The sequence below is a fragment of the Xiphias gladius genome, chromosome 21 (genome assembly GCF_016859285.1).
Source record: "Xiphias gladius isolate SHS-SW01 ecotype Sanya breed wild chromosome 21, ASM1685928v1, whole genome shotgun sequence".
Lineage (NCBI taxonomy): Eukaryota > Metazoa > Chordata > Actinopteri > Istiophoriformes > Xiphiidae > Xiphias > Xiphias gladius.
In genome coordinates this window covers 20525455-20736265 of record NC_053420.1, presented here as the reverse complement: position 1 = coordinate 20736265, position 210811 = coordinate 20525455, and the positions used below count along the sequence as shown (strand labels likewise).

Sequence of the window (210811 nt, the reverse complement as noted above, 5' to 3'; positions counted from 1 at the left end):
TCATATATTCTTTTAAATAATCCACACGTACTTACTGTATATATATGCTTTTTTCATTACAATTTTTTCTTTATTAGTGCTCATTCATTGAGTGGATACAGGTGTAATGAGAAAACTTGATGTCCAACAAGTAGTAATCCCATGTCTATGCGTGTTATTGACCATAAAACGGATGTGCAGTGGACACATGCTGGTTTTGCTTTTATTAATGTAGTCATGATAATAAAGGCTTTTCAGTTTTTCTACTTTAACTAAGTAACGTGCCGCAATTTTTTTTGTGGCAATCCCTTTCCTTTCTTGGGTACAGTAGTATGTCTAGCCTACTGTTTCATTTCTAGTGAAGCTCAGTACCGTGCAGCAACATTTAAAAATGACTTGGAATAACCCACTAACTAAAGAGGCAATATGTTACAGCCCTCACAGGTTACAGCAGAAAAAGTTTTATAATTTGGGTTGCAGCATAAAACTGCATACCTGTTGCAAATGAATTCTAAATATTTCACACATCAATAGCAGTTAGTGTCAAGTGTGCCAAGTTTTTTAAACCAGTTGGAGATTTTATGACCAGCACCCTACAACTGAGAGACCGTGCTACACTGTAGAAGGGCGATGTCTCACTGAGTTTCTGCCTTTTACTAACTAGTACATAGTGATTTTATATTAATGACAATTTTAACTTTAGTACAAATTATTATCACTGAATGACCTTGGAGGAGCTCGTAGGTTCTTTCATGCACCTGAACCATGATGTAATGTTTGGTGCCAAAATGGACAAATGCGTATCCGAAAGTGGTGGGATGATGACAGGTAATTGTTCTGTTCTATTTTCAGTTTATTGATTAACTTTTTGCATATATTTCCAGCCACTGTAACCGGAGTCATTTAAAAGTCATGCTTGTGTGACATTTAAAAGTAGAACTGAATCAATGCTCAAAATTAAGTTTAGGCATTTCCATGTAAACAAGTGCCCTGGCTTTTCCTAGCAGCTTTTAGGTACATTTACTGAGGTTTTACATTGTATCTGTCAAGCAGATTGGCTCAAAACATATCTGAACGATGATGCAAACTCGGAATATTTCAATGTTTGGCCTTTTTGTCTTAGCACATACTGTGTTTCTGCTACTATCCCACTCTGTTGAGATTGACATAGTGCATGTGTGATTGTGCACAAAAGGAAACAGTGTAGACATATTTATTTTATGATACATAATATAATTCTTAGAGTTTGCTGACCTTCTGCAATTAGTCACAGCAGATATGTAGTTTATTTGATGGTGTTGATGATGTGAAGAGGATGAAGGAGACTCCGCTGACACTGTCTTGATTGCATATAAAGGTTTATTACAAAGAAGAACAGCGTCAAGTCAAGCATCTGCAGATCTGCTTGTGAGAGGGTGTGAAGCCATGAACCACTCTGACATTCAGCCTTGGTCACTGACTCTTAAATAGGATAGTTGTTTTCCTAAAAACTGTTACTCACATATGGTTTTAGTTACAAAGCATTACCTGCCTTTGGGAACTGCAAGACCCCTTCTGAGGACCTTTGACCTATGGCCTCTGAGCCATATCTCTATTTTCACACATGGTTTATATTCTACATATATGACCATACACCTCAGATACATGAGATTTCTAAAAGATGAGCTTCTAATCAAAAATTCCTCACTTTATGACCCACGGTCTTTGGAAAATAGCAAATAGCAAGTGTTTATTATTTTTGATCAACAAGGAAATAATTTCCTTATTTACACATATTCATATGTACAATAGCATTGCATGGGTAACTAAAAAATGTTATCGGTAGAGCGCACACCTCCTCCAAGGGGCAGCGTCCAAGGCCAAAATTGCACAATCTCACAATGCTAGGAAAAGCCCCTTTAACCAGATCCGCACCAAAATTTAATGCGGTCTTCCCTGGCGAATTGCCCATCCCTCTACCAAATTTGATGCAAATCTGTTCAGCACTTTTTGCATAATCCCGCTGACAAACAAATAAACCATTAAACAGACACGGGTGAAAACGTAACCTCTTTGGCGGAGGTAACAAACAGGAAGGAACCTCTTGTGTTGATTCTATCCTCTTCAGGGTTAGCTTCTTCTCCTGCTGATTTTTACTCCCTGCTGCCAGTGCTGTGTTGCACAGTAGTCGGGACTTTACAACAGAAACAGGGAGCTACAGTAATCCCAGGACTGTCAAACTGTATCTGGAAGCTGTTTTAAACAAAACACATAAAGGCGAGGACTAGTTTTCACAATGGCCCGCTTTAACTGCAGGGTGTCGGCCCCAGTCTGTGGCGCCACTGCTGAGCCAGCAGGTGCGGGTAGGTAGAATGAGCATGATTCACGCAGAAGTTAAATGTGTGACAGTGGAATCACTGTCGACAGAGTCGCAGGTGAAAAGAAAGTAATGCAATGTGTTTGGGAATGTGTCCCCAACCACCCTCTTTTGCACAGTATTACACTACCAGGTGATGAGCAGTGTTCAGCCAATCCACTATTAGCAGTGACATGATCAATCTGCTCATGATTTATTTATTACTTATGTTGGATCCATGATTAGCATAGCATCCTTTTCCAGTGCTGGGTGTATGGAAATTTTATTGGACTGAAAGCTAATATGATCTTAATGTGAGTATGGAGGCACAGTAGGTCCATAAACATTGAAACTGGTGAGGCAAGATTATTACTTCACTGTGTTAATGCCTCATCAAATTGCCTCTATTTACATCCGTAATACAGCATTGTTACTCATTAACTGTCAGTCCGCATGTTGCGATCAAACGGTTGTTTAACAGACACTGTCCAAATAAACATTTGTCAAATTTGGCCGCAAATGGCAGTAAAAAAAAAACAAAAATAACGCACTTTTTTTAAATACTCAGAAAACTAAACCTCCGTTAGAAGATCAAAAATCTTAATAGTGGAGAGCAGGTCTCATAAAATCCTAGTGTTTATTTATTACAAAGAGTAGCCATTTTTAGCGCTGTTAATAACGATGCTGATCTGTTCTCATAAGACATTACTCTTGTGCATCATGCACTTTTACGCATATTGATGTTTATATGTGTGCATTATTTATTTCCCTGGCTGTTGGGAGAACTGAACTGACTTGACTTGAACTGGCCTAGGATTTTATTTTCAGATCTGTTTTTACTATATACGTCAATGCACTACACATCAAAACAAATACTTTGTTTCCGAAAAAGCAAACTGTCTTTCCAAGAAATGAACCTCCACGCCTCCAGTGAATGTTTCCCAGCTTGCAGTGATGTCCATTGTGTTGAAGCTGTATTGTGGCTGTTGAAGCATGATAATTTAGTGAGAGAACGTGCAGCTCCTCATCAACCAACTCCAGTACTAAATAGAGGGAATTGTTCAGACACTTTACTGCTGGGATGAGCCTCATATCATGAGCGCTTCATGTGCCGACCTACGTGATGCAGGGCAATATGAGCTGAAACTGAAATATGCCATATGTTTAGTTCTGAAGTCAGTGTTTGTGCTGTTCAGCCAGGCTCATCATATTATGAGCTGATAATCTCAGGATCCAGGACTGAAGCAATGGACCTCAAGCTATGAATCACTATGTTGAATTATCAGTTTGGTTTAACTGTAAAGAACTACAGTCTGTGCAGGTAAGACCAAAATCAAACATCGGACAAAAGTCTCTCACCCTTTAAGTGATGAACACCCAAAAGTCCAGGGATCACTGTATCGCAAATTTGACTTAGTGCATATTTGCGAGGGACTCTGCCCCCCTGAAGTATCACTGCACAGCAGCTGCTGAAAATACATGATACAATTAGAGGTCTACACCTGGTATATACTAAGAGCAAAAAACACTCAAACATCCTGGCACTAATATATACAGGGGATGGAGGCTGAGGGCCTCAGGGGTCCACGGGCACTGCACTGCAGCCTGTTGCTTCTGCCAGGTAGGCCAACTCATTCCATGGGCTTTACTCCACCACTGCTGTCTCACCGAGATAATCAGACTATAGCATTATCCAGATCCAGTCATCAATAGGTCAACATCTCCTCAGTATTTCCCAGTCCATCCTGTCATTAAAGGTCTGTGTAAAAGCCTGCCAAGACAAGCCAGCAATTCTTAAAAAGAAGGCTTTACTTCTCTTTGTTACATGGGGTGCTCATGCCACACCTTAATCTGGACCAGCTCCCTCCGTGACGATACGCTGCTCCTCTCTGCCAACCTGCTGCCAGTTAGAAGAAATCCAGAATCAACCAGTACTCCTACACTGGAAAGATGTATGTATGACTCTATGTGAACTTTGGGCCAAGAGGGTGCATGTACAATGCAAAGGGACCAGGAGACGAGAGGGTCTGTAGGGGTCCAACAGCAAACCTTCCCCTTGGGCCCCCTAACAGTTTAATTTGGCCTTGGAAACTATAGGGAATACAACCAACAACTTGAGAGACTGTGAACAATTACATGACATTGAGTGTCAGCAAAACACAAGAAGACAATAAGGGAACATCAAATAAGAGTAATAAATGTGTGTGCAATGCAGTACAGTTTCTATGTATAATGATAAAAAGAAACTGGTGTGGAGAGTTGTTTGGTCCATTTACTGTACGTCGACAGAGTTTAAAGTCAGTTTGATTTATTTGCAATGTGAGGGTTAAAACATGGTCAGACGCTTAAAGCTAATGTGAAATTATACTGACCAGGCTTGAATCAGTGTTACACTGTATGTGCATGTGCATGTGTATGTTGAAAATGTCAAGTCAAACAAAAAATCATTTTACAGAATAAGAAAATGGATCCTGGTTGACTGTCTGAAAAACTGACGAAAGAATAATAGCAAAACGTACTGTACTTCTGGTTCCTGAAAGTTTTTTTTTATTCAATTCAAACTCAAAATGTTTTGGTAGCCAGTTGTATAGTGAGTCCAGCAGTCTGATTTCCCCCCATTATTTCTTCTGTGTTTCTACTGAACCCACAGCAACAATAGTCTAGAGTCTAACAGTACAGTGCTGCATTGTGACTAGACCATTATCAGTGAAGAAAATTAAGATAATGATGGTACAGGTTTGCGTCCACAAACACTCACATTTAATGGGCTCTTTTGGCATCACCAAGATGTTCTTAGAGACTTCAACAGTTTGGAGAATGTAGAGTGCTGAGTCACTGTTTATTTAGTTACCTACAAATTTACTTATACGGACATGGGTGTGAGAAAGTAAAGACTGAAATCTTATTTTGTGATAAAACCTTGTCCACAAAACTGATCACTTCTGTAGGATTTTGAGGAAGCCGGTTGCATCTTTTTAAAACAAATAGCTCCCTCTGTTCGACTTTGTCATCTGATGCAAACTTGAGAGGAGATCACATCATCTGTCAACCTTCAAAGAGATGACCACTCATGAGAATGTGCATAAAAATGACTGATTTGCTTACACGAAATCCGGAATCCTGAATCTCCTGAGGCCCCTAGTTCCCATTTGTAGACTTAAGTCAACACAGTCCTCCGAATTGCAATGTACAACATGTTTTGTATAATCCCCTGTTTATATCTTCTGATGTAATTAATCCATTAACGTGACCTGAACCCATGTATGTTTTGCTGAACAGGCCTACAGGGCACAGGCCCAGGGGACTACAAATGACATGGTCATGTAGTCATTTTGTGTCTCTTACAGTCTGGAGGTCTCACATAGGACATGTGGGGGGGCTTGTACTTTTCAATGCCCAGAGGCCCATTGTCTCATAATCAATCCATACCCATAAGCAACAGAAAACTGAATTCAGTGCTTTGTAAGACCTTCGCTGATCTTTGTTTGTAGGTATAGTTTTGAAATATGCATGGGTTTTGTAGATATAAAGCAATTGTTTGGTTGAGGTTAAACGGATTACTTCTTTTGTTTGCTCAGGAACACACAGTAGGTGTGAAAAAATACACACAACTTGTCCTCACTGCAGACTAAACAGTGTTGGCTAACAACTGCATTTAAACTGTTTACTACTACTTCTTTATCAAGTATATTTTGGAAGAAATGTAATGTGTAATGTTTTTACATCACTTGTTTTACATAAAAAAACTAAAATACACAAATTTTTCCATTCATTAAGTTTAAGGCCCACACAAAAATAAACACAGCAGGGTTTAAAATAGCGTTACTTACACATCTTCCTTTTAAAGATTTGTTTACTACTTGCTAATTCTCTTCGGGAGCTGGTTGATTCTAACTAATATGTATAAAACTGTATTTTAGTTTTATCCATGACTGAAGCTGTGGGTTTTCCAGAGGGACACATTTCAGCTTCTTGTGGGTGACATGTGCAGTTTCTTCTCCCTTGTTCTCTGGAATTCAGAAAATAACTTTGTTTTGGCTGACCAGTGTGAGAAAATACCAAGTCTGACTACCATAGAAAAACCCACGTTTTCATTCCATGACAGTAAGAAACACATACAAAGTATTTTCCCTATATCGAAACTGAATATTACGTTCTGTGACTGGATCAGTACATTAGTGACAAATGGTGATAGTTACTAACCTCTTCTTAAGAAATTCAATGTCCATTTTCAAGCAGCAGCTGATAAACCCAGAGACGACATACATACGCAAAAACGTAAAAGAACCCAGAGAGCCTGATAATATCTGGACCAAAGATATGAATCGAGACTCTAAATTTTTTCCATTCTGTGAGAAGCTGATACATTATATAAAAATCAGTCGTAGTAAGTTATACTGTGTATTGTCTCTGTTGCACTTCACCAAGTGGGAAACTTTGACAGAAATTCGTCAAGTGCTACTCTGCCACCTTGGCTTTTGCAACAGCACAGGTGCCCATAGCAAACACCACGCAATATTAAAGGAGAAGAATAAGAGAGCAGGTAGTTGAAGAGTGACGATAGAGAGATGATTGAAAATGTCAGTGATGGGAAGCGAAAACTGGTGCATTCCAGATGGTGAGTTAAAGGATCATGGACAGCAGATGCCTATTTGTCCTCTTACGCAACACCGATCATCCACAACATTAAAACCAATTGCCAGTTTTAATGTTTTGGCTGAATGGCGTGTATGTGTGTATGTGTGTGTGTGTTTGTGTGTTTGTGTGTGTGTGTGTGTGTGTGTGTGTCGGTGTGCACCTGCTGTGCCAATCTTATATATATATATATTTATATAAGATTGGCACAGCAGGTGCATGTTGAAGTATTAGAAACTGAGCAGAAGAGCTAGTGATGCATGAATGTCTGAGGTGGCTGGAGAATCGTGATAATCCTGAGGGGAATGTCTGCTGTTGAAATGAGAGAAATGCTCAGATGACTGAAATACCAAAACATATGACACGTGCTAGGGTGGTAATACCTCACACTAAATCTGTAATTTATTAGGGTTCAAGTCCAGAAGGGGCAGAATCCTATGTTTTTTTGTTGGTTTATCATTATCATTATTATTATTATTATCATTATCTTTCTGTCTAAATAGCTCAAATTGCCTTGAGCTGGAATCAGCTTGAAATGTAACTGGAAACGATGTGCGAGTGCTCCCGAAGAAATATGAGCCAAATGGCCAAGATGTTGGAGCTGTAATAAAGGCCCAAAAACGCAAACCCCTCGGTAGTTGTCAAACATTTCACTCAAAACCACAAATGTCAGCCACATAGTGGTGCTAGAGGAAAAGTCAGGGGATCACCGAAGTCACTAGGATCCGTCTTCTGAGAACCATGAACGTGTGTACAAAATTGAATGCCAGTCCATCGAATAAGTGTTGAGATGTTTCAGACTGGACCAAAGTGGTGGGCCGCCCGACAGACTTTTCCATCCCCACAGCCATGCTGCTACCATGGCCAATAAATAATGTTCCAGTAATACGCATACAATTGTTCTGTTGTAAAGCCATTTATTCTTCATTAGCTCAAATCCACCACATGTACGTGCATGTACTCCCTCTGTCTCTGTGGGTTTCCTCTGGGTGCTTCATTTCCTTTCACTGTCCAAAGACGTGTGGACTGGAGGCTCTAAATTGCCCAAAGGTGTGAATGTGTTTGTCTGTTTATGTGTGTGATTATCCTGGGATTGATTGGCAACCTGTCAACGGTGTATCCTCCCCTGTTGCATGCTAGGCTAGAATCCAGCCCCAGCCCCCCATGACTCTGAACATGATAAACAAGTTAGAGAATGGAGGGATGGTTGCATTTACTCCCCTTTTGTCTTGGCTCTAAACGTTGGCAATCTGCTGTTTTAGGAGTTAACAAGATATGGGAGTGGAATGATGTTACTGGTCAGGTTTTAAGGTTTATTCATATAGATCATGTGTATTTAGCAAACTAACATCAAGATGCATCATCCTTAGGTATCCAAAATGCCTTGCCTGGTAGCTAAATTTCAGATTTCTTCCTCTGATAAAATCCTCATTAAACATGTCCTATGATTTTTTTTAAATCTAACTACTCACCCTGAATATGACCAAGTTCTTTGTTCCTTCATTTTCGCAAATGTTAAGCAGTTAATGGAGAATGTTCTTTGAACCGAGCTGTTAAATGGTCAGTGAAGCTGAGCAGGTTCGATAACACTGTAATTGGGTGCTTCAGTGTGTTCAGTTGCACATATCTATTTGGCATTTTCAACACGAGTACTTTTTTTGTTTATTATATCCACTCAGGATATAGCTTGTTTCATGTCTGAGGCTCTGGTAAACAACATGATAATTATGCATTTTCAAATCATGCTGTGTTTACAGTATGTCTTCAGGAGATGCAGCTCCCTTCAGGAGAGCACAATAATGAATAAACAGTAGGGAAATAAAAAGCTAATGTTTTGGATCAATGGTCTGTGAAAAGGTGACCTTTAAATCCCTTTAAATCTTTTTTTTATTTGTCTAGTGAATACCTCTTGACAAGATAAGAAATATACACACACCTAACTGATAATGATAATTGTTCAAATACTACTGATTGTCACAGAAAAACATCCATGTTAGACTCTGGTCAAGAGATTACTGGCTAATGTTTTTGAAAAATACTTCTAAAAATCTCTCTGTCTCTTAAGCGTTTTCTGTCTTCTTTACTATTTCTTGTTTTTGTCTAAGTTGACACATAAAAGTGCTTGTGTCTCCTGATTACTTATATAATTTTTTATATCTCATACCTGGTTTGGGTGTGCAACACATAGTAACTCATTTCTAAACATTTTACAAAGCTACATCTTTGTGTATGTTATGCCCACTAGAAATGGGGCACATTTGCTTACAATATGGAAATGATCCCATGTGTTAATGTTGCATAGAGCCTAAAATTCACCTGAGTTTTTTTAAGTCAACCTCTTCCACAGCACTCTGATAGGACCTAGCAGTAGTCGGATATAGACTGCCCACTGAGCCCCCACTAGTCAGCTCTTCTCCTGGTGAGAACGAGGAGCCTTTGGGTCTGTGTCCTCTCTTCATTGTTAGTATTCCTGAACAGATTGAACCTCCGGTGACCCTTTTATCAGTCTACAACAGCTTGGTCCCACAGAGGTGTGTAAACAACTAACGTGTTGGAGTGATAAATGTCTGATGGAGGGATTGGGATACATAACAATCAGACTCTGATAGTCTCAGCAGGACCTGGCAGATTATTTGCAGCAGGACTGCCTTGTATTGCACATATTTTGCAGTAAGATGTCTCACAGCAGTTGGGATATCACATCATCATCATCAATGTGATGAGAGATTGTTGCTAAGGCAGACATGTCACAGACTGCATACAAAGTAAATCTGGGCAGCTGTAGCATGATTCACGGTTACTTACTGATCAAATGGCAAATCTTTAAATATGTAATGCCAGATTCTAGGCCACACAATATTTTTGAATTGCATTCTGTGGTTTACAGAGGTGATGGTTCTCATGTTTTTCTATTTATTTCATGCATCAATTCCACTGATGGTGTGATAAAAATAGTGCTGTCCTACAAAGGCAAATACATATTTGGTCAAAACTGAGTTAGGACCAGAGAGATATAATTTCTGTGAAAACAGTCACTGACTATAAAGCTAAGTAGCTAACTACAAATCACAGTCAACTAGTCAAGTGAAAGCTAGCTGGGGGAATAGCCATTTCTAGCTTTAGCTGAGGACAAATTTACCTATTTTTTTTCTCCCTACCGCTCACTGTAAGTGAAAAATACCTTTTTTAAGAACCAACATCAATTCAGTTTATTATTCCACATAACTAAATGTGGCTGTAGCTAAACTATGAGGAAGGAAAAGGTAACGCGCCTCCTCCAGGACTAGAAGGCGTCTGTCTCTGCCATTGGCTTCTCATAGAAAGTTTGTGGGATAACTCCCAACAGGGTTACCTCATACGTACACCAGCAGAGGCTGGGGGGGCTTGAAGTAATAGGCCACATTGGTAAATCCAAGCCTTGAACCTGCCAGGTAGGCCAGACATGTTTTACTGTGGTGAGCCAAGTCTCAAGCTCCTTGATGGTTGCTTGGATTGCTGCTGCATCCCTGAGGCTACAGTCAAAGACCATGCCTAGGTTCTTGACTGGTTTCTTGGCCATAGATGGGATTGCAATGCCATCCATACAGAAACAAACCTTGTCCACCACTTAGTTTCAATCAGCTTATGAGGTATTGAGTTGTATAATTGGTGAGGTCAAGCAAAAGCAAAACTAGGTCTCCCTTCCCTTCGTGTGCCTCCCTGATCAGCTGGGTGATCTAGGCACCCTTGAACTCCAGGAATGGTGTAAATGTAGACATTCTTTAAGAGGAAGTTTGTCATTCTTCTGGATAGGACACTGAAGAAGATGTCCCCCTCCACTCAATCAAACTGCTCCAGTTTGATTGAGTTCTCTTCCTTGGTCATTTAGACACCCTCCACCACCCTGACTCCACTGGTCCACTACAATTTTCCCAAATCACTTGCAGAATCTTGTAGAGGATTCTGAGGAGCTCTGGGCAGTGCTTGTACAACTTATCGGGTACTCCACTGGGTCCTGGAGCGGAGCTGGCTATGGTTGCAGTAACCACCTTCTGTACTTTCTGCCAGGATGGCTGTCTGCTGTTGAACTCGACCGTGGGAGATGGTATCTCCAAAACGGCTCTGAGGGGCCCTACCTCTTGCTTTATATCAGGGTCACTCAGAGTGTTGTGCAGGAAGTTGTCTACCTTTTCCTTACAGCAGGTAAGACAGCCGCAGACGTTCTGACCTGACAGCTGCTTTGTGAATCCAAATGGATCAGCTATAACGCAGTTTGCCTCCTGGTTCTCTCAGTCTCCTATGCCATTCTGCTCCTCTCTTAGATTAATTTTTAGACTAATTTCATCATAAATATTCACAGTAGATAGAAAGTTAGCTAGCAAAACAGAGATTTAATAATAAACTATAAACTGTAAGTAATCAAAATAATCCCTTGCATTCACTGAAGATAATCCAAAATTAAGATGCATCTGCATTTTTTAGGTGTCATGTATGGTCTTTGCCAGTGATTTGGGAGTTAAAAATAATCAACCTAAAAGGAGATAAAATAAAGGCATTACAACCTTTCTATCGGTGACAGTTTGACAGTCAGGCTGTCAAAGTTTTGAACACCTTTTTCTCAACTAGACAACTACTGTAGTTATAGCTGTCTGCCTTTGTATGGCAGAACAAATGTCTTATCTTCTTTACTTACTGTGTGAGTAAAGTATAATATAGTATAATATAATATACATAAAAAATATAGTATAATATGGAAAAGGTGGGACAACGTTTCTTGTTTGTGATTGGACAGAACCCAAGTCCCTGGTTGACAGTTCAATGTAATCTCCTGTTTCTATTGTGTACTACTCTCAGCAGTGTCTTGGCTAGAGGATAGAGGAGGAGATTGAAAACACAAGGGAATATTTTAATAATGGACAGACATATGACGGAATCCTCGATACGCTTTCAACATATCATGACATTAAAATGTCCCTTGGAAGGCTAAAAGTACTCTTGAAAGAGTTAGGACTAAGGAGATGGGGTGGCCACTCTTCAACAAGTGACATCAGAAGGGCCATCTTATCAGAGCTGCGTGGACCTTCACAGATGTTTGGATACAGAACTATCTGGTTGACTTTAAAGCAGAAACATGGCCTCATGAAATGTTGCTGTGTTTTGTGAGATGCTGAAGAGGTGGCACCATCCTCTGACAGTAGCTTTTGATCATGCAGAGTGAACTTTTCAAAATCCTGAAGACTCACAAGGTTGCATCTATTTTAGAGATTGCTTTTAATTTGGAGAGTCTGCTTGGGGCAACAGTTGTTCAGGGCAGCACACACACTAACCTACTTTATTCTTTTCCCAAAAAAAGTGCAATATACAGTATCTGGAGGCTCATAAATGCCCATAGCTATTACTGTGGGTGTGAGCAAGTGTGATGAACTGGCGACTTTCCCCACTTCTCTTTCTACTCCAATTAAGATCATAGAGAAAAAAACTATAAAAGTGCAATAACAATGCTCGTTCTGATTATGCCCATTACATCATCTGTGTTTGGCTCATTGGGAAGGGAAAGTGTCCCTGGCCAATCAGCCGGCCCCGCTGGGCTTTGTAAAGGCTCTCTGATACCTGCCAGCGGGTTTTTTGTTTGTAGCAAATATGAGGTCTGCTCCTGTGCTATGTTCTGGAAAATTGAAGTGCTTCAGCATCTGCTTCTGGTCAGTAGTGTAGAGTATGAAGTAAAATGTTATTCTAGTCTGCTCATTTCTGCCCTTTAGCTTTGGGTTTCAAGCTTTTCTCAAGGCTTCTACATACATTCAATTTTTCTGTCTATTCAGTTATAATAAGTGGACATCATCCCATTTTATTATTTTTAGTTTGTCTGGGCAGTCTTAATTTTCAGCCTTAACATTTCAATATATCCAGTCATTGTGTCAGCATTTAAAATTACAAATGTGCACACATAAATTAACAAAACTAGTTTTGTGTTTATTTTATCCATTTGACCAGATATTGCTCCTTCAAGGGTCCTTAAAGGGTCACTCCATCCAATGTGACACATCATGATCGATTTATTTGTCATGGGGATTACTATGTGAAAATAACTGTAAAATGTCTTCTGTGACTTTGGCGGAGCTTTGTTTCTCTCCTCTGGCATGAGAGGAAACAGTTTCTGTTGACAACTGACTGTATAGTTTGTTATTAGTTAATACTGACATCTTGACCTTTTCACACCGGAAGAAGGGAGAAAACACAGGCCACTTTGTTTGATTTTTTACTCTATATTGCTTGAGCTGTATTTTTGGTGTGGAATATTTATCAGTGTCATTAAGAAATAGACTCCACAGCATCTGCTCTCATTACTGCCTTATCTGAACATCATCATATCATAACTGAGTGACTCCATGGCCATGCTTATAATGAGAGACAATAAATGCATTATCAAGGCATCAAGAATAAAATCAGAGAATCATGCCACAACAGAGGCTTAGGCTCTCTGTGTGTGTGCATGCTTTCATAAAACTGAGGTGCTCTATGGCAGCCAAGCTTTCACTGAAGCGTGATCAGTTAATGAAGCCAGAGCAACCCTTTGACCGTAACCACCATTTCAAAATAGCCCGTACCCGTTCTCTCTTTTTTTAAAAGATGGTGTGAGAAAACGTTACTATAAAAAAAGAAATAATCCCTCCCTGCCAAGTAAAGTTTATGCTTTTGCATTCCTTAAATAGATTTCTGGGCAGTTTTTGTACCACTCTGTCCCCTCTCTCGCTCTTTCTCTCTCCCCCACAGTGAGGTATAAGGCTGTGGTTTACCTTGGCACCATCTATCATTATGATTAGAGGATACTGTGCTGCATAAGTGGTAAGATGTAAATAGATTTATCTTCTGTCATTATCTCCAAACTGTCAGCCACAAAGTTTTGTAGTTCCAGTTCAAGACAACTCTGACAAAGATCGACTGAAGGGTGAACAGAAAATTATTGCTTCTTACAAGATTCAGATCAATTGCACACAATTAAATATCATTATATTACATGTCAGTATTGTAATTGGGTTGTAGTTTCAAATTAACATGACCAATGTGTTAAAGTGGAGTCATTTAAAACATCAAGCAGACTGTTTATCCTGGGAAAAACAACACAAACAAATAATTCAGCTACTTGAAAGATTAATTCAAAGATTTCTTAGACACAAAGTCTTTACTTCATGTAGTTTTTTTGTGAAGACTTTCATCAAAGTGTAATAAAAAGTTGTTGCTTTTTGATTCACTTTTGGCTAAAAATAGCTTCTTTTTTTTTTGTCCCTAAGATCAAATCACAAAATGGTTCCCTGTCAGTGGTGTACTTTTATAGCCCGGCTGCTGCTCCAACATATCGCCTCCTGGCTTAGCGTGAAATCCTGTCGCGATCTCTCTCCTTTGCGTCACATCTCTCACTCTATGACAAAAGCATTCAGTCACGCCTTTTCTTTTTTTTTTTCTTTTTTTTATAAAGTTGCAGCATTGTCTATTAAACTGAGCAAATGGCTGTAAAATTGTCCTTTCTGCTTGCTAATTCAAGAAGAAACTGCTGGTGCGTAAAATAAGACAATAGAGGCGATTATTGAGAGTATAACGATGAAAAATCAGTTCACTGTTGCATGTTGCTGACGAGTTTAAAATTCTCTGAGGAACAGACTGATTGAAGAATGAAGAAAGGATGTTGCTGTTGTAAATCCTGGCCAAAGAGGGTCATAAGACTACACCAGAGTGTTCTTTAAAGCTTGCTGATACAACATCAGTTTTAAAGATGTGTTAAACTAGTCAAGGGCAAGAAATAAAAGCATTATTTCGAGCCTAAAAAAATTAATAAAATAAATAGAAACTTAAAAGCGTCAGATTCATGGAGACAAATATTTGTTTCTCTGTTATTTAAAATAATATCACTGACTTTCCATTTTAATCAGAAATGTATGCAAATCAAGATGAAGCTCAAACTAAATCTCACTATGCATTACAATATCTGTACTCAATCACACCTAACAAGTGCATTCTGTGCACAGCATAATTTATCTGAATCTGCTGCCAGAATATCAATGAATTAGCCTTTGACAGATTTCCCTCAAAAAGGTATTGCAGAATGGAACAGATTAATAAACTCATCCTCAATTTATTATGCATTTTAATACACAATGTGGCATTCACAATCATTGTAAAGGCTGCACTCCATATAATCCAAACCATTTACTGATTGAAGCTTTGAACCGTTTCTCCTTCTTCTATCTTTCCCAGACAGATCCGGCTGTTTGAAAGGAAAACACACTTTCAGCACCAACCATACCACAAACGTTAATCACTGTGAAATCCAGAGTTAAACGGAATAAAGTAAGTTGTCAAAAATCAAGTCGTCATAAACATGAACTCTTTAAAGCCCTTTAAAAGGAGCATGCGGGGAAAGTGAAGCATCATGGAAAAATAGGATTTAGAGGTTCAGATGCCTTCAGAGGCTTTGGAAATGAATTTTTAAGTTCAAAGTGAAACCAGTTGAACATTCTTTATCAAAAGGAGACCTGATATAACAGTTTTTGTGTGTGCGGCTCTGTGTTTTCTGCATTTTTTTTTTTTTTTTAAGCTTGACATTTTTGGAAATGAGCTTATTCCAGACCATGATCTTTCTCTGACCTTAACCAAGTGCTGTGAGTGCCTAAAGATAACCAAAAAGCCTGATAAAGCTGTGGTCACTTCAAGTGGATACTGTACAGCAAAATCAGATATTTTACTTTTGCTGATAAGTTTCCACATATTTATGACTTGCCAAATACGTAAATTAACCACATTTCCTCACTATGTTAACAGAAATTGTAATCCAGTTGCAATTACGTTTACTACTAAATGTATGCTGTTCCAGTTTATTTGTATAGAAAAGTAATCTCTAGGACACAGGGTTCTGCGATCAGAGGCTGAAACCTTTACGATTTCAAAAAAGGTTAAAAACAATGATGAATTGATCAGCGTACAAAAAAACTACAATTACCATTAAAACATACCAGAATGGCAGTACGTGCACTTGCATCATCGCAGCACTGTAACATCCATCCTCTAAAGTAATTTTTCTAACTCTCTGCTGTCTAAAAACCTCTACGCAGTTCAGTCCTCCCTGTCCTGCTGATACAGGCATTTCTGAACTATACAAAAACAGAAATGTAAAAATGACACATTGTAGCTTTACAGGGGCAATGTGTGGGACTGTTTCGTGGCCAGGCGTTAGTTACTTCATGGAGACTCCAGGATGTCACCGTGCCTGGCCAAGGTAATGGTTTTTGTACAGCTTGAACAGACATTTGCCTAAATGTTGAACTATTCCTTAAAATCCAAACAGTGGTAGAACTGATTCAGCTCATGATGAGGAAACGTAGCAACTTTGCTGAAGGTGAGTTTCATTAAGGAAGCTATTTATCTAAGAGCCAACTGTGTCAACATGCTGTCTTGAGTCATCATGTTACGGCACTCTGATGTGAGAGTCTGGCAGACTGGGCCCACACAGGTCCCTGCTGTCAGCAGACAGTTCAGAGGCTTTGTCATGGCTGTTGACTGAAACAGTTTCTGTCTGATACGTGTGTCCGTCTCCGGCAGTCTCCACTGAACACTCAAGACCCTGTCAGAGCTGGTTGCACGTATTTGTCAGAGAATCTCAGGGAGTGAGGCGATCAGTGAGCCGAAACCAGATTTAATTAAGGTAATTCATGAAAACATGTTTGTAGGTGAGAGAGGAGAAAAATGCATTCATCGTACGAAATGATCTCTTAATCGGTTCATTTGTCACTAGAGATTTTATTATTGCAAACAGAAAAAAGAGACTAGCTTCCTTTAACTCAGTGTGCCACGATCTCTTTGGTTTGTTTTATCCCCTCTGTAGCTCAGGATATTCTCGCTAAAGTGCTGAAAATAACCCGGTAAACAATCACAAAGATTTTGATCATTCCATGAATAAAAGTCAGACAGAGGGTAAACAAACAAATATTCACCTGCCGGAGTTTCTTTCTCTTTCTTTACCTCCACTCAGCTCTTTCAGAGTTTTCAGTCACCCCTAATTTACCTTTTCTTCTCTCAGCTGCCCCCCTTTATCTTACCTCTCCCTTTCTATTTCTTTCTATTTCTTTCCCCTGGCTCAAGTCATCGACAGGCAGAGTGAGAGCTGAGGCTCATTGTAATGCAGCAGACAGCAGCGCTGGAACAGCACAGTGTCTCGCCTAACTGAGCTGTTGCAAGAGGGACCTCCACACAGTGTCTGGGGATGTCATTTATTATTTTTATCCCTTTATTTTGAGTCAAAACAGCCACAGCGTCACAGATTTCTGGTTTCCTTTGGACAGAGAAGCTTGTGTGTGCACATCTGACAACAGAATCTTATTTAATCAAATAAGGTGTTAAAGGCTTTTAATTAGGTTGATGTAGCCTCAGACTTTGACATGAAAGTTTCAAACCACAGAAAGTCTGTCCTCTTGAGATTAAAAATGCATGTATGTATGTCACTCACCAAAGCAAGCTCTGCTGACAGCATACACCATCAATTATGTATGTTGGTGGCGGTTTGAAAGGCCTCTTATTTTTATATTTCAAAGGAAACTCCTGAATGTCACTATATGGACTCTGCTCAGGTCAAGAGCTCCTCTGAGCTGACAGGGTCTTTGGCATGTTGACATTTTGCTGCCACAATGTCTTTTTGCAGCTTGACGATGATGTTGTGTCACTCAGCCACAGTTAACTTGTGAAAACTGTCGGAGTCAACATCGAAGGAAAAGTTAAACTTTTGGGACCAACTTTTGGCTTTCTTGCTGAGATTTAGATGACAAGATCAATGTCACTCTCATGTGTGTATCCTAGATATGAAGCTTGTTGTCCGTGCCCCTCTCTTTTGCAGTAGTGACAAATGTCACTACTGCAGGGTTTCAGACACCAGTTTGGTCAGACAGGTTATATATAGATTGTGCAGGGTTAGGAAAAACTTGCAAACAGGACGAGAAAGAGGGCAAAGTACATGTAACATCCATCCAGGTGACCTTTAGATTTGAAAAGGCTGATTCGAAAAAGAAATAAAACATAAATTAGGTCTTTTTTTATCTATCTATTTTCATATAAAAAAATGTTTACGTCAGATAATGGAAAAATCAGCATTTCATAGTTAAACATTTTTACACTAACGGCTTGTGAATTGTAAAAGCAAAAAAAAGGTAGGTACTAATTCGCTTTTCAGATTGTGTCCCTCTAGAACTCCACAATTTCAACATATGCAGTTTGGAGCATATAGCAGAGACATGGGAGATCATACAGAGATCATTCATTGCTTTCACTGCTGAAAGCTTGTTGAAATCCCGTACCCCTGTACGCGCGGTGGTCGGTGCTCTGACATTTGTTTGATACCCCACTGCCTCAAACAACAGCCAGGCCGTGGTCATGCAGAAACACAGAGCCATGACTGACCGCTCCTCTCTGAGGAGCCAAGATGCTCACTGAGTCAAAGGCCTCCGTGAGTCTGCCTTAGCTCGCTCTTGTGTTTCACTCTGACATTTTGATCGACCCATCTCAGTGACTGGACTAAATGTAGAATTAACTCTGGGGATACACTGAGTTTATGTGACCAAACACATTTTCCCTGTGTACTCTTTATAAGAATGCTTATTTTAAAATGTTCCACAGTTTACAATGTAACATGCTTTGACAGCTTTTATTGCTTTTTGTCACATTTCGGGTTCGTTGGGTCCTCTAGGTTCTTGTGAAAATCTGTTGTGCCTGGTTAATCTGTTTGTTAAATAGGTCAAACTTATCAAATAAACAGGCAAATGTTCAACTGTAATTTGAGCGCTAAAATATGCATCTGTCACGTTTAATTGAACGTGACTTTTAAGGGGATAAAAAACATTCATCTTATGCAACCAGAGAAGATGCCTTGTGCCAGCTGAACAATTAAAAATACATGCAGTACAAAATATGACAAATCACATACAGAAGTTTCAATCATATACCCAACTTTGCACAAAATAGATGCCCATATATTGTAAGAAATTGGTAGCTATAGGGTTTGCATATTTAGATTCGGCCATGTGGCAGCTGGAAAAAGAAAACAAGAGATCTCCCAGATATAACAATAACAACAGCAGGGAGACTGAATGCATAAAGCAGAGCCAAACTGGGTTATCTCCACCCAGGTTTATCCGAGGACTCCTATCCTGAACCAAGGTCACTGTAAACTTGTTGTGGGTGACTTTATCATTTCGAAACAAATCTCACCAGAGCTCTTGTACAATAAATTATAATTAAGATTTAAGGAGCATTTGCCTGAAAATGACGCAGCACACTTTGAAACTGCGTAGAGATGAAAGACAGATGGTTGCTTTGATTGTGCGTGGAGGAGGAGGACGAGGAGCTTTGACGACACACTCGTACAGTTTACTGTTATTATCAGTTCTTCTGAATATAGCTTTCCGAATATTTTTATAATTGCACTGAATGCTCCACAGATGTATGACTTGCATGAACTCTTGCTGCAAGCTTGGTGGAAAAGCTGCAGTCTTTGTACCTTACATTTGAGAGCTAACTTTTACCTAAAGTTTGATGATTCCATATTTCAACAGACAGATGAGCCTCTGTATCCTACATAAAGTCTTAACATAGCCAGTATCCTCAATCTTATTTCAATTTTCTTTAATGGCAAAAGTAATTCAATTGCTTTAGGTAGTAGGTGGATGTCTCTTTTTGGCTTTAAACCATTAAAGCTATACATACTGTCTTCTAATTATCATTCAGCTCTCAGCAGTTTTTAAGGACCCAGCTTTGGGCAGGATGCTGGGGAGAGTGCAGTAAATCATTTCTATCACTTAATGTGTACCTAAAGGCTTTTATCCTTTCCTGGAGCAAGGCCAGTTCATTTAATGGGTTAGTCTATTAATCTTATTGGTTTTCGGGGTAATTATTTCATCCGGATAAATAATTTCTTGAAAGCAAAGTGGAGCCCCAGGGATCCGAGTGGGGGCACCCCTAATCCTGATGTATTCATTCAAGCCTGTCCTCTCTGAACCTAATGCCCCACTAGGGTCACAGCACCAGGGTTGTTAGTGAGTATCCTCTATTATGAAGCTCCATCTCTAATGAGGCCCACTAAACTCGGTGTCCAGTGAACCAAGACTCCCTCACTTTCTCATTTGATTTCTCTCTCTTCTTCTTGCTCTCTTTTCTATCGCTTTCTTTTTCTCCCTCTGTTTCTCTCTAAACAGTAGTTTACTGTTAAAGTACTAGACAATCTAAAAGTAGACAATATTACAGTAAATCCAATAATTTATCTACCTACATTAACTTCAGATAAACCTCTACTGTGGGGAAAAAAAACTTTATTTTACTTTATTTTAGCTATTTTAGTTATTTAAGTTTCACATGATCCATGTGTTTGTATGTTTTATCATTTGCATCTTAAATTAAACAATGTGGCTGAAACCAAATTCAGTATTTATATCAAAATAAATTAGACCAAGCCTGAGAATGACGCTTTAAAGGGAGACTCTTGGTAAACCAGACCAGACTAAACCTAGACAAGCAAACATTTAGAGGGAGCATGAGTCATGTCACTGGCCCATCCCCTCCCTCACATACCTCATGTCACTCTCCACTTAAAACTGTCCAGTTAAGCAGATAGGCCATTAAAAAAGATCTTGGAAAAAAAGGCAGTTTCCCTTAAGGACCAATATAGTGATGATGTTGACAGTGACAACGGTGGCAGGTTGACCATAGAGCGGGTCTTCTTTACTCGGTAGTGCCGAGCAGGGTTACATAACCCTGTTGTCACTAAATAATGTAGTTTTCTAATGATGTGCTCCTTGGCTTTGAAATAACGCAACTGTATGTAGTACGTTAGTTAGCCAGGCATGCTAAAACTTGCAGCTTATACGTGAAAGAACATAAACACACAATCAAATTCTTACACTTTTGGTTTTGTAAAAGCTAAAAGGAGACACAACCCTACAAATCTTTGGATGCTGAGTGTCACTCTTAGTAGAACCTCACAGGTGCCACTTATGCATTTTGACTCTATGTAGCTTGTCTGCCATGTCACAATTTCTAACCTATGATTAGACAACAGCTGCTTCAGATTTTCATTTTTATTTTTTTTTTTCTAATACCTCATAATAGTCTCAGGAGTGTTTGATTTGTTTTTTTTATCAAACTCCAGACAGTTACAAGGAAAGCCTGCTACAGCCTCCACACACACAACATTTGTGTTATCTTATGTTTATTTTTGTTGGTCCCTGTTCATTTACCATTCCTCAGAGAATCATAAACACTGAAGCTGGGTGATTTATATTGCCACTTATAGGCAATCAATGCCAGTAAGTGGAAAAAAACACCGATTATCCTGTTTGCCTGGATAGCAAGATCAGAAATATGACTGTCCTGGAGACTTATGGCCTCAGACAGTATGTGAACCCAGGCCGACGTCAATAGTAGAAGACCGCTGTGAAATATGGTGACAGGGCCAAGAGACGGCCAGGCTGCAGAGAGGCTGAGAGCGGAGGAGGAAGTGATGAACGGGGGGAGAGGTGTGGAGAGGTAGAGAAGGAATAAATAAAGAGGATACTATCAGTATTATGTAAGGAAAGGGGTATGGATGAGGTTAAACAGAAAAAGAGATTAATTGCTGCATTCCTCTCTCGAATCCCCGATGGGGTGGACTTAATTTGCTCTAGACATTTTTCTTTCCACTCTTCTCTTTCATTATATTTATTTCACACCTGCAACCCTTTGAACATCTCAGTTTCTAGTTGCATTTTATTTCCAAGCATTTTCCCCCACCACTTTCCTAAACATGGCAGTAAGAGGAAGAAACAAAAGGGAAGTGGGCTGTGTAATGTTTATGGTATTTGTGACTGAGGTCTGTAATCCTATTATGGACAAATTAGTTTTCTGTAATGCCTATTATGGATTTTCAAAGAGATTATGTATATTAATTTGTCCACATGGCAAATCATATTAGTGTAAAGCCATAACTCTTGATAGCACGAACGACTTTGGCCAAAATCAACGAGAGAAGGACTACTAAACAATTAGTCTTTGATTTTTAATCTCAAAAACTGCTTTTGTACACCAGTATACCCATACAAATCTCTATTACGCTGATCATGTGTGCTCAGTGTTCCAGTCGCAGTTCACTTGAGACAATATTCCAAGCAATACTGTGTATCAGTCATGTGAACAGTCTATTTGTGTCACATTAATCTGAACTCCAAGTTGCTGTGAAGGACTTACGTGCTGGTATTTTTCATGTTCACACTTGCCTAAAAAAGAAAGGGGAAAAACATAATACCTCAACATTTGAATGCGCATTTGTGAAACTGTTGTGTGTACCCGCTATACACAGCTCTTATAATAATGAAATGATCGAATACAACAACAAGGGTTGTCAGTTGTGCTTTTTTTTTTAAAACAAAAAACTAAACCTCATTAAAACAGAATAAAGAGCAGTTTTCTTGTACTAGCAGGATCATTTTCATAATGTTGCGGTATTTCATATAAGGGATGATAGATACATTTAATACACGATAAAAACATTACTAAAAAGACACAAGTCAGAAAAGGTTACAGCAGCTGATATACAATCTTTAAAGCAGCTATAATCCATATTTTTATAGCAACAGTGGTTCAAATTACATTATGTAATGTCAAATTGGTCGCTTGTTGTGACTAACCGGCAGAGAATTATCGCCTAAGTCTGCGGTTCTTCTCAGCTCTACAGAGCCTTTTAGTGTCTTTCAGCTTGTTGTTTTGGTTTTCCCATCCTAAACTTTGCTGTTTTGTTTCACTCTCACCGATCTCATAGCGCCGTTTTTGGCCAAAGTAGGCAGCTGTTTTTAGCAAAAAAAGCTCTGATAAACCCACTGTACTGTACACTACCTGCCCACCAACAAACAGCAAACACAGTTAGTAACAACCTAGTGTACATGGTGGAGCACTTATCAGCTAAAGAGCTGGATATTTTCCTCACAAGTTGGTAGAGAGCAAAACCGAGTTTAAAAAAACTGCGAATATTGGACTTACATTTATCAGGCGACAATTAATATGACTTTAAATGAACGATGATGTTGTGCTGTAACTGCTGGGGGCTTAACTGGCCAGATGTTCATGTGATATCATCTTAAGAGAGCTGCTCTGTGCAGCAACAGTCCTCCACTTTTGACCAATGACCCTCCACATCGGAGCAGCTTGCTTCAGGGCACCACATTAACTACTAAGTCCACTGACTACACATTAGAAGTTAGTGAGGAAGCATTACTCATGCAGGTACATCTTTCTGGCAGGCCCTCAAATCACTTAACCTCCTGCCAACATACAATATATGTTTTAATTTCCACAGTCCTCCAGAGGCAGCGTTATATCTTGAGATAAAACAGGGATCTTACAGATACAGTCTTAATCCAGCCATCTCCTCTCTGTGAAGAATAGATCAATGTGTCAAAGACCAGTCAGACAGAAGCTGCAGGATATTTGAAGTATGAGAAACTAATGGCATATCACTATTTTTTCAGCTGACATTTGTATGTGTGTGTGCATGCTTGGGATACGATCAGGGATAGCGGGGAAATGAAAACATCCCCATAGACATCATGTTTTCCACTGGTACTATTGGATTGATTAGAGTTTTATTTTCTCAAAGAAATAACTCGCCATCAGTCCAGATTAACAGTTATTTATTTTTTACCTAAAAATGGGGAATTGTAATCTGTAAAACTATGGTTTGCTATCAAATTTTTTATAATATGTGATGTTGGTGATGCAATTTTGAGACCCAGCTTCATTTCAGGATCAGAAACAGTTGACACACAACTGATAAATAAATAAATATCAAAATAAGAGCCGTAGCATGATCATTCTGTCATGGAGTTACAGATACGGTTGTGACATTCTTTTCAGGTTTGCTCAACAATAATGCAATGGTGAAGTTTGGCGATCTAAAATGTTCTGCCAATACTGAGGCAATTTTCAACAACCGCTTCACCTGTTCAGACAAACGGATTTCAAGGCTACCCAGAAACCACCTGCTTGGTAACTGTCTGGACACACTGATAGCTTCAGTCCAGTTATGAATCGGCCAGTTGTTAGTTCATAAGCATCTATTTGACATTTCTGGCAACGGTCTTTCTATGATCCTGCCTCTTGACATACATGAACATAACAAACTAATTAATGTCCTGTCTGCCTTCAATTACGTCCAAGTTAGCATCAGTATATTTTGTGAGACTGCTATTTTGTTGGCATTTACTGAACTGAAATACCACAATTGCTGAAGAGAAACAGCTCTGCTGGCTCCATCTGACCAAGCCTTTGCCAGAAGAAATATTTAATTTATACATCTGCCACCAAACCCAACTCTGGGTGTGCAATCACACAACAGGAGGGGAAAGAGCAGCATTAGACTGACTGACTGACTGATCTAAATTTGGCTCATGATTACGGGTGGGACAAATAATCCATATTGTGATCTATCGTGATAGTCTTTTGCGATAGATTTTAGAAACAGTGGCACCAGCACTGTGACATATTCTGTTGTAATACCGAAGCAGAGGCTGTTCCTCTGAGTTGTTCTGCTTTCTGCCAGCTCAGTTTTTTTTTCTGTTTTAAGGATTAAAGGAATAGTTTGGCATTTATATGTTTCTCATTCATTCTTTGGTGGAGAGTTAGCTGAGAATATCGACACCACTCTCAAATCTGCATGTTAAATGTGAAGCTAATGCCAGCAGTTTGGTTTTTGCTCAAACAGTGAATAAACATATTTCCAAAAATGTCGAACTATTCCTTTCAAGTCTGATTGAAATTTAAATGATTCCAGGTTTTGCTGTGTATGTGAGGAAATAAAAAATGAAACTACACTACATCCTCTCAGAAGTCTATTTAAAAACTCTTTCTATGAAGGAAAAAGAGTAAATTACTCAGTCCTGTTTTGTGAGAGACTATGTTTTATTTGTATATTTGAAATTTTTTGTAAGTAAATTAGGACATAAAGCTGATCATAAAATTGAATTTGTTACTTTTTGTTTTCGTCGTAAACTATGAAGTTTTTACATCCACAGTGTTCTCCAGTAAATAAAAGCACGACCTCAGCTGATTGAAACTCTGGACTCCTGGAGAGGTCTGGAGTGGCTGCCTGCAGGGCAAGGCCACAGAGAAAGCGGTGTACAGGCTCCTCTGCAGGCCACTCTGGAGAGATGACAGCTGCTCCGCTGGAGTGAAAGAAAATTCAACTGAGTCCAGAAAACTCATGTGACTGATTCACAAAGCTGATGTGCAAAAAAACATCCTGGTGCAAAAACATGGACAGAGCAGCCACAAGTACACACACAGAAACATACACAAATCAGAAAAGACTAGCTATTGTCCTCTCTTCCTTTCAGTCCTCTGCCTTAGATTCAGTCGTTGAAGAGGATATTCATCTGTGTTGCCTGCTACTTCTAACCTACTTACAGCTACTGACCACAAAACCACATTTATGAAACTTAATATTTATTTATGAGCTGCCATCTTCATTGAATACTTAAAGTGGAGATCCATCAACATTTGAATGCGATCCCTGGAGAACACTCACGTCTCCATGCTCACTCAATTGACCGACGGCTGTCAGACACTGAAACCCTCCTGTGCTCATAAAATATTAATGCTATCTGCTATTTTCAGACATTAAGAATATGGTGATTAATCAAAATTTCCACTTCATGAGAAGTTCGGAAACCACTGTGTGTTCCTGGAATTATTTTGGAAAAAACTTTCACTGGCTTGCACTGGCTTTTTGAACAGCAAAGGCGCATCGATAGACATCAGCTATAGTAGAAAATCAGCTCGGTAGCTGCATGGCAATTAACTTAATTTAATTTCGATCATTATTGTTGGTAGTGCTGTACTCCTTTGACCGCTTAATTTCATTTCAGGACATCTTCAAGGATGATTTAATTCTATCTTGAAGCTCGGTCAAAATTACAAATAGAAACTCTTCAATCATTTAGCCTCCAAAAAGACTACACACCACTTTATCAGACTACAGAGACGTGACGAATACATCAAAAGGTGACGTGGAAATTCCAAACAGGTTCGCTGTGATCAGTTTCCAGGGGAACTACTTTCTACCAGAGGAAGAGATATCCAGGAGTAGCATGGATGCTGACTCTGGAAAGAGAGGTTGCTGTTGAGTTTTTTTTTAAATGTACTATTTCATACAAAACCACAAACGAACTTCCATTTGCCTCCCTTTTTATGATGGAGGCAGAAATCTCACATATGTAATGTTTATCGCATGTATGTACGATGTTTGGTTTTTTTTGTCATATTTGTAAAGAAAAAAAAGACCTTTTAAAAAAAGAAATTTTAAAGTATCAGTTAAGGGATGGATTAATGGATTATAAATAACCACTGAAAACAACGAGGGACACTTTTTATAGACTGTAAGGTAAAACTGATAAGTGATATTTGTTAGCAAAGAAAAGTATTTATTTAGACGAAAGAGCCAACACTGGTGCTGACTGACTGGCAGACATTGTCAGATGCACGGGCCGTCATCTGACTCTGATGGCTGATTGCACAACAGGGTTCTGATATGATCGCCTGGGACTGGGTAATGTAATCATACAGTAACAGTGTAGGTTTCACTGGGCTGCCTTTTTAGCAACTAGACTGATCTGCTTAAGGGGGAAGGTTACCTCCATAACGTCTGTTTATTTGTTATGAGCAAACAAATTATTGCATATCAGCTACATCTCCCTCAGTCTCCTGGCTTCATTTCACTGGACCTCCTGGCCATTCCTACCGCATACATCCACCATTTCCTGCCTGCACCGTGAGGACATGTGGCATCTCGCTGCAAATCGCAGGGCAGTGTGCAAATTCAATCTCCCACAGAGGGGCTCCTAAATTTTGTAATTTTAGTCTCAGTATTCGAGGCCACTGGCATTGTTATGACTGTGATAAATATCACAGTAATGACTGAGTATTCCATCACATCTTGAGAGGCATATATCATGAAGATGTCATTGGAGCAGTTCTCAATGATTCACCGGTTCATAAACCTTGTTGGCGTTTTCAGTTACTGTCTGCCACTTCCTGATGTACCCTACTCCAAGATATCAAACTAGTAGGGTGTAAATTGTTGCAGTACAAGGCTGATACAACCAAATAGATGTAAATTATGTGTTGTTATAAACTATTTTGTAGTCGTTTCATTGACAATGTTTTCTTTTCCTTTGAGGTATAAAAGCAGTCATTGCATTTTGCCAGTTACACAGGTTTTTAAAAAGCTTATAGAAAATTACCCCGATGGTTGGCAATTTTAAATTTATCAGTATCTGTAGTATTATTTTACGGAAAAGGTATTCCACCTCACACAATTTTTACACTCTTGTTGGCCGTCAACTACATTCATGAAAACCATTAAAATGGAAAGCCCCCCACCAGGTGTTGTATATATGTTACTACACAATAAAACAAAGTGGGTCCTTGACTATGAACCATTAAATTTTTTTTTCACATTGCTTATGAAAATACTTACCAGCTATGGGCATGTCATGTGTTTGAGGATTTCATTTTCGTTTGAATTTTTTTTCTCTTTTTCTAATGCATAGCAATGGGACTTATAATTCAATATGAATTACAGCAATTGAGAAAAAAGCATGCAACATGCCTTCCTCATCACAGTTGGAAACACAAAGCTGTTACTAATAACATTAACAATGGCTCAGTACAGGGAGCACTCATGCACAATACTATCATTAATTTACATTTTTTACACCCATGCATTTCCCACGGTGGCAAAAGGCAGCTTGCACTTATCAGCCCCATTTCATGTTTGATTCTTATAGTTAGCTTTGTTCACACTTAATACAAGACAGTAACAATGGATACTCAATGACTACTTTATTAAAAAATAACATTTAATACGCAATGATACAACACTGTACAGTAGAGTGTGTGTGCAGGGGGAGCAAAGGTGTCCCAGAGAAGACTGTGAGTGAAGGGTTGCTGGTCATCTGTGAGGACGTGCTGTAGTTGTCTCATGCTGCGTTCATCACATGTGGAGGGATAACTTGGGCAAGACTTGGCATCTTTAGCAACAACTGAGGTCTGACACAATCTGAAAGTTGCATTTTATTTAGTTCATTTTTGCTTTTTTGGTTTGTTTGTTTCTGCAACAAGCAGGGACAAATTCAATGGGAAAACTCACAAGCCCTGAGTTTCTGACTTGTATGATAGCTGTGTTAAGTCAGGTGTTAGTATCTCTGGTATGCCCTCATGTTATGAATGCAGCATTAGTCCTGAGAGGAGAAAGGTAACTGTAAGGTCTACTGTTCGGGGGTTGGGGTCAGTCCAGGATGGGCAGAGGAAGAACCAGATTCCATGATAAACCAACCATCCCTTCTGAAAAATCAACCACAGCTGAGGCCACTCCAAAAATACCTCACATGTAAATGACTACTGTGGTGGAAACACGGGTGAACGTAGATCTTTGCAGACTGAGACCCCTGAAAAACCATAGATACGTTCAGCTAATACTGTATGGCCCTGTTAAAGAATGAATTTCTGCATCTTCTTGGATAGATGCCATAGTGCATGTCATTTAAAAGAATAAAAAGACACAATATTCCTAAATGTATGGTAGAGTGGTATTTTACAGAACATCACATTATTTCACAAAATAGTGGAGCAGTCTCACGATAGATTTGTCCATATTTCAACGGACAACATGAAGCACTGACGATGTGAGATGGCAGTATTTAGCTCTGCAACAATGTAACAGCACTGAGAAGAAAAAGCAGCTAAGATAATGACAAAAAAAAAAAACGAAGACAAGTGCCAGATCAGACCCTTCCTTGTAAACCAGTCAAGTCCACAGTCTATGAGGGCATTTTGCTAACTTTTTGTTTGCCTAGATTTTTTTTTTGTTTTTTTTTTTTGGAATGGCTACATAAAAAACAAAAACCTAATGGCAGTGTTAGACTGATCCAGATAACACACAGGCTTTACTTGTCATAATTCCTTTAGTTAAGTTAGAAAATGGAGATGAGTTCAGGTATATACTGACTCTTAATTTTAGGTTCTAAAATAATGTTTACAAGAGAGATGTCATGTCTGCAGATTTTAAAATCAAGTGTGAATTTATGGATATGAAGCGACTGTTTAATAGTAAGCCGTGACTGTGCTGCACATTGTTGCATTTCTTAATGCATCTCAGTTTCAAGGCATGTGTGGAAGACTTCATCATGCTAAGTATATGACTAAGGAAAGGCTAGATTATTCAGAAAGGCTAGCTAATAACTCAAATTGGGTCTTAGAGATTTAATACTCAGTGACAAGTACAAAATTAAGAAAAGGACATACTAAACTGGCTAATACAAATTCTATTGAGGGACTATGGCGTGGAGAAGTATTAGGTTAGATAAAAAAACTTTCTCTAAGAGTTGCAGAATCCCTATTTCTTGGAAAGTAGGAAGGAAAAAAAAAAAAAAGCCTTGTCTTGATGGCAGCGATTTTAGCTTTTTGTAGAAAAGTTTTCCATATCAATATGATTCACAAATTGGGTTGTTTAGCAACACACTTGCGTCATTGCCCTGAGAAATATGTTCCCTCACGGCTATGGGTCTGCAGATGCCTTTTGATTTTGTCAGAGCGACTGAAGCACTTGCCACACACAGGGCAACTGTATGGCTTTTCCCCTGTATGGATCCTCATGTGTACCTTCAGGTGAGCCATCTGTGTGAAGCCTTTTCCACAAATCTGGCAGCGGAACGGTTTTTCTCCTGTGTGGCTACGCTGGTGCTCCTGGAGTCTGCCGGAGGAGCTGCAGCATTTCCCGCATACACCACAGCGGTAAGGTTTTTCCCGTGTGTGCACTTGTACGTGCACATGCAAGTGGCCAATGTGACTAAACGCCTCACCACAAACCTTGCAGCAGAAAGACGACATGTGCCCTTGTAAAGGGGATTTCTGATGGGGGCAGTCCACGGCATTGGCTCCTTGGTTTCGCATGTGGGAGGCCTGTGCTCTGTTAGCTCCAGTTCCAGTTCCCTTAGCACCAACCATCTGTCCTCCATTCTCCACCCCAATAATGTCAATGTTGTTCTCATTTGAGCAGTTTGGGTTGACTGGCGCAAGAGGCTGGGCGACGCTGTTGGAGGAAGTAGAGCCTCTGTGGCCCCCTCCACTCTCCGCCTTCACGTGCCTCGAGGAGCCTCGAGAGCCAGGATCCCTCTCTCTGTTCTCCACACCCTGACTCTGAGGGAGGTTGGATGTGTGGGGGCCTTCCTGGGGATATTCATTTCCAACACGTGGAGGAGTGAACATGTTCTCTGGTGTGCTGCAAGAGCCATGCCCCCGAAGCTGATCATCTCCTTGGTTACCCCGTAGATCTCTTTTATCCTTAATCTGAATAGGAATACGCTCTTCGTGCCCCATGCTGGGACTCCACTCGCGCCGTGGATGCTCACCATCCTCCTCGTCCAACAGTGCCATGGACGGGCGATCTAAGAACACAAGAGAAAGAAGAGGTACAGCTGAAAATGTTAACTCCACTGTACCAAACACCACTGTGTCCTTGGCACAGTCCAACTCTGGTTGAACTACATACATTGCATTCAGAAAGTATTCAGACTTCTTCACTTTTTTCACATTTTGTTTTGTTGCAGCCCTATGCTAAAAATCGCTTAAATTCATTTTTTCCCCTCATCAGTCTAAACTCAATGTCCCATGATGACAAAGCAAAAAAACTGAAAAATAGCATTGACATAAGTATTCAGTCCCTTTACTCAGTACTTAGTTGAAGCACCTTTGGCAGCGAGGAACTTCAAGTCTTCCTGGATTTGACGCAACAAGGTCTGCACACCTGGAATTGGGGATTTTAAACCATTCCTCTCTGCAGATCCTCTCAAGCTCTGTCAGGCTGGAAGGGGACTGTTGGTGGACAGCCATTTTCAGGTCTCTCCAGAGATGTTCAATTGGGTTGAAGTCATGGCTCTGGCTGGGCCACTCAAGGACATTTACAGAGTTGTCCCTAGGCCACGTCTGCATTGTCTTGGCTGTGCGCTTAGGGTCATTGTCCCGTTGTAAGGTGAACCTTCAGCCCGTTCTGAAGTCCTGGGTTCTGGACCAGGTTTTCATCAAGGATATCTCTTTTTCTAACTAGAACAGCATTTATGTGTCTTTCACTGAGGAGAGGCTTCTGGCCACTCTGCCATAAAGCCCAGATGAGTGGAGTGCTGCAGTGATGGTCCTTCTGGGAGTTTCTCCCATCTCCACACAGGATCTCTGGAGCTCAGCCAGAGTGACCTTTGGGTTCTTGGTCACCTCTCTTACCAAGGCCTTTCTTTCCTGACTGCTCAGTTTAGCCAAGCGGCCAGTTCTTCCAATTGCAAATTATGGAGGCCACTGTGCTCTTGGGAACCTTCAATGCAGCAGAAATTTTTTGCAGCCTTGCCCTGATCTGTGTAGACACAATCTTGTCTCTGAGCTCTGCGAGCAGTTCCTTCGACTTCATGGCTTGGTTTTTGCTCTGATATGCTATGTCAGCTGTGAGTCATAGCAAAGGGTCTGAATACTTATGTCAATGTGATATTTCAGTTTTTCATTTTTAATCATTTTTGCAAAAATTTCTGAAACTCTGTTTTTCTCTGTCATTCTGGGGTATTGAGTGTAGAGTGACGAGACCAAATTAATTGAAACGATTTTAGCATAAGACTGCAAGATAAACTGTGAAAAAATGGAAGGGGTCTGATTATTAGCACTGTAATAATGCATTGTATGCCATATGCCAGAATTTAATAGTTTGCTTAATATGGTTGTATTTACATATCAAAATGGACTTGGACCTCAATTTAGTTGTAGCTAAACACTACGTGAAGAGACTGTAAAGCTATGGCAGAGCTGCAAGAGCACCTGGACATAGTAACTGTAGTGTGCCTCTGTAAAACATCCCTTTACCAGAAAACTTTTTCAATCAGAAGAGCGAAGAGCTGAACTCACTCCCTTGTTAACTAAAACTAACAGAAAATGTTTTTAATAAAAACATGGCAGCTGTAGTGATACACAAAATTCCTAAATCATAATGAGCTCAGTATCAGTGTTTCCATCAGAAAACTGACGGTGTGCATATAAGGCACATGAGCCATTTTCCCATGAGCGTCTATGCTATATTTCATAAAAGTGCACTACTTTTTATGATGTTGACGGTGATGGCAGGGCAACTCTGCTATAAAACAATCCGGGAAACCCAATAGTAACTATTTAACAGTCAATAATACCGTATGCCATGCCCATATAAAGTGTTCATCCCCTTCGACCTTTAAATGTTGTATTACATTAACTCACAGCATTAACTCAAGATTTTTTTGACACTGCTAAGAAAAAAAAGTGACATTAACTGTAAGTGTAAGTGAAGAAAATCTCAAATGCTACAAATGGACTGAAATTAAGAATGCATGAAGTTTTTACAATCACAACAACTAACAGCACCTGGCAACACATTAGCATCAGTTTCAGCTGTATGTCTATGTGGATGGATGTTTTAAAATTGGGAGTACATCACACACTGACACAATGGCTGCATAGTGCGTATTATTGGATTTTTCAGCGTTCTGTAGTACCTGTCACTGTCAAACAAATCATGAATTAGTAAAATGACGATGTCAACATGCTCACAAGAATTCAGATGTGGCTGAATGCTAACCCGGGTGTAAGCTAGTCGGCTAACCTAGCTGGTTGGCTAACGAACAAAGGTTGCTAACGCACTAGCCGCTCCACAACAACAGCAGCTAACGTCAACTAGCTCGCTAACGATTAAAGTAAACTAGTTTTGGAATTGGGACAACATTAAAATGAAGCTATTTATTGTTGTTGTATTAGTCCTGTACGCAGTCACTTCCATTTCCCTACCGAATGCCACCCCACAGACTCGGCTGGCTGGACATAAACTGCACCGTTAGCTTTCAGTGGAGCTAACCTGGCCATATTTCAATTCCAGCGTCTCGCAGCCTGCGTCTCAGATGGTCGTTCTCCCGCTCCCTGATCGCTATCTCCTCCTGGTACTCCAAAATCGTGTCCTCGACAGACTTGTAAATCTCCTGCGCAGCAAGCATGAGACGCTCAGTCAGAAAGACGTTTAAAAACTGCAGTTTTGTCATTTTCTTGGGTTGCACGGAGCTCTTGCTAACATCCAAAATGGACCAAAAAAAAAAGATGCTCGACCCAATCACGTGACCCGGAGTTGTCTTCTCCTTCTTCGCCCTCTCCTTAACCCCCCCCCCCCAAAAAAAAAAGATTTTCTGTGACCCCTCCAGATTCTCATCAACAGTTTTCAGTCTGGACTTGACGCATGTACCACGTACATACATACAACTGATCACCACATTCATTGCCAGCATCAGTACCAATCCCAAATTCTGAAAGGAGATCTCTGAATCTCGGCGATGTTGTCCTTCGCCCTGTTGGTGAGAGGATTCAGAATGCACCAGACAAGTAGAAAGAATAATGAGACACGGAAAAGTAACTGGGACACGGGTTGGCATCAAGCTCAGTGGAGAAAAGAAAAGACAGTTTAGGGATGTGCATTACGATTATACGTTTAAACAGGTGCTTCTCACTTTTAACGCGAACCCTAGAGAAAGTGAGCACAAGGGGACACCCCAGTGCAAGCACCAGCTGCCTACCAGTTTTGCCAGTACCGCATGAAGCCCACACACAGAATTCTGTAATCCCCGTGTGAAAACAGAAGTCCAAAACAATATGACATCTAGCTACATGATATATATATACACACACACACACACACACACGCACACACACACGTGGTTCACGCGAGTGGATTACACCGTGAGTTTTATATCATGAACTCATGGACACCAAAACTGCAGTACACAAGCGCACAAGAGATTTTTACTGTCATTGTCCTCGATGATGAAATTGGCGTTTCATCTCCAATCCGGTCATCGAAATAGCGGCAAACAGGCAATATCAAATTTAACAACAAACTGAAAAGCGATTAATTTCATTATAACACAAACATCAACATGTGAATATCATGATATAATCCAGTTGTTTTAATGTTAAGTTAATTACGAAAAGAATGATTAGTTTGAAGAATATTTTTTATAAATACATAAAATAACGGGCATCATCACGTCCAATGTTGCATTACCCTCCGTCCGGAGGAACATAAATACTCCAGCTCAGCAGGTGGCGCAACATCAGCTCCGAGCCGGCAGAAGCGGAAGTGACAACACGGCCACACTTGTGCAGTCCTCCACGTGTGAGAGCACTTCAGTCACTGGCAGGTCCACAACAGCACCATGAAACGGCCAAGTAAGTTAACATATGCTCTTATATTAAAAAACAAACAAACAAACAAACAAAGGCCTCGTTGAGGCTTTACTGTTTGGTTCATCCACATAGCTATTAAACTATCTGCTAACAGCCGCCACTGTTTGGTCTGCATTAGCTTCGTCTTTAGCCAGCTGTTCAACCGACGTTAAACTTATTTTTATTTTTGTCTTTAGAATTAAAGAAAGCAAGTAAGCGGGTCTCATGTGCCAAACGTTATAAAATACAGAAGAAGGTAAGTGTCTAACTTTGTTATAACATTAACTTTCCACCATGACATGGAGATAAACGTTTTACAGCTTAATGGTCGATGAGGCCTGTGTGAACGTGACGAGATGACCATTGCTACACTTACTTTCTAACACTGTTTGACTCATTTTAATGTCCACAATAAGTCGAGTTACATCGCCGTGTTTCGTATTTAGGTCCGGGAGCATAACAGAAAGCTGAGAAAAGAGGCGAAGAAGAAAGGAGTGAGCAAACGAGTAAAGAAGGATCCCGGAGTGCCCAGCAGTGCTCCCTTCAAAGAGGAGGTCCTCAGGGAGGCAGAGCAGAGGAGGCTACAGGTTGGCAGTCGTGAACCTTGTCATACAGTTTATCACAATAATGACCCTATATAAATGCAGTGTTAGCTCTTAGACTGATGCATAGAACTAATCTGGACACTAGGACTCTTCAAGATGCCTCTGGGATACAGGGCTGGACTGCATGTGTGTGTCTCCTTGTGTTGGCACAGTATTTTTATTAAACCAGTGATCTGGTTGTCTGATCTCAAAATGACGTTAAATGTTTTTTTTTGTTTTTTAACAAATTCTTCACACAGATTGAAGAAGAAAAAGAGAGAAAGAGACAAGCCAAAAAAGATGAGCGAGCCCAAAAGAGGAAGAAGGAAAGGGAGGCTGCAAGTAAAGGAACAGAACCCAAGGCCAAGAAGGCTCGGCAGGTAGAAGGAAAACACTTTAGTCATCTATTAAATCAGATTTCAATCATTTTCATGTTGACCAAGTTACATTTTTTTTCTTCTTTATGTAGGATGAGAATAGAAAGCATTCAGAGAAATGCACTGCCCCAGACAAGAACTCAAAACAGTTCCTTTGCGGTGAATTAAATAAGGTAAGGACAACCCAGTCCTAGTCAGTGTTGTACAGTAGAAAGAAATTGCTTTAATGCTCTTTAGAAACTTATCTGTTAATGCTCAATCTGTTTTCCCTCTCTTCAGGTAATTGATGCATCTGATGTAGTAATAGAAGTCCTTGATGCTCGTGATCCTCTGGGGTGCAGGTGTCCACAGCTGGAGGAGGCGGTGCTGCAGAAGGGCGGGACAAAGAAACTGCTCTTGGTTTTAAACAAAATAGGTAAATGGACATGAAATGTTGCTATGTTGAGTCATAGTTAAGTACACACACCGATTAGCAGGTTTGTGGATTTTGATTAAAAGTAGGTTGACTGTACTCTAAATCATTATCTTATATTGGATTTTCTGTGTTGTAGACCTGGTACCAAAGGAGAATGTGCAGAGGTGGATACAGTGTTTACAACGGGAGTTTCCAGTTGTGGCATTTAAAGCATCAACACACATTCGGGACAAAACTGTGGTAGGAGGTGCATTTAACACAGTGATCCAAAAAAAAAAAATGGTTAGACTTTGAGCCTGCTTTACTGAAACAATGCTGCACTCTAGGTGAATTGTTGGCTTGTGACACTCTGTTGCTAGTCAAATTCAGCCTCTGGATGCGTTCAGCAACCTTTGTTTCAGCTACAGTCTTTTGAGCTAAAGCCTTCTAAACCCTATTTAATAGGTTTAATATTACATGTTCATCCCCAGCCATAGTTTGTGTGATTTTTAGCTTCTGTAGTCAGTTTGAATTCACTGCAGTGCAAATGACTCAAACATCAACTATAAAATAATTGAAGATTAAAGCCACAATATCCAAATTTTTCAGCTTTAGCTAGACAGTGAAGTTTCATCCACCATCCTTTGCTCAAATTCATCTACTGATGCGACTTCCTTTTTTATAAGCTGTCAGTCTAACCAGCCTCTTTGTGAAACCATTTCACATAATGCAGACAAGATGGATTTGCTTGATAACGCAGAAATAATTGATGTTAATGCTGTGTCTGTGTGTCAGTGAAAGATGGAGGATTGAGAAGGTTGAGCCGCTTGTGTTGTGCTGCTCTAACTGGTTAAAACCTCCAAGAGTAACAAACAAACCACAAAATCAACTGGCTCTGTCATAAGCAGAGCTGATGTGTGTGTTTGTGAACAAAAAAATAAAACTAACTTTAAAAGAAATTCCAATATCTATACGCTGTATTATTCAGAAAGTGGGAGGGAGCTTCAGACACTTGAAATACAAACCAAAAATACCCAATGTGTATTTGTGAATAGTACATAAAAGTAATTTTTGCTTGTCTGGTTCTGTCTTGATCAGCAAGCCAAGAAGAGCAGGATAGTGGCCTCCAATGAAGTCCTGGACAAATCCAGGGGAGCGACCTGCTTTGGAAGCAGCTGCCTGACTGAGCTCCTCACAAGTTATGCAGCTAACGCAGAGAATGAAGCTGCACTCAGAGTGGGTATAGTTGGTAAGCACAGCTTTCCTCAGTCTAAAACTACATTTTTCTTCCTTTTTGACAAAATGACTTTCTTTGACATTGTATTCTGTCAGCTGTAGATTTAGATGAAGTATTATTATAAGTTATGTGAGGACTTCAAATCCCTTACTGTCTTGTGCAACTCTTTGGCATAGATAGACTATATCAATTCTGGTTTCTTTTTGAGTTTGTTCAAAGTACCTAGTCTGAATCTTCAGCTTTGACACAATCTTCTTGTACCATCAGGCTTTCCTAATGTAGGGAAGAGCAGTCTCATCAACAGTATGAAGGGGATCCTGGCCTGCAACTCCGGAGTCAAGAGAGGCATCACAAAGTGAGTGACAAAAGGATGGAAGGGTCCGCTCTAATCACAAGTATAGCATTTTCTGTATCACATTGCATATTTAGTAGAATTCTCTATTACAACTTGAAGACATCATGTGAATTACTTATGTTAGTTAAAAGAGTTGGTTGGCATCACATTTGTTAGACCCTCCTTTTTACAGCTTATGCGCATGGTCAAATGTTAACCCTTACAACCCTGCAGATCCATGCAGGAGGTGCACATCTTAAAGAATGTGAAGCTAATGGATAGCCCTGGAGTCGTGGCATCACCGTCCAACCCACCAGCCTCTATGGCTCTGAGGAGCCTGCAGGTGGAGGAGGGCCAGGAGAATGTGCTGGAGGCTGTCAGGACTCTGCTCAAACAGTGTGACAAGACCCAGGTAGGAAGAGTTTTCATCACAAGAGATGTGTCGCATAACGTGTGGCGTAGTGAGATGGATTAGGCTATTCTCTTGAAAATGAAATGTATAAATGCATTTAAAGATTTCTCTCCTCACTGTTACAGATCATGCTTCAGTACAATGTCCCAGACTTCAGAAACTCCCTGGAGTTTTTAACCTTGTTCGCCAAAAAGCGTGGTTATCTTCAGAAGGGTGGAGTCGCTAACACAGAGCAGGCAGCCACAGCTTTCCTTGATGATTGGACAGGGTGAGTTTATAATTACCTAAGGGGGGGTTAAGAGGGTTGAGCAGCCATAGTGCATCAATGTGGAAATGAGGACAAAGCGCAATTCTGAAGTTCTCTTTGAAGACTTCTAATCCAACTCTGATCCTAACACTGTGCCTGGAAAGCTGCAAATATGTAAATATAATAGAGTGTGGAGTACCACATTCCTCGCCTGAACTTGATTTACAAAATTGAATGTCTCTGGTTTGTCTCCTCAGAGCCAAGCTGAGCTACTACTGTAAGGCAGCAGAGAAAAACAGCCTCCCCACGTACCTATCTGACACCGTGGTCGCTGAGATGCAGAAGGGCTGGGATCTAACCAAACTGAAAATGGGCAACGAGGAAACCCTGAGAGGTACTGGCATGTAATTTGAACTATTTTTAAATAAAAATTTGGTCAAGTTTTATTGAAGCTGTCACCAGTGTTGGGTCTTTTTATCATGCTGTAGCTTATGTTAAGCAGTTAATCTTTTTTCAGGACATATTGGTGAAGGTCTATCTGTTACTACTGTTTCTTTGAATCCGTTTTTCTGTTTACCACATTTCATCTTGCCACATTGTCATTAAATTAATATCCTTTTAAGAAATGTCTGAAAATCCTCCTTTATGAGTTTTCTTGCAGTTATAGCCACTAGACTGTTCCCTGGTTCTTAGTCCAAATTACTGGATGTATTAATATTTTACCACTTTTTAAAAAATTCTGAAAATTAAAGTTTGCACTTCTTTTTTAAACCTGTGGTAGAGGGAATGCAGGGCTCCTAAATACAGCAGCACTGATGGTCGGTCAGCTGTAATACGCCATATATGCTGTACTTCACATACGATGTAAAGAGCAACTCGGCCTCCTGGGGCCACTACATGGCTTTTACATTTTACACTTGTCAATGTACTGTAATGAAACAATGTGGTCACTTCTTCTTTTGCTCCTGTAGGTATTAGATTTCCAAACCAGGCGAGCAGCATAAGCTTCATCTCTAAAGGTCCAACTGCAGGCCTGTTGAGCGTCAGTGACATCACTGAAGAAAAACCTGGTGCTGCAGCCACAGCGAGAGAAGCCGTGCAGAACGATGAGGTAACTGTAGATGAATTTTGTTTTTGAAGAACATTCCAACGATAAAGCTGCATGAAATAATGCTAGCAGCCTGGTCAAGCATGGAAATGAGGATAAAAATGCAAGTCTTGATTTGTTTATGAAGACTTCTAATCCAACTCTGATCGTGCTGGCTGGAAATTTTATTTATTTTATTTTGAAATCACTCTGTATCTCGAGTATTGCTGGAATTTAAATTGTTGAAACATCTGCTCTTGTCGTAGCCTGAACAGACTGCAGAGGAGCCAAATAAAACAGAAGAACTGGAGAAAGAGAAGGCATCACTTAAAAGTGAATTTGTTTTTAAAAAAAAAAATCCTTTTTAATTTCTTTATTATGAAAATCTAAACCCAGTAGGTCATATTTTTACATCTTGCCTATCTTTGCAGAAGAACCCAACAAGGTGCAGTTCCAGTCTGTCCCCATTGACATCAATCTCTCTGCAGCTACAACAGATGATGCCTATGACTTCAACATGGATTTCAAATGAGCCTCGTCTGTGCTCACGTGGTCTGATGGGGATGCAGACCTGGACTTGTCAACATGCAGTGCATGACGATGCTGTTGCATGGAATCGCTGTCCCGATGCCTTTGACCATCTCTGCCTGTCCTGATAGTTGACTGGTTTCAGACTAGATTTTAGCTAGTCGTTAATGTGTGACCTCTCACTGCTTAAACCTGGAAGATGTGGACAGTTTTCCCGACAAGAACTAACCTTTATCCTAGACTACATTTTTCAGATAACATTGAATTTTGTTTGTCTAAGGCTGTGGACTCAGTATCTGTTAGGTGGTTATGTTGTTAGGTGGTGATGTATTTAATCACTGACGTCTTCTTCCTTTTTAAATGTCCAGAGGTCATTTGTAATATCGTGTCAATGCAGAATAATGTATATAGATGACTTCTTATAAATGTAACAAACCCTCTACAAAACCCTCGTCGTCTTAATGTATTTTCCCAAAACATGAATTTAAAACAGCTACACTCACTACAACTTGCTTCACTTTCAAGGACCTTTTGCAGAAAAACTGAACTGCACGCAATCTTGAAAAACACCATGTTTAAGACAGATAATTGGAAAATAAAATCACAAGATTTAAATGATAAAAATGTAAGTTTTATTATACACTTTACAAAAGTATTTACACCAGCAAGGTGAATGCATTTCAATGTATATAAAAATCCTGACAGTGAAGGGATAAAGCATGAAAATTTTGTGCAAATATTATGTTCTTCACTTTTTACTGAGGTGCAGTTTGCTTAGTGGTCTGCATAAAGTCAAACAACTACACTGTAACAGCGTGAGAGATATTTCAATACAGAATTAGTGTTTATTTATGGCGTAGTTACTGATAGCTGGGGCACCATTAACCTGGCTGCGATTAACTTCAGTTGAACTGGATTAACAGTTTATATTTGTTAGTGTCATTCAGAGCAATGGGTTTTTAAAGGGGGAAAAAGTTCAAACGGTATTTTTGTCTAATTGTGATGGAATTTCTGAACTGATCACAGACCATTGTTAAAAGTTGTTAAAACTAGGGTCTGATTAATCTTAGCTGTAATTAAGAATAATAAAATTCATAACTTTTCCACAGGAAGTAGTAAATTGAGGTAAAAACATGAGGCATCTGCATGGCTAACATGATTACAATTCAGACTCTGAAGGGAACCTTTCTAAAGCAGTTAAACTGGGGCCAACTGTGCTACACTATTATATCTGAGGTCACTATATAAAACCATTTAGTATTTGAATAAAGTAAATTAGTCATTATTTAGCTGCATGTAAACATAGTTACTTAAGTCGCAATGACTTTAGCAATGATGGCTTGAGTTGTACATGGTGATCTTGGCGTGTTGTCACAATGTATGTCATTACTACTGACTGGGACTGATGCATACATTTCTATTAAGGTCATTACGTTCAGATGCCACACCTCTCTGATGATGTTCAGGGTGAAACACTGCTCTTATAGGGACGAAAATACAGTCAATGCCTCTTTCGTAAAACAGTCCGGTTTCAACAGTTCATCAGAATATTTTGAGGAATGCAAGTCGAAGCAATCTCAAGGGCAACAATATGATGTACTATAGAAAAAAGGTAAATTCTGTGTGTTCAAGGTAATAGGAGAGTACACAGGTTTACATGTTCAGATGGTGTTAGGATGGCATGGTAGAAGTCAAATACAGGGGTGGCAGGTGAAAAGGCCTTACTTAGTTCCTGAGATATCACGAGGCGTGGTCCTACTGGGACAGGGCTGGCTTGGCTGGTTGAAAGGTTCCTGAAGCCCATTTTCAGTCTAGTTGTCCCCTGCGTGTCTTCGCACAGGATGAAATTTTCCTGTGGGGTCTGGAATGAACCACTTGTCCCACACATCAGTAAAAGAGGATGTTCTAGTCCAGGGCTTATAGTGTCCATTCCAGTGGAGGAGTTTGGCGGCTTTTACAAACTGTGGGGAGTAGCGGTTTCCAGCACCTGTACTGCCTGGAAAAGAAAGTTCGGCCATCATATGAAAATTTACATTTATGCCATACTGTCCATTGTATTTGGTGTAAAAAAAAAAAACCCACTGAATTACGAAGGAATACCTACTGGTATTGTAATTTTTTAAAAAAAAACATGCCTCCCAAAAATGGTAATTTCTGTATCAATAATCAATTCTTGTAACTAGAAAACTTGCATCCTTTACAGAGAATAGAGCTTCCAAAATTAGTTATGATTTCTGGTACAATTAAACTGACTAGATGGTTTTACAACAGCAAAATGACATCAAAAATACTGTTAAAGGAACAGTTCAACATTTTGGGAAACATGCTTATTTGCTTTCCTGTTTTGAGCATTGATACCACTCTCATATCTGCCCATTGAAAAATGGTAGGTAATGTACTGCCACGAGAGCTTTTCCTTTAAATAGTCTAAAGGTTTTTCAAACTACTCATGCACCACAAGTCTCGGGTATGTCCTAATATGGCTCTTATTGTGGATAGGTGAATGTCGAAGTATCACACAAACCTCCCAACGAAACAATAACTGTTCAGGGTTGTCCACATGTAAAATCAATTTGATCTACTGCCAATGGTTAGCTGAAGAAAAAAAAAGAAAAGAAAAAAAACACAGTCTTTCTAGTTGTCTATCAGTAGTTAACCGGAACTTACCAAGGTGCCTGATGTGCCACATGGGATCGATGTTGGAGTGGCGTTTGTAGAAAACGATGAGGAGAGGAGGAGTAGTGATACTCTCTGCCAGTGTTTTACTGTACAAATCCTCCCTGGTAAAATGAACAAATTTAGCTTAATGCTGACAAAATGAGTCCACTAGTTTACAGTAAGATATAACTAGCTCTGTTTTTTTCCTCCCCGTTGCCTGAATTCCTTTCCACCCTTCATTTCACCATTGTGAGTAACTTACTGTGTGTTAAGCTCCATCCAGTGCTCCAGCCTCCGGGTGATGTTCTGGTTCTTCCACTCGGTCAGGTTGGCGATGATGACCCCGGGGTTGAAGGAGCATGTGTTGGCCCGCATCCCCAGCTTATTGATAGCCACCTTCTTGAAGTCCAGGAAACCTATATAGTTATTCTATTGAAATAGATTCATTATGTATCTTAAGTTTCACGAGTAATATTCCACATTCAGACAGTCTTACTTTTTTTTTTTTACATAACTGAAAATAGCCAGCTTATGCAAGAGATGCCTACCTGATTTCCCGCCCCTCGAACGATGCCCTTAGCAGAAGCTGAATCACAGTCATCTGAGAAGGCAGCTGCATGTCCTGGTTTGAGGTTGGTTTCGTAAAGCTCTTGAATGTCGCCTGAGATCCCACAGAACGGGCAAAATCCATTCATTAGTTCCCTTTCTTTTACTGTTACTAACGTATCATTTTGAGGGGTAATGAGTGAAATGGTGCATGGAAAACATTTTTTTGTTTGAAAAAAAATTCATCTGCATTAGGTTTATGGACAAGGCCATTCCCTCCCTTTATGGTGGTTTTACCTTGTACAATGATATCGTCATCCAAATAGATGGCTTTCTCTGCATTGGGTATGAATGCAGGCAGATAAAACCTGGCAAACGTCAACTGAAAAACCACATTAGAACAGGGTTTGCAAGAGATGAACAAAGGTAAACAATAGCACTTATAATTATTCCGGAACAGTCATAGTACATTCAGCTGTCTCACCGGTTTTGCTGCCTCCTGCATCTGAGGATCTTTAGATATCTTCCCACTGAGGAGCTCAGGCATGAAAATAACTATCTTGTAGTTTAAATTTTTTAGCTTTGTGTTACTCAGCCACACTCTGTAGGTAAAACAAACAAAAAAAAGGTTGTGTCAGACAAAAGGTTACATAAATCAAATCTGACCTGCATTAATATGCCAAAGGGCATATAACGATATGCATGTAGCAAGACAGACGTAATTCGATGTCTTACTTTAGGTGGTCCACTGTGTCATTCAAGGTCACAATGGTGAAGCGAACATTAGCTTTACTGTTCTGGTAGACACTGTTCATGGCAGCAACCACGGCGCCGAGTCTCTCCTCAGCAGCAGTGATGAGGACAGGGATCTCCTCTCCTTTCCTCGGCGGCTCCAGTCTGAGGCCCGGAGACAACTCGGACTCAAAGGGAAGAATGGCCCCTGCATCTGGGCGAAAGATACATTGGGGATTTCACACAGTGCTTCCACGGTTTCATCTGAATGCACAATGCACTAGATATTCTGAGGGAAAAAGTGTACCCCTCAAGCAGGTAAAGAGCAGCTGGCGCACAGTACACAACTCCCGGTACAAAGATGAACATACCTGGGTGTTCCTTGTGTAAAAAGTCACTGAGGTTGAGGAGATTTCGTTCAACTATGATCAGGAAGGCTACAGCCAGCAGCACAAGGATGACCACGTTTACTAAAAGACACCGAAGAGCTGATATTAATAATAGCAGAGGTACACAGGGCAACAGTGACAGAAAGATACTAACTAAGCATCTGTTTGCTGGAAAGTAGTTATTAGATGTAAGCGGTTGCCAGTTTGCCTCAGTTTAGTCTACGAGTTTCTTTTTAACTGTTGTTTTCCATTTATACCGTCCTTTCTAAACATAATTACAGGCACGTTTTAGAGATGCAAATAAGCAACCGCTTCATCCAAACCGACTCACCTCTCCTCAGTGTCATGGCAGCAGCCACATCCGTCTCTCCAGCACGTCTGGTGAAAATAAAAACGCAAAAAACAGGTCAAATTTGATGTGAGTGCAGCCCAAGATTTGTTCTACCTTCCTGACCTACGAGGACTGAGATGTAACCTATTTGCTGCTGCACCGCTGCGTGGCGACCGCATAAGCATACGTCGGGGCCGTCTGCAAGCTGGTGGCTTTCAACTGTGTGTTCATACGCTTACATTTAAAATGTATACAGCGGAGGTGAAGTCAGCTCTAAAAAGAAACCAGTTCCAGACAGCAAAAGTAATTTGCGCTAAAGCCAAACTGCCAACTCAACATTAAGAACTTCATCCGCTATTACAGTTGCATGAAGTGATAGTTGCCCATGCGTTCGCCTGATTGTAAAATTGCATTAGTTTGCTGTTTCCAGCATACAAAAAATAGTCACGAGCTACATTTCATAATGTATTTATGTTTTATTAATTGGAGATAGAAGGCAACAACTGTAGGCTTAATATATAACAACGAAAAGTAGCCGACATACAGACGGGCAAGTCATTAAGGCAGTCAAAGCTTTCCACTAACACCAAACCAAATTTCTCAACAACACGCAGCATTTAACCAGATCCCTGCCATTTACAGATCTGTGAACCTGCGCAGCTAACATAAGTTATAACACCTTTGAGTAGCCTGATGGGTCTTTTACAGAACGACGTATCAATTTGAGGCCGGAAGTCAAACTGCTTCGGTTTACGCGAGTCAGGACCAAACTCAGATTAATCTTCTTCATTTCAAGTGCAAAGATGTTGTCTATATTCAAGTCCATCCCCACGCACATGGTAAGATTTAAATAGGCAATTTGATGTGGAGTTGTGTAGTTATGCTACTCGTGTTCCATTCATACTTTTCTGTCAAGCTAACGGTAGCCTGCCTAACGTTAGCTGGTGGATGTGGTGGTTACAATGGTAACAGCTGCTAGATAATGTGTTTATCACCCGAAACCAGCCAGCAAACTTGTCTAATTCCGCAAAATCACGTACCAAATACCAAATTAATCTAAGATGTCAGTAGCTGTTGGCTACAGAATTCTCTGTCATGAAAACGTTTAGTAAACGTGACGTTATCCTGTCACTTCTGTGTTGTCAATAAGTCCGTTCTTTTACTACTCTGGTGTTATTTAACAGGCTGCAGCAAAGATGTGTTTACCTTTATTGTGTTACAGGATTATAAAGGCCAGAAGCTAGCTGAACAGATTTTCCAAGGAATAATACTCATCTCAGCGGTAACAAACCATGACACACGCAAACTTGGGATTCAAAACATTCCACGTTTTACCTGTAGTCGGGTTCACTGATATCCTTTGCACCTTCTTTCCAGGTGATTGGATTCGTGTATGGTCTGCTCATTGAACAGTTTGGGTGGACAGTGTACATAGTCTTGGCCGGTTTTGCTGTTTCCTGCGTGGTAAGTTTTTGCTTTGTGGTGTTGTCTGCTTTATTTCTGAGGAAGGAATAACATATAGATGCGTTGTGCACCCAACATAATTAACTGAGGTTTCTGTCATTAGTGTGTTGACACAGCACCACAGATTGTCATTGTATACCATGTAACGACAGGTTTTTCTTTGATTTTTTTTTTTTTATTTTTTTTTTTTGGGGGGGGGCATAAGGCATAAACAGCAGGCAAAATCATATATCTTTTTTTTTTTCTTTTTCTTTGTTTCTGTCCTTGGCTTTAGTTGACCTTGCCCCCATGGCCCATGTACAGAAAGAATCCTCTGTCATGGCAGCCAGTTGTACCAGAGACCAGCGGGGAGTCCAGCCAAAAACCTCAGGAAAACCTCAAGAAGAAGAAGCACAAATAACTCAGAACTATCCCTGCCCAGTTGTTAATACATCTTTTTATACTGGAAATTATTTACAGTTCACATTTAAAGCATTTAGGAAGAACTTTGTTACAGTGTTTATCAGTGAAAAATTAATTACTCGTGCAGCCAAATAATAAACAGAATTGACTGAATATTGTGTCATAGTGTTTTATGTGCACTCAAAGATGCATTTCTTATATTATTTATTTATTTATTTATTTTTTGCTGTCACAGAAAGGCTTGTTTTTATATTGGTTTATTATGGAAAATAGTTGTACACAAGAAATATACATTTAAGATTTATTAGAAATAATTCAAATGTTAATATCTACAATGCATCTAAATAACATGATTTTGTGTATAAGAAAATACAATAGAGCAGCAGAAGTGAGATCTTATGTCTTCAAAGATGCAGCGAAGGTGAAACAAGTATTGAAATTCTGGCTTGCATTATAAATAAACAAATGAATGTTAAGTACAGCTAGTAGAAAGACATGGTGCTATAACATGACTTAAATCTTTGCATAGGCATCATGAAAAATGCAAGATTCATTTCAAATTCTGAGTTTGTACTGGAATGAGGTGAACAAAATTTACATATCATTTTACACGTCATTCCATATGACTGGCTGTATGGTGGCAGTCCTGTGAGGAAAACCTGCAGTCAAATGAGATGCAAGTTGCATGCAAGCAGAAGGAGGAAAGTAGCAATGCTGCACAACCAAGGTGGTCTTTTGGCAGGAGACAAATTTATCTTCTTGAACAATATTGACCGATTTTCACTTTAGTACAAGTTTCAAAGTATCCTCTTATGCAAGAACTGTCAAAATGATTGCCTCATGAGCAGCTTCTCGCAAGTTCTCAAAAAAAGGCGAATGTGGATACTCCCCTGTATACACTGTTCTTCTCTAAATCTTGAAGGCAATATCCTCAAAGAATTTCAGCTGCCTCACCATCACAGCATAAGCTTGGTACTTCTCATCCCCCATCTGGTCACGAAGGCACAGCTGCAGTAAGAAAAAGGAACTGACATTAGTTAAACAAAGGGCAAGTGAATTAACTGCTTGAGTTCTAGGCAAACTGGGTTTTGCACTTTGCAGACAAATGAATTACACTGAATGGACAAGTAAATCAATTATATGAAAGGAATATCATACATAGTCTAACTTAATTAACTTACAGTCTCAGTGGGTGTCATTTATTTGTGAAAAAATGCTTTGTATCTATGTTTGCATATGACAGAACTCAATTAACATAAAGAAAATATTCAATTAATGCCCATACCTAACCAATGCAATTATAAAATCAGTTAACAACTTCTGTATGTAACTTGTACACCTGGCTACTATCTATATGACTCCTAATGTACTTCCTGGTATAGTGCACAACGTGTTTCACTTAGGGAAACCATAATATCCCTAAGTAAATGGTAAATGGACTGCACTTACATAGCACTTTCCTAGTCTCACTGACCACTCAAAGCGCCTTACACTACTGCCACATTCACCCATTCACCCATTCACACACACACACACACACACACACACACACACACACACACACACACACACACACGCACACACATTCACACAGTGCTTTTTCAATATAAACAGCACATTTCTGTACACATACACACAGTCACACACCAATGATACATCTGAGGCAATTTGGGGCTCAGTATCTTGCCCAAGGACACTTCGACACGCAGACTGGAGGAGCCGGGGATCGAACCAACCTTCCGGTTAGTGGACAACCCGCTCTCCTCCTGAGCCACAGCCACTCCCAATCTATCTGCAAAGCACTGAGCACAAAAGAACAAACCAACAAACACATTGCCTGAGCTCCTATTCATAGTTATTCCTCCTGACCACTTAATAACGTTGCTTAAAATTTTTTTATCAGGGGTACAGTATATATGATTTGGTATGACGTGTTTTACTTCTTCAAAACCGTACTTCTCGTTTGGTGTCATCCTCCTCCTCCATGATTTCCAGCACTCTGTCCAGCAGCTTGACCCCCAGGCCCTTCACCACATCTGTTCTCAGGTGTTCTATGGCTCTTCTTATCTTGGCTGGACCAGATGTGGAGCCTTTTGGAGACACAGACTTGGTAAACACAAGGAAGCTTCAGAATTGCTGACTGACTGATGACAACAGGGTTTGATCAATAGTATCCAACCTTTTGGTATTTCACCGAGTGATAAGTTCTCTGCTTCCTCTCGAGCCTTCCCATGAAGCACCAGGGTGTCCCTGTACTTCCTGTTAAGTTTAAATTCTGGCAGTGCTGTAGAGCCATATCTGCTTTTGTCCACGTCGCTCACACCATTTCCAACATCCATTCTCAAAGTTTGGGTCATCATGTGCACTAAATCCTGCATGTCACTTGATTCAGTCTTCCTGCAGATGACCCATAAATCATGGATTATACAGTGAGGTGACCGTAATTGAGTTTAGATGAATTGTAGTTGATGTTTATTTTCTCACCTCTCCCTGCAGTCTCCCTCTGAACGCTCTGTGGAACTCGTGGATGAGCTGCATTCATCATCATCTGACCTTCGCTCCGGCGACTTATCTGACTGTAATGAAGCATATCTCACTGTCCTGACAGAAGTTTTGACACAGACTTCTGATTTAAATTCACTGTACCATAAACAGATTAGCCCTACAAGGCAAAGTCAGCCTTTTTTGTTATATTGGTAGACATTCCAATAGTGCCGTTTCCTTTTTACGACTGTATGAAGTACAATTGAATGTAATAGTGGTGGGGTGTCAGTACCTTACTGTCGGTCCCAGTTATAGAGTCTGAAACAGATCTGGTAACTGGGGCATTGTAGTGCTCAGCCTTGGAAGTGACATCATAAGATGCCCTTCTTACAGCACCAAGTCCTGGGGAAAGAGCATAAAAGTAATCAAGGAAAAAAATATGAAATAACAACTATTCCTTCTCTATTTTTTATAGAGTTGAAATAATGAATAGAACATTTCCCTTAAAATGTGCATGTACACGTGTCTGTTTCTCAGTATGATTAAGTGTATACACCAATCTACCACAACATTACAACCACCTGGCTAATATTGCCTAGTTCCCCCCCTCATGCTGCAGAAGCAGCTCTGACCCGTTGAAGCATGGGCTCCACAAGACGTCTGATGGTGTTCTGTGATATCAGGACCTTAGCATCAGGTCCTTTAAGTTGCGAGGTGGGGCCCTCCATGGATCGGACTTGTTTTCTGGAACATCCCACAGATGCTCCATCAGACTGATATCTGGGGAATTTGGTAGCCAAGTCAACACCTTGCACTACTGGTTTCCCAGTAGAACATTGCCCAGAGCATCACGCTACCTCGGCCGGCTTACCTTCTTCCCATAGTGCATCCTGCTGCCATCCCTTTCCTGGGTAAACAACGCACACACACCCGGCCGTCCACATGATGTAAGAGAACACATGATTCATCAGACCAGGCCACCTTTTTCCATTGCTCTGTGGTCCAGTTCTGATGCTCACGTGCCCATTTTAGGTGCTTTCGGCATTAGACAGGGGTCAGCATTGGCACTCTGACCGGTCTGTGGGTGCACAGTCCAATATGCAGCCAGCTGTGACGCACAGTGTGATCTGACACCTTTCTGTCATAATGATCTTAAGGTTTTCAGCAATTTGTGCTACAGTTGCTCTTTTGTGGGATTGGACCACACAGGCCAGCCCTCACACATCACGCACAAAGAGCTTTGGGTGCCCATGACCTTGTCACCGGTTTTGGTAGGTACTAACCACTGCATACTGGGAACACAAGGTCTGCAATTTTGGAGATGCTCTGACCCAGTCGTCTAGCCATCACAATTTGGCCCTTGTCAAAGTTGTTCAGATCCTTACGCTGATCCTTACAGACTGTTCACTTGCTGAGATAATCAATGTTATTCACTTCACCTGTTAGTGGTTTTAACATTGTGGTTGATCAGTGTACATGTGTATATATGCAAGTGCATTTTATTGAAATACTGTTTTTTTCATTGCTTTATTACCTCCGCCAAGGAGGTTATGTGATCACCCGTGTCTATTTGTTTGTTGGTTTGTTTGTTTGTTTGTTTATTGTCAGCAGGATTATGCAGAAACCTGAACTGATTTGCACCAAACTTGGGGGAGGGATGGGCCAGGCAAAAACCCAATAAATTTTGGGGCAGATCTGGATCATTTACTATGAATTTGAATTTTTTTCCTCTGAAGTCTGGTGTATGTTGCTTGACACTGGTCTTGGTGGAGGTCTGTGCACTAGTGAGCGCATTTTCTATTTCAAACCTTCCATAAGTTACATTTTACAGTTTTTTTGTATTGGTTTAACTATAAAGTTCTGGTTTCAGTTAGGAATGCACAGTAAGTACCTGGTTGACTGGCACTCTCTTGGGACTGCCTCAGTCTCCTTCTCTCTCTGGCAGACAGAGGACGATCCTGAAAATAAAATTGACCTGCATGTTATGTTACTGATAAACTGCATCTGCTGACTTCAGCAAGAAAAGACCACTACCAAAAACAATTAACCAAGAGCTGAAAAAAACCGGATTCTATTTAACTTTCAAGATAACAATCACAAAGCTCTGGGAGGAAATTATTTACAGGGGTCTTCCAATCAGTAATGTAATGTGATAAAATCTACCACTGACTGTAAAAAACAATGCATTCTCAAAAAGCTAATTAGTTGTTTAAGATTTCAGAAATGTTGATTAAGCTTAATCGTTTTGCCAAAAAAAAAGTGTGTTTTAGGCAAAATGGTTATTCAGAAATGTTTATGGTTGAGTAGTAATGTGGCTGTATACACTGTGTGAGTAGAGGAGCACTCTCACCTGTGGCAGTAGTAAAAATCCCTCCCTACAGGAACTAGCTGATGTGGAGGTTGCAGCCACATCAGTTTTCTTGCTCTCTGTGCTCCTCCTGTTCCTCTTCCTCCCATCCATGGCTCTGTTCTCAACAGGAGGTGGAGGTAAAGGTCTAGGAGCAGTCATCTTGGACTAAAAGAAGACAAAAAAGATACAAGATTGACTGAATTAATCTCTCTGAATCTTAAAGAACATAAAACTGTGATTTCCTAGGAAAATAAAAAAAAGTTTCTCTCATTTTTTAATGCTGTTACATTATCATAATAATAAAGGTAACATTACATTATATATTTCTATAAATGTAAGTACCTTTAACCCGAAAGTTTCCTGCATTATAGCAACCTAATATCAACTCCTGTATCGATCTTTACCTTGTCCTGATCCCCAGGTGTCCATCTTATGTCCCTTGCTCTGTGCTGCTGTGATATAGAAGGTTCTGATGAAAATTGCAGGGGAGCTTGGCATGGACTGGTCAGACCCGGCTTAATGACTGGTAATGGAGTTTCCTCCTGATTAGGCTCCTAAACAAACACAATTACACTTTTTTTCCCCACTGTGGCAAAAATCTTTCCACAAAACACAAAAAAAATTCCTGCACTTTGTCCCACTGGGTGTTAGCTATGTTACAAAGTCAGCTTAGGGGCCTTATTCTGGCAGGAGTTCACCGAATGAGTGCAAGAATTTTTATTCTTACCAGTGGTGGAGGGAACAGCTCTAACAGCTTTTCAGTAGATTCCAATTTGTCCTAAAAAGAAATAAATTAACACACATAAAACAGACAAAAGAACAATTAATGAGAAAACAACATGGTATCACTCGGTTTGAATTCAGCACTTACTTGGATTTCTGAGGTATATAGGTGTTGTGTTGGCGCTCTCTTGACAAGGGTCATGGTGTCATTTTTACTGTCCATAGCCACTCTGATATTTTCTATGTGAGCAGATGTCCTCTCAGGGATAGAAAAAGCAGCCCCTTTTCCCTCCATTTCTACATTTGGGCTCTGCATGTCAGCTTGTTGAAGTAACTCCATGGTATCATCCTTGTCATACACATCTGACATCTGCTTCTCCCCACAGACAGAAAATGTATCCCCAGGGTTTGGCGTGGCCTGTTGCTGAATGTCTAACAATCCATTGGGTGCCCTTCTCTCCTCTCCTCCGCTACTGCCAAGACATGACACAGACTTCAGAGGGAGCTTAACAGGAGAAGGAGGGGGAGTAGGATTTAGTTTCCCTCTTCCCTTGCTGTCTTTGTGCACACTGTGAGTAACATGTTCATTATCTGCCCGGGGGTGTGACACAACTGACTGGGGCCTCTGCACTTGTCTCTGCAACAGGTCCTCATCATCCTGCCGTTGGATATCTATACTGATGTTGTTGACGGTTGCCAGGGATGCAAGGCTGCCTTTGAGAGCCTCAGGTGAAGAAGGTTTGGGTGGTGGAGGCGTTTGGACTGGAGTGCAGTCGGTGACGCTGTTCCAAACTTTATGCTGTTGTTCTTTCTAAGGATGATGTGGAAAAACACAAACCATAGAAAAAAGCTGATGATTCCCTGCCTGACATGAGAACGGAATAGGCTTGGGTAAGCAGCTTCAACTTTGTAACAATCACAGCAATCCACGAGACTGTTTGTTTGACATCTTACTACTTTGATGACAAGGATAAATCTACACGTGCATATTGAGAATAAATACAAATTAATGGAACTTACTCAGAATTGGTCATTTGTAAAACCTGGATGCAATGTCATGTATGTTATTAATTTTTCCTATTGATTCTGTGTCAAGATAGAAGACTCTAAAAAGTGTTTACAAAATACTCAGGGATAAGTTTTATACCACAGAAACAACACTTTAACAACTGCTTAGTGTGACCAAGTAAGAATAATGTCACTGAGAGAGCAAAAAGAAATGTCATTTACTTAAATATCCTAATCAGATTAATTAAGCTTACACATAATAATACATTTTGTCTTTATTGCTATCTATTTGCTAAGTACAGTAGCCCCCTATTAGCAGCAGTTATAACTGACATTGTTAAAGTTTGGCAAATGCATTACAGCCAATGACAGCCAAATCGAAGTGGCAAATATATAACAGTATAGTATAACAGGAAATAAATACATGTTGCTATTGGTCTAATATACATTAATATATATAAAAAGTAAATAATAGCATACATTTTAGTGAGTGAATACACAAAAAATTAATACTGAGTGACTAAGAAATAACATGTTATAAATTAATAATAGTGATGATAACAAACAATTAAGGCCTTCAAAAATTAAAGGCCTCAGGGTTTTCTATATAAAATCAGTCTTGCTATTGGTGAGTCACTCACCCTTTTCACCCTGGCAAGAGGTTCAGGCTGAGGACTTGGAGGCAGCCTCTCTGGTTTTGGCTGAGGTGATACAACAGACGATGCATTGTTGGCTTTACAATCACCACTGCCACTCGCCGCTTTCTTTCTTGACTTGGCAGTTTTTCTGGTGTGGAAAGAAACAAAACAATTACAAGCATCTGAGAACAGTTCAAATCCGTTTTCTCATGCTAGAAGCACCAAAAAAGGTGAATAGAGATAAATATCATTGTGGAGAATGATTTTGAAGTACACAGACTTTGGGTTAAGTTTTGGCACCAAATAATTAACTTCAAAGAAATAAATAATAAATGGCAAGAAGGTTTGCGGTCAGTGACACCTACTCTTTGGTGGCATCAAGGAACATGGCAATTTGTCTTTTGATGTAGGGCTGCCTGAGGATAAGTTTGACATCAGGCCTTTCTTCAGGTCTCTTACATAGCATGCTCTTGATCAGATCTCCAAGCTGGGGATCATATCTACTAGGCATCTGTGGCAGCTGATGAGAAAACCAGAGGAAAAATGTTAAGAATTATTGTCTATTTTTCCGCAATATTTTTAGATAATGGGGGTCCAGACAAATGACATGCTGTCTTATCAGGACAAGAATCAAGTATTAAAATCCTGGAGAAGATGACTGAAGTCACCAATCATGCCAACATTTATTACTTTGGGCGGGAACAAGACTATATTAAATCACAGTCTGTGCTTGGAGCTTAAAAAATGTCATTGAACTCTGCTGACATACTCACAGAATGATCAACAAACTTCAGATTCAGAAGACTAACTATATCATATAGATGTGTACAAAAAGAATTATTTCCGTTTAATAGAAAAGCATACATAATTTGTTCGAAAAATAAAATGCATTGTGTAACTAATTACAGTTCAAACTTGACCTGAATTGCATACCTAATAAAATACACATTTTCAAAGAGATGAAACCTACCTTTCCTTCTACTATGCGATAAACCAGTGAGTTCATGTCCTTGGCATTGAAGGCATGTTTAAGTGTGGACATTTCATACACACAGCAACCCAGGGCCCATACATCTGACTAGAGAAAAAATACATCCAATGTAAAGAAGTTCCCATACAGAAATAAACTAACACATGTTGAGAGCACATAATCCAAATACCTTGTGGTTATAGGGTTTATTGGAAAAGAGCTCAGGACTCATGTAGTAAGGGGTTCCTATGAGTGTGCTGGCCATATCATTCTGGTTCTCCAATACTCGTGCAATGCCAAGGTCCCCAACTTTGATGATGTTGGTTTTTGTCAGGAAGATGTTCTGTGTTTTAAGATCTCGGTGAAGAATATTTCTCTCATGCAGGTACTGAAAAGCAAAATTTAAACAATGACCTTAAATATACTGTAGTCATGTAAAGAAAAAAGAATTATGTCTGACTTCAAGTGGACCTCACTTTCAATATTACAATATACCACACCTGGAGTGCCATGGCTATTTGGACAAACCACTCCACCACCTGCCTCTCAGGTAAGAGTTCCCCCTTTTGTTGTTTAAGTCTGTGATAGAGATCACCACCTTCACAGAAACCCATCACGATGTACAGCTGGCAGTCATCTCCTTCCCAAGACTCCCTGTATGTCACAATGTTAGGATGTCTCAGCTGGGACAGAAGCTGTGCCTCCTGTTCTGCAGCGCGTCGCTCCCGCTTCGAGGAGGTGGTTAAATTCAGCTTCTTTATAACATACTGAAACAGAAGCAAAAAACATACTCACTCACAGGGATGTAAATCAAGGAGACCATACAATTATTGTCATTCTGTATTCGTAAACATGATAAATTCAGAAACCAAAACGCAAGGAAGAAAACATGTTAAGTCACCATAAGATGGACAACATTTCCAAACAGATGGCAATGAACTGAACTATGATTAAATCACGTTCACATAATTATGTTATTTTTGCAGAAGTCAATGACTGATGGAGACCAGGGATTTACAAATCCTGTCAATGTCAGTGAACAAATGAAATTTCTAAATTAATGAAACACTGACATAGGCGCTATTCAGCGAATATTTTTGATGTTGTTTTCAGGCATAGTTAACTACGAAGCTTCCTCTCCAGGAGGTTGATAACAGTCAACGCGATGGTCAGTAGTATCAATTAAGTATGCAGCTATAGTTTCTTAGGGTTTAACAGTTTAAATTATATAGTTCCTCAAACCCTTTAAGGACTTTTTGGGGAACGTTACGTACAAGAGCGTAAACAAATGTATGAGGTTTTAGCCGACTTTAGCTAACTTTAAGCTAGCTCTCTGTAGCTTCAAACCTGGTTGTTGTAAGATGTAATGCGACTACAAAAACATTTGTGAATAACATTAAACGTTGCCTATTTTATCTGCCGTGGCTTGTGTTGAACTCCATACATGTTTCTCGTTTCTCACCTGTTTTCTGTCTGATTTGTGTTTCACCAGGTTCACCTCCCCATAGCTCCCTTTCCCAACGACCCTGATGAAGGTATAATTATTCATCATTCTTCAAAACTCATTATAACGCGACATGAAACGCCGAACACGTTACAGGGCACCCCCTGCCAGATTAACAACTATTATTTCGTCCAATTCTCCGGATGTGAAGACTAGATATTCGTATGAAATGTGTTTAGAAAAGTTGGCGCTAGCTGAGCGCCAGCGATGAGATTTTTGAAAACGCAGGAAATCGGGAGCAGTCGATAGTTTTTCGTCACTAGGCAACTGGCGGCTCGCTGCCGACGATGATGATGAGAGGGTCCAGCTGGACCAAAAACACAGCTGCGTTTGCACCACAGCGCCACCCAGCGTCCGCAGCCACACACCGGAGCAGCCTTGTTACGGGGACATTTTGAAGCAGAGACGCTACGTTTCTTCTGTAATTAATAATCAGCCCTCTGGTTAGACTTGGATAACTGGTTGGCAACTAAACTAGGCCATGCATCCTTCCAAGGAAGGGTGAGGTTCCGAACAAATTTAATAAACAGCGTGTCACCTTCTGAAAGCCGCACTGGGTTTTTTTAGAAATACTCTGCTTTTACTTGGGAGATTCTTTATTAATAAATGTAGAAGTTGCAAAAAAATAAAAAAATACCTTTGCTTACCTGGAATTGTATAATGCCGGATTGTTGCATGTTAATAAGGAGAAAAAAATAAAAGGCCTGGTTGTAATAACAACGCGTGTGAATAATAATTTAAATGATGCCTGGAACTGCTTCAATTAAATGACACCTTAATTTAGGTCATTACGGTCATTTAGGTCGTTCATTTAGGTCACGTACACATGTTCTCTTTGTGCTATGACATGTCAGTAATGTCTACCGTGAAAAAGACCTCATACATAACATAAAGAAAAAATAGCAAGTGGTCGCTACACGCTCCGCTTTGAGTACCACGGACACACCGGTCTATCTAGCCCTTTAATTAAATGACATATTATAATAGCACAAAAAAAATGTTTTAACGTTTAATTCTCATAAAATGCTGCCGGCTACTTAGTGTCAGTGGAGAGCAAACCAGCAGTTTGCCGCGTACTTTATTAGCACTGACGATTGATCTACTCAGCCTAAAAGTGCACCCCGGACCGAGGCGCAACACGCATGACTTCACTGGGCTAAACTGATTTTAAAATGGGATCGTTTGCGCACGCTGGCCACGAATTTTGTTTGGGGACATGTAACTCGCCAGATGGAGCACCAGACCACCGCACAACCTGAGTGTAACTAACTTATTGAGGGGCCCGCACCTGGCGAGATGAGTGGACCTGGAAGGGTCCGCTGTGTGGGCTTTAATTGTAGGCTTGTGAGCTGTGGTCCTGGGTCTGGTTTTAATTCTGTTCTAAAGCAATATACACGTAACACACTTATCCAAATATATACGATACACAGAGTGAAACCTATATGTGCACATTTTCACTTCTTCTGTGATGATGTAGTCCAGAGTCGGGGAGACAATGCAACAGCAAGACAATTGTCAGTACGACTATAAAGATATGAAACACTGCCATTACGACATGCTATAGTTATAACTAGAGTCCCAACAGCTGTTGAAGTAGTAACAACAAGAGTGCCTTAGTTTTCAGCGGGGGGGGTTCACTTACTGTGCCCACTGTCACAGCTGCACTCTGACACAAGCTCACTTCCACTGCTTTCATCGCTAAGTACAGCCCGGGGAGTCACGGGGTGAGGAAGGGTGACCAATAGCGTAGCAGAGCCGTTTACCTGTGTGCCGCGGCTGAGGGCGGTGATTGGTCGACCGGCCGGCCGGCCGGCCGCGCTGCCTTGAGGTGACGTCAGGAGGAGCGCTGCTGGTGAGGCTGCCAAGTGCGGAGTCAGTGTGAGAGCGCTCCGGGCGGGAGAGTGAGACGGTGTACGCTTGGACGCTTGGACGCTTGGACGCTGGACGCTGGACACGGCTGACGGACGCCGCTGACTGCCACACTTCAGGTAGGAGCGACCGCTGCCGCGCTGTCACGACACAAACTTTAACGGACTCTTCCGCAAAGGCCAGATAGGTGTTGGAGCGCGGCTTCGTGCCAGTGTTTTGACGGCTCGTTTTTTTCCGAGCAACATTTAGCAGAGAGTAACGTTAGCTAACGGTAACGGGCGCTTTACATTTACTCTCTTTGCCTTTACGCGAGGGCTTTTGTTTCAACGTCAGCCGGAGGAACGTCTGGAAGGACTTTAAAACTATCACTCGTTTTTAGCGTTTCTGCAGGAGGGGCCGCTGAAGTTAGCAGCAGCCGTCGCTCCGGTTATGCAGATGCACTTTCATTCATATAAAAGGACCTCTGTGCGACTGAGGCAGCAGCTTCGAGGATCAGACCCTGACATGGCATACTGTATGGTAGGGACTGAGGTCATGGCTCACTTGCCTTCCTCCGTGCCCGCTGAATTATTGTAGATTAAGACAAGTTTATGCGGTATGGTCCGACCATCTACCAATAACTAAATGTTGTCTTGACAGAGCCCTGACAGTATTATTATTAATCTTAAGAGCAGAAATAGGGCTTTTTTTATTCCATTTTTCCCCCACTGCTTTCCTTGAATGCTAGTTCTTTAAGTATTTTTAGTTTTTACCCCTTACCTCATTTTCTCATTTCCCCTTCACCATTTTTGTTCCTCTGTCCATTTCCCTCTCTCTCTCTCTCTTACACACACACACAGACACAGACACACACGCACACGCACACGCACACACACACACACACACACACACGCACGTCCCCACCTATGGGATCTTTTAAGGAGAAGTCTGCTTATCAATTAATAAGCTCACTTTGAGAGGAGATTTGTTGTGCGTCACTGTTAGTAAATCGCTCTCTGTGTTTACCAGTCAGCCAGTGGGTGCATGCGGTTGAATGACAGAGGGCTGTTGAGGGTCTGTCAAGGGAACGATGGTGGCGATTAGTTGGACAGTTTCCTGATTCCTATAATAGTTCACGTTGACAGTGTTCGAGTTGGTAAACAGTGAAACACAAACTGCGTCTGCGCCGCTCTCTGTGTGTTCGTTCTCTTAAACACATTGCACTTGGCTCATGGGAAAGAATTACTCGCCCACCACATCGGCGACCTGGGACCTTTGTCGGTTCAAACCATTTGAGCCAATGAATCGTTTTTATTTGTTGTGCTAAATATGTGAATGGAATTTTGTTTTTGCATTTCACCCTGGTTGACATGCATATCTCTACTTGTCTGCAAATTCCAAAGAAACCGCAGGTTTCCAAAAGAGACAATAGAGTCACTAAGGTGGGTAATAACAAATGTAGGTAAGAGTGAGACAAAATCAATATTTGTCCGTGTTTAAAGACAACAGAGAAAAAAATGGTTAAGTGCGTTTTGTGTCCTTTAACATGGACACAAACTATACAATTTAGAGAAAACAAGTGGATTTGTCCGGAGATGCGTTCAGGAGCTCAGTTTGGTCAAGTTTACAATATTTAGACTTTTTTTTTCTCCTTTTTTTTTTTTTTTTTTTTTTTACATCAGCTGCAGATGTTTGTCTGTTTGTATGTTTGATTCTGTGTTTATGTGTATGTGTGTGTGTGTGTGTGTGTGTGTGTGTGTGTGTGTGCGTGCGTGCGCGCGCGCAAGTGTTGCGAAAAGCTTTAACGCCTTTACACTAAATTTCACACTCAAAAACGGCAGCTACGTGTCATTTTGTCACGTCTAACTGTGCTTGTGTGTATATGTGTGTGTGTTTCTTCTGTCCACTGCACATCACAGGAATGGGAAACCAGTGAGTACAGCGACTCTCTCTGTGTATACCTTAAACAAGGGTGAATGCTGCATGTCACATAGCACTGAGGGAATGTGGTTGTGGTATCATGCATCCCCCCAATCTCAAATCCTTTTCAATCCTGTTGCTTCTTGAATTTTGAGCAGCTTATCTTCACCCCCTGGCCAAAAGTCATGTCATCAGTGGACATGAAGGGGCTGTTTTTGGCCTTCTACTTGCTCATCCGGTACCTGCATGTGTCTCTCCTCTACTCTCCTACATTTTTAAAACCTGCCCCTATCTGCCCGTGCGTGTTTAAAACTTGACCCTTATACTGCTGTTTGTAGCATTTGCCTGTTTGAAAAACAGACCTCCTTGCTCAACTTTGATATTGTCCTTAAAGCTCCAGTGGCTTGAAGTGTGTTGTTTGAACTGTGATATGAAGTTGCCTAATATAAACTTAATCCAGATGTTTGTGCCACTGAAGTGAAGTCCGAGTGTTATGAAGGAGATACAGGTGTACAGCATGTAGTTATTTCCTTGGAATACAGTAGCTACAAGTGGATTTCTAAAATGAACATAACCAGTGACAAGCAAGGGTTGATGCATTCATAGACTTTAAATGACTTTGATGTTCAGTATCACCCATTCTCAGTGCATGAATTAACATGAATCTCCATGAATCTCCATATTAGCAAGGTGAGATGCTACAAACAAGCAGTATGTAAGAGGTGTTTTCTCCAGCTTCACTTTCCTCCAAATGGTATTGTTTCTGTTTCAGTTATTTTTAGCCTAAAGGTTGCAACAAACTATTGTTTTTATTTTTGACTTATCCATGTTGATACAAGATTTCAGGGTATCAATTAATAATTTAACTTAGAAATTGCATAAAAATACTGACGTAGCTCTAGCAACAGTTTACCTGAGCCTAAAGAAATTGCTGAAATAGCTTTTTCTGACCAGTAGTGAAAGTGTATTTTTGTGTTTAACCAATGTGAAATGGAGAAACGAAAGCATATCCTCAGAGTAAAGAAGCTAAAACCAACAAATGATTGGCATTTTTGCTTAGTAAATGATTTATCAATGATGGTTTGCATAATTATGAAATATTTCTGTATCAGTTGGCTAACCTCACCTCACAACCAGATGTTAGAAAGACTAAAGGATCCCAACATCCCAGAACATACGAAAAACACCCTATTCCCTACACAGAAACGGTTCTGTATTCTTTTGTATTTTCAGACACTGATTACTATGCTTTGACCCTACTCATAATAATTTTTCAATGAAAACATTGGAGGAAAATATTATGTAATGGATCCTCAAATTCCACTGATAGAGAAATCAGACTCCAGGAACAGAGGCTGCAGGAAAGCAGATTTACCAGCAAAGCTTGTAAACACATTTGACTGGACTTCCTCTTACTGCTTCCCCTAAGCACATTACTTTGCTTACTGTTTTTTCAGGCCAATTTAAAGGTACTTCATTTTACCTCAAACACTTTGTATGGCACTCAAAATGCAGTAGAGGGAATACTGTACTAGAAAATGACTCAGATATGCGTTCCAATGTTAAATTAATTTTAAGTTCATAAATAATTTTTTTTTCCTTGTGATTTTGGTTACATTGTTCAGTAAGTTTATATCAGATGTACACAAAGTTGTACATCTAATCACAAATAGAATCTGGTGTAAGTACTTAACAAAATACATTGTCTGTGACTCGATAATGCATTTAAAATCAGACAGTACCTCCTCTATGGTCATCTGGAAGCGTAGCTAATGAATTGTACTGTATGTAGTATATACCTGATCAGGTTATATAGTTTTTTTCACCACTCCTTGTGTGTGATTCATCCTTCTAATCCAATCTTCTAATCCATTTGTGTAGTTTTTTTTTTTTTAACTAAACATAACGTACTGCAGCTAGCCATCGAAGTGACCAGAATGATTTCCACCCTAGCTGCCACCTGCCATTAGACACTAAAGCAATTTAGACTCTCAGAAACCATAGCAGCTCCTGTAGGTTTCCATGACGACACATACGAAACCGACTTCTGACATTAGTGAAAGCAGCAACAGGGCCGCCGCGTGCGTGTGCGCGTGCGCGTGTGTGCGTGCGCGCGTGTGTGTGTGTGTGTGTGTGAGACATGGCACACGTGTAGAACAATTTATTAATCGTGTGTGTGCATGTGTGCACCTCAATGCTGCTAGAAGAAGCCATGTCCTTTTAACATTCATTCTGAGATAACTGCAGTATTAATCCAAACCCCTGTCTATCACTTATTGCCATTCATACACACAGTTCAGCATTAAAATGAGCTGACTTTGAACTAACTGGGAGACAATTAACTGTGCCATTATATCGTCTTTAACAAAACAGCACTCTTACGGTCTAGAACAATATGTTGCATCATCTTATAGAGACAGACCGTGAAGTTGCCAGGCAGGCAGCAGGAACAGAGGAGGAGTGAGGCATGCTGATATGAACAGGGCTATTTTAGTCAACGAGGTCTTGAGTTATAGGCACTTTCTGTGTTTAGATGATGATAGCTGTGACAGCAGGGTCCTCTGTGATCACTCCCACTCTTGAGAGTATGGTGAGGATAAACATCTGAATGTTAGCTTCTCCTGAGAAATATGAGCAAGTGAGACAAAAGTGACAACAGGACGCAACCAAAGAATTAACACTGTTTGTGTCGTTTTCTAACTGCTAAAGGTAGCATTGTATTTATACAACATACCCTGGCATATTTGATTGTGAAGCTAATTCGTAGCACCTCACTTAGACGTGAGCATTATACAAGCCCAGTAAATTAACAAACACATTACAGATAAGCTTTGTTTTGTTTGTTTTCAACAGTGTGCTTTTTCAAACAGAAGCTCAACTTAAAGTTTGAGTAATCAGTAGCATTGTTACACCAAAGTAAGCATCAGGGAAAAACTTTGGTCTGCTGTTTTTAAGAATTTGTCGTCCTGAGTTATGTGATCTGGAACCCACAGCCCTGTTCACAACCAGGGCTTTATGCAGCTCTGACACTGAGTACTGTACATTTGAACTCATATACTTCTACATAGTTAAACTGTAGTTTATTCATTAACCTTGTAGATATTGCCCATGACTTTTAGCCCCCTCTGCCATAAATTCCACTCTTGTTGATTATAAAAATACTTGAACACGGCTGCAGGACATAACTTCATAACAAGTCCAACAAAAGAAAAGAAATCCTTTACATTTAGACCAGATCCTCTGTACTATCTTCCGTGTTCAGTCTCCACAGTAACCACTACATTGCAGCGACCACTTTGAATGACATCGAAACCCTGAAGTCGCAGACGCCCAAATTTACCTGTGACGTATGTTCCAGTATAATGGATGAAATACAGCCTGAGCCTATGTTCAATATCCTGTGTCATACGATATGTTTTGTGTGTGACGAGAGTATTAGAGAGGAAGCAGGGTTCACCACATTCTTTAGTCACTTGAGTGACATGCAATAGCCTGGAGCAGAATATTGCAACTCTCAGTTTGTCAATAGTGGTAATTTTTTGACAAACTAATACAGTAACTGTCTAGTTTGGGATGAATCCTTTCTGAAAGTATGAAATAGAATCATTTTGATAATATGAAAATTATTAATTTCTATGATTTTTTTTTTTTTCTCATCATGAAATTTGATTGGGCACAACATTCAGTCAGGTACTTCTATACAACCTTTAGCTGCAGAAATTGCTGCTAATGCAAACCCCAGCCGTTGAGCCCCAAAAATGAAAATATTCACAACAAAACAACATAATAATCGCCACACAGCAACGTGACACAGGACCTTCCATTAAATAGCAGTTATTACACATGGTAAATGTAAAGTACTTTTAATTGCCGCTGTGTTTGAAAGTTTGCTATACAAATAAACCTCCCTTGTCTTACAATGTATGATATGTTGGATGTTTTTTGGATATTTCCCAACTGGCATAATATATTGCATATTAATGTGTCAACACAAGTGGCAAACACTATAAGGAATTCACTGATGTCAGTAACCCATTAAAAAAAAAGATTTTAGATTCACATTAAAACAATCAACTTTATGAAAAGTGAGTGCCATAATTTACTGCAAGTAGGTGGATGGAGGCTGTTAAAGTGTTGGTAATATTGAGCATTTCTTCCTTATCCTCTTTTTCCTCACTAGTATCGTTTCTGACCATAACAACAAGAAGATGCCACTGGGTGAAGATTGCCATGCCTGGAAGAAGAAGACCACAGATGTGAAAGAGAAGTATGACTTCAAAGAGATCTTGGGAACGTAAGTGTGCCAGCGCCAGCGGCAAAAACCCCTTGTGTTTCAGCCTTGCATGATAGAATTTTAACACTCTGGGAACCATGCCACAGTTTGAATGAAGGGTGCACATTTTTACATATTTAATGCATATTTGTCAGATGTTCTGTGAGATGGACACAAGACTGAAAATTAGCATTTTTTTTGTTTCTAATCCCAATGCTTTTGTATTGAATTGAATTTTTTTAATTATTATGCAGGTATTTGGGTGGATAATTATTGCTGCTCAATGACTGGATATCTCTGTTTGGTGTATTTTATAAATGTGCAGTATTTTTATGCTGGGCTACTCCTGACTTTTTTTTTTTTTCTCAGACCACGTCGTATTGCAATGTTAACACAGACATCTATTTTTGTGCTTTTGTTGAAATACTCAAAAACCTCTAAAAAATCTCTTTCCATTAAAACACAATGTTTAAAGACACTCTCTCCATGCTGGTAGACTATTTCCTTCAGATTCCATATTTATCCAGTGAAATCAATTTGACTAAAGGAGATGTCTGCAGGATGTGTCCTGAGCATCATTACAAATCTTGTGACATTTATCTTTGGGAAAAACTCCAAAAACCATTTCCCTTGGTAATCAAACGGATATTTTCCTATCAAAAAACAGGATTATTTGGGAGCAGCTAGTTTGTATGCAGTCTAATGCAATTTAATACAATAAGCCTGCAGTACATTTTCAGTCATAACATAGCACTACAATATATCTTTGTGAAGCTTATAATGTTCACTTTTGTTGACACTGTCATCAGAACTGGGTTGATTTACCTCTGACACAGTGTCAACAAAGCAGCCACAAAGCATCACGTTGAGAGGCTGATAGTCTGCTCCCTGCATTTAGACAGAACATTAGAAATACCTCTTTAGGAAAAGCAGTTCACAGTGAAGCAGCACCACTAAATACACAGCCTCATAAATTACCATGGAGTTGAGTCAACACCTCTGACACAGTGTCAACAAAAACTGAACATGATACACTTGACAAAGATAAAAGTTATTGCTGGGCTGCTGTACTGGATTATATTAGATTCTACAGATGTCGTTATCAAACTGGTAACTCTCAAGGATCTCTCAAAGGACAAAGACAGACTTAACTAGACCTAGAACATTGACGATAATTTATAAAAGCTAAACTGGCCAAAAGATGTGCATCACTGTGAAACAAGTTTTAAGTTTTGTAGTAATACATTAAGAGGTGTTTGTTTCCAGTCTTGGGTGTATGCTGGGACTAGTGCTGCTCAAGTAGCCCCTGTTTAGGTGTGCAGACCCACTTCTGTTCTACAGTAGGACTAGATATTAATTTTTTTATGATTTTGTGCTTGGACAGGCATGGGTCCTATTCATTTTAATCAAAGGGTTTCAGCGTTGAATTGGTCCTAAAATGAAAAAGTGGATGGCAATGACCATGTAAGACAATGATAGTGTTTGCGTCATTGCAGGACATTGGCAGTTTAACTCCCACATCAGCAGTACTTTCTGAGAAGAGCATTACTGCAGAATACTTTTGGGGTATTTTGCCCTTAGTTCTGTTGGCTGTGTCTTTGTTTCCTTATTTGCTGGTCTGCTTTTCTTGGTACCTCTTAAACGTCTTAAGTTTTGAGGACATTGTGTGTGTGTGTGTGTGTCATCGATTTTACTTAAAATGGTCATGCTTTGTATTTGGAGTCCATAATAGCGTCCTACTGCTTTTCATCTGTAGAACCTTAACTCATTCCCGGCATCTCCCAAACCCACCTTACATGGCAGTCTATGCTGCATTTATGCATGTGAGTAGGAACACCGTTTTAGTAGCTATACACTACTTGACTTGGTCCTCCTGTCTACATGGTCCTGCTGTCCATCCCACAGTGAAACGTTTGTCCAGCGTTCCCAAATTGAGAGAAGTAATTTGGAGCCTGGTTTATTCTCAAAGAACAAATTGCTCAGACAGTGTACAGAGATAAAATATCAGTTTTAATCCTACTTCTGTTTGTTTTACGATTCTTAATCCTGAATGGAGAGTGGATGTTTATCCAAGGTGTCTCACTCAAGCACCTTTTACATACAACCACATCCTTGTTAGTCTTGGATAAAGTTGTGTGAACACTAACTGAATCCAAGGTGAAGCCTAAGCTTCTTTTGTCAGTTTATGAAACCTCTCACAGAGGGTAAAAAAAATATTGTGAGCACTTAATGAAAAGGACTCAAAACCTCAAATAGCTTAATCACAGTGACCAACATTGCAACATAAGTCAGTCATAGCAGCTAAATGCCCACTTACCCTCTTCCCTGTATGTATCTTAAAGGCAAAATCCCAACCAAAAAATGAACTGCACGGGCCAAATAATCTGTGGCTGAATTGCAGGCGAAAAAATGAATAATTATTTAAGATTTCAGGGGAACAGACTCAAAGTTTATTGCAGCATATACCTAACACAGACAGACAGCATTAGAAAATGTAATAGTTGTCAGTTAAAAGAACGTAGTGAGGGTGACTGAAGTTGAGTGAGTGATAAAGCTAAATTTTAAGCAACCTAAAAATTCCTCCTATTTAAAATACTTGAGTCCTGAAATGCCTTTTTTTTCTAGCACCCTATACACATAGACAAAAGTAGAATATTATGTGCAGATCACATCAAATTGAAGCTGAATAAGTGTATAAGAACATTTGATAGGTGCGTACATGAAAATGCTCTCCTATCCTTACAACCCTGTCACTACCATCCCTCCAGTTCTCCACCTGCCCCCGGTTTGGTGCTGAGCTTGTTTATGGAGAGATCACCAACTCACCACATCACTCAGCTGTGTCCCACATTCGTTTGCCATTGCTGGATTGTTGTCTTGGTAACAACAGGAGACACTTTCCATAATGGACTCAAACAGTCACTATGGAAACAAAGTTTTTGATTTGCTATTAATAATCCACCAACGGGTGCATATATGTGCATTGTACAAGAAATAAACTCATTCTCTCTTTTACAGGAAAACACTGTTTAACAAAATGACACACATTTCTCTAAAAATGTGCTCAAGTGTCAGGAGCTTCGCTCACTGATATTTTGACCATGAAATACTGTAGGTGCTACGCATCGCTTCATCACTGAATCAAATTTTCACCCTGTCTTAAACATAAAAGCCCATCAGCCTACCTGTCCTGAACTAAGACAAAAAGTTCAATTATTAAATACAGCATAATGTACAGTAAACTTAAAAACAGTATTACAGCATATTCAAATTCTTTTGGCTGATCATTTATCGGCCTCTGCAAACAAAGCATACGATTGGTTATCTCGTATCCGCATTTAGATGTAATAACAATGTTTTCAGTGCACGTTAGCATGAAAAATATACCAAGACAAACAAATACTTCTTACATGCGACTATTTCCTTCAAATGTCTGCCTTTAGTAAAACAACAGTGATGTGGGTATTTGAAGTTGCATGCCAGTGGCATTTACGGGTTTGAACTGTGAATCCCCAGCCGCAGAAACATGTTTTTGTAATTAAACCAGATGGGGATTAATAAGGCACAAACAGACAACAGCTCTTTCACTGCAATCAAATCAAATCCTCACTCGCCTTCCTTCTTTTCTCATTTCTGTTACTTATGTTAATCTATCCACTCTCTCTCTCTGACTCTCTGTGTCTTTGTTTTTGTGTCTGTATCTGTCCAACTCAGCCCAAAACCAAATCCCTACTGTCAGAAATCCAGCTACATTTTGGCTCCCCATCCCTTTCACCTTCTATGTAACTGTTTCCTGGCTTCACACTGTGGAACGGGGATCCCAGTGTGTCCTGCTGCCCTTTGATTTTCAGCTGAAATTAGAGCTTTCATTATACAAGGGTACACAACTAGGGACACACAATTAAGTGCAAGACTGAACCATTGATCCTCTTCAGGGTTATTGTCAATAAGACATGGTTTACAGTCAAATAACAATCTACTCTTACAGTGAAATTGTTGGTCCCATTAAAAACATTTCTGATACTACTATGTGCAATGCCATAACTAGCTTTTTCTCACAAAATTTAATGAAGAATTCTACTTAAACCCCTTTTTAAACAAATTTTTTGCTCGCACATGCACACCCATCCAAATTTTTTTGCTTGGAAAATTTGGATTCCCTCGACTTCCCTTGTGCTTCCCTTGGCTTTATTTCAAATATTGACTTACCCTTCACTCTCCATTGTATGTTGTTCAGTATGTCACCATTCAAGCCTGGCTGGTTATAGCTTCCCAGGTCACTTGTTTGGAAAACTGATATTGATATTTTGTGTATAAATGCAGTGTGAACAACTACCAACTCACAGGTCTATTATAGATGTAGTCATTATGAAGAAATAGTACTCTGAATCTCTATGTCCTGTAATATTGATGTAAAGAGTACTAAACTCAATACAGCAAACAGAAGTAAAACAGTATAAGTGGAAGTTTAGTTTGACTATGTTTCCGTGTGTCTCAAAATTGGATTATGTGTAAACTAGCTATTCCTGTTTGTTCGCATTTACATCTGAATCTCACTATTCTCACTGCATTGTCAGAGTTTTTTTCACCCATTTCTGTTGTTAAGAGGTTGGTATTTTTACTTTAAATGTCTCAAAACAGCTCTGTGTTTTTTTTTATCTTTTTTTTTTTTTTTTTTTTTTTCTCCACTGTTCCCACACTCAGCTGCCGGCTTCGAGATTTCTCAACTGATGACAAACTGCACAAATGGGCCATGTTGCCTTGTCTGACATTTAAATGGCTGCTCATGTTCTCATGCCACAAGCAGTAAGGGGACATTCTCTTTATTTTCAGCCCAGAATACACTGCAAAACATAGAGGGGATGGAGCAATATGGGAAAAAGTAAGAGAGCGTGAAGTAATCGTTTAAAATCATTAGGGCTGATGGATTGGCCCCTGCCTGTCTCTGTCAGTTATGTCGAACGCTGACCCAGTAGCCCATGGAATCTCTAGTCGTATGATCAGCTATTGGCAACAGTTGATTTTGGAAGAATAGTGTCTGTGTGTGTGTGTGTGTGTGTTTGTGTGTGTGTACATGGGAGTAAGGGAAAGCCATAAAGAGAGCAAAAGGGTTCATAACAGCAACAATTGTTTTGGTTTGTTCATGAGCACATACAAAACTTTGGTAATTGACGGCTCGAAGTTGCTGTCTTTCTCTGTGTTTCTTTTTTATTACCTTTGCCTCCAGTGTTCGCATGTCTCTCTTCACCTCTCTGAATGAACACATAGGACCCCTTCATCACGCATTTTCTCTTTTCCAAAGCAAGGAGCCCTCTCACCCTCTTGGCTGTTATATTTTTATCTGACAGACTGAAGATCTCTCATTCAAACCTTCCTTGTGCATCACGGCTTATAGTGAGCTTATCTTCCTCATTGCCTATTTATCCACATTCAGTGGATAAAAGACCAGAGGGAAGAAATACAGATGGTTTTAGTGCTTGATATTTCTATTAGACAAGTCGCTCAAGCTGTATTTGAATAGGTGTTTTCCCGTTGATGGTCTAAATGTGTCAGAATCCAGAATCCACACGGATGATTTTTGTTGTTTTATGATACAGAAATTGTAGTCTGGGCTGGGGCACAATCTGGTAGTCAAAAGAGGAACCTTTTGCTCCACTTGTTCCCTCAAACTCATGCCTCTTGGCTACATTACACGGGTTTTAACACTGATTTGCCAGTCTGTCTGAGAGCTCTCTGCGGTTCAATAAGTCCACACTCACTGGGCCTCATATGTGTGTGTTGGTGTGTCTGTGTCAGCATGCTGAAGTGTTAGAGTGTTCACTTGCACTTGCAGATGTGTTGTGAAAGGCTATAGGTTGTGTGAAGCTGTGACTCGGCCCTAGTGTCACAGGTACTTGAATTAAATTATGACATCAAGTTATTTATAGACACCATGGAAAAGATCTTACAAAAATGTCCCAGTGTCCCAGAGAAAGTTTTTTGTAGGTGTGAGACACAGCTCTATGTTATATACTGCAAAGTATATCTTAATGGCATAGAAATTTAAAGGAGTAGTACTGTGTACTATCGCTGCAAAGTCATTAGCTCAAACTACAGATCCTGTGACCGGAGTTATCCCATCAGCAAAAGTGTTTTAACAATCCACAACAGAGTCTGCCTGTTTCCAGACTTCTGAAGCGCTGTCCACATCTCAGGTTTGTCCAGTGGTTGAATGAGATAAAGCAAAATGTCATATATTATCAGGCAACAACAGAATGCACATTCTATACTCTACTGCCAAGGCTTTGTCCTCCTTTCAGAGAGGTCTAAGTATTTGTGTTTATGAAGCTTATGTGCTGGGAATGTATGAAATACATGAAAACAGCCAAATGACAGATGTTACAGTGTTGTGAATAAAGTGAGGTGCAAGGCACAGTAACGTTTGCAGTAAGTCACCTAACCTAAGATATTTAAAGGAGAATTGTAATATTTTTAATGCAGCTAGGAACTATCTGACCTCATTTTACATTTTACTTCATTAAAACCAGTGTATTGCACCATTTCCAAGTGTTAGGAGTCACTGTTTGCCAGAACCTTTCAAAACTTTTCCATTTTTAGCTTAGGGTTGAGTGTAAACTCAAATGAAACACGTTTTTAGGAATGTGCTGAAGGTTTATATGAACCTCATCCATCCTTTAGCCTTTAGTTATTTATTGTCACTGCTTGTTATGGCCAGAATGAAGGAAAATTATACTTATGCATTTGTTATTAACAAACAGTCATCCAAAAACCAGAGGAGGAGGAGCCGAGAAATGGAGTTTGAGGAAAATTCAGCACAGACCAACTTTTTGGGGTTCGATTTTTGTTTCTCCTTGATTATTCAGTGTTTGTATGCTGAGTCAGAGTCAAATGAAATTCAAATTCAATCCAAAATGATGATTGACAAATTAGTTCAGATAAAAGGACACAGCCATATTTTATGGAGCAGATGAGTCTCCCAGCATGAGAGCTGTCCCACTTCATCTATTTTTCATCTGTCTCTCGCTCCATGCTTCTCTTTTTCTGTCTCGGTCCTAAATCTTCCTCTCTCCCCATCATTTAATACTTTATCAGATTCATCCCATTGTATTCCTGTGATATCTCTTATTGCAATCTTAGTTGTCTTCATCTTCCCCTAATCATGTCTCTGTTTCGCTTCAAGGGTGTCCCACATGTGCAAAGGCCTTTCTAGATTTCTAAAAAAAAATTATTTTTTATTGATTAGCGTTTCTTAGCTTTTCTATTGTAAGGTTTTATTGTGTCTGAGCTGTAGGATGAGAAAGAGCTAAGGCCTCCTTTCATTAAAGAGGATGAAGCACGTGCAGTATCCTGCTCCTGTACTGTAACTCAAAGCATAGTACGACTTGTTACTGTGTGCCCTTGTAATTCTGTCTCAGCCACTGATAAGACCATACAGGATTTATGAGTAAAGCTTGTGACATGCTACTCTGTCTCTTTATCTTCATCTGTCTTCTCCCTCTTCTTTTCTATTCAGTCATTATTTGTGCTCAGAAAGTGTACAGATAAGACACTGGTCACCTTTAACCTAATTTATCAAGCATAATAAGACACATTCCAGAAATAACAATCAAGAGAGCTACTGATTAATTCTGAGACTAAATACACATTCACTCTGACTCTTCAGCAATGATCAGCAGAGTTCAACCATTGTTTTGAAAAATGACAAGTTCAAAGCCCGACCCTGAATCCTGAAAATCCATCCATGCCTATGGCACCCTCAGCCCTTCAGCCCTGTCCTGACCTAATTCGTTTCAGCTCAGCACAGCACAGCACAGCACAGCAAAGGCACAGCACAGCACAGCACAGCTCAGCTCAGCTCAGCTCAGCTCAGCATGGCATAGCCTGCAGTTCCGGGAATACACACACACACACACACACACACACACACACACACACACACACACACACACACACACACACACACACACACAGTCGTTTCTTTATGACTTTAGAGGACATTACATTGACTTACATTCATTTCCCGGAGACTCACTCTAGGCTTAACCATAACTACTACTTGCCTAACCCTAACCCTAACTCTAACCTTACTCTAACCTTACTGTACTGACAAGTCCCCACAATGTGACTGTGTAAAGAGATTTAGCTCCCTGCAACATGAGTAATACCTGGACCACAAACACATATAGGCCCACTGTCTGGCCCACTTATGCATCTCCATCTGCTCGCAACAATATACCCCTCCCCAACAACTCTAAGTACACATGTGGGCTTATCATGTACATCTTCCCACAGTCTTTTCCATTGTTATATTCCCTTATTGTCCACATTCCCCGCACGACAAGCTTTCCACATATCAGCAAACTGACATGAAAAGAATTTCCTTATGCTTTTTATCTCCGGGCCCAGAAATCTTTAGGGAAGCATGTTCTTTACTTTGCAGCTTAATTACAATCCATTAAATGATGTGGTTAGGGATTTTGTCTTTTTTTTTTTAAGTGTGTATTTCAAAGGAATTCCTTTCAATAAGTAGTCTTGAAACAGAGGAAAGTAGGATCTGTTGTTCTCTTACATGGATAATAAAGCACTTGAAGTTGCACTAACTTAGCTTAGGCCACTAGATGCGTTAGCAGACAATTGCCTGCACATCCTCCGCAGAACAACATTATCCTTCCTTTCATTGTATCTGGGGCCACCTGGCAAATTTAAGTGGAATGTCTCCACCAATTCCTGAGAAAAATGTTTTTTATTTAGCTTGCTAGATGTTTGATATTCTTTAGTAGCACTGAAGTGAAACTGAAAACAGCTGCCTGCTGCTACTGGAAATGAGATTGTTAAGCAAGGTTACAGGAACACAACGAAACTGTACGTCACACACTGGCCATTAATGAAGTCAAAACCTTCAATACTGTTGTTCAATACTTATGTATGCGTAGATTTACAATTGTTTGCATTTTACATATTAACAAATGGTAAGCGCTATATAAAAAGGTGAAAATTTTTTAGTTGGTGGCTCATAGTATTTGTTGTACAGACCAGATGTCCAGATGTCTAACAATGTAAATTGTTAGTCATCGCCTCGTTCAGATTTATTGATGGACAGAAGTGTTTGTGAAGTAAGGACTCCAGTGTCATATTTGTCTTAAGCCGTTTTGATTGATCACTCCTGCTAATGCCCCTCCTTGCTGCTCATTTTTTGGATGAAGCTGTTCAGTTTTCTTGATATGGTGAAGAAATTTCCTCTTAGTGAGCCATAGTGTAGAGTTCACTGGGGTCTTCAGCCAAAGGACACAGTTACGGGCAGTGATTTAAACATACCAGCACTATGGCAACACTCATATTAAGGGAATATCAAAATGAGATACCAGTAGATTAGATATGTTATCAGTCAAAAGTATACTTAATGAATCCCTTTTTTTATTACAGTTTCATATTTGGAGTTTAATGGTACATGTATTCATCGTGAACCATTTTCAGTTCAGTGTGTGGCCAAAGCAATAATCAGCAACGTAGAAATGTTTACTACTGCCGTTCTCAGATAAAGAAAGCGATTGTGGTTTGGTTGTGCAGATCTTCATGTTTCGAGGGCCAACAGAGCAAAGATGGTCCTTTTATGTTTCAGGGCCAGTATCACAGTTGGGTATCTTTCAGCTCTGATTGGACCAGATGGTCCTTCCCTATGTCTCTCTGACCTTTCCACGGTTACCATTTAGTCATCTGTTTACATACCTTTTCGACCAATTTCACAGCAAAACAGATGGCACAATTGGTTGGAGTTTGAGAAATGTGGGATTTCTTTGAACAAAAAATGCATGGTCAAGGAAGGTTTGTATTCTCAAACTACCACACCATATGAAGAATGCTTCCTTGTTTATTTTTTAAAATGTGTACTTGCATTTGAGTTTATTTTAACATGGCATATGTACTGTACACATCTGCACTGGCACAGAAACCTACGTAACACAGGAGATGGTAACAACAGGCAATAACGTTTCACAAAAAGAGAGGGGACTGACCAGGAGCAACCTGTATGTCTTTAGGAGACTGTTACAAGAAATTGGCATTAATTGCATAAAGAGAGTGGGCCTCGGTTCATTATGCTAAAAGTCAATGCAGATTGTGTTTGTCTTGTGATGATTGCATGTTAAAGTGTGTCAGTACGAGTTAACAGTATATTTATTTTCTTTGTTTTCATTGAAAATCATTAGATCTGGGCTGGTTGATGTTAATGCGCATTTGCATTAATGTCATGTGCCTGTGTATGTCTGTTGTATAGGTCTCACATGCCATCGAGCACACGAGTATGCATGATAGCATGTGAGATCCTAATTCCTTGGCTTTAAGTTCCTTTGATATACCGAGTGAAGCATCGTGGGATACACACATGAAAGGGTTGCTTGTAGTGACAGAAACTAAGCAACACCAAGTCTGTATTTAAAGCAAGCAGTTTACTCAGAGACAGAAACTGGTGTAAAGTGTTTGGATACAGGTTTTGTACACACAGCACAATGTTCGTCACTAAAATATATGCTGTTTCAATTGCATGAAAATATTTACCTTGTTTGATGCGCCACACCTTTAAATTTTGTTATTGCATGTCTATATTTAAACTCTTGTGTAAAGTATTTTCACAGTGAATTTCTGAGAACACTCCGATAGTTGCAGTAAGCACGTCTTTGTTGGGGGGTCAAATGGTTAATAAGTGCGCAGTGGTTCTATGTGTGTTTGTGTGTCTGTGTGTGTGTATATATATCCTCTTCCTGGACAATGTCCAATGGTGGTGATAAGAATGTCCTGTTAGGAACAGGAGCAGCTCAGTAAACACAGTTGTTTACATTATAATCCAGCTGAAACCTTTGTTAAAGCTTTCAGCGAACTCGCCACACTATTCTGAACCCATCAAATATTCCCCACAATTATACTATGTATATTTTCTAAGCCAGCACTGTGTCAGTGGAAGGGTAAACAATTACTTTAGATTTGTTTTTCTGAACTAGAAGGTATGTTTTGTAGAGACATCAAGTAATGCATTTACATAAAAGTTATTGAAAAGGTTGTACCACTATGGTTAGTGTAACATCTGTTCCACTGCTGGATACATGCAGCAGGCTTCTAAGGTTCCATACATTACTTATAGTAGGAGTATAATGCTTTTCTACAGTACAGTCTTTAGACAGACATTGGGGTGAGGGAGCCTATGCTCACTTCAGGAGTTTGGTAGCATGTTATTCATCAGGACTGTTTCCCCATGTAAACCTTTCAATAGTGTCTTTGTTGTAACATCTCAGCATATTTATCAAACATGAAAACTGAGCATTATTCTCCTCTGCCTCCCTCTTATGTCCCTCATCTCCACAAGTGCTTGTCAAATTCTTTTTTAATCTCAAAATTTATCACAAGGATAAAACATCAGTGAGTTGTTATTATAAACAAATGTCATTGACAGTAGAACAAAGCAGACCATTGCCAATACACTTCCAGTATTATTATTATCATTATTATTGTTATTACTATTATTATTATTATTATTATTACACCCAGAATGAACATTGTCATTTGCAAAAACTGCCTTGTTTTATGGATTGTGTTGCAAAGTCCACAATTAATGAAATTTGCCTGTTTTAAGTGAGCTTTGTAGCTTCTAAAAAATGAAGTACTCATTGACTTTGTCACCTTTCTCTGCTTTGCTACTGTTAAACTACATCTTAGCATTCACCATTAGTGTGTAACTGCCAAGTGGTAGGCTAATGCTGAGCATTCACAACAGCAGCCCCTGTTCAACAAAAGTAACAGTCTCAATTTAAAGGTGTTGTGTTAGAGAGTATTGCACAGCACAAAGAAAACATTGCCCTACAGTTAACTGACATTCAGAAAGAAGGAAGTGTCTGTTGGAACTACATTAAACAATGTCCAGTGCCACTTGGTGACAGGGCGTCAGGAGTAAAAGGTTTCTCCTTTCGACAAACAATGTTCTTTAGGCTCTGTCTGCAGTCCAACGCTTGTTGTGCCAGAGGTTCAACAACTTAATCACTTTACATTGCTTTTAACCAGTGATGCAGACTCATCAGACCTCACACTGGTTACATATAAATATTTGAATTAAAGTTATCTGAAGCAGCTCATATGGCGAAATTTATGTCACTTAACAAAGATGTGACACTGGTAGCGGTTTGCCTGAAAAATAATGAACAAATAAGCGGACTATACATAGGATGCATTAGTGTTCTCGGATTTTCTCAATGTTTGTGTGAACCACTGTTTGACACTTCCCCAGAGCCTCTTGGCCTGTCAGTGAGTGCATGGAGAATGTCAACCAAATCCCCCAGATGCTACAGAGGAATTTGCAGCACTGACAACCTCCTCCACAGCTGGATTCCTGCCAAAGCTAATGGCCTTTCTTTGGCAGTTATACTTTCGTGTTGAGATGTGACCACAACACCGCACTCCCAGGATAATCGTCACTTTGATCTGGCAATCGGTTCAGTGTTCTATTAGCTTTGAGGTTAATAACACCAGAGAAACCATATATGGGTTACTCAGTATTTTATGGAACCATAGATTAAATATACTTTTTGAATACTGTAAGTCAAATGCAATATTAAATGTTAATATTGCAGACTCTAGCGCACACATAGCAACTTTATGCTGCTTACACTAAAGTAAACTTGACTTCCATGTCAGAAAGTGCATGGTCAAACAACTCAGACAGTATCTTGTTTGTCAAAAAATTAATTACAGCAATCATGAACATGAAGCAAGAAAACATGTTTGCTGATTTCAGATATAGAAGGCAGGTTTTTGGCAACTTTTTATTGATGTTTCAATTCACAGATGGATTTAAAGAGGCAATTAAGTGATACTGGTTGGTAAAAAGTCACTAGAATTTGTCACTGCTGTAGCTATCAGTGGCTGGGTTTTTTATAGTTAAAAACGCTAACAATTTCTTCAAACAGCATTTTTTCACTTGCTTTGAAACAATTGCTCAGGCAAACTGAGGAAACTGCAGACTTGAGTATAAAGTTTGTCATACTGGTAGTGGACTGTAGGCCAGTTATAATTTGTGAACATGTGCAACTCTTAAAGAAATAAAATGGAGCCAAACCTAAACGTGTAAATGAACCAAGAAATGTATGTGTGTGTTCATGGTGTACTTTCAGATACTCTATCTTGACAGAAAATATACTTATTTTCCTGTTCAAACACCCATAGGGTCAAGGAGAAGAGAACACTTTCCAGTTCAGAACTGCTAAACACAGTTGTAGAGTACATATAATTTGCATGTGGGCAGTCAAACATACAGTGGACCAAAACATGAATAATGTTCCATATTCAGGGTCACATATTATAGTTGTAGGGATAACAAAAAAAACAGAGTCCACTGTTAGGGTTTTCCCATTAGCCCGGATTACTCTGCTTATGCCGCTGTGCTGAGCCAAGCTGTGTGTTTCTGCTGCATTTCTGCTGCATTTTATGTCACTGAAAAAAGACCTTCTGCAAAACTCCTTCCAGGTTGAATGTTCAGAAACTTCCAGTATAAATGTGTCGACTGGGAAAACTGAGTTTTTGGCTTGTGAAGTCAGAGTGTGCGCCGTTTTCTCCTTAGTTTACAGGAGGTGATTTTGTGCAATGCCGGACATTGGCATGCTCTTGAAAGCATGTTTTCTCTTGAAAGTTATTTTAAAACAGAGCTTGTGGATTTTTTTTAAAGAATGGAGGAGGAAAATGTATACATGTGGACTAGGCCTGAATTCATGTATCTCTCCTGGAAACTAGAAACAAAGCTCTGTTTCACTGCTGAATCCTGTTCGTACCTTGAGATATCAGCCGTATTTTACTCTTGAGGAGTCACCTTCAGCTGTATTTTTTGCTGTGTTAAGTTATTGCTAATGCGGTCTGACCCTTTTCTGCTGTTGTTGCTTCACATTAAAAGCTTCCCAAAGGTGAACCAACGGGACACTTTTATTGTGAAGACGTTATACGAAATGCAGTGTGTTTATCACCAGATTAGCGGAGCTTCATTAGTGGTGTTAAAACAGATCTAATCAAGATCTCAAACATGGACATACAGTAAGGTCCAAAAGTCTGAGACCATTCACTTGAAATTGGAAAGTGGTCTCCCACTGTAGTCAGCAGAAGGGAGGAATAGCACAGATAGTAACAGCCACAGTGAGCTGAAAAGGGCTGCAGGCTCTTGTTGTGGTCTGTGATCAGCATTGCTCCAGCACGCCATCAGCCACCACCGACACTGGTAGTTCTTCCTTGTTTGTAAATGATAATTCATCTGCAAATCTAGTGACTGGATGGTTGTGGTTCCTCTCTGCCCACACATACAACTGTCTGTGGCCTCAGAGATACTACACAGCACAAAATGACAACTTCGGCAGGAGGTTTCCACATTTTTGAGTTTGCAAAAGTGCACAAGGATGTACTGGTGTAACTTTTGATTATTGCAGCTTTAAACTTTCCTTCAACTTTAGTACCACATGTTTTAGGGAGACAGAGACATGTCTGAAAGTGGTGATGCTGCCAACATCTATTGGCAGCCTGGTTGGTATACTGATAAGATAACGGTCTGTTCCAAAACAAAAATTTATGTAGAGTGAACAAGTTGCAAAACGTAAGAGGATGTATGACTAAGATCTGATAAGCAAACTTCCCTGTAAAAATGGACTGCATTCATCCATAACTTTGTTCTCAAATTAAGTAAAAAGAAACATTTTTTTCATGGTTTATGTTACTCTGTGATACTCCTGCCTTTTTCTGAGCAGTTTAATATAAGCAAAGACTGTTTACTGATTCCAGTAAGATTGACACAAGTTCTAGAAATCAAGCTAGCGCCAGAATGAGACTCATGAGCAAACCAACCTCACCATTAGTGTTATAATTGTATTCCATCTATGTGTGTTGTCCATTAGACTAAAAACATTGAGTGTGATCTTTAGTACATGTCATATCTCAGTTACCATAATTACCAATGGCCAACTTATAAATAGTTTTTATGTTAACATCCAAGTAGTAATTCAGACTGAGATTTTCCTGAAATCTCAGATTTATCCAACTTGGCACATAATTATATGGAAGAGCCTGAAAAGAAAACAAAAAATGGATGCCTCACATCAGCCAATTCACAATATTTTTAACCCTCACATGGCCAACACTGCCATCACACAACTGCCTTGAGTGGTCCTGTGACATTAACGCTTGCAAGTCTTGAGCATGAGAATCTTTCCCATCTCTACAGCACATCCCTAATGACGTGACTGCAGCATAAGGTATTGTCTGTGGTATAAACAGATGTTTTTCATTGAGGCTAATTACCGGTATGCCTATATATATACACTTGAGTGGTCTTTCATTCTCTGTTTGTCCTGTATGCCTCAAGGGTATATGACCAAAAGTGTATGTAGTAAAACAGAATTAGCAGATCCATGTGTTTGGAATATCTTCCTCTTGTTTATTGTAGTAACAGTGAATTATTGCCAAACATAGGCTAGGATAATACCCATATAAATCAAAATTATATCTCATCACAATTTTGAAAACCTCTCCCGCAGTAGAGTTGTTCACGCTGAAACATTAGACAGAAGAAGCCTGCTGTAGCAGTACTGGGCCTGAGCCAAGGAGTAATGTAGGCTCTTACACTTCTTTACCTTCGATAGCAGTATTTCTTTCACAGTTTGCTCACACTTGACTGAAGCAGTGTTCCTGTTAGAAGAGTTAGAAGGTTCCTTTACTTTCCATACAGTGTCTCATTGCTGTTGTACTACTAATCTCACTAGTGGGACACTGGGTTAAAACCTAAAATCGTGAAGAAGAATCCCATATAGTTTTTGTACAGCTTTGGATCTGAGTCAAAAATCACTGGACATCGGCCAAAACGCCCAAATTCCTAAGAAATGCCTGTCTCTGTTGTTAAATGGGTCATGGGAAAATGCAAAAATTCTTTTACTACTTAGAGTTCTGTTGCTTTACTTTTTTTAAACTATTATTACTGATTTTAGGTGGTCAAGAGACACACAGAGAGAAAAACAGAAAGAAATGTAGTTGTTTATTGTAGAAGCCTTCAGGGCAGATCTTGTAGCTGTGCATACCTCAGCATGTCACAGCCTGACCTAAGCATAAAACTGTGTTATTGCTGCGTTATCTGTACACGTATGACAATATACTGTAGCAGATGGTTAAATATATGTTAAAATGCCTGGTGTATCGTAGATAAAGAGAGAGTACTAGTCCACAAATATGCTAAAAAGGAATAATGCATAATTACATTACTATGTGTTACATTCTGCCTGAACCTACACTATCTTCCACTGTATAATCCACATTCAGACGCACACCTTCATATAAACTACTGAACTACGCTGTGTCGTGCCCAGACACTGCCATAAAAACACGACACACATATTTAAGCAATTTAGTGTAAATTGGACACATTTATCATTAACATATCAATTAACCTGAAGCTTTGGCAGTATTTTTATGAAATGTTACTCCAGTAAAGCATACTCGAAGTTCATGTGAGACTATATGTTCCACAGAATGATGGCCATCCAGTTGATTGATGGGCATCTCGTGGTTGAGACTTTACATTTGAAGACGTTTTGGGCTAGTCTCAAAATTTGTCACTGAGATAAACCTCAGCATTTGATATCGGTGCTTCCAAATCATCCCACCAAGTTGTAGCCACTCCAAAACTTGACTCAGCAGCAACCCAAAGACTTCAGGAGGCAGCTGATGGTAAAAATAAAAACTGGCAGTAGTAGGCTAGAATTTCTTCCATTACTCAGATGTAAGTAGCCAAGTTATCATAAAAGTTTGGCCAATTTAACATAAAAGCAGGACGTTTGCTTTTTTCTCAACAATGTCTCAGATGCACATGAAGCACTCTGCCTATACAACTGGTGATAAATGGACTGGGGTCTGACAGACTGATCTGTGTTTTTATGTTTCAGGGGAGCGTTTTCTGAGGTGGTCCTGGCCGAAGAGAAGAGGACCCAGAAGTTGGTGGCTATCAAGTGTATCCCCAAGAAGGCATTAGAGGGCAAAGAAAACAGCATTGAAAATGAGATAGCAGTCCTCCACAAGTAAGGGAACTTCTCTGATTTGAGAGATAAGCATAACACCCCCTATATTTCTTTATTATGTAATATAACATGATGGTAACATATAAAATAAAATTGTAGTTTGTGGCTTCAACACAGACTCGTTCCAAACCTTTAGTGATGTTCAGCATAAGCCTGGATCTGAAATTCTATTTTCAAGGTTCAAGACGGTAATTTTTTCATCACTGTATCTCCGACCCTGCATCATGTACATTGTATCACATAACTAGATATCATACATGTCGTCTGTGACCGTCGTAATATGATCTACTATGATGCATGTAATATGCGTCATATTAAACTTAATATTACTTGTCATTCAAACACTGTAAAATTTTGACATGTATGTGGATCCTCATATTCCAACAGTAAAGACACTGTTTCTCAAAAGGTACAGTTAAAGGGCCAGGGCCCGGGAAAGAAAATTACTGATGGTGTTTAGTCCATCAGGGTAGTGTTGGTTTTATTTACCCTGGTTCAGTACAATAAAGTTGAATTATTTTTTTTCATACATGGTGCTCAAATGGCATTTTGAAAATTCAACAAATCATTTTTCAGGCAACAATGTCCTGGTTAATCCAGAAAAAACCATAGACCTCAGTGTGAAGAGTTTTCAGTGGAACTACTTTCTGCTGAAGAGATATTCCCTTTGAAAACAAAACGTTCTTTGGATTAACCTGACTGCCAGCTTCTGGAAAGAAATACTGCTGTTGTTATTTTTTTAGTGCTGTATCATTACCTTAAATATTACAGTATTCACCTCCATTGTATTGGGGTGGCAAAGTGATGAGGTTTTTTTGTAATATGGGTGAGCTGGGCTCTTCATTTTACCACAAACAACAATAAGAACTATACATGTATCAATCAGCCTATTTAGTAGCCTACAATCAACTTAAATTAGTTTTTGAAGATCATAGTACTGTGTTTTGTGATCTGCCCTAACACTTGAAAATACAAGTAATGCACCCTTAACCCTTGTGTCTAGACCTGTGCGCGGGCTATAATGTTTTATTATACTAAGACAAAGGCAAGTGAAGATAACACTCCTGATAATTGTGGAGTGCTTCAAACGTACATCTCTTTTGATGTGGGGAATTACAGGCAATAGTGAAAATGCCTGATCTAAATTGGGTCCCAAGTTATTTTTAGAGCTATTGTTGCCTGGGTTACAGGAGACACACAACTCGGGCCAATATACAGCTATGATCCCTCCTGAGGTGAGGATGGTGGAATGAGAGTGGAGGGGGTTAGTTAGCAGTTTGGTTACAATTTTGACAAGTGGAATAAACTGAGGTAAACTTGGCCTGAAAATCATGGCCTGCATGCTCTGTCTGAGGTTTGTATAGACTCATACAAAGGTTTCATTACTCACTGTAACACGTCATCCTCAAGTCCCCCTCAAGACATAGAGCAGGGAACAGGGCCTGGCTTGTTCTTTGAAAAGGTGTAATTTAAGCAAAAATAGAGTAATATCTTTATGTTTGCTAATTTTCTTTGGTTTGCAGGGTCATGAAGTAATCGGATTGAAAATATATTTCCTCCCTTAAAGGTGTCCAGTTAAAGGTGTGGTCACAGCCAGTTGTTTGAATACAACAGCCAGACCCAACTAACATTGAAGTACTGTTAACACAGGATTGATGGTTTCCCTGTGTTAACATTGAAAATCAAACCCCACTTTTGTGTCAGCGATGTAGTACTCCCTTAAAATGAAACTTAGTGTCACTGTCTACTTTTCTTATGTATTTTATCTATAAATAATTTAGCCTTACAGTGGTCCAACACTGAAGATTTACAGTCAAATAAACCTGCTCTCTTGTTTTTGAACACAGGAGATAGCTGGCACACATAAATGTTATTCTCTAAGGAACACAGAGGCCGCTCTATCTCTGCTGTTCCTTCCTGTGACGCCAGAGCCAAACTTGTCATCTTGACTTTTCTTTAATGACTCTTCTTATGTCTCTTGCTGTAATTTTAGTGGCTCGTTTTCTATGGGGGCAGATACAAAGCCAGTTGACCCTCACTGAATACACTCAGTCACGTTTTCACTATTGTAATTACTGTTTGTAAGATGGCTTGCCCGGGCTAATGGTAGTTTGATGTACCACAAATGTAACCATGTTATATTATCAAATTGGTTAGCTGGCCATTCATCCTCTTCCCTTTTTATCTATATCAAACACAGACATGTGCAGATAGAGTGACTAATCACACCCTGCTAAGTCATTTCTAACGATGCTTAGTTGGTGTGAAGTTGCTGCTGAGGCTCTGTTGAAAATCGGAAAAGGCTTATTAACATGGCTGTGTAGCATACCTGAGAATATTTTATTGACCTAGAAATGTCAAGTGGATCTATCTCAAGTAATGTTGGACTCAAAATTGATGTGTGTTACTCACAACAAGTTTATTGCTCAGAATGTTTCTGGCCTGAAAACATCAACTTTTACTGACTCCATTGTTAAAAGGTCGTGCATGAGATGAGCCACTCACCTCTTAGGGAGCAAGATGTGGGACACAGGGCATTTACTACTCAATATGCTGAAAATATTCAAATATGTGGTGTATGGTTCTGTACATGTACATGCACCTAAGTAATCGTATTACTGCTTTCTGCAGTAACCTGAATTCTGAAACATCATGTAAACCTGAAACACAATTTCTAATATGGACAATGGAGGTTGAGTTTTTTAATGGAGATTTCTGTTGGAGATACCTGACTTTAATGAATATATCCCTCCTGACACTTTAGACTATCTCTGTGATTACTGGAAGACAGACAGAGGTTTCTGTAAAGAAACACTCCACAGAAACCACACCAAAAGAACGTTAAGATCCTACAGATATTGTAAGAAGCGTTCATTCATTCATAGTCCACTAACTGCTCTGGGGAAAAGAACACACACACAAAAAACAAAGCTGTGAGAAATAGAAATAAAATAAAAAGGTCAAATGTGCAAAAAAGAAAAATAAGAGTGGTGCCAGATGATGTGGGGGTTTTAAAAATTAAGAGATCTAGCCAGGCACTTATCCCAAAGGTTCCTTCAGTAAAATGCGTCTTTATTTGAGAAACTCAACAGAATATGGATCTAAGAATCAGTAGATCTGCCAGTTTCACCCACATGTCAGATGTAGTCATTACTGGGTGGAAAACGCTGTTCTCTAACAGCTTGTGAGACCCACGGGTGCTGACAGAGGTCAATAAATGACTTACCAGCCTTCAACAGACATTTCAGCACCGTGACAGTAACCATGACCAGCATCCACCATTTGTATTTTGATCTCCCACACTGCACAGAAACCTCACTTAAATGCAGTAACTTGACTACATGTATCTGACCTTCTATAGTTGTGTGCACGCATGGGCTCGCGCGTTCACATGTGTCTGCTCACTTGGCAGGTTTAATCCATCATTCAGCCTTCAGTGGGTTGAGCTAAGCAGATGAATGAAGGTGTCCATGCATTGTTACAATCTGGATAAGAGTCGTTGCTGTAATCCAGCATGACCTGAGGCTAACGCATACACAGTTACCTCTGGTACAGCTCAGACATCTGGCTTTGTTTTGTCCTCGTCTTCCTTCCTCCAAGTCAACTCAGTAACCTTCATATGCATTGTCTGAGGTAGATTAAATGAATTGGTTACACACAAACAGAGTGCATGATGAGGGCAAAAGAGAAAATCAGAGAAGGAAGAAAGTTAGAGTTAAATGCACAAGTAGTGCTATGGAGCAATGTTTTTACAAGTGGGTCTCATTTTGTTTGTAATGTACATGCGCATGGGGACACACATGCAGTGTGCGAGTGACATGGTTCACATCCTGTGGTTGGTTTGATGCTGTTCCACTAATCCACAGTTGGTGGCGGTAAAAACATGCGCCATGTGCTATCAAAGGCAGTGATAATTACTGCTAGCAACAAACCTGGATGAAAACATTGTACAAAAAAACATTTTTTAAAAATCAGCTTTTACCATAGATTTTTTTTTTTTTTTAAACCACTGGGGAGGGTTTTGGTTTTTTTTTTTTTTTTTTTTTTTAACAAAAGAAGCCACACCTCTAAACACCAGTAGCAATACCATAAATTGGTCATATGTTGGCGAAATATTGACTTAAATCAAGAATTACCTGATGCATAATTAAATAAACAACATTTTGAATCTGACCAGATATTCAGTGTAAGCTTTTGTAAAGCGACAGTTTTCAATACTCAATCCTACAGACAAGTTTTGGTCGATACTAAAAAAAAAAAAGTAGTGAGGTTTAATACCCAACGCTACATTAGAGGTGGTGGAAGGTGAAACTACCATTAGATACCCATATGTTTTAAAAGGTTTCCCCACATATCCTAAAATTGTTGTTTCCTGGTGCAAGAAGACTCTTACAAAGGTCCTCTCATGAAGAGCAAACCTCAGAAAATGCTTCCAACAGAAACTCAGATGAGCTGGTCATTATGCACAAATGAGTTAAAAACAGCAATTGATAAATAAACACAAAATGTTTTTTAATGTCATTCATTATTTAATTTTAATGTTATGTGACCCATGGCCCATTTTGTTATACATGCCACACTGAAACAAAAAATTAAGTGTTGAGAGCCTTAGTATGGGACAGATGTTTGTCATGACACAGTTATGGTAAGGTACTGGTCAAGCAGATAAGTACAATACCAATCTTGATCCAGTGAGTCATGTTCTCACCTCTGTCAATGCAACCATGGGTCCGAAGGGGCAGCAGAACACAGAATTCAGCCGATTAGGGAGCTGCATACCACCACAGAGTGTAGCCTCCTCTACAGTAGTAGAGGAGTGCAGTAAAAAGTACATGTGACTGTTGGGTGAAGATATGTGGTGGGTACATACACTTTCCCAACCATATCTAGTGGGCAAGATCTCAAATTCCAAAACAAGCAATCCACCCAGGAGATTTATTTATATGACCTACAAACAAAATTTCACAAATACTAAATGAAAATGACTACTAGAATTGTGGATATTATAAGAAGAATAAAATAAACAACTTCATTTCTTGCCTTCTTTCTCTTCTCTCCCTCCTCACAGGATTAAACATGCCAACATTGTATCTCTGGAAGAGATATTTGAGAGTAAATCACACCTCTACCTTATCATGCAACTGTGAGTATTCACATATGTGTGGGTCTGTGTGATTCGTCTTTGTGTTGCACGTGTTTCAGACTCCTTACTTGCGCTATCTCCCATGCACTGCATGTCACATGCCATTAATTGCACTCTGTAACACACTTGCATGTGCATGAACACACACACACACACAAACACACTCACAAGCAAAATCTGTACAATGCCTACTCATGAGCACCAGTGGGGAGTTCGCCCTCACACCTGCAGCCTGTCAGCCTACCACCCACCTAAACTCCTGAAATGTCAGAGAGAGAGAGAGAGAGAGAGAGAACCAGAGAAAGGAGAGATCAGGATCACCGGCGCAATTAACTGAGAGGCTCCTGGAAATATAAATTATTTATGCATTAATCACAGTCACTGGAAAAGGAGAGAAATAAAAGACAGAGGCAGAGAGGGAGGGGTGTACATTTATAAAGGGAAGGACTAGTGGAAAACTCTTTTCTTGAGTATTTGTGTTTATCATTTTATTTTGAACAGTTATTTCAAACCCAATACAACTGTGTTCCCTCATCATAGTTTTTTGTGTGACCCTGCAAAATGTTTTTTGTTCCGTCCAATTCAAGGTTTCATACCCCTTCATGGAACACCCAGTGCTTCACCACAGTAATGGATCTGCTTTTTCAATTTGATATTAACATGACCTAACAACATCAAAAAGATTGTCTCAACGAGATGTCAAAACATATGAGGGAATGGTGATGTATCATGAGGGAATGGAAAGTATGTGGGCAAGGTGACACAGGGATCTTGTCATCCGACTGAGCTATTACAGACAGAGGTCAAGTCCCTTTTTAAAAACACCTGAGTGTTCAGTAAGGCTCAGTACTCAGACTCCCACATTCCTGACTTTTCTCCTTCTTTTCTTTTGCTTTTCTCCTTTATTTCCCCATCATTTGTGTAACTGTATGTGGTGTGTGTGTCCGTGTCTGTGTGTGTTTGTGTGTAAGTGAGTGATTGATATCGGAGGCTCAAAGAAACACCCAGTAAGCAGGTTTTCTGTACGCAGAGTGAAGTCTCCATCTAGTGGCTTCTAAGTCTAATATCTAGCAGACATGATCTGCTTGTATGTGGTTTTATTTCATTTCATTATTATAGAGTTGTAGAAGTTTGAGCAAATCAACAACACTATGGCAGCTTTTCTCGTTGTTCAAGCATACTTTCAAGTTAATATCGTCACACCGCTCCTTTTCATATTTGTCTCACTACTCCTCTCTTGCATCCCTCAGCAAACCAATAAATTTGCATTTGGTCTTGCACTTTAATAAACAAATCTCTCCCTCTCCATGCAGGGTATCTGGCGGGGAACTCTTCGATCGCATCATAGAGAAGGGCTTCTACACAGAGAAAGATGCCAGTAAGCTCATTCACCAGATTCTGGATGCTGTCAAATATCTCCACGACATGGGCATCGTGCACCGGGACCTCAAGGTCAGTCGAGAGTAAGAGATATGATGAGTAAGAGATATGAAAAGTTAGTCTGCATATGATTCGCACACTGTGTTCATGTGCTGACCATGCATGAGTAACCAAAATTATGTCAGAACTCACAAAAACCCTGTTTCCCCCCAAAACTGAAAACTTAAGTATATGTAATTTTCCATTATACTCTGGCTGTAAACAAACGACTTTGTGACGCTTGTTTACTTACTTTGTCTTTAGTGTCTGTAACCCTGTCTGTACAAGCATATAATCCTTTTAGCGAGATTAGTAATTACTGTGTAGTAATTACTGTGTGCTTGCGCGCTTGTGTGTGTGTGTGTGTGTGTGTGTGTGTGTGTGTGTGTGTGTGTGTGTGTGTGTGTGTGTGTGTGTGTGTTAGTGGAGGAGTTTGTGCGTTTGTGTCTTTAGGATAGACATAGAATCCTTTGGTAAGATACTACTACATCCCTGGTTTTGTCCCTCTTCATTGTAGCCAGAGAATCTGCTGTACTACAGCATGGATGAAGACTCCAAAATCATGATCAGTGACTTTGGCTTGTCTAAAATCGAGGGCTCCGGCAGTGTGATGTCGACAGCCTGTGGGACACCTGGATATGTCGGTAAAGAAATCAAGATAGTGTTTTAAATGAAAAAAATCTGTTTTTATTTAATCAGTTTCACATGGCAGTGAACACTGTAACATGCAGTATTAGCGACAATTTAGCGCTACAGTATATAGCACTAATTCATACCACGGTTTCATTACGGACAGTTGTGAATAGCTTATCGCATACAGTGTAACTTTTCAAGAGACTCACTATCTCATACAGACATTCAAAAGATTTGACAAAGTTATTTATGACTCATTTTACCCCAGTAAAAACAATGATGCTAGTTTTTGTTTATGTAGCCTACCCTAGCTGGCATTAGTTGTAGGCTGCTAGTTTACAGATTTAAATAGGTAAGGACGAGCGATACTAACTAAAATATGGAAAGGGTGCCTACTGGTATTTATTTTATCATATCTCTTAACCGAATTACCTTGTCTTTGTTCTTTCAGCTCCTGAAGTGTTGGCTCAGAAACCCTACAGTAAAGCAGTGGACTGCTGGTCTATTGGTGTCATAGCCTATATTCTGTGAGTACACTTTTAAGTGTGCCAGTTGACCCAGCCTAACATGGGGCGTAGAAATTCTACACTGACACAATATTTTAATAGTTATACAATCTGTATTTTGTTCCAAATCTATCATGATGCAGTCATACTGTAGTCGTCTTCATGTATTGCATCCAGATGCTTAACATTAGTATCAGTATTAGTAATCACCTAGGAGGAAACCTCTTGCATGTGTGTGTGGAAACATGACACCTGTCCTCTCTTGTGTGTCTCAGGTTGTGTGGTTACCCTCCCTTCTACGATGAGAATGATGCCAAACTGTTTGAACAGATCCTGAAGGCAGAATACGAGTTTGATTCCCCTTACTGGGATGATATCTCTGATTCAGGTATCAGTCCATCTTTCTTCAGTCCTCTCCTGTCGGCATGAAATAAACTTTTCATGCAGATGTGACAAATGTGCGTATACTGTATGTCCTTAGATGTGTAGCTCTCCAACTGTTTATTAAGCTCATCAGAAATTATGCCATCTAAACTTCTAAATGTCCCTTTTTTGAGCTGCTTATTGTAGAAAGGGTCCCTGTCCCAGGGAACAGGCTGATAAACTTGTTTTTTTGTTTTTTTTTCTCCAAGCTTTTTCTTGTTTAGACAGAGTGATGTTTCTAGTTTTCCAAGCCAGTAAATATTTTGTCCGTTCCCTACCAATCACCTTGCAAGTGTTGAGCCCACAAGCCATGGCAATGATCCCAATACGTTTTTTTTTGTTTTTTTTCCCCCAGCCCTGGCTCTTCGCCTTGTTTCCCTGCTCTGGGCGAGGATCTCCCCAACTGTTAGGACAAATTATACAGCTGATGCAGCAGCCAATTTTTCTGGCATATGGGAGTTTCCTCTAGATGTGTTTTATCTTGTTTATCAGCAGTTAGACACTGAAATATTAACCATATCCAGTCTTAAACTGCCATCGTAACGTGGGCCTTCATAAACACATAGACTGCACCAATTCTGTGCAGCTGATAACTTTATTGATCATGCTTTTTTCTAATCTTTCTTTTTCTTTATAGCTAAAGACTTTATAGTCCACCTGATGGAGAAAGACCCAAACATCCGTTACACCTGTGAGCAAGCTCTGCTACACCCATGGTACTGCAACTATACTCCTCTATCATAGTGCAGTTACAAAGTCACATAACAAAGAACACATTTCTGATTAAAATCTTGATACTCTAACTAAAGGGATTTGCTTATTTGACAAATCTAGGTTGACAAAATAATGTAACCCTTGGTGCTAATGAAATTCTCTTTTTAATGTGGTGTTACTGTAATTGTACAATTATGACTCTCTCTCTCTCCATTGCACACACACTCCTACGTTTCCTGTTTCCTCTGTTTGTCAGGATCGCTGGGGACACTGCCCTGGATAAGAACATCCATGAGTCTGTCAGTGCTCAGATCAAAAAGAATTTTGCTAAAAGCAAATGGAAGGTGAGTCAGAGTTTATTTTGGATACGCTTTGTTTTTCTTACATAAATAATGTATACTGCATTGTTAATTTCCCTTTTAGTATATATGGAGTGTCTATGGCAATTTCCTCTGCAGCAAGCATTCAACGCCACAGCAGTGGTTCGTCACATGAGGCGTCTCCAGCTGGGCACCAGTCAAGAGGGACCCAACCCCACCCTGCCCAGCCCTTGCCGAACTCATCTGCTGATGCCAGAGGAAGATGCAGGTGCCAGCTGTGGTTTTAGTTTCTTCCCTCTTTACAAATCTTGTAAAAATAGCAGTTTCATGTGTAATGTCAAACAGCAGTACTGTTAGCATGTCTCGTCTCTTTCTCTCTCAGAGGCTTGTTCTGAGGGCGGGTGCTCCAAGAACGTCGACGGTGGGGCAGACACCCTGTCCAACTGCACCTACCGCTGCCACCCGATCAGCAGGGTGTGATCCCTGCAACCGCTCCACTTACCTGTCTAATCAATCCCAGTGACTTTCCGATTTTAACCCCCTCGGTGTCATCAGAGGCACCATCTCCCCCATTATCTGGTTAGGAATACAGCGTCATTCCAACCTCTCGCCTGCAGGGGGAGCAAGCCTGTCCAGCCTGAGAAGGAAGACATAAAATGGGATGAAAAGGAGGAGGAAGGAGAATGGATGATAATGATGATGATTAAGCACCAGAGTGGATTGTTTTTAAAGACTGGGCTGGTAGTTTGGGATGAGTTTTAATGGGGGAGACGATACAGAGGAGGGGAAGATAACCTCCTCCACCAGCTTGTCAGGTGGATTGTTTTTTGCCACAGCAGGACAGAGCTTGTTGGACACTGTTTTTAAACATTATTTTTTGATTCAGCCTGTCTCTTTGTTTGTTTTATTGTTTACGGTTTTATATATTTTGTGTTGTTTTTTTAACCTCCTCCTGTTAGACTTTGGAGTGTAAATCCAGAAACAATATCTGCATGATGAGGAGAGAATTTCCCCCGCGCATGTTTTGTTATCTTTAAAATATACCCTGTTGCAGAAATGCAGTATCGCAGTACCATGCAAGTGTTGTGTGCAAAGTTGTTTTTTGTTTTGTTTTGTTTTGTTTTTTTCAAGGCAGAAAGGCATAGAGCATTTTGATATGTTGCATTATTTGAAATGAAACTGAGTTAAATCTTGTAATTTTACAGATCTGTATTCTATGTCTTTAAGTTGTGCTTTTAGACAATCAGTGACATAATAGTTTATGCAATGAAAACTCCACCTGTCTACTATGTAGCCTCTCTTGTGGCAATATAGTTTTTCCATGCAGTTGTTAGGCTTTCTGAAAGTAAAAGGCTTCCCTTTCTCTTTTTTCATCCCCAATTCTGTTCAACCACTCAAGCACAGGGATATATCTTTGTCTAAGGTGCCTTTAGGATATATAGTAGGATGGTTTTATTTTTCGGGTAGCTTGTGAAATGTCTTGTCCTTTTTTTCTGCAGAGTGCTTGCAGCACAAACTCTTTCTGTCACTTCATATTTTGTATGTATCCGATTTTCAGCTTAAAAATGCAGTTTTCTGCTTTTTGTCACAAAGTACTGTAATCTCAGAAGGGAGGCCCGCACTCATACAGTACCAGTTGCCATTATGGTCATGCACAATTTGTTTTTCACGCAATCTACTCTAAATGAAAACAGCTAATTACAAACAGTTACATAATGAAAAGGGTAAAGCAACAATATTATTTGAAAACTTTTCAGGGGAGCTTCAGGGGATTTGTCTGCTTCACCAACAAATCCATCAAATTTTTTTTTTTCAGGAATATTTTTCTAGTATTTTGCCTTCTCCCTCAATGGCACATTAAAGAACTGTGCTCATTTATCTTAATACATTTTTTGCAAAAACAAAAAAACTTGCAAACCTGTAAAGCATTGATCAGTGTGCTCAGCTAGCCCAGTGTGCTAGGCTGATTTAGTAAGACTAGGAAGGTTGTGTGAATGCAAAAAAAAAAAAAAAAAAGCAACCAAAATTTGATATGCATCTCTCACCATGTACTGTACCTGTACCACCATTACAGTCCTTTTCTTTTTACATTCTTTTACAGGCACATTTGCTACACATGCAGCCTTTTTAGAAAAAACCTGGATCAAAGAATATGAATATGCATCAGGTTGACTCACATCTTTACTGTGCATCCACCAGTGCTTTTTACACTGATGAAAACAGAGTACGTACTCTGTATTCATTCAACGTTACTTCAGTGATTCTACTTAAAGGTGTGCGTAGACAAACACACACGGCGTGTTGGTTCTTTTATTAGCTTTTATAAAGAATCCTTTGCCGTAGGTTTTTTAGTGGAGAAAGGCATCTAGTAACAGATGTAGAGGAGCTTTAAACAAATTTGTTTTGAGTCCTCTGTACTTTATTCTGGGGCCTGTTACAGTGACTGTCCTGGGGGGCTCACAGGACTAGAGATGCTGGCATCTTCCATGAGCTTCATCCATCCTCTGATCACTCCATCCCAACCTTGAAAGGATAAGTTTCTTTTTAAACTGCCCATTCTCTCTTTGCTACAACAGGATAGACATTTGACACTGATGTGATTTGGTACTGATTATGTATGTTTGCATGATGTGGCTTGAAATTTGTGAATCCCATAATTAACAATGGATAGCGTGTACGCTACGTGTGATAATGTTACAGTTGCTGTGAGATGAGCGCGGGAGAAGCAAGACATTTTTGTCAGATGTTTTACTCCTGAACCACTTGTAAAATTCTCTTCAAAACATCACGCAGATGAGTAAAGAGCAACAACAGTTGTAATAACTTTTCAACATGTCAAAGCAAGTTCAATGTGCTGCTTCAGAAGGTATTTTTGAGCTTTATTCTGCATCTCTTTTGGGTAGGCGTTGTAGTGTATTTGGACAGTAGTGTAACTGGTGACTCCAAATTGTAAAGCGTAGTAAAAGAGTGATTATTTTTTCAGGAAATTTTCAGTGTGGATTGTTTGTACTTCATGAATTACTGTGACTTTGAGACACCCAGACATGCACAGGAAAGCCAACACATGGAGGCGGTCGTCGTCCACAGTCTTATTAATGGCGGCAAACTGGTAATATCCTAATTAATCTCCTGATAATGAAAAAAACTCTGCTAATGTGATACATTGCCACAAGTGCTGATGGCTTGGCTGTGTCTCCTGCACTCTTATTTAGCTCCTGTACTTTGTCCTTTGATGATGTTGAAATTTATTGTATTAATATACAAAGTTCTTACATTCTCCAGATTCTCCTGTAGGTTTAATGCACTCTATCTTAAAAGTACTCAAATTAAAAATGTTTCCCACAAACCTTAAAAGAAATATTTATTTCAAGGCAAAAGGTAGTGGAATATAGAAAGAGAATAGTTTGTTACAGTGAACAAACAAAACCCAAATGTTTGCACTTGCTTTGTTCGTTGCTGAGACAAAGAACCTGGAAACAGAAAAAACTAAAGATTTTTACATTCCAGTGCAATGAAACAAGTGATTATGAAATACATAACCATATCCCATTACCTCACCACTCAACTACGTTGGTAGGAAAATAGCAGGGGTGACATTAGAATTACAACTGAGGAGAAGGAGTCAGACTGACCTTGCCCACAAAGGTGCTCAACTACAGGGTGTTTTGATAAACTACCACAGCTTTTGAATTAAAAGTGATCGTTTTTACAGCACTTACATTTCACTCATGAATTTTGCAGTGCATCAACCTAAAGGACAGATTTGGTTTGTGTGAAGGCTTTTCCTTGGATTGCTCATCAACCACTTGTCGAGACTGACCAGTGTCTGGTAAGATTTGTTGTACAAATGAGTATTTGTACCATAAATATGTTGCCTTTTAATAAATGCTGTTTTGGGGCTACAGTACCTATTGTACACATGGATGCATTGCATCATGGGTTGTTGAAAAGTGACTACTGCTCAGTGTAAAAATCCAGTGACCTGTGCTTGGAACAGATTTGTAAATGAAACATAAATTAAAATCCCTGTCTATGCATTATAGAACTGTCTGAGTCCATTTTTAAAAGAAAAAAAACATTTTGTAAGCTTTTATTTATGTCATGCTGATATTTAACAACACATGCTCATGATAAAAAAAATATGGACATTTAGAAAAACTTTAGGGGATATGATGGGAAATCGCAGTATCAACAAACAAAACGTGTTCTCTCAGCTTTGCATACCCTTAATTATTACCTTTAAATGTGTATAATGAATGAATTTACTATTTAATGCATTTAAATGTGCAATTTAATAGGAGATAAACCACACCAGATCATGCACTCCACTCGAGTCAAATGCCAAGATTAAGCTAATGCCACTCCGCTAAGCTAAGCTTGTTACCTTTTTAGCAGGAGTGGTTTAGCTGTTTTTATTCTCCTTGAATGGATTTAGCTGCTGTGTTATTTAGGTGGGATAACAAACTAAATGCCAAGATGTTAGTTCACCAAAATTCATGTATATCAATTACAGGAAACTGCCAGAGGGAAAAAATAAGTAAATTTACAGTTAGTCAAGGCTAGCAGTGGTTATCTCCAGCTAGCTCTAACTGAACTAACTGTTTGGTTTTTCGCTGTGTTTTAACTGCATATTTATTATGCTGGTTTTTTTTTTTTTTCAAAATTATATATTTCAATGGCATAAAAACATTTGACATGGCAAGATAAATTTAAATTGAACATGGTCTAAACTACATTTTGACTAAAAGTGTATTTTGGCTTTGTAGAGCAACTTTGTCAGTATCATGGCAGAGTCAATCTCATCCTTTGTCAGAAAAATGAAACATATAATTAAAGTTATAATATTAATACAATAGCAGTGACACTTTTTCTCAATGGTGAAATTCTGCAACTGTTGATCTCATGAAATAGTTTCACGGCTTAAGAGGTTTGTCACAAATGTTACTTTCATAGTTTGCTACATGAGGCCTCTCTCGTCCTCTCCAAAGAATGCTGGGTAATTGAGGCTTGTGGTTTGGCTTCTGGAGCGTTGCGCTGGAAGAGAGCAGAGAGAGGGAGCGGGCGTCTGGTGGTCGACCTCATTCAGGAGACAGTAGACAGAGTAAAAATTATGCGGTCAAACCAGGAACAAGGGACTGATTCAAAATAATGGGAGAGAAATTGCACAAATCACAAGGTAGACAGTGCTGAAAGATGCAGGCAGTGTTTAGATGTGGAAGGGTGGAAAAAATGAAGTGAAACATTGCCAGGGGTGAAACTTGGCACCATGAGGAACAGTACAACTAAACCAAGGATGGGACCCAAAGACAGTGGGCCTACATTTATAAGGCTAATACACGTCTTTATGCCTGGGTTTAATTTATCGACACAACAAAAGTAGAAGCTCGCTGATGAAGATTGTGCTTAGTCCACATCCTCCTCACAACATGAGTTTAGAGTGCTGTTGCCCGTGCTTGCATGGAATGTCTAATAGAGACTTGATGCAGCGATAAGCCAAAAGTGAACCGCACTGTTATGACTGAGTCAACTTCACTGTGTGCAAGTTGATTTATCTGAGCGGTGTCAGTAATTTAAACCTTTAACAAGGACTGAAAGCAAATTGCTGATGTGGTAGTCGGCAAAGATTTATCAATTGGTTGGTGTCACATGAACAAATCACCAGCGCACCTGCTGCAAATGCTGGCCGCACACAGTGCTGCGATTCGAGCAGGGTAAGGAGCTGCTTTAAATTTTCTGGTCGCGGGAAGCTTTACATATTTGCGTAATACCTAAACATGTGCACCAAATTTCATGGCAATCCATCCGATGGTTGGCAAGCCATTTCTCTGGAAACCACAAATGTCAAACCTCACGGTGGCGCTAGAGGAAAGGTCAGGGGATCACCAAAGCCATTATAACTCATCTTCCTGGGACCCTGAACGTATGTATAAAATTTCATGTCAATCCACCCAATAGTTGATGAGATATTTAAATTTGTGGACCGACGACCAAAAGCACTGTTGGTCTCTGTGTCTGACCGGCAGTGCTACCCCACAGGTCCACAAACCTTTGTCACTCCTCTCCAAGGGGGACCTACTGTATCAGGTTTAAAGTTATGCTATTAATGATTATGAAGATAACTGATAAGATAGATACTGTAGGTCATTGCAAATGACAGACAAGCTGTATGAGTTATCACCATGGCATTTTTTTCGTGGAAAAGTACATCTCAAATCAAAAATCTGTTCTTTAAAAACCTTGATTATTCAAGGTTACCTGCTTTACTTCATGTCAAAGTGTTGAGTTAAGGTATGAAATGAAATGTGTCATGTGCACTGTAATATAGCAAGCACACACACTGCCCTCCTGTCTGTCAGCAGGAATTTATTGTGCTAATATCTGTCAGTGCTCCCGGGAGATTTATGTGCCCATTATGTCCACGCTGTCTTTCAACATGTGAATGTGAAGAGAGTTTGTTTGAGCTTTTCACTCTTTTTCCCCGCTTTACCAGTCAAAAATGAAAGTAAATATTTGGTTTGTCTGTAGTAGACTGGTCTATGGGGCTATTTAGCAAAGGAAAAATTTGAAGAGGTGGAAAACTGCCATTTAAAAAATTATTTACCTAATTATTACCTAGGTTCTGCATCAATTATACAAGGATTAGCTGAGCAACATTTCAAGTGAAGCATATAAATTCGTCATGGTTTTGTAGTTTCCATATAGGCGACTACTAATTTTTTTTGCCAGTTATGTTTTGGTGGGAATTGTTACAAACAATTGTACAATTCATTAAAAAAATTAATGTAAAATGGCGCGTCGAAGAATAGTAAATATGGAATGTCAAACAGCAATTGAATAATGTTTTTGTTTTTGTGCAATATGGTGAAGACCCTTTAGTTATAAAGCATCTCCACCAAAGTCTGATCAGTTGTTCCACAGCCCATGATGCAACTTCACAGGAAACTTCACCGAGATCTGAGTAGAAACAGACAACTGATAAATGAAATCTTAAACTCCTTGGTGGGGGTACCAACAAATTCAGCGACACGCTAGTCAGTCTGTTTATTTTCATACAGCAGGATGTCCAACATTTCATCTCGTCAGGCAGTCACTGCACAGGGATGGTATAATGCCATATGACATGTAAACTACAGGTATAAATAAGACGTGTGTTTAAGTTTGTTGAAAGAAGCTGAGGTTTTGCAGAAGCTTTAAGTGATGTATTTAGCTTTGGTTTTCTTTTGACAAGACTAAACTCTCTCTCTCCCTCTCCACAAAGACTCACACCCATCTTACAGGCTGTGTGTTGAACAGGCTAACATACACACTGTGGCATGCAGCCTGGGAGCTTGACTAAGGAATAGTTGTATTGATAGATATAGTGGGGCTTCATGGACAAAATACCGAATAAACACACACACAAACACACAGTCATATGTGCCTCTTTAGCTAATCATATAGATCTTTTGCTTGTATCTCAGTTGTGCATTTGTTTTGGATGCAGCGTCAGATAACTCTGAACATCTTGACCGAATATTTTCTTTGGACCAACACATGGAAAAACAGACAAAAATCATTAATGTGAAAAGATTTTCTTCTCGGTCCTATGGCTTCGCATTGTTTTAGGAGTAAAACCAGGTTGTTTGAGTATGAGCAAGTTTTTCAAAGTCCCCAAGGGGCTGGAGCACAGCGGAGCGCAAGAGACTTAAACTATACAGTGAGATCATCCAACTCTTTGTGCCCTAGAGATGAGTGATGTGCAGTCATTCACTCACTGTGAATGACTCACTTCAGCAGAAGCTTGTTGGAGAGACGATGTAAAAGTGTTTTTCTACAAAGATTCAAAGGCTGGCTCTTAAACCTGAATCTGAATCGGTTCAAATCCAAAAAGATGTTCAGAGATCTCAATACATGTACTGAATACTGAAGAGTACTGAAGCCAAAGCACCACAGTTTATGAAAAGTTGCAGACCCTCAAAGTCCTGCATGACTATGTAAACCACAATTGGTAATAACAAACAGGATGGAAAACATGATTTAAAAAAAAGAGGGATGGAGAGTATCTGGCAGTGTAAGGAGAGCCACTAATTTTCCACTTTTGGAAAAATTCAGTCTGCAATTAGATTCAAACATTGCCAGAAAGTTGACATCCACGTTACTTGCATTAGTAATACATCTGATACTGGCGTTTTCTGGGGGTTTACCCTAACTCTGTCCATCGGACGAAGGCAGATGAAAAGGAAAGCACACTGTCAGGACGAAAACATGAAAAGAGGCAAGATAAATGGAGAGGAAAATTATCAAAGAGTGTTTTTTTCCACACTTTTGCACATCTAGAATGCGATTTGATTGATTTTGTGGGGACAATGCATCAAAGAGGACATCAGACAGGATACCGAGTGGAATTTTAGGTCATCTGAGGTCACACTGCGGGTCAATGTTGCTGAGCTTGCTGACAGAGAAAATTGTGAAATGTGTATGTCATATGAATGACTTGAAATTACCCCTTCTTAACACTTGGCTCCTAAACCCTTTATTCAAACTGGGATGCCTGTACAAATGAGAGAGGTTTTACTTTCAATTTAACCACTAAACAGTACATCTAATGGACAGGGGTACCATTCCAACAGCATGAGCAAACACTGAGATAATATTTGATTTACTCAAGTCCCATCTACCAGTCCTTTAACACACACACACACACACACACACACCATGTATCTTGCAGACTGCAGGGTTGTGCTTTTCAAAAGCTCTTCCCACGGAGTAATTTATGTTCACATAATGTGCTCCAGCTTAATACACAGGATAGGTCTGGACCAAGGTCCGAGAGAGCTGCAAATTAAATCTGCTCTATCACACCCAGTGACTCATGTCAAATGGAACTTCAATAATATCAATATTATAAAATATATAATATTTTATAATTACCAACAACAAAAAATGACATACTGAGTGTTTCTCTGCTTCACTCCATACATGCTAATGAATGAGTCATTTCTATTTCTGTTTTTGACAAGGCAAGGGAGGGGAAGAAGTCGGTTGTTAGTGAAGGTATAAGCTGCCATCTACCTTTAGCCAAGTAGGGAAAGTGGGGAAAGAAGAGAAAAATGCCACAACTAGAAGAATTTGTTAGTAATGAAGTGATTTCCAGCCCGAAATAAAATTTGTTTGTTATGGTCTCTTGTAAGGAACTGAGAACATGACAAATTACTTTCTAGAGTGAGAAAAACAACAGTGAAACCCAAATTCTCAAGTGTGAACCATGGCCTTTTGTGCTGCCATAACTGGGCCAAGGAATTTAATCTGGTGTTATGGTCATTATTGTTGCCTTAAAGTAAAATACTGAGCTCACTCTTTTTGGCCCGCCAGGATACTGCATTTGCCTCTCTGGGGTCCCGAGATGGAGCTTACAGTAAAGGGCTGAAGCTAAAAGCATGGTATTGTGATTTTAGCCAGACTGCAACAGCAGAGGTCTCTGAGGGCAAACACACACATCAGTCATCCTCACTGAAACAGACATGGACAGGCAACGATGAAAAAACACCGCCTCCTCGCTAGACTGCAGCTTGTCAAGTGTAAAGAGACGATGATGAAATGTTTCCACTCAAATCGAAGCCATGTTCCTGGAGGTGCTGGGTAAGACTGAATGAGAGAAGTGTGAGAAAGGTGCCAACTGAATGAGAAAAGGTACTGCTGGCTTTGACTGGCACGCTAGCACATTTCTTATAACGCTTGATCTGAATGACATATTCTGCTGTTATTACCTTTATGTCCCCTTTTTAACCATGCCAGCAGTATGGCTCTCGGGTAGGTGGGTCGGTCCACCGTTTTGGTTCAGACCAAAGTATATCAACCAAATATTAGATGGTTTGCCTTAAATTCATGGTGCCCAGAGGATGAATCCTGCTGACTTTGGTGATCCCATGGGTTTTTTCTCTTGTGCTTGTGTGTGCTTGACATTTGTGGTTTTTATTGAAATTCCTCGACAGCTATGTGATGGATTGCATTGAAATTAGATGCAGACGTTCATGTCCCCCCCAGGACGAACCTTGATTTCTTTGGTGATCCCTTTTCAAAATTTAGCCTAATATGCACTTCGGATGACATTCCCATCAGCCTCGGTTAGGTTTACTTCATGTATGCTGCTAATTATCAAATGTTAGCATGCAAAGAAGTTTTAACTAAGATGGTGCACATGGTAAATGTGACACCTGCTAAATATGCATACTAGCATTGTCACTGTGAGCATGGAGTGTAGCAATTGTGTCCTCTCTGAATGAAGCACGAAATTTAACTTCTTCCTCTGACCAGCCTTTTATTCTGACAACAACAGAGTGGGATGAGGTTTCCCACAGCACACGTTATGGTAACATGCTCCAAAAAAGACTAAAACACAGAGAGAAATAATTTAGCTAACTGCTGGTTAGCACCGCAGCGAAACAATCAAGCAAAGTCACCAATATCGGGATGTGCTCAACAAATGACTCTGGAACAAATCACTAACAACCAATGCAACAAGACCATTTTCTGAGGTAAGATCCTCTTTGAAATACAACATTCATAAAACACAGTTTTAACAACAATAAAGTTATTCAAGTATTTAAGGGATCTTATTAGTGATAAGTCTACAATCGGAACAGGAGACAGCAAACTGACCCATCCCATTATAAAATCAAGATTAACAAAAACAAAAAATGTTAACATTACAATGGTAATGAAATATCGGAGTGACTAAAAATAATTTAACAGTGATAATCAAAAGTAATGGCGGTGCAGTATAATAGAGGGGACTAATTCAAAACACAGAAGAGGTTCTCCGCTTTTCTAAAAATGGAAACACTGGCTCTCCAAGTGCAGACCCAATTTAATTACCTACAGACACAATGAAGCCAGTGGCAGGTTAAAAGCTCAGAGTTAGAAAACTTCTCTGGTGGATTTCTTCATGCAGAGCAATGAATGACAGAGTGACAGACTGCTTGAAGTGTAGCTGCTTGAAAAAATATGAACAGAAAGGGGAAAACATTGGAAAAACATATTCTGTATTAACAAATTAGATGCTTTGGGATTGTCAATACAGAAAAAAAAAAAAAGATGAAACCAGAGCAGCCAGAGAAAGTAACAGCATTTGAAAACAAAACAAGGCAAGATAAATAAACCAGGTCCACAGATAGCCAGGTCCTTTGGAGGGGACCACCACAGTGCAGTCCTATCCCTTGACATCTGTTTTGCAGCTTGGCTGTGCACAGTGGTTTATGTTGAGAAAGCAATGTGTGTATATCATCTTTGGCCCAGGTCCATGGGATTTTGACAGTTGGCTGCAGGCAAGGTTGTCTGATGCAAAGGTTTGACTGGGCAGTGAAAAATCCAACGGGAAGACAAGATGAGGAGCATGGAGCTGTTCTCTGCAACACTTTGCCCAAAAAGGTCAAAGGATAGGCGAGAAGAATAGCTTGTTAATGTCTCCTTCATATCCTGCTTCACTGCAGACCAGTCCTGCAAGAGAGTTCCTCACATAAAACGTCCTGTTTTTGGGGGTTTTTTTGGGTTTTTTTGTTTCTCCGCTCCGTCTGCCATGCAAACCCTTCCCCTCATTCCCTCATTTGGTTTTATGCGACAGGACCATATGGAAGAAATTTGGTTCAGCTCTCCTGGAAATTGTGTTAAAAATTTCATCTGCCAGGATGATTTTGCATGTTCTTTGCTGAAAGTGTACGGGACATAAACTGAACAAGAGCTTGAGAGGAAGAGGTCAAAGTGGGCCCAATTTATTTTTAGGATTCATGTTTCTTTTGAATTTGAACCAGTTCTTTGCAAACTTTTGATTTATTAGCACGGAATCACACTAAACATATTGTGCATGCCAAAAGGTATTTATCATTTCTGACTGGAAAGCAGGAAACAATACAACTGAGGTTTGAAATTTTTACTTGAATTCATTACCGCTCTTCATCACAGCTCTCTCAGTAATTGCTTTATTCTGCTGTTTGGCCAGACGTTTCTTTTTAAAAATATTGATGCTGCACATGAAAGTAATTTTAGAACATTTAATAATGTTAGACCGCTGAGTGCATCAATATCACTGAACACAGTCAAAGAACCAGAACTTGTTCAAATTGGTGCATGTAACCCTTTTCTGTTGCTGACTGGACAAGTCTGGAAAACTCAGTGAGATAAAATGATGTAATCTTTTACACACCCAGATTACAAATCCTTTACTTCCATGTAATACAACTACGACTTGGGAAAGTTTCCCCCCTTTTCCCGCTGTGGGAAATGTGGTGCTGCACAGGAAGTTGCTTTTACAACTCTACACAGTATTGATTTTTATTGTTTGTTTTATATTTTGAAAGCTTAATGGATTCAGATGTTGTGACGACTCGCATCAGGAAGTGTTTTGCAACTCCCACGAAGGCTATAACTGGGAAGATATTACTTTTTTATTGAAATTGTTCATTTATTTCAAATGGCACTGAAAAAGTAACATAAAGTACACGTGTATGTGACACAGATGAAATAATCTGACGGCTAAAAACATCCACACAGCAAGTTTTGTAAAAGTTCATTTATTTTTTTTTTTTTTAAAAAAAACTACAATGACTGTTACACAAATGATTATGCTATTGGCAAAGCACACCAGATGTTTATAGTTTATAAAAAGCAACACTAATAACAAAAGCAAATACAGAAAGTATAATGAAGCAAACTTTCATTTCTGACACAGAAAAAGCCAATCCTGTACCACGCCAGGCTCACTGGCTGGACTTAAAGGGTGCTCAGCACCCTGTTTTCAAACACAAATTTTACAGTTTCATTCAGTACAATGTGTATGAACGGACTTGCGTTAAGGAGAACTTGAAAAAAATGCAATCTTGGGAAACAATTCACTGAATTTAAAGAGTCACTGCACTTTGGGAGAGTTTCTAAGTGAATAAATAGATCAAATAAGTAAATGAAAAGCAGGCAAAGGTAGAAAAGAAGGATGACATAACGGCTTTTAAGCTTTGAGACAGCTGCTGCTCTGTAACTATACCCTCATACACAGAGTATGAGCATTGTATAGTTCCACACACAAGATTTTGATTGCTCACAACTTGTACATCTACCCAGTCTGATTATAACTCATCTTTTCCAGAGTAGAAACTGTAAATGATAAACTCCATCCTTTGCTGTTCAGGTTGGAGGATGAGCGAAGTTCCTCAACATAGGCTGATCTGGAGCATTTTGGTGATAATATTTCTGAAATAATAAATTGAATTCTAATACTTATACAATGCAATATGTGTCCAGCACAGGGAAAAAAATTTATAAAATGAGATCTTCAATTTCCAATGCTTTAACATTGTCCACATATTGTTCCAACAGTGCATCCGCCAGCTATGAGCTATGAGCTACAGAATTTATAATGTTCTGAAAGCGACTGTGTTGCCACTGAATTAAACTAATAAACTAAACTAACTAAAAGGTAAAACTTGGGGGTTAAGACAGGTAATAGCAACAGTTATTCAGAAAGAGATAGTGATCATTTTGGACTAATGGGGTGAAATAGGAGCTAAGAAGATTCTGATAAAGATCTCTTTCTCCTGTGAAACCTTTCAAATCCTTTATCTCGGAGACAGTAAATCCTTCAATTTAGTAGATCTGGGGACACAAAATAGGTCAAGTGAAAGCCCCCTCTCCAAACACACAGAAACACACACGCACACACACACACAGACACAGTTCTTCCATGTACAGTATATGGATAAGGCTGTAAATGGGCATGAATGGGTTTTTTGTAGATAACAGTCTCAATGCCACAGGTCAATTTAACCAGGATATAAAACTAAAGCTGGTTGTTCAGGTGAGGTTTCTTGAAATTTTCTTATTTTGGAAATAAGCATATTAAATAAGTTGAATACATGGCGAATGTAATGAAATTACAATTTAAGTCCATTCATTCGATCACCTACTTGCTCCTGCTGCTGTCACCTCCCCCAGCTTTTCACTCACTATCCTGTCAGTCTGCACTGTTGGTGATGCTTCATAGGGAGCGAAAGTTGGTTTACATACAACCGTGGAAAAAAAAAAAAGTCTAATTTTTTAGCTTCTTGGAGAGGGCCTTTTTGAGTGGAGGGTTCTTCTGGTCCTGGGTAGTGTCCTGATCCGGGTGAGTCTGGGTCGTCTTGGACCCGTAGAGCTGTTTGAGGCTGAGGGTCTGTTGCTCCTTCGTGGTTTCCCGTTGGGCCTGGCGCAGCAGACGTTTCATGGTCTTCACCTTTTCCCTCAGGTGGCCGTTGGCTTTTTCCAAAGAGCGCACCTTCTGGGAGAGAGTCCTCACCCTCTCTTCCTCCTCGAAGAGAGCCTTCTGCACAGTGGAACACAACAACTGTGAAGAGAAGATGGGAAAAGATATAAGTTTGTTTATTCCATTTTATTTAATACAGTAAACATAATTATAATATTTGGAAAAGCATGAGGGGGATTTCATCAAGTGCACTAAAAGGCAAACGTGATTAACTGTGACCCATTTAAACATTTACCTGTTAAACTGCTGATTACTTACTTTCAGGTTTTGCTCAAAGGAGGCCAGTATCAGTATACATTCTGCAAGATTTCCCACTGAATTTCATCCTACTGTGCCATTTGAGTGAAATCATAGTGGGAGTTTTATTCCATCATGGCTCACAATAAATACCAATGTCAGATTCAATATCTTTTTGTTACATTTGTGACATAGCAACTGACAGATCTGCTGTTTTTGATACTGTAGATTTCCTGTGGATAAGTAAAATGAGAGACCGCTTATGGCATGCTCGTTGGGCTGACCACCAGTGCCAACAGCTCATAAGTCTTTCAGCTTATTCCACTGTTTCTGTGTGAGTGAGTCAAAAAAGCCTAAAAAGAAAAAGAAAGGAAGGAAAAAGGCAAGAAATTAATCATTAAATATTTTCAGATTGTACCTTTCTTGCTATGGAACGGTCTGTGGAAATATGTCTAAATAATGTAAGCCCTACCCTGTATGTCCTGCTCTTTCTGTACCAGCCAAGTTACATAAGTCAAAGACAATTTCCACTGTAGTTCCAGGTAGGGACAAATACAAATCTGAGGTAAGGAAAATGGTCGCACAACACACTCTCTCTGTTTCACTAGGACTCCACTGTGAGATGAAACCCAACATGCCTGCAAACCTGCGACAGATGATCCAAAGGCCCAGACCTTCCCTAGCTGAAAAAATTAGCTCCAGATGCCTCTGACTGCATGCCTGTCTGCCTGAGTGTGGATTTCCTCCACAGATCCTAATGCTTCCACATGGGCCAGCCTGTAACACTGATGTAAATTCCCTGCCATCAGATAGCAACTGCTGAGGGTTTTGAGGAAATGTTAAAAATGTGCTGCCGGCTGCCGGCCCACATCACTGGTTAGTGCATTACTTGCTGTAATATTAGCTGTGGACTTTTCCCAGGCGCTCTTGCTTATGTCCCATAGGGATTTGAAAGGGAGTATGAAACTTTATAATGCAAAGGATGAAGTATAGCATAGTACATAGTTAATAGTATAATACATATCCATTGTAGGAACACTTTTTTGTACCACACGTCTGAGATAGAGCTGCATGGGCAAGTCGAAATTACACCTACTATGGACAGACTATCTTGAGACTGAAAATCCTGTGGTTCATCGCTACATAGGTGCACGCGGCTAAAACTGATGCAGTCTAATACAATATTACTGAAATTTTAGGTTACATTGGATATTATTCCATGAGATCGCTGCGCTAACAAGAAAAGTTGTGTTTCCTAAATCAGCTCTGCTACATTGTTGCTGAAGTATCAACCGATCACTGGAGCAATTGAAGCCTGGGGCAGACTTCCAGGGCAGCAAAGAGAAGAGGTATACGACGACAATTTTCCAACAAGGGTGTTTGTAGATAAATATATACAGTACCAGTGGTTATTACGTCTCTCAATCAGGGGAGGCAAATCAACCTCATCGCATAAAACGCCACAGTGAGCATTTACCTCCAGCCATAAACCAAAGAGTGAACATTTTAATTGAGTCTAATGGCTTAAGAATGGGCACAGTAAGTGAAGTATATCTTCAACAATCTTCTTCCTACAGTTCATGGGAAGCTCGTTTTGGTTCTGTGCAAAAAGTCAAGCTTCTGTCACAGTTTACCAGTAACACTTTCTATGTGATATTTAAATATATATTTGCCATCAAGCCAGATGTCGAGATATTTGTATTCTGTGGTGCTCACAGTATTAAAGAGTGTGAATGGAGATATGCAAGCCACTGTCATCTATATCTCTTGATCTCAAAAACGACATACATTTTGTTTTATTTGGATTAATTACTAATCTAGGGTTATTACGGCTGTGTGGGTGTCTCATCTGCTTCATACTTCTTAACCTCATAACTTCTTCAACTCCACCTACGCACCTGTCACAAAGATCATTCAGGTGTGAAAGAGATTTTTGATGACCAAAGATTTTTAGTTTCCAAATTGAGATTACTGCAGATTACTTAAATTCTGTCACTAGAGTAATCTTCAGAAGACATTAGAGAACTGTTTCTACATGCTGGTCAGTGCTCGTGACCGGAAAAATTACATTTTAAATTACGTATTGCACCTTCATGAAGATGAGACAGTTTAAAAAAGCATCTATGCCCAAATCAAAGCACTTGAGGCAGATATCATGACTTTTTGACTCTAGTGTGGTTCTCAACTAAAAGACAAAAGGGCTTATATTTTATGCAGGACTGAAGCTTCTGTACGTGTCGTTTCCCATCTCAGAGGAGACGTGTTTGAATCATTTCTGAGTAAAAACAGATGGATGTTTGCACTCTAACACGCTTTAACATAAATGTAGTTACAACACGGCAACTGACGCTGAAAGTTTTACAACGTGGGAACAGCCATCAGGTTAGGACAGTCTGTATATTTCATATTTCTACATTGGGGTTGGGAACAAAAACTGTGAGAAAACGCTGCTTGTTAAAATAATGTTTTTTTTTCTATTAGCTTGGTGTTGAATCTTAGGTTGAACGCATGCCATTTGATTTACTTTGGTTTGTATGATGTGATGTGTATGGCATGATCTGTTCTGATGTGAGTAAGGGTCAGTTGTCCAAGCAATGGTTGCTCAGCCCCAGAAAAAACAAAGTCCGTTTTTATTTTTCTAACAGGAAATCTAATCATGAGAATGAAGTTTAAAAAAAAAGCAGCACTGATATCTAAATGTCGCTCTGTAATTATAATCACAGGCCTGACCCAAAAACTTGCTGTTAATGGAAATACAAACCATGTTTTCATTCGCTTTACCCATGGCAGGTTTTTGTTTTTATGAGTAGTCAGCAAATGATTGGAAACAGACAGAAGACGACTGACCTAAATCAGGGGGATTTTAGCAAAGGTTTGGATTCATTCAGAGGGGATGAAGCAGTGGTGAGTGACTGGAAACCATTTATATACTGACACACGGACTCTGAGACGAAATGCAAAGTTTACAGAGTGGAGGAGCCAGTGGTGTTTATGTGCAAATGAGCTTTGACCAATCAAACTGTGACAGCAAGGTGTGGACTGGAGCTCGAGCTTATTGATTCAGGTCATCTTCAAATCTGATGCTCATCGATGTGAATGTCACCAGCTTTAAACAGTAGTGACTTTCAGGTACTGTCATACTGCTGTCATCAATCTGCATGGTCCTGTGTGTAATCCAGGAGCTATTTAGTGATTAAGAGCTGTAATTTACTCTCATGATGTATCACTTTCCCTGGTTTTACTTTAGTTTTTACATTTCCATAAAGTCCTTTCAACATCTCCCAGAGGAGAGTTATGAGTGTTTTCCAGTCCATCAAAAATTCTCCTCCTCCTTCAATATTTATCAAGTTCTCTGGCTACACTGGACGTACTAATGTTACTGTTTCCTCTGTGATGGATTTCATCCGAGGGCTGCAACTAATGATTATCTTCATTTCATTTCGAGTACAGCGTATTTTCTGGATCAATCAATTCATTGTTGTGAAAAATGGCTGTCACAATCTCCTCAAGCTAAAGTGACATCTTAAAATGAGGCTACATTAGCCACTACTAACATAACACACCCACACCTCTGACCAAACTCTCAGAGGTCAGGGCGCATTGTGGGATATGTAGACACCAGGTTTTCACAAAGAAGAAGAATGCGCGGAATAAAAAAGACAATATCATTAGTTCCTCTGCATTGATTTTGATACTTTTCTTTATACTCCATCGTGAGTCTGACAGTGTTATAGGACTGCGATGCTAAATCGGTTGAAATATTTTCAACCAATCAAAGACTTTGTGTCCATATGATGTCACTCTAACGTTAGGGCTGTTGTCTTTGAGTGTAAGAAAATACTCCATTAAACAACAGCATGGCTTTTTTCAAATAACTGGCAAAGAACTGTTTTTTAAGTTGATTTTTCCTTGAAACATACTGAGGTCTTTGTCTGACAAAAACCTCAGGAAATGTGTATTTGGTTTCCCATGCCTTAAGAACTTATTTAGCTTGCCAGCTTCTTTGTAGAATTCCTTTGAAAACAACAGGATGCAATATTGAATCCTTCATTGTGCACCACAATAATTCAGGCTACTGGGGCTTATTTCACTCTTTCCCCCAAAGTATGTGTGAAGCCACCACGAATCTGTAACCACTGAATCACAATAGAAGTCCTTTTCCATAACTGAGTGCGAGATGGATGACTTCAAAGGAATCATTTTATCAAAACTAACAGCTGGTTTATGTTGGTGGCTCTGAGTGGCTCCGTACCCTGCTGTCCTCCTGAGCCTCCCATTCCGGAGTGAAGCTATGGACCTGAGTGCCAGGCGTGCAGTTGGAAAACTGGAAGAGGCTGGCGAACATGCGGTGGTTATCTGCAGTGTCAGGAAAAATGGGGTCCTGGAAGTTCACTCCATGAGGGACAATATTGTAGTTCTCATCCATCCTGCAAGGCAGAAAGGGAAGAGATTGGTACACTTGTGAACAAAGGAAAACATGAAAATCTACAAACAGTTCCCCATGTACAGAAACACAGAGGCAGATGCTTTCTCGTCTCTGGTAAAAAAAAAAAAGTTGTAAAATTTGAGCAACAAGAAATTGTGTGATACTTAATCCTGACTTTATTAGGAGGGTAATCCAATTAAATCATAGTAAATGAAGAGGTTCTATGTATTTATCCTAGACTCTGTTTCACTGAATTTCTAGTGATAGCAGCATACAAAGTTGGCAGACAGATGTCAGCAGTAAAAGTTGCAACATTTTGGAAAAAACCCCCCCCAACATTTACAAGTATGCAGAATTGCTAACAGACCCTGGTCTATTTTTATACAACTTCAAGTATTATGTAGATGACTCAAGCGAGCAAATTATAAGCCCGAGGGATTCAAAGTGCAAGTTTTATATATTCTCCTATGATATGAGGTGTGTGAGGGAGGAAGCAGTGTGTTTTCCATACATCTGGATTCCATCTCATATCCCTCAAGGGACATTTTAAGTTTGGTTGTCCCTATCAGAGACTGTGTTTGATGGGTGTAGCCTGTGTGTGTGGGGGGGGGCAAGAAGAAAGCTGATGTTTTGCTTCAGCAGAAAGAGGTCAAAGGTCGGAGGTAAGCAGAGTAACCATGAGGTCAGGAGAACTGTAGATCCACAAGAACTTAACTGGCATTTGCAACAATGGAAAAAGTAAGTGAACACACCAAAAGTGACATGAAACCCTTTTTTACATGGCATAGATGTTGGCAAATGTCACGCACCCCGTGCACACTTCACCGTGTTACTAAAACATTAGTTTAATCTCCTTTAAGGTTCTGTATTGCGTTGTTTTCTTTCGACAGAGAACTTAATAATCTTGAGGAGTGAGATACAGGCTAAAGATTTTACGGTGAGCATATGGCTGAAGCAGCGCACTCAATCTGTCTTATGTAAAGGTCCTGAGGGAGATCCTCGGTTGCATTTTTCTCCACGCTTAGCTCTGATTTGTCCTGTCCTGGGAGCGTATACTAATGATTGACTGGAAAAACAGTTGTGGTCTGAGACAGTGTTGTTGACAGGAAATAGACATCCACTGGAGACTGCGATGAGAACCTTTCAGTTTTGGCTTCCTAATACGGTGTCTGTTGTTGCAGAGTGGCCACAACAACTCTTCACTGTCACTCTTTATGAATCTTTGGGTGCTGTGGTGCCAAATAAAACATCAGGTAAAAACAGACAGGACTTAAATTATGAGAAGTACTCAGAAGTAACGAAGATCCATAGAAAATAACTGTGACACATCTGTATGAGGTTCAATCCTGGTAGCTCAACAATAAAATGAAGGAAGTGTTGGGAAATGCACTATTACTGATTGCCATCAATACCCATATATCCTTTGTGGACTAGAGTCTTCTGCATTGGAAAATGTCGGTCAACAATTTCGGGCGGTTGCCCTCCATTACATCCACTGACAAAAGACCACTCCGTTGGTTTACTGGAGTAATCATAGCTTCTTAAATATCTTCAGATCCACACTTAAATGGAGCTCTGTTGTGACTAGCTCCGTTTACTGGAGTAATGATAGCTTCTTAAATATCTTCAGATCCGCACTTAAATGGAGCTCTGTTGTGACTAGCTCCAGGAAGTTTCTAACGATGGTCGCCTGATTACAGGGATAACGTCCAGATGTTTTCACCATCACAACAGGGGACAGCAAAGTTGTTGGTGGATCTGTGATTAACTGAAACCAGTGAAAATCCTATTAAAAGTCTGTCAGCCATCATCCCATTCAACAGTACATGATCACACATGTGATTGTATGCAATGTGTAACATATTCTATAAAAATACTATGGATGTTGGCCCTGCTGCAGACCCTCATGTGGGCCTGCCAGACATTAAACTTGAGGAATGCTTTTCAGTGAATATCTATCTTTTCATCTGTTTGAGAGAAAAAAGCAGCATGTGAGAGAAACCTCAGGAAGGCCTGTCAGCACATGTTCTCTTCATCAGCTGGCATACTGGTGTACTTCAGCAGTGCTGGGCAGACCAAAGGTGGTCCTCTCGACCGTTGGCATGCTGATAATTCTCCTGAGTGAGAAATCTTTGTAGGTTTACCTTCTAGCTGTTGGGAAATGCGTGGCACTGTAATTACACTAGCTGGAATGCAATAGAAGTTTCCTGAGCGACAGTGTTGTTTTTCTGTCCAGCACAGACATTTAAGAATTAACTTGCCACGTACTTTTTTGACATCTGAAACGTGAAATCAATGCGTGCTCGGATACTGATTAAGAGAGAACGTGTGTGGATGGTGTCAGTCATCCGTCTTCCGGTGCAAATGCTTCCTTACTGGCTGATGATTGATCTGTCATTAAAAGGACTCTCAGAGAGTCCTCCGAGAGTCTTTAGTTGCTCTCATGACAGATCCCAGCACAGGTTTGAAGAGTTGTTGGTTTTCATTGGAGAGACAGGCCAGGCATAGAGGGGAGGTGAGGTTCAATGGATTGATATCATACTTATAATATATTACTGGGGTGTCCTGCTGGAATAGGAGTTAAAACATATACAACGTACTGTGATGGCAATGTCCCTGGTTCAACTCAGTGTCGTGTCGCCCCCCCCCCCAATATAATATATTTGGCTACATCTACATTGGATGTGCATTCTGCTCAGAATGTTTGGCCTTCTGGACAACCCAACTACTGAACACCAATCACTGATATTCTGTAAAAATGTTTTTTCATTGCTTTTTTTAATTTATTTTTTTAGAGATATCCCAATGATTAACTAGCACTTCATTGATGGAACTTCTCTCCTCCCGTTTAAACAGTTAACTCTTACAGATGTGTTCTCCGCGTCAGAGGGGATCCAAGGTCGGGGAGATCACATAGTGGTGCCAGTGATGATGTAATTAAAGTGTACGACTGAGAGACAGATGGATGTCCTTTTCTACACAGGTCTAATCCCAACTCTATTAGATTACTTTAAAATGTCCCTCTGAGTCTCTCTAGTTCACGCTCAAGTTTTGTTTTTGGTTTTTTGTTTTTATTTAAAGTGCTTTACATTGAATTTTCAATTTTCATGGATTAGCTGTAATTAACTGGCTACAGTATATTGACCAAATATATCAACTATGCGGGAGGGACTGATAGTGGAGAATTTGAATTTGAAATTATCATTTCTCTTTGCCAAAGACTTAATAATAAAAACTCAATATCACATGCATAACATTACTTACCCTATTGCTTTCAACGTTAAGGTCAACGTACAGTACAATAGGTGCCTCCTTTTCACACCCAATGTTACCAAATTCAGTTATCTTTCACTAGCTTTTTGCCATTCATGGTAATATATTCCGACAGGAAACGAGGCAGAAAATGTGTCATTTCCATGTCCTCTCTGATCTTAAATAGTAAAGTGAAGTTTATTCTAGCTGCGAGACACATCTGGATAGAAGGGTGCAAGTGGGTCATGTCATGTTATCTCTTGGCAACAGTCACAGAGACAAACTTTTAAAACTTTCAACATATCATAAAACCTATGACAAAACTATATACATATTCTAAAAGCCTTGCCCACATTTATAACTTTGCATAAATCTATTTGACAAAGTTTAACTGATAAGTCAAGCTTAAATGAAAAGTTGTTTCTTTTGTCTTTTTGTTATAACTTAACCGATTGATACATAAAGTGATAGTTGTTTGTTATAAGAACCGGCTGTATCTCTTCACTCATTCTGTATGGGGCGAATAAAACTTGCACGCATATGTGACAAGGAATCATTTTCATGATTTATTAACAGGGAATACCAGGGATGGGTTTCTCACCTTAGAAAGAAGTAGTAGTTGTTGTTTCTGGTGACACTGTAGGAGAAGCAGGGAAAGTAGCCCAGGCCGGAGACATTGAACCTGGAGCCAGCGGGGACCTCCAGCATGCTGCCCCACGCCTGGTCGCACAGCAGCTCGATCTCGGCGGAGAAGAGCAGGTCGGTGTCGTGCTGCCACGGCAGGTAGTTATACACACTGTACGACTCTTTGTGCAGTGCCAACACCTTGGCGAAGACTATGATCTCCGCCAGCTCGGCACGGCACGCTTCTGTCTGTGGTCTCCAGTCGTGGGGCAGCTGACACCCCCAGCTCCCATCGGGACCGGCCGCTGCCAGAATAAACGCCAAAATAATCCACATGATCCGACAGAAAGGAGACGTCTGAGGGCTGCTGAGGCGCACCGACGCGCTCGATGCTGCTGATGTATGAAATCACGGAAAAAAAAAAAAAAAAAAAAATCAAACAAAATGCAGGGCTTTCACACCATGCACATACTTCCACCAATGCTGACTTAACTGATATTCACAGTAGGTCAATTTAAACAACAAAATAGCCCCGGGCAGTTGGTAACTTGTCTGCGGTCCCCGCTCCCTCCTCCAGCAACAATACCTGCGATCAGTGGATCAGCCCATTCACACCAGCATCCCCTGGAAAAACTTTGCAAAACTCTCTGCAAAATTACAACAAATCCTCCCGCTCCGAGGCTGTGAGATGATGTGCCATTCGCAGCATAAAATAAAATAAGAATAAATAACCCCCCCCCCCCCAAAAAAAAACAAACAAAAAAACAAAAAAAACATAAACAAAACTATTATTTGCGCAAGCATTTAAAAGACTACGGTAAGAATTAAAATTTGGAAAGATCAGTGGCGCCCCCTAGCGACAATATGCACAAACACAGGGTAGTTCAGTTAATACTCTAATTTCATTAGATTTTTTTCCCGACTAATTTACTGGTACTAGTACCGGTACTAGTACCCTACAGTGATGTTATCACTGGCTCCATGAGAAAATATTAGTTAAAAATGATCGTTCTCTCGCGTTATGTTCCGCTGGTGTTCAGGTGTAGTAGGCTGGCACGTTGATCAGCTAATAGAAACCTTGCAGTCTGAAAAATAAATACGAAAAACGTACAGGCTAAATACTGTGTGGACGCCAGAGTAAACGTTCCTGAGAGTCAAAAAAGAAGGAATACAGTTTGTATTCCACTTTTGACGGGGCCAGTGGCGCAATGGATAACGCGTCTGACTACGGATCAGAAGATTCTAGGTTCGACTCCTGGCTGGCTCGACTTTTCAACACCCTTACTGTGCCTCCCGATAGAGTACGTAACGCAGAACATCATGGGCCGTTGCCAGTCTTGGTGAGACTTAGAGACTCTCTCAATATACACTAAAATACTGCTTAAACATTGATGCATCAATACTAACAATCTAATAATTATTTCTGATCATTTTAATTTCATATTTTCTGCACAAGTGCTTTTACTTTTGGTACATTTTGCTTTTACTTTTATTTTTACTTAAGTAGGATTTACAGTACATGACTTGTACTTTTTTATTATGTTAGTACTTACTTAAGTATCTGAATACTTCTTCCAAAACTGACTAAAATCATGATGGGGGAAAGGAATCCTGAGAGTTGAGACCCACGGAATACGGGTATCAAAATGTCTGGCTGGCTCGACTTTTCAACATTATTAGTCCTGCTGTGCGTCCAGAAAAAATATATAACACACGGACCATTATCATATGTATAGTCAGGAATACATCAGTGCAAAATCGTAATAGGTGTTTAACCACCTAGAGGACCCCTAAAATCCCATAAAGGCCCACTAGAAACCTCCTGAAGGACTACTAGGACCCCATAGAGGAGCACTACAACAACGAAAAGACATCCGCATCCTCCCTTATGACAACCACAACCTCCTAAAGGCCCACTAAAATCCCTCGGAAGGACTTCTGGGACCTCTTAAAGGACCACTAAGACCTCCAAGACTCCTTGAACCCTCTGAAGGACCTCTACAACCTTCTTATTGATTACTAAAACTTCCATAACTACATGTAGAACCTTCTCAATGACCATTGTATCTTCCAAAAAACCCCTAGAAATTCATTTTCTGCAGAACAATTGCTTTTACTTTTGGTACAACTGGTACAAAAAAAAAGAATTGCCAGGCTGAATAATTTGGGAACCTCAGAAGAAAGGCTCCTGAGAGTCAAGAGCCAGCGAATACAGGATGCAGTATGATTTTTGTGGGGCCAGTGGCGCAATGGATAACGCGTCTGACTACGGATCAGAAGATTCTAGGTTCGACTCCTGGCTGGCTCGACTTTTCAACATTATTAGTCCCTCTGTGAGTTCAGAAAACACACGTGATACATCATAGACCATTATCATACATATAGTCAGAAACCCAACTGAGTTAATAATATGATTTTCAACCACAAACCTCCAGAACATTTGCAATGCTCTTCATTTGGTGTTTTGCTGGTGGTGGTGGGGAACGCTGTCTAACACATCATTGCAAAATCGCCAATAGCTGTTTAACAACCTAGAGGACCGCTAATATCCCATAAGGGCCCACTAGAAACCTCCTGAAGGACTACTAGGACCCCCATAAAGGATCACTACAATCCCTCGGAAGGACTTCTGGGACTTCTTAAAGGACCACTAAAACCTCAAAGACTCCTTGAACCTTCTGAAGGACCTCTACAACCTTCTTATTGATCGCTAACACTTCCATAACTACATGTGGAACCTTCTCAATGACCATTAGATCTTCCAAAAAACCCCTAGAAATTCATTTTCTGCAGAACAAGTGCTTTTACTTTTGGTACAACTGGTACAAAAAAAAAGAATTGCCAGGCTGAATAATTTGGGAACCTCAGAAGAAAGGCTCCTGAGAGTCAATACACATCGAATACAGGTTGCAATATGATTTTTGTGGGGCCAGTGGCGCAATGGATAACGCGTCTGACTACGGATCAGAAGATTCTAGGTTCGACTCCTGGCTGGCTCGACTTTTCAACATTATTAGTCCCTCTGTGAGTTCAGAAAACACACGTGATACATCATAGACCATTATCATACATATAGTCAGAAACGCAACTGAGTTAATAATATGATTTTCAACCACAAACCTCCAGAACATTTGCAATGCTCTTCATTTGGTGTTTTGCTGGTGGTGGTGGGGAACGCTGTCTAACACATCATTGCAAAATCGCCAATAGCTGTTTAACCACCAAGAGGACCCCTAAAATCCCATAAAGGCCCACTAGAAACCTCCTGAAGGACTACTAGGACCCCATAAAGGAGCACTACAACAACGAAAAGACATCCGCATCCTCCCTTATGACAACCACAACCTCCTAAAGGCCCACTAAAATCCCTCGGAAGGACTTCTGGGACTTCTTAAAGGACCACTAAGACCTCCAAGACTCCTTGAACCCTCTGAAGGACCTCTACAACCTTCTTATTGATCGCTAACACTTCCATAACTACATGTGGAACCTTCTCAATGACCATTAGATCTTCCAAAAAACCCCTAGAAATTCATTTTCTGCAGAACAAGTGCTTTTACTTTTGGTACAATTTGGTACAAAAAAAAGAAGAATTGACAGGCTGAATACTTCTGGAACCTGAGAAGAAAGGCTCCTGAGAGTCAATACACATCGAATACAGGTTGCAGTATGTTTTTTGTGGGGCCAGTGGCGCAATGGATAACGCGTCTGACTACGGATCAGAAGATTCTAGGTTCGACTCCTGGCTGGCTCAACCTTTCAACATTATTAGTCCCTCTGTGTGTTCAGAAAACATACATGATACATCATAGGCTATTATCATACGTATAGTCAGAAACCCAACTGAGTTAATAATGTGATGTTCCACCACAAACCTCCAGAACATTTTCAATGCTCTTCATTTGGTGTTTTGCTGGTGGTGGTGGTGGAGAACGCTGTCTAACACATCAGTGCAAAATCGCCAATAGCTGTTTAACAACCTAGAGGACCCCTAAAATCCCATAAAGGCCCACTAGAAACCTCCTGAAGGACTACTAGGACCCCATAAAGAATCACTACAATCCCTCGGAAGGACTTCTGGGACCTCTTAAAGGACCACTAAAACGTCAAAGACTCCTTGAACCCTCTGAAGGACCTCTACAACCTTCTTATTGATCACTAACACTTCCATTACTACATGTAGAACCTTCTCAATGACCATTAGATCTTCCAAAAGACCCCTAGAAATTCATTTTCTGCGGAACGAGTGCTTTTACTTTTGGTACAATTTGGTACAAAAAAAAGAAGAATTGACAGGCTGAATACTTCTGGAACCTGAGAAGAAAGGCTCCTGAGAGTCAACTGCCAGCGAATACAGGTTGCAATATCAATTTTGTGGGGCCAGTGGCGCAATGGATAACGCGTCTGACTACGGATCAGAAGATTCTAGGTTCGACTCCTGGCTGGCTCAACTTTTCAACATCATTAGTCCCTCTGTGTGTTCAGAAAACATACGTGATACATCATAGGCCATTATCATACGTATAGTCAGAAACCCAAGTCAGTTAATAATGTGATGTTCCACCACGAACCTCCAGAACATTTTCAATGCTCTTCATTTGGTGTTTTGCTGGTGGTGGTGGTGGAGAACGCTGTCTAACACGTCAGTGCAAAATCGCCAATAGCTGTTTAACAACCTAGAGGACCGCTAATATCCCATAAGGGCCCACTAGAAACCTCCTGAAGGACTACTAGGACCCCCATAAAGGATCACTACAATCCCTCGGAAGGACTTCTGGGACTTCTTAAAGGACCACTAAAACCTCAAAGACTCCTTGAACCTTCTGAAGGACCTCTACAACCTTCTTATTGATCGCTAACACTTCCATAACTACATGTGGAACCTTCTCAATGACCATTAGATCTTCCAAAAAACCCCTAGAAATTCATTTTCTGCAGAACAAGTGCTTTTACTTTTGGTACAATTTGGTACAAAAAAAAGAAGAATTGACAGGCTGAATACTTCTGGAACCTGAGAAGAAAGGCTGCTGAGAGTCAACTGCCAACGAATACAGGTTGCAATATCAATTTTGTGGGGCCAGTGGCGCAATGGATAACGCGTCTGACTACGGATCAGAAGATTCTAGGTTCGACTCCTGGCTGGCTCGACTTTTCAACATTATTAGTCCCTCTGTGAGTTCAGAAAACACACGTGATACATCATAGACCATTATCATACATATAGTCAGAAACCCAAGTCAGTTAATAATATGATGTTCAACCACGAACCTCCAGAACATTTGCAATGCTCTTCATTTGGTGTTTTGCTGGTGGTGGTGGGGAACGCTGTCTAACACATCATTGCAAAATCGCCAATAGCTGTTTAACCACCAAGAGGACCCCTAAAATCCCATAAAGGCCCACTAGAAACCTCCTGAAGGACTACTAGGACCCCATAAAGGAGCACTACAACAACGAAAAGACATCCGCATCCTCCCTTATGACAACCACAACCTCCTAAAGGCCCACTAAAATCCCTCGGAAGGACTTCTGGGACTTCTTAAAGGACCACTAAGACCTCCAAGACTCCTTGAACCCTCTGAAGGACCTCTACAACCTTCTTATTGATCGCTAACACTTCCATAACTACATGTGGAACCTTCTCAATGACCATTAGATCTTCCAAAAAACCCCTAGAAATTCATTTTCTGCAGAACAAGTGCTTTTACTTTTGGTACAATTTGGTACAAAAAAAAGAAGAATTGACAGGCTGAATACTTCTGGAACCTGAGAAGAAAGGCTCCTGAGAGTCAATACACATCGAATACAGGTTGCAGTATGTTTTTTGTGGGGCCAGTGGCGCAATGGATAACGCGTCTGACTACGGATCAGAAGATTCTAGGTTCGACTCCTGGCTGGCTCAACTTTTCAACATCATTAGTCCCTCTGTGTGTTCAGAAAACATACATGATACATCATAGGCTATTATCATACGTATAGTCAGAAACCCAACTGAGTTAATAATGTGATGTTCCACCACGAACCTCCAGAACATTTTCAATGCTCTTCATTTGGTGTTTTGCTGGTGGTGGTGGTGGAGAACGCTGTCTAACACATCAGTGCAAAATCGCCAATAGCTGTTTAACAACCTAGAGGACCCCTAAAATCCCATAAAGGCCCACTAGAAACCTCCTGAAGGACTACTAGGACCCCATAAAGAATCACTACAATCCCTCGGAAGGACTTCTGGGACCTCTTAAAGGACCACTAAAACGTCCAAGACTCCTTGAACCCTCTGAAGGACCTCTACAACCTTCTTATTGATCACTAACACTTCCATTACTACATGTAGAACCTTCTCAATGACCATTAGATCTTCCAAAAGACCCCTAGAAATTCATTTTCTGCGGAACGAGTGCTTTTACTTATTACTTACGTACAATTTGTTACAAAAAAAGAAGAATTGACAGGCTGAATACTGTGGGAACCTCAGAAGAAAGGCTCCCGAGAGTCAAGAAAGAACGTATACAGGTTGCAATATGTTTCGTGGGGCCAGTGGCGCAATGGATAATGCATCTGACTACAGATCAGAAGATTCTAGGTTCAACTCCTGTCTTGCTCGGCTTTTTGACATTATTAGTCCCTCTGTATGTTCAGAAGACGTATGTGACACATCATAGACCATTATCATATGTATAGTCAGAAAACCAATTGAGTTAGTAATGTTCCACCACAATGCCCGAGAACATCTTCAATGCTCTTCATTTGGTGTTTTGCTGGTGGTGGTGGGGAACGCTGTCCCATAAAGGGAATGGTGAATGAAATGAAAGTAAAACCCAACATAAAGTGTGTTAGTAAGCCTTGAGCCAGGTTTTTCCCTTTCATTTGTCACCAGTCTGTAGGTCCCAAACTCAGGGGCAGCAGAAAGTGTAGTCAATATAGTCATGACTCAATACCAGTCTTTAGCTTAGAGACAGAATTAGGACGGACCTGAGTGTAAAGACAGATAAAACATGGGTTCCAGGGAGTTTTGTTGAATAACGCGTCTAACTGCGGATCAGAAGATTCTAGGTTTGACTCCTGGCTGGCTCGACTTTTCAACATTATTAGTCCCTCTGTGCGTCCAGAAAACAATACGTAATGTAGAACATCTGTTTACCGTTACCACATGTGGTTAGACCTAGAGCCATGTACGAGAGGCACGGATCTTTCTCAGTACATCTGGGTGGAACACTTCTTAGTGTAGTCAAAATTTCATACATAACATATGAACTTTTTATTTTTATTTTAAGAGTTTTCTAAATGTAGAGATGCTGGTTTCCATTGTAACAGGCCAGGCACAAAGTATGGGTGAAGTTGCGCACTCAAATTCACCTAAATATTTTTTTCCTGATGGGCTATAAAAAAAAAGTGCTGCCTTTACTGTGCCAGATAGATCCCAAACTTAGTAGGGACAGGTAGTGCAGCTAACAGTTTAATGATTTAATTCCAGCGTTTGGCTGATAGACAGGTCTGAAGCGTCTGGCTGCACGGCGAAGGAAAGGAACCTGAGAGTCGGAATTGAGGGGATATAGGTACTCGGGTAACGTAGAACATCACGGACCGTTATCATACACAGTTCGACCTACGTGAGGCACAGATCTCTCAGTCCATTAGTTCAGAAAAAAACTATTGTTTTAGTCAAAATGTCACACATAACACATGAACTCTTTTTTTATTTCGGTGTTTTCCAGGTTATTAAATGTACCCCGAATTTAATATGTACACATAACAGAGAATATGTGGGGAGGATGGTGCAAATGTTCACTTGATTGCCTGAATCCTCGACCGTCTTCCTTAATGACAGATCTCAGCACAGGTCCGAAGAGATGCGACTTTATCTCAGTCCATCTGTTGTTGCTGTTAAGTCAAAATGAAAAGACAGGGGGCATACAAGTACCCCTGGGGTATTGTGCGGCAGGCTACAATAGTATTGCTAGGTAAGTACTGCAAGGGGTTGCTGTGGGTTTTTTGTGGGGCCAGTGGCGCAATGGATAACGCGTCTGACTACGGATCAGAAGATTCTAGGTTCGACTCCTGGCTGGCTCGACTTTTCAACACCGTTACTGTGCATTAGAGACAGTTATTTAACTTCTAAGATGATGCAAAGTCGGAATATCTGCTTATAAAAACAAGGAATGTTTCACATGACACCAACATAGTCCAGTCTAAAATCTTATGGAAATCACTCTTGATACACCATAGACCTTTGCAGGACTGAATATCGCAGCAGTGACAGTTAGAGCTACTGACCAGATTTTTCCAAAAATACTTGGTAAGTTCAGGGATATATGCATTTAATAGTAACAGTTACTATTATAAATTATGAATATAAATGATCTTTTATTGTTTTTCAGTGTTTGTATCAAGGCAACATTTTTATATCAACACATTGTGGGTAATGATCAGCTGAATCATAACAAGTGTGACTGAATGATAACAATTCTGTCGTAATACAAGATATAAATACTTGGTCTAGATAAGTTGACTTAATAAACTGAACAGGAACTGAACTTTTATCAGGTGAGTTTGAGTATTTGAACAAGTACATGAAGTAGTGGGCTCCCATTCGGTCACAGTATATTGGAGATGAAACAAATACACCTCTAGGTGGCAGCATCATCAGGCATCAAGGCATTAATGCATTGAGATTGGCAGTTGGTTTCCATTGTTCAAGTGCCTGCTGACAACTGTGGTTTAAAAGTAAAAGCTCTTTAGATGCATTCACAGAAACCCTCTTGTCTCCACACAGTTCCACCATCACATAGAGAGCACGATGTGCTGAACATTTAACACAAGAAGGCTAAAGGCGATGGGTGCAGATTTGTACCTTAATGGTAAAAATGTTGAGAATTTATGTCTTAAAAAATCTTGAGAAATTATATCTAAATGTCATTCATTACATACTTTCTTTTCTTTCTTATAATTCATAATTCAAATGGGAATATTGAGAGAATTTTTAAAAAAAATTTAAAGAAAAATATCAAAACATCATTATTTTAGAATTTATTCAGACTCTTCACAGAATTCCTCTCTTCAAGTTCTCCTTTTTCAAAATAAATGTAACTGTCAGTAACTACAGACGAGATCAACAGGAAGGCCTTCACTCTGTTCGTGCAGCTGGGTCCCTGCACAGAGGGAGATACTATCCACATGGAACTAGGTGTCATGAATAACAACCATGTCCAGAACTGGGACTCAGACTTGAGAAGCACTCCTCTGTTCGACAGGTGTAAAGTGTAACTCAATCAAGCAAGTCAGTTGCTACATACCAGGCTTGCAGTCTGAAGACAGAGTGAAGGCAGGCCATTAACATTGACTTTACTACTAAATGCACCTGCTGCAAATGTCAGATGAGCGGCATGAAAGCCAGTAGAGAGGTGGAATTTGATTGACTAGGATTTCTGTCAAGTTATAGCACATTGGAAAAGCATACATCATGGATACTATTTGAAATAAGAGCCTAAATTGTTTTGTATTATGCACTAGGGTGCGGAATAAATGTAAGAACTCGTTTACAGGAGGACAGTTCCAGCCTACTGTATAATGGAGGCGGTGCTCAGGCAGAGACAAACTATGCAAGCTGTTATAGTTTGGTGTTGGATCTTAACTTAACATATGTTGTTTTTAAATAAACAAAAGTGATGTCACACAAGCATTCATTAATAAAGCCATTACAAATCTGCCTAAAAACACTTTTGTCTTGAAGCAGAGCCCAGGAAGGGAAGCTGTGGTGGATGAAGGATCTGGGATGTAGCCAAGAAGGAAAGCACGAGATGACAATGTTGTTGTTGGGTAAAAGGAAGCTTGAGTTTCCATCCAAGCACCAAGGGCAACTTTGTTTGATTGCATATCAATTGAAAACAACACATTTACAGCTCTATAAATTCATTATAAATAGAAAGTATAATCACAGAGATGAACTGCAACCTTGTAGCAAAGCATTTATAAACTTAAGAGGGTGATTTGTTAAAAAGTTAAAATATAAGAAGGTTGATTATTTAAAGAGCATCTTTCATGTATTACCTCCAGTTGTTGCTGTTTTAAGTTTAGTACTTGATAAGTTACTGAGTTAGACACAGAAAGAAAGAAGAATATAGAATTGAGAATATCTGTTTCAAAATGCTTATTTAACTAAATACAAATGTTTATATTCTACTTCCCCAGTTAATTCAAAAAGTAGATTAATATTTGATTCATTTTGTAGTATATTACACCTACCCTTAACAGAAATATTTGACCTAACATGAAGCAAACGAACAAATCTTAAAAGCAAGCTTCATATAAACATTTCAGTAAAGATATATGAATGTTAACTCATTTTGTCTCATTTTGTATTCAATAGTAGACAGAAATGTGACAACTCCTGTGACCCCTTGCGCTTCCCCTGTGTTATGTTTTTCAACTCATTTACTCGAGGTTGTTGTTTATTTGTTACCTGTCTGTATCTTAGGAAGCATGCATATCCACTCAGTTATCCACTAACCAACACTGATAGGATTATTTTCTTTACTGAGAAAAGAGGAATCACAGACAAAAGTGCCCTAAATGAGCTCTCCCCATTGGGTGACAGGCTACTGCCTCTTTAATGTTGCCTCCAAGTGCTCCAAGACACAATTCAAAACCCTTTTTTTCATAATTTTGCACTTAAATGTAATGTAATGCTATTGCTGTCATGGTGTGTGCACAAAATGTGCCATTAAGCTCTTGGGAGTTGAATCTTTTTTCACAGGGTTGTCTGTGTAGTCCTCTATTCTGCAGTTTGGACCTGCTCGCCTTGCATGTTGTGTAACTTCTGTGTTGTTTTGATATTATTAATTGCAATCCCTCTATCTTCTGATTAAAACAATCCAGGGAATTAGCACAAACTCGTGTTAACTCATGATTAATTACTAGGAAACAATTTACTGACCGACAGCAAAAACAGCAGAGCTCATGCCCTGACCTGTAGCCTGGAGCTTTCAATTTATATTTCTGAACTCTGGATGTTCGTTGACACAAAGAACGTCATTGTCCTTTGTGTAGTTTCTGTTTACAAGTCAGCTTCTAAAGAAGGCCGCACACAATCGACAAAGACAAATAATTTTTATTTATGTGGACTACTTCAAATAACGCAGTCTTGTCAGTCAGCCTTTTTTTTCCATTTGCTATCGTAAAATACGTGTTGAAGGACTATTTCTAAGAAAATATACAAAGTAAAGTTGTAGTTCCCGTAGTCACATGCTGATCACGGGATTTGATGGTCGCTTTTTCCTCGCACATTTAACGACCAGCGAAATGAATGAAGGTTGAAAATACATAGATTTGAGGCGTTACTCTTCTATTTTTAATTCATAGTGTAATATCTTACTATATTTTCAAGTATGTTCTCCCTTTAATGTTATGATCTTATGTTGCGCGTTAATAATTGTAGTTATGCGCCGAGGGCTACAGGCTACTGCCTCTTTAATGTTGCCTTAAAGTGCGTCTAGTGAGATCTTATTTTACACTTCAACACCTAACAATATAATGTACCCGATAATATGAGCCAGTTTTTGGATGATATTTTATTGGGAAATCTAATAGCACTGAGTTACTTTGACAGTATTACCCAATGAATAAGGGATTTATACAAAGAGAGAAATTGGCTGTAACACAGGTTTTATATATTAATTGTAGTAAAAGTTATTATATTAAGTATATTATCTTGATGTCAAATCATGTCACATATCGAGATATCGCATACAAGAGGAAATCCTAATTTTCCCGGTTTTATTTAGTATATTTGTAATCTTGTTAAGTCTGACGTTCGCACACGCCTTATATCTCCCATTTCCGATCGTACAGGAAGGCAGCACAATAACCGACGGCAGTAACTGTTACGGCTTGAGACTTTAGGTTTAGCTCACAAGTAAGAAGCAGTACCGGTGTCGTTCAAAGAATTTTCATTTCACAATGTAAGTACGCTATGTTTCTACCAAAGTTTTGAAAAATCAAATGGTCGAAACTTGGTCAAACTGTTTCTAACAAATCGGCCTGCCGGGAGGTTTCGTGAAATGGGATCATAGAAAAAAAGCAACGCCCAAAACTTTGCTGCGTTGCTACTAGCACGCAACAAGTGCTAGGACGTTGGTTTTCGAGATGTAGCTAAGCTAGCTGTAGCAACGTTACAATTAGAGTTTGGTAGCTTCGTCCAACACAAACTATGTCGACGTTTCTTTGCACAAGCTAGGCTCTCCTCCGGAAACGGGGTTTCTGTTTGGCTGACCTGGCTACTCACTACGTACATATATTCATTTAAAAACAAGTGGAAAGCACTTCGTAGTTAAGTTGTGGTTGTTAATATTGCAACTGTAATTGGAAATCAATTCAGTGTTGGCGAAGTAAAAGTAGTTGTGAAAAGTCAACTTGAAACAGGAAATGTATGGATGGCTAATTTATCAGTTTGTTAGTAATCGGTAATTGTGTAATTAAGGTGGTGCAACTAGGACTGAGTGACGTTTATAGTTATTATTTCCTGTTTATCGACCTTTGGTAATGTGAGAATAAAAATACAGGACAAGTCTTATCCTAATTTCCTTTCTCAAGATACCTTGTTTTCTTATTTCCTTTATCCTCCCCCTTGCCTCGTCCATTCCCACCCCACCAATACCTTCCACCAAAAATTATTTTGAAGCCCTGATAAAATCTGTCCATAACTGCACAGTACTTGTTTGGGCGATGTTAATCTTTGCTGAATATAGTTTAATATAATAAATAAATAAATATATATATATATATATATATATATATATATCTAAAAAGTATTAAACATAATGTTTTACTTTGACAAGGCAAGGGGAGTTTTCAGACCATAACTATGATTTTGCTCTTGGCTGCAGACAAACTTGCAACCCAGATTTTGCATGTACATTCGGTAATAGAGGGTTTTGATTAAATCAGTAATTGACAGTGTTACAGACGGGATCTTATGATATTACAATTGTATGAATCATTTAATTATAATTGACTGATTCATAAACTATCCCTGTAAAGTCAAAATGTTGACAGTGCTCAGCCTTTGGTGATGCAGTCAGTGGTTTAGTATGATCAACAATACAGTCACAGTGCAAAATACATGACACATGATTTTGGATTCTTGACAGTATGTTTTTCCCACTTCTACAATGTAGTAGAGAAACTAACTATGAGTATGGACAAATTCATATACAGTTAGGTACGTAAGTATTTGGACAGTAGCACAATTTGTGTAATTTTTCTTCTGTACAACAGCACAATGGATTTGAAATTAAGCCATCAAGATGTGACTGAAGTGTAGACTCTCACCTTTAATTTAAGAGGTTTAACAAAGATATTGCATTGAGTGTTTAGGAATTACAGGTATTTTTATTCATAGTCCCTCATTTCAGAGACTCCAAAGTAATTGGACAAACCACCATAATTATAAATACAAGGATTATTTTTAATACTTGGGTGAAAATCCTTTGGAGCCAATGAATGCCTGAAGTGTGGGACCCATGGACATCACCAAATGCTGAGTTTCCTCCCTTGAGAAGCTTTGCCAGGCCTTTACTGCAGCTGCCTTCACTTGCTGCTTGATTGTGGGTCTTTCTGCCCTCAGTTTTGTTTTCAGTAAGTAAAAAGCATGCTCAGTTGGATTGAGTTCAGGTGACTGACTTGGCCATTAAAGAATTCCATTTCATTGCCTTGAGAAGCTCTTTGGTTGCTTTCACTGTATGTTGTGGGTCATTATCCATCTGTACTGTGAAGCACCATCCTGTCAGTTTTGCAGCGTTTGGCTGAATCTGAGCAGATAGCTTAGCCCTATACACTACAGAATTCATCCTGCTACTTCTATCAGCAGTCACATCATCAATAAACTACAGTGACCCAGTTCCACTGGCAGCCTTACATGCTCATGCCATAACACTGCCTCCACCATGTTTGACAGATGATTTGGTTTGCTTTGGATCATGAGCCGTTCCTTTCCTTCTCCACACTCTGCTCCTCCCGTCATTCTTGTACAAGTTCATCTTGTTTTCATCTGTGCAAAGAATCTTGTTCCAGATACTGGGTTTTTTTTTTTTTTAGGTGTTTTCTGGCAAAGTCTAATCTGGCCTTTCCGTTCTTGAGTGTTACAAGTTGTTTGCACCTTGTGGTAAACCCTCTGTATTTACATTCATGAAGGCGTCTCTTGATTGTAGACTGTGACAGTGATACGCCTACCTCCTTGAGAGTGTTATTGACCTGGCTAGATGTTGTGAAGGGGTTTTCATCACCATGGAAAGATTTCTGCGATCATCCACTTTAGTTGCCTCCTGTGGTCTTCTAGGCCTGTTGGTATTGCTGAGTTCCTTCTTTTTAAGATTGTACAAAATTGTTGATTTGGCCACTCCTAAAGTTTCTGCTATCTGTCTGATAGGTTTGTTTTGTTTTTTTCAACCTAATCATGCCCTTCTTCATTTGCATCGACACCTCTTTGGACTGTATATTGAGAGTTCCCATGAACAGCTACCAAATGCAAATTCAGCACATTTGGAATCAACTCAGGACCTTTTTATCTGCTTAATTTATCATGAAATACCCAGGGAACAGGCCACATCTGGCCAGGACCGTGATCAAATGTCAGTTGTCCAATTACTTTTGAGCCTCTGAAAGGGACTATGTATAAGAAATGGCTTCAATTGTCAAACAGTTAATACAATAATTTTGTTAAACCCCTTGAATTAAAGCTGAAAGTCTACACTTCAATCACATCTGGATGGCTTCGTTTCAAATCCATCGTGGTGGTGTACAAAGGCAAAATTCCAAAAATTGGGTCACTGTCCAAATACTTATGGACCTAACTGTATCAATATTTTTTCTTTTGGGATTGATAAATAAGTAGTAGTTGATAAAGTATATAAAATAATAGCGGAAAAAAATTTAATACATTGCTTTCTTTAATGGGGGACTCCTTTGCTTTAGGAAGATGGGGGTGGTTAAGTCACAGTTTGGATATTATGGCATGGATAATGTGATGTATGTCTTTGGGCAAGCATAAAGACATTTGGACCCAATCATTACCCATTTTAATGAACAATTAAAACATCAAAGAGAACTCCTGTAATGCAATTTCACAGTTGTAATTTGTAACATAAATGATTGCTGCAGGCTCTTTATGTCAGTAACTTTTAGGGCCCTGTTATTGTGCAAGCTGGCTCACTTTGCATGGCTCACTGGGACACTTAATTGGAATGAAGTCACCATTAATGTTAATTAAACTTGTCCTTTCTGTGCCATGAGGAAATTTCTGCTGTGTAAAAGATCAATAGAAGATATGGTCATTCATAAAGAATAAACATGATCAGACTACAGAGTCATACATCTATATGGTGACATTGCAGCAAAAATGAATTATTAGGTATCAGGTAAAAATAGCAAAAATTCACATGTTTCTGCCTATCAAATATGAATATTTTCTGTTTTGTCTTTATGTTGTCACTAATGAAAGTAAACTAAATATATTTATGTTTCGGACTATTCGTCGGACAAATCCAAAGGTTTAAAGCAATGTCATGCTATTTCCTGACATTCTACAAACTAAACAATTTATGGAGAAAATAATCTGTGTATTAAACGATAATCAAAATCGTTAGATGCAACCCTAATGCCTAGATGTATTAGATGTTTAACATACTGTATTTTCCAATTGCCCAATTCTACTTCCCCCTATTATGCTTGAATAAGAGTTATTGAGTTATTTTATAAACCTTTATAAATTTTATAAACCTGCTCTTTAACGTTGGACTTGTGGTTTTTCAAAGCCAGCATGTGTTTCTGTACATCCTGTTAGAACTGAGCAATTTGTGAAAAAAGTATTTTACAATGACATGTCATAGCAAAGAAGGGGTGTAATTAATTATTGTGCATGCTGGTTCGACTGCCATGACTTACCGGGACACTGAAATGAAACTGAAGCATTGTTAATGTTATTGTTTAAACCTGTGCCTTTTCTGCTATATTATCTCAAATTGTCTCCTGTGAAAAGGCCCAATGCAATTTTTCTGACCATATGCATGTACTAGTAGTCTATGTATTGTCAAAGAAAATATAAAAACAAACTTATCCCGTTTCCACATGAAAAGAATCCCCTTCTTTGTAGCCTTTTTCCGATCAAAATAGTCAAAATAATTGATAAACATCCAAATTATTTTGCCACAGAAACCTCCAGTGGACATTAAGTACTTAAAAAAAAAAAGTAAACTTGTGCCTGTAAACTTGAAGTGTGTAATGGGGGAGCATACACATATTAGAGTTAGCCCACCTATTCAAAATGGTTTGGTGTTTGCCTTCCTGTTGGAAAGACTTACGTCATGAATTGTTTTTCTTAAGGAAACGAAGTAGGCTAGGGTTACTAGCATACGTCAGTGCAGTTTACATTGAATGTCCCTGTCTTGTTTAAACCTAGACAATTGGAATGTTAGTCAGCTATTGAGTTTCACACTTAGACTTATGCTGTAATTAAAGTTGGGTATCAGCTCTAGTCATCTCTGCAATGCTGACAGATATTTATACACATGTTTAACACGCTCTCTCAGCCTCTCTGCTGTGTGTCAGGTAACTAGTGGGTTGCAGAATGAACAGGCAGTTGGACAAATAGGTTTGTTTTCTGACTTTGTTGTGCAGTAGTGTATATCGGGACTGTTCATATATTGATACTAAGCCAAAGCATTGATACTATGCTCTCTCATGTTTTGTATGTTTCTCAGGCATGGGTTTAAATTCACTGTGATTTTGGAGAGTGGAGTAAGTAGTTGGTTAGAATATATGCAAGTGTGTCCTTGGTCAGCTTCCTCATTCATCAGTACCCACTGACTTTTCTGTTGAGGAAAGAAATATACAGGATGTCACATAAGCATAATTTCATCTCATTAGTGTAATCCCGAAACTAAGAATAGCCCTCTTTTTGTAATATTAGGAGAAATAAGAGAAGGGTTTGGGTCTGTCAACAGTGTCATGGTCAATGTAGGTACTTCAAAGGGCATGATTTGATTTGTTGAATGTTAAGATAGCTCTTCGATTCTTTGGCCTTTTTTTTTTTTAGCTCCTACTTTTGTTCCATACCTTGATGTAATATTTTAATTATTTTTAAGGAGCATATGTTTATCAAAAAGTCATAATAAATAGACTTGTCCTAAACTAATGTTAATTAATTTCATTTGTATCTTTGTTTGTCACAAGGGATGATAAGGGATGTTTTGAACATAGTAAATGTTTTGTGGGTTTTGTGTATGCATTGGAGTGCCTGCTTGCTGTATGCAATAACTGTTTTGCTTGTAAAGGAAGTCACCCATCCACCGCTGTCTAGGTTTTCTTTTAATGTGGGCTGAGTCTGAGTAGTCTGAATGGTCTGGGTGTATGCCATAAAAAGCCTCACTGGTCTCTTTTACTGAGTCATAATAATCCCTGTATAATCCTTACAGTGTAGTGCAGACGTCTTCAACCCATACTCCCAATTTCAGTCAAATGTTGTGTTTCTCAAGATAAGTGGGGTCACTGAAGAGCAATACTGTCTCAAGTCAGACGGTGGCAGTAGCTAACTACTGTACTGTGTCCTTGTTTTGAACAATCTCCCCAGGTTGTTAAGAAAGCAATAAACTCAGAAAATAAGGATTAAGATGCATGCTTGCAGTTTTAGATGCCTTGGGTGCATGGCGACATGTTCAAACTGCAAAGCTTGTCATTTTTTCCCCATGGATTTAACTCACCTCTCTGTTGTAAGTTTTTTAACTGTTATGAAGCATTGATATGAAGCATTAATCTTGCCGCAAATCTAGGGGCCTCCCATTCATTCTTAAGCCGTATCAACATCCAGTGTATTCTTGCTTGACAAATTAACCTCCGTCCAGATATTTTCCATCCTCATTTATCATTTGATTATTATTTGGAATCACACTTCAGCCACCAGACAGACATGGACATCTCATGGTAAGGAAAGTAAAAACATACCAATGTGCTTACTAAGTGCAGTTATTGGCAGACAAACTAGAGTATGATTGCAATATCAATATAGACATCCATCACACTGAGAAACATGTCCCACCTCTTTCTTCCCCAAAATTAAACAGACCAATTTTCTGCACAAGGAATACGTTGTCACAGTTATAATTTTACTGTATCAGTGAGGGATTTTCAACATTAGTATACAGTATGTGAATTTTTGTGTAGCCATTCTGTAGGTTGGTTTGGAGTCACTGATTTACTTTGGTTTTGCTTTTAATCATCATGTAAATGCAGTGTCACTGATGCTGAACTCAGAGCCCCCTCAAATTGGTGGTTGTCCTGTGTAGAAGATGTTTACCTCTGACAAAGAGCCCACCCTTGTCTGAAAAACCTCAAGATGTCCCTTTCAACATGGTTTCACAAAATAAACAATGTATTTTATTAAATGATTGAATGACCAAAAATGTGAATTATGATTGCCAACAATTCAGTTGTACATGACAGACTGTGTTGTTTGCTTTAGGCTGACCGTTGAATACAGCATGTTCAGTGAGGAAGGATCAATTATGTCATATACTGCATGCTGTGTTGCAAACACAGTGTACTCTGTGTCTTAAGTGGTTTGCACCTTGTCTTAACATTTTATATGGAGAGGCAAGAGTATTTTTTTGAAAAATCTCACAGGATGCTAATATTTACACGTAATTTTCATCAATTTACCAGGTCAGCCCTCGGTCCAGAAGGCTCTGGCGCAGCGTCAAGCAACAAGCGCTTGCAGCAGACCCAAGCCCAGGTGGATGAGGTATGATATTTCTATTTACTGGTTTTTGAGGTCTACTTAAAGCTCCAGACTTTTATTTTAACACTAGGTGACACTGAAAATAATTCCAAAAAAGTATACTTTTTAAAAATCTCAATGTATGCATTACTATAAGGAATACAAAAATTCTCGATTTGTGTTTATCATTTATAAAGGAAGCCCCCACATTAGACCATTTAACTCTGCCCCCGTCAAAGTCAATGGCATGTTATTTATAAAATCATAGGACTTTTATTATTCTTAATTTTCATATCATGCAGTCTAGGCAAGGGATGTTCTTTGTATAACTCCTCTCAAACTGGGAGGAAATTGTACCTAGTCTGCCTTTCCCAGTGTACATCATTTCTCTCACCTAGCCCACGCTTATCATTTTACCTCACTAGGGCTGGATATCACAACTGATCTCCTGATGCGATTCCAGAAGTCCAGAATTTATTCATTTTGATTCAGTTTGATTCTTATTGATTCCTGTACATAAGATAAATTCTAATATTGCATAAACCGCTATTCAGAAGCTCGTTATCCTGGGAACCTAAATTTCTTCAAAATTTAACAAGGGAGCAACACTGTTTCCCTCGGAGACAAAATTGTCTAAAGTGCACATTATAGGCTAAATTTTGACCACATTTCATGGTCATAAAACTGTGAACCAATGATTCATTTTCCTCGGCAAAGGCAAAACAACTAAAAATCATATATCTGTATTTTATAGGAATACATGTGCAAAACATTTAGCAAGAATGTTAAAAAAAAAATTGCATTACTTACAAGGGCGTCATCATAATGCATATTTAAAAAAAAAAATGCTTTCTCATACAGCTACACATAAACTGTCAGTAGCAGCTGCTTCAAGTAAGTACAGACATCCTCTTTAATATCACTCAGCGTAGACAGAACAGACACAGAAAGTCTGCTTACTAATTTATCTGCACCGTTTGTGTTGACATGACATGAGCTTGATATCTGCATACAGCTGTTAGGTAGTATTAGCCCCCCAGCAGGGACAGCCTGAATAAAGTAGAATCCATGTCATGTTAACACAACATTTAGTGCAGATGTGCATATTCAGTGAGAAAAGGCGTAAATGCAAAGATTGATCCTGGGATGTTAAGAATCGATTCAAATAAAAATCGGAAAATCTTCACTCTCTCCCTCCCTCTGTTGTCAGCCAATCTCTGTGACTCCCTTGTTCCTTGATATGTCTCAAGTGGAGACTTGCATAACCCTTGGCAGCAGTGTCGTGAGTCACCACAATGTGGAATCAGTAGCTCTCTAATGCTGTATCTCCACATGTCAGTTCACATGCAAGAGAACATTCACTGAAAGCAACTTCTTCTCCAGTTTTTAGAAATTATATTCAAAACCATGCCAGTGAGGCCACCAGGAAGAAATGGCTGCCAAGTCTCGCTCCTCCCATTGGTGTCACTCTTAACCCCTTTACTGTTCTCCCTTTCTGTTGCTCAGTTGTGGCACCCTTGACGTTAGCCCCTCCTACATAGAACTTTAACCTTGGCCTGTCACACACAGCCTCCAATTGGCTGCATGAAGTTTATATAATCACTGTCTCCATGGTTATGTAAGGCCCGCATGGGCTTACACACTCCTCTCCACCCTGTCGCTCCTTCTGAGAGGAGGGGCAATAGGTTGGGTTTGTAGATCAGTGGAACATATAGGTTATTTGTACTGTGTGTACGCACATGAATGTCTGCCTGATGCCAGGTGAACTCTATTATTATGCCGAAGTTTGTATATAATTTTTTTTACTTTGTAAGGCGTGATCTCTTGTGATTGGTGGTTTTGTTAGGTAACTGTTTAAAGGTTACTCAACACTTAAAGCATTTATGTCATCAATGCTTAAAGTATAGTATATCGGTGCCTTTCCCTTCTTTTTCTCTGTTCTCTATTAATTCTAAAAGAACTAATTAAGACAGCGTTTGATTGATCTTAAATTAGGTCTGGTCAGGATTACCCAACATTTAGATTTAGATTATATAACATTTAAAAAACGCTGACACTCAACTAAGTATTTTATCATTGTGTGTGTTTGTGAGTAGGTGGTGGATATTATGCGTGTTAATGTGGACAAAGTGCTGGAACGTGACCAAAAGCTGTCTGAACTGGATGACAGAGCAGACGCACTACAAGCTGGAGCTTCCCAATTTGAGACCAGTGCCGCTAAACTGAAAAGGAAGTACTGGTGGAAGAACTGCAAGGTGCATAAACACAGTTTGTTCCAAAAAACACACTTTTTGTCCTGCTATAAATGATAATAAATAAACTTTATACTATAAATCTCAAATGGAGTTTCATGTTCGCTGGATTAGTTTTAGCAGCATCACAGATAAATAATTTGACTACACAACACACAGTATACATTGACCATTTATGACTGTGAACTGAAAGTTAAACAAAAATTAAAAAAATTATATCGTTAAACAAAATGAATAAATATATCAAATGATAACAGTCTTTACTTTTAATAAATACACATCTTAATTCCAGTTAAGTGTCTAGCACTGAATTTACTGCACCTTTACCCCTTGCAGATGTGGGCCATCTTGATAGCTGTCATACTGATCATCATCATCATCATTATTAGTGAGTATTAAGCCTGTGGTTGGTATAAAGTGTAACTTCCTACATATAATTACTTAACAGAGCTTTCACTTTGATCTGGATTGTTGATGTTTATCTATATATGGAGATTTAGCATACATTTAAATTAGAGACATTTTTTTAGTAAGTTCATTTGCCAACTTTCCCTTGTAAAACTGATTAGTTTATGTAAGTCTTTCATCTAAAAAGTTCTTACTTCATTCACAGTTTGGGCTCGATCGTAAAATCGGCAACAAGTGAAGGAGGAGTGGAGGAAACCATGAGAAAGAGGAGAGGAGCAACGTGCATAATTAATATCTCAGAGGAAGAGGTCACATGGTTACTGGCTACTGAGCTCCAAAACATTTTTCCCCTCCCTGGGGGGGGGGGGTCTTCATTCCTTGTCCTGGATTGCCCTTTGTGTGAGTTTGTGTGTGCATGTGTATTTGCACATGTGCCTGAGTAAAGGATTGTCATAATACCGGAGTTTTACTCTGCATTACTACACTATACCAGTGATCAGTAAACTTTTATTAGAGTGCCATGCCACATGCCAAAGAAAACAGAAACATACAGAAGCAGGCTGATAATTGAACTCAAACAACTAAAACCTGCTAAAAAAAGTATTCATGAATAACCGTTGACTGTATGACAAAGCGCGCACACACATATTCCATCCTCAGGACGGGAATTGAAGGATATTGTTGTAAACTCTCCTCAATTTATATGTACTTTTTTATGTTTTACTGTAACCATTGACAATAGCCATTGATTTTGTGTGCCAGGCTAAGATCAGTGCCTTTGACAATATGCTGTTCTGTGTTAGTTTAGATTGTATCAGTAATCCTGCATATCATTTCTACTTTTTAGAGTGTAATGCCAATATATAGATTTTTTTCTCCTAATTTTTAAAAAAAATTTTGGTTTGTTGCTTTGCAAAATATATTTACAATTTCTGATGAATAGTGGGATTCAATGCTTTATTTTATTTATGCACATGGTTGAGTGCTAATTGAATTCTTTGTATAACGCCTTAAATTTAGGATTGAATAAAGAGGAATTTCTTCAGTTACCCAATGACAAAAAGCTAACCAGTAACACACTGTTGAACCATCTGATACTACCTTGTCCTTGTCCATCCACCATTGCAGTAGGAATAAGTATACACTATAAGCTAATATGAGCTTGCATTTAGATAAGTGCCTATATGCACCAACAACCTCACAGCCTGAAAAAAAGGAACAAAAGTGCTACACTGGGCCTAAAAAGTGGGGGATTGTCTCAATCAGGTGCTCTGAAGGATGTGCCAGAAAGTTTTCCTTTGTGAAATATTGAAACACAACAAAGTAAGAACATGTAGTCTTAGACAGATGCCTTAATTGGTTTCTCCAATGGAGAACAGCCAACAATACAGCCATACCTTAGTGACCGTATTTACCAGCCAGAGTAATACCTTCTGAATGCGCCGACTGTCCTAACTAATACTGTGCTGCTTGCATCAATCAGCAGAGCTTATTAACCCTTAATATGTCTTCTGTTGAGTCACACTGGCATTTCTAGTTTTATTATCCTTCTAACGATAGATTTTTTTTTTTCTTCTTTTCGGGTGCAGTCTGTTATATGTAGACCCAATCTTGATGCTCAGCTCGCTGCTCCAGAGCACCATGGGTGTTTGAGTGTGGAAATATACTTTGTTGGGCAAGACCAACACTGGATGATTGTTTCCCTGCTGTTGCTTCCATCTTATTAAAAGAAATGTGTTCAGATAAGACAAATAATTTGGGATAACTTTGTACATTAATTCAATTCTTTCTGGCATTTCATCCAAGAAGAGCTGTTGATGTTGTGTTTTTCAGTAGATTTTAAGATATCTAGCACATTTCTTAATTGGCAGTCATAGTGCTTGCATGATACTATAGTAATGGGGATTAACACTAACACAGGTATGTGCTCACCACATTATTATAGTATATGGAAGTAGCCATTAAGGAAATTGTGTAATATTTTCAAAGACCACTGAAAATTATTTTTACATGACAGCCTTTTATCACAGATGAACAGAACTGTCATCATCCTCTCCTGTCTACACCAGATATTTGAGGACAAGTTACTTCCAAATAAGTGCAATTCTACTTTTTGGCCCTGAATGCCTTTTGCTTGAATAAAAAAGATTTAACTTAAATCACAATACCTAGTCTGAGTTTTTTTGTTTGTTTGTTTGTTTTTTTTTAGCCTTGATCTGTATAAATACCAAGTGGTTAACCTAGAGCCTGTGGGCCCTCTGAGGGTCTGTATGGTCCCTGTGGCAGTTGTTTCCTTTGCCCAGTTCATAATCCAACCTTCATTATTACCCCATATGTAAAAGACATTGAGTTTAAGGTGGCATGTTACTTTCATTGTTTTGTTTGACCAGTGTTCCAAAATCCAAAGATATTTAGTTAACTATCGAAGAAGGCTAAGGCTAATAAGCAAATATTCACATATGAGAGGCTGGAACCAGTGAGGTATGGCATTCTTGTTTTAAAAAAAATACTTAAATGAGTTAATTAATCTCCTCCTATTAATCTCACATTCTCGCTATTTGATCCAGCCAAAAACATATTGTGAATACAATGTCAGAAATTCAAGTAGTCAAAGTCAAATTTTCCCTTTAAAAGGCAACAAGATGTGTGAGGTGTCTCAGCCGGACCTTGTAGCGGCTCTGTTCATTCACGCAGCAGCAGGTGGGTGGATGCTGGGGACTTGTAGCGAGTCGGTGCCTGAGCGGTCTTCTCTGGGTTGTTGACGCTCTGTTGTGTAACATGGAGGTCCACGTGAATCGCCAGCGAGCCGGTGACACCGTCGGGCCCCACTGTCCAATCACACGCGAGATGCAAAAATTTGCCCCGTCCAATCATCGTGGAGTGGGCGATGTTGTGCACTGCCGGCCTCACGTTGCACAAATGTGTCAAGCGCTCCGGAATAGATGACGGTGTAGCTACGTGACTGGGACATAATTAAAAAACAAAACTTATAATATGGCCTGGCGATCAATTTGATATACTTTTATTTTTTAGGCATTGAAGCTGAATCAAGCTTGCACCCGAAAAGGTAAATATTTCTCCATAACAACAATAATTGGAGGCGTCGTTAGTGAGCGGGCTAACTAGCTAGGCTAGCTTACCACCTCGCCCACGGCACCAACCAGAGAGAACATTGGATGTAAACAAATGAAATTTAATCGTAACTTTGTATTCTTCAGTGCTAGTGTATTGTTGCGAGTGTGTACTGTAAAGTTATAGCTGGGTGTTTTACATATCCAAACAACAAATTGTGACTTGTGTGTAAGCAGTGTTCAGTAGCGTGTGTTACTACTATGTTAGCTAAACGACATGTCTGCCATAAGTCTGCGGGCTGCACGCATTGAGGGGTGCTGGGCTGGTCACTGAGTTAGTAATAAACTGTAGCTAATGTTGCGATTTAAACTGCATCAATAACAAGTGCGGCTACCATAGTCACTGTTACATTAGCCAGCAAGCTTACAGGAAATCAGTTTACAATACACGATAATATTCGAAACCCCAGCTCGAGAAAACTACACAGTGCCATGATTTACTAGTGCTTCATTTTACACGTACATAAAACTGTGTTACAAAATGTAATTTGTAGCCGGCCAGATGTATGGCAATATACACAGGAATTACTCGGTGGTGAATGGTGATTGTGCGTTAGTCTTAGGTGGAGTAGCAGAGGTCTCTCCTTTAAGCCTTGACGTGTGGTGGTTACTGAGGTTATTGAGGTTACTAGGTTCATGTGGGGAGGGGGTAGTGAGCTGTCAAATGAGTGTCAGGTTTGTTTAGAGTGGGGACGGGTTGTGGACTATTTTTGAAGTCTGAACAGCTTTTCTTTTTCAAACGGATGACCGCAGGTAAAACAGCCCTCGGTGTTGACTTTAAATCCTCTGTCATATGCGTTTTGTTTGAGTATGTTTACTTAATTTGTAGTGATAACCTTGGATTTTAGGTGACTTATAAATTGGTGCACCTACAAGCTAACTTTGCTACCTCAGCCTCATAAATATTTTACTTGTCAGAAATCGGTCAGTCCTGTTTAACCTAAATCCTCTTAACAATTTTTCCCCATGAAATGGATGTTAACCTTAAGGTATATATAGACCCTATTAGCATTTTGCCAATATATAAATGTCATTATATGAGATTGTGATTTCCTAACTAAGTGTTGTGGGTCTGCTAATTTATATACTGTGTAGCTTTTTTTCCCCACATCTGCAGGAATTTACTGGTTAATGTGTATCTGTGTAGGTACGGCTCAGCAAGGTTTCATTCCACCAGAGACAGATCAAATCAGCAGACTGGAGCATGTCTGAGGGGCTCTTTGAGAGGAAGAGATTAGTTCCTTAATTGTTTTTCATCTAGCTTTTTCTATCCCTCTACCATTGAAGTTGACAGTACCAAAGAGGAAATATTAAGCTATTTAACAAACATTTTGGAGAAAAGACATTTAGGAGACACAGTTCAGTTGAATTGAGGACAGACATTGCATGGCTCCATGCACAGTGGGCTCCCTTAGTCTGTAGGTCTTTCGCCACTAATATATATTGTGTGAAAAACAAGCTTCCTAAAGGTGTTGATCCCCTCAGAAGCCTGCTTGCCAAAATAGGAAATATTTCCATAGCAATATGGTACTGGCAGCATATTTTGTGTAAGCCCCCAGTTTTGATAAGATAGTTAGGCCATTTAGTGCAGCAGGGGTTGTTGTAAATTCTTATTTGGCCTTTGGTGCCAAATTTTACCACAAGCCAAGTAGGGCTGGGAGAGAATGAAATATTATAATTTATTAACTTTCAGAAGAGTTCTTTTTTGACAATATGATCTTATATTATTAGAACACAATTCTTTTAATGTTTTTAAAATTGTTTTTGGCCACATTGCCCAGCCCTAAAGCCTAGTAGAGCCAAGTTGGTAACATTTGTCACCTCAAAAAGTCCATCTAAGTTCTACTTTTACGGGCAGGATAAAGCATAGTCCTGTTTGTTTAAGGCCCCATTTAGTAATTTTATAAATAGTATCTGTAAACACATGCAATTCAGCAGTTTAACTTCTAAATTTATTGTAGTACCAAAAAAAAAAACAAATTTCTCTGTATTTCTCCTGTAAATGCAAACACTACTTAGTTATTCAGTTTACTTAAAACTAAGTACTTACTAAGTACTTACTTAGTTCTTTTCAAGTGATAGTCCTCACAATAAATGACCTGTCAATCAATTCGGGAGTGACAGGGTGATTAAGGTACCAGTTTTAGTGGCGGCCCTAACCTTTTCTTTACATTTGGATCACAGCACATTTTGAACAAGAACTCAGACTCATACTTTTTTCAACTGAGAAGTGGGAGAGAAAAGTACAGATCACTTACCTGGCTCATTCCCTTTACCTTAATGTGACCATATCTGGTCTATTTGTGTGCTATACAATTAAGGCAAGGCCAGAGTATCATACCTACACCACAGAAATCATGCGTTTGTGAATGTGTGTAGTACAGGTATAATGTCTCAAGTAATAGGAGGATAGTTTATATACTCTGAATGAGCAAGCTGGTTATATAATCCTGCAGTGACGACCTGATGAACGACACAGGATATTTTCATTGGCTCCTGTTTGTGCCTCTCAGTCTTTCTACCTCTATCTCTGTCTCTGTGTCTCTCTTGTCAGTGTCTTGTCTCACTGCCATGTGTATGTGGTGGTAGCTGCAGTTTTTTTGTTTTGTTTATCACTGCAGTTGATTTGAGAGAGCAAATAAATGATCTCAGTTTCCTTTATAGTGTTATGCCATGTTGAGTTTGGTTTCTGAAAAATACATCAAAAAAGCAGCAATGATGTTGAAATATAATTTACTGGGTATTAAAATAAGATGTGTCATTTCTGAATGTCTATAACTCCGGGGATGTGAGCTGCAGCCACCTTGGAGGAAAAACAAGGAAATTTCCCTGTGGGCACTAGCTATTATGCAACCGAGTATCATATAATTATTGTGTTACTGGGTGTGTAATGATTGACATTTAGCAGAGTTGTACCAGGTCTTGGCAGTACACATGGATGAAATGTGTAAATAGTAGATGAGGGGAGTGAATCAGAAAGCTGTGAGCCAGTTTGAGGGTCCTATAGTCCAATAGTAGGATTGGCGAATTGTGTTTGTTCACACTTGAGAAATTGAAAACATGTCTTATTGCACAGAACATTTTATTTGTTTACGTGTTCATGGAGCTTTTGCCATGTATTTGACACGTCTTTATTTATTTAGTGTATTTCCCTGCCTCAATTGACTTTTTTCATGGCTGACATGTCATAGCAAGAAAAGCACAATTGAAAGTAATTACATTAAAGATGGTTGTGTTTCATTAAGTGTCCCAATAAAATCAATGCCTGGAACTTGCTCCCCCAAATTGAATGCAAAAATCCTTAAAGTTATTAATTAATCCTTATAATTCAGGATCATAGTGGTATGACATCTTTGAAAGACATTTTGCCGTCTTTTTGACGTTTAGCTCGCAGCGGCATTCTTAACTCTCAGTGTGATCGATGTCCGACAGCGCATTGTTCCTATAAAATGACTGTTGGTTTCTTATAATATTAACTGCAACAACAAGATACCATAAAGAAAAGTACATACTGTTGTATGTAGAATTGGATTGAGATACAACACATATGTCTGTTATGGCATAAAACATTGAAAAACCTATTAGAAGTGCAAATTTAGATACACACATCAATTTCAGTATAGTTTGTATCACTTTTAAAGGTGTAGTAAGTAACATTTTAATGTCTCATAGCAAAAAGGGGTCTGTCTGCAGGGGTTTGCGCAGGTTGCTTAGCAGGTATGGTAACTTGATATTTCCTCTTTAGGCTCTGAGGTTTCTAGTTTCCAGTTCCACAAACTCACACTCTGGCTGCTACTGTTTTGAACAAACCACCAGCCTCATATATCAACTGGGAAAAGATGGAGGACAGCGCTATTACCATATGATCTGTGTAATAACAGATTTTTTCTTCACATGCCATGAGGCACCAGTCCCTTTATCTCTTATATTATCTTGACTGGTTTGTCACTACCAGCTGCTAGTTCTTCTGTGCTGTAAATTAATCTTGGAAACGTTGTTCTGATACCATTTCTTATCATCTCCCCTTACTTCCCTCTCTTTTACAGTGTTCAAAGTAGACTCTAACATCCAATAATCAGCCCTGATTGAATGAACACCCATTCATCATCACCACATGGAACCCGTTCCCTCTGTTGAACATATGAAGACCCTTACTGACCACTGTAGTTGGACAAATTACTATTAATGTGTGACCAAAGTGCAGAGATGCCTGGGGGGGACAGTGGTCCAGATGGGGAGGAACCTGCATTAACGTCATCCACAGGAGAACACGGAGGGGAGGAGAGGATTACTTCAGGGCAGCAGGACACAGGGGCGCAGTCCGAGGGCCTCAATGGAGAGGAGAGCGGAGCTTCAGGTGGAGAAGTAGGGCAGGAAGATGAGGAGATGACTAGCGGTTCCCATGACCTCTCATCTTCGGCTAATCACAGCCCTGGAAGCGCCACTGGATCCACCTCAGTTTCAACCAAGAGGTATTTGACTGATTAGGTGTGCCCTGATTTTTTGGGACATATTCACGTCATACCACAGTGACCTAAGTTGCTGTCACATCTCAAAACAGGTTTTAAAATGCGCCACAGCATATCAAAGCAGTGGCTTTGTGTGTGTAAATATCAATTTACAGTGTTTTGATTCATCCATTTGAGAATTTTGACACCTTTTAGTATCAGTTTACTACAGCTTGGGTTATATTTTTGTAGCTCTGGCCCTCTGCTTCTATCAGTAATAGCATTGTACTCACGAAAGTAATGGCTAAGATCTAGTAACACGGCAACATACTAAAAACACATTCAACAGAACAAGCCATGGAGCAGTCAGATGATCAAAGAGGTTGTAAACAAGTCACCAGTTTAGCCAGATTACTGAAGTTACCACTGATTAGCAACACCCATAATGTTGCTAATTGCACAGGTAAACTCGAGTAGGGGTAGGTAGGAGATGAAGCAGGAGGACGGTCTTTAAACTGCGATTGAGATTTAAAACCAACAGGCCAACATTTGTCTTTGTTTTTTCTTCCAAATAACCTAATAATAAGCAATAAAACCAATGGCCAGAGCTACAAAAATTCACAATTCATATTTTGTTTGCCAGTGTTCATGAATATGATGCTTTTCAGCAGCTGATGTCGAAGATTTTGAACCATTCTTGAACACACAAGGAAAAGTTTCAATGAGTCCCTTTCACAACAGCGTTACCATGCAGTGATTACTTAATGATGGCAAAAATTCTAACCATAAAATAAAGCAGTCTAAAAGATCACTAGCAAGCCTTCATAGATTGATTTTCATACCATACCACCATGTACTAAAACCAGGGGCTGTCTTTGACCTTCCAGTCTAGAAACTTATGTTATCCTAGAAATATAAATTATACACCATTTCTGTTAAATAAAAACCACCAAAAACCACTCTGTGTTTAATGAGCACCAAATCTGCCATGTTATATGCAGCAGTGAGCATGTAAATGGTGGCAGAGGGCAGGCCCACAGAGAAGTGATGATCACTGTGGCTGAGATGAAGAAGAGGCTCCCATCAGAAAAATGCAGTCGCAGCAAAGCCAGCACTGTGGAGGCCTTACATTATGCACTCAACTGTGTCAAACAAGTGCAAGGTAACTTGGCTATACAGACAGCTGGAATCATTTGATTTTCTTAGAAACAGTTTCGTTTTTTCTTTCATATCAGAGTAGCCTGATATCATATGGTGTTTTTTTACAGCAGCATGTGTGTTTGTGTTGTCTTCCATAGCCAATAGTGAATACTATAAATTGCTGATGAGAAATGGCCAGGATGAGAGGAGAGATACCACTGTTTGCGCCCGGGAAGAGTTGGAAAGAGTCACCTCTGAACACACCCTTAAAAACACGGTAAGCACTCACACAACACAAAAACACACAAGAACTGATGCTACTTCATTTTGTTGCCCTGATTGTGGCATATGTTTATTATTGAAAACTGCGGAGCCCCCGTAGAATCATCTGAGGAAAAAAGAAAAAAGCCATGTGTAAATCTGTACTCACGGACTGCAAATCCGTGAGCACGGATCTCTTTCTTCAGGTTTTGGAGTGAAAAGCACAATAAATACATCGTTACACAATGAAAGCTGTGAAATGTCCAATGCACAACACAGTGTAGCGTTAAATCTTGATAAATTGGACTTCCTTGGCGGATGCAGCTCTGTAAAATGTTCCATCCCATGTTCTCTGAAGAAAGAAGCCGTTTGCAAATCCGTGAGCACGGTTTACAAATCTGTGGGCATGGATTGCAAACCGTGGATAACAAAGGATTTGTAAACTGAGAGTACAGATTTACACATGGCTCTTTTTTTTTTCTCAACTGACCCTAGGGGGGGCTCCATAGCAAACACACCCCCGAGCCACGACAAGACATTACCTATAGAGGATTTGCTGTGAGCTGTTCTTATATCATATTTTTATTTAGGGCTCCATCAAACACTTGCATACATGCATGCGCGTGTACAGTTATTTTTGCCTCACGCCTGGGCGTGTGTGTGAGTGTATGTGTGTTTACTGCCTTTGTGTGTGTCTGTGACTTGGCTTGCTTGTGTGCGTGTCTTTCTACATGTGCGTGTGTGTGTGTGTGTGTAGGACTCCTTCGTGGTGGTTTTCTCCCTGTCAAGCGGCCGCGTGCTGTATACGTCGGAGCAGGCTCCCAGCATCCTGTGCTGCAAGAGGAAGTTACTGGAGTCAGCCAAGTTTGTGGAGCTCCTCTTCCACCAAGATGTTAATGTCTTCTACGCGCACACAGCTCAGCCGCACCTCCCACCCTGGAGCAACTCGCACAAAGGTTTGTTTGGACCACATTTTGTAAATTGTTTTGTAAATAAGCTTTGTTTCAATTTGAATTTAGTTTCATTTCAGCATATGTTGGCTAGCTTTAACATCTAACTTCTTTTAATTTTATTTTTGTCTGCTTAAATAAATAATAAAATGACAAAATTTGTACATTACTTAGTTCCTTTTTTTAGTTTATATATAAATATATATTCAACTTTACAACAGTGATTTTAAGTTTTCGTTTTAGTTGTATATGAGTGTGTGCCTTTGTGTATTTTAACAGAAAAATAACACTTATCTCTGTTCTTTTTCTTTACAGCGGGGGTTCTGTTTGACTGTGCCCAGGTGAAGTCGTTCTTCTGCAGAATCAGGTCAGTATTTTAATTCCATTAAGGGACTTTCCTATGTTAGACCTCCTATAAATCTGTGATTTCACAACAGCAGAATCTTACTTGGATTTGCACAGAAGATATGAATTCCACACATTCTTGCAGAACAGTACCAGAAATGAGACAGATAAGACACGTGCTGAAATAGAGATGACTGTAGTCAGCATTTGTTAACTTTGTTTCCCCTAAAGCCTCTAATAGTGCTTGTTCTTAGTTAAAAAGTTGAAAGGCTTATTTTCACCTGTGATCAAAGAGGAAATTGAAATTTGAGTATACATTTTAGGGGCGGGAAGGACCGTGAGGGTGAGATACGTTACAACCCATTCAGGATCACACCTTACCTGCTGAACGTGCAGGGAACAGGAAGCAGTGGGGATGAGGAGGAGCCGTGCTGCCTAGCGCTGGCTGAACGCATCATCTCTGGATATGAAGGTATAGTTAGTACCACCAAAAAGTGAACACAACACAAACAGCCTTTCCAAGTGAGTAGTTAGCAACAAGTTATTTTATGGATTTTTTTTGTTTCTATTTGGGCAAACTACTGCTAGGAAATACTGTGATGTATTTTAAAATTCTTTTTGAATAGAAGATATCTATCCAGTGGTATGCTTATCCATGCCCACCCCAGAGATGTTTCTGTGAAAGATGTGAGCAAATAAATATTTTTACTTGATTCACTTCCTCTGCTTACTCATGCTATGAACTCATCAGTATAATTGGGATATTGACTTCCCCACTTGATCTTTGTATTATTCATTCATGCAGCACCTCGGATCCCCATGGACAAGCGCATCTTCACCACCACACACTCCCCTGGCTGTGTGTTTCTGGAAGTGGATGACAGGTCGATACACACAACATGTGCACAACCAGAGTTTACGTTGGACTATAAAATGGCAGTATGTTGATGAAGCTAATTTAACGGTTCTTATCCACAGGGCTGTGCCGTTGCTAGGATACCTTCCCCAGGATCTGATCGGCACGTCGATGCTGACTTGCATTCACCCAGAGGACCGGCCCCTCATGCTGTCTATGCACCGGAAAGGTATGAGTTCAAGGAAGGTGGGGTCCAAATATGTTTTTGGATTAGGACATGTCTTACTTTGCAAATAGACCATGTTAGTATATTGAGATGGTAATTTGTCATGAATTTTGATAATTAATTGATTTGCAGAAAAAAATAATGAGTACATTAACCAATAACACAAGTTAATAGTTGCAACATGAATTGGGATCCAGCAAAGGTTTCACTTAGGGTTGTTTATAGTGACTGATCAGTCATTCAGACTGCTACTTCTTCACCCCTCGTTTTTCATTTGAACTCCTGATGCCATGTTTAGTGTTGAAGTATGCGGGCCAGCCTCCATTTGAGCACTCTCCTGTGCGTCTGCGCTGTCAGAATGGAGACTACATCACCTTGGACACCAGCTGGTCCAGCTTCATCAACCCATGGAGCCGCAAGGTGGCCTTTATCATCGGACGGCATAAAGTCAGGACGTAAGTAGCAACAACACACACAGAAAAAAGAAAATAATTTAAGTGTTTTATTCACAATTAAAGTCTCAATGCCTTCTTTGAGCTCACGTTGAGAGTTTGGTATTTGCATGGTATGTCCCATAGCCAACCTGTTTTACAGGAAAGTGCTGTAGCAGCATTGTTATTGTAAACGTGTTATTTAAACGTATTTAATCAAAGGGCATCACAGTAAAGAAGACATTGCTGTGCCTTCGTCTTTGTCTGTAGGAGTCCGCTGAATGAGGATGTGTTCGCTGCAAGGACTAAGGAGGATTTTCCAGTCACTCATGAGGAAATAAAAGATCTGCAAGCAAAAATCTATAAGCTTTTCCTTCAGGTGATCATTTCTTAGCTGAAAAAAAAAAAAAAACAAAAATCTTTGTCATTCAAATTAATGAAATAAATGTACACCACTGATAACTAATTTAATAAGTTCAAAAATGTGCAGGTTGTAGATTCATTCATACTAAGATTAACTTGCTTCTGTTTTATGAGATTAAACTGAGATTAAATTTATGGGTTCTCTTGGTTTAGTGATTTAAGTAAGAGTTTGTAACACAAAAGTTGATGAGTGCCATTTGCCAGTGTTTTGACATTTTGTTGCTTAACTAATTCATGCCAACAGAATTAGTAGACAAATCAGTTCTGAAAGTAACTGTAATGTGCAGATCTAGACCACATACATGTCCATAGGTGTACCCTCCCTTCTAATAAAAATGCACATATTCTGTACCTAGATACATACAGACTTGTTATTTGCACTAAATGGCTCCCCTTCAAATGTAATTCAGACACAGTCTTATAGAGTGTTCTGTTCTGTGATGTTTTACTTTCTCTGTATGTTTGTGTATTTGAGAGTTTCTTCACTTTTTTGTGTCTCTTCTCCTCAGCCGGTCCACAACAATGGTTCCAGTGGTTACGGCAGTTTGGGAAGTAACGGCTCTCACGAGCATTACATCAGCGTAGCTTCTTCAAGTGACAGCAATGGGAACCTGTGGGAGGACTCACACCGGGAACCGGTGAGACAATTTTCAGGAACCCAGTAGTAGCCCATCTGCTTTTGCAAAGGTTTATCATACTGATACTCTGTGTGTGTGTGCGCACGCGTGTGTGTGTGTTCTTGCAGATGACTTTGCAGCAGATCTGTGCTGATGTGAACAGAGTGAAGAGTTGGGGCCAGCAGGCTTATTTGGATTCCAGCCACAAAATTGCTCTTCTTGGCAAACCTGCCACAGGTAATGCAGTCCCACACTTACTAAATATAAAACATGAACAATATACTGTATACTTTAAAATGTGCAAATATTTTAATATTGGCTAAAATGGCCCTTTAATTCCCCAGCACGTGTGCCTCCCCCAGCCTCCAACCATGAGGTTCGAGACCATGAAGAAAGCAGGAAGCAAACGCACATTCCCTCCTATCAGCAAATCAACTGTGTGGACAACATCATCAGGTTTGTGGTGGTAGCATCGTTGTGCCTCTCTTACGTCATTTCAGTTTATTACGTGATAAAGCACCGAATTCCTTTCAAACTAATAATTTTCTCTGTTTGTGTGTGCAATTGTGCTTGTTTGTTGCAGATATTTGGAGAGCTGTACAGGTCCAGCCCTTAAGCGTAAGAGTGAATCTCATTCTCTACTCACCTCTTCTTCCTCATCCTCTACCTCAGAAGATGACAAGCCAGCTGGAGCCACTGACACTGCTCAAGCCAGCTCAGATGGTATAAATGCAACAACACACACAGGACATGACTTAGTCTTCTGTTATCATGTTGGTGAAATTCGGTAATATTCCTTGCAAAAGCAACATTAACCTATCCTCATCTTGTTTCTACTGTGTCCAGTTGTGGTGTTGGACAGTGAGGTATCAGTGGGCCCTACAGCTGCAGCTGTAGTGGGAACGCCTCTGACAGACATCACAATGTCCACCAAGGCCATGAGTGTGGTCTCGGTCACCAGCCAGTGTTCGTACAGCAGCACCATCGTACATGTGCCGCAGCCTGAGTCAGGTACATAAACATACCCGTTCATGTGTGCAGCGGATCATGGGAGCTACTCAGATGCTCTTTTGCAACCGTTCTGTAGATCTCACATTTTAACAAACTGCACATGGGAGTTAAATCTTAATTTAGAAATGCTTTGGATCACTTGTGATGCAAATGCTTTGGAAGTGATCCAAATGCTTTGGATCACTTTTAGGATTTGTGAGCAGGGAGGAAAGGCCTGTAAACACTGTGAACATGTTTTTTCCTCGATGTTCTCCCACAGAGGCCACGGCACTGGAGGATGCACCAATGGGCAGTGAGCCTGCTGAAGCTGCTCCCACCCCTGTCCGTCCTGCCCCAAGTCCTGCCACAGAGGAGCGAAGGTTTGTAGGTCTCACCAAGGAGGTGCTGTCAGCTCACACACAGAAGGAGGAGCAAGAGTATGTGGATCGCTTCCGCCATCGCATCCTTCAGAGCCCCTACAGCTCCTACCTTCAGCTGGATAACAGCTCGGTGGCTCACTCCCACCACCCAGGTATCTATTTACTTGTTTAAATCACAAGCAGCAAGTGTAGTGATGTTTTTTGGAAAGCCATCTGATTTAGTAAATGCTAAACAAGGTTTGTGTCCATCTCACCATAGGTGATTACCTACGTCCATTAAGCGCTGGTGATTGGAACCGCTCTCGGAGAGGAAAGCCCAGACACAAGCGTCCGAAACCCCAGGGTTCCTCAGACAGCTACGCCTCCCCACCTGGCCCCCCTCGCCGTGTCCCTGACTCTTCTTGGCCCTCCTCAGAGTCCTCCCATCCTCAGATGGGGGCACCCTACAGCCAAACATCCCCACTCCAGGCGCCATTCTTCCCTGTTATGGCGACTCAGCCTGGCCCAGAGCAACTGCACAGACCACAACAGTTGCCCGGAGCAACTCCTGTAGTGTTGCAACCTCCAGACCAAACCCATTCCAGCTACAACTTCAACATCATGCAGTCTGCCCAGAGCCTGCCAGGCATGCAGCCAATCCAGATGGAGCCATTTCAGAATATGCAGAATATGCAGAACTTTCACACCATGCAGCCAATGGCTCCAGTTCAGACCGTCAACCCTTACATGGCTCCGGTCATGGCTGTCATCCTGCCCAACTACCCAACTTTCACTGCAGGTTACCCGTCCATTTACCCACCGTCTTCTCCTTCCATGCTGCCCCAGGTACCCATCACCATGACCGGCTTTGCCCCTGGCAGTGCACCCTTCCCGCAGTCTCAGTTCCAAGCCCAGTCTGGCCCCCACACTCTGACCTCCCCGGCCCTTCTGCTTTGCTCTCCCAGACCCAGCTCCTCTGTTGGGGAGGAAGAGGAGGCAGCTGGGCGTCGGGCTTTATTCTCCAGCTCTCGCTCGAGCTCTCCGCTGCAGCTCAACCTGCTGCAGGAGGAGCTGCCCAAGCCGAGTGAAGGGCAGAGCAGCATCGGGCAAAACCACGCCGAGAGCCCCCACGAAAAACATGGCAACGAGGTGAGTCTGCTGTCCCCTATGGACCTTCACCTTCAACATACCTACTTTCTTATAACTTCGCTTGTCAAGTTTTAAAGAAGTACGTCTTCTGTCAGCCTGTCAGTAGATGGATTTTCATACGTACCCAGTACAGTATATGTAGATGTACAGTACAAAGATCTCCACTTGAATTCTGGTTTAGTTCTGACCGTTAAACCTTTTCCTTGCTCAGGGTGTAGCCCCCAGCGAGTCTGGGAACCATGATACCCGGTCTACATCCAGTGAGCTGCTTGACATGCTGCTGCAGGAGGATGCCAGGTCAGGGACCGGCTCCAACGCCTCGGGGTCAGGATCAGGGGAGTCTGGAGGCTCACTGGGATCTGGTTCTGGATCTGGCTCCAATGGAACCTCCACCTCTCTCACTGGTAAGAGGGGAAAAAAACAAACACGGCCCCCTCGTTTGGCAATATTCATGGAACCCATTCGTATTTGTTACAGCTATCATAATGTTGTCTTTTTAGTACATTAAACATATAAAAATATTAGTACGCTATTAATTATTGTGATATGATATTAAACATTTTTTGGGATTTTATCATCACAATGTTATGATAAAATGTGCACCAGCTGGGGTATCAAGTCCACGTTATTACTACTTTTTCCACAGAAACCTTAGGAACCACCCTTTTTATTTAGACTAGATATTGTAATATTGTTGCTTTTTTTTTAAATTTAAAACTTTTTTTTTTTTTTTACATTTTTGAGTAATGGCAAGAATGAAAAACTGCAGTTAAGGACAATGACTGACAGATCTCTTCATGGATGACAGGCAGCAGCAACAGCAGCAAATACTTTGCCAGCAATGATTCATCAGACACATCACGCAAAGCCCGCAAGAGCCAGGAGGCACCAGCAGAGCACCAACACAGCTTTGATACTCGGGTGGAGAACTCGCTGTGGAGCATGATCCAGCACACACCTGAGCGAGTCATGATGACGTACCAGATCCACACCAGGTACACACACAGGCACTACTCTTACTGTTTCCATTCCACTCCAGATATGAAAAAAAGAAAATCAGTCTTGTTAAAACCTTTGACAGCTGTCGAGAGGCACCGGCTTTGGCATCACGGATTGAATCGTTACAAAAAAAGGAACATGCTTCAAAATGCCAAGCTGTACAGAGCATTTCTTTCCTATTCTGTCAGTAATTTCTGTGAGCTAACTGTGTAGTTAAATGTTGAATGACCCTTGAAACGTTGCGAATTGCATTAGAAACAAATGAAAACGATCTTGTGATCTTATAATTTTACCTAATCCAGAAATTTTCTCTTTTTGGAAAAAATATGCTTTGAAAGCATTGGTTTTCTATAGATTATACTGAATAAAAGAAGACCCCCCTTTTGGAATGCTTGTTTTGGAAGACAAACACTTAAAACCAAACCCATGTTCCAGCATTAGCGTTATTTAAATATATTAAAATATTTGGTTCCATTTTACAATCTCAGTTCAGCAGCTTTCAGGCGACTTGAAGTAAAATCAAAGTAAAAGACATCCCTTCGTTCCTCTTTTCGCCAGTGTAGCTTTTCGAAGCTCAGAACCCTGTGAAACTTTTGAGGTCAAACCTCTTTGAAATAACCAGTTTTGAGACCAAGAGAAGGTTGGTATTTTTAAGATGGCATTTTCCAAGACTGGCTTTATGGGTTTGCCATCATTTTCACTTACATGCAGTGACACCATATGACCTCTCTGATTTCCTTGATCTTAACATTAACATCCTAGCTATCTCTCAAACCTGATTTAACATGGCAAACGCTGTGTCTTTATCTGTTGTTCCTGGAGCTGGTGTTGTCTAGTGATTGTAGCTGTGTAAGGAACAAGAAAACTCTTGTTTTACAGGCGCCATCTCCTGATTTTATTGTGTAATGACATCAGCAACCAGCATGAAACTAAGGGGACCCTACCACACAAACATAAACAAATAACACGTGCGCACAGTGATGTCACTGTTTAGCAGCCGTTGGCATTGCGTGCTTGTGGATGCGTGCCCAAACAGCATTGCTACTGAAAAAATGCCTAGGGGAAACACTAGACCTGTCCGATCCTTGAATGTGAGACAGTCCCACCTTTTTTCTGTGTCTATACCATTCCCACATTTTTTAACTCCTCTGCTTTTACCCATAATTTGTCTTATTTTACTTACAGGGACCAGAACGAGGTTTTGTCAGAGGACAGGGAGAAGCTTCAGGTGCTTCAGCCCCTCCAGCCCTGGTTCAGCCAGGAGCAGAGAGAGGAGCTGGCTGAGGTCCATCCCTGGATCCAGCAGCATACTATCCCACAGGAGATAGATACACAGGTGGAGATCTTCACACACTCACCGCAAACAAATTCCTTCTCTTTGACCACCACAAACCACTTTTAACATGTCTTTTGTGTGTCTAAGGGTTGTGTGAGCTGCAGCTCAGGAGCGGGGGTCACCCACTCCCCTCACCCACCTGCCCCAGATAGCTCATCCCCTCTGGAGAGCCCTCATCAGGACTCCATTGGACCTGTGGCGGACACCTGAGAGACCTGGAACCCAAAACAAAAACCACCACCCTGTCCACAGCGTACCAGCCCCGCCAGAGACCCACCCAGAAAGTCCCACCATACATCAGTTCTGACCAGTCCAGGAGGAGTGGGTACCTATGCTTAAGGTCCAAGTTTAACTTGTTTTGTAAAGGTATCAGAAGCTGGAACTTGAGGAACGGAGGAGGCAAGAGAACGATGGCATTCAGTGGCATTTTCTCTCAGTCAGGCTAATGTGACTGCCTTTATCGGACCAGGAATATTTTACCTCTCTTCTTTTTGTGTTTATAGAGCCCCTGTTGGGGTTTACTTTGTGTTCAAGACTGACCAGATCCTTTGCCACCATGAGCCACCTCATGCTTAATATAGGGAGAGGGTCCCATGGTTCCCGAACATGAGCACTGTGTACTCACACCCCGTGTGTTGAATGGGTGTGACTGGGTGACAGGACAAAGACAGTGCTGGCCCAGTTTGAGGATCAGAACACACGCCAGAATCTTCTCCAGTGAAATGGTGTGCAGGTTGTACTGTACCACGTGTGTGTGTGTGCCACATCAACTCCTTCAGTGACACAGTACCTTACCATGGATGACACATGGTAGATTTTTTTTCCTTACGGACACTAAGACAAAGACACATTTGCTGCTCTCTCTTTATAATGTTCATATTCGAATCTTGTAAGTTAATTGTTATTGGAGTGTATTCTCTTATTCCATAAGTTGGTTTTCCTCTTGTCCAGAGCATCAGTTTTTATGTTACTTTGACTCAAGAACAACAGCAAACATGTTGATCATTTCACGTTGAATTTAGTGCAACCATGTAAATCCACCCCATTACTTCAAACGTCCTGTAGCCAGTCCTTTCTCCACCCAATATCCTGCCTGGTCATCACCCTACAGTACCTGTAGCTTACCTCTAATTGTAAACAGACACAGCGTGGCCCCAAATTTCCTCTGATCCTGGATTTACTTACTGAATGAATTTCCTCTGAGTCTCCGTGTAGCTTTCTGTCTGTGTGAAAGAGAGAGACAGAGAGGAACAGACTAAACCGCTGTAGTTTGTACTGGATTCAGATTGTAGGTGAGCTTATGAATGTGTGTGTGTGTGTGTGTCTGTGTGTGTGTGTGTGTGTGTGTGTGTGTGTGTGTGTGTGTGTGTGTGTGTGTGTGTGTGTGTGTGCGTGCGCGTGCGCGCAAGTGTGTGTGTGCAAGTGTGTGCGCACTGACCGATTGCGAGCTGCGTCCTTCATCACAGTTGTCCAAGAGTGCCGGACAGACCAGGGTTTTCTACCGTTTTTAGATCGAAAGTATATATCAGTACCATGTATTTTATAGAAAGTGTACACAAAACAAACTTCACAAAGTGTATAAAAAGCCATTTGTCTTGATTTCAGGGACTGTTTGTTTGTGACACAAAGGAATGAATAAATGAACTATGACCTAAAGTGTGCTTGAGCTTAATTGCCTAATAAGCACGGTACACAAAAAATAAGTAATAGCTGTAGTTTTATCTGCTATCATTTACTGAAGAAAACACGAATGGATGCAGTCATACAGCTTTTATACCCATGAGTGCTATCAGTAGGTGCAGACTCAACACAAAACATTCAAGAACATTTTTTTTTAACAAAAAAGTTAATTAAATTAATTAAAATTTATGGTTAAATGAATAAAGAAATGTGGAAAAAAAGGAGAATCTGTAAATTTTACAAACTTGTTTTTGGCTTGACTCAACATGAGCTCAGATTTTTAAAATGCTGGCTACAGCCCAGATCACAACACACGCGAGCTCAGCTGCATAAAAGCTGCTTTCTTCCACGCCCACAAAGTAGTGTTACTGTATTAATGTCAAGAAATCTCTTAAGATTCACACCAGACATGTTCCAAGAAATCCAGAATCTATGACTATGCAAATATTTTTCATTTCAAAAATGTAACTTCTGGATACAAGGTGTCTCCTACATCAGTGAAAGGCCATTCTCAGTGTATAAGCACCAGAGGCACAAGTTGCCTGTTGGACCAGGATTGGCTTCCTAGTTGTGATGTCACAAATCATGCTTGCAAGTACACGCCTTAAACTCAGGTTTTAGGTGAGCAAAGGGGAACTTTCCATAATGCACATACTTCATTTTGCAGAGTGAAGGTCAAACATCCAAGAAAAGTAACTATGGCCAAAAGACATTGTTGAGTGGAGGGGGACTTAAAGATTTTCTTGTGTTAAAATTTTGTCGTATTAGCAGAATAGTACCACGTAGGTAGTTCCCTTGACACAACGTATGAAGAAAATGATGCTAAGCGGCAGATTAGGTCAGTGAAAAAACAAATTTTAGATTTTGTACTGCAAGCAGGACTAAACATGAACAAGTCCCATTTTCCCTGAATGGACACTGTAATGTTAATATTTGATCATACATATGACCAGGAGAGGAAATGTGGGGAGAAACTTAACCTGACAGACATTCTGACTTGTCAAACACAGATGCAGGTAATAACATTTCCGACAGCGATGATCATCAGTCATCAGTCACATCTAAAATATGAATAAGCTGATCCTGCTATCACATATTGACAATGTTAATAATAATAATAATAATGGCAGAACTCAATTTAGCTGCTTCAGTGTCTGGGTCCTGGTGTTGTACATGCTGCCTCACTGTCACACGGACACTTGAATAGAACAGAGCTATTTCTCCCGTCCACACTCAGTTCACAAGTAAATACATTTACTGTGTGATATTCGAGAAGTCGTTCGAATACAAAGAGGCTGCGCATCTCCTCTTAACAAGTGAGTGTAATAATCGATTTCAGTTCAATATCAGCATCAAATTTTAATGCATGCTGGAAAAAAAAAAAAAAAACTACAGTCCGAGCATCACAATAAAACATTACATTAAACATATACATTTCTGCATTGATCAGTTAGCATACAGCCGATCAAAGCCTAGAGGGAGCAGCACACACTGATGCAACACTTCAGTGGTGCTTCAGTCCAGTCAGTTAAGCCAAGATGGAATATGTGTGTAAACAGAGAAGAAGTTGTTTTTTTTTGTTTAACGTGAAGCATAATGATTGAAGCTGTAATAACTGATAATTCATATGCACTCAATCACAACTGAGTCAACTTTACTGAAATTATGTACACATTTCTCCTCCCTCTCACAGTCCAGGCTTGGCTAAAGTCCCCTCTGGGTGGTGCTATGGTGCTGTGCACAGTAGTCCCAGTCCGGGTCTTTTTAGTTTGAAGTTAAAAGTACAATAAAAGAAAATGAAATCTTTTTGTATGTATGTCTGTAACACTGGCATTTTGAAAACATAAGTTGAAGATATGTTGTTTGTTTTTTTTTTTTTTCCTGTTTTTCTGCATTTCCCAACAAAGCATTTTGGCGACACATTTCCTCTCTCTGGCGTCTCTCCTGCCAGGATAGGAGGCAGTGTGTGTTCTGTTTGAAGCACAGCCTCTGGACCAGCCAGTGACTCCCAATTTCACTTTTTCTGTCATTTTCTCACTTAGAAAATTTCTGCATCTCTGCAAGAAGCAATGACAAATTGAGGTTAGGGAGGATTCAAACGTGAGATCATTCCTGATAGCTGACGCTGCATGTGTGTGATTTACCTTTGTCAAGATCAATGACTTTAGGCTGAGCGTTCATGTGCACCCTCTCTTTCAGCAGGTTGTTCTTGTAGTCTAGAAATCACACAGGAGAAAGTCAAAATACACACACAGTCAAGACACTAGCCACCGAGTGTTTACACGCCACTCTTTCTCTGAACCCACCCAATCGTCTCTCCTCCTCGCTGCACATATTGACTTCAGTGACGTCCATCTCAAACTCGTCCGCGCTGCTGTGACTTCTGCTGGACCTATCCCCGTGAGAAGGAGACATTTAGGTGTGTGCTCCAGGGTAAGACAGCGGTTACTTGTGTGTCTTTTGTGTGTTCACAGCACTCACCTCATGGATGCCTGAGGATAAAACTCTGAAAACACAAGAAAATCAGATCAGACTCAGGAATGTATTGTAAATCGCCTATTATCAGAGTGAGGTAACGCAGTTCAGACCTTTGACTCTATGTCTGCGTGTGATGAGGATGATGATGAGGATAATGAATGCCAGGAGCAGGAAGGACGTGAGAACGTAGCCCAGTGGCAGGAGAAAGTGGTGTTTCTGGTCAGGCAGAATAACATTGATGACTCGCGGTGATTCGGCCTTAGTGGCGTCTTAGGAGGACAGAGATCACAACAGTCAGCATTTCATTTCCTCTGGTCTTCATCTTTTCTCTCACAAACAAGCCAATGTGTCATTGTGATGTTTCCAAATGTAATAAACAAGTCCAGGCCTTACATTGAAAAGACATTACGCTCCTTATGAGAAACACGATAACAACCCATTTATTACAGCTCCCACTTCCCGTATCTCTTTACTCCCTTGCTGTGGCTTTGCAGATTCAAAAAACTTTATTTAAAAGTTTGAGACGACATCACGTTCTTCAAACAAATCTCTGTCCAGAGCCTCAGCATGAGCAGCACTTGTCCATTTGCGTCTGGTATATACAGTAGATTGAATTCTTTCTCCACTGTAACTTTATTTGTTAAGTAGTTCTTACAGGTCAAATTCTCTTTCGCAGACATAAGAACATTTTTAATCACACTAGAGATGGTGATAGGGATGGCAGTTTCGGTCAGTCCGTTCACTACTTTGTTCCAGACTAAATTATCTCGACAAATAAAGGATGACATTGCCATAAAATCCGGTGCAGATATTCATGGTACCTAGAGAATGAATCCTACCGACTCGTGGGACCTTCTGCCTTTTTCTCTAATGGCACCAGCCGGGGCCGAAGTTTCCAATTATCCTCTGAAATATTACAACAACTTGCCCAGACATTCATGGGTCTCTCGTGAAAAAATGGCTATTGCTATTTCTTCATTAAAGAGGACTTGGATGGTGCGTCACACGTTTGTGTAGCAGACAAGAAAATTTAAAGAAGTTAAATATTCACTGTCCACTGTAATTTTCTGTCTTTCATAACCACATTTTTGTTACCGGTTTGTTTTGGACTAAAAAGCTGTACACTTAAGCTTAATTCCTGCTAAATTTAATCTTGTCTTTGTTCCCGGGGGAATTTAATGGTTTTTGTTTAATGTGTGTTTGCAGTGGCAGGCTACATCTACTGCTAGAAGCCTAACATGTGCTGGTTGGCAGAGATTTTCTCTCCCAGCCCAACGAATATCATTTCAGTCTGTGCATGTGGCTGCATGTGTGTGTGTGTGTGTGTGTGTGTATTAGCTGCCTAAGCATGGCTGTGTGTGATGCTACATAAGCTTTTTTTTTTTTAAATATATATATATATATATATATATATATATATGCAAAGACTTTTGAACACATTTCCAGGGGCAGTGAGAAATAATTAGCCAGTCAGGGTTTAGGTGATGTGTGCAGTTCTGCTGAGTGTTGAGGAGGAAGGGAAGAGCCTGGTTTCATTTTGCTTCATTAAAAAAAAAAAAAAAAAAAAAGTTCAAGGCAAGAAGCAGCTGCGGACCTCAGACTCAACATATCTGAGCCAAAATGAGATCCAGACAGAAAGTCATGCTGTGATTTAGTTTTCCTGGCAGGAAAACACAGAAAAGTGAAGGGAGGAAGAGGAGTGAAGGAAGGACAGAGCAGGGGTGGAACAGAGGAAGAGAGCCAAGGGAAAGGAAGGGGACGGTGAGATGTTTCTCCAGGGGCCTGCCTCCCAAAAAGAAGCTAGAAAAGACTTCGCCCAGTGGTCCCAAACACACTTATTTCCAGCACATACACAGTTGCTTGTCTGCAGAGTACACGAAAACAATATGTTCATTAACATTATAAATCTTCTGATCCTTTTATTTAGGTTCGAGCCATTTTCTCCTGACTCGTGGTCTGAAGGGAAAAAATGAGCTTTTGTTTAGACTGGCTGCCCCCTCTCCCCCTGCCCAAACTACACCAAGCAATAACTTTGACAGAGGGAGGGAAGGAGGGAGGGGTGACCTACATCTCTTCTACCCTATTTCATCAGCAGACCCCTTCACCCCTGTCCTTCTTCTCCCCTGTCCACCCCTGTTTGTGTATCTCTCTCTATCCGAAAAGCTAATCCCTCTGTCTATCTATGCCTACCTCCCAGTTTGTCTTTCCCTCTGTGAGGCCAGCTGCCGAGCAGATGAAGCACACTTCCTTTCGTTGTGCGTAAAGTACCAAAAAGGCTTCTCTTTCTTTCAAAGGAAAAGCGCAAAGACAGTGGGGGAAGTGATGGAAGAGCGAGAGAAAGGAAGGTGATGAAAATAAACAAACCTGGTCACGTGGGACCCTCAAAGGAGGCAAAACAGAGAGAAGGCAGGGCAGAGGGAAGATGAAGGTGGGGTAAAAAAGAGTTAAAAAAGAATGTCAGGGGAGTGCCAAGTCAACAGGGCAGCAGACGGTCAGAAAGTGTAAGGCAAGAGCAGATAAGAAGACATAAGAAGACACAATATCTGATAGCAAAGAAGAATAAACTGTACAAACTCATTCCTGGTGCTGGTGTTAAATCAGTTACGCATCCCGTTTCTAACTAATGCAATTCCCATGGCGCAATCCTACTGTATTATTACAGCTCGGCAAGTGAAGGATTAATTGTGTGGGCAGAGCTGAACCTTGTTGCAAGAGATTCCACTGAAATGAGATCGGTCTTCTCGGCATACTCACACACACACACACACACACACACACACACACACACACACACACACACACACACACACACACACACACACACACACACACACACACACACACACACACACAGACGCACACGGGCTCAGCTGCAGGCATTTCTCATTTCTAAACCTCTCTAAATGATTTTCCCACATTGATACAACTGCCATCATCGGCTTTGCTTCAGTTACCTACTGGAAACACATGCACCAGAAACTCTCATTCTCTAAGAATTTGAGGTAGGCTGCTGGCATGCCAACATACCAGTCCTCTCTTCTGTCTGCATCCCCCCCCTTCCTTTCCTCTTTTCTAATATGCACTCAGAGATTTTATGCAGGGCAAATTGCTGAGAAACGTGAACTAAACTCGTGAGAATGATGAAATTGTGGAGAACTTATGGTTGAAAAGAAGGTGAAAATCGATGAGGGTGAGGTTTGGAGGACTGGGTTGTTAGGCAGTGTGTGTGGTTTCAGGGATCTGGCATCAGACAAGCTGACGGTGCAAAAAAAAAATCTCTCATGAGACAAACAGAAAAGTTAAGAAATAAGGTTGTTTTTTTTCTCTGCTCCTCTCATCTGCTCTTCCTCTGCTGTTACTTTGCTCTTTGGAGAGTTTGAGGCCGAGACCAAAATGGCAAGGATGAATGAGGAAAAAACAAAAAGCTACAGAGGGCATGAGTGAAGTAAAGAAAAGATGTGGCTTTCTTTCTCTTAATTGTTTACATGATATTGCAAATCCACTAAGTTATAAAACATCCTCTCCGCTAAGGCACTGACCTATTACTAGAGCAGGAAGAGAGATTGTGTAAATGTAGTGTTTGTATATTTGTGTGTGTGTGTGTGTGTGTGGGTGTGTGTGTGTTACCTTTGTCCTCAGAGGGCAGTGCCTTGGCTGGCTGGGTGGTCTGAATCACTGGTAGCTCCACTGCGACCTGGAATTCTCTTCTCTCATGTAGACCACAGTAATGGTGGTGGAGGTGGCAGGAATACATCCCCTCATCTGTGGGCTGCGAGTTAAATGCGGGTACACGCACGCATGTGCATTTAATGTATGCAAAGTAATGTAATGTAATGTGTGTGTGTGCCTTCAGATGAAGCCTATCAGGCGCACCCCTGTGATCAAAATGTAAGAAGATTGGAACATTCAAAAACACGAAAGACTGATTTTAATATGACTTCTAACATTAGGGAGCAACAAAATCCAAGTTATTAAAGATTTTCTTGGGTTTTCTTACTTGCCATTATTAAAATAAACTGACTATTTTTGGTGGTTACCCTTGCGGCAAATCCGGAGATAAAGTATTTAAGGATGCATGACATTGACTGCCAGACACCTTTAAATGTAGGGAAAGACCAGATTTATCTTAATGCTGTAGTTGTACAATCCGCTGTGCTGTGTGCTGTTCCAGGAATATTTTTACTGTGTATTCTTTGACACGACTACAGCCATGCTAGCAGTTCTGCTAGGCTGTACTTTGGTGAGGCGGTGCTTAGACATAATGCCAACGTCCACATGCTAATGTTGGGTGTAATGTGCATTGTTTACCATGTTCACCATCTTAGTTAAGCTTGTTACCATGCTAACATTTGCCAATTAACAATAATCACAAAGTAGCCTACAGCCGAGGCTGACGGGAATGTGTACCAAAGTTAAAGGCTTTGACCGGATGGTGGCACCTGATGAAAAGTCGGGGGGTCACCAAAGTCAATCTGAATTATCCCTTGGGCACCATAAATGTCTGTACAAAATTTCATAGCAATCCAGTAATCTTAGCCATGCCCGGCCACACAGCGTCCCACAGGTAATGGAGTAAAACAGGCCTGTATAGTTCAGTTGAGAAACAAATTTGCTTACTATTTTAAGTAATCACTATCTAACTATATCTATAATTTGTCAAAAAACATAACTGTCCCTGTTTTTCATGTTCTTTGTGAAACATACACTGGAAAACCCTTTCACCTTCTGATTCAGCAGAAAACTCAAGAAATGATCTAACAACCGTCTCCCCAGAGAAAAGACATCGTGTTATGTCAGAGCTGATGAATTCCACCTTTAGACATAAAACATGAACAAAACTGGGATGACAGTCAGCCGAGTGTTGGCTGTGGCTGACTGGAAAACTGGCCCCATGCCACAGTGTGGGTGTTAAGCCCTGGAGCCTCCTGAACCTGTCTTTAGCCTAAATGTTGTGATTTAGGAGATCTCTCAAAAAAACAAACAAACAAAAACAAAACACTGGGACCCCTTGAGATTCCCTTAAAGGTGACTGTAAACTTTTCTCTGCTTTTCTACAGATGGCGGAAAGGAACTGGTTGGAAGTCCTTTTGGGCAGGTTTTGTATTGTTTGTTATGGTACTGCTGTTATTGTTTTTAAAAATGGACATGCTTGCGCAGCTTACTGTGGTTACCATCCTCATTCCCCTATAGAGCAAAAAACTCGTCATGAGCTACATTACTAACGAAATTTCCACGTGTTCTGGAAACACTGTATGTACAACACACTCTCTCCAAACACTGCATCCAAAGTGCATGGGCCCACAGATTTATAATATGGGTGACCCCAGGGGGAAGTGTACCCCTCACTATAGGAGTACACTCTAACTATGTGCACTAAAACTACCAGGCTCTCGTGGTGTTTTCTGTTCCTCTGTGAAGTTACTCTCCTTTTACACACCTGCAGATCAGATATGGTAAGTGAGAAGTCTCCCTCTGAGAAGGCTTGATTGCTGATGTTCATCTTCCTCTGGAGGAACAGCGGTCCGTAGCTGCGCTGCTCTCCAGAGGCATACAGGTCCACCAGCCGGTCAGCGCGGTCATGGCGGACTCCTGGGGACTGACGGTCCCAGTGGACCACCTGGAAACCACCAAAGCAGGGAAGGAGTCACATTTTTTAGTCAATATCATGTAATCCCTCTAAATTAAAACTAAGTCTAGACTGAGATTGATAGTCTGAGGAAACAAGCACATGTTGTACACACACCTGCTGGTCCTCCTCCTCGTCGCTCCAGTCTGTCCACACGTTACGTCGGTTGATGCACGGCAGCACCACGGTGCTCCCAAGCAGCACCACGTACACCGCCTTTTGTCCATCCCAGAAGCGCTGCTCTTTACGGCCTTTATGGTGAAAGTGCAAAAATGACAAAGTGAGTCAGCTTTAAACTCGCTATGTGTTGAAGAATCTGATAGTTGCCACAGTTGGATACATACGTGATTTAGTGACGTTGAGCTGTACTCTGATCGTCTCATACAGGTGGCAGTAGAGATGGTGGAGGTTACAGGAGTACAGACCTCTGTCATTCATCGTCACATCTATCACCACATGCAGAAAAACAAACGCAAACGTACTGATAATGTCGATTGAAATCACTGTCGTCTATGCACTTAAAAGACCATGCCGGTGGTTTTGTGTGTTGTTTGCAGAAACTGTAAACTTTTGAGGTGGTTCGATAATACATGACAGTGAACACTGTTTCACAATTATCAGTTCATTTGTCAAAATTGCATGAATGCAGTTGAGTGTTTAAAAAAAATCCTCCTGATTTGTGCATTCAGGAGTTTTGATGCTTTGACAGCCACAGTATGTCAGAATTTCAATTTTTTTGAGCTCAGCTATTGAAGAGTAAAGCATGGCAGAAAAGCAACGAGCAAACAATATCTGATTTTGTGAAAAAGAGTCATGTCGGTCTGGTATTTTTTGAGTCAGCTCCTAACTGCTGATTGCTGGCGTTTCCCACAAGCACTTGAATGCACCAGCACAGAAACAGCAGGGTTTCCCATATGCTTCATGAAGGAGGTGATCCATCTCGCCTGAAACAAACACCACCTCTGCTAACCTAATAAAATTGACACTTTTATGAAATAAAACATTAATAGGGAAAAAAGAGCAAATACACTATTGCACACTTCAGACGTCATCAATTAAATGCAACTGTCATCTGAACCGATCATGAGACAAGATGTGTCAGAGTGAGAGCAAAGCTATAGTGAGCCGGGAAAGCAAAGGGATGCCAGTCATACTTAACAGCCATAGCATGAGAGTCAAAGACATTGAGTGTGACCTTTGATGACCAGGGAGAAGTTTCCATCCCTGAAGGCTGTTGAGGTGATGCCGACCCTGCCCAGGTTGTAGGAGTTGTAGATCCTCTGGTCTCCCGCAGAGAACATGTCCACCACCCTCTCCATGGCATAGTCCGGCCTGGCCCGGTACAGGTCCCAGTGGACCACCCTCTGCCTGTCCCTCACCCTGTCCCTGGTCCACACCATGCGGCCGCTCACACACTGCAGCACCACCCTCGACCCAGCCGGGGCGCTCACATTGTAACCTGCCACCACCACGCTGCTGCTGCTGTCAGATTGCCCTGACACTGAGGGACAGAGAAGGTGTAGAGGATGTTCAGCTTTTACTAGATCCTCGAAGAGAAATGCACAGAAAATAAATCCCGACCGCGCACGTGCAAAGAGGAACGTACCTGCAGTGACGAGGCAGGCCACAGGGACTGAAATAGAAACAGAAGAAAAAAAATTAACAGGATAATCACTTGAACAGATCCAGTCAGACAGCCGCTGCATGTTATGTTAAAAAGTCTAATTCCCGTTGGAAGGAAGGCTCTCTAAATTCAGGTTAAAAAACCAGTGAAGTTGGTTCAATTAATAAAATGATTAAAGATCAATATCCAAAATCAACAGACAATTTACTACAGCTATAAAACAAAGCCCCACTGAATACGCCTAATTAGAAACAACAGTGGAAAGTACAGTCCTTGACTAATATTCATTACGTGCAGCAAAGTAAATGACTTTCTTACACAGTCCTGATGCTTTAGACACTGTCTCAGTAAAACTCCTCTGACAGGAATGTGTCTGTTGTTCAGTGTGAAGACGGATGAAAGGCACTGGGTCTGGTTTTAATATCGGCCTGAAGCTATTCGGATGAATAATATCTGCCCCGACATATCAGCAAATTAACCGAGGTGTTCTCAAAAACTTCTAAATCGGCTTAAGACTTCCAGAGCCTTGAAATATTAAGATTAATCCAGGCAGAAAAGGGTAAAAAAAAAAAAAAAAAAAGGTCAAACACTAAGTAACCAAAGATTATGGAAGAAGATTATGGCTTATTTGCAGCATACTTTTTAAAAATATAATGATTGGTTATGTAATGCATACTAGTATCTACAGTAGCTACACGCACCTGTAACACAAGAAAAACAAAGCAGCGGCAACCAAACTTCAGCCTACTTACTGTGGATCAAGACGAGCGCCCGAAAAACCAAGTCCTCGCTCCCGCTCCTCATGTTGACGCGTGTAACGGCACGGCGACTCGTCAGGGCTGTACACCTGTCAGGACGCGCAGAGAGCAACACGCGGGTCGTTCATCCATGCGCAACAGCGGCAGACGTCCGAGTCTGAGGGAAGAGCATCGGCGCAGAACCCGCACAGCACCGAACGGAGCCGATCCCACCCGGGAAATGAAACTCGACACCACCGGCTCGCGCCGCACAGCCCCTCCTCTCATATTACACTGCGTTTCAAAAGGCAAATACCAGACTTCACTTAATTTGTACGACAGCTATGTTTACTAGTTACTTTTCAGACGAAATAATAATAATAATAATAATACTAATAATAATAATAATAGCCTACATAGGGATCGATAATTTTATTCATATTGCCTGATTCACACATTGAAACTTTAAACGAAGTTTTTAAAAATAAAATGAATAAACGAAAATATAATATAATAAAAATATAATACTGACAGTTGACATTCTTGAGTATTTTCACTTTGGATACTTTACTGATAGAACTTCTGTACTTTTAAAAGTAACTCCAGTTTTGAATGCAGGACCTTTAAAAGGTGTTTTTGTAGAATGTGGTTTTAAAGTATCTGAATACCTTTTCCGCCACTCCTCGATCTTTGCATGTAATAATACCGATAGTACATTTGGTCTAGGAGACATACACAAATTTATCTTCACATTTAAATCTCTTCATATGAGACATTTTACAGGTTCCCGTTCTGCATTTACTATTTTACTCACATTTAGCTAAATTATCCAGCAAAGACGCCCGGGCAGTTTTCCACCGCTTCCGCTGACATCGCTCCTCTCAGCTCAATGCTGACCCTCAGTGGCGGACTCGCTGCCACGACATGCAGGCCTCCGTAGAACAACACTCGCAATGTATATTTTACTCATCCCGTATCATCAGGAACAAGAAGGTTGACGGTGTCGTTATCGTACTGTTCATCTGTCTTAAAAGGGCGTTCCCATACCGGGAGTCGAACCCGGGCCGCCTGGGTGAAAACCAGGAATCCTAACCGCTAGACCATATGGGATACGTTTTAGATGCTGGCTACCTGCCTATCGAAACGGGGTTTGTTTCCTTACTTCTAACACAGGGCGACAACCATTTTTGACTTGTCGACTGTAATTGAATTATGGGACTTCCCGTGCTCTTTAAAATGTAAATTAAATAAACTGATCCACATTCCTCGGTATTTTACATAGAACATTACTCATCTTCACTTCACAAAGATGCAAAACCTTTTCACCTCACAGTTGTATCAAGTTATTTCATAGCATTATAACCGGCTGCTACTAAAATTATGTTTTAGATTAAGTAACTTTGGGGCATGGATACTGAGGACCAGGGGAGGCCCTGCACAGCCCTGCACAGCCCTGCGGAACCCTTCTTTCGATTTGTTGACAACCGACGCTATTGGATGTTACACCCCTGACGCTTCCCCTGAAACAAGCGAACTCATTCAAGGGTTTGTAGCTGGAGGTAAATTAGTCTAACAAGTTGCATTATTTAGAAGAACGTCGAGGACCAGCACATTTACATTCTCATAAAAGTAGTTATAATGCCAGAATATTTATGTTGGACCAATATTAGTAGTTTCTGCGCGGTTGTTTTAGCTTAGTGTTAGTTGGCTAACATGCTTGCTCTGTATCGCAGCTAACATTAGCTAGCTAATCCCCCGGTGTCACGGCGAACTTAAAATCAAATACTTGTCCTTTTTATAATTGTTTTAAAGTAATTTTATAGCTTAGGAGTCTTATATACATCATCTCCTCTGTTTTCAGGTCCTGTGTTAAACGTTAAAGATGTTTTTGACCAGATCGGAATATGACAGGTAGGTGCAACTCAAACTGCTTTGTCATTTGTTGGGCGCTTCTAAGTGGGAATAAGCAAAATCAGGAAACACACTTATTTTAAGTAGTTTTCTGTAAGAACCTTTTCCATTTTGACTGCTCAGGGACATTTGGAAGTGCTTTTGTTTGAAACCCCTGTCGTAATTTTGTAGCTGCAGAAATTTAACGAACAGCGAGTCGCTTTCCTACAAGTTAGTTTGCTTTCACTTTCGGTATTGCTGTTTTGTTTTTTTTTTTAAATTAATTTAACCTTTATTTAACAAGAAAGCCTAACTGCGATAAAAAATGTGTCCTTCAGTAATGCTCCAGTCAAGTTGGACAGTACAAACACAAAAGTTCTCCAAGTGTGTGGGTTTTTTTTGTTTTTTTTTTTAGCGGCAACTACACATTCAGAAGTACGCATAAACTCAACACGATGCCAACTACATTTATTTACTGGCAGGACACATTGTTTTCCCCTGTTGAACTGATTGCTGTTATTAATAATTATTATCATTCACATTTGTTTTGCAGAGGTGTGAACACATTCTCTCCGGAAGGAAGATTGTTCCAGGTTGAATATGCCATTGAGGCTATAAAAGTGAGTATTATATGCTAAGTAACATGAGTGTCCACCTCAGTGCGATATTGTTTACTGAAACTTGAAAACGAGTGTCCTGTCTGAAGCTCATACGTTTTCTGTGGTCTGGCTTTGCTCTCCCAGTTGGGCTCCACAGCCATCGGTATCCAGACATCAGAGGGGGTGTGCCTGGCTGTGGAGAAGAGGATCACCTCTCCCCTGATGGAGCCCAACAGCATTGAGAAGATCGTGGAGATTGACAGTCACATTGGTAAGTGGAAGCAAAAAATAAAATCTGGATGCAGACTGAAAATTAGTGATTGAATACGTACTGTATACTAACTTGAGAAAATAAGGTGCCGGCATCATAATCATAAATCAGGTAACTAATCAGACTCTTAGGTAAATGTTTTGTTCATCAATTTAATTGTATTTGTTTTTTTTGGAAAAAAACAAAAAAAACAATGAGCTTTAACACTCAGCTTTGTTTACATTGCAAGTTTTGTACATTGAAATGCAAAGTGTTTTACACATACTACAAGAGTAGGTGAGAAGTAGACTAAAACGCTAAAATTAAGAAACACGTAAGAAAACTTGAAAGATGCAAGAAACAAAAAATTCATAGTACTAACAATAGTATGACAACTGATCCAGGTAAAAGTATCGTTACAGAATTATTAATAATGAGTAGTTGCTTAAATGCCTTAATTAAAAATAGTTTTAAATACATTTTGGCCAGACATGAGGGCAATTTTTTAAAACAGTTGAGCCTGCTCATATCAAATGTATGCACAACTTTCTCTTTTGTGGCATTACAAAGAAAACGCATGACCTTTGCGATGTTATTTGATTGATAAAATTCCATGACATTCAAAACCCTTATACTGTGTGTGATTGCAAAGTTTGATCAGTGGCAATGATGAAACCCACATTTTTTACACATTAATTTTCCAACAGTTGATGTAGTATGAAATTACATTTCTCCCAGTTTTACAGCTGATTGTTGTGTTAGGCTATGGTTTCTTAACTTTCTTTCTTTCCACCTCTAAGGTTGCGCCATGAGTGGCTTGATAGCTGATGCTAAGACTCTAATTGACAAAGCAAGAGTGGAAACACAGGTATGAATGCTGGGCACACTGTGATATAAGCAGTTCAATGACCTTGTGTTTAACCTGAAATTAACCTGCATATATTCCTCCTCAGAACCACTGGTTCACTTACAATGAGACAATGACAGTGGAGAGTGTGACTCAGGCTGTTTCTAACCTGGCACTGCAGTTTGGAGAGGAGGATGCTGATCCCGGTGCCATGGTCAGTCACTCAGCTGATCTGTGTTGAAATATTCACTCATTCAGACCTAAAGTCAATTGCTTTTTTTTTATTTATTTTTTTTTCTCAAAGGCATATTGATTGATGGTGTTTGAGTAAACTAGCCTAATCTGTATTCTTCACTCTCTGCTCTGTTCCTCTGTGCTGACACCTATACAGAGTCGACCATTCGGCGTAGCACTTCTGTTTGGGGGAGTTGATGAAAAAGGACCCCAGCTGTATGTAAAGATCACTATTTGTGCACTTTAAAAACTTTAAGCAATAGAACATTTAACTTTTAAGTCAGACCACGAGAGACTTATATCTGATGTTTGTAAATGCAGGTACCACATGGACCCATCAGGAACCTTTGTGCAGTGTGATGCTCGGGCCATCGGCTCAGCGTCTGAGGGAGCACAGAGTTCTCTTCAAGAAGTCTATCACAAGGTATTCACTGCACATTTATATTCAACAGAAAAATTAGCTACGCAATTTGTTATGTTTACAAGCTGCTGTTGCATGTAAGTTGGTAAATTATTGTTGATTATCTGAAACAAAAATTTATAGAATTTGTTTCACATAGGCATAAGTCATTTAAAGTAAAGTAAAGGAAAGACGTGCAAATCACCAAGATTGAAGAGTTGTGTCTTTTTGGTTTGTCCCTCTCTCCCCGGGTAACTGACAGTCCATGACATTAAAAGACGCCATCAAATCGTCTCTCACCATTCTGAAGCAGGTGATGGAGGAGAAGCTCAACGCCACCAATATTGAGGTTCGTCCCTCATTTCTCACCCAGTTTCTGGGTACCTGTTTTTAGTAGATCTTTGTAAACATTTGAGAGGTTGAATTTGTCCATGAAAATGTCCAGAGCAAACCACCACATTTTACTTTTGTCTGAAAAAACACTTGGCTACAGCAGTTTTAAATTTGCACAGGACTGCCAGGGTTTAAATCCCGGGGTTTCATGCAGGATTTCTTAATCTGTTTCTCTTCTGTAGCTGGCAACAGTAGAGCCTGGGCAGACCTTCCACATGTATTCCAAAGAGGAGCTGGAAGATGTAATCAAGGATATCTAGAGCAAAAAAGACTTTCAAGTCTTGGTTTGAGTTCTGGACAGGAGAGGAGAGGACAGGAATCTTCACCTGGTCCTAATGTCACAATACAACCACAACTTTCCATCAGCACATTCTCCTTCTTGCTGCATTCAGATTTTTTTTGATTGCATAAGAGGGTTGTCTTTGTAATGTGCTAATTTACTTCTTCTCTGTCACTATCTGTACAACCCAGTACAGGAGTCTGACCAGCGCTGAGTGGCACAAAAAAATGTAAGGGCGGGGGGGGGGGTATTTTTTTGTTACGAATCAGTACTACGATTAAACCGTTGTATTCAAAAGGTGATCTGACTCTTTGTAGTTTTTGTGTATTTCTTGTATTTAAAGTATGGTAATCGAGTATTAGTCCCCTAATCTCCTATATCCAGGGTAAATCAATACAATTTAAGTATTGTGCTTTGTGCTTAAGTTTAATTATGTATAAGAAACTACTCCAAATATTGATCCAAAAATATTTATTCAACCATATATGCCTTTTTGCATATCCTAATAAAAAAATATATTCTACTCAACGTTCAATTCTGCAAGTTATTAATGGCTTAAAACTGATCTGTAAATCTGTAAAGCTTTAGTAAATGATTTATTAATAATAAATATAACCAACAAAGCAAATAAACTCTTTATGGTGACTTAGCAGAAGGTGGTACTAGTTTAGATTTATGCATATCAGGTACGGAGCTCCAAAACTGACAAAATGTAAAAGTTTATCAGAGAAGTCGAAGATATAACTCAATACAATAATGAATAATATTGTCAGTTAAAGTATTTGCTATTGCCACATAGCCAACGTTAGCATTAACAGCTGTTTTTACTTAACAGTCTGGAAGAAACGTTGCGAGTTCAGCATCAAACTTAATTTTTCTTATCGCCAAGAGCTGTCTCCAGTAGTAGAAAGCAACGCCAGTGGTAACTCTTGTTTTGCTTCTATTTCTATCACTTCTTTGCCACTGAATGTGGTTACTTGGGTTTATAATTTTAGTTAATTTTGAACGTTTCAAACTAAAATACTTACATACAGCACCTTTTAAATAATCATGGAGAATAAAAAGAAATATACAAGTTTATACTTTTCCTTTAACTTCCAACCTCTTTTATCACCAATAAATTAAAAATTAATTTATTATAGTTGTCTAGTTAACTTTTTCTTGCTCATTCTATTTTTCAGCTTTATTTTCCTTTTTTTTCTGACTCGGAACACATTTATTCATCTACCTTTTTCCCACTTTCCCTGCACAACCATTTCAATTTTCCTTTTTTAACTACTTTTATTTACTTATCGGTGATTTAAAAAAAAAAAAAAAAATTGTTTGCTTTTTAGAGAACAAAAACAGTTGTATTGGAAAGGAAGGACAACTGTAAAGCTTTGTATTTTATTCTTACACTGTATATTAAATATTATTTTTAAATACTATTTATTTATGTATTCAGTCAATATTGGGGCTCCATTGTCAGGAATTGCTAAAATAAAAAACTAAATGTCAGAACATATTTAAGAGTGTTTTTAGAGAAAAAGTCAGTTGGTAACTCCTAGGTTCCCCTATTTATCATTTAAAGGTAGTATATAAACTTTTGATTGTTTATTGACACACTATAATGTAGTTGTAAGCAGATGGAAGTGTTTATTAATGTATTAATCAACAACTGTAACTCATGTAGGCACCGATGAGTGCAGGCTGCTGTACAAAAACATAATGAATGATAATATCATAAAGCTCATTTGTAATAATATGACATATTTGTTTATAGGAGGAGATATAATTGTTCACAAATACTGTACATTAATAAACACTTAAAAATGTCCTTATACCTACAAACAACTACATCAATTGTGTTTTGAACCATTTATTAAATGTTGCTTATGAATGCTGAACAGGAGGACTTAAAGTAAAGTGTTGCCAGTAAATGAATCCTTATGTATGACAAAAAGTATCCTCCGGACTGTTCTGGTTTTGTTCTGTTTCTTGGAATAATAATCAAATTCAAAGAACACATTTTCCAGTAAGAAAGATTTGGCCGTTCTTTGCGCGGTATTTCCACCAGGGGGCAGTTTAACATCTGAAAAAGTTCGACATCAGCATGAAGAAGATTCCTGCTGACCAATGAGACTGCAGGTTATTCTGGTCCTGACCAATCCCGTGCCACGGTGGATGGGCCGTAATTGAAGATGCATTGGGTGATGAGGGGGGCATGTGGAGGCAACTTTAGGGCCAGAGGAGTTTCTCGTCGAGTCCAAAGTTGGGGAGTCGTCCTGTGAACATGACCTCCGTCTCCTGCGTTTTGGCGCTCGGGTTGCTGTCGTCTGCTGCGCTGGGCAGCGTCTTCCAAGCGGGAGAAAACCCCTCGGGCTTGAAGAGGCTGCACACGGAGTTTGGCAGGGATGAGGAGCCACATAGTTTGGAGAGGTCCGACCTCTCGAAACGCCGCGCAGGACTGAATGGACAGACATGTACAGCGCTGCCTGGAGTAGAGTCAGCCCTGCAAAACAACACCCATACTGTAAGTGACCTACTCAGGTGTCTTTTAACCCGCAATTATCTTATTAAACTCTCTGGAGAAGTCAAGTGGTCACTGAGCTCCTGAGTGTTAGCCACAGTTGGAGCTGACTCACACTTCAATCTGTCTGCGGCCACTCAGCACATGGAGCTACTCTTAGTGTCCACACTGTAAACAACTTCTTAATATTTTTATATCGCAAATAAATCAACCTTTAAGACCCTTTCATGCCGTCCTGTCTTAATTTAACAGGAGGATTTTCTGCAGGGGTTACGGTTTGACAGCAGTCTGTGATGTGAAGCCTGCAGTAAAAACTGTTTAGAAGTGGTGAAACCATTACTTGGTCAATCGATTAGTCGATCTGGGCAGCTGTTTTGCTAATAAGTAAATTGTAAAAGTCAATTTTCAAGTAAAAAAAAAATCCAAACGTTTGATCGTTCAAGCTTCTCAGGTTTTCCATGTCTTAAATTCTTGTAAAAATAGAGATATTTGGGTTCTCCACCGTTCCTCAGTTCAGACAAAAAGAAAGGAATTTTATAACCTCACTTTGAGCTCTAAAAGATTGTGACAACATTTTTTACAATTTTCTGATGTTTCATAGACCAAACGAAAACATTGATTAAACAAATACAGAGTATATGATAATGGAAATAATTCTCTTGTTGTACATTCCTAAACTTTGTTATAAGGACTGAAAGTAATGGCTCATTCTTAGTTAGTGTGGACATTATTTTTTCAATCAATTGTTTGTTCTTAAAATGTTTGGAAAAAAGTTTCCCAGAGTCAAAGCTGACATCTTTAAATATTTTATCTTTTGTCCCACTGACAGTCCAAAGCTAAAAGATAAACAATTTAGGGCTGCAACTAACAATTACTTCAGTTTTCGATTTCGTTTTCTGCCAGTGTTTGAAAAATTGTTGAGAAAAAAAATGCCAATTACAAATTCTCCATGCCCATGGTGATATCTTCAGTTTGCTTGTTTTGTCTAAACAATGGTACAAAACCTAAAGATTTTCAATCTTCTGTTGTATATGACAAAGAAAAGCTGCATATCCTAAGATGTGAGAAGCTGAAACCAGAGAATGTTTGGATGTTTGTTTGCTTGAAAAATGACTGAAACAATTACAGTTGCACATTCATTTTCTATCGACTTAAAGATTAATCAACTAATCGTTGCAGAGAAATGACTCAAATAATCTACTATCAAAATAGTTGCTGATTGATTTTCTGCTGATTGACTTATTGTTTCAGCTCTGTCTGTTAGACTCCTTTTTAATTGATCTGAATTAATGTGAGTTGTGAGTCCAGGTCAGATCCATTACACCTAGCGACTCTGGCTTATCATGCTCTGATGGACTAACGATGCTGGATGGTTAAAGTTTATAACTACAGAAATTCATAAACATTTATCTGTGTTCTTCTTCTGTTTGTCTTGCTTCTTTTTTTTTTTTTTTTTTAACCTTTTAATCATGGTGATAACATGCCTCAAATGTAGAATTCATCCAAAGCTTACTTGACGTCCTTTGCTGATATCAGCATTTGATGATATCCCTCCTTTCTCCTTCATCCCTTTGAGTCTTGAAACTTTCATCATCTCAGCCATTATCCCACAAGAGATTGAACAACACCTTCTGTTGTTTTAGTAGTGAACATGTTGTAATAGGAAGCACAACAAGAACAACCCTGATGTCCAGAGGAATGTTCAAGAATAACAACTTGGTCCAAAGCTACAGAGCTCCACAGGACAGTCTTCCTGTGTGTGTGTGTGTGTGTGTGTGTGTGTGTGTGTGTGTGTGTGTGTGTGTGTGTGTGTGTGTGTGTGTGTGTGTGTGTGGTAGTGGTGGAAGAAGTGAACGTTACATCATTTTCTGTGGTTCAGACACCTGGACTAGCTTCTGAGCATGAAAACGATTCGGCATGCACACAGAGAGCAGACCTCTCCCGTTCCCTCTGGGCCTTTCTCCCTAACAAACATTCCCCTTTTTTTTTTTTTTTTTTTTTTTTTTTTTGGTCTGCTGAACTTGATCTCAGCCCCTGTGTGGTCCTCAGTCTGAGTTTGCTGTGATCAATGAAACAAGGTAGTGTGAGCATGTAAATCTGTTCCTTTTTTTTTCCAATTTGCTGTGTAAATTAGCTGATCCAAAAAGTCTAACTTCCTCCTAAGCTTGTCTTTATGCTATTTTAGGCCTAATGGACTACACAGAAAGCATTTTGTCAACCAAAATTGTCCCTTTTTTTTTCTTTTTTTTTTCTATGTTTGTTTGTGTGAGGATAATTTAGCTGACTCTTTCTGTTGCACAAACTAGCTTGCTGTTTCTTTTTTTTTTTCTTTTTTTTTTTTCTCTTGACTCCATCCCGTCCTCTGTCCACTTTGGCCAAAAAAAAATAGAGAAAAAACATGTTCTTTATTTCTGGGTGAAGTGTCGCTGGGTCACAGCCAGCTGTTGGAGCACCAAGAAAAGCAGCAGAGTTGATGTTCCACACAGTAAGAGGGAGAGCGGGGGACTCAGAGTACTTGAAATTTCTCATCTTCAGGCACAGAAGGTCCACAAATTAACATGTCTTAAGTCTTTTATCAAGCAAAAAAAATGCCAAAACTTTGCTGGTTTCCAGCTTCTCAAATGTGAGGATTTGCTGCTTTTCTCTATTCTGTGTCAGTGTAGATTGAGTGAAATTGAGGCTGAAACTAATGAACAGCTTGATTCATCAGTTAATTGTTTTTTTTCTATAGAATATCCCTGAGATATTTCAGTCTGGAACAAAGTAGTGGGCCGACCGATGGACTGACCCACATTGCCATCCCTAGAGCCAAAAATCAAAATTGTTGCGGACCAATTTTTTTGTCGAACAACTAATTGATTAAGTGACTAATCACTTCAGCTCTAGATTGAACTTATGATGTGCATGTGATGCCACTATTTTATATACTTAATCAAAAATTAATCAGCATGGTTAGCTGAAGTCCTCCACTTCTCTTCTGTTCGGGTTTTCCTGAACAGTAATAATCGAATGGGCATTAATACAACCCAGCTTATGTCCCCGCCCGCCCACAAAGCTTTAGCCCAGCATCAGAGGATTGGTCTAAACATCTTCATGTGTTAGATCAGAGCCTGAGCGTTTGACCTCCTCTTCTGAAGTTTTATGTGTGTAAATGTGGCTGAAGCAGAGAGGTTAAAACCCCCGAGCAGAGGGAATAAGGGACTCATTGTGTTGGCGTCTGGCCGCTGAGAGAGGACTTCACTGTGCTCCCACCCACTGATAGTGCGTATTACTGAGTCTGCATGGTTATACGAGTGTGTCTGTTCATGTACAGCCGCATGCGTGACAATTGGTCGTGCAGCTTTGTTGTTCACTGTTGAAAGTTGAATGCAAGGACACACCTTGAATGCCACGGCGTCATGTGTTGAGCTGAGGAGAGATATTAAAGATGCCTTTTCAGAGCAGACGTGGACCCTTAAACTTAGCAAGTGATACAGCATGAGGTCATGTCTGGTTTGTTGAGGCCATGTCCAAACGGGTCAGACATTTATCTCTTGATATTTTTTTTATTTTTTTTATTTTTTTTTGCTGAACAATATATCTTTTCTTCTTTTTACCGTCTCATTCTACCCTTCTGTTATCCCCATCACAGAACAGCACAGGTCAATCTTTGGCTTTTGATAAACTCCCTTTTATCAAGCATTAATCATCACAATCTTGCTTTATACGCCTCCATTTGTGAAAGTCAGTTGACCGGCTTTATAGTACAACTGTTGATTGTTTGGGTTTCCGTCCCGCTGAACTATGGTCAGTCAAGTCAGCATTTGTCCAGTCAAGGTTTCAGAGGAACAGATGTGGAAAACACCCCTCTGTTTAAATTTAACACAGGTGTACAAGCAACTGGCAGAAACTTTTGCAAAGGCCTGATCCTGAGACAACACACAACATGAAACCTGTTGACCTGCAGTGACCTTGGCAGCTATTGTCACGCTGACTGGATTTTCAGAATCTGTTTTTTTAAAATTGGATTTCAGGAGGTCGTATTTCTGTAGGTCCTTGCATACCCTTAATGTGGCTGGTGTGTATCTTGTGTGGTTGTGCTTACATTTTGCATTCTGATTACTTCCAGATTAAGTGGGGTTCCTCGGATTTAGTGTAGGGTATAGACAGTATGGTAGAGCCAGACTGACATTGGATTTTTGAGGCTGACACAGATATCGATATTGGGAGCTTTAAAAATCTCACTGGCTGATTTTTCATTTTTTAACATAAATACATAACAAACAAACATTTCTTTTCTTTTTTTTTCCACTCCCATACTTTCCAACAATTTATATTCACAATATAATGAACAACTACACAGAACATATACAAACATTACTACACAACCACTGAAAAATAAATAAATCAACATTAAAGTTCATTCAGTTTGGAATATGTATTATATATATACAAACATCTCCCTTTCCCCTCTGAGGCATATTTAAATGTAAATTGGAGTCATCCTTTAGTAACATTACTTGTGGACAACAGAGTAAGAGCAATCCAATAACTTAGTCCCCTGTCCTTTCTCATCCCTTATGTTGCCTAAGTTATTAATTTCCAAACTTCCAACCACGATACAGATGAGAAAGAAATTATGGAAAATATAAACTTCCATAAATAAATAAAGATTTCCAAGAAGGATCACTTTGGTTACTAAAGAATGTTGACCAAAATACATACTGAGCAGGACATTTTACACTTCAAAAATAAAGTTCTGTCTCTTGGACAAACTATGTAACTGTTTCTAAATTGCATTTGAATTATCTTTGGGATTTCTATATTTCTATTCTATTCTGGGATTTCTCAATTACTTACTTTAGGAGGAGTCCTAAGAGACTTTAGTGATCCCCTGACTGTGCGTTTAGCGCCACCATAAGGTCAAAATTTGTGGATTTGAGTGAAATCTCTTGTCTCTATTGGATACATTGCTATGAAATTTGCGATGAATTGTAATTGTTTTAATGCCTTGCCTGACATTTTATCTAGGGCCATCCTCAGGTCAAAATTTCAATATGTGGTTTATGACTAAACAAATGAAATAATAAACTAAACTATTTAACTAAATAAACTAATTACAGTCTCAGTTTTACTTGCGTTTTGTGCTCATTAGCAAATGTTAGCGTGCTTCTAGGCTAAACTAAGATGGTCAACATAGTAAACATGATACCTGCTTAAAAATCAGGACGTTAGTGTTTTGAGCATGATAGCATGCTGATGTTAGTATTTAGCACAAATCACCACTTTGGCTAAGTACAGCCTCACAGAGCTGCTAGCATGGCTGTAGACTCTTAGTCTTCTTGTTTTCTATCGTGTTTTGTTTTGTAATTTTCATAGTATTATACCTGAATATTATTAAACACATTTTCTTACAAATAATTAGAACTACAGTGCTGGTATTCATGTTGTCTCATTGAAACTTAACTGTCTACTGGAGCGAGAACTGATAATTCTCTCTATCTTTGAGTGTGTTCAGATCATTTTTAATCAATGTGTTTGGTTAAATTCTACTTCAGTGTATTGATAACTAACAAAACTGTGCACAGATGAAATGAGGAACAGGGGACGGTTTTGTTTAATTTTGGAAGCTGGGGTTTCCACAGTTTTGACATCCATCTGTGAAATTTACACAATACCGTAATAAAAATCATTATGAAACACTATTACACGTCACTGGTTTTGTGAGTGCTTTGTGTGTCTGTACATGTGTTCAGATGGGAAGGCAGAAAAATATTCAGTTTACCCACTTTTGGACACTCTTAGCATTACACCATCATCACACTGACCATTGGTTGGTCTGGTGTCAAGTAGCAATTAGCAACATAAATGAAAAAGGACTTCTGTGCATCCAGAGCAGTCACTCAGCAGTGATGATAAAACTCCTGCTTAACCCTCAAGTGTGACCATAACCTTCAAGAAATAATACATATTATATATGTCGTAAGTATATTATATACATAATGCCCAGGACAGATTTGTGCCCAGAACATTGCCGTTTAGTGGTATGAGACTGATGGGAGGACAGGAAACGTTTTTTTTTTTTTTAATTATTTTTTTTTTTTTTAAACTGATCAACAGATTGCACAGATGACTGCAAAGGAAGGGAGGAGAAGTTGTCAAACAGTCAAGCAGTGATCAGGATATGAAAGAACAGATGGATGCAGTGAGGGTGTGATGAAATGATTCATGTAGAGCAGAGATGGAAAGTTGTATTCACACACTTGCACAGGCAGAGCAGGCCAGTTTCCACTGGACCTATTTACAAGGAGTTTTCCAGCAGGCAGACCTGCCCCTCTCTTATGGCTTAATAGAGCGGTACGCAGACTCTCCAGGACTGGGCTCACCTTGTAAACATCTCTGCCCCAACCACCAAAAGAGAGGAGTGGAGAAACCTTCCTCACACTTGAAACAATTTGAGGCTGTGGCTAAATATGTTGCTCAAATGACCAAACACTTGAACGTCACTCTGGATGAATAGACTGGAATGTTGTTTGCAGTCAGGGACTTAGTTGCAAATTAAAAGGTCAGGTCTAAACCCTTTTACACACTTCCTCTAACATTATGTAACACTGACTTTTTTATTGGGTTTTTTTAAAAATATATTCTATTTTGAACTTTAAATCTTTCATAGCCTGAGACATTTAATAATAAATGTGTAAAACTAAGGTAAACGTTTTTTTATTTTGTTTATTGTCAGAATACAATACCTTTAGTCTTCATTTACTGTGTGTGTGTGTGTGTGTGTGTGTGTGTGTGTGTGTGTGTGTGTGTGTGTGTGTGTGTGTGTGTGTGTGTGTTCTGACTGTGCTCGGGACATCAGTAATTGCTTTTGTTCTCTGGCCTCAGCTTTGTCATTTAAGCGGGAATGTAGGTCACACATGCAGAGTGCATCCAAATGGCTGAGTTACTTTGGACAGTAAGGACAATTCATGCTATCCTCTCTGCTGCCACTTATACCGTATAGTGAATGACAGAAATGCACTCAAACTCTCTTTGTGTTTTGTTTATTTCAGACTAAACTCTGCACCCTTGAGAGTCTGTCTGTTCTTTGGTTGATGTTCTTACACACTATGGAGCAAGTGATACTGCACCAAATTCCAAATATTTCACATAATCCTCAGTCAGCCTGGATGGGTGGTAGTCAAGAAACATTTTGCTGGAATTTTTTTCTAAAAACCTCCACTTCTGTTTGCTTTATTCCTCCCATTTCAGTTCACCTTTAAAGTGCGAACCATGGGTTCACTGTCGCTGGCCTGGGTGGGAGATGGATCAGGGGTGAGCTTGTTTATATGTATAACAGAATATCATTGTGAATACAAAAAAACAAACCTTGTCCAAGATGTTGTACAAACTATTGTGTAACACCTGGTCTCTCTTCTCCCAGGTGCTGCTGGTGTTGACGACATTTCAGGTGCCTTTGTTCATGATGCGCTTTGGTCAGTCTAACCTCTACAGAAGGTTAGAAATGCCTTATGGTTGATGGCACAGTAAATGGAAATGGAACAGTGAATTGTGTATTTGCCACAACTGTGTTCTGAGTATCTAACTGCAAGTTTGTCTCTGCGTCAGTGAAGACTATGGGAAAACCTTCAAAGATGTGACTCACTTGATCAACCATACGTTCATCCAGACTGAGTTTGGCATCGCCATCAGTCCCGACCACTCTGGGAAGGTGAGCCATCTGGGGAAAAGTTATTCTCAGTTTTTCTGTGTGAACACACTAAATCATAAAGCTTCACCGCTCCACTCTACTGTTGCAGGACGGTAGAGCTCCTCCCTGACTGTTTTCTGTCTGTTTCTGGTTTCAGGTGATCCTGACTGGTGATGTGTCAGAGATCGGGGGGTTTCGACTGTTTCGTTCACAGGACTTCGGCCTCACTTTTGTTCCAACGGATCTGCCGTTTGATCCCCTCATTCAGATGCTGTACAACCCTGGAGACTGCAATGCACTTGTGACGCTGAGTATCACGGTAACAGCCTTCATGTTCTATAGAGCTAAACCTCTAATCCTGCACTTTTTGTCAGAAGGTTAGAGGTGTAGTAAATATAGGTAACTACCTACCTCCTATAAATTGGATGCTAGACTTCTATTTCGTTCTACTAAATCCTCTATTAAGCATAACTGAATACTTACAAATCAGTGATTTTTAAAAAAATACATTTTTAAAAAATGAGTGAATGAATTAATTTTGTTTTTATTTTATTTTTTACTGACTGAGCTTCTTCCCTCTAGTTGGAGCTGTGGCTGTCTGAGGACTTTGGCACCACCTGGAGGAAGATCCATGACAGTGTGTGCTTGGTCAGATGGTGAGAATTGACAGTTTTGTATTAAATTCAAATACCCAAGACATGTGGGTAAATTCCACACAAACATAACAAATGTCGTGCTTCATTTACCCAGCATTCCTGCCCTCTTTTTATGAAGCAGGAGCTACTACATGAACAGTTATTACCCCTGCCGCTGAATAAGAAAACATGGCACATGTGGCAGCTCTGTGGTTGCTGAGGGGCTTCACCCACTTGTAGAACAGGTTGCGTTGTGCTGAACATGCACTATATTACAGATTAACTCTTTGTGATGTATTATCATTACTATTGCAATACAGAACAAAGTGAAGGTTAGTGTTGGTTAGTGTAAAAATTAGCACTCTTTAGTGAGGTATTAACTATTAACTATAACAATCCACATCTGCTGTTTCTCAAAACCGACATATTGGTCCTACTAGCTACTAAAAAATAAAGCCCTGATACAGAAAAATGATGGTTGTACTCTGTATATGAAAAACACATCTTTATGAACTATGCAGTAAAACGGTAAAGAGTAAATCTCATTAGAAAAAGGATGAAATTAAATATATATCTGGGGGATGGAAAATTTAAAGACCTGCTCCTCCTCCTTCCAAAAAAAATCAGACTACCCTCCCTTTAGCAAAAAGTAAAAATACATAATCTTCCTCCGTCTCAGACCCCAACTCTTATTTTAAATTTCGTACAGTCCCTTAATACCTTTTCTGCTTTTTACATACATTTTTCTTATGAATCAGTCCACTGTGTGCGATTGGTTTACAGTGAAATAAAATATGTCAAACAGGGACATAAAACCTATACACACCGCCTACATGTGCATCTCTGTTTTTGGTATAACAGGAGTGTGTGTGTGTGTGTGTGTGTGTGTGTGTGTGTGTGTGTGTGTGTGTGTGTGTGTGTGTGTGTGTGTTGTTTGTCCATTGTTGTTATTCCAGCTGTCTCTCTTACCACAGGTCAGATCACTCTCTTGACTCTGGTTTCATTTGAGCACCAGAGTTCACATGAGGTTCTGTGGTCACCCAGCTTTGGTTAGCGCAGCATTGTGGGAACATTGTGATAGCTCTGTGTGACCACAGCTGTCATTTACGCCTGAGCCTAAATTGACTGCACAGCAAGGGAGCTGAGGCTGCTGTCAGAGTGAAGCATGAGTCAGCAGCGGCATTCTTATTCAGCCCACAGTCCTTGAACCAGCAGAATCTTTGCAGTGTGAAAGCCTTCGTCGCCTTTGGCAGTGAAAAAAGCCAGAGAGGGCTTGGAGCGTAGCCTGGGTGTCGATGTGAGCCTTGCTCCCACAGCACTCGGAGAAACCACAATCCTAATCTGTGATCTCTACAAATACCAAAAGTAGATTTACATTCAAACTCAAGACAATTTCCAGATGTTAAAAAATGTGAGCGCAATTAGATCTTTCCCTCCAGATTCCTTCCATCACTGTTTCTTTTTCTCACATACAGGGGTCCAAAGAACAGCATCTATTTTACAACAAACTACAATGGATCATGCAGTAAGTGAAGACCGTATAGTCACCCATATGTACATTTACATATGTAAAATTCAGTTAACACATCTAGTAACCCCACTTTCTATCTGTCAGATGATAAAGGAATGTTAGAGTTAAAGAAGACAGCAGACTATGGTCGAAGTTTCCAGACCATTGCAACAAGAGTTTACTCCTTTGTACTGGGAGGAAGATTTGTTTTTGCTTCCATCATGACTGGCTCGGTATGTGTCTCTCTCTGTGTGTGTGTGTGTGTGTGTGAGAGAGAGAATGTCTTTCTGTCTGTTTCTTCGCCTTTATTATTTTCTAAGAGCAGAATGTGCGCGTTTCTGTGGATCTGCCTTGCACTTGTGCATGTTTCTTGACACATCCTTGTGTGTGTGTGTGTAATTTTTCTTTATGGACACAAATTGAAACAATACACATATAAGCACCCGGTAACATTTTTGTACAAAAGTTTAGCTCCATTTGTGCATTTTAAGAGGTAAAGACTGAAGAGTCAGTTCACCCAAATTAGAAAAAAACATATTTTCTCACCCCAAGTGGCCGTTCAAATAGTTTTAAACCTGGCATTAACAGGTAATCTTTATCTGCATATCCTATCTAGGTAAGAAAAACACATTAAAGCAAGGTGTAAATGTACAGAGTATGCACTGTGATGAGATGGGCCAGATCACATGTGGACGTAACTTAACATGACATCACCGCACTTTCTGGCTATAATAGAGATGTTAATGAACCGCATCTGTAACTTAATTAATGCCCCCTTACCCATGTATGGGAGTTCTTCTGTCTTAATTCCAGTATGTTAGTGAACAGAAAAATAAGCTCCCATATTTACATCTAAATCTTAAAGTTGTAAAGGAGCTTTTAAACAGTATGTTTGTGTTATGTGTGTGTGTGTGTGTGTGTGTGTGTGTGTGTGTTAGGGAACAGAGCGTATGATCCACGTGTCAGTGGATGGAGGTGAGGTGTGGAACATGGCTCAGCTTCCCACAGTCAACCACGAGCAGTTCTATTCCATCCTGGCAGCCAATCAGGACATGATCTTTATGCATGTGGATGACCCTGGAGGTTTGATTGGATCGATGTGTATGATGATGATGTTGACAGTGTTGGTAGTTAATGGTGATAATGATGATTAAGAATAACGTTAATAACATTTCGATCAGTGAATGTGTCACAATGTAGAATCCAAACCTGTGTGGGTGTGTGTTGTGTACTGTCCACTGTGTGGAGCAGACTCTGGTGTTGGAACCATCTATGTGTCAGACGACAGAGGAACCGTGTTTTCTAAGTCTCTGGAGCGCCATCTCTACACAACCACAGGAAGTGACACTGACTTCACCGCCATTACTTCACTCAAGGGCGTCTACATGACCAGTGCACTCACAGGGGGTGGGTCAACACACTGTGTACTCTGCAATTACATATTATGAGCAAGGAGTCTGGGTATTTTTTGTAAATATTTTTTTAAAAGTCACACTGAACTGAAAAATGACTTGGAGGGTCTAAACACTTGCTTGAGATGGTTTAATTTATCACAATAAACATCTCATTGCATGTCTTTTTTTTTTTTTTAAGCAAAGTTATATCATTTTTGCATGCTAATACAGTTATAAGAAGGAAGTTAGGAGGCCGGTTGCAACACTTTTCCATCTTGATGCATTTATGTACAAGTGGGGAAACTTAAACATCCAGGTATTAGAACTTTCTGATTCCACATACTTGCAAATTCACATTGTTCTTGCCAGGGCGGCTAAGTTTGTTTTTCTGATATCTGATTCTCTACATCTTTTTCATAGTCAGCCTTCAAATCTCGAATTTTAGAGCATCTTTGAATGCACCATTAAGAAACAGTCCCAGTAAATGGTCTAACTCTAAAAAATAAAGCAGACTAAATGTATACAGTGATGGGTTACTTATCTCAGACAAATTTCAGATTCGTGCAGGATGATTTTATTATCATAGTAAAATAAACTGTAAAACTTTGCTGCTTAGAAATCAGTCTAGAAACTTGAAACTTTAAATGCTTTGAAAAATTGTCAGGAGAAGGGTACAATTGCTATTTTATTGTCTGCAGCCTATGAGCTAAACATGCAAAACAGCTATTTTGGTCCTGACTAACTGAAGTTCTTTTGCAGATGGTGCAGTGGAGACAGTGATCACCTTTGACCAAGGAGCAAGGTGGCAGACGCTGCGCAGACCACAGAACAGCCATTGTGACACTGAGACCTCTACTAACAGGCCAAACAGAGTAAGAAACACATATACATTTGTTAATTATTATTTACAGTGGCTTCAGAAACTATTTAGATCCCTTCACCTCTTGTACACTTTATCGCGTTGTTGATTTCATTTTAAATGGATGAAATTGCCATTTTGGCCCATTGATCTACACTCAGTAACCCATAATGACAAAGGGAAAACATACACACACACACACGCAAACACAAAAGTATTGTGCTGTGGGATTTCAGATTATGGTCAGGTGCATCCTGTTTGTTTTAATTTTCCTTGAGATGTGTCTAGAACCTGACTGGAGTCCAACTGTGGCAAATTGAATTGAAAGGACATAGTTTGGAAAGGCGCCCACTTATGTGTATAAGGTCCCACCATTCACACTGCATGTCAGAACAAAAACTAAGCCAAGCAACTCTCTGTAGACCTCTGCAATAAAATTGTGATGAGGCACAGGTCAGCGCAAAGGTATAAAGTCATTTCTAAAGCTTCAAGTTTTCCCAGGAACAGTGGCCTCAATAACTGTGAAATGGAAGAAGTTTGGAACCGCCAGGACTCTTCCTAGAGTTGGCCCGTCCGGCCAAATGAGGTAACCAGGCAAGAAGGGCCTTGGTCAGGGAGGTGACCAAGAACCCAGTGGTTACTCTAACAGATCTTAAGAAGTCGTCTCCAGAGATGGAAGAACCTTCCAGAAGGACGATCATCTCTGCAGCACTTCATAAATTAGGCCTTTATGCTAGAGTGGCCAGACCAAAGCCACTTAAAGTTAAAGTATATGTATATAGAGTTTGCCAAACAGGATTTAAAGGACTCTGAGAGCAGGAGGAAAAAGATTCTCTGGTCTGATGAGACAAAAATTGAACCCTTTGGGCAGACACTATGTTTGGTGAACACCAGGCACCGCTCATCACCTGCAATGAAGCACAGTGGTGGCGGTATCATGCTGTGGGGGGGCGTCTCAGCGGCAGGGACAGGGAGGCTGGTCAGAACTGAGGGAAGGATGTGATCTGAGACGGGGGCGACATCTTTTAGCACAACAATGACCTGAAGCATACAGTGAAAACAATGCAGGAGTGACTTCAGGACAAGTCTCTAACTGTCCTTGAGTGGCCAAAGCCCAGACTTAAACCTCACTGAACATCTGTGGAGAGACCTGAAGATTCCCAACCACTCTGACGGAGCTTGAGTGGATCTGCCAGGACGAGTGGGATAAACTGCAAAAATCCAAGTGTGCAAAGCTTGTAGAGACTCACCCAAGAAGACTCAAAGCTATAATCACTGCCAAAGGGGCTTATACTAAGTATGGAAGTAAGGCTCTGAATACTTTTGAGGGATTTGAGTTTTTGATTTTTTTAATTCTTAATTAAATCTACAACACAATAAAATGTGCGAAACGTGAAGGGGTCTGAATACTTTCTGAAGCCACTGTATATCATTTTATTGTTATGTGCATGTAGTTTTTTAAAATAATTTTTAGAACACTTTGTGTATGTGATGGAGTGAGTAATGGCTCAATTTTATATATTTTTTTGTTTTACTTAAAGCTTTTAACATCAGAAATGAACTTTAGAGAAAAATACACACACACACACACACACAGATTCCCATGCAAAAATAAACAACTAAATAAATAAAGGCACAAAAGCTTTGCATGGTAAGTATGTTCCCAGGCCAGATGCAGCTCTAATTCATCAACAATTGACAGCCTGAGTCCCTGCAGCGAGGAGGAGTACCAATATCACCCTTGTCATCGTGTCTTTACAGTGCAGACTTCACATCCACGCCTCCTACAGCACCACCATGAAGATGAACGTCCCCATGCTGCCTCTCTCACAGCCTAATGCTGTGGGCCTCATTCTGGCTCATGGTATATAAAACACACAAACACACAAACATGAAGATCTCTTGATCTCGAATCATTTTAGTTCATGGCAAAATATCTCATAACACCGTCTCCTTCCCTTTCTCTAGGCAGCGTTGGAGACGCAGAGTCAGCTCTCTCCCCTGACGTGTACGTGTCTGATGACGGTGGCTACTCGTGGCTGTTGGCCCTCAGGGGCCCCCATCACTATGCTATCCTGGACTCCGGAGGCCTGCTGGTGGCTGTGGAGCACACCAACTCAGTTGTCAACCAGATAAAGTGAGGATAACTGATCATATTAGATAATTTGTCTATTATAGTATTCGACCATTTTGTGATTTTTATCAGTCCTCTGTTTAACAGTTATCTGTTGTTTTGCTTTATGGGCTCTTTCTCCCGCCCCATTCCTTGTGCATACACCCCTCAGGTTTTCAACAGATGAGGGGCAATGTTGGCATACATATAACTTCACCAGTGACCCACTTCACTTCAGTGGTATGGACAGTGAGCCCGGCTCTCGCTCCATGAACGTCAGCCTGTGGGGCTACAGGAACGACTTTAGTAAATGGGTGGTGATCACCATAGACTTCAGGAAGCTCCTCACCCGAGACTGTGAGTATGTGGGAGAAGATGGATGACATTTGGTTGGTGTTATGGCAAATGTTTAACCTTTAGACTTAGTATGTGTGCATGTATATATGTGCAGGCACTGAAGGGGACTATGTACAGTGGCTGGCTCACTCTGCAAACCCCATTGGATCTAATGATGGCTGTGTGCTGGGCTATAAAGAGACCTTCTTGCGCCTGAGGAAAGACTCTGTGTGTTGGAACGGGAGGGACTATGCTGTCACTAAGAAGCTGTCCCCCTGTCCATGTACATTGGATGATTATCACTGGTATGACCTTGTTCCTTCCATGTCCTCTGTGGAATTTTGTGTAAGATGGTGAAACACAGAAATTTGTCGTTTTACATCCTGTCTTTAATCTTTTCCGTAACTCAGAAAAACAGAATCTTGTTTCAGCTGTGCCACGCAGCTACAGTTGAACATTAAGTTTTTAGTTTATCTAATGGATTTTTAACACAATTTAATCAAGTGGTAGAGTTTTCTAAAACCACAGAGCAATACAAATTTAGTCTAAAATGGTTAAACTAAAGACTTAGACACACACACACACACACACACACACCGTTTCCATTTCTTCTAATGTCCCATATGCTCTCTGTCTCTGGTTTGATCAAAGTTTTAGATCAAAATGTCTTGATCAGATGTTCTCTATACATGTTGTTGACCTAGCTTTGTCACACAGTGACTTTGGATATTACCGACCAGAGAACCGCTCGGAGTGTGTGGAGCAGGAGGAGATGAAGGGCCGTCCTCTGGAGTTTTGTTTAAATGGGACCACCGAACAGCTACAGACCAGTGGGTGAGGATGTCTGTGTGGGTTTTTTTTTTTTTTTTTTTTTTTTGCTTGGATATTTCTAACGCTCACTCACAAAGCATTTCACTCAAGATGGAGCTCAGGAGGCGAGAAATTCAAATTTTGTATGTACTGTGGCACAGTGGGACCATATGTTCCTGTCTTTTCCTATGCTACTGCATTTCCCTGCCTCTTATCTTTTTCATGAAATCTTGTCTGACCTTTCATGGCTTTCTCTCTCTCCATCCATTCAAGCTACCGGAAGATTCCAGGAGACCAGTGTGACGGAGGTTTCCAGCCAGACAGGAAGGAGACCGACCTGAGGAAGATGTGCACCAGCAATGCCCTTTATCCAAATTCTCTGGTCAGTTCTGCTCACGCTGAGAAAGGGTTCAGGGTTCAGCAGGATTATCTCAGTTGCTGTGTATTTTGAAGTAATGATACCCACCCTTGCCTAATCATCCAGCGTGAGCACATTTACAGCTGAGGGAAATAACATCTGAAAAATCCCTTGTCATGTCAGTGATGCTGTGTATTTCTTGACAATTTTAGCCCTCTCTCTCTGTCTGTTTCTGCGACTCTTAACAGACTGAAACCAGTTCACTGAATGCTGCTGTCATTGTGATGGTTGTCATAGTGGTCCTTCTGACTAGTGCTGCCGCAGGTGTTTGGCTTGTTAAGAAATACGTCTGTGGAGGACGGTCAGTTAACTATGTCTCACCTTTCCACACACACCAATAATCACTGCACGTATTTCTCCTCCGTTTGTTTCTAATATGCACTCATGTCCTCGTCAGGTTCCTCGTGCACCGATACTCTGTAATGAGGGAACATGTTGAAGCTAATAAGATAGAAGGAGTAGATGATATTGACACTCACTACATGGAAACAGGAAAAGCACTGTACAACGAAGACTCAGATCAGGTATCTGATACTGTCTAAAATGTGCCCTTAGAATTTTAAGACTTTGTGATATATCAACTTAATTCAAGCAAATTGTTTGTGTCTCCTCCTAGGACATCTTAGAATAAGACTCCTCAAGACTAAATTTAATGCAGTCTTTCACGATGCCTGGGCATTCCTGTTGCTCCCACATGCCAATTAACATCTGCTTCTCACTTCTCGCTATCCCCTGGTGGCCGGAGGACTCAGCAGCAGCAGCGGGGCGACTTCTCACATTGCTTCCTCGTACCAGTTGAGGCTCCCACAAAAAGGCAAACCGGAGGTTTGGGGAGGGGGATAAACCCAGTGGAGAACAGAGGAAAGACTCTGGGTTCCCTGGAGAGCTTTTCTTGTTTCTGTCATGAAGAGTTCTGTAAAGGCCGTTGAGTCTGAATATGTGCTCTGTATGTTTCCTTCCCTGCTGACCCCAGAAGAGATGCCCTTTCATATCGTTATGCACCGCAGAAGCACAATACAGAGGCCACGACTTGGATATATTGGCTTACAGAAAATTTTAATAGGAGTTAGGGAACAGCCAAGCAACGGAACACAGGAAATTCTAGTCAGTATTTTAGCTCAGAGATTTGCTCTGCTGTAGTTTTTGTACGCTGTAAATTTAAATTTGCAATATACAGTCCTGTTGTACATGGTGGGCCCTTTCAACATTCATTTTGTCAGTTTCACCAGTCACTGAAATTAGGCTAAAATAAATCACTATTTGTGAGTTACTTTTTACAAACTAGTTGTTTCGAAATGAGCAGTTTTCCACTGCAAAAGCAGCTATTGTAATCATTGTTACCTTCTTTAGTGTTTTTGGTCACTATCTGAGTAGTGATATTTCTGTTTTTACCATACACAGCCTGTGGTTTTTACAGGTTAAAACTGACCAGTTTTTTAATCGAATCCCATCAGGCGATGCACTTTAGATTACAAACCTTTCAATACACCAACGGCTTCTTTTTAAAAAAACAAAACAAAACAGTAATAACTATTTAACAGACTTTTCTTATTTCACATCACTTTAAATATTAAAGGTAGGTAATAGATAATAATTACACATATTTCAATAGTCCAATATTATTATTCATGTCAACATTTTAATTTAACCAGAACATAAAATGAGTACAAATACAAGCAAAAGTAGCGAATACTAGTGTTTACATTAGAAGATAAATTATATCAGCTAACAAGAATAAAAATTTAAAAAGTCACTTGTCACAAACAGATATGAGTCTTTAGTTTTTAGTTCTAATTGAAACTTTTGGAATAAATGTTAAAGAGCCTTCCATTATTGTGAAGATATAAAATGCAAACATTTTTTTTAATACAGTGCAGCTTCATACAGCCAATATCTTCTATTCCCCTGTATGTGTGGTGAAAACGAAAGACTTGAATTATTGCCAAAGCACTTTTATTGTTTAGTTTTCTAATTTTAGAGGTGAGGTTACAGAGGTGAGACTTAACCTTATTCCAGCATTATATGAGTATGTGGGTAATGCTAATGCAAACCCTTTACTTGAACTTTCTGATATTTTGGCTTAATTGGATGCATCAACATGTTGCTGTTGACTTTTTAAAGCTACCATTAGCCAGTATTTGTTTTTTGTTTTTGTTTTTTTGATATATTGGTGCATCCAAAATAAATAATCAGAGATGTTTCAAAATATCCACAATAAAAGAACAAATTGTCAGTTTAATGTGTGAGGTGGCCACAAAGAACTTTATTCTGTTCATTGAATTATTTCCCTTTAGAAGAGATGTTGGCTGGCTACCATTTCTATTATCTGCAATGTAAGAACTGTAACTTTTGACATGTGCAGGGCTTTATGGCTAATGCTTGTATTCTCCAGCAGAGGCAATAATATCCCAGCAAATAAGCTATCGTAATAAGCTGGCCTAATGTAGAGGCATATTCTCAAGGACTGTGTGGTTGACTTAGATATGAGAGCAGAGTCATATGCTTGATGCTTCTTTATTTACAAAAACTGTCAGTAAGAACAAACCCAGCTGTTAACTGGATTCAATGATTTATTTTTGCACTGTATCTACAGATCTGTGAAAAAGTTGCATCTGTTCCTCCGTGTACATCTCATTTTTGTAAAATAATAGGGCCATGGGTTGTGATCTTCATCCATCTTGTTTTCTTGACTGTTTGCTAGGATATCAGAGATGAGTATCTCTGAATTAAACTATTCTGTAGCGCAGATTTTTTATGACAATGTTTGCATTTATTGAATGAAATACCGTCTCTTTTACATCACTTCAGTTGTGTTTGGGTTTTTGTTACTACAAAATTTCTACAAAGGGAATAATACTTGAATCAAACATTAAAAATAGTATGTATGAAAATACAGCCTACTAAAATGTAAAAAGTACGAGTAGCCATTGCCAAGATGTGGCGTAAAATTGTTTTATTATTATTACATTAATTGGTGCAAAGTATTTCAGTTGGCACAGCCGTTCAGTATACTGCTGGGGTTTTGGGGGGGTGATGTGCATGTACACAATTTCCTTTTTTCCTGCAGCAACAACAAAACAAAGGAGCTATGCCAAGGTAATAAACAAGCGATAAGAAATAAGAACAGTCAGACTACAGTCAGTACCACCTAAAATAAGGGACCCTTTATAAAAAGGTTTATAAGTAACTACTGGTTTTATTAATAATGATTTACTCATTCATTAGTTTTATTAGATCAGTTTTTAATTCTTTTCAAGGAAGAAGTGTTGGGTTGCCAGGTTGTGAAAATTCCCTCTGACCTGCTGGACCATGCGTATTTGTTTAAGTATTCATAAATAGCTTACCAACAGCTGTAACTGAATTATTACCAAAGGGAAATTCTAAACGCCACCAAAAGGGATTTTCACAACCTGGCCGCCAATTTTTTTCAATCTTATTAATGGATTATAGATGATCTATTAAGCATTTGTTGATGAATTAGTCACTAATTATAAAGTCATTAGTTAGAAATGAATAAGGGGTGCCCTAATACTTCTTTTGGATGTTTGAGCTTCACTGTATGGAATGTGCGGAACACAAAGTTTCTCGAGGAAACCAACCCTGGTCCAATGGGCAACTTGCACGGGAACTTGATGCCTCCACATACACCGAGAAAGGATTGGCCCGTCGGTGATGCAGGGAGACATCTTGTATCCAGTTGTTAAACTTTTGAAATGACAAATATTTGCATAATCATAGATTCTGAATTTTTCAGTGATGGAGGAGGCTTCGGTGTCATTTTAAGAATTTTCAACCAGGTAACTGAACTCTGTTAAAATGGGAAAACCATATCGGATACAAATAATTGTTCAAAGTAGAGTATATTTACATATCTTGGGACAAGGCTGGAGGGGATCTTAAGGGATTTATTGTCATTAATGCAGGTGCACTACATTGTAGCAGTGAAGATGAGAGGCTCTTTAAGCAAAGGCAGCCTACTTGAAAGCTGTAGTTACATACCTGTGACTGTCCCCAGGTATCCCCCGCCTCTGTTAACGCTCTGGGAGCTGTCTGATAACTTGCTTTATTATCCTCAGTATTGATAGACAGTTCTGTATTTCGGAAATCCGTGGTGCCATTTATCAAACGGTAGGGGGCGACACACTCTTGGCCTGTGTAGCTGTGCATCCGGAACTTGAGTAGCCATGTTCGTCGTTTTGAATCTGTAGTTCGGCTAACCTGTCAGTTAGACTTAGCTACTGTTGAAAAAAAATATCAGCTATATGTGTGTTTATAAGATGTCGTCTAGTTGTTAAGGCAGCAGTGCGTGTGGAACAATGTAGCAGCAGCGAAGTAATGTCAACTCATCACGGTGAGATCATTTTCAATGAACGTTTTTTTTCAGGAATTAACGCCAGCTAGCTAAGCGAGCTAACCGTAGCTAACACGTTTGCTAGTAACGGTGGCAGATTTGCCACCTGCCGAAGTTACTCGCATGTTCCAGTTCACACGCCAGTAGCCAGCAGTACCTGCGACTGTGCGTTTTTCTACCTCGTCTGTTCCCCTGGCGTTAGCTCGGCCACACTGGCCGTGCTAAAGGAAGACAATAATTGCTGTCGCACAAGGAAAAGTAATGGTGGTGTGCTGTAACGACTCCATCCAGGCAGCGGTGTGGCAGCTTATTCTGTCGCAGTCCCGTTTAGCTTTAAAAAAAAAATAGGCCACAGACATTTGTCGTTACAAAGTCGTTTGGTCTCGTTTGGCGTTATTCGGTGCACCGGGCCAACAGTAATTCGACATTGTTATGTTGGCCTCGTGGGCGTCGGTATTACTCACGAAGGTGAAGTCGTTACGTGACCATACTGGTCGGAAATGTAGAAGCTGATTTATCTTAAATGTTATCACTTTGGTTTTGCAGACTTGGTTCGTTTACTATGAGCTCCCTATCAGCCCAGCCTCCGGCATCAAGCTCGTCATGCAGGGCACTACCTGGAGAGGGAAATCAGGTACAATTAAAAAGAAACTATATCAACTACTTGCCAGAATGATAGTCTAAGATTACATAAATAATTTCTATTTAATGCTAAGCGGTGGTTGTGTTTTTTTTGTTTTTGTTTTTTTTTTGTTTTTGTTTTGTTTTCTGGGTTCCTCCCCAGGTACAACCAAAAGCCCCTCTCCTGCAGATCCTGCGTGTTGCCGGAGCCCAGGAAGAAGTCTTTACACTCAAAGAGGTGAGCTGCTGGGCCAAATGTCAACCATGTTGATCTGTATGCATCCTGTTTTACTGGCTCATAACAAGGTGTTGCCTGAGAAGTTGGTCATTTCAGGTTTTATTAAGCCTTTTATGCTGGGTTCTTTCTGTGTAGGTGCCTTGTGATATCTAATGTCCAGTGTTTTGTGTAGGTGATGCACTACTTGGGTCAGTACATCATGGGGAAGCAACTGTATGACAAACAGAGGCAGCACATAGTCCACTGCCAGGATGACCCTCTGGGAGAGCTGCTGGAAGTGGACAGCTTCTCTGTCAAAAACCCAAGGTATTCGCACTCCAAAAAAAGTAGCATCTGTTTATATTCAGTAATGCTGGAGTATCAGTCTAAAACTTATACATCTAACATGAGGAACTCCATTCTAATCTCTCACATTGTCATTTCACAGCCCGGTGTATGAAATGCTCAAGAAATACTTGGTTGTGCTTGGTTGTGCTGGTAAGTGGGGCCAACATGTAATGGTTTATACATTCTTTATTTGGAATTATGTTCTTGTCAAGGGGCATCGTCAAAGAACATGCAATTTGTGAAAATACTTTTTATAGTTGGTACATTGCATATTTGTGGTGACTTGAAATTCAATTGCCTTTTTCCTATTCCCTTTGATGAATTCAGTGTTTCATTTGCTTCTTTACCATGGTATGTTCTGAAGGAAGATTCCAGGGAATATAGCGATTACCTTACCGCTGTATTCCCTTTTGTTTATCCACACATCATCTTTCTTGTTGCATACATTGTGAGTACTTGTGACAGTTCACATCTGATGTGGGGATTCTGCATTGGACCAGAAGAACACTATTTTCCAGCTTGTCCTACAAAGCCACAGATGAAGGCCTTAGTGAGAGAGTGTGTCATACTGTAATTAAAGGGTGGGGGTCTCCTTTTTCTGTTACTGTGTCTCATCTGAAATGCAGACGCTGCAGAGAATCTTTCTGTGGGCCGTGAATGTGTAGAGGGCGGAGTGGAGGATCGTGGTCAGGTAAAGCCGAAGCATGGTGCTCAGAAGAAACAGAGACCCCCCAGCCTTTCTCCCCTCACTACACACAACACTTGCGCATACAAAGGGACAGGTCCAGCAGCCTCAGTGCGAAGCAAAAATATGCAAATCGCAATGGTTTTTTTTTTTTCTTAGACATAAAGAAAACCATGTACTGAGCCTTTAGTGCTGGATTGAGATCAGTAGGGCTTAATCCAGCACTGGTAATACATCTGTTCACTAAGAGTTTGTCTTGAGAGTACAAAGTGAACTCCTGTCTGCTTGTGTGTAATGAGAAGGGGGGGTTGGTAAGGGCTGCTGTCTTCGTTGGTGTGCATTTGTACAGAGTGGCACCGTCTCTGTACAACCCCATCCTTGGTTTGGTCTGGTGGGTTTTTCCACACTCTTTTGTGACCCACCAGCTCCACCCAGTGGATGGGGGGGGCAGAGTCACTGTCTCTGTCTGTCTCAGAGTTCTCTTCTCTGCTCCGAACTGGAGGATCACAGCTCCCGATCAGCCACCGGGCCTAACGATTACCCTAAACCTCTTCACCCTTCCCCGTGTTCCTATACCCTTCTCTCCGATTCCCTCCAAAATCCACCTTGTAGCACTTACTGTATGTTTGCTTGTGTGTTCTCTCAACATTACTCAGCTACAGTCAGGCTTTATGAATCAAAGGAGTTAACTGTATTTCTAATTGCTGAATGTGCTAAATCCATTCCAGGGAGCTGTCAAATTTCAGCTCTGGGAGCGCCCTGCAATCTCACCTGGTAGAGGGCGTACCGTGTATCAGAGCTGAGTCCTTTCTTACCCAGCAGTCTGGGTTTGAATCCAACCCCGGGCCTTTTGTGGCATGCCATCCTCTCTCTGTTATCTGTCTTTCCTGTCTCTCTACTAACACTATCAAAATAAAGCAAAAATGCAAAAAAAAAAAAGAAAAAATTTTTAAATTTCAGCTCTGATTGTACTTTTGATGTTTTTCATAAGTACATATTGCATGTGTCAGGTGTGAATAATAGTTACCTTCTGTTTCCTTTTTTGTGTGAAAGCATCTTATTTTAGGACTGTGAACCCTTTCCATAGATACATGCTCCGCATGACCGTTTCATAAGACCAGTTATTGATATTTTGTACATCAGATAGCCTTTATATATTTTTTTCATCATCATATAGAAAATAAGTAATTATTTAAATCCCATGAATTAGTTTGCGCATCCTACATATGAAAACTGTTGGGGATTTTTTTAAAGTTTGACTCACTAGTTGTATTACTGCTTTACTTAGTATACTGGCTTTCCTGTCTGCTCTTTCAGCTGTCTGTTTTTTTTTTAGCTTCCATACACTTTCACTGCCCCTATTATAGCCCTAAAAATTTTTTTAACTCCCTCCCCACTCGCCCGTACCCTAGTCGCCCAGCCCCCTGCTCCCTGAACCACCACCCCACTCCCAGAGGCCATCTTGAAAAGGAGCTGCGAGTCCTCCAAGTACCTAGTCATGGCTCTATGTTCTAATTTTTGTCCTTCACATCTCCTTCCTCTGTAGATGTGCGGAGGTGTGGTCAAAGCAGGACTGGAGGCTTGCAGTGACGGGCCTCTCCTGCAGACCCCCTCCCAGAGACGACCTCGGGAGCCAGATGATGGTAAACAAACAGTCTGTTACATGCTCCGAAATACGCTCAGGACCAGACCTGTTGAAAATGCTAAATTTAACTGTTCAAAACCTCCCCAGACTCCCTTGAAGGCCTGCCACGGTCAGCCTGCAAACGGCCCAAACTGGATGTGACTCTGGATGACTGGGACCTCTCTGGCCTGCCCTGGTGGTTTCTGGGTAATCTCCGTAGTAACTACAGCCGTAGGAGCAACGGCTCCACTGACATCCACACAAACCAAGTAAGAAACCTCATGTGTTGTTAGAAAATCTAACAACTAACCTTATAATATTCTGATTAAACAGAAACTGGGTCAGGGATAATTTGGGAGCTTTCAAGCTTAAAAACAACTAACAGAGATAATTCCTTGTTGGAAAATAGCATAAATAGGAGCTTAACAGTGGTGGTCTGACTGATGTGTCAGCTGTCTCCTGCACAGGAGGAGGACACAGCCATTGTATCGGACACCACAGACGACCTCTGGTTCCTGACCGAGGGCGAGAGTGAACAGGTGAGCGTAGAGATGAAAGATGCTGTGCTGGAGGAAGGGAGCGGTGGAGAAGGGGAGGCCCCATCTGAGGATGATGATGGAGGAGGGAAGGAGGAGAAGGCAGATCGAGAGGTAGGAGCTTTAATCATTTGTCTTCACTGGTTCCACTCATGCTTATGTCGACCAATAAAGATTAACTTTTTTTTTTTTTTTTTTTCATTTCACCTGTGTCATTTACTCTGACACAGGTTACTAATGATTAATTGATGTTCTATTCTGAGAATTAAATGGTTGTCATCATCCAGAGTGAAGACAATATGGTCAGTCCTGTGTATTTATTTAGATGCAGGAGGAGCCAGATGAAGACTCCCAGTGTTTGAGTGATGACACAGATACAGAGATCTCCACACAGGTATGTGTCCCTGTATGTCATAGTTCTAGGTCTTTGTAGTTGTAGATTAAATCTTAAAAATGCTGACATGTGACTTTGTATCTACTTTTTCCCTCAGGATGCTTGGCAGTGCACAGAGTGCAGGAAGTACAACACACCTCTACAGAGGTACTGTGTTCGCTGCTGGGCCCTGCGTAAGAACTGGTACAAAGATGTCCCTCGACTCGCCCATTCCCTCTCTGTTCCCGACATTCCAGCGTGCAGCTCCCTCACCACCCATGATGAGGAAGATGATAGCGACACAGGTATTGATGTCCCGGACTGCAGCAGGACAGTGTCTGACCCTGTCATCCTGCCCTCTCACTCAACAGCCGACCGGCCACTGCCCACTATGGTTATGGGGAAAGGCAAGGGGCCTCGGCCCGCGGGCTTCCACAAGGATGAGCAGCTCTCAGGAGGGGAGAGTCAGGAAAATATGGGCATGGAGGTTGAAGAAGTTAGGCCTGAGGCACTGTTGGAGCCATGCAAGCTCTGTCGAGTGCGACCACGCAATGGAAATATAATACACGGACGTACGGCTCACCTGCTAACTTGCTTCCCATGTGCAAGGAGACTACATAAGTTCCAGGCCCCTTGTCCAGGATGTGGAAAGATAATTCAAAAAGTTATTAAGATATTTATCCTCTAAAAATCTGTCACACACACACACACACACACACACACACACACACACACACACACACACACACACACACACACACACACACACACACACACACACACACACACACACACACACACACGTTTGTCTGGCTTTTGGGACCCGAACAGCAAAAACGAAGGCACACATTATCAAACACATTTGACCGTACAGCTGCATGCACTCTGGTACACACTCTATATGTAGACACACACACACACACAAAATGTGCACCTTACCCTTAAAACAACAAACACATACACAAAGTATAGCACTTGGTGAAGCTTGCTCTTGGTTGCATGGTTTATTTTGCATCACACTGCCTCTGAAGTATTGTTAGATGAAACCTTGGACATAAGAGTTTGTCATACCAAATGTTTATTTTGGTGCCACATTTAAGTAAGGGACATACAAAGGCAGAAGTATTTATTTATTTATTAGAAGATCACATAAAAATGCACAGTTTGTGTGAACTATTATTTGATTTCATGAAGGCTTGTCTTTTCAGGCTATGCGAATTTTCTCAATGGTTTTTGCATTGCATTTGTTGAATGTTGCCATTTTAAAAACTAGTATTGCTTGCCTTAGTTCTGTTAGTTTCCCCATAGACACACTTTGGTTATCAACTGGACAAAAATCTGCAGGTATGTAACTACAGGATGTTCTATTCTTTAAGCATTCTGTAGACTTTTTTTTTTTTTAAACCTTTTTTGTTTCCTCTTAGGTATTCTGGCTTTGAGATTTGAATTATGAATACAAGATTGAAGGAAAAACAGACGAGCGAGTCTTAAAAAGCATGATTTTGTTTTCAATAGCTGCAGCTCCATGAAAATATCTTCTTAAACTTTTCTTTTTAAAAATACGTTCTCTCAGCAGGAGTGAATGTGCTGTAAAATAAGTCCTGTGTCTCTGAACATAGTATTTTAAAATGTAGAACTGAATTTAACCTGCTTGAGAATGCACAGCTGAAGTATTTACTGTAGTTTTCTCTTGGGGTAGTAATTTGATGTTAATATGTATTCAATATTTACTATTGCCAATCCTCTGACAGTTATGCCTGCAGTAAGTTATGTCATATAATTGTCGATTAATCTTTAAATATTATCATTCAGAAAGGGTACTTTACTCCCTTTCCTGAACTTAGGACGAATGAACAATTTCTGTATATTTTGTATTTAATTTATTTATGATTGTGTTTTGTTCAGATGACCACCTGTACTGATGCAGAGAAAGGCCGCACTTGTTACAGAGTTCTAATGTTTAATTTACAGCAAAAGTGTTTTCTGAAAGATAAACAGAAAGTCTTTAAGGAAACAGGTTAAGTTACCAAATGTACCCTCAGTGGAAGGTGCAGTACTTATTAGGAGTTGGGGGTTTGATTTAAGCGTTACACTGCCAAGTAATGACTTTGAACTTTAATTTGTATATAACAGATTTTATTTTAACTGTTCTGCATTATTTGAAGATTGTAGATACTACTTACTTTCTGTGTGTGTGTGTGTGTGTGTGTGTGTGTGAGCTGTCAAATAATACAATATGCTCTCCAGCTTTCACAAGTAAGATGTCCAGTGACATTTAACTCTTGGCTCTGCTTGGTCTAGAGAGACTTATCAGTTCTTTGTTCTGCTCTTTACTTGTGTTTAATTTTTTTGCCAGCAGGTGGGGAGAAGTCTCAATATTGTATCTGGTGCACACAGAAGCTGCACAGTACCAGTAGTAACATGTAATGCATATGTAGAGCATGCCTCTTGTCGTGACTAGCACCAGTACTCAGCTGGTGTGAGAGCTATATTAGCTGTATAAAAGCTGTAAAAGATTAATGTAGCCTGTTGTATTTATCACCATCATTGTGCACCCTGAGAAACAAACTTCCTCTAGATACAGACCTCATAAAATGGCTTAGTACATATTATACCAGTGATACTGGTCCAGAATTACATGCAATTGTTGCAATTATTGATATTAAAACTATAATGTGCTCAAAGATGGTACAGCTAATATAGGTGTTTTTCTACTGGTCATGGAATAAAATAAGTTGTTTTGTAAACTAATAAAGAGTTGGGAGGTAATTGTATCATTCAGGTCACTTTCTCTCTACAGGGACAGTTGATGTACAGTACCCACTGGTGAAGTGTGTGTGTGTGTGTGTGTGTGTGTGTTTGTGTGTCTTTTGGCTGAAGAATAAGTCATTGTATGACAGGCCAGCTGTCATGTGTCCTCTCTGTCTCGACAGGGCTTCAGCACCTGCGACCCTCTTCTGCTTACTCACTGTTCTGCTGCTGCTTGTTTGTGCCTGCTTCCTTTTTGTCCTCTTGTTGAGAAGCGGGACAGACAACCTATCCTCTACAGTTAATGCTTCTATACCGCTGCCGCTATCTAACTGGTGTATAAATAATGTGTCTACTTTACCCCAACATGTTATTTAGATACTGATTACTCATTTGGGGATATTCCCCGAGTGGAAAGTCCCCTGTGCAGCTCTCCACCATCTGAAACCTCCCAACGGTTCAATGAAAGCAGCCAAGACTCAGATACAGAATGATGACACAGAACAGCTTTACACAGATTTTCATGATATGTAAATACTTTACAAATAATTATGTCTGCACTTATATAAAGTTCTTTGAAGCAGTAGCTTTATGCCAAGTCCTGTGCAGAGGGTATGATTCTTGGTAAACACAATCAGTGATGGAAGAAGTATTCAGATCCTTTTACATGAGTAAAAGTACCAGCACCATGCCAACATTACTCAATTACAAGTGAAAGACCTGCTTTAAAAAATTTAAGTAAATGTACTTGAGTATACAATTGTTATTCGTCATGGATATTGTGTAAGCAGCATTTTACTGTTGTGAGTGGTTAATGTAGAGGTAATATCTAAAAACAAATTTATGTAGGGCTGCACCTCATGACTATTTTCATTAATGTCACATCTTCGAATTGCTTGTTTTGTCCAACCAATTGTTCAAATCTCTAAATTACTCAGTTTACTGTCATTTAAGACAAGGAAACGCATTAAATCCTCATTTTGTCACATTTGAGAAGCTAGAACCATGAGATTTTTGATACTTTTGCACAAAAAATGGCTTAAACAGATAATCAGTTATCAAAATAGTTGCTGTCTATGGATTAATCAACTAATCCTTTCAGTTCTAATTTAATACACTGTTGGGTAGTTTAATCTACAGCTGGTAGTGGAGTAGAAATATTAAGTAGCCTATTATAACATGGAAAATGCTCAAGTAAAGCACAGTTTTCCTTAATTTCTAATCAAATACAATACTACAATAATTACTTTCCAGCACTAACAAACACCTCACACAAGGGAGGGAGGTAGGTCTTAGTGTCCTCCCTGTGACTTGCACCACAGCACTAAATACTCCTCCTAACAGCCATACCAAAATGCTTTCCCTCTCCGCCTCTAATTCAAGAATGGCATACTGCTTTGTCCGCTGCGTCTGGCACGTCACAGAGCGTAGGGACGAGGAATGGCATAACACCCCTGTTGACATGGCACCCAGAGCTTGGCAGCTCTCAAATGGCAAGGCTCAGGGAGTGGCGGGGGATCTGCATGTTTCCATGGCGACAGTACCTCCATCCCAACATCCCAGAATAACTTAACACATTCTCCCTTTATCCCCTATGGCGTATGCAATACTTCCTAGAGGGAAAATAGTTAGGACGGAAGCTCTTCACTGAACATTGCTCCCATATTTTTGATCATTTTTATCATTTTATTGCTCTCACCGCCTTGAATCTTTTTTTTGTCCTTGTATTTATGAAGCACCGTTATAAATATAAATAGTATTTCTGTGTCACTCTCTTCCTGTGTCCTTCATCTGCATTCCTCCAGGATGGCAAGCCTCAGCCTGTTTACCCTCCTTTGCGCTCTTCTCTGGATATCTGTAACTGTATCTGTGTGACCAGGACCTTTTCTCACCTCCATGCAGACACATATACACATCTCACACATTCCCACTGTTGTGTCCGACTATTTGGTCGCTCCAGAAACCAGGCCGCTAAATTTGTCCCACTGTTGACATGGGAGAAGGTCAGTGGAGCCAGAGAAAAACAAAGATAGGAGTATGGAAAGAGATGTAAAGAGAGAGAGAATTTCAAAATAAGAGTGGAACTGGAAGAGGAAAACAGGTAAGGATAGAGACGTGACAGATGAGGATGAGATTCAGGGAGAAACAGAATTGAGCTTGTCTTTCCTTTTACCCACAGCATGAAGCCAGATATGACAGATAATATTTTCGCATAGCCATCCACTCAGATCTCACAACATCATTCTGCTGGCGTATACACATTACTTGCCTCAGACAGATTTCAACCGTGTCTCCTAGAGGAGCTATGCTGACTGTGGTTTACACTTGGGCAATATCAAGGTGTAAATTGCCTTCAAATTAAACAGGAGTGATTTTATGAGGGCCTAGCTTTACCCTGCCACATACCTTTCTGATTAACTGAAGTTACACTGGCAGTGTCACAGAGATGGAGGCTCTTTGTTTTTCTGTCTGTGATGCCTGTTTTGAGTATCATACAACCTGTGGCATCATTGGAATATACGGTATGTCATGTAAATAATCAGCAGTGGAGCACCGGAGATAAGTATGAGTATGTATGTGTGTTTGTCTGTGTGTGCTGGAGCCTTACAGTAGGAGTCGGATGCCAGTGAAGGGAAGGGCAACGGATGGCTCAGGGGCTCAGTCCATTCCTGTGATTTAACATGACACCACTTGCACTAAGACTGCGACAGCTGCGTATGCACATGCCGGCCATTCTGTTTGTTGTAGGGGATTACTCTGCGATAAAAGCCCCAGTGAAAAGCAGCATGGCTGGGCTACAGAACTACTGTTTCCCCCCTGACTTTGAAAGATTTCTCCAGGCCTCCAGAGCCCCGTGAAAACACAGGTGGGGCACTTCATTCTGAAGAGGAATGAATGGGAGTATTCTCCCGATGATTAGCCGGGCCGTAATAGTGTCACATCACCTTTAGACATCAGTCAAATGGTACAGCGATGCAGCTTACGTAAGGTTCATTACTCAACAGAAATAGTTGTGGAGAGGCACGCGGTGGTGCAGTAATCACCGCTGACTGCTCCCATTCATTTGTTTCAGAGTAGTAAGGTGATTGATTTGCTTTCATTGAGCTGTACGTACTGATGATTGTCTTGGAGGAGTACACTGCTTTGTCATCTTTCACCATTAATGTTATATAGTCAGTATAATATCACCATAATCTCAGAGAGAAAGGTTCTACATTCTGCTGTACGAAAAACTGATGTCGAAGGCTTTAGTAATCACTGTGCAGTTATCGTGGTGCGAGTGTAGAAACAGCCTCTGAGGGGACACACTCGGGTCACTATGGTGACCATGTCCTCTCACAAAGGTACCTCGAATTTTTCTTCCATTTATTTTACTGTATATTTTTTAAAATCCCTTCCCCCTGTTAAAATCACTCCTACCACAAACATATATTTTGTATGTAAGAAGTAAGTTGGTTACCCACTGTATGAGTGATGCAATACAGCTTTGACAGGTTTTGTTAAGTTGACACAGACTTAAATAATGTAAATTAAATACATTAAATATTAATTATTTAATTCCATTTCTATAAAAATTGGTCTTCAAGAGAAAATACCAAAAATTCTCTATAAAATCTCTATAGGTACTATATTTCCTAATAATGTCCTTGAAAGGAACTGTTATAAATTAAATTATAAAAGGAAGGTTCCTGGAAAAAAAAACTAGGTAGGTTGGTAGTGATTGTTGGGAAAATGGGACAGTGAATTCCAGAAAAATGCCAGCTAACCTAGTGAATCCTACTATTTAACAAATATATTTCCAATTATAAATTTATATCTGCTTAAATAAATCTCTGCCAGCTTTTTCAGAAATTCAGATTTTAGCTGTTATTTTAAGGAAATTCCTCTGGAAATCATTAACTGCTTATAAATTCAACACGACTCACCAAACTCAAATAACTGTTCCTGAGCATTGTGTCTATTGTCCCTACAAATTGTCCCAGTTATCTAGTTCTTCCATGGAAACATCTTAGGTTATCATGGAGAAAATAGAGGACCTTTAAAATAAAGCATCACCAAACAGGTGTATTCCATTGACAGTAGTCTGATTTTGTGGTTATTGTATACTATATTGTATCTCACTAGATTGAAGTCCTAGTTTATCCGCCTTTAATCAACTCCTTTCCTGTTCTTTTGTTACTCTCCTCTTACATATCTGAGATTTCCAGACTGCGCTCAGATGACAGCTCTCCAGGTCAGCGATGATCTTGAGGCTAACCTCGGGTGAGGAGGACTGATCCCCCCCCCCCCCTCCTCCCTCCAGCTCAGCTGTCCCACAATATGCTGCTGCTTGTCAATGAGGAGAAGTGGAACAGTGTTGCCAGTGACAGGGCAATCCCTGCTCCACGCACACACACAAACGTGCAAGCACACATACATGCACACGCACACATGGGGACCCATACACACTAGCTCACACATACAAAATGTATTTCGAGTACAAGTATTTTTTTCAGTGTAACTCATTTGGTTTCACACAGCTATAACAGAATAAATCGCCATTTATTTAGTTTCTCTGAGATGTTTACTTGTTCAATCAATAGATGTGCTCTTTATAATAAAATCAAATGTGACTATAGTTGATAAATTATATTTAACACTGATGTGTTACTTTTGCATGTAGGTGATCACGTACGTACAGCTAAAATATAAAGTACCTTTCTTAAAAAGAACAACTAAATAAAATAAATTGAATCAATTTTTGAAAACTGGATATTTACATTCAGCATTTATTCACATATGTCAACTGTAATTTGTTCCTTAAATTTATATTTCATGGTTATTTTGCTTATTTATTTATTTATTTCCATAGTTACATTTTAAATCATCCTATTTATGAAGTCAGTTTTTCCTGAAAATCCTAAAAATATTTTACATCATTGTCCAAGATAGTACTTTCGTTTTTGGGTATAGACTTCAAAATAACAGTAGTTAAACAGAAATTTACTCCCATGTGCTATGCAACTCAACCACCGGGCTATCAGATCGCCTTAAATCAATTAAAATGAATTTCATTCAGTTTATTTGAAATATAATTAGACTAAATTAATTTAGCTGAATGCAATTTAATTGAGTTAATTCAATTTAATTTAATTTGTAAATAAAATTTAACGTAACTTAATGTAATTTGAGTAAATTTTATGTAATTTAATTCAGTAAATATAACTTAGTTTAATATAATTTATACGCAATGTAATGTCTGCATTTATACAGTTTCGCACTGGCTGAGTTAGTTCTCGATCGCCCACTCCTGGTCTCATTGTATCTTTGATGGCCGTCGATTTAATTAACTTTACAAAGAAGTATGTGCATCAATTTGCGTGCAAGGTCTCTGTTTGTAACTATGGCAGCTAAGCTCACGCCTTTGTGAATTTATTGGAATCAATGCACAGAACAACTTGCCTATTACGCTATATCAAACAGTATAAGCGCAAGGGGAAAAAAAGAATGAAACGACCAAACTGGGCAAACTTTGTGTCGTTTGAAAGGCCTCATAGGGAAATAGGTTCCTTCAAAATTTCATGCTTCTAGCTGCTTCCTAGACGGAGCACTTACACAGACAGACACACAGACACACACACAAACTCCTCTCCCATTATAGTAATAGTATAAAGAAAAAATTAAATCCAGTTATAATCACAGTTGTCACTCGAGTGAATATTTTATCTGATCTATATTTTATCAGTCTAGTTTGACTCCGTCACTGAGTTTAATCTGAGGATGGAAGATACAGTACGTACAGTATATGCACACAGTGAGTAAACACCCAGTCCTCCCTGGTTTACTGCATCTCATGTGTTCACTGCAAAATGCTGTGAGGGGACTTATTCCTCAAACAAGACACAAGTGTGCGCCTGACACTACTACAAAACACACACAGAAAAGCGCACACACGTTCTCCAGTTCTGCTGACAATGGGTTAAGATGACAGAGGGTTATGAGTGACTCTGACACACTGCAGACCCCCTCCCTGCTGTACCCCTGAGTCCAACACAGGCGCCTTTGTACTTGCTCCACCATCAGTGCCTATCCATCAAACACTAACCTGACAGCCCACCGCAGCCCTGCGCCAAGCTACGACTGCGCTCTTCCTCAACCCCAAACACAAGGCCAAAGCCCAGGACTAGACCACGACCCACGGCCAGGCCCGCCAAACCACTGCCTGGCACCCAGTCCCTGGGCTGAACCTCAACGGTCAAGTATTTTCATCTTACATTGAGTTAGATAATTTCACTCACTTTTCATCTGGCCATTTTTTTTTTTAAATTGCAATGTTGTTTTCGACTTCATTGTTAATTCCCAAAAATGAGGAAAAATAGAATTAGAATTAAAATATTAAAAATGGATAGATATATACAGTTAGGTACGGAAGTATTTGGACAGTGACACAATTTTAATTAATTTTCCCTCTGTACACCTCCACAATGTATTTGAAATAAAGCCATCAAGATGTGATTGAAGTGTAGATCTTCAGCTTTAATTCAAGGGGTTTGACAAAAACACTACATTAACTGTTTAGGAATTACAGCCATTTTTATACATAGTCTCTCATTTTCAGAGGATCAAAAGTAATTGGACAATTGACATTTGATCAGTTTCGTGGCCAGATGTGGCCTGTTCCCTCATTAATTCATGACAAATTAAGCGGATAAATGTCTGGAGTTGATTCCAAGAATCACCAATTTGGTAAATTTTTAAAAAGAAGGAATGCACTGGCGAGCTCAGCAACACCAAAAGGCCTGGAAGACCACGGAAGACAACTAAAGTGGATGATCACAGAATTATTTCCATGGTGATGAAAACCCCTTCACAACATCTAGCCAGGTCAATAACACTCTCAAGGAGGCAGGTGTGTCACTGTCAAAGTCTACAATCAAGAGACGCCTTCATGAATGTAAATACAGAGGGTTTACCACAAGGTGCAAACAACTTGTAACACTCAAGAACGGAAAGGCCAGATTAGACTTTGCCAGAAAACACCTAAAAAAAAAAAACCCCAGTATCTGGAACAAGATTCTTTGCACAGATGAAAACAAGATGAACTTGTACAAGAATGACGGGAGGAGCAGAGTGTGGAGAAGGAAAGGAACGGCTCATGATCCAAAGCAAACCAAATCATCTGTCAAACATGGTGGAGGCAGTGTTATGGCTTGAGCATGTAAGGCTGCCAGTGGAACTGGGTCACTGATGTTTATTGATGATGTGACTGCTGATAGAAGTAGCAGGATGAATTCTGAAGTGTATAGGGCTAAGCTATCTGCTCAGATTCAGCCAAACGCTGCAAAACTGACAGGACGGTTCTTCACAGTACAGATGGATGATGACCCACAACATACAGTGAAAGCAACCAAAGAGCTTCTCAAGGCAATGAAATGGAAAATTCTTTAATGGACAAATCAGTTACCTGACCTCAGCCCAACTGAGCATGATTTTCACTTACTGAAAACAAAACTGAGGGCAGAAAGACCCACAAACAAGCAGCAACTGAATGTGGCTGCAGTAAAGGCCTGGCAAAGCTTCTCAAGGGAGGAAACTCAGCATTTGGTGATGTCCATGGGTTAACTGTCAATGACTGCACAGGATTTTCTTTTTCTTTTTATATTCTATTTTAGTTTGAAATCTAACAGTATTTATTGATGTATTAACTTAGATTTTTGACTCATTTAATAATCTTCTCTTGCCTTTTGTCGGTTTTGGGGCTCCAGAGTTGAGTGATGTAATCTGACCCCACACCATTTTAAGAATTTGCCCTCTTATTATGAGAAAAATAATTTTAAATAGTGTATATGAACCTATGGTGGTGTTTTATGGTGATGTTTTTTTTATGGTGGAAGATTGTTTTTTCTTTAATTTTGTAGTTTTGTTTAGATAGACAAAAGTAAAGACAATTACAGAAAGAGAAAGGACAACATGTGACAAATGTCCCAGGCTTGGCTTTATGTATCATTAGCAGGGCAGTATAGTATTCACTAGTCACCAGTACACCCATGTACATTTTATGTAGTGTGACCAAAGAACAGAGCAATCCCCTTGTCTCCAGCAAACCTTTTCCTGCCAGATATCTATATTACTGTGATTAACCTATGGTAGTGATAGGGGATACACAGGGATGTAACACATCTCACACTATGCCTGTCATTCCAGGCCACTTCTCTGCTGACAGAAGTGTGTGTTTTGGCTGGTCGTCCATGCTAGCGGAAGCCAATCTGAATTAGCTGGTGAGCTATGAGGTGAGATATGTCCTGAAAGGATTAACACCCAGTGGCTAGGCTAATGCTACAACTGACTGGAAGAGGTCAGGACAACGAAGGCCATACCGTGGCATGAAAAAGTTTGGGCACCCCAGGTCAAAATTTCTGTTACTGTAAATAGTTAAGTGAGTAGAAGATGAACTGATATCCAAAAGGCATAAAGTTAAGATGAAACATTTTTTCTACATTTTAAGCAAGATTAGTGTATTATTTTTGTTTTCTACAATTTTACAGTGAAAAAAGGAAAGGAACACCATACAAAGTTTTGGGCACCCCAATAGATTTGAGCTCTCAGATAAATTTGACCATTGTCTCAGATCTTAATTAGTCTGTTAGGTCTATAGCTTGTTTAAAGTCATCATTAGGAAAGGCCAAGTGATGCAAATTGATGCAAACCCTGTCTGTTCAAACCTTTTCCCAACAATTAGCAGCCATGGGCTCCTCTAAGCCGATGTATAGCACTCTTCATAATATAATTAACAAATGGTAGTTAACACGAATGGTGGAGGTCAAGTTGAAGACTGGAAGACCAAGAAAACGTTCCAAGAGAACTGCTCGTAGGATTGCTAGAAACACAAATCAAAACCCCCGTTTGACTGCGAAAAACTTCCAGGAAGATTTAGCAGAGTCTGGAGTGGTGGTGCACTGTTGTACTGTGCAGCAACACCTGCACAGATATGACCTTCATGGAGGCGTCATCAGAAGAAAAACCCTTCCTGCGTCCTCACCACAAAATTCAGCATCAGAAATTTACATAGGAACATCTTAAGAAGCCTTTTTGGCCAAAATAAGCAAAGGTATGTTTGGAGAAAAAAGTGTGCAGAATTTCATGAAAAGAAAACCTCTCCAACCTGTAAACACGGGGGTGGATCAATCATGCTTTGGGCTTGTGTTGTAGCCAGTGGCAAGCTGAAGGTTTTCCCATGGCCCTCACAGTCCCCTGACCTAAAAATCATGGAAAACCTTTGGATAAACCTTAAAAGAGCAGTGCATGCAAGACTGCCCAAGAATCTCAGAACAAGGAGCCTTATGCAGGAAGACTGGGCGAAAATCCCCCAAACAAGAACTGAAAGAGATTAGCTGCTAAAGAAAGTGTTTACAAGCTGTGATACTTACCAAAGGGGGTGTTACTAAGTACTGATCACACAGGGTGCCCTTTAGTTTCTGGCCCTTTTCCTTTTTTGTTATTTTGAAACTGTAAAAGTAAAAAAAAAGTAAAAAAAATTAAAAACTGTAAAATTTTTTGCTTAAAATAGCAAGGAAATGTTTCATCTTTAACCGTATGCCTTTTGGAAATCAAGTAATGTTTTACTCGCTTAACTATTCACTGTAACAGAAATTTTGACCTGGGGTGCCCAAACTTTTACAGGCCACTGTACCTCTGCAGGGTCATCTCATTGTTGTCTCTTGATTTCTGAGAGTAACAGGAACCAGCGTCAACTTTGTGTTCAACTCACTTTACTGCACTCTGTCCGTTCCTGCACAGGCCTGCCTGGTTCTGAGTCTAGTTTAGGTCAGAAGGTCACTTGGATCACACTGTGCAATCATCTTAGAATGAAAGTCAGCAGATATGAATGTGGTTACATAAAACCAAGACTCACCAACAATGGCAGGAGCTTTCATGTCCACTGGCCTTTTATGTATTTAGCACCGACCAAGTTGGTTGGTTGGTTCATTCTGAACCTTAAATCATAACAGAGTACAAGTGTTTATCTGTGACCTAGTTTTGAGTAAACAACAATCTCTGGCCTCATTTCCATCCCATAAAGAACTAGGAGTCAAACAACTTCTTGTCATTGCATATCATTGGCTCATAGTAGAAGTGACAGCTGTCTGCACCCCCCCACAAACACACACACGCGCGCACACACACACACACACATACACACACAAACCCACCAATGGCAGGGGACATGTATGGAGTCATGGAGGGAGACGCGAGTCTGGGATTAGCTCATTAAGACGGACATCTTTGATCCGAGGTTATCTCTTCCATTTCCACTGGAACTTGATCATATCCTGGCCTCTTAAGACACACGCGAGTGCAAAGAGCCACACAAGGGAACATACACACACGCGCACAAACAGGCCTTAATGCCCTAGAGAGCAGGGCCCAACAGAGATGTGAAGTGTAGATGTGCAGCAACAGCTAAACGTCGGGTCAGGTTTCTTGGGGCTCGTGCTAAATTTAACCCTGTGATCCTGCAGCAGGCAGAGGGGTTTAAATGCCAGCCTACAGTTGCTCCACACCAGTTGTTCTCCACACGTCTTCCACTCGTCACAAACTCAGGCTGGGGACGAAGACAGGCACACACACGTACACTCCGACACACACGCTCCAGGCACAGGACCGAAGACCGCGTACGGTAGAGCAGTTCCAGGGGAAGCAGGGATCTTTGTCCCCTTAAATCCAGACCGCAGCATTGTCCAGTATGGAGCTTTTTGAGACCAACCCTTATTTCTTCCCTGACCAGCGCTTCTATGATGGAGGGGACAGCTATTTCCCCTCTCGCCTGCCTGGGGGGTACGACCAAGCCGGGTACCAGGACAGGAACTCCATGATGGGCTTGTGCGGGAGTCTGTCTGGGGGTGTTGGAGTTGGGGTCACAGGAACAGAGGACAAAGCCTCTCCATCCAGCCTGTCACCTCACTCTGAGCCCCATTGCCCGGGCCAGTGCCTGCCCTGGGCCTGTAAGCTATGCAAAAGGAAGACAGTGACCATGGACCGTCGGAGAGCGGCCACACTGAGGGAGAAGAGGCGTCTGAAGAAGGTGAATGAGGCCTTTGATGCCCTGAAGAGGAGCACCCTGATGAACCCCAACCAGAGGCTGCCCAAGGTGGAGATCCTGCGGAGCGCCATCCAGTATATTGAAAGGCTCCAGGCCCTGGTGTCCTCCCTCAACCAGCAGGACACTGAGACGGGACAGCAGGGACTGCACTACCGACCTAGCCCAGCCCAGCCCAGAGTGAGTAGGACAGAGGAGGGATGAGGAGAAGCAGAAGGTCACATATTAAACACTGAGAACAGAGCCATAAGGCAAACAGAGAGGACAGACAGGGGAGAAGACATGATGCACTAGATGGACAGGGATAGGAGATGATGAAACAAAAATGAAAGCTGGAGTACAGGAAGAGAAACAGTAGATGAGTAAATATTGTCAAAGTAAAAATGTTCTTGACAATGTGTGACTTTGATGAACTGATCTGCTCAAAAGCCTGCTTTGGAAATGATCACTGGGGATACCTTTTGAGTTTTTTTAGTAGGGGAGATAAGATGGTGTATCTGTAATCTGTAATTCCTTGTTTTGCCATTATTTTCAGAGATGTTTTAAGTTATTAACCAGTTTTCAGCTCAGTGATGTTTCAGAAAACTTATTTTTATGATGGTTCAACGAGACATCAAACATAAACTGTTGAGGCAGGTACCAAAATACGGCAAAAACAGTCAAATCCAGTCAAAATCAATTAACAACTATCACTGTCAAAGGGTATCGATGTTGGAAGAACTCATGAATTTCTTCCATCTGTATTTTTTGATAGGAAAGTCTTATTTCCTCTTGCTGAGACCCTCTGTGGGGTCACAGGATGCAATGGTGGTGGTGGTGTTTGTTTGTGTGGTATTATGCTGCACTGTAGTGTGTGTTGTATGTCTGTGTGGGCCGGGGTGTGCCGTGTCATAACACAGAGTGACTGACAGCAACTTCTGTTTGTGCATCTCCATGGTAACAGGTGTCGTCGTCAAGCGAGCCCAGTTCAGGCAGCACCTGCTGCAGTAGCCCAGAGTGGAGCAGCACCCCGGAGCAATGCACGCAGAGCTACAGCAGCGAGGGTGAGTACAGTTCACACACAGTCTCATTAGAAAGCACAATCAGATTGTGGTGCCCTCACTCAGATTCCGAATGT

At 40.1% G+C, this 210811-nt stretch overlaps 14 protein-coding genes and 11 non-coding genes across 36 annotated transcripts in view; 19 read left to right on the top strand and 6 right to left on the bottom strand.

The window, feature by feature from the left end:
• Window positions 1-27811: 27811 nt before the first annotated feature.
• Window positions 27812-33169, bottom strand: LOC120783387 (zinc finger protein 497-like). Its single transcript, XM_040116356.1, has 2 exons — window positions 32901-33169; window positions 27812-30429 (listed from the first exon to the last, which is right to left on the bottom strand). The coding sequence occupies exons 1-2, from the start codon at window positions 33079-33081 to the stop codon at window positions 29510-29512; spliced, it is 1101 nt and encodes a 366-aa protein (XP_039972290.1). The 5' UTR covers window positions 33082-33169; the 3' UTR covers window positions 27812-29509.
• Window positions 33170-34127: 958 nt separating this feature from the next.
• gnl3 (guanine nucleotide binding protein-like 3 (nucleolar)) lies at window positions 34128-39902 on the top strand. 3 transcript variants are annotated; one of them, XM_040159090.1, is made up of 15 exons: window positions 34128-34258; window positions 34453-34511; window positions 34702-34842; window positions 35100-35219; window positions 35309-35389; window positions 35496-35631; window positions 35768-35871; window positions 36709-36859; window positions 37115-37202; window positions 37416-37593; window positions 37719-37861; window positions 38098-38234; window positions 38812-38951; window positions 39194-39260; window positions 39327-39902. In XM_040159090.1, the coding sequence occupies exons 1-15, from the start codon at window positions 34246-34248 to the stop codon at window positions 39581-39583; spliced, it is 1815 nt and encodes a 604-aa protein (XP_040015024.1). In that variant the 5' UTR covers window positions 34128-34245; the 3' UTR covers window positions 39584-39902. The 3 variants fall into 3 exon arrangements, with proteins under 3 accessions (XP_040015024.1, XP_040015026.1, XP_040015025.1); XM_040159092.1 differs by having other exon boundaries at window positions 39362-39571; XM_040159091.1 differs by having other exon boundaries at window positions 39359-39571.
• On the top strand, window positions 36413-36546 carry LOC120783515. The gene has a single exon (XR_005706349.1). It is a non-coding gene; the product is annotated as a small nucleolar RNA SNORA47 (small nucleolar RNA).
• Window positions 37922-37995, top strand: LOC120783513. The gene has a single exon (XR_005706347.1). It is a non-coding gene; the product is annotated as a small nucleolar RNA SNORD19 (small nucleolar RNA).
• Window positions 39903-40098: 196 nt separating the features above from the next.
• glt8d1 (glycosyltransferase 8 domain containing 1) lies at window positions 40099-45481 on the bottom strand. Of its 2 annotated transcripts, none has more exons than XM_040159094.1 (10): window positions 45447-45481; window positions 44112-44158; window positions 43763-43861; window positions 43395-43605; window positions 43144-43261; window positions 42957-43041; window positions 42662-42774; window positions 42376-42542; window positions 42123-42235; window positions 40099-41451 (listed from the first exon to the last, which is right to left on the bottom strand). In XM_040159094.1, the coding sequence occupies exons 2-10, from the start codon at window positions 44125-44127 to the stop codon at window positions 41267-41269; spliced, it is 1107 nt and encodes a 368-aa protein (XP_040015028.1). In that variant the 5' UTR covers window positions 44128-44158; window positions 45447-45481; the 3' UTR covers window positions 40099-41266. The 2 variants fall into 2 exon arrangements, with proteins under 2 accessions (XP_040015028.1, XP_040015027.1); XM_040159093.1 differs by lacking the exon at window positions 45447-45481 and adding an exon at window positions 44351-44468.
• On the top strand, window positions 44740-46130 carry spcs1 (signal peptidase complex subunit 1). Its single transcript, XM_040159096.1, has 4 exons — window positions 44740-44950; window positions 45334-45393; window positions 45489-45575; window positions 45850-46130. The coding sequence occupies exons 1-4, from the start codon at window positions 44915-44917 to the stop codon at window positions 45973-45975; spliced, it is 309 nt and encodes a 102-aa protein (XP_040015030.1). The 5' UTR covers window positions 44740-44914; the 3' UTR covers window positions 45976-46130.
• nek4 (NIMA-related kinase 4) lies at window positions 46122-55952 on the bottom strand. The gene is made up of 16 exons (XM_040159089.1): window positions 55613-55952; window positions 54651-54917; window positions 54341-54538; window positions 54151-54258; window positions 53546-53700; window positions 53184-53328; window positions 51683-52345; window positions 51539-51589; window positions 51216-51365; window positions 50812-50976; window positions 50353-50419; window positions 48754-48863; window positions 48462-48553; window positions 48157-48374; window positions 47934-48067; window positions 46122-46985 (listed from the first exon to the last, which is right to left on the bottom strand). The coding sequence occupies exons 1-16, from the start codon at window positions 55700-55702 to the stop codon at window positions 46887-46889; spliced, it is 2712 nt and encodes a 903-aa protein (XP_040015023.1). The 5' UTR covers window positions 55703-55952; the 3' UTR covers window positions 46122-46886.
• A 1524-nt stretch (window positions 55953-57476) lies between these two features.
• Window positions 57477-93974, top strand: camk1b (calcium/calmodulin-dependent protein kinase Ib). 4 transcript variants are annotated; one of them, XR_005706282.1, is made up of 13 exons: window positions 57477-57642; window positions 59422-59434; window positions 63603-63716; window positions 80645-80776; window positions 85845-85919; window positions 87233-87371; window positions 87856-87982; window positions 88423-88498; window positions 88753-88865; window positions 89538-89616; window positions 89871-89958; window positions 90038-90202; window positions 90317-90428. XR_005706282.1 is itself a non-coding variant. In XM_040115546.1 (13 exons), the coding sequence occupies exons 2-13, from the start codon at window positions 59424-59426 to the stop codon at window positions 90412-90414; spliced, it is 1182 nt and encodes a 393-aa protein (XP_039971480.1). In that variant the 5' UTR covers window positions 57478-57642; window positions 59422-59423; the 3' UTR covers window positions 90415-93974. The 4 variants fall into 4 exon arrangements, 3 of the variants coding, with proteins under 3 accessions (XP_039971480.1, XP_039971482.1, XP_039971481.1); XM_040115546.1 differs by having other exon boundaries at window positions 57478-57642; window positions 90073-90202; window positions 90317-93974; XM_040115547.1 differs by lacking the exon at window positions 57477-57642 and adding an exon at window positions 58857-58944 and having other exon boundaries at window positions 90073-90202; window positions 90317-93974.
• Window positions 93975-102490: 8516 nt separating this feature from the next.
• Window positions 102491-113408, bottom strand: ccdc3b (coiled-coil domain containing 3b). Its single transcript, XM_040158442.1, has 4 exons — window positions 113326-113408; window positions 112717-113134; window positions 108690-108864; window positions 102491-104281 (listed from the first exon to the last, which is right to left on the bottom strand). The coding sequence occupies exons 2-4, from the start codon at window positions 113073-113075 to the stop codon at window positions 103988-103990; spliced, it is 828 nt and encodes a 275-aa protein (XP_040014376.1). The 5' UTR covers window positions 113076-113134; window positions 113326-113408; the 3' UTR covers window positions 102491-103987.
• Window positions 113409-113933: 525 nt separating this feature from the next.
• Window positions 113934-114006, top strand: trnar-acg. The gene has a single exon. It is a non-coding gene; the product is annotated as a tRNA-Arg (tRNA).
• A 968-nt stretch (window positions 114007-114974) lies between these two features.
• On the top strand, window positions 114975-115047 carry trnar-acg. The gene has a single exon. It is a non-coding gene; the product is annotated as a tRNA-Arg (tRNA).
• A 618-nt stretch (window positions 115048-115665) lies between these two features.
• Window positions 115666-115738, top strand: trnar-acg. Its single transcript has one exon. It is a non-coding gene; the product is annotated as a tRNA-Arg (tRNA).
• A 682-nt stretch (window positions 115739-116420) lies between these two features.
• On the top strand, window positions 116421-116493 carry trnar-acg. Its single transcript has one exon. It is a non-coding gene; the product is annotated as a tRNA-Arg (tRNA).
• Window positions 116494-117116: 623 nt separating this feature from the next.
• Window positions 117117-117189, top strand: trnar-acg. The gene has a single exon. It is a non-coding gene; the product is annotated as a tRNA-Arg (tRNA).
• A 624-nt stretch (window positions 117190-117813) lies between these two features.
• On the top strand, window positions 117814-117886 carry trnar-acg. The gene has a single exon. It is a non-coding gene; the product is annotated as a tRNA-Arg (tRNA).
• A 682-nt stretch (window positions 117887-118568) lies between these two features.
• On the top strand, window positions 118569-118641 carry trnar-acg. Its single transcript has one exon. It is a non-coding gene; the product is annotated as a tRNA-Arg (tRNA).
• A 2092-nt stretch (window positions 118642-120733) lies between these two features.
• On the top strand, window positions 120734-120806 carry trnar-acg. The gene has a single exon. It is a non-coding gene; the product is annotated as a tRNA-Arg (tRNA).
• Window positions 120807-124568: 3762 nt separating this feature from the next.
• Window positions 124569-135780, top strand: vamp3 (vesicle-associated membrane protein 3 (cellubrevin)). The gene is made up of 5 exons (XM_040115578.1): window positions 124569-124693; window positions 131445-131523; window positions 133596-133754; window positions 134088-134139; window positions 134365-135780. Coding segments are annotated over exons 1-5 (309 nt in total). The 5' UTR covers window positions 124569-124691; the 3' UTR covers window positions 134382-135780.
• Window positions 135781-137061: 1281 nt separating this feature from the next.
• On the top strand, window positions 137062-153697 carry per3 (period circadian clock 3). Of its 3 annotated transcripts, XM_040115574.1 has the most exons (22): window positions 137062-137226; window positions 141337-141762; window positions 142740-142900; window positions 143037-143155; window positions 143897-144095; window positions 144405-144456; window positions 144758-144906; window positions 145240-145318; window positions 145413-145519; window positions 145815-145971; window positions 146218-146326; window positions 146880-147008; window positions 147116-147224; window positions 147332-147443; window positions 147571-147710; window positions 147834-147998; window positions 148258-148509; window positions 148617-149485; window positions 149697-149889; window positions 150294-150480; window positions 151670-151820; window positions 151908-153697. In XM_040115574.1, exons 2-22 carry the CDS (start codon window positions 141476-141478, stop codon window positions 152028-152030), a joined length of 3849 nt encoding a protein of 1282 aa, XP_039971508.1. In that variant the 5' UTR covers window positions 137062-137226; window positions 141337-141475; the 3' UTR covers window positions 152031-153697. The 3 variants fall into 3 exon arrangements, with proteins under 3 accessions (XP_039971508.1, XP_039971510.1, XP_039971509.1); XM_040115576.1 differs by lacking the exons at window positions 151670-151820; window positions 151908-153697 and having other exon boundaries at window positions 150230-150360; XM_040115575.1 differs by lacking the exons at window positions 137062-137226; window positions 142740-142900 and having other exon boundaries at window positions 141592-141762.
• A 1188-nt stretch (window positions 153698-154885) lies between these two features.
• Window positions 154886-164188, bottom strand: LOC120782968 (matrix remodeling-associated protein 8-like). Its single transcript, XM_040115577.1, has 12 exons — window positions 163981-164188; window positions 163211-163237; window positions 162800-163105; window positions 161949-162050; window positions 161722-161855; window positions 161416-161595; window positions 159606-159747; window positions 156089-156247; window positions 155982-156006; window positions 155807-155892; window positions 155645-155716; window positions 154886-155557 (listed from the first exon to the last, which is right to left on the bottom strand). The coding sequence occupies exons 1-12, from the start codon at window positions 164030-164032 to the stop codon at window positions 155535-155537; spliced, it is 1308 nt and encodes a 435-aa protein (XP_039971511.1). The 5' UTR covers window positions 164033-164188; the 3' UTR covers window positions 154886-155534.
• An 815-nt stretch (window positions 164189-165003) lies between these two features.
• trnae-uuc lies at window positions 165004-165075 on the bottom strand. Its single transcript has one exon. It is a non-coding gene; the product is annotated as a tRNA-Glu (tRNA).
• A 314-nt stretch (window positions 165076-165389) lies between these two features.
• Window positions 165390-169112, top strand: psma5 (proteasome 20S subunit alpha 5). Of its 2 annotated transcripts, none has more exons than XM_040158615.1 (10): window positions 165390-165524; window positions 165827-165876; window positions 166409-166475; window positions 166599-166725; window positions 167505-167572; window positions 167658-167765; window positions 167943-168001; window positions 168107-168209; window positions 168448-168534; window positions 168761-169109. In XM_040158615.1, exons 2-10 carry the CDS (start codon window positions 165848-165850, stop codon window positions 168836-168838), a joined length of 726 nt encoding a protein of 241 aa, XP_040014549.1. In that variant the 5' UTR covers window positions 165390-165524; window positions 165827-165847; the 3' UTR covers window positions 168839-169109. The 2 variants fall into 2 exon arrangements, with proteins under 2 accessions (XP_040014549.1, XP_040014551.1); XM_040158617.1 differs by having other exon boundaries at window positions 165391-165594; window positions 168761-169112.
• A 1918-nt stretch (window positions 169113-171030) lies between these two features.
• LOC120783042 (sortilin-like) lies at window positions 171031-189862 on the top strand. The gene is made up of 20 exons (XM_040115717.1): window positions 171031-171370; window positions 178601-178663; window positions 178773-178846; window positions 178958-179060; window positions 179197-179358; window positions 179622-179695; window positions 181150-181199; window positions 181290-181417; window positions 182123-182267; window positions 182436-182591; window positions 183338-183450; window positions 185199-185301; window positions 185406-185574; window positions 185723-185907; window positions 186002-186191; window positions 186604-186720; window positions 186970-187078; window positions 187303-187415; window positions 187512-187638; window positions 187731-189862. The coding sequence occupies exons 1-20, from the start codon at window positions 171131-171133 to the stop codon at window positions 187743-187745; spliced, it is 2436 nt and encodes an 811-aa protein (XP_039971651.1). The 5' UTR covers window positions 171031-171130; the 3' UTR covers window positions 187746-189862.
• Window positions 189863-191268: 1406 nt separating this feature from the next.
• On the top strand, window positions 191269-198389 carry mdm4 (MDM4 regulator of p53). Of its 3 annotated transcripts, none has more exons than XM_040159811.1 (11): window positions 191269-191465; window positions 192012-192099; window positions 192250-192324; window positions 192497-192630; window positions 192752-192801; window positions 193278-193342; window positions 194883-194979; window positions 195069-195229; window positions 195428-195610; window positions 195822-195890; window positions 195988-198389. In XM_040159811.1, the coding sequence occupies exons 2-11, from the start codon at window positions 192028-192030 to the stop codon at window positions 196555-196557; spliced, it is 1476 nt and encodes a 491-aa protein (XP_040015745.1). In that variant the 5' UTR covers window positions 191269-191465; window positions 192012-192027; the 3' UTR covers window positions 196558-198389. The 3 variants fall into 3 exon arrangements, with proteins under 3 accessions (XP_040015745.1, XP_040015743.1, XP_040015744.1); XM_040159809.1 differs by having other exon boundaries at window positions 195413-195610; XM_040159810.1 differs by lacking the exon at window positions 191269-191465 and adding an exon at window positions 191560-191933 and having other exon boundaries at window positions 195413-195610.
• A 10876-nt stretch (window positions 198390-209265) lies between these two features.
• The window catches only part of myog (myogenin), a 1685-nt gene continuing 139 nt past the window's right edge, over window positions 209266-210811 (top strand). The window contains exons 1-2 of the mRNA XM_040115679.1: window positions 209266-209874; window positions 210638-210737. Of these exons, the coding sequence (XP_039971613.1) occupies window positions 209341-209874; window positions 210638-210737 (634 nt within the window). The 5' untranslated portion in view covers window positions 209266-209340. The remainder of the gene's footprint in view (window positions 209875-210637; window positions 210738-210811) is intronic.

Excerpts from the sequence above, each read along its gene's own strand:
- LOC120783387 (XM_040116356.1), bottom strand. The coding sequence starts at position 33,081 with ATGACAAAACTGCAGTTTTTAAACGTCTTTCTGACTGAGCGTCTCATG. Across the intron at positions 30,430-32,900 it reads TGGAATTGAAATATGGCCAG|ATCGCCCGTCCATGGCACTG; the intron begins GTTAGCTCCACT and ends TTGTGTTCTTAG.
- gnl3 (XM_040159090.1), top strand. Across the intron at positions 34,512-34,701 it reads GTTATAAAATACAGAAGAAG|GTCCGGGAGCATAACAGAAA; the intron begins GTAAGTGTCTAA and ends TTTCGTATTTAG. Across the intron at positions 37,594-37,718 it reads AACAGTGTGACAAGACCCAG|ATCATGCTTCAGTACAATGT; the intron begins GTAGGAAGAGTT and ends TCACTGTTACAG.
- glt8d1 (XM_040159094.1), bottom strand. Across the intron at positions 43,606-43,762 it reads TTTACACAAGGAACACCCAG|ATGCAGGGGCCATTCTTCCC; the intron begins GTATGTTCATCT and ends TCTTTCGCCCAG. Across the intron at positions 43,042-43,143 it reads TGCAGGAGGCAGCAAAACCG|TTGACGTTTGCCAGGTTTTA; the intron begins GTGAGACAGCTG and ends GTGGTTTTTCAG.
- spcs1 (XM_040159096.1), top strand. The coding sequence starts at position 44,915 with ATGTTGTCTATATTCAAGTCCATCCCCACGCACATG. Across the intron at positions 44,951-45,333 it reads AGTCCATCCCCACGCACATG|GATTATAAAGGCCAGAAGCT; the intron begins GTAAGATTTAAA and ends ATTGTGTTACAG. Across the intron at positions 45,394-45,488 it reads GAATAATACTCATCTCAGCG|GTGATTGGATTCGTGTATGG; the intron begins GTAACAAACCAT and ends CCTTCTTTCCAG.
- nek4 (XM_040159089.1), bottom strand. The coding sequence starts at position 55,702 with ATGATGAATAATTATACCTTCATCAGGGTCGTTGGGAAAGGGAGCTAT. Across the intron at positions 48,068-48,156 it reads ACTCGGTGAAATACCAAAAG|GCTCCACATCTGGTCCAGCC; the intron begins GTTGGATACTAT and ends TGTCTCCAAAAG. Across the intron at positions 46,986-47,933 it reads AGGATGACACCAAACGAGAA|CTGTGCCTTCGTGACCAGAT; the intron begins GTACGGTTTTGA and ends TTCTTACTGCAG.
- camk1b (XM_040115546.1), top strand. Across the intron at positions 63,717-80,644 it reads TTCAAAGAGATCTTGGGAAC|GGGAGCGTTTTCTGAGGTGG; the intron begins GTAAGTGTGCCA and ends TTTATGTTTCAG. Across the intron at positions 89,959-90,072 it reads TTGCTAAAAGCAAATGGAAG|CAAGCATTCAACGCCACAGC; the intron begins GTGAGTCAGAGT and ends TTTCCTCTGCAG.
- ccdc3b (XM_040158442.1), bottom strand. The coding sequence starts at position 113,075 with ATGTGGATTATTTTGGCGTTTATTCTGGCAGCGGCCGGTCCCGATGGG. Across the intron at positions 108,865-112,716 it reads AACTACTACTTCTTTCTAAG|GATGGATGAGAACTACAATA; the intron begins GTGAGAAACCCA and ends TCTGCCTTGCAG. Across the intron at positions 104,282-108,689 it reads AGGCTCAGGAGGACAGCAGG|TTGTTGTGTTCCACTGTGCA; the intron begins GTACGGAGCCAC and ends TTCTCTTCACAG.
- vamp3 (XM_040115578.1), top strand. Across the intron at positions 131,524-133,595 it reads CCCAAGCCCAGGTGGATGAG|GTGGTGGATATTATGCGTGT; the intron begins GTATGATATTTC and ends GTTTGTGAGTAG. Across the intron at positions 133,755-134,087 it reads ACTGGTGGAAGAACTGCAAG|ATGTGGGCCATCTTGATAGC; the intron begins GTGCATAAACAC and ends TACCCCTTGCAG.
- per3 (XM_040115574.1), top strand. The coding sequence starts at position 141,476 with ATGTGTGACCAAAGTGCAGAGATGCCTGGGGGGGACAGTGGTCCAGAT. Across the intron at positions 147,444-147,570 it reads TGTGTGGACAACATCATCAG|ATATTTGGAGAGCTGTACAG; the intron begins GTTTGTGGTGGT and ends TGTTTGTTGCAG. Across the intron at positions 151,821-151,907 it reads CACAGGAGATAGATACACAG|GGTTGTGTGAGCTGCAGCTC; the intron begins GTGGAGATCTTC and ends TGTGTGTCTAAG.
- LOC120782968 (XM_040115577.1), bottom strand. The coding sequence starts at position 164,032 with ATGAGGAGCGGGAGCGAGGACTTGGTTTTTCGGGCGCTCGTCTTGATC. Across the intron at positions 161,856-161,948 it reads GCTCAACGTCACTAAATCAC|GCCGTAAAGAGCAGCGCTTC; the intron begins GTATGTATCCAA and ends TTCACCATAAAG. Across the intron at positions 156,007-156,088 it reads ACGCAGACATAGAGTCAAAG|AGTTTTATCCTCAGGCATCC; the intron begins GTCTGAACTGCG and ends TTGTGTTTTCAG.
- psma5 (XM_040158617.1), top strand. The coding sequence starts at position 165,848 with ATGTTTTTGACCAGATCGGAATATGACAG. Across the intron at positions 166,726-167,504 it reads GGAGATTGACAGTCACATTG|GTTGCGCCATGAGTGGCTTG; the intron begins GTAAGTGGAAGC and ends TCCACCTCTAAG. Across the intron at positions 168,002-168,106 it reads GATGAAAAAGGACCCCAGCT|GTACCACATGGACCCATCAG; the intron begins GTATGTAAAGAT and ends TTGTAAATGCAG.
- LOC120783042 (XM_040115717.1), top strand. The coding sequence starts at position 171,131 with ATGACCTCCGTCTCCTGCGTTTTGGCGCTCGGGTTGCTGTCGTCTGCT. Across the intron at positions 179,061-179,196 it reads GTCCCGACCACTCTGGGAAG|GTGATCCTGACTGGTGATGT; the intron begins GTGAGCCATCTG and ends TTCTGGTTTCAG. Across the intron at positions 182,592-183,337 it reads GACCAGTGCACTCACAGGGG|ATGGTGCAGTGGAGACAGTG; the intron begins GTGGGTCAACAC and ends GTTCTTTTGCAG.
- mdm4 (XM_040159809.1), top strand. The coding sequence starts at position 192,028 with ATGAGCTCCCTATCAGCCCAGCCTCCGGCATCAAGCTCGTCATGCAGG. Across the intron at positions 192,325-192,496 it reads AAGTCTTTACACTCAAAGAG|GTGATGCACTACTTGGGTCA; the intron begins GTGAGCTGCTGG and ends TGTTTTGTGTAG. Across the intron at positions 195,230-195,412 it reads CTGACATCCACACAAACCAA|CTGTCTCCTGCACAGGAGGA; the intron begins GTAAGAAACCTC and ends CTGATGTGTCAG.